The sequence below is a fragment of the Taudactylus pleione genome, unplaced genomic scaffold (genome assembly GCF_031769625.1).
Source record: "Taudactylus pleione unplaced genomic scaffold, aTauple2 ptg000026l, whole genome shotgun sequence".
NCBI classification, from domain to species: domain Eukaryota; kingdom Metazoa; phylum Chordata; class Amphibia; order Anura; family Myobatrachidae; genus Taudactylus; species Taudactylus pleione.
In genome coordinates, this window is record NW_028284428.1 from 1,877,671 (window position 1) to 2,166,028 (window position 288,358).

At 44.2% G+C, this 288,358-nt stretch overlaps 3 protein-coding genes across 3 annotated transcripts; 2 read left to right on the top strand and 1 right to left on the bottom strand.

Annotated features, from left to right (window-relative positions):
- Positions 1 to 14,189: 14,189 nt before the first annotated feature.
- ZRSR2 (zinc finger CCCH-type, RNA binding motif and serine/arginine rich 2) lies at positions 14,190 to 76,473 on the bottom strand. Its single transcript, XM_088451575.1, has 12 exons — positions 76,330 to 76,473; positions 74,355 to 74,434; positions 73,141 to 73,207; positions 67,921 to 68,026; positions 66,212 to 66,295; positions 62,228 to 62,266; positions 60,859 to 60,974; positions 53,853 to 54,066; positions 50,448 to 50,503; positions 41,060 to 41,169; positions 22,088 to 22,899; positions 14,190 to 14,491 (listed from the first exon to the last, which is right to left on the bottom strand). The coding sequence occupies exons 1-11, from the start codon at positions 76,371 to 76,373 to the stop codon at positions 22,100 to 22,102; spliced, it is 1,716 nt and encodes a 571-aa protein (XP_088307701.1). The 5' UTR covers positions 76,374 to 76,473; the 3' UTR covers positions 14,190 to 14,491; positions 22,088 to 22,099.
- On the top strand, positions 76,325 to 173,630 carry CLTRN (collectrin, amino acid transport regulator). Its single transcript, XM_088451576.1, has 8 exons — positions 76,325 to 76,403; positions 95,766 to 95,840; positions 96,318 to 96,450; positions 97,262 to 97,320; positions 160,656 to 160,738; positions 165,110 to 165,226; positions 166,080 to 166,271; positions 172,983 to 173,630. Exons 3-8 carry the CDS (start codon positions 96,381 to 96,383, stop codon positions 173,083 to 173,085), a joined length of 624 nt encoding a protein of 207 aa, XP_088307702.1. The 5' UTR covers positions 76,325 to 76,403; positions 95,766 to 95,840; positions 96,318 to 96,380; the 3' UTR covers positions 173,086 to 173,630.
- A 29,859-nt stretch (positions 173,631 to 203,489) lies between these two features.
- ACE2 (angiotensin converting enzyme 2) lies at positions 203,490 to 287,556 on the top strand. The gene is made up of 18 exons (XM_088451487.1): positions 203,490 to 203,675; positions 229,703 to 229,861; positions 240,990 to 241,080; positions 247,756 to 247,899; positions 250,163 to 250,275; positions 251,138 to 251,246; positions 252,184 to 252,281; positions 255,257 to 255,426; positions 262,466 to 262,695; positions 265,917 to 266,061; positions 266,496 to 266,594; positions 268,279 to 268,401; positions 268,489 to 268,667; positions 270,988 to 271,046; positions 277,989 to 278,089; positions 278,830 to 278,946; positions 280,816 to 281,010; positions 287,391 to 287,556. Exons 1-18 carry the CDS (start codon positions 203,490 to 203,492, stop codon positions 287,554 to 287,556), a joined length of 2,484 nt encoding a protein of 827 aa, XP_088307613.1.
- Positions 287,557 to 288,358: the final 802 nt, after the last annotated feature.

Here is a 288,358-nt window from a genome sequence, read left to right on the forward strand (position 1 = left end):
ATCCTAGACCTAGACTGTTATACCGCTTTTATATCTAAATTCCGGGTCTTACCCGGAGGTTGGCACAGGGTTCCAAACCGGATCAGACCCGGAATTTAGCCGGCACCGACCCAGGATATTCCCGAGTCAGCGCTGTTCACACACGGAGCCGGGTCTGCAGTGACCAAGCTCTTCCGGCGTGGAAGTGGACGCTTGTAGATGATGTCATCTCCAAGCGCCACTGAAGCCGGCCAATCGGCTGGCATGCGGCGCGCTCCAGGTCATCGTGACCCGGATCGCGCTGTTTACACTGCAGGGATTCACGGGTCATTCCCGTGTTAAACCCTTCAAGTTACCTGGGTTGGATTGCCGGGTCACTCGACCTGCGAATCCAACCCTGTCCCCTTTTACACCAAGGAGCTACCCGGGTTAACCCTGCAATAACCCAGGTTTTAGCTCTGGTGTAAAATGAGTATTAGTATGCCTTGAGGACTGTGGTTGGGAAACCCTGTTCTAAAGAGTGGAGAAGTTCCCCATAGCAACCAGTCAGCTGCTATCTAGCATATATCAAAGTACATTCTATAACAGGGGTAGGTAACCTGTTTCACTCCAGCTCCTGTGGAACTACACCTAACAGCAAAACAGGCAGGGCATGCTAGGAGGTGTAGTTTCACAGTAGCTGGAGTGCCTGTTCTATAAAATGATAGGTAGAAGCTAATGGATTGGTTGCCATGGGCAATTTGTCCACTCTGTAGAAGACTTGTTACACCTTCCCCCATGTCTCTAATGGCTTATACAGACGGGTGTATATATTAGGCTTCCAACATACAGCTTCAAAGCCTTGTCAATGTGAATTTGCATGGATGTAAAGGCTCATAAACACTAGACCAGGGATAACCAACCTCGAAAGTTCACGAGACCACCTAGCTGGTGCACAGGTGTATTCATTACTCCCTGACACATTTGAAAAGATCCACAGCTGGAGCTAATTATTTCACTTGTGATTCTGTGAGGAGACCTGGAAAACAAGCACTGTTGGTAAGTAAACATCAATAAAAGAAATAAACCTTGGCAAAATCTCTAATTGGGGATTAGTCTCTTATAGGGGTCTATCTAATTGACCAATATTCCACCATCAATAGTCCATAAACCCAATGTTCAAATGTTCAGTAGATGCCTTCCAGATTGAAAGTAAATGTGTAGATCTTCTCATAATATATAATATAATGATCTGCCCAATAAATCTGTCACTCCATCCTCTTCATACACCATATTATGCCTCTTGTTCCTCAAATTAAAGGGAAACAAGAAAGATCGCAATAGTGTAACTAAGTATTATTAAAGTGACAAGATTCTTTCATTAAAAAACAATTGTGAGGCTGCCTACCAGACAAATTGGTGTATAATAACACCATCAAGCGTGTAATGAGACATCGTTAACGACCCGCGGGAGCGCGCATCGTAGGTCATTCACTGCATACACACTGAACGATAGATCGTTATCGTCCATATCGTTCATGAAAATTGTCTAGTGTGCATGTAGCTTAAGGGAACACACCTTTATGACAAGCGTTTGCGTCTTATCAATTTATTTAAATGTTGCCTGTAGCATTTACAAGTAACGCTTGGTACCTAGACAAGTCTTTCCCAGCACAAATTGTTAAAAGACAAAGTACAAGGTTTGGTCTACACTTAACAGACATTTCCTAATACAGATCAGCCATTAATATAAATGTGCTAACCTGCTCTAACACTAACACTACATCTAAGCTGACTTCTCAGATCATTCTGGGCCATTCTCAATCAATAACTTTTGGGCAAGCAGTGTTCTCCCCAGAAAATGTTTCCAGCCGGGTGGCTTCAAGAAGTAGCCGGGTGGGGGCCTTCGCAATAATAAAATGTTTTAAATCCTGACCTTATAATGATTTAAACTTGGGGCACTCTCCCCGACCCCTATACGCCGCAATGCGAAATGATGGGCACTCGCGCCCTGCGGAACAAACAATTGAATCGTTCCCAGCCACTTTAGACTACTTGTATTTCCCCTCAAATAGTTTTTTTTAGTAGAGTATTCAAACTATTTGATTGTCCTTTGCGTATCCTGTCCTACCTAATTGAGGAGGTGGAATAGGTCCAATCTGCAGCAGCTGACCAGTCCCTGTGGGTCTGTGGAGTGACAGGCATAGAATGTGTCATCCATGTGCTAATGCTTGTTTAGCTCTCCACTTGGAAATGCACTAATGCATTGACTCCATTACTGGCTGCTCCTCCCATTATATGCAGATTACAGTATACTGTATATTGGGGCTGGAGAGGATTTATCAGATGTTCTATTACTGGAGAAAGAACTGGCTCAGTAACCTACCTGTTAATAAGCCAATGCAACTCCCTCTCGACCCAATGCAACGTGTCCCATCGTCCAGAACCCTCAATAATGTGTTCCTATTGCCGGAGGACACAGATGCCAGATGGACTGAGATGTCACATCGGCGTCACATCCGGCGTCCGTGGCAACAAGGACATGTTGAGGGTGACCCGGCAACGGAACGCGGTGCATTGGGGCGGGGGGAAGAGCCAAGTGGTAGGGTGTTTCTGCAGAGCGATGCGCCCGCAAAAAAACAGCCTGGGGAGAACACATATATATATATATAGATATATATATATATATACACACATACATACACACTAGTTGTCGCGCCCAGGAAAAGTCCCGTTTGAGCTCTCAAACGGGTCACTTTTCGGTCACTTCTGCTCAGCAGCTCAGGGGGTCTGCGAGTAGAAATGTCAGCAACAATTGAATTGCTCCGTTGGGTGTCAACTAGTGGCTGTCTGCGCGCAACACACTTAAATTTCCCCCATACAGGTGAGGAGCAGTGAGCCTTTTAGAAATATATATATATAAGGAAGAAATCCTACTAATGCGCATGAAATCTTTTGATTGAAATGTCCAGAAATGATCTGTTCAGGTATATATGTAGCGCAGCTGCATCCCAGCTCCAAGCCACGGAGCGATAGATTCTAGACGTAAGCAGGGGCGGATTGGGCCACCGGGAAGGTTCCCGCTGGGCCGGTCCCATCCACTCCTCTGCCGGCCGGCTGACACTGTCTGTCAGCCAGGCCGCTCTATAAATTTGCCACTGCCTGCAGTCACGCTGGTATGGGGGCGGGGCTAGGCGGACTTTGAATTTTACTGCTGCCGAGGCTCCGAGTCCTGGTAGTAGTAGCAGCAGCATCACAGGAAGAGCAGAGCAGCAGGGAGGAGCACAACAGGTCGGTAGCTTAGCCGGGAGTAGGGGCATTGGGGGCAGACAGATACTTTCCTATTAATATTGGTGAGCAGTGCACCCTAGCAACAATGATAAAGCACCATGTTCCGTCACACTGCTGCACTAAGATCAGATGTCATTATGTGTAACTGAAGCTAGGGATTTGTCAGACAGAGGGGGCAGGGCAGCCAGCAGTATACAACCATGAGCTTCATAATATAACAATACTGATTATGTACTGACAGGTGCCCTCTGCTCTCTCTGACAAACCCCTGGCTTCAGTTATTACACACAAGGAAATCAGACCCTCTCCCCCTGTGCACGGAGCAAGTACAGTACAGTCAAGCATGGGAGGGGGCGTGGCCACAAGTATTGGAGGCGGGGCGGGCTCTTGGTGGGAGCTGAGCTCTGAAGATTATTGAAGATTATGCATGGATTCCATTCCCATCCAAACCCAGGAGAAGATGGCCACCACCAGGTAGGTAGGTGTGTTGATGGAGGAGGATGCAGAATATGGGCACTACCAAGTGTGTGTGTGTGTGTGTTATGCAGAAGATGGCCACCACAAGGGGAAAGAGAGAGAGTGTGTGTGTGTGTGTGTGTGTGTGTGTGTGGCAGGGTATATGCAGAAAATGGCCACCACCAATGGAGAGAAAGAGAGTGTGTGTGTGTGGTGATATGGGCACTACAAGGTGTGTGTGTGTACCACCACCAGGGGAAAGAGAGTGTGTGTGGGGGGGAAGGGTACGGGCACTGGTGTGTGTGTGTGTAAGGGGGGGGTGTATGGGCACTACCAGGTGTGTGTGTGTAAGGGGGGGTGTATGGGCACTACAAGGTGTGTGTGTGTGTGTAAGCGGGGGGGTGTATGGGCACTACAAGGTGTGTGTGTAAGGGGGGGGTGTATGGGCACTACAAGGTGTGTGTGTGTGTGTGTAAGGGGGGTGTGTATGGGCACTACAAGGTGTGTGTGTAAGGGGGGGGGGGGGGGGGAGTATGGGAACTACAAGGTGTGTGTGTGTAAGGGGGGGGATGGGCACTACCAGGTGTGTGTCTGTGTGTGTAGAGGGGGGTGACTGCAGAAGATGGCCACCACCAGGAGAGAGAGAGCGCAAGTGTGTGTGTAGGGGGGGGGTTATACAGATTATGGGTACCACCATGTGTGTGTGTAGCGTATATACAGAAGATGGCGGGCAACACCAGGAGAGGGAGAGAGTGTGTGTGTAGGGGGGAGACGTGCACAATGTGGGCACTACCAAGTTTTTGCGGGGTGCATACAGAAGATGGCCTCCATCAGGAGAGTGAGTGTTATTGTGCTGCTATGGGGATTTTAATGGTATGTGAATGTAATGATTATGTATATGATAGTTCAAGACTGGTGTGTGTGTTTTATATATATATATATATATATATATATATATATATATATATATATATAGTGTTGTAGGTATTTATGACTAACCACTAGCAATCAATTCAAATCAAATAAAAATGACATAAAATAATATGAAATAAATCAAATGCAAACTAAAATAAAAAGTAAAGGGTATTTGGAAAGAAGTGCAAATGGAATTAAAACATAAGTCAGCAGGAGAATAATGGTATGGTTAAACTTTAAATGTTTAAGCTCTTTCCAAGGGTTAATTAGGTGCCCACTGCCAAGATGCAATGCTGCGGGTAACTTTCCCTATTTTACCCTGATCCTTGTCGGACGTGGAGTGACTTGCCTGGACCTCCCGCTGGCACCGGTAGTTGTTATACTCACGTGCCCATATGTTACTATGGTGATGGTCACTAGGTATTTTACCAATGATGATGTAATCTAGTTGCGCCGCACATTCGGGTGTATGATCCCGCCCTGGCTGGTGTTCACGTGGAGCACGGGTGTATGTATTTAAGGTATGTTAATATGTTGTTTGTTAGCCTAAGGACAGTGCCTATTTGTAGGTGGCACTGAAACGCTGATGTGATTAAAGAATTTTGAACAAGTCCCTGAGTGTCGCATCTGTCCGATAAGTATAATTTTTATTGCAGGGACCGTGGCATGTTGCTTGAATTACCTGGGAGAGCCGGATACACTGTACCATCATATACATAATCATTACATTCACATACCATTAAAATCCCCATAGCACCAAGCCCTTCCCACATAATATACAACCACCAGGAATGTGTGTGTTGGGGGGTTATGCAGATTATGGGCACTACTAGGTATATGTGTGTGGGGAGGGGGGAGTGGTATGTAAAAGATGGGCACCACCAGAAGTGTGTATTGGAGGGTAAGTACAAGATAAGCCTGGCCAGGAGGGTGCACGGGGGGATGCAGTATATGGGCACTACTAGGTATGTGGGTGAGGTGAGGGTTCAGGAATGGACACTTCAGGAGTGTGAGGTGGATATACAGTAGGAGATGGGCATTACCAGGTGTTTGAGGAGAATACAGGAGATGGGCATTAGGAGTGAAGTGAGGGGAGTGTAGGCGTTGAGCACAAATCAGGAATGTGTTGCGACTGTAGGAGATGGGCACTGCCAGGAATGTGTGGAGCACTGAATTTATGGGTACAATTCCCACCATGCCCCTAAAAGGTGTGGCATATTCTACCTGTGCTTGCATGGGTTTCCTCCGGGTACTCCGATTTCCCCTCACAATTCAAAAATATGCTGGTTTGTTGACTGGCCTCTGATAACCCTAGTGTGTATGTGTGCATGTGCTGGACAGACTAGATGGGCCAAGTGGTTCTTATCTGCCATCAAATTCACATCACCCTCCATGTTTGTCTCATCCTCTGTCATTAACTTCATTCTCCCCATGTGTCTGTCACCATTTTTATGTCTTTCTGTCAGCAACATACATGTGAGCTACTCTGTGTCCCCCCTTTGTATGTATGTCTCCCATTGTCTCTCCATATGTTCCCTTCTTTTTCTCCCATCTGCTCCAAGAACACACTGTCCAACTGCCACACACCTCCTCCTCCCTTGTCTTCCACTTCTCCCCTCTTTACAGGGTAAGATCAGCACAATTTACCCTTTGAAGAGAGTGATAGATTAATAAGAGCAGAAAGTTATTTTTAAGTGGCCGAACATTTCAGTCTCAACTGGTGACAGGAATGTTAAAGACATCTAAAATGTATTTCACACTATCAAAATCCCTATAGTTTCTGGGGGCCTAGGTGGCACCCAGGTCCCTATCTGTCCACTTACATATTCCATTCATGAATGTGGTGTTCATTTCTGTTATATTGATGTTTTCCCATTGTCCTTAAGCTTCCCTATTTTTCATTTCAGGTATGTATTTATTTGAATGTAAATGTAAGAATTTTATGGAACAGTTTTCAAGGAGCTCCATTTTCTTATTTTTCCTGGGCGCCATCAACTCTGGTTACACCTCTGGTGCTGGGAAAATGAATGTAGTAATAGGCGCTGGGTGCTTAATAGGTACTAGGTGCAAATTTAGTAATAGCTGCTGGGAAAATGAATGGGTGCTGTGGGTAAATGTAATAATAGGTGCTATGTGTGAATTTAGTAATGGGTGCTGGGAAACTTATTGGGTGCTGGGGGTAAATGTATTAATGTGTTTTATTTTTTTCCTGTAAGGGGCAAATGTGTTTTATTTTTTTTTTGGTGAGGGTCAATGTATTTGTTTTTTTTCTTGAGGGGCTAATGTGCTTTTTTTCCCATGTGGGAGCAAATGTGTATGTTGTTTTTTCTTGTGTTTTTTCCTGTCGGGGGCCAATGTTTGTCTTTTCCTATTGGGGCCAATGTGTTTTTTAGTTTTTTCCATCATGCATCCCAATAATGTTCGTACAGATTCTGGTGCATGCATGAAGTATATTAAAAATGTGTTTGGTGTACTGTACCTGGGTGGTTACAGGGGGTTGGCTAATCAGATGTAGGTGAGTGAGGGTGTTATTAGAGTGACACAGGCATGTTGTTGATAGTGGTTATATACAGAGACTTGAATGACGCTGTAACTTACGTCAACAGTGCGACTGATGGGGGGGTCTATAAAAGCACAAGGCATGATTGCAGCATCTGTAGGTATTAAAAGTGGTCGTCTCAGTCTTGCACATTCAGACGCACGAATGTACACCAGGGAAGGGCTCTATAGCAGCATTAGCATTATGCCGCCTGCGCAACTGCAGCAAAAGACGCAAAGAAAGCCACCACTGCATCCAACTCAGAGTATCCCGCCACCTCCCTCCTGACAAACCCCGCCCCCTCAACAGACCCCTCCTCCATTAGGGCTGCTTCCAGAAATTTCCCGGGCTGGTTTTCCATCCCAATCCGCCCCTGGACGTAAGCAAGTTGAAAGGAGAGCGCACTCGTGATTATGTGAAAAATAACAATTTTACTTAAAACATTTGCTCACGTACATCAAAGTTTAAAACATTAAACTCCACCATGGACGGTCCTCCGGATCCTGGTGTAATCGACAGGCCACGCTGCAGACAGCATTCAGCGGACCACCGCCGGTTCTGGGAATACCGGATGACGTCACAAGTCAGTAAGTCATGGACTCTCTCTATAATCAGATAAATATCCTCTGCAGCTGCAAAGAAAGCTGTATCTTTTTTAGAATCACAAAATGTTTGTGGCGTTAGTATAAAATATTTACTATAATTACGTATATCTCATACCACAGAAAATAGGCACAAGCAGAGTAGAACAGCGCTAATAATTAGTAGTAAATATAGAAGATCCAATCTATGTGACTTTGAAAAAAAAGGAAGAAGGGAGACCACAAGTGAAGTTATAATAAACTGGATAATTTATTAAAACAATTAAAAGAAACAATATGATTGGTACTAATAAAATAGTAATAATAAATAATTGTGTAAATAGGTAACAATGTTAAATAGGGCAACCTGATTCCTCATAAGCAAAACTCCATTCTTGTAAAAGTCAATAGTAAGGTAACGGCTAACCTTCAGTAGATGTGGCAGTATAATTACCGTTATTTTTGGAGGTCCTCCTGAGATGTGCAGCATCCCAAACTTCTCTGTAGGCAAGCTGAACACACTGCTAAGTCTAGGCTGATTTTACGGTTGCTGCAATGTGAAAGCCGGCTTCGCTAAGCTCCAGCCACAGTGAGACTCCAGCCCAGACCACATACCGGGACTGGAGCTCATTGCAGCTGCGGTAATATATTAGTGATTATTGGCCCTTAGGGGCCTATTTAGCAAGTGTTCTTTTTTTTTTCATGAAATTATGTAGAAACTGCAGTTTTTTAACTAATAGCGTAATGCAGGATGTACTAAATTGGGTTCAGTATAGTACATAGAACCGTATTCAATTTGAGCGGACCCGCGATACTTTTTCGCCTCCCGGCCTTTTTGCCTACATCGCGTGTTATGTAGGCGGAAAAGTATCGCGCACGTGCCCGCTTATCCCCGCACTCAATTTGAAAGTAGGCGAAAACGGGACCCGGCGAAACTGAAGCAAGCAGAAAGTACTGTCAGATTTGGGGAAATCAGCCTGACACCCCCCAAAAGATGCTGTGATATCGGGATTAGCTATGGTAACCCCTGATTTGGCTTGCTGAAGGTATTTGGTGTTTTTAAATGGGCTCAATAGCTGCTAAATAGCGTTTTTGTATAAGTGGAGAAGAATAGTATTTAGGAGTATTTTTTGCAGAAAATAACTTATCCCAGCAAATTTGGGGTACTTGAAAATGGGGGCCAGCATATTTTAAAGTTGCTAAAGTTAAGTTTAAAAAATCCACCTGCCGCAAGCACCTGCAATTAAAAAAACACATGGGGCATGCTTGGGGACCCCCATGGAGTCTATTTCGCTAGTTTTTAACTTTGTCCCCCAACATTTTTTTTTCACCCCCAAATTCAAAGTGATTTTTTGGGGTCTCCTTAAGTTTTTTTTTTTTTACAGTGTTTACCTTTGGGGGACAGTCTGAAGGCTGCACGGGGGTTCCCACAACGTTGCACCCCAAAACCCCAATTCTGCACTTTTTTCCGCCTCCTGTTCATAGGCGAAACTTTTTCGCCTGTTACATTGCAGTGACTTTCCGCCTAGGCGGAAAGTCTTTCAAATTGAATACGGCGATCCTTTTCCGCCTGGTGAAATGACGTCATCGGCGAAAAGTTTCCTCCAAAAACACGCGAAAGCGGCTTTTTCGCCTCAAATTGAATATGGGCCATAGTGGGGATATTTTCATTCAAAATGAAAATACCCACCTCGATGCAGATTGTTAATCACAGCAGTGCTGTAATTATTAATACATAGGCCCCTAAGTCTCTATATATACATACAGTATATACATGCAATAAGCAAATTAATCAGCCATGGATACACTATAATATCACAAATATGTATTTAAAACAATAACATGCACACTGAACAACATCACTTGACTAAGCAGTGAACTAGCAATGTCAACCACAAGTGTATGAGTCTCTAAATGATATAGAACAATAAGAATGTGGAATTTCAAGTGTTGATTACGCCAATACAGTTGATATAATATAAATAGTAAAATCAGGCCAATATAATACAACTCTCATTAAACATATAGCCTTAGCTAATAATTGATTTCAGTGACTTCTTTTATTATCTTATCCGCAAGATAATCTGGATCACCTTTCTCTTTAAAAGTTTTTAACAATCTTCAGACGGATTTTGAAATTTACTTTATAAAGTTCAGGTGTTTAAGTCTCATCTATTGGTCCATGGAGATGTTATAGTCCCAGGATTTATAATATGCACAATCATAATGTAGATCATATGCTACATCGACCTGTTTCTTATACCCTGATGAAATGGAGGAGCCCTCAAGTGGCAATGTAGACCCGGCAAGTTAGCAGTTACAAAACTATAAGAGGGAACAAAATTTTTAATGAAAAGAGTTAGTGTAAGTGATTCACCACCACCCCAAATAATGAAAAGGTTGTATACAGCCATGGCCAAAAGTTTTGAGAATGACAAGTATAGGTTTTCACACAGTCTGCTGTTTTAGTTTTTATGATGGCAATTTGCATATACACTACCGTTCAAAAGTTTGGGGTCACCCAGACAATTTCGTGTTTTACATGAAAACTGACTTTTATTTATCAAATGCGTTGCAAAATGAATAGAACATATAGTCAAGACTTTGGGAAGGTTAGAAATAATGATTTTTATTTTAAATAATAATTTTGTCTACAAACTTTGCTTTCGTCAAATAATGCTCCTTTTGCAGCAATTACAGCGTTGCAGACCTTTGGCATTCTAGCTGTTAATTTGTTGAGGTAATCTGAAGAAATTTCACCCCAAGCTTCCTGAAGCACCTCCCACAAGTTGGATTGGCTTGATGGGCACTTCTTGTGTACCATACGGTCAAGCTGCTCGAACAACAGCTCAATGGGGTTGAGATCTGGTGACTGCGCTGGCCACTCCATTACAGACAGAATACCAGCTGCCTGTTTCTTCCCAAAATAGTTCTTGCATAATTTGGAGGTGTGCTTTGGGTCATTGTCCTGTTGGAGGAGGAAATTGGCTCCAATCATGCGCTGTCCACAGGGTATGGCATGGCGTTGCAAAATGGAGTGATAGCCTTCCTTATTCAAAATCCCTTTTACCTTGTACAAATCTCCCACTTTACCAGCACCAAAGCAGCCCCAGATCATCACATTACCTCCACCATGCTTGAAAGATGGCGTCAGGCACTCTTCCAGCATCTTTTCACATGTTCTGCATCTCACAAATGTTCTTCTGTGTGATCCAGGTACCTCAAACTTTGATTCGTCTATCCATAACACTTTTTTCCAATTTTCCTCTGTCCAATATCTGTGTTCTTTTGCCCATATTAATCTTTTCCTTTTATTGGCCAGTCTCAGATATGGCTTTTTCTTTGCCAATCTGCCTACAAGGCCAGCATCCCGGAGTCGCCTCTTCACTGTAGACTTTGACACTGGCGTTTTGCGGGTACCATTTAATGAAGCTGCCAGTTGAGGACTTGTGAGGTGTCTATTTCTCAAACTAGAGACTCTCATGTACTTGTCTTCTTGCACAGTTGTGCACCTGGGCCTCCCACTTCTCTTTCTACTCTGGGTAGAGCCTGTTTGTGCTGTTCTCTGAAGGGAGTAGTACACACCGTTGTAGGAAATATTCAGTTTCTAGCCAATCTCTCACATGGAATAGTCATTTCTAAGAACAAGAATATACTGTTGAGTTTCACATGATAGTTCTTTTTCTGGCCATTTGGAGAGTATAATCGAACCCACAAATGTGATGCTCCAGATACTCAACTAGCTCAAAGGAAGGCCAATTTTATAGGTTCTCTAACGAGCAAACCCATTTTCAGCTGTGCTAACATAATTGCACAAGGGTTTTCTAATCATCCATTAGTCTTCTAATGCGCTTAGCAAACACAATGTACCATTAGAACACTGGAGTGATGGTTGCTGGAAATGGGCCTCTATACACCTATGTAGATATTCCTTTAAAAAAAACAGACGTTTGCAGCTAATATAGTCATTTACCACATTAACAATGTATAGAGTGTATTTCTGATTATTTTAATGTTATCTTCATTGAAAGACACAGTGCTTTTCTTTAAAAAATAAGGACATTTCTAAGTGACACCAAACTTTTGAATGGTAGTGTACTCTACTCCAGGATGTCATGAATAGTGATCAGATTAATAGCAATTAATTGCAAAGTCCCTCTTTGCCATGACAATGAACTTAATCCCAAAAACATAAATTTCTACTGCATTTCAGCCCTGCTACAAAAGGACCAGCTGACATCATGTCAGTGATTCTCTCATTAACATGGGTGAGAGTGTTGACCAGGACAAGGCTGGAGATCACTCTGTCATACTGATTGAGTTAGAATAACAGACTGGAAGCTTTAAGAGGACGATGGAGCTTGAAATCATTGTTTTTCCTCTGTTAACCATGGTTACCTGCAAGGAAACACGTGCAGTCATCATTGCTTTTCACAAAAAGGGCTTTACAGGCAAGGATATTTCTGCTTGTAAGATTACACCTAAATCAACCATTTATCGGATCATCAAGAACTTCAAGGAGAGAGGTTCAATAGTTGTGAAGAAGGCTTCAGGGCGCCCAAGAACTTCCAGCAACCGCCAAGACCATCACCTAAAGTTGATTCAGCTGCGGGATCGGGCACCACCAGTGCAGAGCTTGCTTAGGAATGGCAGCAGGCAGGTGTGAGTGTATCTTTACGCATAGTGAGGTGAAGACTTTTGAAGGATGGCCTGATGTCGAGAAGGGCAGCAAAGAAGCCACTTCTCTCCAAGAAAAACATCAGGGACAGACTGATATTCTGCAAAAGGTGCAGGGATTGGACTGCTGAGGACTGGCGTAAAGTTATTTTCTCTGATGAATGTTTGGGGCATCTGCAAAAATGCTTGTCCGGAGAAGGAAAGGGGAGCGCTACCATCAGTCCTGTATCATGCCAACAGTAAACCATCCTGAGACCATGCATGTGTGTGGTTGCTTCTCAGCCAAGAGAGTGGGCTCACTCACAATTTTGAATAAAGAATGCTACCAAAACATCCTCCAAGAGTAACCTCTCCCAACCATCCAAGAACAGTTTGGTGACTAACAATGCCTTTTTCAGTATGATGGAGCACCTTGACATAAGTCAAAAGTGATAACTAAGTGGCTCGGGGAACAAAACATCGAAATTTTGGGTCCATAGCCAGGTAACTCCCCAGACCTTAATTCCATTGAGAACTTGTGGTCAATCCTCAAGAGGCGGGTGGACAAACACAAACCCACAAATTCTGACAAACTCCAAGAATTGATAAGGCAAGAATGGGCGGCCATCAGTCAGTATGTGGCCCAGAAGTTGATTGACAGCATGCCAGGGCGAATTGCAGAGGTCTTGAAAGAGAAGAGTCAACACTGCAAATATTGACTCTTTGCATAAACTTAATGTAATTGTCAATAAAAGCCTTTGACACTTAAGAAATGCCTGTAATTTGACTTCAGTATACCATAGTAACATCTGACAAAAAGGTCTAAAAACACTGAAGCAGAAAACTTTGTGAAAACCAATACTTGTGTCATTCTCCAAACTTTTGGCCATGGCTGTATATAACGCTCATAGAGAACTAGATTGGAACAGCAAGCAGGAGACTAAGATAAATTCATGCAGTGCGGCTTCCTATGCAATTATAACTACTATGGGGGGAATTCAATTAGACCCGTCAAATTAACAGGTATTGAAAAGGATGGTAGACTCTGGCTTTAATGCCCGGGACTATTCAATTAAAGCCCTTTTTAACGCCCGTTAAATCACGTTTTAACAGGCATTAACACATAGAATCAGTGAAAAGTTAATGGACGTATGCGCTAACGGGGTCTTTTCACCCGTTAACAGCCTAATTATCGGGATTTATTTTCGGGTCTCATCAGACCCGAAAATAAATCTCAGTTAAGTGCAGGCTGTCAGCATGGCTAAATGAATAGCCCTGGGGGATTAATTACCACACTGTATATTACCGCAGTTAATTGAATTCCCCCCTATGTCCATTTCACAGCTCATTCACCCCCTGTATTGTTTTTGAATTTTAGCAATACCATATGTATGTTTATTGAAACATTGTAGTTTAGACTTGTAGTTTCACAACAACTGTCTGGCTGTATATTGGCTGTCTCGAGTAGAGTAGATAGAATTACTCCAACCCAGTATGGCATTTACTTCTGAGATGCAGAGTTTAGAGAGCACAGTATTTTAATCATCATTTCCAAGACGCTTTAAGAAATGTCAGGAGTTTGTATACTGGTTTAGTTGCACTACCAGAGACCGGTCTTATAACAGATAACCCCCATCATCTCCCCTGCACTGTTTAAGCTCCAACCTGAAGCAATGGTAGGTGTAAGTACAACTACAAAAAATGACAGTAATTTTGCAAAATGTTTTTTTGCCCAAAATTAAACCCTTGTAGTCTTGAAAACAAAAATTAAAAAAATAACATATCCATAGAAATAATTTCAAATACTTTTTATTTTAAAAATATTTACACTTTGATAAATAGAAAAATGTACAAAGATATCACAACTTGTGTGTGCAAGAGTCTGATAAACACATGAACATACAGATGCTTCTGGTAAATTTATTTCCAAGAACTGAGATGGAAGTTTGAGGAAACCAATAATTCATCATCACATTGGTGACAATCAGCTCTGATAATGGTAACCGTCCCACAATCCATATATGAGGATACATTGTATCCATAGATGGACACCGGGCATGCCATGAATCTGCCGTCCATCTGCAACCATAATGTCCTGGAAAACATATATCATTAGATCAGTATAGCACTATGAAGTATATATATTATATCCATACACCTATAATAGAAATCACAATTACATCAATAAACAATCTAGTATAAAATCGGCAATGAAAACATTGTTACTCAAGATGTAAAACAACATTTTAACAGGCTTATATACAATAGCTTTTATAGAGGAAAAAAACAATTCTAAAATATATTGCTAATAATTGTCCCCTTCTTGCATAACAACAAATCTATACAATGGCCCACTGTAGTTCTAACTCAATGGAGGTGCTCACGGAATGGGATTGAAAAGCAGCGGCTGTGATCGCTCCCCCTTGGCATAGGAGACTGCTCGGGCTGATGCTTTAGCAGCCTCGGACAGTCTCCTAGTGCAGCCCAGCACACAGCAGCGTGTGCTGGGCTTCTGTGGATGGGGAACTGTGCCGGACCCTGGTAAGTAGTAACCGCTCGCGGTTCCCCCCCTCTCTGCGCCCCTGTGTACGGGCGATCGGCTGATCACCCGTACACACTTGCCGATGGACAGATATATCTGCAGACATATCTGTTCATTGGCTGTGCAGCACAGCCAATGCGATATATCTGTGAACGACGTCGTTCACAGACATATCGTCTGTACACACTGGCCGACGGGGGCACAATATATTGGCCGATCAATTGATCAGCCAATATATCGGCCAGTGTGTACCCAGCATTACTCCCTGACTATAGATTATGTAATCTCTAAACACCGTCAGAGGTAAGCCCTAGCAATACCACGGGTCCAGCCTGTGGGGTCCAAAAATACTTAATGCCATTCTTCACTACTTGTGCAAAGACGCTAATAAGAAGCTGTTGAAACGACTTAAGTACCCCAAATAGCTTTATTAGGACAATTCGGCACATCTACATTGATCCCCAATGTTAGAGCATCTTTTTTGGTGGTTCAGGCTGATTTGCCCATTTCAGACAGCACTTTCCGCCTGTTCCGACTTCGCGGCTTGCCATTTTCGTGTGGTTTGGAATTGAATAGGGCGGATAGCGGGGGTGTGCACGATAAGTTTCCGCATCCAAAACACGCGATGTAGGCGGAAAGTCGGTCAGGCAAAACATTATTGCGGACGCAAAACTAATTGAATACTGCCCCATGTTGGGTTTGACATACCACTGCCCCCCTTGTGTGTGTTGACATTCCTAATGTTTATAAAATATACCCATCGCCCATGGTTCTAAATCTAACTTATACCTCTTTTCCACCAAAATCCCGGGACACTTGAAAATAAGTAGTCCTGTCAAATTTGGGGTACTTGAAAATAGGTACAAGCATGTTTTAAAGTCTCTAAAGTGAAGTAAAAAAAAATATTGAAAAACGCACTTGTTGCAAGCACCTGCAATCAAAAAAACACCTGACCCATCATTGCAGACCCCCAAAAAGTCTATTCCGCTAGTTTTTATGCTTGTCCCCCCACTTTTTACTTTTTCGCCCCCAAAATGAAAGTACTTTTTTGGGGTGTTAACTTTTTTCCAGAATTTTTTGACACAGTTGTCCTTTGGGGGGCTGTCCCAAGGGTTCTGAATGGTTTCCCCACCTTTGCACCCCAAAATAAAAATGTTGCACTACTTTTCTCCTGCTATTCAGAGGCAAATCTTTTTCGCCTATTACATTGCATTGACTTTCCGCGTACGCAAAAAGCGGGTGCAATTGAATACGGAGATAAGTTTCTGCTACGCGAAAAGCCGAGATCGGCGATACTTTTCCGTGGATCTTGGCTTTTCGCGTCTAATTGAATATGGCCCATGGTAGTAATGAGATGTACAGCATTGTAACTATGTCGGCTGTAGAACCTTAAACATGATAGCAAAGCATAATGTATTGCTGTAAAGCAGACATAGTGCTGATGCTGTACATCGCATTACTACCAATGCTGGATTCCACATATCGCTGCCCCCCTTGTGCTTGTCAACATTCTGACTGTCAATAAGCCAACGACATGCCATCAATGAGTGTACTCCATTTTTCTGTAGTTACTAACAAATTAATTCTGTGAAACAGCTGTGTACTCCTGTGAGTGTGGGCAAGGAAGATCAGCTATTTATATTTTCATTTCTATTAAGTTAAAGAAGACCTTCATGAATCTGAGCAGACAATAGTGATTTTTCTGTTGCCAGATATATCAAAAATAGAATATTAGTCCTCCTTCTATGGACATAAATTAGATTTTAAATACTGTGGAGAAAAACAAAAGCCATGCCTAGGTTCAAGAGTCCATGGTTACTGGATAGTATACAAGTATTAAGGAATGAGGATCTTGGGTCACGTTTATATAAAAAAATTAGATACATTTTTTAATGAGATCAATCATATAAAACTGATGAAGAAAATTCTTAAAATAATTTGTAAAAAAAAAGATGGAATAATTAAAAAAATTTTCAGCAAGCCACCTTTCACCAATTGTGGTCCGGCAGCTGCTCACCACCATCGGTAATTTATGTCTCCAGATAATAAAGCCTATTTAGATCGCACAGAGTGGCTGTCAAAGTAGCGGAGTAGATAAACCGTTCAAAAATCCAGCCTGATGTTTTGGTAAAGCAGTCAATGTATAAAATTAACTTTCAAATTCCTATATTCTTTTATACCTGGAGAATCACCCATGGTTAGTGAGGGCTGCCCAGGAGCCACTTGCTCATACTAATTGGGAGATGTGGACCACTAATAAACAACAACGTTACAAGAGACTAAAACCATTAAAAAAAAATAAAGTGTCCAGAAAGTCATTAACACAGAGCCGACACTGCGCTTCTAGGAAACACATCCAAATATCTGTTTCTATATCTGCAGAGTGCAGTAGAGCCCTTTTCAAAAGTGGAATCCTTTTTAGCATTTCTTAACTCAAAAAGCTGTTAAAAATCCTGTGGAGTTTAGGTATTACATTTCTGTATTTAAGCTTAAATCCAAATTTGTTTTCCCATCTGACTTATAAAAAATAAAGGATTAACTTTTACACTTTTAGATCTGAACTGTTCAAGCAAAAAATAAAGGCAGAGTGATAATTAAATAAGTGCACTATATGGCAGAATACTGCAACGTTGTAACCAGTGCAAGATCGTACAAAATAACCTGGTAAGGGTTTGCTGTGTATTTCATGGGACCATCAGGTTTCTATATTATCCTTTAAGTTTTATCTTAAAGGGAAGGGGGGGGGGGGGAAGAGTTCTGTTTGTTCTTAAATGACTGAAGTCCTAGGGATTTGATGTGCAGTATAAAGTGTTTTGACATTGCAAAGAAATGGACAGTAAATATTATGTTGGTATGGTCCCTTATCCATATTGAGCAAACTGTAACCTCTCTGTTCCACTGTGGCATGCTGTGTGTGGCCTGCATGTGATGTTGAAGGTGCCAAGTCACATTCTATGGATTTAAAACCACAGCAAATATACAACACATTAACAAAGTTGCTGGGGGAGGGAGTGAATACAATCCATTCAATTCCATTATTATTTATTGAATCAACAGCTATAGGTGGACATTAGATGCAATTTAATCTAATGGCCAGCCCAAGCAGATAAATCCAGATCAGATTGAAGTGTGTGCTGTAATCATACCATAATATCCATCAATCCTACAAATTTCCTACATTGCAAATGCACAGATTTTTTTTTCTGCTCTGTCAGATTAAAATACAATCGCAATGACTGGATTAAAAACTATTTCATCATATAGAGTTTCCCCCAATACTGTGATAATGAAACTGCACACAAATACAGTTGTTCACAAACCACAACAAATAGTGTGTTGCACCTTCTCCTTATTGTGGAAACCCAACTGCACAAACTTTGAATTCATAGAGGGGTATTCAATATAAAACGTTAACTTCACTGTCGAAGTTAACATTTCATATCGGAGTTTTTACCTGCGTTAAAGTATCGGGCGCGCTCCCGCTTATACCCGTATTCAATATAAAATTAACGAAAACGGGAAACTCTGAAGTTGGATTTGCGTAAAGTTACGAATTTTTCCTTAAAAAAATTGTAAGACCCCCCTAAAGTAGTAAAAACATGGGGGAATCACTATGGGTACCCCTGTTTTAGCCTTTAATTGAAAGTTGGGGATTTAAATAGCCGCAGCAGGTGTTTTTTACGACATTGAAGAAGTGATGCAGAAAAGCACTTGGGTTATTTATTTCGTTTTTTTTAAGTGGTCCCATCAAGTTTGGGATACATGAAAATGGGTACTAGCATATTTTTATGTCCCTAAAGTAAGTTTTTAAAAATTCTGCATTTGTGCACCTGCCGCTATAATTCTATTCTAGAAAACACCTGCCGCATACTTGCAGAATAGCCCTGAACCTATTTCTCTATTGTTAAACAATTTTTTCCCATTTTTTTTTTCACCCCAATTTTTAAATTAATTTTTTGGGGTGTCCCTATTTTTTTTTTTAAGTTTTTTTTGACACAGTTCTTTTTTAAATGTCAGTCCCAGGGGTGCAGGCTATTTTTTTTAAGCCTGCACCCCTAAACCCCAATTCTGCACTTTTTTTCGACACCTATTCAATGGTGAAAAGTTATCCCCGTTCTTTATCAAAGACTTTTCAAAACTGCGCTAAGTCTTTGAAATTGAATACCGTGTAAAAGTAAAACCTGCGATAATGACGTCATACCTCCGATATTAACGCAAAAACGATGTTATCGCACCCATATTGAATACCCCTGATAGATTTAAAAGATTATAAATGTAAACATCTAATTTATCAACATAAACAAAGTAAAAAACAATCACACATTTTAATGAAACTATATATGGTTAGGTAACATTTCTAAATGTTATACTTTACAGAAGAAAAATAACAATAATCAGCAGACCCTCTTATTGATTAACTTCTATCAATTACAAATCAAATTAATTAAGTTTTTAAAGGTATTCTGCTGGAGACAATAGGGCAAAGTCAAATGGGTTTTGGAACACCTAGATTTTTTTAAACAGGAAACTAGGAGAATAAGCAGTTACATAAATTAATACGTCGATGGGGACTATTGTTCTCCTGCCACACTGGTTAGGGTGAAGAGGGTTAGGGAAAAAACCCACACGTGGCGATAATTTTTATGGCTATCATTTCCGTGTTGACCTTCTTACATGGCGACCTTTTGTCCCTGTCAACTTATTGTCTAACATCTGGGGGTAAATTTACTAAAGTGAGAGTTTTTAGAAGAGAGTTTTAAAAGTGATGTTGCCCATAGCAACCAATCAGATTCTAGCTATTATCTTCTAGAAGGTGCTAATTAAATGTTAAGTAGAATCTGATTGGTTGCTATGGGCAACATCACTTTTAAAACTCTCCTCTAAAAACTCTCACTTTAGTAAATTTACCCCCTGGTGTCTATCCAGACATAGTCTACATTTTTACTGTAGATTTTAAAATCCTCACCCGTGTGTACACCCGATCCATCATTCGCGATTTTTGTTCATCGTATCGTCCCATCTGCTGTTTTGCACAGCAAATGGTACAGTGCAATGAATGATGCCATACTGCTACATGCAGCATGGAACGATACATTGTGCTGTTGTACATTGGGTATTTTAGTGCTTTTTGTCACTCATTACATTGCGTTGTTCCGTCTCTGGGTACACACATTGTATAGTGTGTATCAAGCTTTAGAGGGAAATTTTTTTAAAAACAGGGTCCCATAGATGAGTAGTTGTGTGATATGCTCTTGCATTTACGAATATTACGGTACTGTAAACATAATGGAGATACATCGAGCGAGGCTCTTACTGTATCCCGCTCTATAAAGAATAACCTACTTAGTCCCCAGTGCTGCAAATAAGTCAATGGGGCTTATGTAATAGGTTGTGAGCTGCAGCCGCTGCTCACAACCAAGCTGGATTTGCCTTTAAAATGATTGCCGCTTTAAAAATACGGGAAGACTCGCAGGAGTTCCCACAGCGGCTGCAGCTCACAACCTATTACATAAGCCCCAATATGTTTAAGGGTCTGATTTCATTCTTTGCTTGGAATGTTCTAAATCTCTTTTGTCAACACAACTTTCATAAAGAATTAGTTGTGTTGATTTTAAAACATCTTATTATAATGCTAAGGGGCAGGAGCATTAAAGACAAGCACCAACGACACCTATGGTTATTTTACATGTAGCAGATGGGCACACAGATCACTGTGGCAAATAATATTGTGAAAATATTGCTGTTTGTTAACCTTAATGCAGTAGAAACTGAATAAAATGACCAACACATCTGTCAATTTAAAATTTCATAGGGACACTATTAAATTCCAAGTGTACCAAGATGTATGGCAAATATAATTTTCTTCCAATAAATGTTCAAATTATAAAGTCTGCATTATTTAACTAGTGTAAATATACAGTGGGTAAAATAAGTACTGAACATATCGACATTTTTCTCAGTAAATCTATTTGTAATGGGATTATTGTGTTTAAATTTTCACCAAATGTCAGCAATAACCCATGCAATCCACACGTGCAAAGAAATCAAACCATAGATAACTTAATTTATGGACATGTGTGGCGTAATTTGAAGTGGGGATACTATGTGGGTTTTCACAATATACAAACAGAAAAACTATAATGTGACACTCTGCACAAATTATGTAATGCCTATAGAAAAAAAACTGGAGGCTTTAAAACTCCACATAATGATATAAACCAAAAACAAACATGTCCCACAATGGCACAATCATAGAATAAAACTCCAATCTTCCACGCCTCTTGCTGTAGGGTGACGCCCCTTTTTTGCATGCCATGCCCTTTTTTGTGCTCGGTAGATCACAAAAGGTTTTTAACTTTATAAGTAGATCACAGAGTCCAAAAGTTTGGCCACCCCTGCCCTAAGTACTGCAGGAGTGTGTATGTCAGTGTGACGGAATGCAATGCTGTAATTAAGGCCAGCCACTTCCAGACAAAACTCTACACTAATTCCTGGCTTGTAAGAAATTATGCAGAGAGCACATCCTACCACCCACAGACTCAGCGGTACCCTTGAGTGACAGCGAATAATTTTTTCTCTGGTGATCACAATAGAACACTCCTGCACTGCAGAAATAATTCTGAAGTCCAGGGATCGAACTGAATATTTCCCTCATCCTCGGTTCAATAAACTAAGGGGCACCCTTATTTGAAGGAGGAAAGTCCCCTCTTTCAAATGATGTAGCTCCTAAATGTTTGTGTGGTAACCGCCAAACAATATCAAGCTGCACTGCCAAAATACTAGTAGAACTGACTTAATGTGCATCTCTCACACTTTGGCACTTACTAGATCAGGACATTTTCATATGAAAGTGGAATTTCGAACAATATGCCCGTTAGTAGTTGGTGTCTGGTGATCACCAGACAATAACACCCTACACTGCAGAAAAGTTGTAATGCCCAGATCGCCTCCATCATGGTATCAATAAAATTAGGGGCCATCTCATTTTATGCGGTATGTTGTCTATTTTTCAAAACTGTATGTCTTGTTGGCATACAAGGCATATAAAATAAAGTAATAACTGTTATTTGGAAATTACTTCCACATAATATATAGTACAGTCTTAGGCAGGTCTAAAGTTATATTTAGGATAACCAATAAGTAATCTACCTTGACACAGTTCTATTTATGCACATTAGGGCTTTGTGGGCTCCTCTCTCTGTTTTTTGACCGTCTTCTGCCACGACTTCTGGATCGAGAACGACTTCTGCTATTTTTACCACGGCTTCTGGATTTAGAACGGCTTCTGCTCTTTTTGCCACGACTTCTGGATCTAGAACGACTTCTGCTCTTTTTGACACGGCTTCTTGATTTAGAACGACTTCTGCTCTTTTTGCCACGACTTCTGGATCTAGAATGGCTTCTGCTCTTTTTGCCACGGCTTCTGGATTTAGAACGACTTCTGCTCTTTTTGCCACGGCTTCTGGATCTAGAATGACTTCTGCTCTTCTTGCCATGACTTCTGCTACTTCTGCCACGGACTCTGGATCTAGAACGACTTTTACTCTTTTTGCCATGGCTTCTGGATCTAGAACGACTTCTGCTCTTTCGGCTGCGGCTTTCTGATCTAGAATTACGGGTATGGATTTTGTGCTTGTGTTTTTTTCTGCCCCTGCTGCGTGACCTCCTTTCTTTGCTTCTTGATCTACGAGAGTGGTGCGTCTTCTTGGTTTTTTGGTGGCTGCTTTTTTTTCTGCTGGAATCCCCATTTCTTTTGGAGTCTAGGCTAGGGCTGCGGTATCTCCTGGAGATCCAATGGTCATCGTATCTTCCTGTCCGATCCCTTCTCTCAGAGAAGCTACTTCTGTCTGGTGACATATGAAGATCTCTGCTGGCTTCCCAGAATTCATTATTTGGGTTCCTGAAGACATGCAAGAAATTGCAATGTTTTCCTCTGGGACATTTTTGCCTTTCAAATAACCCTACACAAATAAATAGAAAACAGTTATGAGACTTTTTGTTTTACAATCTCTATTAAGTACCAAAGAATACAAAAACAGTAAGCTGATAATGAACGAAATAAAGACACTGGTACATTTTCCAATGTAAGCCTAACATTGGGCAACAGATCATAACATATGAAGCAGTATAAGCAATAGTAAAGACAAAAGGGGAGAAACAGGAGGGAAGATGGAAGGGAAGAGAGGGGTTATGAGGAGCTCACGTAAAATAGGTATTTCGGGGATTCCTTACAGTCTACCCAGTAAGATCAGGTAGATACAAATTGAAAATAGTTATCCATCACAGGGACAGGGAAATATCTTTTTTTATTATTTATTTATTATCAGTTATTTATATAGTGCACACATAGGGGGTCATTCAGACCCGCTCGTGAGCGTCAGGACACTCGCAAGCGGGTCGATGTTCCCCACTGCGCATGCGCACGACGGAGGGAGCTCCGTCGTGCGCATGCGCGAGACCCAGGGAGCAACGGGCTTTCCATTGCTCCGGGTCTCGCACCAAAGGGGGCGTGTTGTCGATGTTGATTGACAGCACGCCCCCTTTGGTGGGTGTGCCTGCCAGACGGAGGCGTTCCCATGGGAACGCCTACCGTCTGAAGCCGGCCCCACTGACATCACTAGTGATGTCAGTGGGAGTGATTTTGGCTCTGATAGAGCCAAAATCACTCCAGGGCTTGTGGCAGGGAAACCCTACCGCAGGGTCTCCGTCTGGAGCTTACAATCTATGTTCCCAATCATATGCACACACATACACACTAGGATTAATTTTTGTTGGGAGCCAATTAACCTACAAGTATATTTCTTCTTCAGGGTCCATAGGGATCCATCTGACTTCCCAGGAGTTTTGGACATACCATCAAATTCTTAATTTTCTGCACTATTTAGTAATACATCACTCCTGAAGTAGAGACCTATTCCCTTTTGAAGTTTGGTGCTCCTTCACAGAACCTATCAAACACTCTTTCACCAATTGATAAGATTTCCATTATCCTGCACCCTTCCCTAGTTTTCCCTGGGCCTGACAGAGGGACTTCAATTTAATTCTTGACAACAAACAATATACACTAGTACACAGGTCCTCAGGACCCCAAAACAGTGCATATTTTCCAAATCTCCTCACAGAATCATAAAGCTCCGCCTGTGGATCTTTTAAAATATGTCAGTGAGTAATGAATACACCTGTGCTCCTGCTAGGTGACCTGGAAAACTTGACCTGTGTGGGGTCCTGTGGACCGAGTTTGAGAACCACTGCACTAGTATGTCAGTTATTGATATACACTATAATTTTATAACCAGGTAGTATAGATGTCCAAGTGTCCTCCACAAAATGTCCCCCAATCGCAAGATGATCGGTGGCGGGGTGGCCTCCCTTTTGGTACCCCTGCTCACATCTTGTGGTATTGTCCCAAAATTACAGAATATTAGGCAACAACGATTTTGAAAAAAAGCAATGTGGGGGATGATATTTCCTCTGATATGTTTGTGGCTCTTTCATTATATTGATATGCCCATCTTAAAATATAAAAAAATCCTTACTGAAGCATCGGAGTACTGCTGCTAAATATATTATCCTGTTATATTATTCTATATTGGAAGTCTGGTAATTCCCCACCTATATGTGACTGTTTCAAGAAATTAGATTTATACATGGAGATGATGGGGCAGCACAGACGGTGTAATGGTTAGGATTACTGCCTCATAGCACTGAAGTCATGGGTTCGATACCCACTACAGCACTGTGTGGATTTTGTATATTCTCCCTGTGCTTGTGTGGGTTTCCCTCGGTACTCTGGTTACCGCCCACATTCTTAAAAATAAGAGAGTTATGGTAGAATTACCGTTGATAACTCTTTCTTCGAGGTCCACAGGGATACGTTGGGGTAATGTGGTTGGAGCCAGGCACCAAACAGTTAAAGCTTTCAGCTCCCAGGATGCCTCGGGTCCTCCCCATATATACCCCGCCCCGAGCCACAGGCATTCAGTTTTGTAAACGAGCCTCAAGGCAGGAGAAGGAAGAATAATCGTACACCAGAAGCACTCACACACAAGATGAGGGAATCCGTGACCGAAAGAAAAATAACCCTATGGACCTCGAAGACAAAGTTATCAATGGTAAGTCTACCATAACTCTTATTATTTTCTTTTTCAGGGTCCATAGGGATCCACAGGGATACCATGGGGATGTCCTAAAGCAGTTCCCCTAAGGGTGGGGGACGCTCCTTAGCAGAAAGAACGCGTCACTCAAAGGAAGCATCCTGAGAGGCAAAAGTATCAAAGGCGTAGAACCTAAGAAAAGTGTGAACAGAAGACCACGTGGCTGCCTTGCACAATTGTTCAGCAGAGGCACCTTGACTAAATTCCCATGATGACCCTACAGACCGAGTAGAATGTGCTGTCACCGTGTTTGGGAGAGGGAGATCAGCCTGTGTGAACACCTGAGCGATAGTCATATGTAACCATCGAGCGAGGGTCTGCTTGTTAGCTGGCCATCCTCGTTTGTGAAAACCATATAATACACAAAGAGCATCTGATTTTCTAACACAGTTTGTACACTCCACATATGTACGGAGAACACGAACTACATCCAGGGAGGCTTCACATACAGAGAGGTCTGGAGTCTGAAAAGCTGGAACTACAATTTCATTTACATGAAAACGGGACACTACCTTAGGCAGGTAACCCTCCCTTGTAACAAAGAACAGCTCTATCCTGGTGAAAAATCAAAAATGGGAAGCGACAAGGAAGCGCTGCCCAATCAGAGACTCTGGGAGTCATTCAGACCCGGTCGTTAGCGCCGATACGCTCGGACCGGGTCGATGGCCCCCCACAGAGCATGCGCACGACGGCGCCGGCACCGTCGTGCGCATGCGTGAGACCCGCTACGACCGACAGCGCCGGTCGTTGCGGGTCTCGATCCAAATGGGGCGAGCTGTCGATGTTGATTGACAGCTCGCCCCGTTTGGAAGGCGGGCCGGGGGGGGTGGCAGCCCAAACGGAGGCGTTCCCGTGGGAACGCCTACCGTTTGGGGGAGGCCCCACTGACATCACTAGTGATGTCAGTGGAGAGCTTCCAGCTCTGACAGAGCCAGAAGCTCTCCAGGGCTTACGACAAGTGAGCCCTACCCTAGGGTCTCGTCGTAAGCCCCGATGGTCACGATGGTCTCTGACCATCGCGACCATCACCAGAGCGGTCGTTAGAGCTGTGTTGGAGAAAGTGATGATTTCTTCCAATTGATGATCCAGGGTGTTAACCCACAAGCCTAACGACCGCAACAGAGGCGGGCGGTCAGGATGCAAGTGGCCGCCCAGTTTCTGAGCGACCGCTTGCATCCTCCGACCGCCTCTGAATGAGGCCCTCTGTGTGCAGAAAAGATAGCAAGTTAACCATTTCAAGTCTACAGAGACCAGAGGTTCAAATGGGGAAGCTTGTAGCCCCTTAAGAACCAAAGACAGATCCCACGGTGCTTCTGGTGGGACAAAAGGAGGCTGAACTTGCAGAACTCCCTGAAAAAAATTCTAACATCTGGTAATGAAGCAATCTTTTCTCTGGAACCAGACTGACAATGCAGGAACATGCACTTTCAAAGTGGCCAGGCGGAGGCCAAGGTCTTTAACCAGCCTGGAGAAAAAGCCAGTATCCGGGAAACCCTAAACACCTTAAGATCATAGTTCCTGTGTTTACACCATTGACCAAAAGAATGCCAAACCCTGTAATAGATGCGTGCAGAGGCAGGCTTTTGTGCCCTAAGCATCATTTGACTCACAGAACTGGAGAAACCTTTGGCTCTTAAGATGGAAGATTCAAGAGCCACGCCGTCAAAGCCACATGAGGTAAGTCTGGATGCCAGCAGGGACCCTGCATTAACTGATCCTGCCATAGAGGAAGAGGATACGGACTGTCTATAGATATATACTGTATGTCAGTGAACCAATGACATCTGGGCCAAGCCGGAGCCACTAGTATTACTGTTCAGCCTTCCTGTTTGAATTTCCTGAGGACTCTTGGGAGGAGGGAAATTGGAGGAAAGAGATACACCAGCTTGAAGTCCCATCTTACTGCCAGTGCATCCACAAATGCTGCAGATGGGTCTCTGGACCTGGGGACCTTGTGGTTGTGACGTGATGCCATGAGGTCTACGTCTGGTAGACCCCATTTGTTCACCAAGAGCTGAAACACTTACATGTCGGAGAGTGGGCTCTCCACCCGGATGTCCTGATGAATTAGAGTCTGCTTCCCAATTGAGGACTCTGGTATGAATATTGTCGAGATGGCCGGAAGATGACGTTCTGCCCAAATCAGAATCTTTGTCACTTCCTTCATGGCTGCATGACTTTGTGTGCCTCCCTGATGATTGAGATAAGCCACTGTAGTAGTGTTGTCAGACTGGATCTGGACCGGCCTGCTGTGGAGCAGGTCCTGTGCCATGATAAGTGCTTTGTATACTGCTCGCAGCTCCACAATGTTTATTGGCAGATGACTTTCATGATTTATCCATGTTCCCTGAAAGGTGTGATGACCTGTCACTGTCCCCCATCCGTGAAGACTGGGGTCTGTGGTGAGAAGCACCCAATTTGGAATCCAGAATGGGTGCCCCTTGTCCAGATGATCCTTTTTCAACTACCACACCAGGGAGAGATGAACTTCTGGAGTGAGAAGGATCCTCTGGGACCTTATTAGCTGGATACTGTCCGTTCCATCTTTGCAGAGGCCTGGAATTAAACTGAACATACTCCACCATGTCGAAGGTGGATACCATTGATCCCAGGACCTACATTGCTGATAGAATGGATACCCTTCACTTGCGTAGCAGTTTGCGCACTCGCAATGATAGTGCCACAATCTTATCCTCTGGTAAAAACCCTTTGTACTTGAGAATCCAGAAGTGCTCCCAGATGTACCATCTGCTGTGTTGGAGAAAGTGATGATTTCTTCCAATTGATGATCCAGGCAGGCTATGGTCATTTATAGATGGTTTTGTAACATAACCGGAGTCTGTGCCAATATCAGAAGGTCGTCCAGTTATAGCAGAATTCTGACTCCCTGACGCCTAAGTGCCATTATTTTGGTAAATACCAGGAAAGCTGTAGTTAGGCCAAAGGGTAGAGCCTGAAATTGGTAATGTTGCTGAAGAACATCAAACCATAAGAATTGTTGGTGGGATGGTATAATAGGAACATGCAGATATGCAACCTGAATGTCCAGGGAAACCATGTAATCCCCCGTCTCCATTGCAAAAATAATTGACCGAAGAGTTTCCAAACAAAACTTGGGTACATGGATTAACATGTTGAGGGTTTTTAGTTTTAGTATAGGGCGATAAGCCCTATTCGGTTTCTGAACCAGAAACAGATTGGAATAATAACCCCTTCCTTGTTGAGAGACAGGAACTGGAACTATTACCCCTGCCTGTAGCAGGGAGAGAATGACTCCCTGAAAAGCTAAGGCCTTGTCCGCATCTGATGGAGGATGTGTGCAAAAAAACTTCTGTTGGGAAGGTCTCCTGAAAATGAGGGCATACCCCTGAGAGACCACTTCTCGGACCCAGGCATCTGTTGCTGTTTGACGTCAACAATCCTCAAACTGAAGACGGCCTCCCACCCTGGGATCCCCCAGGAGGAGACCCACTCCATCATGCCGAGGGCTTGTTGTCCAGCTTAGAAGCTGGATGTTTTGCTGGGCCAGACATCTTAGTTTGTCACTTAAACTTGCAAAAACTAGTTGACCTAGAGGAATACTGTTCTTTTGCTCATCCCTGAGGATGGAAAGACTGAAAGCAAAACTGCCTAGATTTAGTATTTAACTTAGATGGCAGACCTGCAGATTTTGAAGCCGCCACAGTAGTGATTATATTAGCCAACTCTACTCCAAAAAGTACCTTTCCATAGAAAGGTAAGCCTTCCAGGGCCCTCTTTGATCCTGTATCAGCTTTCCAAGATCTTAACCAGAGGGCCCCGCGTCCCACTATTGATCTTGCCGATGCCCTAGAAGCTAAAATTCCAGCATCCACTGTAGGCCCTCCCAGATAGGAAGCTGCTTCCCATATGTGGGATGTATTCACCACCTGTTCTCTGGTAGCATTTGGTAGCGAATCTTCCAATGCTCCTATCCATTCTTCAACAGCTTTGGCTACCCAGGCTCCAGCCATAGCTGGACGAGCAACCGCTCCAGATGACGAAAATATTGCTTTAAGACAGGCTTCAATCTTTTTATCTATGGAATCCTTCAGCTGATTAAGGGCAGTATTTAATTAGTTTCGCACCGGCGATAAAGTTTCGCCTGCCGGACTTTTTGCCTACATCGCGTCTCTTGGCCGCGGAAACTTATCGTGCGCGTACCAGCTATTCGCTGTATTCAATTCCAAAAGATGCGAAAACGGCGACACGCGAATTCAGAACAGGCGGAAAGTGGTGTCAGAATCAGGGAAATCAGCCTGAACCCCCAAAAAGATGCAGAAACATTGGGGATCAATGTAGTAGTGCCCGATTAGCCCTAATAAAACTGTTTGGGGTACTTAAATTGGTATAATTGTCTCTAATTTGCGTCTTTGCACAAGTGGTGAAGAATGGCATAAAGCAGGTTTTTCTGGTGAAAATAAGTAGTCCTGTCAAATTTGGGGTACCTGAAACTGGGTGCTAGCATATTTTAATGCAGTTTTAATAAAATAAAAATTCCTCCCTCAATCCCAAAAACACTTGACCCCTTCTTAGCGCACCCCCAGAACCTTATTTCGCTAGTTTGCAAATTGTCCCCCCGCATTGTGCTTTTTCGCCCTCAAAAGTACTTTTTTGGGGTGTTCTTAAGTTTTTTTCAGGAATTTTTGGAAGCAGTTGTCCTTTGGGGGAGCTGTCCCAAGGGTTCTGAGTGGTTTCCCCACCTTTGCACTCCTAAATAAAAATGTTGCACTTCTTTTCTCCTGTTATTCCGAGGCAAATCTTTTTCGCCTATTACATTTCCTTGAGCTTCCGAGTACGCGATAAGCGGGTGAAATTGAATACGGAGAGAAGTTTCCGACAGGCGAAAAGATGCAATCGGCGATACTTTTTCGCCGATCTCGCCTTTGCGCTTCTAATTGAATACGTCCCTAAATGTGTTACAAGAGCATCCACAGTAGGAGGTACTTCCCACTAAGTACATACAGAAGGTTGGAATGGATACAATGATGTTATTCTTTTATTCACATATATCGTTTATCAGGGTTACCACATGCATCCTCGATAAGCTCTGCAAGTTGTTCCGATACAGGGAACTCCGTTTTAACCACCACCTGGTGGTGATTTCACATTGGAGCCTTCTTACTATGAGCTGGTTCATCATCCTGAATATCTAGGACTGATCTAACCGCCCTCACTAAAGAAGAAACATCCACCGTGGACGGATGATCCTCCTCCCCTGAACTAGATCCTGGAGAGGAACTGTGCATCATCTGATCCCCCTGATGATGCGCCTGAATCCGTGTGTTGGGCAGACTGATAGAGAGATAATTTGTGCTTAGGCCACTACCGGTCTGTTATCAACATTAGATGGTGCCATACTCTGACTAGAATGGTCATAAACATCCTTCCATGAAAAATGCATAAGAGGTCCAAACATAGCATACTGTGGACACTCCATCCAAGGAGGCATCGTGTTAGCAGCCATGCGATCCACAACCTTCATCATAACCTGGGAAAGAGAGGCAACCCAAGATGACTCTTGTCCAGGTACAGGTAAACTGGACTGGTGAGATGGCTCTTTATAACAGACAACACACAAACCATCCTTTACCTCCTGGGAGGACACATAAGCCATACATGATTTACATGGAAGTAGCACAGGCTGCTCCCCCTCCTGTTTTCCCTTTATCTTTTGACATGTTCAAAGTAAATAAAGAATTACTGCGCTAAGCTCTGTGTATCAAGAAATAATCATATGATATGAAATAGGGTTTGCTGTCTGTTAGTAAACAGGAGGTGTCAATAAAATACAATATTTATTACATGTAGTGTATCACATGACAATTCTAAAACAATAATAAAAAAGTAAAAAAGTGTTGAAGAAAAATCACAAATGGATCTTATCTAATATAAATGGCTAACTGAATAGCAATAATAATGTGTATTACTGGTACACATGTAACTTGAACTGACTGAGGTTCCAGCACTGGATAATTGATTTGTAGTCACTGTTTAGCAACAATAATGTTCTGTGCATATATCAAAGTCCCACAGATAAGCAAATCTCCACATATACATATATATATTTATTTATTTTTGAGAAAAGTATTTATAAAATTTTCCACGAGTACATAATATAAAGTACCTGTATGGACTTATAAAAGTAAGCCCATATAAATTGGCATAAAACCAAAAATACAGATAATATAAACTTTGAATGAATATGCCTCCGCGTAGGAAGGCAGGTAATACCAGGCAATTTTTTTAAGGGTTGGGGAAGAGCAGCGCAACTAGAAAAGGGAGAAGATCCACAATAGGTGGAAAATTGTGGAATATTAGTAAGGGGAGACTGGCAAGGAGGGGGACAAAGAAGGGGAAGGTGGCAAATAGAGCATCTACTGAGAGGCTAATTAAGTTCAAGAATGTGTCTCATGATAAGCTAGCCATGATAATGTGTTTTATGAGCGTTTGGGTAAATTTGTCACAATTACGGATAGGTCTCGGTAGTAAATAATAAGACATACAAGAGGGGAGAGAGATATTGGTGACAGAAAGAATTAGGCGATTAACTTTTGCCCAAAATATCTTAATCTTGGGACAGTGCCACCAAATATGGAGGGGCTCTCCACAGCCCCTCCAACATGCACTGGAGGCCTGAGGATAAATGGCTCGAATATGCGTGGGTACTAGATATATAGCCCCATTTAAGTATTTTCTTTGATTGTGACACATATTGAAGCTTTCGCCGCCAGCTCGCGAATTTTGGACCACACAGAGACTCCCCCAAATCCTTTTCCCAGGCTAATTCATGTGGGTCTTTAAAAGGGCAATTATGAGCAATTAGTAAATTATAAAGGGTGGAAATAAGGCCTCTAGAAGTAGATCTAAGTAGACAGAGGGACTCCAAAGGAGAGTACAATGGGTGTGATAGAGCTGATCATTGAATAAAAAAGATGGCGTATTTGAAGGTACTGGTGAAAGCATCTCATCGATAAATTAAGTCTGCCCGTTACCTGAATTTTCTGAGTTGCAAGACAAAGGGGGGAAATATCCCTTAGAAATGTTATATTATGGAAAACTCAAGGATCAAAGGTCCTCGGATGTAAACCAGGTAAAAAACCCTTTTTGTTCCAGAGAGGGGTCATAGGAAGTTGATTTTGAATTAGAGAGAGTCTTTTGCAATAACCCCATATAGACAGGGCGAAACGAAGAGTGGGAGGGATGTAGGAATAATGCGGTCTGTGTTTATGTTCCATCCAAAAAAGAGACTATGGAGAAAGAAAATTAAGTAGTTGAGCTTCTAGATCTACCCAACCTCTAGTATGTGCAGCAGCGTGCAAGAGCAGTCTGGGATAAATGAACCGCTAAGTAATATTTATGGAAATTAGGCAAACGCAAACCGCCCTCTTTGACTGGATAGCAGAGAATACGAAATCTAACTCTAGGTTTGCGGCTCGCCCAAACGAATCTGGACACTAGCCACTGAAGAGAAGTTAAAAAAATGGAAGGAACTCTGACTGGGAGTGTTTGAAAGAGTTATAAATATCTCGGGAGTACGTTCATTTTGATAGCGTTAACGTGCCCTATCCAAGAAATAAAATGTTCTCCCCATGAGTTAAGATCACGGCGTATCTTTATAAAAGAGGCGGAAAATTTGCAGAAAATAATTTATCATAAGAATTAGTTAGTTGGATCCCTAGGTATTTCAAAGAACAGGAGCACCAGCGAAAATCATAGGAGCTGCGCAGTTGAGTTATTGTATTAGGGTCCAAAAATAAAGGTAAAATTTCAGTTTTGTCACTTTTTAATTGTGACAAAACTTGTTAATGTTAAAGTTCGATAAACGTCTGTATATTTGGATTTCATCAAAGACAGCAGGGAGAGAAGTTAAGGGATGAGTCAATGTAAGCAGTACATCGTCAGCATACAAGGCTATGGTGTGATTTGTGTGACCTACATGGATACCTGTAACAGCAGGGTTACCTCGGAGACTAGCCGCTAAAGGTTCCATAATTAAAGCAAAGAGGAGAGGTGATAAGGGACATCCTTGTCAGGTACCATTTCGAATATCGAAGGGGGAGAAAGCAAACCCATTGGCTAAGACTAAGGCAGAGGGATTATAGTATAGAGAGGCCACTCCATTCAGAAAATTTCCGCAAAAAACAAATGTATGTACAGTAGATCTCAAAAAAGTCCAGTCGACCCTGTCAAAGGCCTTCTCCGCATCTAAAGCCACCAACAGGGCGGGGAGTGATTTAGTGTTAGCAAAATTGATAAGATCAATAATTTTACGTGTATTATCGGAGGCCTGTCGACCCGATATAAAACCCACTTGATTTAAATGAACCAAGGAAGGGATAACTAGTGCCAGGCGGGAGGCAAGAAATTTAGCGAACACTTTTAAATCCACATTTAGAAGGGAAATCGTCCGGTAACTAGAGCACAAACTAGGTTCTCTGACTTCTTTGTGAATGACCACTATTTCCACCCTGGTGGTAGCTTCATCAAACTTCCGGCCAGACAGAATCGAATTGAAAAGGTTCAGTAACAGAGGTGATAAAGGAGAAATAAATCTCTCATAGAAGGCCGCAGGAAAGCCATCTGGGCCCGGGGGGCAGAAGAGGATTTCATGGACTTTACAGTGCTTTCAAGATCGTCGGCAATAACTGCTTCATTAAGAGCGCATAGTTGTGAGGAAGAAAGACGGGGCAAATTACAGGAGGAGAGATATTTCCGAGTAGCATCCAAAAGGGAGGAAAGAGATTGCTCACAATTCCGAAGACCGTAGAGCGAGGAGTAAAAATCTTTAAAACTATTGGCTATGGATTTTGGATCATAGTGATAGTTACCAGCTGAATCTTTAATATGCAGAATTCTATTTTTAGTTTGTCTGGTTTGAAGCTTTCCTGCAAGAATGGCGTCAGCTTTGTCTCCCCGTTCATAAAATCTTTGCTGCAACCATTTAAGAGTACGAGAGGCTTTGGATGATAGAAGTTGATTTAGTTGGCCCCTATACGAACGTAGTTGTCGAAAAAATTTGTCTTTAGGGAATCGTTGCATTTTTCTGTCAAAAAGGCAATATGAGCCTCTGAGTTTGATATCTCTTCTCTCTCAATTTTTTTTACGAGCGGAGATTTGAAGAAAGTGGCCGCGGAGCAAGGGGAGGCAGAGAGAGAAAGGCATGGAAGAGGGAGGGTTGTTACTATGTGACGGGGAGGGGAAATAGTAGAAACTGCGTCAGTTCCACATAACGCAGCAATCGTACAATAGAAACAGCACATCCTGTGCACTTGGGGCTTGGGGGTGGTAGCACAAAGGATGCAAAGCAGGATAAAAGACATGTGAAAAATAGAAAAGCGTGGGGAACCTAGAAAACACAAATAGCAAGTATCTAAGTGAGATTATAAGAGTCTCACGCTCCAACACATCAGTGAAAGAAGAAAAAGAAAAGAAAAATAAATAACAATATAGTTAGAAGAGATAGTAGGCCCAAGAGAAAAAGGACAAGAAGAGAGCTGAAACATTTGGAGATGGACAGGTTTGAGAACTGTAGCATCATAACAATTAAACAGCAATGACAATATTAGCAATATGGATGGAATATAGATCAACGCTATGATGTTGAGGCTAGAGATAGCAAGAGTGGACCATGTATATAATAAGTGTTTTGTAGATAAAACTGGGCATGCACTATACAATTTTCTATCAGATGTCTGTCCAATCTGGCTGGTTGGAATGAAACAAAGTTTAAGGGAAAGAGTAAGGAGTTGTTTTTGTGGGCGCACAAGAAGAAATAAATGATAAGTAAAATGTAACTTTTATTTGTTAATATATTAAAATTATCCCAACTCAGGGGAAATATACAGTGAAATATAAGGAATTAAAGTTAATATTAAACAGAACAAACAAATTATAAACAGGCAGGTCCACTGATGAATTGTTAGTAATATAGGGTAATGGTATATACCTAGATAAAAATAGTAGGACTATACTGATTATAGATACTGGAAATATTCAGGCAAAGACAGAATAATAATAAATTCTATTATCTAAAAATTCGCCTGTTATTGGCTTGTATTACCTGGTTATATCAGCAGTGTATTTTTAACTTATTATTAAAATTTCTCAATCTATTGCAAATGCTATAAATGGAAAGCGGACAGAAATTCAGTCTATATCAATGGGGTAGCAAATTTAATTGGAAGTGTGTTGTTGTTCACACACCTTAAATAAAGGTATGGTCTGAGCTGTGTCTGAGTATCACTATATTATAGTTCACACACCTTAAATGTAGATATTATGAAATTGCATCAGAGTATCATTGCATCCACATATTGATACACAACCGCATGATCAATATTAGAGGTTTAATGCGACAGCATGGCGAAAAAGGAATTGATATTATATCCCAAATTCCCCAATCAATAGCATATAATGTGGTTAGAATCTCCTTTTATTATTAACACAGCAACATATTCAACAAAGTTGTAAACTTGTTGCTATAGTAAACTGGTTACTGCTAAATAGCAGCAGTATCTTTTAGTTCCTGCTGACAGTGGTGCTACTTGCAGTAGAAAACCGTTTTATATAGTTCAAGTTTCATTAATCCTATATATATATCATACTGTGCGTGATGCAGCTGCTCGGAACACTCAGCAGTTACTGAGATGTCAATAACAGCCTAATTACATGAATTGCAGTATAGCTGACTGTATATTGATCTGAAAGTCTCCCCTGTTCAATAGCGTGGTTCACAGTAGAAGTCGCTACATAGCACATTTGTATCAAACTGGTATAGACATTATTTCCCAACAACAAACATCGTGGAGCCGCCAGTGACTCCGACGCGCGCGTTTCACTGTAAGCAACAGCTTTCTCAAGGGTATGTCAATACAATCAATCCATTACAATCGTCCATTTGCTCACAAACACTGGAGAATAGCCAAAACTGGTTGTTCAGACAAATTGGTTATAACACAAATTTAACTAATCTGAACATTTTTTTTGTTGTCCTTTTTTCAGTGTTTAAAACCATATGATCGACTATCATTTGTTCCCATACATTACCAGGTTTTCATTCCAACCAGCCAGATTGGACAGATATCTGACAGAAAATTGTATAGTGGATGCCCAGCTTAACACCAAAATAGGTGCAGCATGGACCAATCGTGATCAACCTCCAGGAGCAAGGCTCACTATTGAAAAAATTTCCCAGTAGACATAAAATAACATCAAATAGCAAAAACAAGCCACTTAGAGGTTGGGAGACTTGTCATAGAGAGTAGAAATCTAATGCATTATACTCCTCCAAATTAGCTAAAATATCTAAGCAGAAAAATCATCAGGATATTACTTAATAGTGACAATCATAAAATGTAAAAACCCCGATCAAAAAAAGAAAGGGAAAAACAACGGAGTCGGAAAAAAGAGAAAATCTGGAACTAGCGCAGGGACAAGAATGTCTCAGGCTTTAGACCATTCTGGGGACGGGGGGGACCGTCGTGGACAGCCTCCGCTAGTAGATGCAGTAGGTGGAGAAAGTGAAATGCCCAGAGTGGAAAGCAGAGCAAGTCCCTCTTCTGGCATCTTTACTTTATAGGAGTGACCATCATGAGTTACAGAAAGATGAAAGGGAAATCCCCATCTATACTTCTGTGGTTCCGGAGGGATTTTGTGACATTTATAAGGCCTCTACGTTTCTTCAGGGTGGAAGAGGCCAGATCGAAACATCTGAAGATTGTGACCGCGGAATGAGATGTAGGTGAGAAACGGACTGATGAAAGAAGCTTGTCCTTGGTTTTGTAATAGTGACAGCGAACTAGTACATCTCGAGGAGTTTGATCAGGTGGAGGCTTGGCACATAGAACTCTGTGGGCACGGTCCAATTGTAGAGAGTCTGTGGAGAAATCTGGTAGGCACTGAAGGAACAATCCCTCTAGATATTCAGGGAGCGCATCAGAGTCAATTGATTCAGTAGTATTTCTGAAGTGAAAGTTATTGCATCTGGATCTATTCTCTGCATCCTCCATCTGTTACTTTAGAGTGTCAATTTCAGAACGCATGTCTGACATTTTCTGATTGGCAATGTCCTGGAACTGACAGATCTCATCAACCTTGCGCTCGAGGGAGTCCGTTCTCGTACCCAAAGAGTCTATTCTCTGTTTTGAGAGAGGAGATCAAAGAATGGAATTCAGTTGGTATCGTTGTCTGTATCATTTTAGTAATTTCGGAAGAGAGAGAAACTGTCGAACTGTCGTCTGAGGTCCTGAGGTCGTCTCAGAGGAGCGCTGGGAATGAGCAGACATAGAACTGGATTCGCTCTTATCGTTGGGTCGAAAGAAATCCGTCGACTCACTCGTAACAGACTTTTTGTTGCGATTAGACATATTAAATAGCCAGAGTGGTTAGAATCAGATGAGTAGTTGGAGATGGATTGTAGGAAAAATCACTGAAGGCGAGTGTGAGGGGGTCAGAGAGAGTAGATGAGGATATTCCACATAAGAAAGGTCCCATTCGCTAATGATGAACTAAGTAACAGGCTGCATCTTTCAGGAGAACAAGACGACCATACAAGACGACCATACAATACCCGCCAGGGTAGTAGCAGCCGGGACTCCTCAGAGGCCACCCAGGTACTGGACTCACTACCACTGTTCAACCAGCCCTCCAACTGAAGGACCGCTTTCCCGCTGCAGCACACCCGCCTCCTGCACACGGTAGTCTGTTTATCTTCAATCGTGGCTCCACACAGCCGGAGACAGGCAGAGCCAGGACAGGCAATCAGCGTGGACATGATATGCAAAGGTCTATTTCATTTCATTCATATTTTTCTAAATTGACTTTGCAAATTTGAATTATCAACTTTCAGTTCGGACACTACTCTCAAACTGGGACACCAATAGTGAAAGTAACATATGTATCAGCGGAGATTTGCTGCTGTTATCACTTATCTGTGGGACTTTGATATATGCACAGAACATTATGGTTACTAAACAGTGACTACAAATCAATTATCCAGTGTTGGAACCTCAGTCAGTTCAAGTTACATGTGTACCAATAATACACATTATTATTGCTATTCAGTTAGCCATTTTTATTAGATAAGAGCCATTTGTGATTTTTCTTCAACACTTTTACTTTATTATTGTTTTATAATTGTCATATGACACAAATATTGTGTTTTATTGAAGCCTCCTGTTTAGTAACAGACAGCAAATCCTATTTCATATTATATGATTATTTCTTGATACACAGAGCCTAGCGCAGTAATTCTTTTTATACTTGAATTTTTCTATAGAGACTGTGGTCTCTCGGGTTTAAACTAAACCCATATTACTCGCAGCAGGCACAGTTTTGATAATTAAAGTACTATTATACGCCAGGTTTTTCTCAGTATCAATACTGCTGAATGTTCAAAGTAAAGGCAATAATTGCAATGTTATGTGACAGCTTCACAAAATCTTAATGAATGTGAAGTACTCAGAAAGAAACCTCCACCCCAAGAGGATGGAGAGAAAACAGTGATGGTTACAATTGACAGATTTAGATATAAAAGACAGTGTCAGTCAGCAGAAAGCAAACAGTTACATACAATGCATATTCAATATAATTACAATCATCTCTAAATCAACTACAGCAACGCAAAGGAATGGTAGGACATAGAGCACCATATACCTTAACCATGGGAGAGGTATACAGGGAGACTGACCCAGACCCTCCTGAGACCAACCGCTACAGGGCGAACTGAGCATGGACCGTGAACGTCTCGTCTCATACACGTGGAGGGTAGGCAGAGTAACCCAGACATACAAAACCCTTCGTAGGGACTAAGTCTGGGTCGGGGGAGGAGCTACTAGGGGAGTGCCAACCTCCCCTAAGCTATGTTAACCAGCCGGGTATGCTGGCCATGTGGCAGCAGATAGCGTCTGCTGCCGATCCCAGGCGTCAGACGATAAGGCCCCGGCTGGTGTAATCAGGACGCGGACAATCCCGGGCCCTGACAGCAGCGGCTTCTGGTGCGTCTCTGACACCAAAAGCAAGGACTGCCGAGCGTGATTCCTCATAAGAGAGGAATCGCCTTAAATGTTATCTCCGAACATCCGTTGCAGTGCAGGTACAGGCCGCGACCTGCCGAAATCACCAGCACAATTACTGATGTTGCGGTCTGGCGAAGGTAAATGGAGCCACAGTACGTGCGCCTTAATTCAGACGCTTGGTACTGCCAACTAAATAAATAAAATAAAACATAAAATAAAAGCTAAGGACTGCTCTAAGCAGTCCTCCTGTTAGAAAGGTGCGTCTTGATCCTGCCGCACCAAACGAACAACTGAAGTCCTATGGCTAGGGCGGGCTATATATGGGGAAAGACCCAGGGCATTCTGGGAGCAGAAGCTTTAACTGTTTGGTGCCTGGTCTTCCAACCATAATATTCCCCATGGTATCCCTGTGGACCCCGAAGAAAAATCTAATTTTCTGCAATGGGCACTAATATCAACTACACAGACCACAGTGGCTGGTAGGAAATAGCGCTGTATGACCTGGCCCTTGGGAGAGGTAAACAGGGAGACTGGACCCAGAGATTCCCGGAGACCTGCTTGCCTAAAATGGCTGACGTGTCTCTCTGAGGGAGCGGAGGGTGAAGGAGGAGCAGCCCAGGGAACACCAGGACTGCAGTGGAATGGCACACTGAGCTAGGAGAGGGGCTGCAGGGAGAGCGCCTTTTTTCCCTTGCTTACGTTAACCACTGGGTCCCCTGGCCTTAATTATGCCTCTGCACCAGTAGGTTAATGCCCCGTGTGGTCTAGTGGAGTGGTGGGCTGCCTTCCCAGTGTCCACATCAGCGCCTCTAGTTTGTCTCCGAAAACCAGAGGCAAGACTGCACTATTATGATGGTCCCCGCGAACGAGGTTCCACCTTACCTGTCCCCTAGATTACGGGCTGCAGTCTGGGGGCCCAGGGAGCTTGCTAACTAGTCCCTCCTTGGAGCCCAGCCGGGAGTACCTAGCACAGGCTTGGAATCACGGCGCAGCGGAGGAGTGGGGGTGGCAGCACAGACGTCCGTGGGATGTGGGCGGGATATAGAGGGAAGGACCGGAGCATCCTGGGAATGAAAAGCTTTGCTGTTGGTGTCCGGTCCTCCAGGTCCCACCTACACCACAATGTCTCCCTGTGGAGCCCTATAGACCCTGAAGAAGAAAACTACATACTACTTATTTTAAAGAAACAAACTAAATAGCTATTAAAAACAATAGAGATCAAAGGGAGAGCTATTGGTTCAGCAGGTGTCATGCAGAATCTTACAGCGCAGGGCAGCAGCAACAGAAAAGCATACATATATTGCCGAGACACCATTTCTATAGAGTTCTAATGTTATGGAACTTCTCTAACTAAGAAGCACATTGGACTATTGCACAGGTAAAGATATTTAAAGAAAGCTCTGCAATACGTTGTAAAATCACCTGACTTTGCTAGCAGATGAGCTACTTACAATGTCATCAGCTAATTTAAAGCAATGTGGAGCTTTTACTATTTAGACGTAACTAAAATAACATTCAAAAAAGAAAAGTGAGAACTGAGAAACTACAATACATAGATAGAATAAAACTAGGAAGATAGAAATTAGGGCGATAGAACAGAGAAGCTACAGCACAAACATAGGATAAAACTGGGGAGATAGAACTGGCAAGCTACAGCACAAAGATAGAATAAAACTGGGGAGATAGAACTGGCAAGCTACAGCACAAAGATAGAATAAAACTGGGGAGATAGAACTGAGAAGCTACAGTACATAGGTAAGATGAAACTTTGTACCTCTAGGTTCAGCAAAGTTGTCCCTTCCCAGTTAATAAACAGCCTGTAGTTTCACAAATACTATTGCAGCTTGCACAATTGTCTGTTACTGTGTGTGCAAGCGATGGTACACATTAAGCAGATCTCAGTTATGGAAAAAACCTGGGTGACCTCTTACCACATATGGCAGATTTCCACTTGGTGACTGGCGAGAACTCACACTGAAGCTGGCGGGCCGCATACCACCGCCCGTTGAATAAAGAAAAGGCTTCCAAGCATTCTTCTTCCCTACATAACACACAGTTGTTAACAACAGCCAGGAAATATCAGAAAGAAAACTGGAAAAACAGCCCATAAATCTAGCAAACTTCAACAAAGCATCAGGGTAAAGACGTTAATAATCCCAGAAGAGGAGGACACATCAAGTTCAGTGTGAGTCTTCCAAGCTACATGGCTTATTGTTTTCAACTTTGATAAGTAGCACTTCAGGAGTGGGAGTAAATCCCACTGAGGTGCCATAGATTCCCATTGTACCAACCCATCTAGTGTCTCATATCTGTCAGTGCACAGAAAGCATTCATCTATCACAGATCCTTCAGGCATCACTAACTTGCTTGTAATGGAGAGCACTGCAGCAGTATTAGTGGTCAGTAGATATTAGAGGTATTACTGGTACAACTTTAGAAGCTCTGCTGCATAACTAGTTCTAAGATTTGTAAAATCCATAAAGTTTGAAAGGAAAAAAAATTCTCTCTCAAGTAAATTCTTTATCTGTATTTATGTCAACAATAACCAACAAGAATTCTGTTTGGGAAAGATAGAATACAGTGGCTTCAATTATTATCCTGCAACATGGAACAGAAATCTGTCTGTTCCAAGTTCTACACCACATGAAGGAGCCTGGTACAGATAAGAAGCCTTTAGTCCGACTGATCAAAAGAGAAATCCACGCTGTTCTTGCCTGTAGCACTATATAACATGTTTGGAATACAGAGAATTAAAAAAAAAAGCTGTCTCTGATAGAAAAGAACCAGTACGCTAGCATTTTTTTATGGTTTTCCTATCTTAACCCATTGACGTTCGCCCAATGTTTTATAAATAAAAATAAATAATTGCTTGTGTCAGCTCCAATTTAGTGTAAACTGTAAAATGTAAATATATCCTAAACATACTCGGGGACATTTCAATAAAAATATAGAAATATAAAAGAAATAAACAATAGAAAATAAAAATAATTAATTTCTAGCCCCTATACCATAGCATAAAAACTACACACAAAGTTGCAAAACAAATGGATAAATATGGGACACATTTTTAAACAAAAATAATCATGGGTACAATCCTGGAAAAGTTATTTTTTTGTTGTTAATGTTATTAATTTTAGCTTTTAAAATCCTAACAAAAAAAGAAGACAGTATATATAAAAATGCTACTAAAAGAAAGCACATTTCTTATGGTTTATATTTTTTCAATATATTTTATTACTCACCAAAAGATTATTACCCCCCAAAAGACAATTCTTTGTAATTTTTACTACATTTCTAATCTGATGACGTGTGCTACAACCCATGAAACATGTCATTTACTTGATTCTATGAAAGCTATTTATTAATTTTTAGGGTCTGCTACCTGCTCCAATATTGGTGAAATAATTCAATATTTAATCATTGGTCAAATGGTTAAAACATATTGACTGGTACCAGACATTTCCCTTTCAGGATATATGCGCCCAAGAGATACCATGGGCGCATATATCCTTACACTCTGCTTGCGCCAAGCTTCCTTTTGACCCAAAAAAGGAAAGTTATGGTAAAACTTACTCTTGTTAACTCACTTTCTTTGAAGTCCATAGGGTCCACAGGGGATACAATGGGGTTGTAGGTGGGACCGGACACCAACAGCAAAGCTTTTCAATCCCAAGATGCTCCGGTTCTTCCCCCTATACTGCACCCACAGCCTGAGGGCAACTCAGTTTTGTTAACAAGCCCAAGGCAGGAACAGGATAGGAGAGAAGGAAGACTGGTACACTGAAGAACCACACTCTAACACAAAGAAGGAAACAAGTGACCAAGAGAAGAAACCCATAGAAGCCAGGTGCATCAGGGCAGATGCCCTGTGGACTCTATGGACTTCGAAGAAAGAGTTAACAAGGGTAAGTTTTACCATAACTCTCATTTTCTTCTTCAGGGTCCACAGGGCTCCACTGAGGAGACAACGGGAATATCCCAAAGCAGTTGTTCGAGGGCGGGAACGCTCCTGAGCTGAGAGAAGAACCCTACGCCCGAAGGAAGTATCCGGAGAGGCAAATGTATCAAAAGCATAAAACCTAACAAAGGTGTGGACAGAAGACACGTGGCTGCCTTGCATAGTTGTTCAGCAGAGGTGCCACACCGAGCTGCCCACGAGGGGACCCACAAAGCGAGTAGGATGAGCACATACTGTAGCCAATACAGGAAGGCCAGTCTGCGTGTAAGTCTGAGATAGTCATGCGAATCCATCTGGCCAAAGTCTGTTTGTTAGCTGGCCATCCCTTCTTGTGGAATCCATATAGGACAAAGAGGGAGTCTGATTTCCTGAAGGAATCTGCCGAGAGGTCTGGTGATTGAAAGGCCGGAACCACAATTTCCTAATTAAGGTGGAACCGAGAAACCACCTTGAGAAGGAAGCCCGGGCACGTTCTAAGAACAGCCCTGTCCTGATGAAAGATTAAAAAGGGGGAGCGACACGAAAACGCCCCTAAATGTGACAATTGACATCCACTGATTCCAGGGGTTCGAATGGAGGTTCCTGAAGTGCGTGGAGCACCACTGACAAATCCCATGGAGCCACAGGAGGGACAAAGGGAGGTTGTATACGTAGAACACCTTGCAGGAAGGTATAAACATCCGGTAGAGGAGCAATTCTGCGCTGGAACCAGATGGACAAAGCAAAGACGTGTACTTCATGAGATGCTAGGCCGAGGCCTAGATCCAATCCAGCCTGAACAAAGGCAAATATTCTAGAAACCTTAAAAACTGGAGGGTCATAGTTTCTAGGAGAACACCATTGGAAATATGTATGCCATATTCGGTGATATATTCTGGCTGACAGCGGTTTACGTGCTCTGCGCACGGTCTGGACCACAGAGCTGGAAATTCATTTAGCCGTTAGGAGGGATGTCTCAAGAGCCAAGCCGTTAAAGACAGACAGGCTAGTTCCGGATGTAGACATGGACCCGGAGACAACAGGTCTACTCGTAGAGAAAGTTGAAGAGGAACGTCTATGGAGAGAGACTTTGAGGATCGAACTACCAATGGCGTCTGGGCCAAGCCGGAGCTATTTGCAGGACTGTGCCCCCTTCCTGCTTGAACGTCCGAAGAACTCGAGAAAGCAGGGATATTGGAGGGAAGAGATATGCCAAATGGAAGGTCCACGTCACAGATAATGCTTCCACGAAGGCCGCGTTGGGGTCCCTTGTCCTGGCTCCATACACTGGAAGTTTGTGGTTGTGTCTTGAAGCCAAGAGATCCACATCCGGTAGACCCAATATGTCCACCAGGAGCTGAAAGACTTCTGGATGTAGAGACCACTTTTCCTGCATGCACGACGTGACGGTTGAGGAAATCCACTTCCCAATTCAGAATTCCTGGAATGAATACTGCAGAGATGGCTGGGAGATGGCGTTTGGTCCATGTGAGAATGGGACACTTCTGCCATTGCTGTCTGAATTCGAGTGCCTTCTTGGTGATTGAAGTAGGCCACTGCCGTGGCATTGTCGGACTGTACCTGCACTGGCCTGCCCTGAAGAATAACCTGAGCCAGAGTGAGAGCTCTGTAGATGGCTCAAAGTTCCAGGATGTTGATTGGTAACACTGCCTCGATTGGGGTCCAGCGGCTCTGGAAGGAGTGCTGGCCGATCACTGCGGCCCACCCTCGGAGGCTTGCGTCACTGGTGAGAGCCCAGTCCGGGATCCAAAAGGGGCAACCCTTGTCTAAATGGGATGTCTGTAGCCTAGGGACAGGCAAACCTCCGGGGGAGGACCATCCTCTGGGATCTGAGCAGATGGGGTAGCCCGTTCCACCTGGAGAGGATGAAGTGTTCTAGGGGCCTGGAGTGAAATTGAGCAAACTCCACCATATCGAAGGTGGACAGCATGGATCCCAAGGTCTTCATTGCGGAGCAGTCTGCGCACTCGGTGCTGTATTATTGAGATCTTGTCTGCTGTTGGGAAGATTCGTTGAACCTGAGAGTTCAGTAGGGGTCCCAAATGTACCATTCTTTGAGAAGGTGTCAGGGAAGACTTTTTCCAGTTGGTCAGCCAACCGTGCATTTGTAGAAAGGCAATGGTTACCTGCAGATGGCGGTGAACAATCTCTGGGGAGCAGGCCAACAGCAAGAGATCGTCCAAGTATGGGAGTAATCTGATCCCTTGACGACGAAGATAGGCCGTCATAACTGCCATGATCTTGGTAAGGACCCGATGGGCCATTGAGAGGCCAAACAGAGCCTGAAATTGGTAATGCTGCTGTAGTATAGCAAACCGGAGATATTGTTGATGAGAATACACTATAGGTACATGTATGTAAGCGTCTTGAATGTCCAGAGGCACCATAAAATCCCCAGGCTCCATAGCTAGCATAATAGAGTGGAGGGTTTCCATACGAAACCTGGGCACCCTGATAAACTTGTTCAGAGATTTGAGGTTAAGGAGAGGCCAATGAGACCTGTTGGGCTTCTGAACTAAGAAAAGGGTAGAATAATAGCCTTGCCTCGTTGTGAGGAGGGGACCTGAATTAATACTCCTGATATCAGTAAGGACTGAATGGCTTTTTGGAGCAGCAGGGCCTTGCTTGGGTCTAATGGATGTCCTGTGCAAAAGAACTGCTGGGAGGGTCACCTCAGGAAGGATTGGACATATCCATGGGAGACCACTTCTCTTACCCAGGCGTCTGATGTGGTCTGACACTAAAACTGGGCGAATTGAAGAAGTTGGGCTCCCACTATGGAGCCCCCAGGGAGAGGCCCTGAAGGCTTGTCCCCAGATTTGGTGGGTGGACGTCTAGTAGCCCAGGTCTGTTTGGTCCTAGGCTTGGAGGCCTTAGTCGATGCCTGTTGCCTTGGAAAGGACTGACCTTTAACTTTCCCTTGTGGACGAAAGGACCGAAAGGATGACATCCGAGACTTCTCATTATATGCAGAGTGCAGGAACGCCATCTTGGAAGCTGCCAAGGTAGTCACAATTTTGTCCAATTCTGGTCCAAACAGGATATCCCCAGAATAAGGCAGAGACTCCAGAGCCCTTTTAGAGTCCGAACCTGCCTTACATGAGCAGAGCCAAACAATACGGCGGGCCACTTCAGAGGTGGCAGATGCCCTTAAGGCTAGGAGAGCCGTATCCATAGCTGCTTTATCTAAATAGGAGGCTGCATCTCTAATGTGAGATATGTAGGATAGCTGTTCCCTCGAAGCATCAGGGGGAAATGTCTCTTCTAGGGCCTCTGCCCAACTCTCAATGGCTTTTGACACCCAGGCTGTAGCCATAGAAGGATGAGAAATTGCTCCTGTAAGAGAGTATATAGATTTTAGGCAAGCTTCCATCCCTCTATCCGTAGTCTTCTTCAAGGAGGTTGCAGTATGGATAGGTAAGGTAGCATCCTTGACCAGACGTATTACGTTGGAATCCACTGCTGTGGGAACTTCCCATTTTGTGCAATCAGAAGCGGGAAGAGAGTAAAAGAATGTAAACGTTTAGGCAGCTGAAATCTTTTACTGGGCATATTCCATGCTTCACTCATGTGATCAGATAGCTGGTCAGAGTGAGGAAACGCTGGTAAAACTACCTTTTGTGGTTTGAAAAGTGTCTGTTTTGCCTTAGGGGCAGGTTCTGCCTCTTCTATTTGCAGAATAGAATGTACAGCTCTCACCGATGCAGGTATATTCAATTTAGAGGAGGAGGGGGGGGGGGGGGGGCTCCTCGTCTCCCAAGGGGGAGTCAGAGAGAGAGAAGCCTGCGTCTTCTGCCTCCCCAGATGATACATCAGAATCTGATAGCTGGGTGGACTGGGAAGATAACACAGCACGCTTAGTAGGTTTACCAGGTAAAGGTCTCTCTTTTTGTAGCATCTGCTGAAAAGCTGTAGAGGTATCCGCCAAACTCTGTACTGAGGTAGACAGTACGTCTACCCATTGGGGAGGCAAAGGATTTGCAGGGAGCACCTGCTGTGGCCATTCCATAGGGGGAGCTAAGACAGCGACCGCTAGGTGGACTGCAATTTTTGCCAGCACCTGTAAAAAGGTAGCCCAGGATGGGCCCTGAGGAGAGGACACCGAGGCTGATGGGCCCGGGGCAGTATAACAAGTTGCACAAAGACCGTCCTCAATGAGGTCCTCTGGAGCTAAGCCCGCTGAGTAGGACTTACAAGACACCAGAGTAGGCGCAACAGCCTGCTTGGTATTCTTTCCTCTGCCAGACATAGCCACAAGAATAATAAAATACACAATCTGACAGTGCAGTGAGCAAATAGAAAGAATGGTGGTCGCTCACATCAGCTTAATGATATTGCCCAGGTGCTGGTAAAGGGCAGGGTTTACACTGAACCAGAGAAATAGTAATTTTAATTATTTCTTATTATATTATGTGATAGGATCACTGGTAAAGTGGTCTGTGACAGGGACATTTATCCCAGATTCCTGTCCTATGTGTTTAAAATCCCCAGGAGAAAGTCTGCAGTGTAGCAGGCTTGAGTCTCGGCTTTTTGAAAAGCCGGTTTGGGACCTGGGGGTTGTGGGTGAGAGGAGAGGGAGGGCTCCACCCACGGCCACTCCAGGTTTTGGTTCTCGCAGCCTGGTAACAGGCTTGTTAGGGTTTCCACCTGAGAGTGGCCAATATAAGCCTAGTGTGTTTAGGGCTGAGTGTCTCACCTGGGAGAGCAGACAGGGAGTTTGCTCAGAGACACTTGAAAACCTAACTGTGAGTGTTGTGCTGTGCCTTTGTTGCTGGTGAGGGCATTAGGCCCTGCCAGGTTCTGGTAGTGAGGGAACCACCTGTGAAGTTAGTGCCCCGACAGGGCTAGGATTTATGTTTATGTTTTCTTTATGTTATTTCTGACATTGTACAATAAAGACTGGCGCCGACCAGCTTGTACTCGCATCCAGACTGGTGTGCTGCTTCCCTGCTGCTGTGTGTGTGTGTAAGGAAGGAGTCCCCTACCCAGGAGAGGGAGCTCCTAGTCTGACTGTGTCACAATTAACACTTATTGATTATCTTTTACACATCTATACTGGTCCGTATAGTGCCATTTAGAGGTTTCTGGGGTACCTCCTAGGTGAGTCAGCTCTCTGCTTATGTGCTGTTATTATGCAGTACATTAATTGTAATTATATGACCCAGAGTGGGTGCTACTATTTGGTAGCAATAATTATTTTGGGGTGAGCGTTTGGGCGTGGGGCCCCCGGGGTTACTCTGGCTGGGCCTTTTTCAGGGCACCACCACTTAATTCACAAATATTTTTTCATCACCTTTCTATTTGTTTATTATTTATGTAATTTTAATTCTTTCTTATTATATTAACACTTATTATCTTTTACACACCTATACTTTACACTTCACTATCACCTTTCTTCCAATTTTCGTACGATGCCCTGGGAATGGTCCTTGGCTGGATTCTTTTGGGGTGCCTTATGCCTCAGATGTGAACCCCTTAATGTTAAGGACGCCGGTATATAGGAGCCTTGACGTTGGCCCGGCGCTTAATCATATATTTGCAAATGTATGCAACTAATACCTCTGAATTTCTATTATCATGTAGGATTCAAGTATTTTTGCCAATATTGTTGCATTGTACTGGAGGGAATATCCCTTTTTTCCTCTGGTTCAGTGCAGTGAGCAACCCAGATGTATGTGTAATATTGCACAGTGTAGTGCGCAACCGCACTATATAGTATGTGATAGCCCTCACAAATATAGGGATATGTCAGATACAATGAACCCCCTATAACTTAGTATGCCAAAGTTATATTAGAATAAAGGGATAGTATAAAAAATCAGCGCTAGCACAAGTCACATACAAATGCAGAAAAAACAATATAGCTGCAGTGGGCACTAAAATCAACTACACAGACCGCAGTGGTAGGATATAGCGCTGTATAACCTAGCCCTTGGGAGAGGTATACCAGGAGACTGGACCCAGCGTTCCCAGAGACCCGCATACAGAAAATGGCTGCCGTGAGTCTCAGAGGGTGAGGGAGGAGGAGCAGCAAGACCGAATGGCGCCCTGAGCAGGGGGAGGGGCTGCAGGGAGAGTGCCTTCTCCCCTTGCTGACATTAACCACCAGGACCCCTGGCCTGTAAAATATGCCCTGCGCCAGTGATACATATGCCCTGGTGGTCTAGTAGAGGTTCCGGGGCGAATCAGTGTCCACATCAACGCCTCCGATCTGTCTCCAAAGACCGGAGGCAAGACTGCGCAAAGACGCGGGTCCCCGGAAACGGGGATCCGCCTTACCTGTCCCCTGGATTCATGGGCTGCAGTCTGGGGTTCGGGGAGGAACATTATGTGTATTAGGGGCACTACTATTGTGGGCATTGTGTATAAGGGGCACTACTGTATGTCATAACATGAATAAGGGACACTACTACTATGTGGTGTAATGTGAATCAGGGGCACTATGTGCGGTGCAATGTGAAGATTGTGGTAATGTGTGGCGCGCCCACGGCGCATGCTTTCCCTTTATTAAAAAAAGTGAGGGAGGGTGCAAATCTATATATTTATGGTCTGCAGGGGGCATCAAGGACAGGGGGTGGGGGGGTGAGTTCCACCAAGTCTCTAGGACCACTTTAAGCACCGGACTAGCACTTCTTATACAGATTGAGACTAAAGGTGGGTACACACCTGACAGATATATCTGCAGATCGAGTGATCTACAGATATATCTGCAGTTGATAGTCGTTCATACACACTGAACGACCTTCATCTGCAGCGGGTCCTGGTGGCGGGGGGGGGGTTGTCCGTGGCCTAATTGCGGCAGGCGTGGTCACGCCCCCTTCTGTGCTGGGGAGAGGGCGCTGTGTGCTTTTCATTAAGACTTATAATATCCCCGGCGAAATAGATAGTAATCACGTCTGGTCCGTGAATATTAGTACATAGACCCCTTAGTCTACCAGATAAAATGCATATACAAACTGTATTATGATCCATACGCGTATATTTCATGAGTTGAGTAGTTAAGGCAAAAAAAAAAAGTTTATAATTGAATAATCTGTGGCTTTAATACCAATTAAACATATTTACTCATCTAAAGAACCAAAGGAAATCCCCATCTGCCCCAATACAAGATGTGAAAAATGTGATGGTCACTTCAACTGCAAAATGAATACACACCTTGAGAAGTAAGAGGAGTAAGGAGTAAGGGGGTGCAGGAACCTGAATCATGCGTAATCTGATATCTGCCCCTGGCTGGATTTCTTCTTAAAACCAGAATTTGTCCTTCTCTTACAAACCCCCTCCCACACCTTCAGCTATGAATTTCACACATCCTGAGGTGCAATAAAAACTGCAATTCACAACATTCAGAATAAAATACTTACGTCTGGTACTGGACGTACACATTTCCTCTTAAATGAGGTTCGAAATTGCAGCTAACCTAGAAAAAAAAAAAGTTTAATTTGTCAAACTAATTTATTGCAAGATCTGAGCACCAAGTAATACTCATTTTTTTTCTCTCTCTAACCAGAAAATCAACCACATGTATCTACTAGCTGATAGCAAGTATTATGTTAGGCTTTAATAAACAATAATATATAGCACCATGCATGATGCCAGGTTCCTAACAACAGCAGGCCTGCCATTTATGTCTTTTAAGGGTTTTTTGCTTTTCAATTACAAAATAATGACACAAATTTTTAAAAAACAGGTGTGGAAATAATGGCAGGTAAGCAAAAATGGAGACTATAATAATAAGTATGATTGTATTTGATGTTTCAGAAATATTAATTATATGTTGGAATATCTCTGCACACCTATATGTAAGCTCTCTCTATTTTACAACTTGAGAGTCACACAGTAAATAAACTACTTACTCTAGTACCAAAAAACAAGATAGACATTCTCACACTAATCAAAGACACACAGTAAAACAAACTGCACCTACTGTAGGTAATATAGGTACGGAGACAAATTTGGCAATATCAGTGCTGATTTACAGGGATTTTCTGGCAGGTTATACAATGACAAATATTGTCAAATACTGTTGTTAGTTTTTAACTTTGCATTTTATTTCATTATTACTTCTAAAAAAAAACCTGCTGAGATCTGTGCCTCGAAATTTGCGGACCTGCTGAGATACACGAGAACATTACATCCTGCCCTGTCATTTATAACAAATTATTAAGTTTTACTTGTCTCACATCCACTAACAGTAGACTAGGCCCACCATTGCATCAATATTTGTAACTTAAGTTTAGGATGTAAGCTGATGCAAACAGCACCCTCTTCACCTTTTTGTTACAAGTATTTATTTTTAAAATGTATAGTGATGAATATAATAATACACTGAAGTGCCAAAAGTCAGATGCCTAGTATCGTGTAAGACTCCCTCTAACCACCCTGCGAAGTGCAGCAACTCGACATGGCATATTCTACAAGTGGACGGAAGACCTCTAGAGAGATGATGACCCATGCCGTTTGGATAGCTTCCCATAGCTCCCTGATATTTGTAGGTGAAGTTTCTTGGGTATGAATGGAACTTTCCATAAATGCTCGATTGGGTTCATGTCGGGTGAACGTGGTGGCCACACCATTCATCAGAACTCTCCAGAATGCTCCTCGAACCAATTCTGGACAATTTGGAACCGATGACACAGTAAATTATCCTGCTCGAATATTCTATCGTTGTGGGGTACATGAAGTCTATAAAGAACTGCAAATGGTCATCAAGCAATGCAACGGGTTACCAATTAGTGACGTGTTCAGGCACACCAGCGGACCCAACCCATGGCCATGTGAACACACCCCAGACCATTATGGAACCACCACCAGCCTGCACGGTGCCTTGTTCTTGGGCTACACAGCCTGATGGGGTCTGCGCCACACTCGCACCCTACCATCAGCCCAAAACAACTGGAATTGTGACTTATCGGACCACGCTACATATTGCCAGTTCTTCAGGGTCTAATAAGCAAAATCACGAGCTCAGGTGGGGTGCTGTGTTTGGTGTCGTGTTAACATGAGCACTCTGGTGGGTCTTTTGCGCCCATATCCATTGGAAGCTAAAGAACGCTGCAATGAACTGCTGGATATGCGTCTGGTAACTCCTGCATTGAATGTGGATGTGATTTGAGCCAGTGTCATTTGTCTGTTACTACGGAAAATTCTGGCAAGTTGTCGCTGGTCACGGTCATTAAGCACCCATGGTCGCCCACGATGTTCACGGTGGGTGGTAATACCTTCCATAAGATATTCCCGGCACACGTGACACTGTAGATCTAGGAATATCCGCACAAATTCAGAAATGGAATGTCCCATCCATTGGGCAAATACTAATATGCCCTGTTCGAACTCTGATAATTCATGTCGCCTTGCCATGAGCAGCCTAGCTGGTGTTCAAACTGACACAAGAGATGTCAGATTACAACTGATGCAGGTCTGGGCATTTGCAAAACATCACAGTATGGTGACACCACCTATCATTTCCTTTTTATATACTGCTATCCCATGACTTTTGGCACTTCAGTGTAGTAGAGTAGTATAACAAAACAGTATCTATTGAATTTTAATTTCACAAAATCGCATTGCATTCTATACTGAAGATTACTATTTCAGTGTCACACTTTGTAGCGGGCATGCTGGGCATTAAAGCACACTGCATGACTGCGTTGAAGCTTGAAGTTGGACAAACTCAAACTGTGTGTGTGTGTGTTTATCTCTCTACACCATTTCAGCATATTCCGCTTGTTTTTTTCCTTTCTATCGATTCAATAGGAAATACACTGTGATGTTTGTGTTTTCTTCATCTCTGGAAAAAATGTACAAAGTCAGTAAATGATGGCACCCCATCTATACAATGTGTTTGATGGCCATTTGATTGGACTTCAAGTAAAGATCAAAGAGAAGGATTGTTTTAATAATGCATTTCTCTTGGACAGGCTGTCACTGTAAACTTATTTTTGCATTTATACAATTATTATCATTTTGTTATCAAATTATATTTATAAGGTGCCACCAAGTGTTCGTAGCACTACTGGAGAATTACAATAGTATAAACAAACAATACAATAAAAAAAAAGTCCAGACACAAAATGACAAGGGCATGATGAATAAGAGATCTGAAAAGTAAAGGTCACCCTGGTGATGATCCTGGAGATGTTGCGGAGGAGACAATAACAGGACTTACTAACAGAATTAATATGTGGGGTGAAGGAGAGAGAAGAGTCTTGGAGGACACCTAGGGAGCGGACTTGGGAGACAGGCAAGAGGATAGTGTTAGGTATAAAAAGAGTGAAATGGGAGGGAAAAGTAACTCAGTCGGGGGTGGAGACAATTAGCTCAGTCTTAGACATGTTAAGCTTAAGAAAGCACTGAGACATATAGGAACCAATATAGAAAAGAGACAGTTGGAGATGAGAGCGGAGGTGGAGGGGAGAGGTCACAGGAAAAGTAGATTTGCGTATTATCAGCATAAAGGTGATATTGTAGTCCGAAGGAGCTGATAGGAGGTATAGAGAAGGTAGCAAAGGTCAGAGCCTTGGGGAACACAGAAAGATTATAAAAGGGAAAAGCAGACAGAGTTGTAATGTTTATAATATATACTAAACAGTAAAAACTAATGCATATGCTAGAGGACTTTTTCACTAGCTATATATATATATATATATATATACACACTGTATTAATGTATCGTGGCTTAAATACTAAACTTTCCTAATGATAGTCATTTATAACCAGCAAAGAAAAGTAAATTTTCACTTGTTGATGAAGTCTGTGTGACATTTTACCTTGAATTGGATGACCTTGCCCACACTCTTAAATTCAGGTACAACATCAGCATAAAAATCTAAAAACTGCTGGTAAATCTCTTCATCTCCATATTCCAGGCTGGCATCTGTGTCATAATCATCCCGTCTACATTGCTCCATCCCAAACGTGACAAACATACCACGGATGAGCAGTGTCTGACTGGATGAAGGGAAGCAATGCTTACGGGAACACCTGTGTTAGATGAGGAAAAAAACCAAACAAAGAATGTTTTCTTATAGTATGATAATCATAATAAAAACTACACTATACAAATATGTTGTTAGGGTACCAGGAACCTTACACCATCACTCAGACTGTGGCTCCTTAACTTCATTCCCTTCCTCACATAATTACATTGCTCCTATTGCCTGTTAATCCGCTTAAAATCAGATATATGACAAAGAGACTGGAACTGGAATTAACAATGTATGTACCAGATTTGGCAGAAAATAAAGAAAGGCACAGCATAGTTTGGATACTATTATGAAGCAAAACTTCCAGGCAAGGTATTTTTTAACATCACAGCCACACTTTCATTTCAGCTTCATACAAACACAAAATAAAAGTAAATCATAACTTTAGTCACTAGATGGCAGCAAGACCAGATCTGATCATACAAGTAAAAATAATGGTCACATTGATGAGACAAAGGGGAACTGCAAAAGAAAACTCAGTTAAAACTCGAGAATGAATAAAGATACGTTAAAACGAAGAACACCATTGTTTTTCTTATGAAATTCTGTCACATGACTACCTTCCGATTCAAAAAATAAGAGTTATGGAATAACATACCTTTGTTAACTCTTTTTCTTCGAGGTCCATAGGAATTATCTTGGGAGTATGTGGTTGGAGTGATCTAGGCACCAAACAGTTACGAGCTTTAGCTCCCAGGATGCACTGGGTTCCCCTCCATATATACCCCGCCCTGGGATACAGGCACTTAGTTTGTTACCAAGCCCAAGGCAGGAGAAGGAAAGAGGAGAAGGAAGGACAATTGTACACCAGAAACACTCTCTCTATGAAGAGGGAATCATTGAAATACAAAAGAAAAAAGATTACCCAACAACCACCAGGTGAGTTAGGGTGGGTGCCCTGTGGACCCTATGGACCTCAAAGAAAAAGAGTTAACAAAGGTATGTTATAGCATAACTCATATTTTCTTCTTCTTCTGGTGCCATAGGGTCCACAGAAAGGAAAGGAGACGGTCTAAGTGAACTACTAAGACTCTATTATGGAGCACTCTTAGGCCCTCATTCAGAGCCGGACGCAATTAGCGCTCGCTCGTCCTGAAAATAGGGGTGGCTATTCAAATGAACCGTTCGCTGTTTGCGGTCTGTTCGCGCCTCTAGGTCTGAACGAGCGAACAAAACTTGCGGTCGTTTTTTGGAAAAATACGCCCCCTGGCCGCTCGCATCCTATGTCATGTCCGCTATTTATTAGATTAATCGAGTACATCAACCAGGGTATGAACTGCTCGCTATTCTTGTGGTCGGTTTTTGCTACCACAATCTTGCGAGCAGTTCTGGCTATAAAATAACCCAGTGACGTAGTTAATGACGCTGCTGTTTTAATTATGCACACCCATAAAACGCCCGTTTTTACCTTTAAGCACGCCTGCGTTCTGATTTCCACTCCCCGTTTTCAAGCACCTTCCCCTGTTACCACCCACATACGCCTCATTCTGTCACTCAAATTAACAGGCATTCGCTATTTTGCGAGCACATGAATTTTGACCGCACTGACTGGCTCGCGCATGCGTATAACGATCCGTACGCATGCGCAGTTGGGCAAACCGCTCGGAGCGAACGAGCTGCCGCTTACGAGTGGCTGTGAATCAGGCCCTTATAGCCAAATTCTGTTACATAAAAGTTAGCCTTTATTAATTATCAGACGATATAGATAAAATTGACTTACACAAACAAACAAAAAGGTATAAGGTGTGAATGATACATCATAAAGGGTATCAGAAACCATTCCTCAAGGGGCGGCAAAATATGACAGACAAGGAATTTCATTGGAATTATTTGCTTAGACAGTATATTATTCTCACTTTGTATAGACGGTTGCACTTTATGAATTATTGCTGCTATTATAACCAAATATTGCCTATATCCTGACTGTTGGCTGCTGCCATACTCTTCATACCCCTTGCATTGTACCAATTATAAATGTCCACTGTGGTATTAAATTACAATTAAAGGTATACAGATATTTGAATTGGTATCTCTTAGACCTTGGAACAGCATGATACCAATGAAATAGAATACAGTATATGATATTGCTTCAAAATGTCAGATACTGTAATTATATGTCTTTCTTTACCTTTATACTCCTATCATCTGCCACCTGCAGCCCAGTAGTCCTCTCATTTATTATCCTATGCTTTCCCAAGCAAGACAGTAGATAGTAGAAACGAACAGCTGCAACAAGGGGACGATATTGCCTATTGTTTCCAAAGGTCACTGTAGGGCACCGCTCTCTCATGTCCACCATATGCTTAAGGTAATATGGGAAGCAGCAGAACCCTGTGTCTTTCAGGTTTTTCTATACCCTAGCTTTCATTTTTCTGTACTACATGGTAATACTTGGTGCAATCAACTATTCTTTAAATTAAAAGGAGTAATAGCAACATAGAGTCATGGTCTCTCTTGATATAGTGGAAATTATCTTGTTTGTGATTAACTCTGGGTGTATTTTAGTAATTGTCTTTTTGTTATATGTATGTATGTCAGTAATTGTTTATAGGTTTCACTTAGCAATTGTCTGTCATATTTTGCCGCCCCTTGAGGAATGATTCCTTATACCCTTTTTGATGTATCATTCACACCTTATATCTTTTGTCTCAGATGTTTGTTTGTGTAAGTCAATTTTATCTATATCCTTTGATAATTAATAAAGGCTAAGTTTTATGTAACAGAATTTGGCTATAAGAGTGCTCCATAATAGAGTCTTTGTAGGTCACTTAGACCTTCTCCTTTCCCTGAAACTACGATTTGCTAACTCTGAGCAACACCACCACCACAACCCCCCATCGTACCCGATTACTGAATAGAGGATATCTCTGGAGATAGCACCATCTATATAAAAAAATAAAAAAACTACTGTCATCTATTCATAGCAGTATTACCTGTGCGGTGGACTTCTTTCCTTTCCACTCTAATCCCTTTAACCCTTACGGTCCACAGGAATTACCTTGGGGATCTCGAAAAAAAGTTCCCTTAAGGGTGGGGACGCTCCTGTTTAGCCAACAGGAAAATCCAGCGCCCAAAGGAAGCATCCTGAGAGGCAAAAGTATCAAAGGCGTAAAATGTAAGAAAAGTGTGGACAGAAGACCACGTGGCTGCCTTGCACAATTGTTCAGCAGAGGCACTACGATGAAACGGCCCACGATGGTCCCAAAGATTGAGTAGAATGTGCTTTCACGGTGTTTGGAGATCAGCTTATGTGTAAGCCTGAGAAATTGTCATACGAAGCCATCTAGCCAGAGTCTGTTTGTTAGCTGGCCAGCCTCGCTTATGACAGCCATACAACACAAAAAGAGAATCCGATTTCCTAAAGGAGTTGGTACGATCCACGTAGATACAGAGAAGCTTCACCTATAGAGGGGTCTGAAGACTGGTGGAACCACTATTTCTTCATTTACATGAAAACGGGAAACTACCTTAGGAAGGTAACCCGCCCTGGTACGAAGAACAGCTCTATTCTGGTGAAAAATCTAAAAGGGAGTGCGACAAGAAAGGGCTGACAAATCAGAGACCCTGCGGGCAGAGGAGATAGCAAGAAGAAAAACTGTCTTCTCTGTCAACCACTTAAGGTCTACTGATTTCAGGGGTTCAAATTGGGGAGTCTGTAGAGCCCTGAGAACCAAAAGACAAATCCCACGGAGCTACCGGAGGGACAAAGTGAGGATGAACCCTCAGAACACCCTGAAACAATGTCCTAACATCAGGCAGAGGGGCGATCCTTCACTGAAACCAAACTGACAGTGCAGATGCCTGGACTCTCAGGGTGGCCAGGCGGAGACCCAGGTCTAACCCAGCCTGGAGATAAGCAAGCACTCGTGAGACCCTAAAAACTTCTCTATTGAAAATACGAGTGCCAAATTCTGTAATGGATGCAGGCAGAAGAAGGCTTTTGTGCCCTAAGCATCGTCTGAATTACAGAGGTAGTAAAACCCTTGGCTCATAAGATGGAAGATTCAAGAGTCACGCCATCAAAGACAGACGAGGAAGGTCCGGATGCAGGCTGGCCTCTTCCCTTAGAGGAAGAGGCCATGGAGTGTCTATGGAGAGACTTTGAAGGTCAGTGAACCAATGGCGTCTGGGCCAAGCAGGGTCTATCAGTATTACTGTGCCACCCTCCTGCTTGAATTTCCTGATGACCCTTGGGAGGAGGGAGATCGAAAGAGATACGCTAGCTTGAAGTCCCATTTCCTTGCGAGAGCGTCCATAAAGTCAGCTGAGGGATCCCTGGTTCTGGACCCGTACCTGGGGACCTTGTGGTTGTGGCCAGAGGCCATGAGGTCTACTTCTGGTAGTCCCCACTTGTCCACTAGCATCTGAAAGACATCCAGATGAAGAGCCCATTCCCCGGCGTGTATATATACGTTTCCCAGTCTGTATTCCTGGTATGAATACTGCCGTGATTGCTGGAAGATGACATTCTGCCCAGATCAGAATGTTTGTTACTTCCGCCATGGCTGCCAGACTTCGAGTGCCTCCCTGATTGTTGAGGTAGGCTACTGCAGTTGCATTGTTGGACTGTATCTGGACAGGCCTGCCCTTTAGTATATCCTGTACCTGAATGAGTGCCCTGTGAACTGCACGAAGTTCCAGGATGTTTATGGATAGGTGACCCTCCTTGGTCGTCCATCTTCCCTGAAAAGTGTGACGATCCGTTACTGCGCCCCATATGCGGAGGCTGGCATCCATGGTGAGGAGCACCCAATCTGGAATCCATAATGGGCGACCCCTGTTCAGACTAAATGTCTGCAGCCACCATGAGAGGGAAAGCCGAACGTCTGGAGACAGACAAATCGTCTGTGACCTTATTAACTGGTACGTCCCGCTCCACCAGGAGAATCAGCTGCTGCAGTGGTCTGGAGTGGAACGGAGCATATTCCACCATGCCGAAGGTGGACACCATGGACACCAGAACCTGCATCGCTGAGTGGATAGACACCGCCTGATTGCGGAGAAATCTGCGAACCCATAATTGAAGGGCCAAAATCTTGTCTCCTGGCAGAAATATCCTGTGCGCCAGAGAATCCAGGAGTGCACCTAAATGCATCATCTGCTGTACTGGAGAAAAAGATGATATTTTCCAATTTATGATCCAGCCGTGCCTGTGTAGAGATGGTGTTGTAACACAGCTGGAGACTGTGCCAGTATCAGGAGGTCGTCTAAGTATGGCAGTATTCTGACTCCCTGACGCTTGCCATTATTTTGGTAAAGACCCACACATTGTAAGGAAAGAGGCGGTACTCCTGAATTTGGTGAAACAAATATAGGTGTATTCAAGGTATCATAGGTAAAAAACAGTTATATCGACGTTTCAAGGTCCTAGGACCTTTTAATCAGGACTTTAACATAAAAAAGTGTTAGGGTCCTGATGAAAAGGTCATACGACCTTGAAACGTCGACATGACTTTTTTTTTTTACCTTTGATGCCTTGAATACACTATATTTGTTTCACCAAATTCATGAGTGCCGCTTCTTTCCTTACAATGTGTGGTTGCCATACCACACTATAGGATCAAAGTATATTATTCTTTTTAGGAAAGCACCCTGCTGTATTTTTTCGTCCTGAGTGCCAAGCATCAGAATTATATTGTTATATATATATATATATATATATATATATGCGCAATAGGCTCTTAGTCAGCTAAGAAAAGCACCAAAGCTTAGTAGGATATTGAGCTCTGTATAACCTGGCCACCAAAGGAGAGGTATACAGGGAGACTGACCAAACCTCCTGAGATTCGCAGCTACGGGAAAGCACCTGAAAGTGGTCTCTGGGCATCTTATATACGGAGGAGGCCGGGAGGAGGAACCCAGACGCGCGAAAACCTTGTCTCTGGATCGGCATCTGGGCTGGGGGTGGGGCTGCCGGGGAGAGCCTACCTCCCCTGGGTTGTATCAATCCACCAAGCGCACTGGATTTTTACATGGCCGCCGCCACTGTCCCCTGGACCAGATTTATATGCCCAGGTGGTCTAGTGGGAGAAGTAGTCGTCCCCGGTTCCCCACTACAGCATCCTCCGGCAGGTCTCCACTGCCGGAGGCATGGACTGCAAGCTGGGAATCACCTTACCTGCGTCCCCGTCTGTTCCGGCTGCAGTCCCGGGCCCAGCATCCAGTCAAACTCCGCTGGCGCCTGCCAAAATAACCAGTTCCCTCACTGGTGTTGCGGCGCTGGCGGGGGTAGATGGAGCAGAAGCACGGGCATCCATCCGGATGCCTAGCGCTGCTTACTCATTGTAATAAAAAAAAAATAAACATAACGCTTGGGACTGCCTGAGCAGTCCCCTGTCTACAAAGTGCACTGATCCTGTGCACCAAACAAAAAAGTAAGTGCCTGTAGCCAGGGTTGGGGTTTATATGGAGGAGGACCAGTGCATCCTGGGAGCTAAAGCTTGTAATTGTTTGGTGCCTGGATCACTCTAACCACATACCCCAAGGTAATTCCTGTGGACCCTATGGAACCCAAAGAAGAAAATTATAGTTGCATCCAAGATGGTCGACTTCGAGATGGCCGCCGTCCTGGTGGCATACCCTAAAGAGTTCCCCCCCCCCCCCCCTCCCATATCATATGTGTAGACACTGGATTAATATTTCCTCACTCATTTCCATTTTAAAAGGGTGTTTCCACACTTATGGACCACAACGTTCTGTAATGTTATCAGAATTCTGACCATCTGATAAAGTTAGAGGTTTTGGGGCTTGTTCTGAGTTGGGTGCAAATCAAAATTGAATATAGCCTTACCTCTCGCCAAACCTACAGGCACCAGTTTTCAGATAGAAAGGGCAATTAGCTCTATCTTTTTCTGTACCAAATCCTTCAGGTGCCTCTGGATTGTGCCAAATAACACCATTTTCAAGCTGTGGACAAAAGATAGAAACATTACCCAGCAACTTATCAATGAGTTCTAATTATGTTGTGGTTTCTACTGGAAGCAAATTTTAAATAATTCGATTCCACAAATATTTTCCCCACGTGTTAATCTGACACTTAGGGCCCGCGTCCTACGCCTTAAGCCATAAAGACAGAGGAGCTCATTCAGACCTGATCGCAAGATGCGGCCGCTCTCTGGCAAAAGGGGCCGGATATTTAAATTAAGCACTCGAACTGCGTGGTGTAAGGATGCCCTCTATGTCTTAGGGAGCTACGGCACTGAGCGCTCGCTAGTGTATAAAGACGCCCCCTTTCCACTCGCAACACACGTCATATCCGGGGAATGTAGGATTAATCAGTAACATCAAGAGCCATTGGAGCTGCTCGCAGCCCTTGAGGTTGCCTTTCCCCGCCGCAAGCACTGCGATCAGTGCGGCCTGCAATACATGCAGGTGACGTGTACAATGACTCTACTTTGCTAATTATGCACGCCCTTTAAATGGCATTTTGGCAGCCTGACACGCCTGCGTCCGCAAAACCACTCCCCCGTTTACAAGCACCTTCCCCTGTTACCACCCACAAACGGCACTGTCACTCAAATTAGCGGGCAGTCTGTGTGCTACGAGCACACGATTCCCCATCGCAGAGACTGGCTTGCACACGCACACTGCGAATTAGACGCATGCGCACTGAGCAACAATCGCCCGGCAGCGAGCGATCGCGCCTTAGCGACCGGGTCTGAATCAGGTCCAGAATGTTGAATACTGTAATATTTAATTGAGCTCTATTCAAGACGGTCTTTCTATGTATCAAATAAGGCCAATAATCTCTTAAAGGTCTTTCTTGAAAAAATATCTGTTAGTCCAATTTTAAAATAAGAAAACAAGAACATAAAAGTTTTACAGAGTTCCTTAGTCAGTCATTACAGGTGGACCAACACGATAATAAAATCCTTATGTTTGCTATGACAGGGCATTACAGTGCACTTACAGCCTACTCACAGTGGAAGCAGACATTTGTAGCTGTAAGTAATATTCATGAGACTGTGGATTATCACTTCACTTGGACCCTTCAACCTCACCGTCTGACAAAGCACTTTGTGAATTGATAGGCTGCATTCTCACAATAAATCAGGCATATTATATGTGGCCTGAACTAATGAGTGCAGACGAGAAGTGCACTTTTTCTCATAATCTCACCAACTGAATATTTAAATGTAATATTGAATACCACATCTTACCTGACTCTCTGTTTCATCCAGCATCTTCTGCACGGCTTCCTAGAAATGGTGTAAACACAGGGCTAGTAAAAACCTCCATGGTGACAGTATCTGCTTTTGGGGTTAAGAACATCTAATACAGTATCATTATCAATTAGAAAGCAAATATTACTATTTAATCCTGCAAATGAATTGGTTTCCACATTTCCCTCTAGTTCACAATGCCCTGCAGGAAATGACAACAGAAATGTCCATGTCCCTTAAGAGATAACAGCAGCCATGAATAATGATGTGCTTTTCTGCAGAAGAAGAATATAATCAGTTTATAAGTGATTGTCTATGGCACGCACATGTGCTACACAAGGCCATAAGGAGTGAACATGCCAGAAATTGTGTCCCTCCACCAGTCCCAGATTGGCCACAATCTCTATACTCAGATTACCTACGCAATAAATGTCATTCACTAAATGTTCTGTGCATCCAAAATAATTGAGTGTTAATTAAAAGGTGCATTCCACGCAGGGAGAACCCCACCACCAGGCCACAGAACTAATCCAATCTGGTGTCGTCAGCATTTAGTAACCACCTGGCAATGTTAAATAGAGCCATATGCTCTCCATGGCTTATATGGACATCAGCAACCGTATAACTGATGTTAACTGGGACTATGGCATCTGTTTAGGGCATGCTTATGGAGTAAGGGGGATATCCTGAGTAAGGATTTCAAAGAATCAAATCCTGCAAGTCTACTATTTATAAAGCCATTCCCATCATTACGGAAAGCTTTCAACAAGCAACTCAACAGAAGATATAGGCCCTCATTCAGAGCCACTCGCTATTTGCGGTCGTTCGTTCTAAAACAAGGGGTGGCTATTCAAATGATCCATTCGCACATTGCAGTCTGTTCACACCTCTAAGTCTGAATGAGCGAGCAAAACATACGCTCGTTTTTTTTATAAAAACGCCCCTTGTCCGTTCGCACCATACGTCATGTCCGCTATTTCTTAGATTAATCGAGTACATCGTACAGCTTAAGAACTGCTCGCTATTCTTGTGGTTGGTTTTTTCAACCACTATTTTGCGAGCAGTTCTGAGTTAAAAAAATCCAAGTGACGTGGTCAATGACGCTGCTGTATTAATTATGCACTCCCTTAAAACGCCCGTTTTGACCTTTAAGCACGCCTGCGTTCAAATTCCACTCCCCCGTTTTCAAGCACCTTCCCCTGTTACCACCCACAGACGCCTCATTCTGTCACTCAAAATAGCAGGCACTCGCTATATAGCGTACAAACGATTTTCGGCCGCACTGACTGGTTCGCGAATGCGTACTAAAAACCGTACGCATGCGCAGATGTGCGAACATCGCTCGGAGCGAGCGTACTGCCGCTAGCGAGTGGCTCTAAATGAGGGCCATTGTCCGGAACAGCATTCATCTGTGTCAATATCATCAACATTTGGATTACTGCACATCACCTCAGCATGGTGTTACTTGTCAGTCGATTCTGCTGGACGCAGCTGACTTGCGGAGTGGAAACAGAACACCACAGCGCTGATTAACCCATTAGTTACATTAGCAGCAGATGATTAACTAATTAGTGACGTTACTGGAGTTTAAGTTGCCTGCACACAGTAGGTTCTTTACATTACTGCAGAGGGTAAGAAACTTTGTTGAAACTTATTTAAATGCATCCTACAAGAGTTCACATAATTCTGGGCATTCTCACTGTGAAGTAATATAACATGTAAATAAAAGAAATAATATATTTTTGCAACAAAAAGATACATCTCGATGCAGTGAGGCGTAACGGGGATTGGCTGGCAGCTTTACACGTTGAAACAAGTTAAGGAAAGAAATGTTCAGCAAACTTACAATTGACCCAGATTGCTTTAAAACACATGGTAAAATACACAAAAATACCTGCCATATTGGGTCTAGCATTAGTATAATACACTTAAGTGTTAAGTATGCATACTTTGATGGGGTCATATATGTATGCATGGGCAGATTCATTAGATATTTAAACAGAAATTCAATATAATAAATAGCATTAAGAAACATTGAGGGTTTAAGTACTGATATAAAGTACATTAGTTGTGTACATATAGGAAGGGCAACCACTGAAACCCAGTCTCCGTACAACTACAAAATGATTGCTGTTACTGCGATTAGGACAAATGCACTAAAATGTCCCAGGAACAATTCTAAATAAGAGGTTAAGTCGGCTAGTTTTGAATGTTTCCTATTTAAACATGTTTACATTTTCTTTAAGGAACTGTAAAATACATTTCAACAAAGTCCCTTTAATGTGCTAGTGCCCCTCTCCCTTGATGAGTCACATTTTCCTTTTACCAATGTGTCATCGTTTTCTGTTCTATAATACTTTACATGTATTTATTATTCGCTGCTATTGAGTGCAGTTATATTTGATTTGGTGAAACACCTGTGAACCTATAACGAAGGGTCCCAAGGCAAGCTCATGGAAGTCAGAAACCTCCAGTAGAGCATAAGGGCAAACATCCCATTTGTAAAATGTTAGTTGGACAGCTACTAAATTATACAGTATATCACAAACAGACTGACAGACAAAACAGATTTATACATGTGTAAGTGCCACAGTCATTAGTTGGAATAATAACCTGTTACTCCATATGTGAACATGAAATAATATCATCCTTGTTGGATTAAGAGGCCTATGTATCAAAGCTTGATGAGAGAAAATTGTGAGAGAAAAAGTATTAACCAATCAGCTCCTGTCATTTTTCAAACAGAGCCTATAAAATGGGAAAAAACCTGACTTTTACACGGCATTTGCATGCCAGGTTTTTTTGCCATTTTCTGTCTGATACCCCTTTCACACTGAAAATAAAATTACTGGGTAATTCACTTTTACCCGGTAATTTGCTAAACAACCTGGGATTTTTCCCTGTGTGAAAGGGTCATCCCGGGACTAAGGACCTCATTCAGAGCCGCTCGCTCTGAATTAGGGCGGCCGCTTCCTTTTAAAATCCGGCCTCCTGCCCGCTCGCTAAGCTGTGGGTGATCACCCACAGCTTTAGCGAGCGGCCAGGTTGATGGTCAAGACCATCGGGGCTTGCGACGAGACCCTTGTGGTAAGGTCTCGTCTGCCACAAGCCCCAGTGAGCTTTCGGCTCTAATAGAGCCGGAAGCTCACCACTGACATCACAAGTGATGTCAGTGGGGCCGCATCCAAACGGCAGGCGTTCCTTCGGGAACGCCTCCGTTTTGCCAGCCACAACCCCCCACCCCGCCTACAAAACGGTGCGAGCTGTCGATCACCATTGACAGCCGCCCCTTTTGTAGTGAGCCCCGGAGCGAGAGAATTTCTCTCCCGCTCCAGGGCTTGCGCACGCGCAGTGCTTGCGAGCGGGTCTGAATGAAACCCCAAATTCCTGCAAAAAAACCAGGGTCGGAAACCCGGCAATTTAGTCCCGGGATGACCCTTTCACACAGGGAAAAATACCGGATTGTCTAAAAAATTACCAGGTAAAAGTGAATTACCTGGTAATTTCATTTTCAATGTGAAAGGGGTGTTAGAAGCTGATTATTTGGTGATTTATATCTCACATCAAGCTTTGATACATAGGCCCCAAAGGATGAAACTGACACATACGGACTCTCTGCTCTTTGATTGATTGGTTTCTCTAGGGAACATAATACCTGAGTAAGTTGAAATTTATCTGAAAGTCTAAATATTTTCATATTAAATAATGTGCCATTAATTTAAAGCACCAACCAAAATTACATAACAATTCTTTTGGTCATACCCTGCCTTTTAGGACACACATGTTACTGAACCCACTAGTGATACTTCAATACATGTGTGTGTATAACAAAGTGTGTTCATTATTTTCCTGCAGATAAATAGACAGTATAATGCCAAAGAAATACCATTGTGCATAGTATATGTAATATCTGCTATAACCCAGGCCGACTACAGCTGAAACAGGATATGAGTGATTCTATCCTCCTAGAGCAGGAATCACCTCTCTTTCTCTCTTCTTCACTTGTTCTGGCTCCTTTGCCATCTCCTTCATTTCCTGTTGTCTCCATTCTTCTATCAGTCTTCTCTGTGAACAGAGGACAGATACACATCGCATAAACTGCCTTGTCAGAGGCAATTCTCACATCTAGGTGTTGTATATTTACAGACATTTAGGTATTTTAGTATGAAACAATGTCAAAATCTTTAAATGTGACAATGTACTACAGTATGTGGGGAATTCAATTAGCCCCGATAAGCCATTATTTTGCGCAAAAAAAAAACCTGCTTATCGTGCAAATTTGTACTTATCACGCTATCCTATTAAGCGTGACTTTTCGCAGGTACGAATTCCCCATACCATTTGCGGGGAAAAGTTATCACCACCTCCTAAGCAGGTGAAAAGTTGTGCAAAACCCCTATTTTTTGTCCAAAATTGTCAGTACTTGGTTCATAAACAATAGGACACCCTTTGTAATGACTAATTAGGCAAAAATATTTTTTTTAAATTAGCATAATTTGGCCAATAATGCAATGTCATTTTTGTGATGAAAATGTGCAAAGTGTAGGAAAATGGGTTATTTGACGTGGGGGGGTGCTGCATAAATGGGACAGGAGTTTTAAGATTGCAGGTGGGTGTCAGAGGCGTATTTTGAAGGTGTTTTAAAAAATTGGCTTTAAAAATGAGACAAATATAAACTTATAGGCATTTGTGTGCACCCCCAATTTAAAAAAAAAACATTCACTTTGCAAAACAACACTAGCTTTCTATCATTATTTGACTGTTTTAGACAAATGCATATAACAGCCATATGACACAAATTAAGAACCCCAAATATCTTTACTAGGGCCACTAATACACTTCTACACTGTTATCTTATATCACTTTGCCTTTTTCAGCTATACTTATCGCCGGTATAAGCAGGAGGAATTTTCAGGCGAATGCCGCTTTGCGACTTTTGGGACTGAATTGCACGAAAAATGGGTGCGCACATAGACGTAATAAGCGGAATTCTCGCTCGAAAAGTTACTGCATTATCGCGGCTAATTGAAGTCCTCCCCCTATGTGTTAATGGTGAACTGAACAATATTGTTATTCTTTCATTGTCAGTGCGTTCTGGAAATGCCGCCACACGTTTCTGACTGACTGACTTAGCGATGCCCTGTTACAATCGATGTTGCGCCAGGCCTTTTTAAATCTATACTTTACACCGGCCATGCTTTACACTGACTCCTGGGTGCCATTTTAAGTTTTCACCTGCAACCCGCCTGGAAGGAGCACTTAGCAAATAAAGCCCAATGTGCTGTTTCTGCCAGTTACAGTACCGCAAACATTGCATGTTTTCCTGTGCACCCCTAAAGGGTGAGGGAAAACTTGCAATGAGTTTGAACGCGATGTGCCATTCTGGAACAGAACATCACCTGTTACTATGAGAGAGATCATACCCTCCTGTCAGGAATGCTTTCAGAGAGCTATAACACGTGTATTGGAAAAGGCATGTTGTAAACACAGAAATTGAGTTGCATATCTGCACACATTATAATATTACTGCACCATGTATATGTATATGTTGGCTGGATGTAACTTGTGTTGTCTGCATTGCAAGGCTAATATAGTTACAGGTTTAACTAGATCAGGAAAGAAAATGCCAAAGACTAATTATTTAAGAGCCCAGACGAGACAGCCTATCCTGCACAGGGATTATATTGTACCTCCTCTTCCTCGTGTCTTCTGGCTGCTTCCTCTTTTTCCTTTTTAAGCTGGAATTCTTCCTGAGCTTTCTGTTCCCGGAGCAGCCATTCTTCATGGAGCCTCTGTCTGCTGACACAAAGACATTGCATAATTATGGTAATACTACTAAATACTTCTAACAATAATTAAGGGGCCCAAACATCAGCAATCAGAAAACTATTCAACGATTCTACGTTTCTCTGCTTTCACGATTCTCCAATCCACCAATATGCACCCATATATTACAGATAATTTTCAGTGATTTGCAGATCATTTTCAACAAATAACAGATCTGTCAATTGTGAAAGTCTCATAATTTTACTAGTAAAGGTCAAGAAATCGGCTGATTGTTACCATAAACTAGCAATCTACAACCCCGATTGGTCGGTGAAATTCAACATGTTGAACAACCTGATTTACCGATTCTGATCACTTTTTGGACGGAATTGGCAATCCCCACATTTTTTGGGACAAACATATGCAAAATGCTGAATTGCCACAAGTGATTGCTGATGTATGGGCTCCGTTACACAATAATGTGGCCAGATGTACTCTGCTCTAATGAAAACAACATCAACTGTTGAAGGAAAACTAACATATTTACCAAGCTGTGTCCTTAAAAGTACCCCTCCCCTACACTCATTTAGAAAGTTCCGGCCCCCCTTACCCACTCAGGTCCTAACATTACTGGATTGCAGTGATGATATAGGAAAGTTGGCAGCTGGATCCAATTAGGGCAAACATTGTTCTTAATTGCTGCCTCTGTTCAATGACAAGAATATACATAATTGTGGGCAATGGAGAAGAGGGTCCTTAATAGTAGGGTGTGGACAAACCTTATGAGGACTATAACACAGGTAAGCAGAAAACGAAAATCAAACTATATTTTGGATGTCTTAAATTATGGCAAAAATCCAAAATCGCATATCCAGTCTATTTAAGTATGAAATAATTAAAATGTATTTTATGGTAGGAAGTGATTATTAACTACTTATGTATTTAATCTACAAGTGGTACGGTATATGCAATAAACTAGTGTTCATTCTAACACCCTGCACCTGTTAAAACCCGTGCAGTTCCCCATTCCTGCCTGGGGTGTCACTCTCTGCTCTGGTACTATCTGCTAGTATTTCACCTTATGTAATAATATTGCATTAGTGTCTATTCTTATCAATTTGTATCATCTTATCTATCATATTAAAGGGGACTTACTCTGGTGAAATGTGGGAGAGCTATCATCTTGTGATCACTCCGCAATGTTGAACTTTTTTTAATGTATATCTAATAAAAATTAATTTTTAATAATCTTACAGAAAAGAGTGCCCACAAAAAATTTTTTCTTTTCTCTCCGCTCTCTTGCGGAAACCCATCTGTAATCTAGTATGCAGCTTACCTTGGGGGCGCACCACCAACACGCTTAAAACAAAGGCATCTACGCATATATTAGCTATTGTTGGTCCATATAAAGTAACATAATATCTGTACTGTGCAAGGTTCTTCCCTTCTTCCCTATATACAGTAACAGTTATAATTATTCGGTTGAACCATGATGGTATAAAGAGATCTATCAAGTAATAAGGCTCTGATTTTAAAAGCTGTATTATTGGGACAGAGAAGAACCCAGATCAAACTAAGTTAAAACCTGCTGTTGGTAGTATTTTCATTCTGCAGACTCACTTTGCGTCATAGCTGGAAATGGACTCCAAATAAGTTCCACCTCGCCAAGGCTTTTTACAAGATGAATTCCTGTAAATCGTAAATCTTTGGGATTTCATACTGGACTCTGAGCCACCACATATCTAGTCCATCTATAAACCTGCCATTTCCATCTCTGCAATAATTCCAGAACCAGGCACTTTCTCACCCTGAAACCTGCCAAAACCTTTGTTCACAACCTCATCTCTCGCCTAGTGTAGTCTACTCTTCTATGGCCATCTAAACTCCTGCCTTGCCCCTCTTCAATCTAAGTTTAAGGCTGGGTACACACAGGATGAACTGTTCAGTGAACGAGATCAAAGAACGATCTCCCTTGAAATTCCCAGTGTGCTGGATGAACGATATTGTTCATCCACACACCAAAGATATCATCAACGATCGTTCTCCCATATGGAAAATGAACAATATCGTCCAGGTTGGCCTGCATGCATGGACGATAGAGGATATCGTTATCTTCCAAATGGAGCACGCATCGTTGGTCGTTCATTGCATACACACGGAACGATATGTCATTGAACGCTATCATTCAAAGATATCGTCTCGTGTGTATGCACCTTAACTCCCCCTCATTTTCCTCTCTAGTCCATCTTCCTTAGCTGACCCTCCCCGCAGATCTCTTCACTGGGCCCCTTCTCCCATACAGAGTGAAGTTAAAACTTCTCCATCACCTACAAAGCCCACAAACACTTTTCTCCCGGCTCCTTCTACAGCATCATTTCATCACATACAGCCTCTAAAATCTGCCAATAACTGCTACCTCACCTCATCCCTGATCACCACTTCCCATTCTCAGGATTCCTCCCAGGTCACTCCCAAACTTTGGAATACCCTTCCACGATCAATTAGAATTTCATCCAGGCTCCCAGCTGTCAAATTCACCTTTGAAAAACACTTTTTTCATACTAACCACCTAACTCTGTCTCTATTACGTCCTCTTCAACAAAGTGTGTCTACCGTCTTCCCTCTAGATTGTAAGCTCCTGTGGACAGCTTCCTATCCCCTTTGTCTTCTCTACATAATAAAGTTGTTGTACTATGTAATTATTTAGATAAAGCCGTGATATTGTTTGTATCAGTCTGTAGTTTTGTAACCAGTTGTTCCTCTATCCCCTTTAAACAGCACTATAGAACCTTGTGGTGACTTATGATTAAAACATCATAATAGCCTGTAACTACAGTGCATCCGGAAAGTATTCACAACGCTTTTTCCACATTTTGTTATGCTACAGCCTTATTCCAAAATGGAATAAATTAATTTCTGTCCTCAAAATTCTACACACAATACCCCATAATGACAACGTGTAAACAGTTTAGTTTATTTGAGATTTTTGCACAATAAAAAAAAAAAAAAAAAAACAAACTAAAAAAAATCACATGTACTTAAGTATTCAAAACCTCTGCTCAATACTTTGTTGATGCACCTTTGGCAGCAATTACAGCCTCGAGTCTTTTTGAATATGATGCCACAAGCTTGGCACACCTATCTTTGGGCAGTTTCGCCAATTCCTCTTTGCAGCACCTCTCAAGCTCCAGATCAGGTTGGATAGGAAGCGTCGGTGCACAGCCATTTTCAGATCTCTCCAGAGATGTTCAATCGGATTCAAGTCTGGGCTCTGGCTGGGCCACTCAAGGACATTCATAGAGTTGTCCTGAAGCCACTCCTTTGATATCTTGGCTGTGTGCTTAGAGTCGTTGTCCTGCTGAAAGATGAACCGTCACCCCAGTCTGAGGTCGAGCGCTCTGGAGCAAGTTTTCATCCAGGATGTCTCTGTACATTGCTGCATTCATCTTTCACTCTATACTGACTAGTCTCCCAGTTCCTGCTGCTGAAAAACAGCCCCACAGCATGATGCTGCCACCACCATGCTTCACTGTAGGGATGGTATTGGCCTGGTGATGAGCGGTGCCTGGTTTCCTGTAAAAACATAACGCCTGGCATTCACGCCAAAGAGTTCAATCTTTGTCTCTCATGGTCTGAGTGCCCCTCAGGTGCATTTTGGCAAACTCCAGGCGGGCTGCCATGTGCTTTTTACTAAGGAGTGGCTTTCGTCTGGCCACTCTACCATACAGGCCTGATTGGTGGATTGCTGCAGAGATGGTTGTCCTTCTGGAAGGTTCTCCTCTCTCCACAGAGGAATGCTGTAGCTCTGACAGTGACCATCGGGTTCTTGGGCACCTCCCTGACTAGGGCCCTTCTTCCCCGATCGCTCAGTTTAGACGGCCGGCCAACTCTAGGAAGAGTCCTGGTGGTTCCAAACTTCTTCCATTTACGGATGATGGAGGCCACTGTGCTGATTGGGACCTTCAAAAGCAGCAGATATTTTTCTGTACCCTTCCCCAGATTTGTGCCTTGAGACAATCCTGTCTCAGAGGTCTACAGACAATTCCTTGGACTTCATGCTTGGTTTGTGCTCTGACATGCACTGTCAAATGTGGGACCTTATATAGACAGGTGTATGCCTTTCAAAATCATGTCCAATCAACTGAATTTACCACAGGTGGACTCCACTTAAGCTGTAGGAACATCTCAAGGATGATCAGTGGAAACAGGATGTACCTGAGCTCAATTTTGAGCTTCTTTTTGAGGACAAAAATTAATTTATTCCATTTTGGAATAAGGCTGTAACATAACAAAAAGTGAAGCGTTGTGAATACTTTCCAGATGCACTGTATACATTAATGATGAAAGTATTTAATTAAGTGAATATTAAAATTATACAAGACCTCCAAAATATTTAATTTGTCTACATTTATCAGTTTTATATAGAATTTTAAAACACAGTCAAGCAATGTTTTATCCTTTTATAGATACAGTTTCATTTGATTGGTATGAATCTGGACAATCTATATCCCATCCTAGCCAAAAGGTGCGTATACACTAAACGATGTCGTAATCGTTCAATCACTCATTTTAATTGTCTAGTGTGTACGCACCTTTAGATTTACACCCCTTTAAATTTTGACATTTTGCACTACACACTATAAAAGCCCAGAAATTGGCACAACTAAATAATAGTGAAAGTTTGGATTGCCAACAACTTCTGGGAAATTGCCCGCTACACAGAGCAAGAGCCACGAGGAGAAGCAACCAAGAAGGAAACTTCCTTCCATTTTGGGACTAGCCAGGGCACAATTTATGGTAATATCTTATTCTAACCTCACCAAGAGCTAAACACTACCATAATACCACACTGAGATTTGGGTTTGTGTATGTATTTCTTGTGGTTATATTTATGCAATACCATTACATATGCAGTTTTAGTCCTACTGTAGAAAAATGCTATAGAAATAAAATTATTAATTTATTTAGTTACATATATGGTTAATAATCACATCCTACAAAAAAACAGCACAGATATGTTTTATATTTCTTAATTTGTTTATCAGCAGCACCTGTACCTAATGTCTCACATAACTAAAATGTTCATCAGGAACGCAGATATTGTATGCTTTATAATGTATTTTGTTAACAATGAAGACAATGACCTTTCAATCTCATGCTGCATTTCATCTTCCTCTTCATCCTCCTCCAAAGGCTCCTCTGCATTGTCTTCTGCCAAACATAAAACATTCCATTTGTTTAACTAGTATTAATATGCAGATCAGAGCTGAGCAATGGAATTGTACTTTTGTTATCAGATATGTGACTGCTCGCTATCCAGTTCTCATACAGTTCTGACATCTGCACCAGTAAACACCCTCCCAGCCCAAATAAAAGCCAATGTATGACTGATCAATGTACATCTGTATTGTGTAAGTACAACTGTTACACTTGTTCCTTCTTTCAAAATAAGCTGAGCATATGAACTTAACATACAGAGGTGCATTTCACACCACAATCTGCATTTGTTTGATAGGAGCCTCACATCACTACTGTTGGTGGCTCTTACCACTGTGTCTCAGTCTATGGCTTCCTATTGCCTCCCTTCCCCTGCTTACATCATGATACTGTCCCTGTCACATGCAGCCCTGTCCTCACTGCCACCAGCATGGTCGGTGCAGTCACCTCCACCAATACTGCAACTGCTCTGAGCATTTTGATGATAATGATCTGATTGGCTAAAGATTGTTCTCTCATATCCAACTTAAAATTGAGGACAGCCAGGATAAATAGGAGATGAAGACTGAATACAATAAGATCAAATACACCTCAAAGCTGCATTAGCATACAGTAAACAGTGGTAATACAGGCACCCCCAGGAAAAAACTGCTGCTCTGCACCTCACAACTCCAGACAACAACCAGTAGGAGTGGGGTTGTAAGAGACTGCGGCCTGTAATTGGCCCACCTGCTCATATTCCCCAACAATCGACATTTTGGTGAACTAAATTGACAAAGAATTGGGAGAGTCTCAGAAAAAGTATTCTTGGTGAAATAAGCTATAAAATGTGTCCATGGAGCTGTTGTCTTACATATATTCATGAGATACTGGATTGCTATTAACATGAATAGGCTACATTCCCATGGCTCAGCCTACTGAAAGTGGCTTTTTGCAGTTTGGGAAGATTTTGTCATGAGAATATTGAAAGGTTCATCATTAATTTATAATGTGTAGCTGTGTGCAGATGACACATTACATGGAACATTAGCTTTGTGTATTTTTACTACTCCTCACTGTCATTTTAGGCTCAATTTCTGCCTTAAAATGTTTAGCAGCAGTAACAGCACAAACGGTACTAAGACAATTCCATATGGTTTACCTGCTTCTCTTAACTTTGCAAGAACTTGTCTCTTCTTTCTTCGTTTTTCTTTCTTTAACATAGCCCTGATTTTCTTGTGGCTGGAATATGAAAAATGTTGATGCAATTTTGTTTTTAAAAATAAATCTTATATTGAAGCATAGGAATAATACCAAAGAATTATCCAAATATTGACAAAACAATATATAAAAAATACAGAATACTAAAGGTGCCTATACACTTGGCGATGTGCTCACGATCCGACATTGTGTCCGATTTCCCCTTGAACTCTCCCCAGTAGCTCCCAGGCAGTCGTGAGCACGATTTGGTGTTAAAAACTGTCCAATGTGACAAACGATCTATCGTGCCTCCTAAAAATTCCAGTGCATCGTGAATGAGATTGTCAGATCTGCCCTACAGCACGGCAGATCTGAAGATGCGATGTACCACCTGTGGGGACACGCGTCGGCATCGTGAGTGGACACTCACGATTTGGGCATATTTTACACGATTTGTCGGCACGATGCGTCGGAATCGGGCAAATCGTGTAAAATATCGCTAAGTGTGTAGGCACCTTAAAACAATATCAATAATCTGAAATATTATAATACCAGATTATTTCAGACAGAATATATTATCCGTTTATTGTTGCTGCTATTATTTTTATTATCGTTATTATTTAATTTCTTTGCCTATGAGGTCGAGGATTTATAATTGGGTAAAGCACAGACTTTTCTCTTTACATAGCTATAGGATAAAGCTGGGTATCCACAATACAATTTTCTGTCAGATATCTGTCCAATCTGGCTGGTTGGAATGAAAACCTGGTAATGTCTGGGAGCAAATGACAATCGTCCACCCAGCAGATGCAACATACTGCTCAGATACAAATCAGAGTGTGCTAGATGCACCAGAGCAGAAAGTGACACCACAGGTAGGAAAGAGGAACTGCACGGTTGTGACAGGTGCAGGGTGCTAGAATGAACACTATGGGTTAACATGTTACTTACAGCATGTTGACCGGATCAGCATCCAACTGTAACACGATTTAGGCAGCATGCTAACCTTGTCAGCATGGCGGTGACAGTATTCTGGTCAAGGTGACTGTTGATTCCATGACTACATTCCTGAATTATAACTCAGCAGGGGCGATTCAATTTTGTGTGATGTAGAATAGCTTTGGGAAGGAGTTCCCAGAGCTATTCAATTGACTGCGCTGTAGACTCCCGACTAGAGGATTTCTGTTCGCACTCTCCTTAGGTGTGAGCAGAAATCCGACTAAGCTACGGCCGTGATGCTGCTTTCCCGCTTAGCGCATGGGCTAACAACATTGCGGCCACCACTTATGTCGGAGAATGTCGGTTACCACGACTAAACACCCGGCTTAAGGTGCAGTAACCGGCTTCTCCCGGCTATTGTGCATGGCATAGTGTGGTCAATTTAATAGCACCTTGAATCACCCCCCAGTAATCTGTGAGCTTGTGTCCCAAATCACAATAACAGAATTTATAGTTGACTGGGGCAGAAAACCGACAAACGGGCTTGCTGGAAGAGCTGCATGCTGTGTGACAGTGGTAAGCAAAGTCACTGAGCCCTTCAGTATGTATGACCCATTCTACTGGTGATGTTTGACTATGATCATTGCAAGGCTATATACTTAATTTTATGCAATGGGCGTGGCTGAAACGGCCTAATAATAATCAGAATAGGTTCCACACAGTATGGCCATGTAATAAGTTGCTGGTCACATAATACCTTGTGCGCCTAATAACATTATAGTTCAGATTAGGTGGTGCATTATTCCATGTAGCATGAAGAGCTGTATGATATGTGTCAGGACGTTTTGGCTGCTTTGTTACTGCCTATGAATGCATGTAAGCCGCAGGTTGCATTATACGAACTACGAGCAACGCCTGAATGACAGACACGGCTGGCTTCTCAATACGTGAGACCCTCGCTAAGGAATGCAACAATGCAATTAAACCCGGGCACTTACTTCAAATGCACCGTTGCCGGGCTCCCCACCATGGAGGCCGCCATCTTTGTTTCTTTTCGCCGTACTGACGTAAGGTACAACTGAGGTACTACGGGAGCCGAGCGGCGCTCACGCCTTCCTCTCTCTAATGTGCATGCGCAAGAAGCGAATTCTCTCCACATACACAGTCACACACGCGCACTTTTTTGTAACGCACTCTATGCCCGGGTAATTACGTTGTGGCACCTTTTTTTCATTACACGGCCGCAGTTGCAGTTTAGAATACAGTATATTAATTTTGCGGCAGTATGATTGTGCTGCAGCTTAGAACAGAACTAGAATAATCGCTACCATCATATATTTCATTGAATCTTAAACACAGCCTATTTTCCAGGTAACATAGATTAGGGGGCTTGTGTATTATAATTTAGCTATGGTCTGACATTTGTTCTTATTCAAGGGACTTTGATTGTAATAATTGCTTACGAAATGAATAATGTCCCTTAGGAATACAGCTGTAATATAACGTTTTCTCTTAGTTTTGTTGAATAGGTTAGCGCCAGGTGAGACCTCTCCAATGCCCTGGTTATATTATTTCCTAATATAAATGCAGAAGTGCAGGGTGAAACAATGAGTCCTTTATTCACGACTTAACTGGTGGTCATAAAGTGATTAGTGTTTGGCATCACTGCTTCCCCACAGGGGGGTTGAGCTACTGGGGTAAATTTACTAATACCCCTTTTACACCGGAGTTAAAACCCGGGTTTTTTAAGGGTTAATGCGGGCAGCCCCCTGGTGTAAAAGGGCAGGGGGTTGGATCGCCGGGTCGTGTGACCCGGCAATCCAACCCAGGTAACTAGCAGGGTTTAATACGGGCTTAGCCCGTGAAACCCTGCTATGGGAACAGCGCACTCCGGGTCACGAAGACCTGGAGTGCGCTGCTAGCCGGCCGATTGGTCCGGCTTCAGTGGCGCTTGGAGATGACGTCATCTCCAAGCGTCCACTTTCACTCCGCAAAAGCCGGGTCTATGCAGACCTGACTGCGGTGTGAGCGACGGCAAACTTCCGGGTCTGATCCGGATGGGAACTTTGTTCCAACTCCGGGTCAGACCCGGAATTTAGGTGGAAAAGGGGTATTAGACTCGAGTTTGGTCGAGTGTTTTTTTTTTTTTATCTCCATTAGCATCGCCGAAACCCGGGTGATTTTCCTGTTTTTCATCTCGCAAATTTACTAAGAAGTGAGTTTAGCTGAAAGTAAGTTTTCTGATGGTGAAGCAGATCGAGATATCTCCCCCGAGTTGCAAGTTTTGATATTATTGCAGTGTTTTCTCTGCAAAACACACCTGAGCTAGCAGCCTGCACATATCAGTGAGATATTTGAAGTTGTTTGTGTGGTCTACCTGTTAAAAAAGGGTTAAATCTTTTAAATTACATAGGGTCCCCCCCAAAAGCATAACCAGCCTCGGACTGGTCAGCCAGTCCTGGTTCCAAAAATTACGGGGAACAACGCATAATTTAGGAACCAGCACCTGGCTGCAGGGCCAGCGCTGGTTTTAAATATAGGTTGAAAAATATGTGTAGGGGTCCCCCTAAAGCCAGCACCGGACTCAAACCGGCCGGGTATGCAATGCCACAGCCAGGAGACCCTATTACCGGGCCTCCATGGCCAAAGCATTCTCACCCCAAGCCGGGGATCTCAGGGAAGGTGGGGACCCCCCCAAAAAAAGATACTCTCCTGAAACCCCAGGCTTGGTGTAAAGCCCGGGGCTCTTCCCCGCACCCCTGGGTTGTGGGCACGGGGTTAATAAAGTGTAAAATAGTATTAAACTATTGTATTTTACAGTGGTACTACAGGTGCCAGCATGCCTGCCCTTTTGCGCTTGTGGAACTACAAGTGCCAGCAGACGGCCGGCACCCGTAACCCACTGTAAAATAGTTTAAAAAAAGAACACTCACCCCATATATAGTAGAGCTTTATTACATACTTACCTATTGGCAGATGGTCACGTCCACTTGTCCCCATAGATCCCGTTTGGAGTACCTGACAAAAAGATTTTATACTCACCTCCATCCTAGCGCTGGTACCTGTAGCATCCAGGGGTCTTGGCAAAAAAAAACGGCACCCGAACCATATACTTACATTAGCGGTGTATGTGCCTTTGGGCCGTGTAGCAGCCTTGAGGGCTGATGAAGAACAAAGTCCAGCAACAGCCTTGTGGGCTGATGATACTTGGCAAGATGATGCTGGAGTGCGACTTGTGCCACCTGGTTGACACAAGTAGCAGTACACTGGATTGCGTGTACCAGGAACGCTGATGTGCGACTTGTGCCGCCTAGATGACACAGGGATACTGGATTGCACGTACAGGTGATGCTGGTGTGCGCCTTGTGTCGCCGGGTTGACACAAGCGATAGGACGCTGAGGTGCGGCCCGTGCCGCCTAGATGACAAGTGGCGGAATGCAGAGGTATGGCCTGTGACGCCTAGATGATACAAACGGCAGGATAAACACAAGACAGGCTGATGTAGTGGACACTCGAGTAAACAGGAACTAACCACCAGAAACACGTGAAATGCCATCACCAGGACCGGAGCAACCTACGGAGAAGATAGAAAAAGCCACAGGAGCCAATCAGGTTAGTCCAAGAATAACAGGCAGGATGTAGGAGGAGTTCAGTGATTTATAGCCCGGCATTCGCATCTCCTAACAACGCAGCGGCTTGTGACACTTCGGCTCCTGACAGTTCCCACGTGGACTGGTCAGTGAGTCAGGAGCTGGAGCCAATAAGCGGGCGCTCTACAGTTAGCGTCCGCTGATTGGCTAGCGACTCCTGACCGTTAACATTGATCAGTCAGGAGCCGGTTAGCTGTGTATGTGGTCACAGACATACACCGCTAATGTAAGTATATGGTTCGGGTGCCGGTTTGGTTTTTTGCCAAGACCCATGGATGCTACTAAGACCAGCGCAAAGATGGAGGTGAGTATAAGATCTTTTTTTCAGGTACTCCAAACGGGGACAAGTGGACGTGACCATCTGGCAATAGGTAAGTATGTGTGAGTGAGGTAGGTAGGTATGTAATAAAGCTCTACTATATACGGTGTGTGTGTTCTGTCTTTTTAACTATTTTACAGTGGGGGTACAGGTGCCGGCCGTCTGCTGGCACTTGTAGTTCCACAAGTGCCAAATGGCAGGCATGCTGGCACCTGTAGTTCCACTGTAAAATACAGCCCAGGGGTGCGGGGAAGATTCCTGGGCTTCAGACAAAGCCTGGGGTTTCGAGAGAGTGGGGACCCCTTTTTTGGGGGGTCCCAACCTCCCCTGAGATGACTGGCTTGCGGTGAGAATTTTTGGCCATGGAGACCCGGTAATAGGGTTTCCTGGCTGTGGCATTACACCCTGGTCGGTTTGGGTCCGGTGCTGGTTTTAAATATAGGGGGATCCTTACGCATATTTTTCCCCCTATATTTAAAACCAGCATTGGCCCTGCAGCCAGGTTCTGGTTCCTAAACTACGGTGGAACCCTACTCGTTTTGTTCCCCGTAATTTTTGAAACCAGGACTGGCTGACCAGTCCAGGGTTGGTTATGGCTTTTAGGGGAGGGACCCTACATCATTTATTTTGAATAAAAACACTACTTTAACTACACATGCAGAAACATACACAAATCACACTGATCTGTGTATGTTTCTGGCAAACTCACAGCTTAGGAGGGTGAGTGTTTAAAACTTCAATTTCTCTGCGAGTTTGCTCTAATATCGCCCGAGATTGAAATCTTGAATCTTAGTAAATTAGCAAACTGCATCTTTTTCATGAAAACTACTTCAGAAATTGCCCGATGGTGAGAAGATTCGAGTTTGTGATCTCACCCGAGTTTTACGAGCGAGATTAAAGAACTCTCTCCCAAACTCACCCGAGATGAAAAACATGCCTAAACTCACCTGAGATTGTTTTCTCGACTAAACTCGAATCTTAGTAAATTTACCCCACTGTATTAGTGCTATTAGGAGAAAAGCATTGTATAAATAAAGATCAGGTATGTTGAGGTGTATGCAGGTCATACTTCCTGAATTTTGGGGAGTCTTACAAGATCCCACTTCTCTTTCTTGTGATGTGAGCATGCAGGAGCATTGCACAGCGAATTAAATCGTCATGTTCCCCCACCTCTGTCACAAATCATCTAACCGCACTGTACAGGACCTGATGTCACAAATCACATCATCAACCTGCATTTGGCTCCTGGACTTAACCTCCAAGATAAATAAAAATAAGCATGTGAAATAGGTTTATGAAGAGGTGTATAGTCTGACAACCTGATAGTAATGACAGTTAAGAGTACAGGACCAAGGTAATAATAAAGAAAGTGAAAGTAAAGGACAACCTAGAATTTGTTCCCTGAAAAGCTATAAGTAGTATATTTACTAAAGTGAGAGTTTTTTAGAAATGGAGATGTTGCCCATAGCAACCAATCAGATTCTACTAAACATTTAACTTGCACCTTCTAGAAGATAATAGCTAGAATCTGATTGATTGCTACGGGCAAAATCTCACTTTAGTAAATATACCCCTAAGGCCCGTATTCAATTAGACACAAAAAGTCTCGTACTTTTCGCATGACGGACTTTTCGCCGACATTGCTGGTTTTCCATGCGAAAAAGAATCGCGCTCGTCCCCGCTTATCCCCATATTCAATTAGAAATCGGTGAAAACGGGACGTGGGGAAAATTCCTGTCAGATTTGGGGAAATCAGCCTGACACCTCCCAAAAGATGCACTGACATTGGGGATCACTATAGATACCCCTGAATAGGTCTGCTGAAGGTATTTGGGGTACTTAAATGCTATTAATAGCTGCTAATTAGCATCTTTGCAGCAGTGGTGAAGAATAGCATTTAGCATTTTTTTTTTTGCAGAAATAAATAGTCCCAGCAAATTTGGGGTTCATGAAAATGGGTGCTAGCATATTTTGAAGTTGCTAAACTGAAGTTTTAAAAAAGGTAAAAAAAATCCACCTGCCGCAAACACCTGCATTCTTAAAACCACCTGGGGCATACTTGGGGACCTAGTATGCCTCAGGTCTATTTTGCTAGTTTTTAAGTTTGTCCCACAACTTTGTTTTTTTTTCGCACCCAAAATGAAAGCACTTTTTTGGGGTGTTCTTAAGTATTTTTTTTAAATTTTTTTACACAGTATAGCATCGGGCGACTGTCCCAAGGGTGCAGGGTGGTTTCCGCAAGTTTGCACCCCAGAACCGCAATTCTGCTATTTTTTTCAACAGCTTTCATAGGCGAATCTTTTTCACCTATTCCAATGCATTGACTTCCCGCACCGGCGAGAAGTCTTTGGAACTGAATATGGGGATAAGTTTTCGTCTGGCGAAATGACGTCACTGGCGATACTTTCCGCAGAAACTGACTTTTTGCACCTAATTGAATACGGGCCTTTGACTGAAAAAAAAGTAAACATTACACTGCCTCCTATCTTCTGATGTTCAGTAGCACAGGAAAAAATTGGGAATTTAGGGAGTGCTGCCCCACCCAAGCTGGTGATGTCAGGTTTCTGTGCAGTGCCTTTGAAAATGAGGAAAATATTATTTTAATACTTTCAGCAGTAGTAGAATTCTTGCATTGTCTACTTTGTCTTGGCGAGCATACATTAATTACCATGAAAATCTCACTTGCTCTGGAGAAAGTGTAAGCACACCTTCAACATACTAATATTATTAATCCGTTACTGTTTTAGATGGTGACTTCTTTTTAAAAATTAATAATTATATCCTGTTACATTAATGGTTCAGTTTGCAGCTGCTAGTTAATATTTGGTGACAATGGGTATTATGTAACCACACTGTCCAAAAATTTTAATTTATCACCTATAAAGAATAATATACTCATCAAATTCCTGGTTGCTAATTAACTGGTTGTGAAGTGGAACTTCAAGATGTGTAATCGATTTTTGCTGTGATGTCACATTTACAAATGCTCTCTAGTTACCCATATAGCAATAGAGAGTCCGGGCACAGTAGTCATAATGAAGGCTGAAAACCTTTAAAAGTCATAATTGTTTTAGGATTCTCTCTAAAGGTTAAAACTTTTGCCACAGTTGCTACTGCCAGCTATGGAAAGTTATTTTATACCTGCTGAATTAGATACAGTAAGATACTGTACATTGAAGTCTAATAACGAATGTGAAGTTTGCAAGTAAAACAAATGGTTAAAAACACAAGTGTAAAAGTGGGTTCACACTGACCGATATATCTGCAGATGGACTAATTTGCAGACTGTGCAGAACATATGTTCTGCATACAGACTGCCCGATTCATCGTGACTGACATCACAACTGGGCGGGCATTTACATACACCCGCCCAGTTGAGCTGTCAATCACCTTCGGCCCGTGCAGCAAGGAAAAAGCAACTCCACAAAAGATGGACACTGCCTAGTTGTGCCATATATGATATATCCCTAATACGCAAGGAAATATACAATTTGCTTTAGTGTCTTGTCCTTAGTAATGAAGCAGAGAAAAAGAAGTAGTTACTACACTTTGTTTTCTTTCTGGTTATATGCATTTTTACTGTGATTATAAACTTGCCAATGCATAGCTATGGCTGGGAAGGAGGCAGGGGATGCTGCCTGGCTACTCGGATGTGCCTAAAACAACAGTCAGGCACCCTTATCTGCCTATAGGGCTCTGTACACTTTCATGTAGTATGCAGTGTCAGGCGCTCAGCTGGTGGTATACTATAGTCTACATTCCTACACCATCTACAGGCTGCCACAAGTACTACAATCACTTTGTTTCATATCATCTCTAGCCTACCTCTCTGAGACCTGCACTAATCAAAGACTGTGTTCATCATGCTTTTCGGCTATCCATTCAGTACATCTGCAGACTATATCTGTGCTTTGTCTCTACCCTGGATATCACTATATCCTTAGTGGTGCATTTACTATATTCCATACATACTGTACTATTGTAGCTTTGGTACCTATGCGTAAAGACGTAATCAAGGCCACAAGCTCCATATACTCTCCTACCAACAAAGTTATCTCCAAGGGTCCTGTTACGAGTCTACAAAACAATAGTGCAGTGACAGGATCTAAATGCGGATATTCGTCTGCATGCAGAATTGTGTGGTGTGAACCTAAGAGACTGCCCCTTTCTCTACTCTTATAAAGCCATCATTATTATTAAGCTGCACTAACTCTGTATAACTCGCAATTCTGTTGACACGCCCTCTCTATACTAGGTGTGAATGCCCTATTACCATCCAGTTAGACCATTTAGACACAAGTGTAGGTGCAACTGAGATGTGTACGACTGTGAATCGTCTGTAGATGCATAAGCTCAGCTCAGGAAAATGCGCAGTGCAAAAACAGGCGAGCCATTCACTCTGCATCCACCTCTGTATATATACAGTATTTAGTAAGTGAAGGAGAGAATACAGATTATTATTATAAAATTTTATTTATAGGGTGCCACAAGAGGTCCACAGCACCATACATACAGGAAAGAATTACAGAATTACATTACAATACAGTAACCAACTTATAAACAGAGCACAAGTAACAATTAGCAACACAATTCTCCATACACAATACAGCTGGGAAGTTGAATGTTGTCATAGAAGTGCTAGAGAAGAAGGCTGTGAGACAGTGGGGAGGAGGACCCTGCTCCTAGGAGCTTACAATCTAGGGGAGCGGGAAGACGGACAGATGACATGAGGCATGAGTGTGTAGAGGGGGATCTGAGTGCAGGAAGTAGGCGAGGTAGAGATGGCTGAGGCAGGAGGGACAGAGACTTGGTGACGGTTATGTGGTGAAAGGGTATGCTTTGATGAACAGGTGGGTTTTCAGTGCACGTTTGAAGCTTTGCAAGGTCGGGGAGAGTATTCCAGCGAGGGAGCTCATTCCAGAGAAGGGGGGCTGCACAAGCAAAATCTTGGATACGAGCATGAGATGAAGTAACCAGGGTGGAGGAGAGGTAACAGTCATTGGCAGACAGGAGTGAGCGGGAGGGAGTATGTAAGGAGATGAGGTTTGAGATGTAGGGAGCCATAGAGTTATAGAGGGCCTTGTATGTGATGGTGAGGAGTTTGAAGAGGATTCTGTAGGGAAATGGGAGCAAGTGCAGGTTTTGGCAGAGGGGAGCAGCAGAAGTGGAATGGCGGGAGAGGAAGATAAGTCTAGCTCCAGCATTGAGAACAGACTGGAGGGGAGCAAGATGGCAACGTGGGAGGCCAGTAAGGGGACGGTTGCAGTAGTCAAGCCGAGAAATTATTAGTTAATGAATAATCAGTTTGGTAGCATTCTGGGAGAGGAAAGGCCTAATACAAGCGATGTTGCGTAGCTGGAACCGACAGGATTGAGCCAGAGATTGAATGTGGGGTGTGAAAGAGAGGGTGGAGTCAAGGGTGACACCCAAGCAGTGAAGTTGGGGGACAGGGGAGATGATTGTGTTGTCAACAGTGATAGCAAGATTGGTTGAAGTGGAGACTCTATTAGGGGGAAAGATGATGAGTTCGGTTTTGTCCATGTTGAGCTTCAGAGAGCGCTCGGACATCCAGGAAGAGATGGCGGAGAGGCAACTGGTTACCTGAGAGAAGACAGAAGGGGAGAGTTCAGGAGAGGAGAGGTATAGTTGCGTGTCATCGAAATAGAGGTGGTATTAGAGAACAAAGGAGCTGATGAGTTCTCCTAGTTTAGAAGTGTACAGGGAGAGGAGCGGTGGGCCCAGGACAGACCCCTGCGGGACACCAATGGGAAGGGGGGGAGGTGGAGCCAGAGGCAGACACAGAAAAGGAGGGGTTGGTGAGGTAAGAAGTGAACCAGGCATGGACGGTGTTAGAGATGCCAAAGGTCTGTAGGGTGCAGAGGAGGAGAGTATGATCCATGGTGTCGAAGGCTGCAGAGAGGTCCAGGAGGATGAGCAGAGAGAAGTGGCCCCTGGATTTGGCTGCAAGCAGGTCATTGGTGACTTTTACCAGGGCAGTTTCAGTGGAGTGACGTTGGCGAAAGCCAGATTGGAGAGGATCAAGGATGGAGTTGTCAGAGAGATAGCTGGTGATGCGGCTGTAGACAAGCCGCTCAAGTAGTTTGGAGGCAAAAGGGAGACGAGAGATGGGCCATTAATTGGCAGGTGAGGACGGGTCGAGGTTGTTTTTTTTAACAAGAGGTGTGACAAGAGCATGTTTGAATGATGAGGGAAAGATGCCGGTGGAGGAGAGGGAGTGTAGAAGGTGAGAAGGGAGGGGGTCAAGGTGGAAGGGGGAGAGGACAAGATGAGGGAGTGGACCTCATCATCCGTGGTGGGGCTGAAGGAGCACAGGATCAGGTGGCCGGGAGGTGGGGTTGCATCAGGGAGATTGGAGGATATACTGTGACGAATTGCCTCAATTTTGAAAGAGAAGGAGGCAATGTCAAATGCAGTGAGGGAGGATGGAAAGGGTGGGGGGTGGAGGAGATTGTTGAAAGTACCAAAGAGGTGGCGGGGATTAGAGGACTGATAGGAGATGAGCAACTGGAAGAAGGATTGCTTGGCGAGGGAAAGGGCAGAGCTGTAGGAGGAGAGGACAAACTTGATGTGAAGGAAGTCCGTCAGAGAGCGAGACTTTCTCCAGAGGCGCTCGGCTGTGCGCAAGTATTTTTGGAGAGACCGGGTCAGTTTGGAGAGCCAGGGCTGGGGTTTGGACTGACGGGGGGACAGAGGAGGAGGGGGCAACGGAGTCAAGAGCAGAAGTGAGGGTGATGTTGTAGAAGGAGGCCACCTGGTTAGGCAGGCCATGGTTGATAGAGGAGAAAGGAGAGTATCAAGTAAGGAAGACAGGACAGCAGAGTCGAGAGTCTCAAGATTGCGTCTGGTGATGGTGGCTTTGGGTGAGGGGAGTAGTGGAGGACTTGAGAGAGTGAAGGAGAGTAGATGGTGGTCAGAGAGGGGGAAGGGAGAGTTGGAGAAGTCAGAGAGAGCACACAGATGGGTGAAGACGAGGTGTGGCCAAGACAGTGGGTAGCAGCGGAGGTCCATTTAGAAAGTCCAAAGGAGGAGGAGAGGGCAAGAAGATTGGTGGATGCAGGATTTGTGATGTCAAAGTCACCAAGGATTATAGAGGAGAGGTCAGCAGAGGAAGAGGGGAAGCCAGGCGGCAAAGTTGTCAAGGAATTGGGTGGGGGAGCCTGGGGGACGGTAGATGACTGCAACATGGAGATGAATGGGGTAGAAGAGATGGATAGAGTGGACCTCAAAGGTGGGGAAAGAAAGGCAGGGCTCAGGTGGAATAATGCAAAAGGTGCAGTTGGGGAATAAGAGGATGCCAACTCTGCCACCTTGGTGGTTGTCAGGTCTGACAGAGAGGGTGAAGGAGAGGCCCCCATAGGAGAGCGCAGCAGGGGAGGCGGTGTCAGAGGAGGAGAGCCAGATTTCAGTGATAGCGAGAAGATTTAAAGAGTGGGAAATAAAGAGGTCGTGGATAGCGGGCAGTTTATTGCAGACATATCTGGTATTCCAGAGGGCACAGGAAAATGGGAGGGAGGGGACGGGGGATATGTGGATGAGATTGTCTGGGTTGTGCATGAGGGGGTGTGGGCTACATCTAAGGGGAAGGTGTAAGCCAGTGGAGATGGTTGGTATGGGGCAGGGGCGAGGAGGCATGGTGGCAGACACAGGGTTGAGGGAGAGTAAAGGATGACAAGTGAGCAAATAGGCAAGCACAGCAGAGGATGCAGCTAATTAGAGGGGAGGCAGACAGGCAGTGTATTACGGCAGTGAGGTAGTGGAAGAGAGTAGGTAAATAGTGTAGGAGAAATAATAGTCAAATGAAGAGTAGTAAATAATACACTGGTAAGAAGTACATTTAGACAGGGCAATCATGTGTATCTAAATCAAATGATATTGTTTATTATGTGCATTCAGATGTTTCTCGGAGACAGAAATTTCAATGCAAGAAGCTGCATCTGAGGAGAAAGGTTTTGCAGTGTCCAAAGCAGGGAGATCAGTGTAGAGAGTGCAGGTTATACAGACTGCAGGAGTTAGTTTTGATGATTTTGTTTACTCACTGTATAGCATGAGTGTAGTCCATGTGTGTTTTTGCTGGCTTGTAGTTTGCTTTCCATTTGGTTTCCTTTGGTTTAACGCTGGTATAACGCTAATTTTGATTTAAAATGCTCAATACACTTGAAAAATAAACACTTCAGAAACTAAACACCCTTGCAACCTAAATGGCCTAGCAGCCTACTCTGCTCTATATTAAGTGAATTTCATGCTGTGACACAGTTAGGTTAGGGGGTCCCTCTCACAGCAGCAGGGAAGCAGCACACCAGTCTGGATGCCAGTACAAGCTGTTCGGCGCCAGTCTTTATAGTACAATGTCAGAAATAACACAAAGAAAACATAAACGTAAATCCTAGCCCTGTCGGGGCACTAACTTCACAGGTAGTTCCCTCACTACCAGAACCTGGCAGGGCCTAATGCCCTTGCCAGCAACAAAGCACAGCACAGTACTCACAGATAGGTTTTCCAAGTGTCTCTGAGCAAACTCCCTGTCTGCTCTCCCAGGTGAGACAATCAGCCCTCAACACACTAGGCTTATATTGGCCACTCTCAGGTGGGAACCCAATCAAGCCTGTTACCAGGCTAAGAGAACCAAAACCTGGAGTGGCCGTGGGTGGAGCCCTCCCTCTCCTCTCACCCACAACCCCCAGGTCCCAAACCGGCTTTTCAAAAAGCCGAAACTCAAGCCTGTTACACTGCAGACTTTCTCCTGGGGGTTTAAAACACAAAAGACAGGAATCTGGGACAAATGTACCTGCCACAGACCACTTTACCAGTGATCCTATCTCAATGCTTTGACCAATGTAATGGGCATCCACCTTGTGGCTCCTCCGAATAATGTGGCACACTCTCCAGGTGATTTATACATATAATAAGAAAATAGTAGGGAATTAAATTACTTTAAAGATGACACAAATGATTGTTCAGTTAACTTAACATCTGGTAAAAAGACTTTAATTACAAAAATTATGCCAAATAGAAATGAGTTGAAAAATAAGATCCAAAGTTTAAATCGCTTCTCCCTCCCATTTCAACGCGTTTCACACAGCACTGTCTGCTTTTTCAGGCAAGTGAGGTCAGAGAGAGAGTTCTTGCTTTAAACAGGGGAAGCACATTAATTGTTAATTAACTTAATTGCTGGATACAAATGTTTAGGATAAAGTATTTTCATACAAATTAAACCATATTAAAATATGCATAAAAGATAGGACACAAAAAGACACCAATGGGGGTTTAATACACTGGAAAACCCATTGATTCCGCAATTTACACGGCATCAGTGGGTTTCCGAACCTTAACCCCTAATTTACCATGCAAGGAAAATGCTACTGAATAGCAGTTTCTCATGCGGCGCCGGGTAATTAGCCACGTAGTAAACCCTGCAGGTAATTGAATTCCTCTTTAAAGTTTTGTTCAAAAGAGTTATTTGCAAGTGATACATTTCATATATTCCTAATCTTATGCTACAATTTTCAACACTCAAATTTGTATGCCATCAAAGTGACTGATACAAAAGCTTTGACTGTTCTTGGTCCTTCATTATGTCTAGTGGCGTAACAAGGATAGGGAAAGCAGGGCAAGTGCCCTGGGTGTTGACACGGGGAGCGCTGGCACGGGGTCATGGCTTGTATGGGACAATTACTCCTGGGCTGCAGATTACCGTATATACTCGAGTATAAGTCGACCTGAATATAAGCCGAGGTACCTACTTTTACCCCAAAAAACTGGGAAAACTTACTGACTCGAGTATAAGCCTAGTGTGGGAAATGGCAACAGCTGGTAGTGCCCCCAGTAGTAATCCCCCCCTGGTAGTACCCCCAGTAGTAATCCCGCCTTTTAGTGCCCCCTGTAGTAATCCCCCCTGGTAGTGCCCCCTGTAGTAATCCCCCCTGGTAGTTCCCCCAGTGGTATTCCCCCCTTTAATGCCCCCTGTAGTAATCGCCCCCTGATAATGCCCCCTGGTAGTGCCCCCTGTAGTCATCGCCCCCTGGTAGTGCCCCCTGTAGTCATCGCCCCCTGGTAGTGCCCCCTGCAGTCATCGCCCCCTGGTAGTGCCCCCTGTAGTCCCCCCCCCTAGTAGAGAGAGACGTGATAGCAATAAAAAAAAAAATAAACACTTACCTGAAACTCCCGCTCATGGTCCCGCCGCTGTCCGCTCCTGGTCCCGCCGCTGTCCGCTCCTCCGGCCGCTTTGCATGGGAGAGACGTCGTCATGACGACGTGTCTCCCATCACCCACTGCGGGAGCCGGAAGATGGCTCCCGCAGTGGGAGCAGCAGCAGCCGCTGAGAGTCTGCCAGACTCTCAGCGGCTGCTGATTACAGCAAACACATAGCTGCCGGCTCCGGCGGCTATGTGTTTGGCAGTGTGTAGCGCTGACCGAACTCCGTCCGGTCAGCGCTACACTTGACTCGAGTATAAGCCGAGGGGGACTTTTTCAGCACATTTTTTGTGCTGAAAAACTCGGCTTATACTCGAGTATATACGGTAAGTCAGACTCCCGATTGGTCATGGTGGCATGACACAGTGACCTCTCCCTTGTTCATCATTGGTTTAGGACAGTGTTGGCTAACCTTGACACTCCAGCTGTTGTGGAACTATATATCCCAGCATGCCCTGCCACAGTTTTAGCATGCCCTAATAGCAAAACCCTAGCAGTGCATGCTGGGTTATGTAGTTCCATAACAGCTGGAGTGTCAAGGTTAACCAACACTGGTTTAGGATGTCAAATGGGGCAGACCAAAAGAGGTCAATAAATAGGTCCAGAAATGGTAGACCCGTTTACAATTACTCCCAGGTTCATTGCTGTGCACATGCGCAGCAGGAAATTTAAGAAAACCCTGGATTTCAGAAAAAAAAAAGGTTTTCTTCTTCCTTTAAATCTCTGCAACTAAATTGCATGTGAAAGGACCTCTGGGAACCTTGCTGCTGCATTACAGTATAGAACTGCAACAGCAGCACTGTGCTTCACCTGGAGCACCTCCTAATCCGGTGTCAGGTTTATGTGCCTTTTACTGCTCTCTCTAATTGGGCAGCCTTCTGAGAGTGACACACCTATGTAAGAATGGTGCCCAGTCTCCTTATCACATCTGATTGGCACACTCCTGGAAATGTGTTTCATCCATGAAGGTAGTAACATCATTGGGTGCATCTATAATTTATTCCCTGGTCCCAGATAGTAAGCAGCAGAACAATGTTAACTACAAACACCCCCTCCGTGTCACCTACTACTTGGTGAAAGACTAATAAAAGCAGATACCTCTTTTTCTTTTAAATGGCCTAACATTTGAGTCTCAACTGGTGACATGAGCAGCGGCACTGGACATGAGTGTTAAAAAAAAAAAAATCTAAAATTATTTTCACACATCAAAATCTCTAAATATTCTTAGGATCTAGGCATCCCCCAGGCCCCTGAATGTTCACTTATACTTTAAAACTTTACCCACTGTTTATGCAACTTCAGTTTTATATGTATTGTGATATTTTGGGGGTAATTAGCTCGGCAGAGGGTGGATTGGTGCAGTGTTTAGGTGCTTAATGAGGGTACACACACAGCTTTCAAGTAAATAAATGATGCTTTACTTTCCAGCATGGAAAGTCAGGAAACAAACAGAAAATAATAAACAACCTAGCCCCTATTTTGGGCATCCAACTCACTTCTTGAACCCTCTCTATAAGGGTGCAGCTAATCTGCCAATAAAGTCTCTCACAGTCTCTGTGCCTTCCCTGTATCCTCCAGGTATACAGTAGGTCCTGGCTTCCTCAGCTTGCAGCCCAGCTGCTTCAATGTCACACAGTCTTAGAGATTTATGGTCCCCCCTTGCCTCCTGCAAGGTCCAGACATAGGCCTCCTGGCCCCCCAATGGCTTGCTCAGCTTCACTGAGCTCTCTGGCTGCCACAATCCCACTGTTTCCAACAGCAGCCTGACTGGTCTGCCTCCTTATCAGCCCACACCTGAGCTCTCTCCACAAGGCAGCAATTAGGCATCTTCCCACAATGCTTTTCTACTCTGTGTGGGTGGATCTGTCCTGCCCCACACAGAATCAGCTGCTCACCAGTGCCATCTCTGGTGATACTGCCACATATCCCCCTCCCCAGCTTGAAACCCCTGGGTTCAGCTACATGGGACGAGGCATTCTCATTGCGAAGTCCCTCTTCATTATTCTCAGAAGCATCCACCGGATCCAAGATTATCCAGACTCTGGTCATTTCTGGGGGTCGCATCCTCCAAGTTCCGGAGGTAATTTTTCTCCTTACTTTTTTTCTAACTTTATGGTACCAATGGTGGTACTTGCTTTCTTTATGCAGAACTTGAGGCTCACCCTTGGGTACTGCAACAGGCTCTAAGAACTTGAAGTAACTTTTTCCAAAGCGACATACTTCATCTTTACTCTTGCCACTTAAACCTATTAAAGGCACATCTTTTGGCCAACTTCTACTTGTCACATCTTTAATCTTCAGCCTTAAAGCCCTGTATTGGCTACTGGCATACTTCACTGATGGCCCTTTGAAAGAAAAGGAGCTATCAGTAGCCCAAGAGTCATCAGCATCACAAATTCTTGACCTTGGCTTTATGTCAACAGACAACGTACTGGCACTGTCACCCTTAGATTCCGGACTCCCGTGTCCACATAGGATACTTGAATATTTACTCCATTGATCCACATAATTTACCTCACGGCTTTGATAGCTATCTGCCACTTCACTAAGGCATAGATCTCTTGGATTTTCTTGTGCTCCCAATTTTTGAGCCTTGAAAATATAATGAACTTCCACATGTTCTACCAGCACAGGTTGAAGTTCACTTTCCACAGAGGTCTTTATTTTCCAATTCACTTTAGCTGGACATGTTGCTTCAAGCTTTGTAATTTGAGACCACTCCACTTCCTCACAGATAAATTCAGCTGTATTGCAAGTTTTATCCTGGTTGCATGACGGCATTACTTCATATACACGAGAATTACTCTTCACAAGACTGTTACCATTAACTGCCTGTAAGGTTCTGTTTCCCACTGCAAAAATGCATGACTTGGGCACATTCACATCATTGTGTTCATATAGTGACATCAGAGTCTCATCTTTGGAAGCCATCAACATACCTGTAGACTTCTGTATATCTTATACCTTTGCCTCACGGGTTATGCGATCACCATCTGTATAAGTTATTTCTTTATCACCAATTTCAGACATGGTTTTGCAACCTGGACCTGTGTCCCTTTGGGAGGACTTCACACCCTCAGCTATTACTGTAAGCTGAAAGTCACTGCAAGGAATCTCATCCACTTTTCCAAGACGGACCTTTAGGGAATTTCCCAACTCCGATACTTCTGTCCCTTCTTGTACACCGGTATCGTTAATGAGGACATCTCTATGATCACATTGCTGCTGAAAGACATCATTCTGGAACATCTTTCTTAGTTCCCGCAATTCACTGTTTGTCCGCTGCTCATCACACAAGACACTCTGTACCGGAAGCATATCACTCTACGCGCTGCCTTTTCAGGATCAGTTTGAACCAATTGCTGCTTGTGGTTAGGTACTTCTGCCACACTGGGTTCAGCAAAAACATCGGACGCCATTTTAGGTCCAGAATCCAACTTCAGAATGTTATTTAACTTATTTTCCTCTAATTTTCCCACTACCATGTAGAATGTTTTCTGAGACGCAGACAGCTGCTCTTCCAGATGGGCAATTTCCACCATAGCACTTTCCTACTTGCTCTCGGATTGCAGTAGATTGCGCTCCACGACTTCAAATTCAGCAACTCTCAACTTTTGTACAATTATTTCAGACTCTGCCATGTTTAACTCACATTGCAACTCCATTTCTTTGGTATTCCTCTCCACTTGGAATCTTTGCAACTGGTCCTGTGTACTTAGCAGACACTTCTCAAGGTTCTCACTTTGTTCTTGCAACTTCCAACCCCTGCCATGGGCAAGGTTAAGCTCTCTCTCCACAGATTCACTTTGCTTGGCGGCTTTATGCAGACTTTCCTCCAGGAATACATTTCTTTCCGTCAGACATTCTGAAATTTCTCTAGCTGCAGCTAAATTGGATTGGAGAGTTTGTACTTGCTCCTTACAGCTGACTTTAAGATGGACCATCTCCATCTCTTTTCCTTCACGGTCAGTTTCCCACTGAGCACGAGTCTGCAGCATCTGGAGATACCTCTCTTTTACGTCACAAAACTTTTCCGCCAAGAATTTTTCTCCAATTCACAATCTATAAGCTTTACTTGAGTGGACACAATTAAAGAGTCTTTTTCTTTTAACACCAGAGTCAGATCCACCACTTTCCTTGCGTGCGCTCTACTTCACTCTGATGTCTCTGGACACATTCTTTCAAATCTTCTACTGCCTACTGAAGTACCACACACTTTTGCTGCACTTTAACAATATCTTGCTCTAATACATCATTCTTTGCTAGGAGCACGTCATTCTCATACTTTGTAACACATTGGAACATTTTAGCCTCCTCAAGGCGTTCAGACATAACCGCTAATTTGAGGTCTGTCTTTTTAAGTACTTCAAGTCTTTTTTCTTCTTCTTGCACCAATGCTATTTTCAAAGACGACAATTCACTCTGTAATGTCTTTTCAATTTGCGCGTGCAAAAGCTTCTCTATTGTAGACTTGTCCTCCAAGTCACTTATCTGGTCGCAATAGTGTTTCATGCCAAACTTCACACAGAGAGTCAACTTTTTCCATGCTGACATAGTCCTCTCCTAGTGGACCTTGCACCATACACTAACCATACACACTGACATCTTTACATTAAGACTGTAAACTCCAGCCGGGGTTTTCCATCTCTCTAGATTGAGAATGAAACTTTGTAGCAAGAATTCTGCCCTTAGAATTTTCCTTTTTATTTCCCATGATTCTTGGCACAAAATACACAGGAACAACTTGTTTTTGTTTTCACTGTATCCCATTGTGCCTTCAAAAGTATTTTCAACACAGCTAAAACATTTTTCTTCATGTGGCACTACAATTACCAGCATATATCAAACAGTCTCAATAGCCTTTCAATAGGAACCTCTGCTCCCTCAGTACCACACCTTGACTTAATGAGCATGAGCAATTCACCAGGATAAACCACACAATTTCTTTTAACCCTTCCAATGCTGAGGAAGTGCACATTTCTCTTCACAGACAATATACTTACACTTTTCACTTTTGCAAAACACTTGAATACTGTACTTCTGTTTCTGGCAAACTTTGCCTCTCCCATAAGCAAACAATTCTCCAGCAACTTGAGTAACACTTATTTCTCTTCCTTTCCAAGGAAAAAATGTACACTTGCAGACAATTTTTTTGTTTAAACAACACTTCACGACAAACTTATCTTCACTCACCACCTTGACGAGCATTTCACCATGTAGGTGCCATGAGTCTCCTTTTGGCTTTCTAGGAGGGTCCAATTATGCAGTGCAATAAGTATCCATATTTCCATTTGTATTCTTGCGTAGAATCTTCTTGCGTAGAATCTTTATGCCCACATTCTCCACCATATGTGATATCTCGGGGGTAATTAGCTCGGCAGAGGGTGAATTGGTGCAGTGTTTAGGTGCTTAATGAGTAAATAAATGATGCTTTACTTTCTAGAATGGAAAGTCAGCAAACAAACAGAAAATAATAAACAACCTAGCCCCTATTTAGGGCGTCTAACTCACTTCTTGAACCCTCTCTATAAGGGTGCAGCTAATCTGCCAATAAAGTCTCTCACAGTCTCTGTGCCTTCCCTGTATCCTCCAAGTATACAGTAGGTTCTGGCTTCCTCAGCCTGCAGCCCAGCTGCTTCAATGTCACACAGTCTGAGAGATTTATGGTCCTCCCTTGCCTCCTGCAAGGTCCAGACACAGGCATCCTGGCCCCCAATGGCTTGCTCAGCTTCACTGGGCACTCTGGCTGCCACAGTCCCACATAGACTGTTTCCAACAGCAGCCTGACTGGTCTGCCTCCTTATCAGTCCACACCTGAGCTCTCTCCACAAGGCAGCAATTAGGCATGTTCCCACAATGCTTTTCTACTCTGTGTGGGCGGATCTGTCCTGCCCCACACAGAATCAGCTGCTCACCAGTGCCATCTCTGGTGATACTGCCACAGTATGTATGTGTTATTGTAGGGAAGAGTCAAGTAATGGCTTGCTGCAGAGATGAGCAACAGCACAAGTTAGGAGTTTATTTTGAAGGGAAATAATAGAGATGAATAGTTTTATGGATGTAGTACCCATCTCTGTCATATTGATGTTTTACCTTGCCCTCACACTTCTTTAATTTGTGTTTCCAGTTATTTGATTACCAATATGAGAATTCAGCCAGAAATAAATAACAGTATTCAAGGGGCACCATTTTTTTGCCCTGGGCACCATCAACTCTAGTTACGCCTGTGTTTTTCTCTTTTCTTTGAAAAAGTATTAAGATTTCTCTACGATTCGCTCGATTTTGATGCATCGGAACGACTGGATCACAGGATCTCCTGGAGGCCAGGTACCAAAAGTTTGTAATTATGAGACAAGTTATCTCCATGGCAATAATAGAATTGTGTTTCTTAATCTATATAAAATTGGAGCATGAACAAAATGAGGTTATCTCGCTCAGCTGATCAAAATGAGATCACCAGTGGTGTGCACATGCTCAACTCACCTATCGTCAAAGCATGGGGCAGCTGAGGTGACCCTGCAGATGCTGGGTCCATTTACTAGTACATTATATAATAAGTATAAACCCATACAATTATTTTTCAAATATGTGTAGGTTCTTACATTCACAGTTTTTGTGCAATCAATTGTATTAATTAATGATTGTTTGTCTGCATGGGTGTAACAAGCAATGGCCAGGAAACACAAATCATTTTGTGCAATTACTGTCTATATCAAATGACAAATGGCTAGAAAAACATGGCATTTGCAGATCACTTGGCTCAAAAACAACAGATTAATAATTAAGCCCTTTTCCCACGCATAGTTTTTAAGACTGCTTCTCCGTGACTGAGAGTTCCGTTTTCTGAGGGATTTTCACTCTACGAGGATGCTGGGAAAAGCACTATTCCTTATTTTCCCTCTGCTCTGCATTGCATATACAGAGTTCTGCAAACCAGGTAAAAATTCCACAATTGATGTACTCGTGGGCGAACAAGTACACCGATAATTGTTAATCTTTTTAAGATGCTATAAGATGCTGTATTAGCTTAATAATCGTATGCACAAAAGGCCTAATATAAAATTATATAGCGATGTTAGTATAAAGCTACGTAGCAGAAATACAGAACATAGTAATATATTAGATCATTTTTCATTACTAATGTACCAATTGAAATGCATACATGCTCTAAATCTATACACTAGTGAAAGTATATATAGTGTTTGTGTCCTGCTCTCTAAAAAGGGCCTTCATTGGCTTCTGACCCACTAATGGTTACTTCAATGACAAGTGTGAGTGTTCATTTTTTAATTTTGTTTTTGCAGTGACCTTATTATTACATATTTATTCATTTTGATTGGAAGCACCTAATTTTTAAAGCTGTAAGCAAGTTAACAGCATCATTAAAATGATTATTTAATAACATGTCACAAACAAGATAAACTATTTGGTTTGCCTAGTACAAGTCAGACTAACAGAAGATAATATCTGATTGGTTGCTATGGATTACAGTTCATTGGTGTTATTTGTACCATGATAGAAATAATCTTTTAAATCTCATGTGCTCTGACTGGACTAATATCATTAGTAAATCCCAGTTATGTTTGTTGAACACAGAAGGGGGTGGATAATCTTTTACAAGTCTGCACTTTTATTTCTGTTTTTTATTTTTAAATGACCAAATATATGTAATAAAATATGTACCCTAAAGTAACATTTTAGATTCAGTACATTATTACTGATATTCAGATTTTTGCATCAATTTGCAGGAGCACCAGGAGCCTTCAAAGTTCGACTTAGTATAAAAAAAGCTCTTGGGAACAAGGCAGTAAGTAAATACTGAGTTTTTTTCCATTCAAATATCAACTAATGGTACATGTACAGTGTTGAAATTAATTATTTATTTATTAACAGATATTTATATAGCGCACTCATATATTACGCAGCGCTTTACAGAGAATGTCTCTATCACATCAGTCCCAGCCCCAGTTGAGCTTACATTCTATATTCCCTATCACATACACTAGGGTTGATTTATTTTGTCAAAATCCTGTTAGCCTACTAGTACTGTATGTTTTAGTAGTGTGGGAGAAACCCATAGTACCCATATGCAGGCCCGGCAACAGAAATCTTGGGGCCTGGTACACTGATACCTCTGGGGCCTCCAACCCACTCTCCTTGACCCCCTCTCCAAACACATGCCGGGTCCACACACACACACACACATGCACACACAATTATTACAGAAAGAGAAATGCATATATATATATATATATATATATATATACATATACATATCCCAACACAATACTTAGTGGGTAGTAACAAATGGATTGTTTTATACGATTTTATACAGTTTACTACCAATAAAAAATCCACAATGGAGATACCACTGAAAACTTTGAGCTGACAAATATTAGCATTGAAGAATTCTTCTGATGTGGCCACTAAGGTTCTTATTCAGTGTGTGAGATGTTCATTTGGTTCTGTGAACATACCCTCTCACCAAATAAATCACCCAACTGTGCGGCCAATGGCCAAATATTAGTACATCAGAATAATTTTATTCTTGATTAAATGTTAAAAATTAGCATAAAAAGCAATTGCTTACATCAAATGTATAAAAAGAGGTGTCGTTGAAGGTATAGAGATAGCCTGGTGATTATCCCTTTGATTTTTGGATTCCAAGGATGAACATAAACATGGACGTTATAAGTGGCACCCCATCCTACGTGTTTCCTCCTCACGGGCTTCATCAGGGGTACAAATCTTTAAAAGGGGTGATTCATAGGATGAATATACAGGATGGTACGATACACAAAATACATAGAATGCATACAAGTAATGTTGCAATATACAATATTTGTTGGATTTTTAAACATTTGTTCTATATACAATAATTGCATATGCAAAAACATACATACCCAGGAAAAATGGGGAGGACTTCGGCTAGACTGCTGCTGTAACAGGGAAAAAGGATTCCAGTATACAGTAGCACAGCAGTTTAGAAAGTATTAATAGGTGCTGCGGCCACGTTTTTTCTATCCCTGATCCTCAGGGCCCAGAACAGGTGTCCCTCCCTGTCGTCGGGTCTGCTCATATGAAACCCTTGCAAACACGAGAAAAACATATAAAACTCCACACATATAGCACCTTGGTCAGGAATTTAATTCATGACATCGGTATCTTACAATTTTTATAGAATGATTATGATTTCTACAGTATATAATGGTTTTATTAAACTTTTGACTTTCTCTAATGTTACACTAAAAATATGTAGCTAATTTTTGCTTGATTTTATATCTTGTCAATGGAAATTTTGATTTAGGGTTTTTGCAAGTTTTTAATTTGTATCAAGGAGAAGTCTTCAAATATGAGATTACATATTCATGAAGTGTGTTAATGATAGAAGATGCAATCATAAAACATTTTACTTGGAAGAGATAATAGGTGTGTTATTTACTTTTACGTTTGAGGTACCTGTGACCTGTGATTTGATTTTTAGAATTCAATTCAAAGCCAAACTAGTAAAAAAGATTTTACCAAGTTATAGAAGATGCTACATCTACATACTTTTGCGTTTCTTGCTTGTTAGAAATGATGCTAAGTGTATGATGCCATATTTCTGTGAAAGTCAGTCCCATATTTCTAGTCTTTGACACGTGCAAGTAAATACAATACCATATTAGCAGCCACCTTAACTCTTAGGGCTTGATTCTGAAGTGCATGCAGCCGTAGCCATGCATTCGTCTTGTGCCACATCCACGTCTTTGTTTTTATGCAAATGTCATGACCGATTCTGAGCCTACTGAGACGACCACTGGCAGTGGCACTATTTTGTCTTGTTGCATAGTTAGATACACCATTGGTGCACAATCAGTTGCAACATTGAAACTTGCATCTGACCTATGGCAGGTGCAATTTCTCCATCTGAATATGGCAACCTGTGTCCGTACTGCTATGTTTTAAGATGCAGTCGCTCTCAGCGACGCGCCCGGGTCTGGCTAACCACCCCTGTTACCTCTCAGGAACACCGACTGAAATCCAGCGCTCTTGCGTCTAAATTTGCCCTGTGTATCCCAATGGTAGCCATCGAGATGCATGTGCAGTGTGACTTGGATGCATGCTGTTATGGATCGGGTGGTTAATCGGACAAGAGTTGCAGAGGACTGCTGCCAGTTAACTAGTTGTGGCCAAGTGTAGAATATGCGATGCAGCCTGTGTACTGTAGCGGCAGCCTTGAGGGCTGGTTGTGGCCTTTATAGTCGTGGCCAAGGGACTGGTGATGTGAAGCAGCCTTGTGGCTGTTGGAGCAGGCCTGGAGGCTGATTGTGGCCTTTATAGTCGTGTCCAAGGGACTGGTGATGTGGAGCAGCCTTGGGGCTGTTGGAGCAGGCCTGGAGGCTGCTACCAGTGCCGCCGGGATGACACTGGCGATGGTGTGCTTAATAGCGCACCTGGAATGCAGAGCTGCTACCAGTGCCGCCGGGATGACACAGGCGATGGTGTGCTAGGTTGTGCACCTGGAACGCAGAGTAACTACCAGTGTCGCCGGGATGACACTGGCGACGGTGTGTTAGATTGCGCACCTGGAAGGCTAAACTGCGACTGGTGCTGCCTGGTTGACACAAGTCACCAGGTGATGACAGATGCTTCTGGGGTAAGAAGCGCTGCGTGCTACCCAGATGGTACAAGCAGCACGTGTGGATGAGATGCAGGTGGAGCCGCCAGGCTGGAATAAACGGCCCAAACAAAACACAGCTAGACTGTTTCAGGAACTCGACTGACATGCAGGAGACAGGAACCGGAAGTACGAAATAACTTCTATCACCGGCATGGAGTACTGGGCTTGCTGGAATTTAACAGAGACAGAGTCCAATCAAAGCAAGTCTCCGTTACTGACAGACTACTGTGCACCTGGGCTGTGTCCAGACAGGAGAGTCAATTAGTGCACCTGACAGTGCACACAGAAGGCAGTAATTAGTGTGGTGTCTCAGTAGTAACAGAGGCTGGAACTCCAAGCAATATGATCTGCTTAACTGTAGATCCTAACACATGCGCAGTACTACCAACATCAGCCAACTGCGTAAATATCGGTATTGCAAACAGCGTGCACCTCTGAATCAGGCACTTAATCACCCTTGTAAAGCAATGTTATTTACAGGAAATAAATTGATCTTGGGCAGAATTGGGCAGAATTTATGTATGAACCCTCTACATAGTGACCAGTTTCAATTTCACATAACTCTGACAGCCATATTTCAGCATCTGATTGCCATCCATTTTTGCACATACCGTATTGCTCATACTTCCTAACATTTCAGTTCCATGAATCATTGCAGGGGGCATGGCCACAGACCTATGATGACATAGCCATGTTCTGGTGGAGCAATAGCTACATCTCAGAGGTGTGCCTACCAATATTAAAATGCTAGGTTGTGTCTTAAGCTCCCCTCCAAACAAAACACTTACTATTTGGTGTGTGCACCAGTAGCAGTACCTGTACACCGCTGCCATTACAAGCAGAGCATCGGTGAATGAGACATACCTCAAAATTTTACACCATGGGGCAAACATGTTTATAGGCCAGACGATGAGGCACTGAAATTGGGACAGTTGGGAGGGGAAGCAGTCGAGAAGCCGGCGGTCGCAATGCCGACCGCTGATTCCCGGCTGCTTAATCCTGGCAAGGTACAAATGACAGGCGTCGAAATCTTGACGCCTGTCATTAGACCTACGCCGGGAGCCCGACACCTAAGCCGGGGCGCCAGGCGCGGACAGCCACAGAGGGGGCGGCTTAGGTTAGGGGCTCCCGGGGGGGGACTTAGGGTTAGGCAACCCACCGGGAGGTTTGGGTTAGGCACCCCCAGGGGGAGGTTAGGGTTAAGCATCCCCCCGGGAGACTTATGGTTAGGCTGCGGGGAAGGGGGGGTTAGGTTTAGGCACTTAGAGGGGGGTTAGGGTTAGGCACCCCTAAATGAGGGTTAGGGTTAGGGGGTAGAATTAGGTTAGTTATACTTACCTTAAGGACGATCGGAATTTCCTCCTCTGTCGGGCTGCCGCTGTCGGGATTAGAATCATACTGATTCCGTTGGGAGTTATTACCTTGGTAGCTTCATTATGCCGATCTCATTCTACAAACCACCCACTGTACAAATGCCAGTTGTATTTTTTTTGTAACTGGAGGTGAGGTGTATTAAAAAAGTTATCAGCAGCTAATGTTGTAAATCTTGCTTGCAAGTTTCCATTACTGCCTCACAGAGCTTACCTGCGATATGTTGAACCACAGCTCACTGCAGATGCCTGCACAATTTCCTGGTACAGCTGCAAGTCAGTAAATAGCTAGTGGAGGAGACCAGAAAGTTGTGAACAGGTCATGACAGATGAAGTTCAAGAGTTAAGAGCTGCTATATATTTAGACAGACTTGTTGTTTAACATACAAAGCTAAACAATGTCTGCTGCCAATTATAGAAAGCTTAGCCATATCTAATGTCAAGTATAATTATTATCTCATGCCAAGTTCAATATCTGTTGCCTAACTTACAGAGTCCCTCCCTCACACTCACCTTTGCCCACTTCAATCTATCCATAATGCTGCTTCTCGTCTTTAGTGGCTCCCAATTCTCCTCAAAATCCAATTCAAACTAATCACCCTCACATATAAAGCCCTAAACACCTATACCTCCCAAATATCCAACATCATCTTTGTCCTCTCTCTCTCCCACCCTCTCAGCTTTCTCTCTAACAAACTTCTCATTTTCACCCTGGTCACCTCCTCTTTTCCCATTGTGCTGCCCTCATCTCGAATCCACTCTCTTGCCTAGTCAGTCTCCCAAGCTTTAGGAGCTCCAGAAGACACACCTTTTTCAAAACTTACCAACCTTGTCACAGTTCATTTCCTCAACCTCTGAGCCATGTATTCTTCCCAGCTCACTCCTACTCCTTATGCAAGCTGCCACAGATAGCTTTCATGGATCAAACAAAGCATGAGGATCCTACGGTGAGCTCTCTATTGGGACTTAGACTTGAACACCTCTGGGTCCCTTAGTCTGCCAGAGAAGCCCAGGAACAGCTCACTATCTTTGGAATTAATCTAAAGAATTACCCATCAGGCTAACAATCTTGCCTGCAATGACCTGACATCCATCTGGCTTTCTGCCACTACTACTGGCCAAGGCATTGGCCTAGTCTCCAATGCTCCTCCTTAATGACCCTTAGTGACCTTCACACATTTACAAATCAATCCTGATGGCTCCATTGCTCTTCATGATGTCACCTGGTTACCTCAAAATAGCATCTTTTTAGGGTCCTGGCTATGGCTTTCACGAGGCTCCAACTTGACCTCTGGATCTCCTCCCTGAAATGACCCTCGTGACCCGGCCTGGTACATAATTCCCTGGATGCCTCCTGGCTGTGCCTGCTGTCTTTTCCTTTAATCCCACCCCTACCCTTCCCCCTACATCCTGGCTATACCACCCATGACCTAACGTCTTCTCTTTCAGCCTTATGGATTCCCTTTGGATTGTATCCTCTTTCCATACCCAAGGCTCCCCTAGCCCCTGATCTCACTCCTTCCTACTCGACAAAGCTCTTGCACCATGCCCCTAGACCTGTTATTCCCTGTTCTATGTCCCTGGATTTGCCCTGATAGCCCAGGCAATGTCATTTACTTGCTGCTAATTTTCTCTTAATTGCTTGTGCCTATTTACTCTTTTGACTTTATGAATTAATTTAATATTGCCTAACTGTGATTTAGTGTCTTATTTTCTGGCTTACCTTACATCATCCTCACCCATTCACTTACTTTATGTGACTTTACTGTCTACCTCCTTTCTTCTTTCCTCCACAACTTGCTGCCCATCTATTGTTTAGTTAGCCTGTTTTGTGTCTAGCCTAGTTTTATTTAATCTTCTTACCATTGCACCTATTGTTCCTAGCCTGTTTGCTGCCTCTATTAATTTTATTAATTTATATTAATAATTATATTATTATAAATTATTAATTTTATATACAAACATTGGTAATTATTCTGTCTGCTACAATTATTTAATTTAATGCTTCACATTCACATTATTTGCTTTGCTAGATGTGTTACCTTTTTTTTCTGCCATTTTGTACTGTCAAATTATTCTATATTTTCTTACCATGCCAACCTATCCATGAACTTACTTTGCTCTGACCACCCACCCTATCTCTGTTCTAATACCTCTTACCCTATTGTCATTCCCTACCTTGCCTATATGCCTTGCCCTATCTACACTCCCTCCATATGCCTCTCACTCTCCTTCCCCAACCTTGCCCCCATTTTAGTCCCCGCTCTCCTTATCTCCAAGCCCCTTGATAAGTACCATTCACTTTTTGCTTTCAATGCCCCCATGCTGCACCCTAATCCCACTATTTCCTACTCTACCCTTTTCACTCCTACACCCATGCTCCAGAACCCACTGTGTGTACCATCAACCCAAACAACCTCATATCCACAATCCCTTGTCACTCCTTCCCTTCCTCTTGTACTCTCTGGAATGCCAGGTGTGCATGCAACAAATTGGCCATTTAATTTCCAACTCTCTTAACCTCTTTGCCATCACTAAAACCTAGCTCTCGCCTTCTGACACTACTTTCCCTCTATGCTCTCATTTGGGGGTTTCTCTCTCTCCTTCCTGCACCTCACATGTCTTTACCCCCCATCCCTCACTTACCTTTTCCTCCTTTGAGGTCAATTCAATCTTTCTTGCAGAATAAATTAATCTCCCTGTAACAGTCACCTATCGTGGCCCACCTCCCTATTCCTAGCTGTCTTACTGTCCCACTTTCTCTCCTCTGAGCTTCCATCCCTGAAAGTAGGTGACTTTAATATTTCGTTTGCCAACTGTTTAGAAGCTCCTTCTTCAAAACTCTTCTAATATTCTCTTTTGTTCTCACCAATTTCAACTCCTATTCCAGTGGTTACACCCTGGACCTTGTATACTTTTGAATCTCTGACACTAATTCTCCCTTTATTCTCTCTGACCATCATATTCTCTCCTTTAGCCTGTCTTATTCTCCATCATTCCCTACATCGCCAAAGGTCACTCTCACCAAGAACAACCTTGAACCTTTTCAACTGGTCTTATTCTCCGCTTCTCTCTCCCTTCACAAACTACTCTTGCCCTGCCAAAGCTGTCTCTCTCTACAACACCTTCCTCTGCCCTTGATTCTACTGCCCGGCTTTTACAGTCAGCCAACTTCAAACCTGGTTCTCACACTTTTTTCTACAATTCATACTCTCCTAATTAACTCAAGCTAAGATTTACTATTTCCTTCCAGTCCTTTAACTCTCGCCACTGCTATGCCACCTGCAAGTCTTTCCTCCATCCTCCATCTCCTCCTACTTTATTGCCCTTTGCTTCGCCACCTTCTTTACTTCCAAACTGCAAAGTATCTCATTCCTGAAACGTCCTCCTACTCCTCCCCTTCCCTCCATTACATTATCTCTCCTTTATAATACAAGTAGCAAGTAGGTTGCACCAAAACAGAGTTTCTTTATGCAGAATAACCCAATTTTAAATCATCACATACGTATGTCACATTATGTGTCTAGTGGGGTGCTACTTCAGGACAAAAAAACAGTAAGCTTAAAGCAATGATTGTTTTGATCCCATCTCACCTTGTCTTCCTTTCCCCACGAATGGGGATGAATTCCATGTCCTCCTCTGTTCATCTTTATCCTCCACTTACCCACTGGACTCTATTCCCTCTCACCCTCTTTCATGATACCTGCTCCCGGGATGTAGTCAGGATCCCGGCGGAGACCATCCCAATCGTCACAATACCGGCAGCAGAATCCTGACAGGTCGAAATACAGACAAATCCCAACGGTATTAGGGTTAGACTGTGGTAGGGGGCGGTTATGGTTAGGCTGCTAAAGGGGACGGTTAGGCTGCCAAAGTTGATGGTTAGACTGCGGGAGGGGTGGGTTAGAGTTAGAATACTCACCAAAATTGGATTTTGACCATCAGGATTCAGCTGCCTGTATTTTAACCATCGGGATGTTCACTGCTAGGATATCGTACCCAACCCCTGTTCCCATCTTCCCAATCTCTTCAATCAGCCCATCTTTCTCTACTCTTTTGCCTCCCAACTCTGTAAGAGGATTGTTTATGTCCAACCCACCTCATTTCTTGCTTTCCACTCCTTTCTTGACCCACTTCTGTCTGGTTTCAGTCCCTTCACCTTACAGAAGCCATCCTTGCTAAGGTCACCAATGACCTTCTCACTGCCTTTAACACTGTTGATCTATTGCTTCTCTTTCAAACTCTTCATTCCAATCGTCTCTGTGACTTTGTCCTCTCATGGTTCACCTGCTACCTTGTTGACTCTTGCTTTTTTGGCTTTATTTCTACCTCTAATATCACCCCTTCCTCTTTCTTTTGGCATTCTCCAATGGTCCGACTTTGGACTTCTTCTCTTTTTACTTTACACCTCCTTCCTTGGAAACAAATGTATCTAACCTCACTCCCTCAGTCCTTTCTTGGGTCTCCTTATGCCTCTCTGCCATCCCATTGTGAATGGTAGAGTGTTTTATGTCCAAAACTGAACTCATCATCTTCCCTGTCCCCCTCTTTCTTTTCTCTGGTAACATCTCCGTCATCTTTGACTCCTCCCTGTCCTTCACCAGGCACATTAAAAATTTATCTTGCTTTAGTTGTTTGCACCTCTGCAACAACTCTAAGATCAGGCACTTCCTGTGTTGGCCTCCACCTTTGCAACCTGCTTCATTAGGTCTCCATACCCAACAGAATCCATTTCAAACTCCTGACCCTCACTTACAAAGAACTGCCCCCTTCTACATCTTCAACCTCATTTCTGTGCACACTCGCTCCCATCTGCTCTTCTTCTGATTGCTGCCTCTAGTCCATATTGTTACCTCCGCTCATGCCCACCTCCAAACTTTCTCCCACTCTACCCCCTTCTTTGGAACTCAGACCTTATCAAGTCAGACTTGCTGCCAATCTCACCAGTTTTAAACACTCACTATATAAACACAACATTTCATCAAAACTTTCCTTCCTTCCTTCCTTCCTTCCTTCCTTCCTTCCTTCCTTCCTTCCTTCCTTCCTTCCTTCCTTCCTTCCTTCCTTCCTTCCTTCCTTCCTTCCTTCCTTCCTTCCATCCTTCCTTCCTTCCTTCCTTATATCCAGTCTTTTCTCCCGACCTTCTTTTCTCCCCAGTTCACCTCCCCTTGTTCACTCCTTAGCATGTTAGCTCTGAAGAGCAGGGCCTCCTGTTTGTACCCAGAACTTTCTTTGCTACCAGTGTTTCTTGTCTCTAGTCCACTAGTTCACCTGAATGACAGGAATTCCAGCAACTATAAACCTTAAAGAAGTGGTATCTGATTTGAAGCCCGGTGACTAGAAGAGAGGGAAAATAGGGGAGGATTAGATGGTAATGTGAGCTGTTGAATTATAAGAAAATACAATTGTCCATGTTGTTTCACTTAATGCTGATCCTTTAAATGGACAGTTGTTTTTTCTTTTAACCAGTGGACACTACTGCAAGCACAATATTGGTTGCCATTATTGATAAGCGAGATTTTCACAAGCATCCCATGCTATATTCTCCTTATTCCACATGGTAAAATAAAATCTGATCTTAAATGGTTTGTGTGGAATTCTAATAATATTTGTTCTCCCTTATTTGCTCTGTTCTGTGCCCAGTAGAAACATTATAAAAGGTTCAGTAATAGCAGACCCTCCAACATGACCCATTCCATGAGGTACAAAATGCTCTGCTCCTGGACTTCACTCTTAATTGATGATTGCAGCCACCTGTGCTGAAACACCTGTCTCATCAATTACCTAGTTCAACACAGGTGGCTGCAATCATACATTAGGTGGGAAGTCCAGGAGCAGAGTGTTTTGTACCTAATGGAACGGGTCATGTTGGAGGGTAGGTAATAGTAACTGCTGTTACAAGAATGTACAGTAGCAGATTTGCAACTATACAAAAACAAAGTGTGTGAAAAAAGAGAGCAAACTTGCAGTGTCTTGATATGCAAAACTTGCAGAGATTTACCCAAATAAACTCAATAAAGTGCAATTGCAGCTGATGGAATTTATAACAAGTATTAAAACAAGGGGATTAATCATTGTTATTGCAGTCTGGTGGAAAGCTGCAGTTTTCGGAGTTCAGAAGGTAGAGTAATGAGGGCAGTGGCCACTAGAGGGAGCTGGAGGCACTTCAGCAGCACAGTTGGACTCAGGTGAAATTAACATTACTGGCCGGGTAGCATTACAGTGTTTTCTAATGAACTGTAAATGGGGAAACCACCTTTAGGAATTAATTACTGGCCACTCAGTATTTTTCCAAAAAGAGACAAACAAAAGAGCATACCTAGGGAAATATTTACCAATATTTCTGAATTGGCACTGATAATTATCATTTCTTATCGCCGCATATTGCGGCAGTAAAAAAGAGTATATGTTGCCAGAATTTACCAATAACATTCAGGGACAGGCTCCAAAATGAGCAGTTCCCTCTGATGGAGGCATAAGCGATTACTTTACATACTGGTTCGCACTCAGGGCCTGATTCAGACCCGCTCACGAGCGCTGAGCGCTCGCAAGCTGGTCGATGTTGGCCCAGTGCGCATGCGCACAACGGAGCCGGCTCCGTCGTGCGCATGAGTGAGACCCGGATAGCGACGGGCAAGCCGTCGCTCCGTGTCTCTTACCAAAGGGCGCGTGCTGTCGATAGTGAGTGATAGCACGCCCCCTTTGGTGGGCGTGCCGGGGGCGTGGCTTACCAGATGGAGGCGTTCACTTGTGATGCCAGTGGGAGTGCTTTCGGCTCTGATAGAGCCGAAAGCACTCCAGGGCTTGCGGCAACGAGACTCTACAACAAGGGTCTCGTCGCAAGCCATCACGACCATCTTCCTGGCCGCTCGCTATAGCTGTGGGTGGTCACCCACAGCTATTCGAGTGGCCAGGAGGCGGCTCTAAAAATTAAGAAGGACGGCCCTGATTCAGAGCGAGCGCTGTGTCAGAGCGTCCGGCTCTGAATCAGGGCCTCAGGGTGCACTACTGCACATGCACTGTAATCAGACCACACTTGTGCATGTGGATACTACTAAATGGCTCTCCAAAAAATGTTGCGAAATTTAGCCCATAGGCTTTTTTGCAAATTTATTGTGGATTTGACTTTCAATGCAAATATAGGGGTTTATTTTAGGGGTGAGCGGGTTCGGATTTCTGAAATCCGAACCCCCCCGAGCCCCCCCGATCCGAGTCCGATCCGAGTCAGGCTCGACTTTTCCCGCCTGACTCGGATCTGAAATCGAGGCAAAACGTCATCATCCCGCCTTCCGAGTCTCGCGGGTTTTGGATCCTATATAAGGTACCCGCGTCGGCGCCATTTTCTCACTCGGCTGTGGACAGTGAAGAGGGAGGGTGGGAGTTAGGGCTGTGTAGTGTAGTGTAGTGTAGTGTAGTGCTGCTGTTGTCCACTACTTCAAAGTCCATAGGGGCTGGCTGTGTTGTGCTGTGCTGCTGTTGTTAATAGGGGCTGTGTCCACTACTTCAAAGTCCATAGGGGCTGGCTGGACTGTGTTGTGCAGTCAGTTCTCCATAGGGGCTGTGTCCACTCCAAAGTCCTGTGCAGTGTCCCAGTCCTAAAGGAGTGCTGTAGTGTTGTCCAGGGGGTGCTCTGTCCATCAGGGGTGCTCCCCCCAAGTGCTAAAAAAATAATATATTTTCTGTGTTTGTGAATTGTGTGCGCAGTAGCCGCACGTGCATCAACAAAGTAGTGCCAAGCGTGCGCCTGTGTCATAAGTAAAGGGCCGGCTGGCTTGACCGTTAAAGGGTGCTGTAACCCCCGAAAGTACACTCCAGTCCAAACCAAAAAAAAATTATTTTCTGTGTTTGTGAATTGTGTGCGCAGTAGCCGCACGTGCATCAACAAAGTAGTGCCAAGCGTGCGCCTGTGTCATAAGTAAAGGGCCGGCTGGCTTGACCGTTAAGGGTGCTGTAACCCCCGAAAGTACACTCCAGTCCAAACCAAAAAAAAAATTATTTTCTGTGTTTGTGAATTGTGTGCGCAGTAGCCGCACGTGCATCAACAAAGTAGTGCCAAGCGTGCGCCTGTGTCATAAGTAAAGGGCCGGCTGGCTTGACCGTTAAGGGTGCTGTAACCCCCGAAAGTACACTCCAGTCCAAACCAAAAAAAAAATTATTTTCTGTGTTTGTGAATTGTGTGCGCAGTAGCCGCACGTGCATCAACAAAGTAGTGCCAAGCGTGCACCTGTGTCATAAGTAAAGGGCCGGCTGGCTTGACCGTTAAGGGTGCTGTAACCCCCGAAAGTACACTCCAGTCCAAACCAAAAAAAAAATTATTTTCTGTGTTTGTGAATTGTGTGCGCAGTAGCCGCACGTGCATCAACAAAGTAGTGCCAAGCGTGCACCTGTGTCATAAGTAAAGGGCCGGCTGGCTTGACCGTTAAAGGGTGCTGTAACCCCCAAAGTACACTCCAGTCCAAACCAAAAAAAAAATTATTTTCTGTGTTTGTGAATTGTGTGCGCAGTAGCCGCACGTGCATCAACAAAGTAGTGCCAAGCGTGCGCCTGTGTCATAAGTAAAGGGCCGGCTGGCTTGACCGTTAAAGGGTGCTGTAACCCCCGAAAGTACACTCCAGTCCAAACCAAAAAAAAATTATTTTCTGTGTTTGTGAATTGTGTGCGCAGTAGCCGCACGTGCATCAACAAAGTAGCGCCAAGCGTGCACCTGTGTCATAAGTAAAGGGCCGGCTGGCTTGACCGTTAAGGGTGCTGTAACCCCCGAAAGTACACTCCAGTCCAAACCAAAAAAAAAAATATTTTCTGTGTTTGTGAATTGTGTGCGCAGTAGCCGCATGTGCATCAACAAAGTAGTGCCAAGCGTGCGCCTGTGTCATAAGTAAAGGGCCGGCTGGCTTGACCGTTAAAGGGTGCTGTAACCCCCAAAGTACACTCCAGTCCAAACCAAAAAAAAAATTATTTTCTGTGTTTGTGAATTGTGTGCGCAGTAGCCGCACGTGCATCAACAAAGTAGTGCCAAGCGTGCGCCTGTGTCATAAGTAAAGGGCTGGCTGGCTTGACCGTTAAAGGGTGCTGTAACCCCCGAAAGTACACTCCAGTCCAAACCAAAAAAAAATAATTTTCTGTGTTTGTGAATTGTGTGCGCAGTAGCCGCACGTGCATCAACAAAGTAGTGCCAAGCGTGCGCCTGTGTCATAAGTAAAGGGCCGGCTGGCTTGACCGTTAAAGGGTGCTGTAACCCCCGAAAGTACACTCCAGTCCAAACCAAAAAAAAATTATTTTCTGTGTTTGTGAATTGTGTGCGCAGTAGCCGCACGTGCATCAACAAAGTAGTGCCAAGCGTGCGCCTGTGTCATAAGTAAAGGGCCGGCTGGCTTGACCGTTAAAGGGTGCTGTAACCCCCAAAGTACACTCCAGTCCAAACCAAAAAAAAAATTATTTTCTGTGTTTGTGAATTGTGTGCGCAGTAGCCGCACGTGCATCAACAAAGTAGTGCCAAGCGTGCGCCTGTGTCATAAGTAAAGGGCCGGCTGGCTTGACCGTTAAAGGGTGCTGTAACCCCCGAAAGTACACTCCAGTCCAAACCAAAAAAAAATTATTTTCTGTGTTTGTGAATTGTGTGCGCAGTAGCCGCACGTGCATCAACAAAGTAGTGCCAAGCGTGCACCTGTGTCATAAGTAAAGGGCCGGCTGGCTTGACCGTTAAGGGTGCTGTAACCCCCGAAAGTACACTCCAGTCCAAACCAAAAAAAAAATTATTTTCTGTGTTTGTGAATTGTGTGCGCAGTAGCCGCACGTGCATCAACAAAGTAGTGCCAAGCGTGCGCCTGTGTCATAAGTAAAGGGCCGGCTGGCTTGACCGTTAAAGGGTGCTGTAACCCCCGAAAGTACACTCCAGTCCAAACCAAAAAAAAATTATTTTCTGTGTTTGTGAATTGTGTGCGCAGTAGCCGCACGTGCATCAACAAAGTAGTGCCAAGCGTGCGCCTGTGTCATAAGTAAAGGGCCGGCTGGCTTGACCGTTAAAGGGTGCTGTAACCCCCGAAAGTACACTCCAGTCCAAACCAAAAAAAAATTATTTTCTGTGTTTGTGAATTGTGTGCGCAGTAGCCGCACGTGCATCAACAAAGTAGTGCCAAGCGTGCGCCTGTGTCATAAGTAAAGGGCCGGCTGGCTTGACCGTTAAAGGGTGCTGTAACCCCCAAAGTACACTCCAGTCCAAACCAAAAAAAAAATTATTTTCTGTGTTTGTGAATTGTGTGCGCAGTAGCCGCACGTGCATCAACAAAGTAGTGCCAAGCGTGCGCCTGTGTCATAAGTAAAGGGCCGGCTGGCTTGACCGTTAAAGGGTGCTGTAACCCCCGAAAGTACACTCCAGTCCAAACCAAAAAAAAATTATTTTCTGTGTTTGTGAATTGTGTGCGCAGTAGCCGCACGTGCATCAACAAAGTAGTGCCAAGCGTGCGCCTGTGTCATAAGTAAAGGGCCGGCTGGCTTGACCGTTAAAGGGTGCTGTAACCCCCAAAGTACACTCCAGTCCAAACCAAAAAAAAAATTATTTTCTGTGTTTGTGAATTGTGTGCGCAGTAGCCGCACGTGCATCAACAAAGTAGTGCCAAGCGTGCGCCTGTGTCATAAGTAAAGGGCCGGCTGGCTTGACCGTTAAAGGGTGCTGTAACCCCCGAAAGTACACTCCAGTCCAAACCAAAAAAAAATTATTTTCTGTGTTTGTGAATTGTGTGCGCAGTAGCCGCACGTGCATCAACAAAGTAGTGCCAAGCGTGCGCCTGTGTCATAAGTAAAGGGCCGGCTGGCTTGACCGTTAAAGGGTGCTGTAACCCCCGAAAGTACACTCCAGTCCAAACCAAAAAAAAATTATTTTCTGTGTTTGTGAATTGTGTGCGCAGTAGCCGCACGTGCATCAACAAAGTAGTGCCAAGCGTGCGCCTGTGTCATAAGTAAAGGGCCGGCTGGCTTGACCGTTAAAGGGTGCTGTAACCCCCGAAAGTACACTCCAGTCCAAACCAAAAAAAAATTATTTTCTGTGTTTGTGAATTGTGTGCGCAGTAGCCGCACGTGCATCAACAAAGTAGTGCCAAGCGTGCGCCTGTGTCATAAGTAAAGGGCCGGCTGGCTTGACCGTTAAGGGTGCTGTAACCCCCGAAAGTACACTCCAGTCCAAACCAAAAAAAAATTATTTTCTGTGTTTGTGAATTGTGTGCGCAGTAGCCGCACGTGCATCAACAAAGTAGTGCCAAGCGTGCGCCTGTGTCATAAGTAAAGGGCCGGCTGGCTTGACCGTTAAAGGGTGCTGTAACCCCCGAAAGTACACTCCAGTCCAAACCAAAAAAAAATTATTTTCTGTGTTTGTGAATTGTGTGCGCAGTAGCCGCACGTGCATCAACAAAGTAGTGCCAAGCGTGCGCCTGTGTCATAAGTAAAGGGCCGGCTGGCTTGACCGTTAAAGGGTGCTGTAACCCACAAAGTACACTCCAGTCCAAACCAAAAAAAAAATTATTTTCTGTGTTTAGCCGCACGTATATATCAAATCGATATAACATAAATGGAGGACCAAACTTTCTCCGATAAAAATAAAATAGAGAAAGATCAAGAACCACTTCCTCCTAGTGCTGAAGCTGCTGCCACTAGTCATGACATAGACGATAACATGCCATCAACGTCGTCTGCCAAGGCCGATGCCCAATGTCATAGTAGAGGGCACATACAATCCCAAATGGCAAAGTTCAGGAAAATGACCTTGAAAAAGACATTTAAATCAGCTGAAGAGAAACGTAAACTTGCCAATATGCCATTTACGACACGGAGTGGCAAGGAACGGCTAAGGTCGATCCCTAGTATGTTCATGACTAGTGGTTCAGCTTCACATGACGATGGAAGCCCTCCTCCCACTAAAAAAATCAAAAGAGTTAAGCTGGCAAAAGCACAGCGAAGAACTGTGCTTTCTAAGAAGATATCACAAATCCCCAAGGAGAGTCCAAGTGTGGTGGTGGTTGTGATGCCTGACCTTCCCAGCACTGGACGGGAAGAGGTGGCTCTTTCCACCATTTGCACGCCCCCTGCAAGTGCTGAAAGGAGCACCCACAGTCCACTTGCTGATATGCAAATTGAAGATGTCACTGTTGCAGTACAACAGGATGAGGATACTGGTGTAGCTGGCGCTGAGGAGGAAGTTGGCGAGGAGGATTCTGATGGTGATGTGGTTTGTTTAAATCAGGCTCCGGGGGAGACAGTTGTTGTCCGTGGGATGAAAAAGCCCATCACGGTCATGCCTGGGCAGAAGACCAAACATTCCACCTCTTTGGTCTGGCAATATTTCTATCCAAATCCGGACAACAACTGTCTTGCCATATGTACCATATGTAAAGGTGAAATAAGTAGGGGTAGGGACGTCAACCACCTAGGAACATCCTCCCTTATACGGCACCTGCAGCGCGTTCATAAAAAGTTACTGTCAAGTTCAGAAACTTTGGCTAAGACCGTAAGCAGTCCAGGGACACCTAAATCCCGTTGTCCTGTTGTATCCAAGCGCCTGCAAACCACACCGTCAACTCCTTCCTCGTCAATTTCCTCCTTAGTCAGGATCGGAAGTAGTCCTGCAGGCCATGTCACTGGCATGACTGACTCTCCTATCCGGGATTCCTCTGGAGGATCCTGCATTGCTACGCCTACTGCTGCCGCTGCTGCTGTTGCTGCTGCTGGGAGTCGTTCATCATCCCAGAGAGGAAGTAGGAACACCACTACTTTTACTAAACAATTGACCCTCCAACAGTCCTTAGCGAGGAGGATGAAGTACGACAGCAGTCATCCTGAAGCAAAACGTATAACTGAGGCCTTGACTGCTATGTTGGTGTTAGACGTGCGTCCGGTATCCGCCATTAGTGCAGTGGGATTTAGACAATTGATGGAGGTAGTGTGTCCCCGGTTCCAAATCCCGTCTAGATTCCACTTCACTAGGCAGGCGATACCGAGACTGTACAGAAACGTCAGAAAAAGTGTCCTCAGTGTCCTGAAAAATGCCGTTGTACACAATGTCCACTTAACCACGGACATGTGGACAAGTGGAACAGGGCAGACTAAGGACTATATGACTGTGACAGCCCACTGGGTAGATGTATCACCTTACGCAGCAACAGCAGCAGCGTCACCAGTCGCAGCATCTCAGAAATGCCAGCTCATTACAAGGCAGGCTACGCTGTGTATCACCGGTTTCAGTAAGAGGCACACCGCCGACAACCTCTTAGAGAAACTGAGGGAAATCATCGCCCAGTGGCTTACCCCACTTAGACTCTCCTGGGGATTTGTGATATCTGACAACGCCACCAATATTGTGCGGGCATTACATCTGGGCAAATTCCAGCACGTCCCATGTTTTGCTCACACAATAAACTTGGTGGTGCAGAATTTTCTGAAAAGCGACAGGGGCGTGCAGGAGACGCTTTGGGTGGCCCGAAAAATTTCTGGCCACTTTCGCCATTCAGCGACTGCGTGCCGAAGACTGGAGCGCCAGCAAACACTCTTGAACCTGCCCCGCCATCACCTGAAGCAAGAGGTTGTGACGCGGTGGAACTCAACCCTCTATATGCTTCAGAGGATGGAGGAGCAGCAAAAGGCCATACAAGCCTATACATCCACCTATGACATAGGCAAAGGAGGGGGTATGCACCTGACTCAAGCGCAGTGGAGAATGATTTCCGTGTTGTGCAAGGTTCTCCAGCCCTTCGAACTTGCCACACGTGAAGTCAGTTCAGACACTGCCAGCTTGAGTCAGGTCATTCCCCTCATCAGGCTTTTGCAGAAGCAGCTGGAGAAAGTGAAGGAGGAGCTAAGACGGAGCGATTCCGCTCGGCATGTGGGACTTGTGGATGAAGCCCTTCATTCGCTTTGCCAGGATTCCAGGGTGGTCAATCTGTTGAAATCAGACCACTACGTTTTGGCCACCGTGCTCGATCCTAGGTTTAAAGCCTATGTGGTGTCTCTCTTTCCGGCCGACACAAGCCTGCAGAGGTGCAAAGACCTGCTGGTGAACACACTGTCAGCTGAAGCGGAACGTGACACGTCAACGGCTCCTTCTTCATTTTCTCCTGCAACTGGGGCTGCCAGGAAAAAACTTAGGTATCCTAAGCAACCCGCTGGCGGTGATGCAGGGCAGGCAGGACCAAGTTTGGACATCTGGTCCGGACTGAAGGACCTGGCAACAATTTCTGACATGTCTACTGTCACTGCATATGATACTGTCACCATTGACAGAATGGTGGAGGATTACATCGGTGACAGCATCCAAGTAGGCATGGCAGACAGTCCATACCTGTACTGGCAGGAAAAAGAGGCAATTTGGAGGCCCCTGTACAAACTGGCTCTATTTTACCTGAGTTGCCCCCCCTCCAGTGTGTACTCCGAAAGAGTGTTTAGTGCAGCCGGGAACCTTGTCAGCGAAAGGCGTAGGAGGTTGCTTCCACAGAATGTGGAGAAGATGATGTTCATCAAAATGAATTATCAGCTCTTCCAGGGAGACCAGCCTCCAGAAGGTACAGAGGGACCTGTGGTGGTGGATTCAAGTGGGGACGAGTTAATACTTTGTGAGGATGAGGATGTACACACTGAAGAGGGTGAGGAATCGGTGGATGAGGAGGATGAGGATGACATCTTGCCTCCATAGAGCCAGTTTGTGCAGGGACACATTAATTGCCAGCTTGTTTTGTGGGGGCCCAAACGAACCAATCATTTCAGCCACAGTTGTGTGGCAGACCCTGGCGCTGAAATGATTGGTTTGTTAAAGTGTGCATGTCCTGTTTATACAACATAAGGGTGGGTGGGAGGGCCCAAGGACAATTCCATCTTGCACCTCTTTTTTTTCTTTGCATTATGTACAGTTTGGGGCCTAGTTTTTCAAACTGCCATCCTGTCTGCCACTGCAGTTTCACGCCTAGATGGGTCACGTGTTTGTGCCGCCCACTCGTGTCGCTTAGCATAGTCATCCAGCTACCTCGGTGCAACCTTTTGGACATAAAAACACTATTGTGAGGTGTGAGGTGTTCAGAATAGACTGGAAATGAGTGGAAATTAAGGTTATTGAGGTTAATAATAGCATAGGAGCAGAAAAACCTACAAATTCTGTGATTTTAGCTGTTTTTATGCTTTTTTAAAAAAAAATACAGATCCAAAACACAAAACCCAGAACCCAAAACACGGAAGGGTGGTTTTGGCAAAACCAATCCAGATCCAAAACACGAAGAAAGATCCAGATCCAAAACCAAAACACAAAACACGAAAAGTGGCCGGTGCACACCCCTAGTTTATTTACAAAGCAACACGGCGCTTCTGATTGTGTTTATTCCCAATATTTAAAAGGGCAATGCTTTTACTAGCCATGTCTTGCAAGTAAAAGCTGTGCTCTTTTAAATATCGGGCATAAACGCGATCAGAAGCGATGTGTTTTACAACCAGACGCTTTGTAAATAAACCACTAGGGAATCCGGCTTTTTCTGTGGATACTGTTTTTTGTGCAATTCAAGTGTGGGACTTTTCCAGTGTATTTATAATGGATCTGGCTTTTGCTATCGATACAGCTTTTTTGTTCATATATACATATCTTATCTCTTCCTTTATACAAAATTTTAATTATTTTGCTAGTCATATTGCTGTTTGATTGGTGTCATGTAACAACCAGTATGTGGGGCCCCTTACATCGTCCTTATGCCTGAGATAGGTAATGGATTATTCTTTAACAACCCATAAAAACCTTGTGAAACAACTGCTGTGGCAATATAGTTTTCTAACAACCCATTTTCCTATGTGGATTGGAAATGGGATGGTATCTTCTATTCTTGGAGTGAAGCACTGTTCTGTGACATCATATCCAAGTGCCACACCTCTTGCCCATTACCAACATGGAAGAACAGCAGCCGGCAGCTTCACAGGTAAGAAGATGCCGGTGGTTTACACTCCAAGGAAAATGAGACAGCTAACCATTAAGTGCAAGGAGGGCAAGGCTAAGGTGTCCATCCATAGAAACCTTATGGACCCACATTAAAATGTAGCTGAGACCTCCAAAGTTCTAGTTATGCCCCCGTTCTAGAGCATATAACTGTCTTACTAAATCTTATTATGTAATTTCTGTCTAGCTACGTCAGTAACAATTCATACTGTACATATGAGTGAATATTTCCATTGTAAGAGAAAGGCATGAATGTAAGGAAAACTACACTCATTGAATTACTGAGAATTCTGTGTAGTCTATATTACTATTTCAAGATACCTGTTTAATCATTGTATGCATTAGTTTTTGACCTCTCAGAAGTTATGGAAGAAGTGATGAAGCCTAACCTAGTACCACGTAGAGGTGAGAGCTATCAGCGCATTTTTGCTGGCTGGACATACAGGCAGTCATCTATGAAACACAGGATTAGCTGGAATATTCATTTACCAACTATTTTAATTTACAATCCACATATCAAACATTTACTATGATGACAGGGAAACAGAGGGAACTAAAAATATGTGTAAGGAAGTGAGATAATTAATGAGACAGACTAAAAGGGAATACTCTGCTTTTTAGTATTATATAGTACAGTAGATTGGTTCTTTCAGAAAGTGAATCCCTGGTATATTAATAAACACTACCCACAAAGCATTTTCCAATTGAACCAAAAGTCAACCTTGGTGGCAATATTTACCATGTTACTAAAACATTTTCTTCATATTAATGCTATTTGTTTGTAGCCTCTCTCACTGGTACTGTATAGGATCCCGATCTGTCGGACCTCTATGGGGTGCACGCCGGCGTGCAGGACCGATCTGCGAACTTCTATGGGGTGCAAGGAAAAATTATCAAATATACCGGTGTCAAAGTTCCTTCACCTGACTGTTCTGGAGGTATTTTGCTGTCAACTTGCAGAACTGAGTTCCCCCTAGTCTGCTCCATCTCTGGACTGCTGTTACTGAGCATGTGTAATCTGCTATGATCTGTCATATCCGTTTGTCATGGCTGTTGGGCTCCCACATTGCATGTCCGTCTCAGAACAGATCATAGAGCATTATTATATACTGTAGAGATAGTGCTAGAATCAAAGAATTCAAACTTCAAAACTGTTATCTATATGGGATGTAGTCGGCATCCCGGCGTGCAGAGATGGAGCAGACTAGGGGGAACTCAGTTCTGCAAGTTGACAGCAAAATACCTCCAAAACAGTCAGGTGAATGAACTTTGCCACCGGTATATTTGATAGTTTTTCCTGGCACCCATAGAGGTTTGCAGGAAAATTAGCAATGATTGTGTACCATAATAGAAGATTGTGGTGAGATCCAACATCATATTAAAAATAATTTAATGCCCCTTTTGTTATTTAACTGATTCACAAGTCCCTACCTACCATTACCATCTGAAAGATTTACAAATATTAACTAATGCAAAAAGATGAGCATAGTCGCTAACATTTTACAATATATTCCAGGGACACTTTGCTGCTGTGCTAGTTCATTTACACAGTGGAGAAGCCAGGTTATGAGGGGGAGCAAATGCAAAAATGGTTGACCTCTGAGAATTTCCAGTCCCATTTAACCACTGCACCCTTCCCCCCCAACACCTTCTCCCCAAGCTACACCAGTGCTTACATGTTCACTTGCTTACCGGTTGGTGTACTCATAAATACTGCCACAGGTGCACACATTCTTGGCGCCCCCTCCTCATGCCTTTATCCTGCCCTCATACCTTGTTCTACAGTGGCATGTTCCGCTCCTCTCCTGAATCCTGCTAGGCTAAGTTCTGTCCTGTCTTCCTAGCAGTGAATGCTATCAGGGTATGTGCATGTTGAAGACGGCACAGACCTTACACAATTGTTATATAGATATACTATATAACTGCATCTAAATGATGTGGTTCCTGCGTTTACCATCATGGATGCAGCCATGACAATCTATATCCTGATTAGCCATTTAACCAATGGTAGCATTGGTTGCTGTCAGCTAACACTTTCCTCCAATTGACTGCTACCTTAGGGTATTTAACCAGGCTCTGGACAACAGGAAGTTGCCTGTACAAGGTCGTTACTACCAGTGAAGACTTGCTGTTGCAGTGTTCCAGGTCCCAAGCTCCGTTGCTTCTAGTGAGTTGCGCCTAGTGTTTACTCAGTACATCTTCTGCGTACAATCTTCTAGAGTCATCTCCTGTGCCAGTTCTGCGTCTGAAGCCACAATGTGTGTACATGGTACGTTATCCAAGTACTATCTCATCATACCATTCTCCTGTGCCATTTCTGCGTCTGAAGCCACAGCGTATGTACTTAGTACGTCATCCATGTACAATGTACTAGTACCATTCTCCTGTGTCAGCCTTTCGACTGGATCAACAGAGTGTGTACTCAAAACATCACTCCAGTACAAACTTCCAATATCTTTTTCCTTTGATTTTCCTGTGGTAGTGTTCTTCCATTTCCCACTTGTGCTGGATACCTGACCAAAGGGCTGCGACCTGCTTGCTGGGTGCAGTTTAAGCCCAAATCCCGCTTGCAGGGGTCACTGGTGAACACCCTCCCAGTAAATTAGACTCTGCGCCTTTGGTCAGGTTTAGCCAACAACCGGTACTAGTGGATGAGGCAGTTATTTATACAGGCCCCTCGCCTCCTGCTCCTTTCCCAACCTGGATCCACGTCTTCCAATACCTCGGCAGAGGGTCAGCATAGCCTGAGCGTGACAGGCCCCTTGGCATGTGTTGATTGGTGTAGGTGCTTATCTCCATGGTACCCATCCCTGTATTACATAAGGGTTTGCCAATTTACTCTTATCCTATCTAATTACACAGACAGGAGTCCATGCACATGCAACAAAGTACAAGGGTGGCAGATACAACAAGGGTAGCGGTGTACAAGTAGAAGCAATAATGAGTGGCAGACAAACTCTCTCTTTGATGGAATAAAGAAGGTAGTTTATTACATCTCTAAGCATTTAATTCCAACACAGTGCATGAAATGTCATTCTCTTAGTTTACTGACCATTTGGGAAACCTTTACTATATGGGGGACAAGAATTCAAAGTTTTTTGTCCTTGTCTCTACATTGTAACCAAAAGAGAACATGGGCAATTTACCTTTTTCCTCACAGCATAGGATAATACATGGATACGTCACAGCACTCCTTCTGTGGCTCACTCTGCCCGTGATGAGAGTAAGGCTAGGTACACACATGCTTGGACTGGGCCGCCGGGGATTCAGGTAATTCCCCGGTGGGCCTTCCTGCTTTGAAGCTCCACCCACTTTAACATGGGGGCGGGCCATGCATCAGAGGGTTACAGGCAGCACAAACTTTGCACAAAGTTACACGAAGCCCCCATCCTCAGTTCCAGTGTGCCCTCTCCCCCGTATAAGCACCAGCAACAGCAGGCTCCCCAACCCCTCCTGAACAGCAGCGGGTCCCCTCCTGCACACCTGAAGCAGCGGGCACCACCTCCCCTCCTGAGCGCTGGCAGCAGCGGACCCTTCTCCCCTCCTGAGCGCTGGCAGCAGCGGACCCCTCTCCCCTCCTGAGCACCGGCAGCAGCGGACACCTCTCCCCTCCTGAGTGCTGATAGCAGCCAGCACTCGTTATCTGCTGCGGGATGCCTCCAATATATTTGGCCCCCATCTAAGCGCCTGCAATAGCGCCCTCCCTTTCTAAGCAGTGGGCCATGCACATCCCCCTAAACATGATGTTACATCGAGAGCAGCCCTCCCCATCCTGAGGGCTGGCAGCGGGCCCCCACCCATCCTGGGCACCGGAAGCAGCGGGCCCCCCCACCCATCCTGAGCACTGGCAGCAGTAGGCCCCCCACCTGTCCTGAGTGCCGGCAGCAGCGGGCCCCCCTCCCCTCCTGAGCGCCGGCAGCAGCCAGCACCCGACAGGTGGCAGCTCCATAGTGCTATTTTGGCCAGGGAGCTGCTCCTGCGCTTCTCTATGCTGCGAGATGCATCCAATATACTGGTTCCTGATTACTGATTGGTGGGACAGCAACTGGGACTGGTAAGTGAATATTACTAATATACTGTACATGCAGACAGACTGACTAATGTAGCTTTAATTATGAACATGTGCTTATCCCACCACCCAACATAAGAGCTTATTCTGTGCCCATATTAAACCTGGGCTTTTAATTCCATGTGGCCATCATCTAATGTGTACCTATCAACACACAGCCTGGTGTTAATGTCAGACTGTGGACCCAGTATCCAGGTATCAATTGAGGCTCTGATCTCTACACCCCACTGATCCCTGCACATGTCTGTTACCCACACTCTTCTGACCCCTACACAAATATGATCCCTGCACTACTCTGACCCCTACACTACTATCATCAGCACCGCCAGCAGTGGGTCCATTCATCAGCGTCAGAATGAGGGGTGGTAGTTGGAGGGATTAAATCTCATCTCTCTGAGGGGTCCCCAGACCAGGTGTACTTCTTTCCTCTCCATATGACCCATCTCTAGCTTCTCCTACCACTTCCATTGGTCAGACCTTTAATGTGCATGCACTGTAAACCCCTAAGGTCAGGCACAGTGTGTCTCTAGGCCCTAAGGACAGTCACAGTGTGTATATTCTGTCCCTTCACCAGCTGTCCCACTGCTCATCTTCCCTAGCTGTCCCTTTGCCCCTCTCCCTGGCTGTTCTTTTGTTCCCTTCCCAGGCTGTCCCTCTGCCAACTTCCTCAGTTGTCCCTCTGCCAGCCTTCCCCAGCTGCCTTCTGCCCGCCTACCCTGGCTGTCCCTCTGCCCACCTACTCCGGCTGTCCCTCTGCCAACTTCCTCAGCTGTTCCTCTGCCCGCCTTCCTCGGCTGTCCCTCTTCCAGCCTTCCTCGGCTGTCCCTCTGCCAACTTCCTCGGCTGTCCCTCTGCCCGCCTTCCTCGTCTGTCCCTCTGCCCGCCTTCCTCGTCTGTCCCTCTGCCCGCCTTCCTCGTCTGTCCCTCTGCCCGGCTTCTACGGTTGTCCCTCTGCCACTTTTCCCACCTGTCCCAATGCCACTTTACACCTTATTATCATTAAACTAAAGGCGGCACCGATTATTATTTGTATTATTATTGCTATTATTATTATTATTCTAATAATGCAACTGATTATTATTATTAGACTAAAGGGGGCACAGATAACATGTGTTAGACTAAATGCATAATATTATGCTGTTTTCTTTGTGGGACGGTCGTGCCCTCCCGTTAATGATCACACTTACCTAATGGTTGGTCACACCCCTTTGGCGGGCCCCTGCCTCTGCATTTCTCTGGTGGGCCTTTAATGACCCAGTCCGACAATGGGTACACACTACATGAAGTGTGTACTTAGCGACGGGACAATGCAATAGAAAGATACATTGAGCCATCCATACTCACTGCATGATGCTCTGTCCAATGGCGCAATGTGCCATCCATGCTGCATTTAGCAGTATGGTGTAGTTCGTTACATCGTCCCATCTGACGTGCAGCACATAGTAGAGGAGGGAGGAGCAAAGCGCCACGTTCTGTGCACAGTGGGGTAGAGCGCCGAACACCGGGCTCCACAAGATTGCCATGCAGTAAATGGCAGACAGAGCACCCCAGCAGCATGGTACCCCAATCCACCATGCTTGCCTCCTGGAGGTGCCACCAAGGACTATTTATATTTTAGGGGGAGCATTTTCCCCATCTGTCTACTCCACTGTGTAAACCCCTAGTACACTGCATCATCACATCCCCGGTCACCCCATTTGACTAGTATGTGTGCAGGATATGGTAGGGTGACTAACTCTTTTGGGAGTCTGTGAGACTTCCCAAAAATGTGGGAGTCCCCCAGACATTCTGGGACAACAGGCAAGTATGAACTAAATTGTAACTCACACAAACATCACACACAGTAGTTTTACTGAATGATCTTGCTACTGTTGCGCAAGACTGGGTATTCACAGCAGGGTCTGGCAGATAATAGATCATACAGACATCTCCCTGCTTTAGGAAACCTTTATGCTGGTACTGGAACATTGTTTGCCTCTTTGCCTTGGATGGTCTAGAGAAAATGATCCTAATTGGGCTGTGTGCATTTGTAACAAAATTATTCAATAACCTCTTCAATGCTACTGTGTGGTGTACAGGGGAGCATGGTGGGGACAAGCTCTGTTCATACCTGCATTACATAAGAAAGACAATAATGGAAACATGGGGTGCGGTGGACAGTCAGTAGAGGAAATGAGGAATACAAGCGGAGCTTCACCGTTATTAGGTGCCATGATTTCCATATTTCCCCAAACACATGCATTGCATATACACACGGGCAGAGATCGCAGGTGCAGAGTGATAGACCCACCCATTGATGGATCTTTCTTTGTATGAAATAGGCATTTCTAGGAGGCAACTGGGAGCTTGTGCAGACAGCATGGAACAGATCCATCTTGTGGTAGTGTTATGGGAGTGTCTTGGGCGTGTTTGGAGCATGCATACAGAGATGGGATGCATTTTTCAGACAGATCTTTTGCACTCAGCATGGGGTGGGTGCAGATCTTTTACACCCAGTATGATGCTAATGATGACTAATGCAGCTGCAGTGGGCGCCGCAGCCTTACGCATGAATATGAATAAATAATTGGCATATAATAGATTGGCACAGACACGTATTATCATATGGTAACCGTCGCCGAACAGAAGCAGGTCTATGGTCTGCAAATGAACTTTCCTGATTTTGCATTGACAGTAAATGCTTTTTTATTCTGTAATGATCATTTCCTTCATGGTGGATAACAAGGTGAAAACTGTATTGAACCCATTCATGTCAAAGTTCTGCACTAAATTAATGTATCACTACAAAAATGGTACTAAGGGGAAGTATGTGCTGAGTGAGCTGCTCTTCAGGGAGTTTTATTAACTAGTGTCACTAATATCAACCTCTGGAGAAGAATCAGCAGAAGTTACCATAGTAGAGATACAGCCAAGCTACTCATACAGTCCTAGGTTTTAAAGATTTGTCCATTATAATTTTTGTTGATTGAAATATCCCCTTTTTTTCCACCCACTGCACAATAAATTGATTCTTTGGGGTATATTTACTAAAGTGCGGGTTGCTAGAAGTGATGTGTTGCCTATAGCAACCAATCACATTCTACTTAACATTTATTTAGCACTTTCTAGAAGATAATAGCTAGAATCTGGTTTCCATAGGCAACACCTCCACTTCTAAAAACCCGCACATTAGTAAATATAACCTTTTTGTGCATGTTAAATTTTTATTATCTTTGCTTCCCTCCCACCCCCCTAGTTCAGCCAGCCGTCCCTGACCTCCCCCCCTGTTCCAGCCATTCTAACCTGCCCTTTGCCTCCCCCCTAGTCCAGCCATCCTTCCCTGTCTCCCTCCTAGTCCAGCCAGCCTTCCCTGTCCTGCCCCCCCCCCTTCCCCAGTCCAACCAGCCCTCTATGACCTTGCATGCTATTTTAATGTATTTATTTTATTTTGATCTGGCTTTTTCAATGTATTTTATGCCGGTCTTGCGTTTTCGATGTATGTTTTGTGGTTCCAGCTTTTATATATATTGTTCGCGCAGTAAATCCCGTGGCTAATTGAATCTGCCCTATAGTGTATATAGTGTTAGATTGTAGCAGCTAAGCCTATAATGTCAAAGCGTCAGCTCTAGGTGAATAGTATAATACTGGTAGAAGTATCAAAAGACAATGGGAAAAGTTTTTTAGGTTCATCCTCAAATTATAACACTCAACATAACATTATATCTCAAATGGTGTATGGATAAATCACAAAGGTGAAAAAGTGCAAATAAATATATATAAAAAATACACAATTTATTCAGAAACAGTAATAAAAAAGGGGTGTACAGATAAAAGCCTTAATATAGATACAAGCTTTTTAAGAGTACATTTAAGAACAATTAGGAACATAGAAATATAATCCAGAGGCAATAAGTAAAATGCCAAAAATGTATTAAAAAAGAATAAAAAATATAGCAGCTTATCTGAGTGTATGAAAAGAAGTTTTGTTTCCAGAGTTCATGAGGCAAGAGACAAACACTCCCAACCAGGGTTGTCTTAACAGCAGTGTGGGCCCTGGACAAAGCAATGCACTGGGGCCCTTACCCACCCATTCACGGGGAAAAAATGTAAATGGTCAATAAAATTAAACCCTTCTGCATGCACATCAGACGCCCCACACATGCAGAGAAACTCTGTCTGACTGATCTGAAGCCGGCGGATGAAGTGAAACTGGGACTGAGGTGAGTACTCGTCACGGGGGGGGGGGGGTTATGGGAAGGCTAGATCAGAATACAGTGCACCGGCAGCCGGCTTATAAAAATACCACAAATTTACCAACTGGCCGCGGCTGCAGGGGGGCAGGTTGGCGGGCCCCTACAAGCTTTGGGCCCTTGGGCAACTGCCCAACAAGCCCAATGGAAGAGATGGCCCTGCTCCCAACGTGTTTTGTCCTGGGAATTCATCAAGGGGATCCCCTATAAATCAAAATAGAAACAGGTGGCACTCCAGGACTAGGAAGGCAAAGAAATAGCCGGTGCTTTACTGTAACATTTCGGGGTCACATCCCTGTCATCAGGACACACCTGATGACGGAGATGTGACCCCGAAACGTTGCAGTAAACACCGGCTATTTCTTTGCTTACCTATTCCTGGAGTGCCGCTTGTTTCCATTTTGGTTTGTGTGGAGGGGGTCTTGTACCCCAGGGGGAGCACATAGGCAAGCTATGCAGAGCTCACCTTTTCTGAGTGCCGGTAATCTGGATATATACATATATATATATATATATATATATATATATATACACATATATATATTAGGAGTGAGCGGGTTCGGATTTCAGAAATCTGAACCCCCCGATCCGAGGCCGATCCGAGTCAGGCTCGACTTTTCCCACCTGACTCGGATCTGAAATCGAGGCAAAACGTCATCATCCCGCCTTCCGGATCTCCGGGTTTTGGATTCTATATAAGGTACCCGTGTCGGCGCCATTTTCTCACTCGGCTGTGGACAGTGAAGAGGGAAGGTGGGAGTTAGGGCTGGCTGGGCTGTGTAGTGTAGTGTTGTGCTGTGCTGCTGTTGTCCATAGGGGCTGTATCCACTCCTCCAAAGTCCATAGGGGCTGGCTGTGTTGTGCTGTGCTGCTGTTGTCCATAGGGGCTGTGTCCACTCCTCCAAAGTCCATAGGGGCTGGCTGTGTTGTGCTGTGCTGCTGTTGTCCATAGGGGCTGTGTCCACTCCTCCAAAGTCCATAGGGGCTGGCTGGGCTGTGTTGTGCAGTCAGTTGTCCATGGGGTGTGTCCACTCCAAAGTCCTGTGCAGTATCCCAGTCCTAAAGGGGTGCTCTAGTGTTGTCCAAGGGGTGCTCTGTCCATCAGGGGTGCTCCCCCCAAGTGCAAAAAAAAAAATATTTTTTCTGTGTTTGTGAATTGTGTGCGCAGTAGCCGCTCGTGCATCAACAAACTAGCGCCAAGCGTGTGCCTGTGTCATAAGTAAAGGGCCGGCTGGCTTGACCGTTAAAGGGTGCTGTAACCCTCATAGTGCACTCGAAACAAAATTAAAAAATCTTTTCTGTGTTTGTGAATTGTGTGCACTGTGGCCGCACGGTTATCAACAAAGTAGCGCCAAGCGTGCGCCTGTGTCATACGTAAAGAGCCGGCTGGCTTGACCGTTAAAGGGTGCTGTAACCCCCAATGTGCACTCCAAACAAAATAAAAAATTATTTTCTGTGTTTGTGAATTGTGTACACTGTGGCTGCACGTGCATCAACAAAGGAGCAGTGCCAAGCATGCGCCTGTGTCCCATAAGTTTGTTAACGGGTGGTGTAACCCCCAAAGTGCACTTCACAAAAAATAAACAATTCTTTTTTTTCTGTGTTTGTGTGCGAAATGTATGCGCAGTAGCCGCACGTGCATCAACACAGCAGCAGCGCCAAGCGTGCACCTTTGTCATAAGTCAAGGGCCGGTTTGGACATCTGGTCCGGACTGAAGGACGTGCCAACAATTTCTGACATGTCTACTGTCACTGCATATGATACTGTCACCACTGACAGAATGGTGGAGGAATTATTTTCTGTGTTTGTGTAATGTATTCGCAGTAGCCACACCTGCATCCTCAAAGCAGCAGCGCCAAGCGTGCGCCTGTGTCATAAGTAAAGGGTCGGCTGGCTTGTCCGTTAAAGGGTGGTGTAACCCTCAAAGTGCGCTCCACAAAAAATAAAAAACTCTTCTTTTTTTTTCTGTCTTTGTGAATTGTGTGGGCTGTAGCCGCACCTGCATCCTCAAAGCAGCAGCGACAAGCGTGCATCTGTCTGTTTAAAGGGTGGTGTAACCCTCAAAGTGCGCTCCATAAAAAATTCTTCCTTTTTTTTCTGTCTTTGTGAATTGTGTGGGCTGTAGCCGCACCTGCATCCTCAAAGCAGCAGCGACAAGCGTGCGTCTGTCTGTTTAAAGGGTGGTGTAACCCTCAAAGTGCACTCCACAAAAAATTAAAAATTCTTCTTTTTTTTTCTGTCTTTGTGAATTGTGTGGGCTGTAGCCGCACCTGCATCCTCAAAGCAGCAGCGACAAGTGTGCATCTGTCTGTTAAAGGGTGGTGTAACCCCCAAAGTGCGCTCCAACCAAAATAAAATTATATTCTTTTTTTCTGTGTTTGTGTGTGAAATGTATGTGCAGTAGCTGCACCTGCATCCTCAAAGCACCAGCAACAAGCGTGCGTCTGTCTGTTAAAGGGTGGTGTAACCCTCAAAGTGCGCTCCACAAAAAATAAAAAATTCTTCTTTTTTTTTCTATCTTTGTGAATTGTGTGGGCTGTAGCCACACCTGCATCCTCAAAGCAGCAGCGACAAGCGTGCATCTGTCTTTTAAAGGGTGGTGTAACCCCCAAAGTGCACTCCAACCAAAATAAAATAAATTTCTTTTTTTCTGTGTTTGTGTGTGAAATGTATGCGCAGTAGCCGCACCTGCATCCTCAAAGCAGCAGCGACAAGCGTGCGTCTGTCTGTTAAAGGGTGGTGTAACCCTCAAAGTGCGCTCCACAAAAAAGAAAAAATTCTTTTTTTTTCTGTCTTTGTGAATCGTGTGGACTGTAGCCGCACCTGCTTCCTCAAAGCAGCAGCGACAAGTGTGCGTCTGTCTGTTACAGGATTACATCGGTGGCAGCATCCAAGTAGGCATGTCACAAAGTCGTACCTGTACTGGCAGGAAAAAGAGGCAAATTGGAGGCCCCTGTACAAACTGGCTCTATTTTACCTGAGTTGCCCCCCCCCTCCAGTGTGTACTCCGAAAGAGTGTTTAGTGCAGCCGGGAACCTTGTCAGCGAAAAGCGTAGGAGGTTGCTTCCACAAAATGTGGAGAAGATGATGTTCATAAAAATGAATTATCAACTCTTCCAGGGAGACCAGCCTCCAGAACGTACAGAGGGACCTGTGGTGGTGGATTCCAGCGGGGACGAATTAATACTCTGTGAGGATGAGGATGTACACAACACTGAAGAGGGTGAGGAATCGGTGGATGAGGAGGATGAGGACGACATCTTGCCTCCGTATAGCCAGTTTGTGCAGGGACAGATTAATTGCCAGCTTGTTTTGTGGGGGCCCAAACGAACCAATCATTTCAGCCACAGTCGTGTGGCAGACCCTGGCGCTGAAATTATTGGTTTGCTAAAGTGTGCATGTCCTGTTTATACAACATAAGGGTGGGTGGGAGGGCCCAAGGACAATTCCATCTTGCACCTCTTTTTTTCTTTGCATTATGTACTGTTTGGGGCCTAGTTTTTCAAACTGCCATCCTGTCTGCCACTGCAGTGTCACTCCTAGATGGGCCACGTGTTTGTGCTGCCCACTCGTGTTGCTTAGCATAGTCATCCAGCTACCTCGGTGCAACCTTTTGGACATAAAAAAAACTATTGTAAGGTGTTCAGAATAGACTGGAAATTAAGGTTATTGAGGTTAATAATAGCATAGGAGCAGAAAAACCCACAAATTCTGTGATTTTAGCTGTTTTTATGCTTTTTTTAAAAAAAATACAGATCCAAAACACAAAACCCAGAACCCAAAACACGGAAGAGTGGTTTTGGCAAAACCAAACCAGATCCAAAACACGAAGAAAGATCCAGATCCAAAACACAAAACACGAAAAGTGGCCGGTGCACACCCCTAATACATATATATATATATATATATGTGTGTATATGTGTGTGTGCGTGTGTATTATACTAGAATCAATGTTTCCTTTTCTATATATTTATTATATAGAAGGCAACAGGGGGAGGCAGGACAGGGAAGGCTGGCTGGACTAGGAGGGAGACAGGGAAGGATGGCTGGACTAGGGGGAGACAAAGGGCAGGTAAGAATGGCTGGAACAGGGGGGGTAGGTCGGGGGGGGGGTAAAGGTTTTGTGTGTGAATTTACAGCAGTTTTCTCTTGTATAGTTTCATATTTTATATGATAGACTGACATGATATAATAACAACCACAGCCCAAACTTTTAAACTGGTTTACACCTACCTCACTGTACACTGTAGCACACAGAGGGCCTGATTCAGAACCGCTCGCGAGCGCTGAGCGCTCGCAAGCGGGTCGATGTTGGCCCATGCGCGAGACCCGAATAGCGGTGGGCAAGCCGTTGCTCCGGGTCTCGTACCACAGGGGGCGTGCTGTCGATGGTGAGTGACAGCACGCCCCCTTTGGTGGGCGTGCCGAGGGTGTGGCTGCCCAGGCGGAGGCGTTCCCATGGGAACGCCTACCATCTGGGGCCGGCCCCACTGACATCACGAGTGATGTCAGTGGGAGTGCTCTCGGCTCTGATAGAGCCGAAAGCACCACAGGGCTTGCGGCAACAAGACCCTACCACAAGGGTCTCGTCGCAAGCCCGATGGTCGCGATGGTCTTGACAATTGCGACCATCTTCCTGGCCACTCGCTATAGCTGTGGGTGGTCACCCACAGCTATACGAGCGGCCAGGAGGTCGCTCTAAAAATTAAGAAGGACTGCCCTGTTTCAGAGTGAGCGCTCTGTCAGAGCGTCCAGCTCTGAATCAGGGCCAGAATGGCAAGCTCTGCTCCTCCCTCTATACTACCCGCCCGTCTTCCAGGCACCACGCAGAGGATACTGCCTGGGGCGGGCTGCTTATCACGTACCATCCACAGGAGGATCACTCAGCAGGGTGACGTTTTTGTGTATTATCCTTTGCTGTAAGAACACAATTACATTGCCCGTGTTCTTTTTTGGTTATAATTTAGAGATGAAGATGTGTCCTCACTCGTCTTTGCTTCAGTCACATTAAACAGCCCGTCTTGGCGTGCCTGGTCCCGTGAGATTCTGCTAGCGCCGGGCATCTTTTTTGCGTCTTTTTTTGCTAAAATGCATCTACATTGTTAATTTGATCTGTGACATTGGTATATATGTGTGCGACTTATATGACTTAGGGGTATATTTGCTAAGTGCGGGTTTTTAGAAGTGGAGATGTTGCCATAGCAACATCTAACTAGCACCTTAACATTTAACTAGCTCCTTCTAGAAGATAATAGCTAGAATTTGATTGGCTGCTATGGGCAACATCTCCACTTCTAAAAACTCATGCTTTAGTAAATATACCCTCAGCTAAATCATTCTATAATCGCCTGTCATATGATGTTGATACTTATTTTCATACAATTACCGTCCTTCTCCTCTCAGCCAATGAGCGCTTCCCCTATTGACTTCAATGGTGAGAACCGTGAAGTTACTGAAGTGCATTCCCACCATTGAAGTCAATGGGGGAACTGCTCATTGGCTGAGAGGTGGAAGCTCGCCTCTCTCAGCCAATGAACTTTCAGCCAATGCATTTCTGTGTGAAATGAAGCAGCTAGAGCGGCATTTGAGAAGTACCATTCTCAGTGGGTCCGCGATCTCTTTTTTTGTTTTAAGAAAACCAAGGATGCCTACATGGAAAGAAGAGGACCTGAACCATGGGCTGGGTGAGTATGGTTTTTGTTTTTACAGGTACCGATCGTGGATTCTACTGGACAAGGGGACATGTAGTGTGAGTGAATGAGTAGGTGTATGGATAATAAAAATATACAACATACGGTGTGTGCGTCTTGTCATTTTTTAATTATTTATTTTGCAGGTGAACTAGAGGTACCAGCGGGCCCTTAATGCCTCACATGCTGGTTCTCCAAGTACCAGCATGCGGGGGAGACTTGCTAGGACCTCTAGTCCTCCTGTAAAAGATGATATTATTTTATATATTTTCTTACAAAATCATCCCCTGCATCCCACAGCCTGGAGTAGCCTGGAAAGGGGGGACCCCTTTATTGGGGGGGTCCCCACCTCCTCAGGGATCCTCGGCTAACTGGTGTGGGGTGCTGATTGCTTTGGCCAGGGGTCCCCATGAAGCTTGTCCCATGGCTGTGGCATTACACTCCCGCTAGTTAGAGCCTAATGCTGGTTGTGGATAATACAGGGGACCTCTACTTATTTTGTCCCCCGTATTTCCACAACCAGGACCAGCTCACAGAGCCTGGTGCTGGTTGATGAAAATACGGGGGACCCCTACGTCTTTGTTTTAGCTTTATTTTCACAACCAGGACTGACTCACACAGCCTGGTTCTGGTTGTGCTTCTTTTTTTTTTTTTTGGAAGGGGGGGGGGAACGTAAATTTTTTAATTTAACACTTTCACTGCTTTTTACACACAGAAGCTTTCATGGATCTCACAGATCCATGAAGGCTTCTGTAAAACTCCCAACTTATAATTAAACTTGCATTACAAGTTGCAAGTTTTCCCCAAGAAAATATCCCATTTACTCGCATTTATTACTCACGCGTGCCCTCCAACTCGCACTCTATTTAGTAAAAACTTGCATTACATTCTCAGCGAGATGAGGCGACTTTGTACTTGCACATTACCTCGCACCCTGTTACATTCCGCCCTACATTAGAATAGTGTGGAAAGATTATTCACATTATGGCCACCTATTTTTCAATTATCCACACACAACAGTAAGAACACAGATCTTCCATACGGATGGACTGAACAGCTAAACTCATATGTGGCCGCATGAGGTTGTGAGTCATTAAATTTATATATCTCTTATATGAGACATTTGTTTTGGATTAATGGCCTGATTCAGAGATGGATGGATTTGCAGAGCTGCACACAAGCGGCTGTGCAAATCCGTCCATCTCCGATGCAGAAGGAGGTGTCAGAAGACACCTCCTTTCTGCATTTGCGATTCCAGCATTGCCACCGACGTCATAGGCTGCGATCACCATTGCGACCTATGGTCATGATGGTTGCTCCTGTGGGAGCTGAAGACTCCCAGTCTGTCTCAAAGTGGTAGTTTGCACTGACTGTTGCAGTCTTATTGCAGCCAGGGCCACTAAAGTTTATAGGTTGCTGAATACAAATGTAGAAAAGAGATGGTGTTGGTGCTAGAAGTGTATTAGCTTAGGGCAGTGGGAAGCTAGTTGGAAAAATACATTTTCACACATTCCTCCTTAATACAAAGCTTCAGAACCAAAATATTTGAACACTAAACTGAAGCGCAGTAATTGTCCACTGAAATGTACTGTCATTAATGAAGAGCTAGTCCTATAGTGCTTGGCGCAGCCAGCATATCTTCATACCCACAGCTGGAATGTAGTCATTAGGTTGACATTTAAAATATCTACATTCATATTGTTGCCAACACAATGTTGACAGATATGATGTCAACACTGTTAAAATGTCAACAAGCAACTGTCAACATTCTCAGAATGTCAACATTAGTTATAGGATGCAGACAGGAGCGTTAGGGTTATGCCGAGTACACACTAGACCATATGTCGTCCGATCGGGCTGGATCAGACAACATATCAGGCATATGGTCTAGTGTGTACCCTCTATGTCGCTAACGATGCATGCTCCTGCCCGTCAGCAAAATCGCTCGTCGCTGCTGCATGCAGGTCCAAAGGACGACATCGTTAACAAGGGCCATGCTACTAAATGCAGCATTTTCCCTGCCGGCGCTTTGACACTGCCGGCATCTCCAAGTGTGTACGAACTTGCCGATGCCGGCACCCTGCCGGGTCCCGTTGCTTATGAGGTTGGTACACACTATACATTGTGTAGTGTGTACGGGCCTTTAGTCACTAGGTGGTGGTTAGGATTTAGCTACAGGGGGTGGAGGGTTTGGGGGTTGATTAGGGTTAGGGAATGCTTACTGGAACACTGGAGGATCAGGGGCCTGACCTAGAAGTGATGGGACCCGGATGCCACGCTGGAGCTGCCCAGAGCAGGTAAGTCACTGCTGGGCCACCAAGGACGATATGTCAACATTCTAACATGTCAACATTTCCTCAGTGTCTACATGATGAATGTTGACGTGGTCAATGGCACATTATAGCCATGTCGACATTCTCATAACAACATGATGAATGTCGACATTATGACTGTCGACATATTATAAGCAACCCCCACAGCTTTGTATGTGTGGATTTATACAGCATAGATATACAGATATGCTGCGCCAGGTACTGTATGATAAGTGTTCTAATTTGAATACTCATATATTCAAAAACCTGCATAAAAACAAATATATTCAATATATTTGTGTAATAGCACAGTGGCATAGTGTTTAGAATTACTGCCTTTGGCCCTCATTCAGAGCCGCTCGTTAACAGCAGTACGCTTGTTGCGTTCCGATGTTGACTAACCGCGCATGCGTCGGTGTTACACTGCGCATGTGCGTACGGCAGATTGCGAGCTTTTTTTGACTCGTTCCTAAAATAGCGTACAGGAAGTGACATGTCAAATGTGATTGACAGAACAGGGCGTTTTTGGGTGTTGACGGGGGTGGAGATGGAAAAACGCAGGCGTGGCGAGGCGTTTTTGGGGCGTACATACATTAGCAGATGCGAGCGTAAAATGTGTTCGGACCGACTCATACGTCACTGGAACATCCTCTTTCACTTCAAAATGCTCGCACAGCTTAGGGTCTGGATTACTCGACCACATTGGCGATGGCCTTCTCCTCCGTCCCGGGACTCCACGATGTTGTTGCGATTAATCGCGGGAGGGCAGAAAAGCAATTAGTGTTGGATTGAGAACCGGCTTGGTATGTGTTTTGAAATCAGTTTTTTGGGATAGCACAAAACCGTACGCAGGTGGAACTCAGAGCTGCTAATGTCAGGATGACACAATCAATTTGCGTACATTTGTGGGGGTTTATTTTGCCCTCAATTTGGTGGTTAGGGCCTATTGTAACAATAATGTCATCATGTTTTAATTTTCGCACCATTTATTTGTGCCTCTTGAATTTGCCTCGTTATATGAATTTTTAAACGTTCCTTAAAGAGCCCATTTTTTTTATTTATTTATTTATTTATTTTGGGCCAGTTTTTGCCTTTTGGTCCAGGATTAAATGTAACCCATTTGTACAATAATTTCACAATCCAATGTCAGAATTTGTGTTTCAATTTATTGCTCAAACAAAAAAAATAAAATATTGGGGACATCTTTTTTGGCCAAAGATATGTTCCAAAATCAAAGAAATTGGCCCAACATAACTGTTGACATAAACATACAACAAAAAAATAAAAACATAGTTTTGACCAGAAAGGAATATGAGCCAAGCACAGAAGGATTGTGGGAAAAGTCACCATTGCTGTCACCGTTTTTTCACCCGTTTGGATGGGGGAGGGAGGGCGCCAGACCGGGTCCGGGATGTCATCGGGCTGGCCTGTCCAGAGGCAGATGTTGTGGCCTCTGGACTAGGCACAGGGCTAGGCACATTTGGAGGATTGGCTGATGTTGTGCCCGAGGTGGAGGATCCTGATGTTCCGGCAGGAAGGGAGGTCGGCTCCACCATGTGCTGGCGAACGAGCTGCTCCAGGGCATTGGCGATGCGGATGTTGGCCCTGGTATTTTCCACCAGGGCCTGACCAATGGTCACGTTGGCCGCAGCATTTTGCTCCAGGGCCTCAGCCACCCGTACCAGACTGGCGTCCATCCTCTGCAGAATCTCCGTATGGAAATCCGATTTGAAATTGAGTTCTGTGAGGAGGGACACTGCCTGCGAGGGGGATTGCCCTGGACTGGCTTCTGCAGGGTCCTCAGCCGGATGTACTGGTTCCTCCCCTGCCGAGCCAGCAGAAATTCGGCGGCCAAGGCTCCCCTCTGGAGCAGACTCATCCGCCTGTGTCTCTGTTAGGAAAAAAGAGAAAAGCCTCACATTAGAATCTACATATTGGCACAATAACATTTCTGAGTTGATGACATCAAAAGATTTACCAGGGACAACATGAGGAGCCGCAAAGTCTGGCATGTCCGTATCCATGTTGGACATGCCAAACACCTCCACAGGCTGCACACACCCCTGTGCCAGCTCTTCTAAATCGGTCAACTCCAATGACACAGGGGTGGGACCCCCACCTGTCCCCCTTGCATGCCTAGCCCTGTCCGCGAGTTTTTGCTTTAGGCTATATCTGAAGTCGCTCCATCTGTGGGAAAAAATGGAAGCCATTATCCTTTGGTATAAAATGGTGTTTGTTTTTAGGGGGGGCAAGTGTTTACTTACCGCCGTTTGACATCCCGGGCTAGACGGACATAATCACCCACCCTATTGACAGCAACGGCTACCTCTTCCCACATTCTCCCCTTCTGGCTTAGACTCATATTCCTGTCTGCCTGTGGCAGGATGTCCACACACTTCTGTATCAAAACCTCCATCTCCTTTCTTGTGAAATGTGGCTGCCTTTTTTTTTTGGCAGCTTTGGCCGGAATACTGGGCCCAGCAGCCTCTTCCATGTCATCCTCCTCACCTATTTGTGTAAATATTCAGATTTCACAAAATCACAACTTGGCCAATCTTATGTTTCAAATTAATCATTGATACAAAATGCATGAAAGACTTACCGCCTGACTCTTGGGCATTGTTTCCCTGGTCTGTCGCCATGTCTGAGGTCCAAACAAGAAATACACCAGAATTTAAATGTGTTTTCGTGACGTATTTATACATGCGTCCTTATTTTGCGGCCGCATCATTGATTGTGCGTTCCTATGATCCCTCCTTAATTTGTGCAGGAAACTAAACACTATTTATGGCTTGGTGTGTCTCGAGTCGAGGTGGCGTTTTTGGATTGTTGGAGGTTATCTTGGCTGGAGTTTATTGATTGCGTATAAAGGAGTTGGCGGTTGTAGATTATTTTGTTTGGTAGATTTGCGTTTTTATTTTCCGTTCTCTTTGTTGGTTTATATTTTTTTTACCTCGTTTCTTGATTTGGTAAGTTTTGTGAAGTCTAACTTTTGATCAATTGTTGTTTCATTGTGTTTTTTTTTTTTTTTAATTTTGGATCCATAATTTCATCTATTTTAGTTTTTGATTAATTTGGGACCAAAAGACCTTTTGATTTGGACTCTTATATATTTGCTCTTGGTAAGTCCATTTTTTATCTTGTATTTGCAAACTAATTAGCGCATTTTTACTACTTACTATTGTGACTTGTATTTGCGAACTAATTAGCGCATTTTTACTACTTACTATTGTGACTTGTATTTGCGAACTAATTAGCGCATTTTTACTACTTACTATTGTGACTTGTATTTGCAAACTGATTAGTGCATTTTAAAATGCTTATTAATAATTTTAAGTTTTTTGAGGTTGCCCTTTCGCTTTTTGTGCAAACATTTCAACCCATTTTGATGTACTGTGTGCAATGTCGTTTTGCTGTTTTGCCAAATGTGTGTTTCGCATATTTTAAGTTTGGTCTAGCACAAAATTTCTAAACAAAAATGCACAGAGTGAAATTTGTCAAATAATTTTTGTGATTAATTTCAGTTTGGACGTATCATGACAATACCCCGGCATGTAAGCAGCAATGGATGGTATCATCAAGCTAAGTTGATTTCATTTACTTTTGGGGTGGGTCAAAAGCCTTACATTGAAATCTTTGAATTTCAGGTAGATCTGGGGCGGATTGTTCTGGCCATGCTCCCGGAAGCCGACCAACCTCAATCTCGTCCCAGGCGTAGGCATCGTAGGCATGCAAGGCCCCAGATATTTCGAACACGTGTCACCCTTTTTGGAATGCCCGATGATGAGGTTTTAAGACGCTACCGTCTACCTCCCAAAATCATCATAGACACTCTCTCATTAATAGAAAGTGATCTTGAGCGGCAAATTGACAGTCCAACAGCAATACCACCACTTACGCAATTTATGGCGGTGTTACATTTCTGTGCCTCAGGATCGTTTCAAACAACGGTGGGAATAGTGGCGGGCATCTCCCAATCCTCCTTTTCCCGGATCCTGAGGGCAGTGATGGAGGCACTTTTCAAGCACCTCCATCATTTTATTCAAATGCCTTTGGATATGGGTGCCCTTAGTGTGGCCAAGGCCAATTTTTACCAAATAGCTGGCTTCCCACACATCATAGGGGTTGTGGATGGTACTCACATACCACTTCAGCCTCCAGCACGGCTGGAGGCCATATTTCGAAACAGGAAACACTATCACTCCCTGAATGTAATGGTGGTATGTGATGCCTCCCTCCAGATCCTGTCCCTGAATGCAAAATTACCAGGAAGTGCACATGACTCCTTCGTCATCCGGCAATCAGGGATATGGCACAAATTAAACAACCTACAAGCTGGTGATGCGTGGCTTCTGGGTAAGTGGAGACCTTTAGTACATAACAATGTTAAGCTTGATACACAGTGTTCCTGATGTTGTCTATTCTTTTTCACAGGAGACAGTGGATATCCTTGCATGTCCTGGCTGCTCACTCCTTATTTGGCTCCCACACCAGGCCCACAAAGTGCGTATAATTCCGCACTTACAGCCACCAGGCAAGTGGTGGAGCGTTGTATCGGCCTTTTAAAAGGCCGATTCCGATGCCTCCACCGCTCTGGTGGCGAGCTCATGTATTTGCCGGATATGGTGTCGAAAATTGTGGTCCTGTGTGGGATATTTCACAACATCGCCATAAGGAGTGGTGTCCCAATGCAGCCAAAGGATGCCTTACCTGAGGATGGCCCCCCCGAGGTTGGTCGGAGGTGGTCAGTATGTGGGGGGGCCATACGTGATGATGTGGTGGCCAGATTTTTTAGGTAAGTTTTAACAAAACAACAGTGTTTATACCTAATGTGTTTGGGTTTGTTTGCACCATCATCTGTTTGTGTTTGTTGTTTTTTGTGTTTGGGTTTGTTGTTTTTTGCACCATCATCTGTTTGTTCACATAATCTTTGGCACTCCAACGCTCACTACTTCCTGCTACCCTTACCAAACCTGGATCTGGACATTTTGGGAATATATTCTGGAACCCATATCGCTACGCCATGTTTGTGGAATCATGTTGGCATGGTCCTTCGTCAACCAGTTCTTGATTTGTTGTTTTTGGTTTGTTTTTGTTTGGTATGTGTTGTATTTGAAATTATCACTGTGTGTTTTTTTTGTGAGTGACCACTTTGATTTATCAGTTATGTTGTGAATAAATGTTTGTAGAGTGAAATGTTCTTCCTTTTTTTGGACGTTACCAGCAAGTGTAACCAGGTTCACACACGTTACATTTGACTAAGGGGTAATCCAGTACTGACGCCAGTTGAGCTAAAATGTAATATGTTTTCAGGTTCCAAACCCACACCAAAAGGAAGCCTGTACAATCATTTGGCTTTGTAAGATTGGCCTAAGCAGCTTGCACACCAACTAGGAACCTGTAAAATGTAGAAATATCTAATTGACACTACACCCAAAAAGGGAAATGACATTGTGACTGTTATGTGTTTCTTGTGGCTGTTTTACATACAAATACAAAACACAATCTTACTTTAAAAAAATGGAAATCCTTGCCGGAACAGTCTACTTATGTCAGGGTAAACAATCTTTGGTTTTGAAAAAACGAATGAGCCAGAACGTATGTTCGAAAATAACAATTTATTTTGAAAAAGAAAATCCAAAAATAAAACTACTGACGAAGGATGCCAGACAGACGGTCAAGGGCCACGAGCACCCCAATTATATGTTGGCGCATCTGGGCCACACAGTCTTGGACTTCTTGCCGACGCCTCTGTTCCTCTGTGGGTGAGAAAAGTGTGTGGATTAATACAACAATAGGGAAACCACATTAAAATTTCAAAAACACAACGAAATCACTCCAAATAAAAACAAAAAAAAAAACACTGAAATGGGGGCTGCAAAAATTACAAGGCCTATGTATAAATTCCCACAGGTGGGATATGTGTATGTTGAAATCAGCAGGAACAGGTAAAGGCAATCTGCTAAATCACCAAAAGTCTACCCAAAAACCACGAATAAAGGAACGACACATGATTACATACAAACAGTTTGTGGTTAAAAAAAAGCCTAAAGAAAAACATACCGGTAGACAAAACGGCAGCTCCGGAAGTCCCACCATCGTCCTCCTCGGAGGAGCCTCCATTCCCCAAAGATCGGGGCGGGGTTATTACGGACTCTGGGGAGGGGGTAATTGGAAGAGGGGTGGTTGGAGGAGAGGGGGAAGTGGGACGGAGGGGAAGGAGGCCCGACATTTCCAGGAGAGGGTCTTGGAAGGCTGGGGAGGAGTGGGGAATAGGGGAATTATTGGGGGTGGAGTGTTGGCTGGGGGTTGGGGAGAGTGGGCGTGACCGCCGTCTGGCCGGACGGTGACGGCGTAGTCTTGGCTGTCCCCCTAAAAGATGTAAAACAAATTGTGGTTAGTTTCAGCACAAATCCTGGCCAAAAAACAATTTAAAATCACCCCCCACCAACAAAAAACATGCAAATATGAGGAGAATGAATAAATATGAAATAGAGGGAAAACATGGCCATGCAAATATGAGTAGAATGAATAATTATGAAATAGAGGGAAAACATGGCCATGCAGATATGAGTAGAATGAAGAAATAGGACAGACATGAAAACATGCACACACAGTTTGGGCCACAAAGACAAACATGAAAACCACAATACATAAAACTTACTTTCTGAGATCTGCATGCGAAAGCATACCAGCAAGCGGGGCGTTCGCCGTTGCAGGTCCGACCACCTGCGCTCCAGCTGGCCGATGTTGTGGCGTGAGCCGAAGGAGCGCAGGCGGGCCGTGCCTCTGCATATGCAGAACGCTTCTGCCGGTTGGTGATGGGTGGCGGCTGGCTGGTGATACGCCTATCCATCACCTCCGTTAGCACCAGCAGCTCGCGCCTGGTGAATGCGGAGGCTCTCATGATAGCAATGTTGTTTTTCTTAAAAATCATTTTTGATAAAGTGGCCAAAAAATTTCTGATTGGCTAATGTATTTGGGAAATTAACAGGAGCAATTCTATTGGTTAGTGTATGAGTCATGTGTTCGACAGGGCCAGAAATCTCTGGAGAGTTATGATAGGCTTGATGCAGTGACATGCGTAAGCAAATTTAAATAAAGAAATGAACCCCGGGAAATATGCGGGGATCCAAAGCAATAGAACAATTGTTTAATTGTGGGTAACATGTTTTTTGAGCAATAAAAGCGAATGTTTAAGCCGTACGTATTCTGCGGGAAAACACAAACACGGACAAGAGTAAAGTTTCTTGCATTGTGTTGAAAAAAAACAAACAATTAAGCAAATTGATACATTGATTGGCATGATACGATTGATGGAGGTAGGCAGAATAAAGGAGCAGGTAATCGACATCTGACTTCCGGTTTATACTTGTGCGTGCGTTCCCTTCAAGCCATTTCGGGGATGTACGCTCGCTATTTCGCACGCTCGTTAGTTAGAGGCGGGGTCGTCTGAGTTTGGGGAGGATTTTTAGATGCGTTCAAAAATACGAGCGAGCCCTTGAATTTAAATATTTTTGTACGTACGCCTAACGTACGTGCGCCCGCTTGCGAGTGGGTCTGAATGAGGGCCTTAGAGCACTAAGGTCGTCCTGACCAAGACACTATCTTTGTGGAGCTTCTACAGTTGTGTCCTTACATATATAGCCTCAATATGCCACCTGGTGCGAGATGCTTGGTGCAAGTGAGCCGCCTGGTCCAGTGCAACTCTTCTAGCATCTGGTGCCGTTTTGTGTCTTTTTTTCCAAAAATGTGTCTTAGTCACAATGCAATGTGACTAGGAAGCATCAGAAAACTTTACTGATTCATTTGATATGCGACACTTGTATATTGTATATGAAACACAATGGAACTTGGCATGGAAAAAAGCCGCAGCAGTTACATTGTAGCACTTCGTACTTAGGCCCTCATTCAGAGCCGCTCGCTATTTGCGTTCGTTCGTTCAAAAACAAGGGGTGGCAAATGATCCGTTCGCAAATTGCAGTCTGTTCACACCTCTAAGTCTGAACGAGCGAGCAAAACATACGCTCGTTTATTTGATAAAAACGCCCCCTGGCCGCTCGCACCATACGTCATGTCCGCTATTTATTAGATTAATCGAGTACAGCGTATGAACTGCTCGCTATTCTTGTGGTTGGTTTTTTCAACCGCTAGTTTGCGAGCAGTTCTGAGTTAAAAAAAAACAAGTGACGTGGTCAATGACGCTGCTGTATTAATTATGCACTCCCTTAAAACGCCCGTTTTGACCTTTAAGCACGCCTGCGTTCGAATTCCACTCCCCCGTTTTCAAGCACCTTCCCCTGTTACCACCCACATACGCCTCATTCTGCAACTCAAAATAGCAGGCACTCGCTATATAGCGTACAAACGATTTTCGGCCGCACTGACTGGTTCGCGCATGCGTACTAAAAACCGTACGCATGCGCAGATGTGCAAACATCGCTCGGAACGAGCGTACTGCCGCTTGCGAGCGGCTCTGAATGAGGGCCCTAGCATGCTGATTCAGAGACTAATGCTGCATACACACGGTCAGAATTCTTATCAGATATGAACGATAGCGATTGTAAAAATTGTTCAATCGTTCTTTGACATGTACGGCATGCATCGACCAACGATGTGCGTGCCAGCATGTCAGATAGCGATATCTGACATCGACTGTGTTTGCAGCCAGATTTGGACGATTTCACTCATTTAAATGCTATCAGAAATCGTTCATCGTTCATGAAATCGTTGGTAAAATCGTTCATCGTTCAAATCGTTCATCGTTCATCTAGCAAGTCTGACCGTGTGTATGCACCATTAGTTGCACACAGATATACCAGTGTCACATATTAAATTAATCAGCACAATCTCCTGGTGTGTCCTAAAAAGACGACTGGCACTAGCAAAGTAGCACGGGACCTGGTGCGCCAAGAGAGACTATATGATTAGTGTTGACACATCTTATGTTCTCCCAGTGTTTTTGTGGATTTCATCTGGGTACTGGCGTCTTCCCACACTCCAAAAACATTGGCTTCTGACAATAAAAATTAACCATAGATAAAAAATAAACCGTAGTGTGTACATGTGTCTATGTGGTAAGGAGTTTAGCTTGTAAGGTCCACTGGGGCAGAGACTGATGTGAATGACTAATTATTTGCTGTATAGCACTGCGTAATATGGGCCTGATTCAGAGATTTACACAAATGCAATCATAACTAAGATCTCTCACAGATCACAATTGCTAAAATATGCTAACGCCTTCCAAAGCTTACCCGAGCATATGGATGCCCACTGCTGCCTTCCCATATCCGACCGATGATGTACAACAGCGTAAACATCATTAACATCTACACACATCGGGCAGCCACGCAGCTTCTAAGTCAGGTCTGACCTGTCTCAAACACTTTGTCTCTCTTGATACTCTGAGAGCTCTCATACTCCAAAGGAGATCGCAATGGCTAATTTATGCATAAAACGGTCTTTAAATGGTCAGACATCCACACCACCTCCGTTACCTCCCCTAATGCTAACTACCTGTCACTCAACTTGCGAGTGAATCCTCTGGGCAAACATAATAGCAATGCAATCGCTGCACGTGCGCAAGTGCGACTTTCACACATGCGCAATGGGTAACAATCGCGCAATCTCTCCGGAAATATCAGCATTGTGGAAATCTCGGAATCAGGCCCTATCTGTATTATATAAATATTTGTTAATAAATTTACATTTGATTCACTTTCTTATTGCAGCCAATATAAAATACTATTGCTAACATACAAGACCATAAGCAACACTACACCAACATATGGTCATATGGTATCTCATCACTTATCTCAAAATCTTTCCCAACTCAACCAATCCGCTATGCCCAAGATCTGCATCTCTCATGTATACGCATTACCAGCTACCATTCACGGTTACAGGACTTTTTTCGGGCTGCACCCACTCCCACTGTGGAATGCCCTCCCACTCACAAAAAGACTTTGTTCTAGTCTACAAACCTTCAGCGTTCCCTGAAAACTCATCTGTTAAGGCAGCTCATCAAATTTCAGAACCATCCACATAACCTCCATGCACTATTCAATCCAACTAGCCTCCCATTGTACAGTCCACACAATTTTACATACAGTACTGTATATTCTCTTTCTGCACCCGCACATCCCACTGACCCCAGCCCAACATTGATGTGTGAATGGATCATAAAGCCCACCAAGAGCCACTGTAATCTGTATCAAATATTTATTTCCCTGTAGATTGTAAGCTTGTATGCAGGACCCTTACACCTCTTTATCCATTATTACCCAGTCTTTCATTATTACTATTTTGTTACCAATTGTAAAGTGCATCAGAATATGCTGGCGCTAGATAAGTACCTGTTAATAAATAAATTCATAAATAAATATGGGCCTGAAGTAGGGATGTGCAGGCTCGGATAGGTTCGAGTTTGCACGCTGAGTTCGGACTTTTCCCTCCAAAAAAACGGAACTCAGAAAGAGGCTAAACGTCATCTTGCATGGACAAACATCATCATTCCTGGACTTTTGCTAAAAAATGCACACACTAAGGGTCTCATTCAGACCCGGTCGCAAGCGCCGATGCGCTCGCAACCGGGTCGATCGTGCGCAAGACCCGGAGCGAGAGAGAAACTCCATTTGTGCCGTTTGTGGGCGGCTCCGTTTGTGCCGTTTGTGGTAACCCACAGCTTAGCTTGCGACCAGGAGGCCGCACTAAAAAAAAAGAGGCGCCCGTCCTCATTCAGCGAGAGCGATCGCTTCTTGCCACCGCCTCTAAATGAGGACCTAAATGTAATATGTACATGGAGTGACAAAAAAATCGACAATCAGTGTCACAAACAGCCAATCACAAGTGCTTTTGCTAGTTTCATCTAACAGTTATTTATACACGTATGTGTATATACAGTATATATTAGGGGTGTGCACCGGACACTTTTCGTGTTTTGTGTTTTGGTTTTGGATCTGGATCTTTCTTCGTGTTTTGGATCTGGATTGGTTTTGCCAAAACCACCCTTCCGTGTTTTGGGTTCTGGGTTTTGTGTTTTGGATCTGGATTTTTTCTTAAAAAATAAAAAAAAAACGCTAAAATCACATAAATGGGCCTTTTTTTGTTCCTACGCTATTAATAACCCCACTAACATTAATTTCCACTCATTTCCACTCTATTCTGAACACCTCACACCTCACAATATTGTTTTTAGGCCAAAAGGTTGTACCGAGGAAGCTGGATGACTATGCTAAGCGACACAAGGGGGCGGCACAAACACGTGGCCCATCTAGGAGTGGCACTGCAGTGGCAGACAGGAAGCCAATCAGCGTTATGGTGCCCATTTGCATGTAGCACGAACCCGGGAGATCCGTGCTACATGCATCTGTGTGATTGGCACAGAGCAATGACAGGTCCGTGAGACCCGTCTGTGCTGCTGTGGTAAAAAAAAAAAAAAAAAACCTGTGTAAAAAAAGAAAAAAATGGCGTGCACCCCCCCAAAAAAGAGCAACCAGCCCCGGGCATTAGTAACCCAGTGCTGGGTGTGCTTAAATACAGGGGACAAACGACGTAGGGGTCCCCTGTACTTAAGCACAACCAGCACCGGGCTAGTCAGAACCAGCGCTGGTTGCCAAAATACGGGGGACAAACGACGTAGGGGTCCCCTGTATTCTGCGCAACCAGCTCTGGGCTCTGATCCGGTCCTGGTTCTGGAAATATAGGGGACAAAAAATGAGTAGGGTTCCCCTGTATGTTCCAGAACCAGCACTGGACTTTTTCTAGCGGGGGGCTGATGCCACAGCCAGGGGAGCCCTTTCACCGGGCCCCCCAGCCGCAGCATCAACCCTGACCGCTAGTCAGCCCAGGCCGGGGATCCCTGGAGAGCTGGGGACCCCCCCAATAAAGGGGTCACCCTCTCCAGGGCACCCCAGGCCCAGGCTGATAGCCCGGGGCTATCCCCGCCACCCCTGGTGGCGGTGGGTGGCGGGTTGATTGTGTGGTGTGGTGTAAATAAAGAATATCAAACATTGTCTTTACAAGTAGAACTGCAAGTCCCAGCTAGCCTGCCCCGCATGCTGGTACTTGGAGAACCACAAGTACCAGCATGCAGGGCATTAAGGGCCCACTAGTACCTGTAGTTCACCTGTAAAAAAAATGTTTAAAAAAACACAGGACACACACACCGTGACAGTATAAGTTTATTAAACATACATACACACACACACACACACACACACACATGTACACATACTCACCTATGTAACCTGTAGCATCGGTCCACTTGTCCGGTAAAGTATCCCTAGGGGACCTGTGAAAAAAAACATACTCACCATCTCCTATGCGAGGTTCTGTCCTCTTCGTTCCAAAGTAGGCATCCCCGGACTTGGCAAAAAAAAAAAACGAAAACGCGATCCACGAACTTAGTACCGTTCTATAGAACGGTACTTCCCGAATGAGAGCTTAGCGGCGGGGTATCACCATGGAAACCCCGCTGCTAAGCGTTCATTGGCTGAGAGAGGTCATCTCCCGTCTCTCAGCCAATGAACGGCTCCCTCCATTGTAGTCAATGGTGGGAACCGCAGGGTAAACTTTAATAACCTTGCGGCTCCCAGCATTGACTACAATGGAGGGAGCCGTTCATTGGCTGAGAGAGACGGGAGATGGCCTCTCTCAGCCAATGAACGCTTAGCAGCGGGGTTTCCATGGTGATACCCCGCCGCTAAGCTCTCATTCGGGAAGTACCGTTCTATAGAACGGTACTAAGTTCGTGGATCGCGTTTTCGTTTTTTTTTTTTGCCAAGTCCGGGGATGCCTACTTTGGAACGAAGAGGACAGAACCTCGCATAGGAGATGGTGAGTATGTTTTTTTTCACAGGTCCCCTATGGATACTTTACCGGACAAGTGGACCGATGCTACAGGGTTACATAGGTGAGTATGTGTACATGTGTGTGTGTGTGTGTGTATGTATGTTTAATAAACTTATACTGTCACGGTGTGTGTGTCCTGTGTTTTTTTTAAACATTTTTTTACAGGTGAACTACAGGTACTAGTGGGCCCTTAATGCCCTGCATGCTGGTACTTGTGGTTCTCCAAGTACCAGCATGCGGGGCAGGCTTGCTGGGACTTGCAGTTCTACTTGTAAAGACAATGTTTGATATTCTTTATTTACACCACACCACACAATCAACCCGCCACCCACCGCCACCAGGGGTGGCGGGGATAGCCCCGGGCTATCAGCATGGGCCTGGGGAGCCCTGGAGAGGGTGACCCCTTTATTGGGGGGGTCCCCAGCTCTCCAGGGATCCCCGGCCTGGGCTGACTAGCGGTCAGGGCTGATGCTGCGGCTGGGGGGCCCGGTGAAAGGGCTCCCCTGGCTGTGGCATCAGCCCCCCGCTAGAAAAAGTCCAGTGCTGGTTCTGGAACATACAGGGGAACCCTACTCATTTTTTTCCCCTGTATTTCCAGAACCAGGACCGGATCAGAGCCCAGAGCTGGTTGTGCAGAATACGGGGGACCCCTACGTCGTTTGTCCCCCGTATTTTGGCAACCAGCTCTGGTTCTGACTAGCCCGGTGCTGGTTGTGTTTAAGTACAGGGGACCCCTATGTCGTTTGTCCCCTGTATTTAAGCACACCCAGCACTGGGTCACTAATGCCCGGGGCTGGTTGCTCTTTTTTTGGGGGGGGGCACGCCATTTTTTTCTCTTTTTACACAGGTTTTTTTTTTTTTTTTTACCACAGCAGCACAGACGGGTCTCACGGACCCGTTAGTGCTCTGTGTCAATGACACAGATGCAAGTAGCACGGATCTCCTGGTCCGTGCGTGCATCTGTGTCATTGAAATACACAGCAGCACAGACGGGTCTCACTGACCCATCTGTGCTCTGTGTCACTGTCAATCACACAGATGCATGTAGCACGGATCTCACGAGTCCGTGCTACATGCAAATGAGCACCATAATGCTGATTGGCTGAGAGCCGTGACAGACGGCTCTGTCAGCCAATCAGCACTTTGCCCATTAAAGGCAAAGGCATTTTTTTTTAAATGGCCGCTCGAGGCAAAACCTCGAGATCCGACAGCAGATCTCGAGGTTTTGCCTCGGGAGAGGGATCCGGGGCAGACAGGGAGATCCGAGCTTGGGCTCGGATCGCCCCGGATCCCCGAAGTTCGGGTGGGTTCGGTTCTCAGGGAACCGAACCCGCTCATCCCTAGTATATATATATATATATATTTTAGTACAGTGGCGGACTGAGACATGAAGGGCCCATGGGGGAATGCAGTGGTAGGGGCCCATGCTTAAAGGTTGTGTTGATCCACCAGAGGGGGTGTGGTGAGCCACCATAGATGCTTGGCTAACCAATGGGCAAATCTTGGTGTACTTTCTATAGAAGGGAACCAAGCCCCCATGCTTATCAATGTTCCTGGTAACTGACCATCTAATGAGTAACAATCTATAATTTGAGGTCTGGAACCTGACAGCTAGAGGAGGGGGGTGAGCCCACATGCATTGGGGCCCACAAGGGATTTCCCCTGTACCCCTGTGGGCCAGTCCAAGCCTGTTTTAGTACTATTCTGGGAAATTATTCAATTATTAAAATGGACCATGATCTACAGTACCTTTACTTAAGGATACTCCTTTACTTCACTGTAAAAGGGGTAAAAACATATGCGACTGGATAGTACATATGGACATAACTGAACATCAGATGTCAATTAGACCACATTTTTTATCTAAAAAAATTATGCAATTTTAAATCCCTAGGATGTACAATCTTTTTGGAAATAGGAGATACCTTCATACACCCACTTTCACATAAAAAGAAATAAATCAAGCATACACTGACCTGTACAAGTCAATATGAAATTTAGAAACATAGAATTTGACGGCAGATAAGAACCACTTGGCCCATTTAGTCTGCCCCATTTTTAATCATATTGTTACCTCAACCCTTATTGATCCTTACTTCTTCTGAAGGATATCCTTATGTCTATCCCATGCATGTTTAAATGCCTCTACCACCTCTGATGGGAGGTTATTCCACTTGTCCACTACCCTTTCTGTGAAGTAATGTTTCCTCAAATTTCCCCTGAAACTACCACCCTCCAGTTTCAGAACATGTCCTCTTGTTGTAATACTTCTCTTTCTTTGAAGAATGTCTCCTTCCTTTACCTTGTTAAAACCCTTTATATATTTGAACGTTTCTATCATGTCCCCACTTTCCCTTCTCTGCGCCAAACTACAGTATGCATATTAAGATCTTTTAGTCTTTCCTGGTATGTTTTGTGGTGTAGACCTTGCACCATTGTAGTTGCCCTTCTTTGTACAGTTTCTAATGTATTAATATCGTTCTGGAGATATGGCCTTCAGAACTGAACACAGTATTCGAGATGAGGATGTACCAATGATCTATACAGTGGTATTATCATTTCTTTCTTTCTGCTACTGATTCCTCTCCCTATGCAACCAAGCATCTGACTTGCCTTCCTCATTGCTTTGTTACAATGTTTACTTGCCTTTAAGTCACCTGAAATAGGGACTCCTAGATCCCTTTCCTCTTCAGTAGTTTCCAGTATAGTGCCATTAATACTGTATTTAGCCTTTGGATTTTTGAGTCCCAAGTGCATGATCTTGCATTTTTTGTCATTAAACTGTAGTTGCCATGTTCTTGACCATTCCTCTAGTCTACCTAGATCATCAATCATTTGTTTTACCCCTCCTGGTTGCATACCTTTATGCCATCTTCAAAAAGGCATAGTTTCCCTTCAATACCATTTGCAATGTCACAAATAAAGATATTAAAAGCACTGGTCCAAGTACAGATCCCTGAGGTACTCTACTGGTAACATTTCCCTCTTGAGATTCTTATCCATTCAACTATCTTTCTATCCAATCCCATGCTTTCCACTTTATTTAATAGTCTGCGATGTGGCACAGTGTCAAAAGCCTTACTAAAGTCTACACTAGAAGGTAAATTTACAGTAGGTAAATAATACACTAGAAGGTAAATTTACTAAAGTGAAAGTTTTTAGAAGTGGAGATGTTGCCCATAACGACCAATCAGATTCTAGATATCTTCTAGAAGCTGCAAGTTACATGTTAAGTAGAATCTGATTGGTTGCTATGGGCAACATCTCCACTCCTGAAAACTCTCACTTTAATAAATTTACCCCTAGGTGTCCATGCAGCCGTTAATAAGGCAAAACAAGTAGACAGTGTAAGGAACGCATGGCAAGGCATAGGAGATCTAGTAGATAAGCACTGGATGGAAAAGTAGCTATCAGGCTGTAGCCAGGCACTTTAAAGAGTTTAGGCACAACCTGGCAACATTAAGATACAAGATGATTGACTTTGTGCCAGAGGACAGGAGGAAAGGTGGCAGAGATAAAGCATTGTTATGTGCAGAAGTGCGCTGAATAAACACTCCTAATACATTGTGCGAACAGACACAGGGGGGTACTGTGGGGATAGTACAGACATGGAGGGGCACTATAAGGAGAATACAGACAAGGGGAAGGGGCACTATGAGGAGCGTACAAACAAAGGTGGACCAATGAGGAGAATACAGAAAATAATGGCACTGTAAGGAGAGTACAGACAAGGAGGGCATCATAAGGAGAGTACAGACAATGAGGGCATCATAAGGAGAGTACAGACATGGGGAAACTATTGGGAGAGTACAAACAAGGGGAGCACTATAAGCAGTGCTTAAAGTGGTCCTAGAGAAGTGGTGGAACTAACCCCCTCCCTCAGCATTTTTTAAAGAAAAGGAACAGTGAAAGAAAGGGACAACGAAAAAAGGGGCATGGTCTTTTAAAAAGGGGCATGGTCACACAATAGTATTCCCAATCCAAATTATACCACACAGTAGCACAATCTTGATTCACCCGTGATTCGCATTACACCACATAGTAGTGTCCCTTATTCATGTATGACACACATCAGTGCCCCTTTTACGCAATGCCCACATTTGTGCCCCTTATACACAATGCCCACAGTAGTAGTGCCCCTAATACACATAATGCCCACAGTAGCAGTGCCCCTTATACAATGCCCACAGCAGTAGTGCCCTTTACACATAATGCCCACAGCAGTAGTGCCCCTTATGGAATGCCCATTGTAGCGGTGGCCCTTATGTAGTGCCCACTGTAGTGGTAGTGCCCCTTATTCAGTTCCCTTAGTAGTGGTAGTGCCCCTTATGCAGTTCCCCCAGTAGTGGTAGTGCCTCTTATGCAGTGCCCCCAGTAGTGGTGCCCCTTATGCAGTTCACCCAGTAGTGGTAGTGCCCCTTATGCAGTGCCCCAGTAGTGGTAGTGTCCCTTATGCAGTGCCCACAGTAGTGGTAGTGCCCCTTATGCAGTGACCCCAGTAGTGGTTCCCCTTATGCAGTTCCCCCAGTAGTGGTAGTGCCCCTTATTCAGTGCCCACAGTGGTAATGCCCCTTATGCAGTGACCCCAGTAGTGGTAATACGCCTTATGCAGTGCCCACAGTAGTGATAGTGCCCCTTATGCTGTGACCCCAGTAGTGGTGCCCTTTATGCAGTGCCCACAGTAGTGGTAGTGACCCTTATGCATTGCCCCCAGTAGTGGTAGTGCCCATTATGCAGTGCCCACAGTGGTAGTGTCCCTTATTCAGTGACCCCAGTATTGGTGCCCCTTATTCAGTGTGCCCAGTAGTGGTGCCCCTTATGCAGTGCCCCAGGAGTGGTTCCCCCTGTAGTAATTTCCCCTGTAGAACTAATGCCACCTGTAGTAGTGCCAATAGTAATACCCCCTGTAGTAATGCCTCCAGTAGTAGTGCCCCCAATAGTAATGCCCTGAGTAAATGCCCCCAGTAGTAGTGCCCCCAAGTAAATGCCCCCAGTAGTAGTGCCCCTGAGTAAATTCCCCCAGTAGTAGTGCCCCCAGAAGTTATGCCCCCAATATGGAAGCCACTTACACAAAAAAACAATACTTACCTTAAACCCTGCTCCCGCGTCCATCTGGCTGGCCCCTCCTTGGAACTATGGGAGAGACGTCATGACTCTCATTATAGTACACTGCGGGAGCCCGAAGCCGGCTGGCGCTGCGGGGATGGAGCCTCCCTGCAGTGCTGGGCTAAGGTGGGTCGGAGGAGGCGGAACTTGTTCTGTCTCCAAATAGAAGGGACGGAACACAGTTCCACCCCGTTCTGGCCCACTTTAGCCCCTGACTATAGGGGCTGTATAAGGAGAGTACAGACAAGGGGGGCACTATAAGGAGAGTACAGACAAGGGAGCACTATAAGGAGAGTACAGACAAGTGGAGCAGTATAAGGAGAGTACAGACAAGGGGGGCAGTATAAGGAGAGTTCAGACAGGGGGACACTATAAGAAGAGTACAAAGGGCCTGATTCAGAGACGCTCGTAAGCGGCCGCTCGTTCGTTCCGAGCGATGTTTGCCCAACTGCGCATGCGTACGGATCGTAATACGCATGCGTGAACCAGTCAGTGCGGCCGAAAATCGTTTGTTCGCTAAATAGCGAATGCCTGCTAATATGAGTGACAGGAGGAGGCGTATGTGGGTGGTAACAGGGGAAGGTGCTTGAAAACGGGGAGTGGAGATCAGAACACAGGCGTGCTTAAAGGTCAAAATGGGCGTTTTATGGGTGTGCATAATTAATACAGCAGCGTCACTGACCACGTCACTGGGTTATTTTGTAGTCAGAACTGCTCGCAAATTTGTGGTAAGAAAAACCAACCACAAGAATAGCGAGCAGTTCATATGCTGGTCGATGTACTCGATTAATCTAATAAATAGCGGACATGACGTATGATGCGAGCGGCCAGGGGGCGTTTTTATCAAAAAAACGACCGCATGTTTTGTTCGCTCGTTCAGACATAGAGGCGGCAACAGACCGCAAAGAGCGAACGGTTCATTTGAATAGCAACCCCCTTTTTCTGAACGAACGAGTGCTAATAGCGACTGGCTCTGAATCAGGCCCAAAGAGAGCACTATAATAAGAGTACAGACAAGGAGGGCACCATAAGGAAAGTAAAGTAAAGACAAGGGGAGCAGTATGAGGAGAATACAGACAAGGACAGCACTATAAAAAGAATACAGACAAGGGTGGCGCTATGAGAATACGGGCGAGGTTGCTGCTATGAGAATACAGACAAGAGGGGCACTATAAGGAGAATTCAGACAAGGGGGGGCACTGTATGACACTGGGGCAGATGTATGAAGCTCTGGAAAGTGATAAAGTGCAGAGTGATAAACGACCAACCAATCAGCTCACAGCTGTCATGTTACAGGCTGTGTTTGAAAAATGAGAGGTGGGAGCGGATTGGTTGGTCATTTATCACTCTGCACTTTATCACTTTCCACAGCTTCATACATCTGCCCCAATGTTTGTTAATTTGAGTACCAATAGGCTATGAGAAATTAGCCAGAATATTAAATTGCAATTTTCAAGGGGCAACATGTTTTTATTTACCTGGAAGCCATTGACCCCAGTTATGCCTCTGCTGTCTGCATGTCTTACAGGGTGTCTTGCAGAGTGAAGACCACACTGAACTGATAACAAAGGACCTTGAAACTGATGCAGAATTGAGTTTTACTCATCACCAGCAGCGGTTCTTACCTTCCTCCTGTGGTGGGCTGCCCGAGCTGCAGCATCCACTAGGCTCAGCTGTGGTCCAGCTCCTATCCATTGCGCAAGTGCAAAACAAAATCAAACCTCATGGATGCATAGTAAAAATAGCATCAGCTAGCGAGTGCATCAGCTGCAGCCCCTAGAAGCCAAATAGGGCTCTATAATAAAACAGAAGTGGATTCCCATTGGAAGCGCTCTAACTGCTAATGGCAGTTCCATCCTGCCTATCTGATGTGTGCTTATTAGAAAGTGCTTCCAATGGGAATCCACTTCTACTTTTATCATAGCAGCCATGGGGGGAAGGTAGGAACCGCTGTTGTACATAATGGGGGACTGGGGGGCTCACAGGGGAGTAGTGAATTTTACTGCAGCGGGGCTTCCCCTAGGTAAAGTCCACCACTGCCACTATGGCGGAACTGTCTATATCCACTTGGAATTATACCATCATCATCTTTATCAGTACGCACTTTTTGATTAAGATCTTTCATGTTCCTCACATGGGGCCTTATTCAGCTTCGGACGGAATTGCACAGCTGCTGGCAAGCAGCTGAGCAATTCCGTCTGTACAGATATGGTAATGCAGCAGGAGGCATCGCGCCTCCTGCTGCATTTACTTATCCGAGCTGTGTTGTACAACGCAGCATCTGATAATCTGCTGGAACATTGGCCGCCTAGGTGACCCATGGGGTCACGCAGCCGGCCGCCGCAGTTGAGAGGAAGAAGCCAGGAAATCTCCGTCAGCTGATGGAGATCCTGGCCTCTTCCCTCCCCCCCAACAGCAGTGACATGCCTCTGTTTCGGGAAACGGAGGCCATCACTGCCCCCTCCCCACCCACAAACGGCAGCAAACTGTCAATCACTGACAGTCTGCTGCTGCTCTGTGTACGTATACACAGGACCTGTACTGTACATGCGCAGTATGGGTCAGGCGCCTGGGCAGATTCCTGATCATCAGAAATCTGCGTTCAGCAATGCACTAGCATGCACTGCTGAATGAGGGCCATGTAGCGATAATTGTAAGATCTCTTCTATTGTAATCGTATAAAAAATGCTTGTGTGTGTGATTTTAGCTGCAGCCAGGATCTTTTGAGATAAAGTAACACAACTCTCTTCATATGGAATCTGTGGTATTTTATATCATATCACTTTAGGAACTAACAAATAGTTCTTTAGCTTTTTGCCAATGTAAGAAATGAAATGATAAGTTAAAGCATTATTGTCTAAGTGATTGCTATTTGATGACTATTGCTCTGACTTGATGGCTATTGCAGTAAATATAGCCTGCAGTTCACATGCTGAGATCGATACAACTGCATCCATTGTACAAACTGGACATTTAGTGATTCAGGATATTTGCATCAATTCACTAATGGAAAAGCAAACAATCTGGTAGATAAAAAGCCTTTGTAAATAAACAGTGTAGAAATAAAACGTTAAAATCCATATAGTCTGCATTTAACGTTCACTCATAATTACAAGGTTAAATTATAGTAAAAAGCTAATAAAAACAGCCCAAAGGTACTCAAACATCTTTTATTGTACTTTTATATTTATGTAATGTAGTGTGATGTTGTGGGGTAATTAGCTCGGTAGATTAGCATCAGTGGTGCTGTGATTAGGTGCAGAATTAGAGTCCACACATTGCGTTCCAGTAAAAATAAATGAAAATGGTGCTTTACTTCCAGCATGGAAATCAGTAAACAGAAATAGAAAATAATAAACAACCTAGCCCTCTCTTAGGGCACTAGCTCACTTCTTGAACCCTCTCTATATAAGAAGCTAATCTGCATGAAAGTCTCTCACAGATTGGTTGTCCTTCTGCCACATGCAGAACTAGACACTGGTCTCCTGGCCTGGTATAGCTTTCTTAGCTTCTTGGCTGCCGCCTCTCCCAAGGACAGTGTCAGAGGTATAGGGGTCTCCCTGCCTCCTTGCAGGTATGATCCTGACCACCTGGTCTGCTTCACTCACACTGCAGCCCCACCTGGACTGTCTGACTGTGTCCACCAGCAGCCTCCCTCGGGCTCTGGTCATATGGCAGGCATTAGGCATCTTCCCACAATGCTTTTCTACTCTGGGTGGGCGGATGTGTCCTGCCACACACAGAATCAGCTGCTCACCAGTGCCATCTCTGGTGATACTGCCACAGTAGCTATTTATGAACAACTTTATAGAAATATTGTTGCTGTAGGACTCTAGAGCAAAACCAAGGGGTTTATTTACTAAGCATCAAGTTCTTAAACCTGTGTTTATGCTTCGAATTATAAAGGACAATGCTTTACTAGCTTTTTTTTGCTAGTAAAATCATAACCCTTTTAAATTTTGGGCATAAACACTATTGGAAGCGCAACCTTATTTTTACTAAATATCCCCCCTAATTTTTAGTGAATTCAATTGAACGCAAGTTTGTTTAGCTGTGGGAATGAGTGCCTGAAGCTATTCAATTGTCCGCATCATGCCTGGTAATTAAGTTGGGCGATGTAGTTTACCACGCCTAATGACCGGGGCTTAGTTGTGGTAAACTGCAAATTTTGACTAAAGTGCCAGGAGCAATGCTGTTAGCACATGTGGTGAGCCCTTATATAGCATTACAACACTAGTTAAGCCGGCTTTCTGCTTGCACCTCAGGAGGATGTGAGCCAGTGGCGGAACTAGGGGTGGTGTAGCCGGTGGCTTGCACCAGGGCCCCCTGTGGTGCAGGGGCCTATAGCCACCTGCATCCAACAGCGCCGCTGCACCCGCTGCCAGTGTCCTCCGGGCCCCACAGTATTTAAGTGTAGTGCAGACCGCAGTGAGAGCAGTCCGCACTACAGAGTAACAAATACACCGCCGCCAGGGGCGGATGTGTGCTTGTTATAGCAGCCAATGAGAGTCAGGCAGACTCTCATTGGCTGCTTAGTCCACAAAGGGAGCCGGCTGGAGTTCACTCATGAGCTCCGCCTTCCGGCTCCCCCCGCAGCGGGTGATGGAAGAGACGTCATGATGTCTCTCCCATAGTGCAAAGCAGGTAAGTTATCTGGGTTTTTTTGTGTGTGTTTGAAGGGCACTGACACTGCATAGGGGGGCGCTACTGGGGGCACTGTATAGGGGGGATGGTCGCTACTGGGGGCACTGTATAGGGGGAACTACTGGGGGCAATGCATGGGGGGACTACTTCTGGAGTCAATGCATAGGGGGGACTATTACTGGGGGCACTGCATAGGAGGGACTACTACTGGGGGCACTGCATAGGGGGCGCTACTACTGGGGGTACTGCATAGGGGGACTACTACTGGGGGCACTGCATAGGGGGACTACTACTGGGGGCACTGCATGGGGGGACTACTACCGGCGGGCAATGCAAAAAGGGGGACTACTACTGTGGCAATGCATAGGGGGACTACTACTCGGGGCACTGCATAGGGGGGACCACTTCTGGTCACACTGTATATGGGGCACTGCATAGGAGGAGCACTACTGGGGGCACTGTATATGGGGCTCTACTGGGGGCACTGTATATGGGGCACTACTGGGGGCACTGCATAGGGGGGCCCAAAGCATATTCTTGCACCTGGGCCCACCGCTCTCTAGTTCTGCCACTGGTGTGAGCAGAAATCTTCTAGTCACAGGTTTGCAGCGTGGCCAATTGAATAGCACTGGGCACTCCTTCCCAGAGCTAAACAAACTTACGTCCAATTGAACTCCCCTCTATGGTAGTGCTAATTATTTATCTTAATCCAGAGTCTATTTTACAATACAATAGCTTTAGGGCAGATATCCATGACAAGGGGTACAAGATATCCATTTGGAATGGGTATGAAATAGTTGGGGGGGAACAAATATAGAAAGTTATTAAAACATGATAGTAAACAGAGCAGGTAGGTGTAATTCCCTGTCTTTATAGCCTGCAGGGAGCAAAAACATAAATCTATATCTTGCATTTAAATTTCCCTGTGATAAGTACAATCATGTATTTTTTTTAGGTTATTGTCTTTTAAAGGAATAAAAAGAAATAGTAAAAATAATATTCTCTTAGCAAAACTAGACATTTGACAGACGGAAGCACGAGAGGACCCTGTAAGTATCTATTAGCTGATGCAGTAGATTATCAAACTATAATTTTTTACACTTTTTTAATAAATATGCTGGAAAATATGAGAGATCTTCAAGTGTATTTATCACCATCTGCACTTTAAATGTGGATGCGATAAATATTTTCCACCTAAATTCGCAACGTGAAAATGTACATTTTCACGCAAATTTAGTAAGAAGCTATTACAAGGAGATGGGCTGCAATAAGAGCCCACCCCTGCGAAGAGCTAGAGCAAAGTGGTAGCTGAGGAGATCCTCCGTATCCCTCTCCAAAAACAGTCCAGATATAGGGCAATATTCAATTACCGGAGAAAAGCCGTTTTCAGCGAGAAAGTTTCGCCGATGATGTCATTTTGCCAAGCGGAACATTTCTGCCGTATTTAATTGCAAAGACTTTTCGCCTAAGTGGATAGTCAAAGCATTCAGATAGGCGGAAAAGATTTGCAATGAATGGAGGCGGAAAAAAGTGCAGTTTTGGGGTGCACCGTTGCGGGGTCACCTCTGCATCCTTAGAATATTCCCCCGAAGGCTAACACTGTAAAAAAAAAAAACACTCCAGAACACCCCAAAAAAGTACTTTCATTTTGGGGGCGAAAAACACCAAAGTTGGGGGACACACTTAAAAACTAGCGAAATAGACTCCAGGGGGTCCCCCAAGTATGCCCCAGGTGTTTTTTTGATTGCAGGTGCTTACGGAAGTTGTATTTATTTATTTATTTATTTATTTTACTTCATTTTAACAACTGTAGAATATGATACACCCCATTTTCAGGTACCCCAAATTTGCTGGGACTACTTATTTTCATCTAAAAAACTTAAAAATGCTATTCTTCATCACTCGTTTTTGACAGGACTTTCCGCCTGTCCAAGTTTCGCCGGGTCCCGTTTTCGCTTCCATTGCAATTGAGCAGGACGAATAGCGGGGACTAGCGCCATACTTTTCCGGAGCCAAAACCAACGCTGTAGGCAGAAAGTGCGCCTGGCGAAAAGTCCAGGACTTTTCGCCGGCAGTTGAATACAGGCCATAGTAGACTTGGTAAATGCCACTGCATAGCAGCCCCCATAGAAACATGGGGGATACATTTGCGGTCGGAAATGGATGGGGCCATGGCAGATATGAGACATAGAGTATCTGCTGCAATCCCTCCATAGCACATCTGGGAGATCCGTAATATTTCTGGCAAATATTAATTAATAAGTCCCATAGAGTATTACCGACCTAGGCAGAGGAAGCAGAGAATAAAGTGTTTAAGGTGTGCACAATGAAAGCGGTTTCTTCCAGTTTGTAATATAGTAATGACATTTTTGCCAAATTAAAAACCAAAAGCCAGCAATAGTGTTGTATAATAGGTTGGAGCAAGTGAGAAAAAATGTAATAGTTAAATATGGTTATTAATCATTTTTATTATTATATATAAGGTCTCTGTAAGGATTCAATAACACATACAGTCAGGTCCATAAATATTGGGACATTGACAGAATTTTCAGATTTTGGCCTCTATTCACCACCACAATGGTTTTGAAAAGAAAAAAACAAGATGTGCTTTAACTGCAGACTTTCAGATTTAATTTGAGGGTAATTACATCCAAATTGGGTGAACGGTGTAGGAATTACAACAGTTTCAATATGTGCCTTCCACTTTTTAAGGGGCCAAAAGTAATGGGACTATCAACTCAAAAGCTATGTCATGGACAGGTATGGGCTATTCCCTCATTATTTCATTATCAATTAAGCAGGTAAAAGGTCTGGAGTTGATTCTAGGTGTGACATTTGCATTTGGAATCAGTTGCTGTCGACTCTCAATATGAGATCCAAAGAGCTGTCACTATCAGTGAAGCAAGCCATCATTAGGCTGAAAAATCAAAACAAACCCATCAGAGAGATAGCAAAAACATTAGGTGTGGCCAAATCAACTGTTTGGAACATTCTTAAAAAGAAAGAACGCACCGGAGAGCTCAGCAACACCAAAAGACCCGGAAGACCATGGAAAACAACTGTGGTGGATGACAGAAGAATTATTTCCCTGGTGAAGAAAAACCCCTTCACAACAGTTGGCCAAATCAAGAACACTCTCCAGGAGGTAGATGTATATGTGTCAAAGTCAACAATCAAGAGAAGACTTCACAAGAGTGAATATAGAGGGTTCACCACAAGATGCAAACCATTGGTGAGCCACAAAAACAGGAAGACCAGATTAGAGTTTGCCAAACAACATCTAAAAAAGCCATTACAGTTCTGGAACAACATCCTATGGACAGATGAGACAAAGATCAACTTGTACCAGAGTGATGGGAAGAGAAGAGAAGGAAAGGAACTGCTCATGATCCAAAACATACCACCTCATCAGTGAAGCATGGTGGTGGTAGTGTTATGGCGTGGGCCTGTATGGCTGCCAATGGAACTGGTTCCCTTGTATTTATTGATGATGTGACTGCTGACAAAAGCAGCAGAATGAATTCTGAAGTGTTTGGGGCAATATTATATGCTCATATTCAGTCAAATGCTTCAGAACTCATTGGACAGCGCTTCACAGTGCAGATGGACAATAACCCGAAGCATACTGCAAAAGCAACCAAAGAGTTTTTTAAGGCTAAAAAGTGAAATGTTATGCAATGGCCAAGTCAATACCCTGACCTGAATCCGATTGAGCATGCATTTCACTTGATGAAGACAAAACTGAAGGGAAAATGCCCCAAGAACAAGAAGGAACTGAAGACATTTGCAGTAGAGGCCTGGCAGAGCATCACCAGGGATGAAACCCAGTGTCTGGTGATGTCTAGGCGTTCCAGACTTCAGGCTGTAATTGTCTGCAAAGGATTTGCAACAAAGTATTAAAAAGTGAAAGTTAGATTTAGGATTGTTTAGTTTGTCCCATTACTTTTGGCCCCTTAAAAAGTGGGAGGCACATATAGAAACCGTTGTAATTCCTACATCGTTCACCTGATTTGGATGTAATTACCCTCAAATTAAATCTGAAAGTCTGCAGTTAAATCACATCTTGTTTGTTTAATTTCAAAGCCATTGTGGTGGTGAATAGAGGACAAAATATGAAAATTCTGTCAATGTCCCAATATTTATGGACCTGACTGTATCATATAAATTAACTACATAATTATGATGTGTATGGTCCATTCCTTTATTATAATGATGTTACAAGGACTCATACTTACTCCTGTCTCCTCTGTACAGTACACATGGAATACAGATGAAGAATTTCTCTTTAAAGCAGTGATGGCCTTTGTCATGCGAGCTCATGTGAATAATACAATTGAGTAAGTTCCAAATATATCCACCAACACTGACTACATTGGAGACATTGGGTGGAGCAGATGCTGAAAGTGTATTGATACTGTAATTGCTTATTCCTCAATGTTGATATACTGTTTGCATAGCATGCTACATACAGCCTCTGCACATGACAGAACATGAATTGCAGTTATGGACTTATAATCATTTTATTTAGCCTGATTTTTTCGACAGTAGGAGAGAAGTTTAGATTTGTGGCAAAGACTGTTCTAGATTTTTTTTTATTATTATTATTATTTCATCAGCTTTGTATAACAGTTTGATTTGATACATTACTTGGCACATGGTCCTTATTTTATCAATGGACAGTATATTGTTGTATGCAGTTTTTACTGTTTTATATGAATTATAAGTGTAATATATGTTAGCTCGCAATATACAACATTTTTAAAGAGTGTATTTTATATTCTAATAGTGACTGATTGAACAGATTTATCCACCAGTGCTGTAATGGTGTGTACACACTGGGCGATTAAAGTGGATGACTGAACAATAATGATATCGTTATCGTTCATTCGTCCACTTTATCGTCCATTTTTAACACAAAAACGATGAACGATCACGACGACGCGCGTTCCCGCGGGTCATTCGTCATCATCGTTCATCGGGTTAACATGCAGGCCAACCTGACGATGTCGTCAGGTTGCTGCATATTATGGAATGGGGGAGAGAGCCCGGCGCTGAATGATATTGTTAATGATATCATTCAGCGGGTGTGCTCAATGTCACGAACGACATTGCGCACACCCTGCCGGGGACACACTAGACGATATCGTTCAGGGAGCATATCGTCTAGTGTGTACGCACCATAAGTGTATATTATTTTCTTGTGATCAATAGGCTAGAGATGCAGACATTTGTTACAGCTGTAGTGGAGTCATCACTAGCAAAATGTAAATATTCAGCGCTGAGTACACACTAAACAGATATATCTGCAGATGATGGTTGTTCGTACACACTGGACAACCATCATCTGTGTTCTGTGTGTTGGTGGAGGGCAGGTCCTGCTGGCCGAGGGTGTGTCGCGTGGCTGTCGCTGCAAGCGTATAGGTGGTCGGCTGATCACCCGTACACACAGCACGATGCCCCAATATATCTGCAGATATATAATGGGCATTGGCTGTGCAGAACAGCCGATGCTATATGTCTGTGAACGATGTTGCTCACAGACATATCGCTGGTACACACTGGCCGACGGGCACCTGATATATTGGTCGATCAGTTGATCAGCCAATATATCTGCCAGTGTGTACCCAGCTCAACATAACAGATATTATGCTGGGAACACACAGAAAGATCTGTACCACCAACGACTTGAAAGATATCTTTCAGTGAAGTCATCCTGTTACATCTCTGAACAGGCAAAGTTGACGATATCGTCCACATTGGCCTGCATGTATGAACGATCATAGATATCATTATCGTTCATGCGGGAACGTGCATCGTTAGACGTTCACTGCATAAAAATTAACGATATCGTTCATAGATATTGTACCGTGTGAACACACCATAACTCAGGCAGTGCACATAGCAAGGGAAGATAAGGATATGGGTAAAAGTACAGTAGGGGGGAGCAAATAAGAGACAGGGGGATTTTTATTGTTTATTTATTTTTGGAATAAAATTGTCCACTACTGGAGCACACAACATTGTAATGGAGCAAAATGTGAAAACATGGAAATGATTATACATTGTATTATATCATGTTTAAGTGTTAGAAAATTAGAATTTTGTTTCTTTACCCCATTATGTTAAGCTAATTGGACACTTCATACACATCTTTTCTTATAGGCCCACTTTTCTGGTTCTCTAGTTGTCGTAACATAATGTGTGTGTTGTGGATTATATTTCTCCATTCACACATAAACACACAGGAAATATTGTGTGATAAACTTTATTTTGACCAGAAAAGGTAAAATTCACAACTTAAAATTGAAGATAAACAAGAAAGATATATTAGAGAGTACACTATCATAACAAAGAGAAGTTACACAGTTACAGCTTATGATACAACACCACCTACTGTCCCTCCAGTATAGTTTTCAAGCAACAGGTGGCCTTCAGCTGTTGCTATATTCCAACATTGTGCATCCCACACTACTATGATCATGCAAAGACTGTGTACATTCTCTTGATGCATGTGCTCTTTGTAATTGAGTAATTCATTAGCACAGAACATGCTCTAGGAACAGACAGCCATGCTCCTGACCATAATTGTGCATACACACGGTCAGATTTTTCTTCAGATCTGAACGATAATGATTTTAAAAATCGTTCATATCTGAAGGAAAATCTAAGATATCTGACATGTTTGAACGATGAACGATGCGCGTTCCCGATGGTCAGATAACAATATCTGACATCTGATGTGTTTGCAGTCAGTTTTGGACGATTTCAGTCATTTTAATGCAGTAAAAAATCGTTCATATTTCAAATCGTCGGTCAAATCGTTCAGATCGTTCAAATCGTTCAATCGTCCATCTGACACATCTGACAAATCTGACCGTGTGTATGCACCTTAACTGTATTGAAGAAAATATAAACTAGCGAGGATTAAGATCATTGTTTCCATTAGAATTTTCTATTATGGTCACTGCAGGCTAAGCACACTCAAATTGGAGGCAAAGATTAGCAGCCACAGGGAATTTAGTTGCCTGTGACAAACTCTTACGATCATTCACACCTTGGTGCACTTTCAATGGGCTGTAACCTGGTCTATTTTCGGAATATTGAAATTTATATGGGCTGATATGAAAATGTATGCTCTCAGGGCCGCAACTAGGGGGGGGCTAGAGGTGCACGTGCACCGGTGCCGGAATGCAGGGGGTGAAAAAGGGATGACTCATGGTGGCTTGGGGGCTGGAGAGTCAGAAATGGCCATCCAAAAATGGCCACCACCAAGGAGGAGACAGATGCTATAGGTACTTACTGGACCTCTAGTGTCTGCAAGTGCCGGGAGAAGATGCTGAAAGCTGCATCTTCTCCCTTTAAAACCCCCTGGCAATGAGCATGAAATCCCCTGGCAACGATCATGTAACCTCGCGGCAATGAGCATGTAACTCCCTGGCAATGAGCATGAAACCCCCTGCAACGAGCATGAAACCCCCTGGCAATGAGCATGAAACCCCCTGGCAACGAGCAGGTAATTTTAAAGTAATTAGAAGCCTAATGTAAGTCACTATACCAGGGACGTTTTACTAGTGCACTGCCCTATGGAGGAGCAGGGACAAAATACAGGTACGGGAAGGGAGGGGGCGCAAAATTGCTACCTTGCACCAGGTGACAGATATCCTAGTTTCGGCCCTGATGCTCTACTTTATTTCTGTATTAAGTGCAGATAATGACTGCAGTATTATAAAATAAAAGAAGCTGAACAGTTAAAAATCAAGAATTGCTGTCACTGTTGGGGAAGAAGTCTCCCAGGGATAAACCATTCAAAAGTAGCATGAATCATGGAATGTAAGGAAAATGTACATCTATTTAATGCACTTGGTAGATTAAGGTACATTAGCATATCAACGCAGAAGCCAAAGGCTATGTAATCTTCACAATGAAAAAATGATAAGTCTAAATGATCTGACTCTGGCATACCTATTCAATAGCTGTTTGTATTATGCTTATTTTAGCCACAGTTGTTCTATTCATATGTATTCATATGTATTCATATCTGGTTAAGGCACTTAAAATATTTTTAGTTTTTTTCTTACAGAAAATCTCATTAAAGTACACTTTACAGTTCATAACGAACCTGTCACTGCGATCGGGACTGCGATCGCAGTCACTACGCAGACCCATCACAAAGTGATTGACATTAAGTGAAGTTTGTGGGAGGTGACGGGGGGATGGTCGGAGAAACGCAGGCGTGCCAGGTTGTTTCAACGCGGTTGCAGTGGCATGCATAAATTATCCTCTGCAATGCCATCCGCAGCTCGAGTACACACTGCGTGCGATGAGGTTAGCAATTCCTGAGTAAGGTCAGAGCTTGTGCAAGTGTGAGTGAGGCTCCGATTGTACTCGATGTTAACAATGGTTTGTTAAACAATTCGGATGTGTTAACGAAGTTTTGCTAAACAATTCGGATGTGTTAACGATGTTTTGCTAAACAATTCGGATGTGTGTAAGTTAAGGTGGGCGTCTTTATGTGGTGCTGCGACGGCATAGCATATCATTGCAGTCAGACTGCTATTTATTTCAACCTGCACTATCCACTAATTAGAACAAATAATAGCACCATATCTCATTATTTTACATCTGAGTCCTGCAGTTATAAAGCTTTATATATTGCTACTGAATACACTTGCTGGTTTTTTTATGTTATTGTTGTTGTTTGTACACAGGATTTCAAATATTTTGCTCTGCAACGTGACACAGAGAGTCTCCTTCTGGTTTGTGGTTACTTCTCCTTCCAATAGGTCGGAACCTATTTTAAGCACAGAAGTGGAAACTGCAATAAGGTACATGCTGAATACATTGCAGGTGAATGCTTTATGTCAGGTGTGTGATTTATATAGGCTACAAAAATATTTTAATACGTATTTTAAGAAATCTTACACTCAGACCGATAAAGTGGGCAATCGGGCCGATATCGTGCTAATTATGATGACTTGTAGTAAATCAAGTGCCTATTACTCCACATGAGGGCAATTATACACATTTATTTCCATGCATACAAAGAAATAAATGTGTATAATTTCCCTCATGTGGAGTTATAGGCACTTGATTTGCTACAAGTCATCATAATTAGAGCAGACATGCACCAGCCTATACTTGCAAATGATACGCCTGAAAACATGTATATACACTTATATACAACACTGACTCAAGACGATTTGTGTTACTTAGGTCCGTCTTCAATGCAAGAAAGGCAGTGACTATGAAAGTCCTATTTTATCAAACAATTACCTCTGTTAAAGTTGTTTATACTATAAGGTGAATGTTACAGAGAACATAAAAATCATAGATGGAGTATAGAAAGCCAGTGTACTGTATACAAGTCCTGGATGTATGGCTGCTTTCTTCTCCAGTCATATAGATGTATTAAAACAACATTTACTTACAAAATTTATTACAAATGCTACTAATAGAAATAAAATGAAAAACATTTTACTGTCACTTGTGAGGTAAGAATTAAAAAAAGGCGGAGTTCTGTTTTAAAGACATCAAGTAAGTTTTACTATATAGGGACAGCATATCTTAATGGTAATGATTATGTTTAGTAATACAAATGAAAAACAGTTAATTACTTGTACTGTATGTAAATGCTATGGAAAACCATATTACTTAGTTACAAATTTTCTTTGTTCACAGACTTAAAAGAAACCGGATTAACAGCGCTTTTCTACTAAGTGATAGCACGCTGGAGTTTGTAGACATCCCCCCTACAATTGCTCCCAAAACAGAATCCTCCAGGCCATCATGGCTTATAGTATTTGGGGTGGTACTTGGTGTTCTTGGAGTTGCAAGTATTTTCTTTGTTGTGTCAGGACTCAGGCGCAGAAGGTAATTTACAGTCCTCTCACTGTTTTCTAAACTAAAATGCAAACAAATTCAATGTATAAATCAATACTGCTCACAGCAATTGATTTTAAGATGCATCTACAATTTGCAGATATCCGGAGAGGTGCTTCTATAAGAATTCACAAACTATTAGTACAGAAATGAAATGGGTTTTATGATATAGAGGAATTAATGTGGCTGTGCTGGACTTCGGGTATATATACTAAGTATTGTGGTGTCATGTAGAATATCCAGATGTGTCCTAACCTCAATCCACCATACGGCACAAGAGGCCTGACGTGACTGTGCCGCACAGAGAGGTGTAGTGTACCGTCTTTTTCTTTGTATTTAGCGTCTATTACACACTGCAGGCGCAGCGTCTAATTCACAGCTGTATAAATGTCGCACATCAAATTGATCAGTGTAATCTAGCAAAGTAGTTTTGTCGCTTTAAAGTTGTTTCATTTGTGCAAATAAGATGCACATTTTAAGCTAAAAAGATGCTTGGTGCAGCCGAGTCACCCTGGATCTGGTGCACCGAGAGGGCACAAATGAGGCCGCAGTGTCTAAAGGACACATCTGTATATTTGCTAGTTACAGATTGTCACATAAAATAAAAGCTACCTGATAATGTGACACTGGTAGAGAGAAACTAATGGCCAGAATGGCTTTGTGTGAAAATTTTATGCAGAAGCAGGAATAGCACATTTACATAGAAGGACACTGGCTATGGATTCTGTACATTCAGATTTTTATGTCACGTCCTGTTTATGACATACCACATTTTTAAGTCATTGTACTAGATTAGTATTTGGTAAATACAATAAGAGGAAATTTTCAACATACTCATTTTTGCAGACAGCTCAGCGCCATCGGCAGCATGTCAAACATTTTATCTTTTAATGTTGCACTGTGCCAACTTTCTCCTGTTATGGGTGCTGTAAAGCATGTAATAAAAGCAGTGCTTTTTTTTTTTTTAATGATTAATTTTGTAAACCATCTTCTATCACATGACCAGTAAGAGCCAAATAGCTGTGTGATTTTTTTTTTCCACTGCTCAGTGCAATGTATCAATGCCACAAATTGGACAGTATGGTAGGAGTGATGATGACAATACCTGCAATTACAATATGTGATGTGCAGGAGTGTGAAAGTCTTTTTTACGTCTTAAGCATGTGGGCCACTTGAATTGTACAATGGCAGTTGGCTGAGAGAGGAGCAATGCCTACTTTTAATATACAAACAAAAATGGCAGCTGCTCAATCAATCTAGCAGTACTATCAGGTGCATGAAAGGGAGGGGTCATACTAAGTAGAAAAAAGAGGGGGATTTAACCCCCTATTGTACCTCAGCGCACTGAATAATACCTGCAACAATATATGAAGACTATATGGTCATAGAAATTCAGAGATATCAGTTGCATGCATTTGCAAATACATGGGAGGCTGCTTGGCCACGTCACGGCTTCTCTGTTACCAGCAGTCCCTAACACTAAGGGGTTCACATCCGGGGCGCAGTGCACCCCAAAAACCGTCCAGCCCAGGACCCCCCCAGGGCATCACACGAAAATGGAAAAAGAGTGACAGTGCAATGTAAAGTATAGCTGTGTGTGAGTAATCATTAAGTGTGGAATGAGAGGTTAAAATATATGTGAAAAAATACATGAATAATAAACAAACATAAAAGGTGATGTGAAAAGCAACTATGTGTATTAAGTGGTGATGCCCTGAGGAGGCCCAGCCAGACCAGTCCCGGGGGCCCTACGCCCAAATGTTCATGCATGAAGGAGCCAGCATTAGTAAGGCATGCTGGTTCTAGTAGTGCTAGGTGGAGTTCCCAGGGGTGACTCCCAGGTAAGCTGGCTCTCAATTTGGATGCATTTATGTATGTGCCTTTATCATGAGGCCTTACAATTGACAAAATTATATATGTGCCTTTATCATGAGGACTTATAATTGGTATATTTTACATTTGGGGTGAACATTTGGGCGTAGGGCCCCCGGGACTGGTCTGGCTGGGCCTCCTCAGGGCATCACCACTTAATACACATAGGCCCTCATTCAGAGCCGTACGCTCTGAGCAGAGCGCACGCTCTGAATGAGGGCCGGGCTCCATTTTCATGGAGCGTCCTCCTGGACGCTCGTATAGCTGTGGGTCACCACCCACAGGCTATACGAGCGTGCATTTTGATGGCCGCGATGGTCGTGACCATCGCGACCATCGAAATTGCGAGCCAGAGCCTGCGGTTGAGGTTTTCAACCGCAAGCTCCGGAGTGATTTTGGCTCTATCAGAGCCAAAATCACTCCCACTGACATCACTAGTGATGTCAGTGGGCCGGCTTCTGACGGGAGGCGTTCCCGTGGGAACGCCCCCGTCAGGGAGGCACGCCCACCAAAGGGGGCGTGCTGTCAATCAACATTGACAGCACGCCCCCTTTGATCGGACACAACGAGCGAAGGAAAGTCCTTCGCTCGTCGTGTCTGGCGCATGCGCACGACGGAGCTCCCTCCGTCGTGCGCATGCTCAGTGCAGACCATCGACCCACTTGCGAGCGGACAGCCGCTCGCGAGTGGGTCTGAATCAGGCCCATAGTTGCTTTTCACATCACCTTTTATGTTTGTTTATTATTCATGTATTTTTTCACATATATTTTAACCTCTCATTCCACACTTAATGATTACTCACACACAGCTATACTTTACACTGCACTGTCACTCTTTTTCCATTTTCGTGTGATGCCCTGGGGGGGTCCTGGGCTGGACGTTTTTTGGGGTGCACTGCGCCCCGGACGTGAACCCCTTAGTGTTAGGGACTGCTGGTAACAGAGGCCGTGACGTGGCCCAGCAGCCTCCCATGTATTTGCAAATGCATGCAACTGATATCTCTGAATTTCTATGACCATATAGTCTTCATATATTGTTGCAGGTATTATTCAGTGTGCTGAGGTACAATAGGGGGTTAAATCCCCCTCTTTTTTCTACTTTTAATATACCCTAGGGTTATCCTGAAAAGATTCATTGTGCAAAGTTCATGTTCAATGACACACAGCAATAAAATAGAAATTACTGTATATTTCACTATTCTATTCAGAGTTATGGTGCCAACTGCCAGACAACCAGATCTGCAGGCAACTTGGCCTTAAACATCAAGAGCCAACCTGTACAGGACTAACAGATCACAGATAGGGGTTTCCTTTTTCAACATCCAAGATTTTCCATTTTCCCTGATCAAAACTGATGACTGTTTGTGCAGCCACATGTACTGCAATGCCTGGCCAGACACATCTGAGATGACCAAACTGGCTAACAGCCAGAACTGGGTGCAGCTTGTTAATAAATAAACCTGTTACTTTCACTTGTTACATTTCCAAAAGTGATAACGTGAGCTTTAATAAATTTGCTACAGATATATTAGTACCTTAATGATCTCATTTCTGAGCTTCAACTTTAATCTGATTTAGATTATTATGTTTTATATGACTATATACCACTTCAGAGGTGAGTATATATCAATGTTAGACTCTTAAGGCCCCCATACACGGTGAGATTCAAAGTTGGTAAGATCAGTTGTACGATTTCCCTAGAAATTCTTCATAAGATGTGGTCAGATGGTGTACGATTGAACATTAAGATCATTGAATAAGATGCATAGAAGTGTATCACATCGTACACGATCAGTTGAGATCTCTCTGCAAAACCATCTGATCGGCGATCCAACTAGACGACGGCGGGAACGCACATCGGGGTCGCAGAAGACTCAAAATACAACTATTTTCAAACGATTGGTCTGTCCAACCTGTAGAAACTGCCAAAATCGTGTTAAAAATCGTCCCGTGTATGGCCACTCTTACTGTAACTTAAGGTGCCTGTCTGGGAAGCTGTATTGTCTGATAAATGTTAAGGCGTTTGGTACTTGTGTACTTTACGGACTCATTGCAGAGAGAACCTACACTCATAATTATTATCCATCATGGCAATGTCTAAATCCCCTTCACGGAGAGGACCCTGACGTCATCAGCCTGTGTCCAGCGTCATTCCCTACCATCGAAGTGGGCATAGAGTGGAAATATAACCTTGTGGCGAGCGTAGTGATCCACCGAGCCCGAAGCGTGGCGAGCAAACAACTTTCTTCTTTAGGTGAGGACTTCCAGTACTTGAGTATGTAAAGTACACAAGTACCATTTAAAACATTCATTGGGTTCTCTCTGCAATGAGGGCCTGATTCAGAGCCGGACGCTATTTGCGAACGGTCGTTCAGAAAAAGGGGCCGGCTATTTAAATTGAGCGCTCGCTCTTTGCGGTCTGTTGATGCCTCTATGTCTGAGCGAGCGAACGAACGAAACATGCGCTCGCTATTTTGTAAAGACGCCCCCTGGCCGTTCGCATCATACGTCATCTCCGCTATTTATTAGATTAATCGAGTACATCGAAAGGTGTCTGAACTGCTCGCAGTGCTTGTGGTAGATTTTACTTCCCGCAATCATGCGAGCAGTTCAGGCTAAAAGACAACCAAGTGACGTGATCGATGACGCTCCCTTACTAATTATGCACTCCCATTAAACGCCCGTTTTGACCGTTAGGCATGCCTGCGTTCGGATCTCCACTCCCCGTTTTCAAGCACCTTCCCCTTTTACCACCCACAAACGCCTCATTCTGTCACTCAAATTAGCAGGCCCTCGCTGTTTTGCGAGTGCACAATTTCCGACCGCAATGACTGGTTGGCGCATGCGAATTACGACCCATACGCATGCGCAGATGTGCGAACATCGCTCTGAGCAAACAATCGGCCGCTTACAAGCGGCTCTGAATCAGGCCCTGAGTCTGTAAAGTACACAAGTCTCTCTGCAATGAGTCCGTAAAGTACACAAGTCTCTCTGCAATGAGTCTGTAAAGTACACAAGTACCAGGAGTTTGTCTCCAAATACAAACCTATTTTCTTCCTTGTGATATCACGCTCACTTTGAGAGCAATGTAATTGGTCCCAATTTAAAAAAACCAACTGATGCTGGATGTAAAATTAGCAACTAATAGCCGTGGCTGGCATAATCGCTTGCATATCACGCAACTATGAACCAAATCCAAGTTCACAAAATACAATAAAATGTTATTAGGGTTAATGATTTCTGAGAGTAGAAATGACTGCTCACTGTGTCATAAACCCTTGAGATAGGCATTATTCATGATCACTGAGTTTCTTATCATAAGTACATAAGTGCATATAAAATAAACCTCATTTGATCAAGGTTCAAGGAAAAATGCAAGTGATGTTGGAGGGACATCAAGTTTTTCTCACCATTTCTTGAGAAATAAATGAAGAGTATACATTACAATAATATTACATTTTGTTCCAGTATGCATCATTTGCAATGCCCGGAGCAGTGTAACAATGTACACCTCCTTTATTACTGTTATTGCTGTAGTTTATATCTGTACCCCTGCAATATGCATGGTTTTGCCCTTGGTTCCACTTACATATCAGATGGTTTTGTTGGCTCACTATGTACTGTATGCCTGTGTCGTGTCCTAGCACTGTCTGTGTGCCTTTGGCCCACCTTTCTCATTAAATGAAAACCATTCCCTTCATCAGATGATAACAGTCACCATTAGACCAATGTTATTTAAGTAAACCGGAGCACACCAAAGTAACCCATGGATATACAGTGAGGACATGCAAATGACACACTGATAGGGAGCGATTCAATTCAATGCAATGAATGCAATGTGAAGTTCTAGAATGGTACATCGCGTCCATCCACATTGCAAGTTTTGCCTTGCTTTATAGAGGTGAGCAGGACAATTTGTGATGCCGGAAGTGGAAGGTATTACCGCCGGTTCAAATCCCGACAGCGGCAGCCCGCCAAGTGTGAAGATCCTGATCGTCCCTAAGGTAAGTATCGCTAACCTAATTCTACCCCCTAACCCTAACTGTCCCTTAGGGGTGACTAACCCTAACCTCCCCCCCAAGTGCCTGACCCTAATCCCCCCTCTAAGTGCCTAAACCTAACCCCCCCTTCCCCGCTGCCTAAACCTAAGTCACCCGGGGGGGTGCCTAACCCTAACCCCCCCTTCCCCTAGCCTAACCCTAACCCTCCCGGGGGGGGACCTGACCCTAAGTACCCCTGGGAGCCCTAAACCTAATCCTCCCCCCTCCCCCGCGGCTGTCCGTGCCCGGCGCCCGGCTTACCTTCGTTCGGTATGCCGGGTGTCGGTCTTCCGGCGTATGGTTAATGACAGGCATCGAGTTTTCAACGCCTGTCATTAGTACCACGCCGGGATTAGAGAGTCTGGAAGCCGGCGGTCGGCATTTACACCGTCGGCTTCCAGACTACATCCCGCGATGCCAGTGGTATCATAACTCCTGTAATTAAATTGCTGACCTGGTCAGAAGTGAATACATGGCTTCAGCACTCTAAGGCAGCAATGATAACCACTGTGCAACCATAATAAATCCCTGAGAGGAGATGTCCTAAAAAAGATTTATTGCAGCACTCAGATGTTCTGACAGTGAAAAGATGAGGATTGTTTCTAGGATGAGAGTCTCATGTGTGAGAGCGTAGGTGATCTTCTGTATCAAGGTTTACGGGAGGTTTGTAGTATAATCATTCTGATCTGGTAAAACATGGTCATTTTCCACTTTGTCATTACATTTGGTAAGTAGACTTAGAAACAGCAACAAGATTATATGTACAGTAATTGCTGTTACCTTTATCACAGAAAGAAGAAAACACCTGGAACAGAAGTACATGATGAAGACGGGATGGCATCTGTACAGACAAATGAGATCAGTGAAGCTGGAGCAGAAAGCACATTATTCTGAAGTAGACAATGAGGTCTTTGCGGACATCACAGCCTCTTAGAATGACGTTTTTACATTTCTGATTGACTCTGCTCATCCTTTGGAGACGTTATCCCATAGGATTTACCGTATTTGTGAACTTTTTCAAAATAAAGCATAAGATACTGGCTTTCTTACAGCAGGAGACTGAATATCTTGAGTGGATAATCTTCTGCGTTACCAACTTGCAGAATTTACTAAGGACTAGTCTGGCATCTTACCAAACAATGGAGAAGTGGTGTTGATATTTTGAGGTATATTTAGGTTTTTAGAAGTGGAGATGTTGCCCATAGCAACCAATCAGCTTCTACTTAACATATATCTAGCACCTTCTAGAAGATAATAGCTAGAATCTGGTTGATTGCTATGGGCAACATCTCCACTTCTAAATACCCGCACTTTAGTAAATATACCCCCTGATGTCATATTGCTAGCTAGAAATTCATGCACTAGGATAACCTAAATGTGTATAACTATAATAAAATAGAAAAAGGTGCAATGATATATAAGCTGTTTCTTTTCTTTCTTTTTTTTTACTAGCATTAAGGAAACTCAGAAATGTAAAACAGATAGACTGCTGTAATCAATCGTTTTTTGTAAATAACAATAAAAATCAAGATAATAAAAACAAAAGTAGGGAAAAAAATGGAGATTATATATGCCAGAGTGATGCTGTGCCATAATGTTCATCTTATTAACACTACTGAGACATTGGACCTCATTCAGAGGCGGTCGTTAGTTGCAAGCGGTCGCTCTGAATCAGGGCAGCCGCTTGCATCCTGAACGACCACCTCCTTGTCGATCTAGCGACCGACATGGGTGATGGTCGCGATGGTCAAGACCATCGCGACCATCGGGGCTTACAACCAGACCCTAAGGTTGGGTCTGGGCACTCGTAAGCCCCAGGGAGCTTCCTGCTCTGATCGAGCAGAAAGCTTCCCACTGACATCAGCAATGATGTCAGTGGGGCCGCCCCAAATGGCAAGCGTTCCGGCGGGAACACCTCCGTTTGGGCAGGGATGCCCCCTGCCCGCCTCCCAAACGGGGCGAGCTGTCACTCACCATCGTCAGCTCGCCGCTGTCTGCTGCGAGACCCCTAGCGACGGAACGTCCATCGCTAGCCGGGTCTTGCGCACGGCGGTGCCGGCTCCGTCGTGCGCATGCCCAGTGGGGCAACATCGAGTCGGTTGCGAGCGCTCAGCGTTTGCGACCGACTCTGAATGACCCCCATAGACCTAAGCAAATCAAGAGCAACATAAAAAAGGCTCAAAATCACATTGCACTGCAGGTGGCAGGGGCAAATGCAGAATTTTTTTTGGGAGGAGGGTTATACATATATATACTGTATATAGATCATACTTGCCTTCTCTCCCTCATTGTCAGGGAGACTCCCTGAAATAGCAGCAATCTCCCTGTCTCCCTGAAGAGTCTAGCAATCTCCCTCATTTCACCTTTACCCCCATTATGACAGTGTTACATAAAAGAAAAAAACAGAGATATATACATTCAAATGGGAACATTAGTATAATTTCCCTGCATTGGTTATAAGGCACAATGATCCCTATGGTTACATGTATTTTCTGAGACGTATCAGTGTGTTTTCATCAACAAGTAGATCTTACTAACTGCTTTGGGGCTCATTTACATGTGGATGTAAATCAATTTTATGACACGCCCCTCAGATGTAGCAGTACACGCCCACTTTACCGCCGCGCTCATAGGTGCTGCTATCACAATCTTCCTGACATGCTTTTTCAAAAGTAGGCAAGCATGATATAGATATATACATATCAGGGCTGTAACTATGGTAATGCGACTAGTACCATGGCACAGGGCACCACAGGGCAGGGGGCGCTGTTTGGGCCTGTCAATTTTCCTGTTTATTATTATTATCACTTGTAGCTTCCTCTTCTTTTATCCCTAGCATCTCCTGGTCTCCCCTATCTCTTCCCTGGCCCTTCTCCATGAGGGCATGGCCCCTTTTCAAGTGCGCTATCATGTCCCTATTTAAAAAATGGGGGAAGGGGCAATGCTCTCTCTGGCACAGGGCACCAAAAAGTCTAGTTACGGCTCTGATACATATATACTGCCATACTTGCCGAATGTATTAAATTCTTCTACGGCAGAAGCCCGGAGAGGAGATGCAGGTGGGCGGTGATGGGAGCGGAGTCAGACCACCCCCGCCATTTGGCCCCGCTCATAAGTGACAAAATGCAGTGAATATTTCATATTTAAATAGGGGGTGGGTTCAAAGGACGCAATAGCCATAGAATTGCGTAATTAGGCCCCACCCCTATTCATGGGCCAATGATTCCCATTCTGCCCACATCACTAGTAAGTGGGCTGGGAGAAGTGCCTACTCTTCCAGGGGTGCGGAGGGCTACTGGGTGGGGAAGAATTAGAATGTGCAGAGAGATTTAATGTTGGGAAGAGATGTCCTAGCTTAATTTTGCAGATCAGTTTAAAAACAAAGCTAACTAGTATTTTCCCTGCATACAAAAAAATTTATACATTTGCATCCCTTGCATTGTAAGTTCCAAGATCAAATTGCTCAATGTGTGCTCTTTTTTTTAAGTTGCTCCTTAACCCGGGTACACACTGGAGCAATGTCGTTTCGATTTGGACAAATCATAACGTCATATTGTGCATATCGTGCAGTGTGTACGCACGACATGCACGCTCCCGCGGTCGCTTGCTAAGTCGTCAGGTTTGATGTGCTGCTGTGATATTGCATGCGGCCCCATTCATGTTAATGAAGGATGGAACGACTAATCGTTCCTTCGTTCATAAGATTGCTCTGATGTGTACCCGCGGTACAATATGTCGGCCCGACGTGCCGACATATTGTCCCGGTACACAATGTCCAGTGTGTACCCAGCCTTACTCTGGATTAGGTCAAATGTACATCAAACGGCCCATTGCACAGATGGTTTTGCATACCCACTGCTGCTTTTCCTATGCATTAGAGAACAAAATCAGAGCAGAGTCCTTCATACTAACCTATTGTATATGAATTTCCTAACTATTTCAATTGGATCTTACTTATATCTTTTATCAATTTGTTCATAGAGTTAGTAATTAACTTGGGAAAATATACAAACTTTATTTCAAGAGATAAATAAAATAAGTAAGTAAGCTAAATACAGGAGTCCTTTAGCATGGTAGCATGGGCTAGGTGTGACTAGGAGTGCAAGCAGCATACCACTGAAAATAGTGATTCATGACACTTTTAAGCACGTAATGTACACATTGTAATGTTTTTGGCTGCAATGATGAGCGACAGTGAGCAAAATAGGGAACACCTTAAAGTTTGCCTGGGCCTAATCTATCCTTTGTAGTGCATTTGACTATACTACTTGCACCAACAAATACTTGCCATTTGTGACTAAAGCGATTATTTACCACAAATTTTGTCCCGTAAAGTAGCGGCACATAATGCCACTTATAACATCACGTTAAAAATATTGAATATTTATCAATATAATTATGCCCGCACAGCTCTTGCAGAAAATTAGTGTCCTGGCGTAGTCACAGTATTGCCTTTGATCCTCAGATCAGCCCAGCATTTTGCAATGTTGAAATGTTCTCTTGATTTGCTTAATATGAGCGTGGAGGGAGGTTGTAAGAATATGCATATCTTATATTTCATTGTGAAGGGAGTGTTCCCATTGTTTCTCTTTTCAACCAATTGACTGGCAATAATGCATGAGATGCGACTACAGCCTAGAGTGTGTTACCTGACCAGCCTACATCTCATGCATTAGTGCTGTCCTGCTGAGTCTCCCTTGTGTGGGGGCCTGAGCAGGAGGAGGAATCAGTTCTGTACATGTGCAGTCTGTGACTGCCGACATCACTCCCAAAATTGCCCGGAGTACAGGTCAGTGGTGCCGTGAGGTGGTTGGCCACCCGGAGCAGACCAGGGGAGATGGCCAGGGGCTGTAGCAGCTGGGTATTAGAGAGGTTCGGGCTGGGAGCTGCTAGAGAGCACATCCATGCTATTCGGCATCCAGGCCATGCCCCCATTTTATTATGCATTATAAAAAAGTTACATTTTATTTGCAATAGTGTTTCTCTTTCTGTGCTTCTAGAAGCTATATGTAGATTTCAGAACCCCAGTTACCCCATATATAAACATCTTAACAATGCAGCTACTGGGAACTCTTCTGGGGGCAAAAAGGAGAGATCCAGCAGCCAGTTTCTGAGAAGTGATCATCCAATCAGTTCTTCATCTCCCTCCTGTAATTTGGTGTCAGCAGTTTCTCCAAAGAGATCTGCAATAATGAATACTGATCTGATGTACATTGGATAAAAAGCATGTGTCATTCACATCCATTGTAGTACTCTTATTCTAAGGAGTATGTGTAAATGCCCCTCAAAGGTGTAAAAGTGTTTTTGTTATATCCATCAGTGGAGAGATAGTAGAGGGGAAGAGCCATTCCATGTGTGACACCTGGTACACGATCACCAATAAGGACCTGGTTCAGAGTTGAATGCAGACATGGCTGTGGCTGCGTCTACTGGCTGTCGCCCTACTGCAACTTTATGCTAATGCTGCTACAAAGCCCTTCCCTGGTGCATCCAAATGTGCAAGGACTGGGACGCCCAATGTCAGCGTCCATAGGTGATGTAACACTGATTGGTGTGTCTTTAGATGCACCATCGGTCGCATGTTCAAAACTATGCCAATCTCTATGGCAGGTGCAGTATCTCTGTCTGTGTATGGCTTCCTGTGTGAGCAATTCAGCGTCTGTGTTCACAAAGTGTCTGTGTACGCAAACATAAGCACGCCCATAACACGCCCATAAGACGGGCCATCTCTGTGCGTCTGTTTAGCCACCTCCCAAGAACGCCATTTCTGATACTGTGCGTGTAGACACCTGCACCTCTTTGCTTACACTCTGTGCAATGCGCAGTAGCAAAAAAAATGCTCAACTACAATAACAGTGTGTTATGTTCTGGGTTGCTTGTGGACCCGGGGTGGTAGCAGGAGCGATCACAGAAGCAGATTTGTAAATAAAACTAGGATTTTTAATAAGTGCTTGAGTAGACATATAATGTGGCAGTAAATAAAAGTCCAGAAAAATATAAATGTGCACAAGAGTTCTGTGGTGGGAGCAAAAGGGTTAATGTCCAGGTAGAAACAATTAGAGCGGTCCAGGTGTGCAGGTAGTGAAACTGAAAATAATCAAGCCAGGTTTGCAGGTAGTGAACTGAAAATAATCAAGCCGTGTTTGTAGGTAGTGAACTAAAGCGCAGGATGTCAGCAGGCTCAGGCACTCAGGTATGGGCAAGGGTGGTGGAGGTAGCGGGGTAGTCCAGTGGGAACTAGGAGCTGACAGGCAGACTGGCAGACAGCGAATTCACAGGAACAGGAAAGCACAGAGAACTCCCTCTCAGCTAGGCTGAGATACACATTGCACTGGCAAAGAAGGAAGGCACTGACCCTTCCTAAATACCCCATGCCGTGCTGTTACTGGCCGGAGGGAACATGTGACTCACCAGGATTGGCCAGCCGCATCACATGGCCAGAAGGCAAGATGGCGGCGCCCATGCCAAACGGAACAGAGACGCCGCCAGGCCTCACCAGCGCAGAGTGACAACAGGGCCGCACAACAACACGCGCAGCCAAAGCCCCCCGACAGACACCAGCTCCGCCACCAGACAGCCCGCGCGACAACGACCTCACAGGTAACACCCGCCTAGCGCCATGCTGAAATACCCTGGCCGTGACAGTACCCCCCCTTTTGGGGTGGCCTCAGGACACTCACCAGGCTTCTCCGGCAGAATGGAATCTCCTGATGAGCGTGGGAGCGTGGACATCACGAGCATCGGTCCAGCAACGTTCCTCTGGACCGTAACCTTTCCAGTCCAACAAATACTGAAGATGACCTCTGCGCAGACGAGAGTCCAAGATCTGGGCGACTTCAAACTCAACTCCTCTCCGTCTGGACTCGAGGAGAAGCAGGTAGAGCATTATGGAACTTATTCAGGACTAGGGGCTTTAATAAGGAAACATGGAAGGAATTGGGAATTTTTAGGTATGGGGGTAACTGTAAACGGTAGGCCACTGGATTAATGACTTCTGTTATGGTGAGGGGACCGATGAAGCGGGGTGCGAATTTCATAGACGGAACTCTTAGACGAAGGTTCCGAGTAGACAACAAGACCTGTTTCCTACTTGCATGCGTGGAACTATTCTACGCTTCTTATCGGCCTGGGTCTTATAGCGAGAGGATGCCTTCAAATCAGACCGTACTTGAGTCCAGATGGCAGCAAAATTCTGCACCGTGTCCTCCACGGCCGGAACATCGAAAACAGGCAGGCTTCGGAATTCGGGAACACGAGGATGAAGGCCATATACAACCTGAAATGGCGTTTGGTTAGTTGACGAGTGGTAGGAAGCATTATGTGCAAACTCAGCCCACGGCAGCAAGGCAGCCCAATTGTCCTGGGAAGATGACATAAAAATTCTTAAGAAAGTCTCTAGGTCTTGATTAACTCTCTTGGTGGAGCCATTGCTTTGCGGATGGTAGGCTGTGGAAAAGTTTAACTTCACTTGAAGAACAGAACACAAAGCCCTCCAGAATTTTGCAGTAAACTGCACTCCACGGTCAGAGACAATTTCAGCAGGAAGGCCATGTAGACGAAATATGTGTTGGACAAACAACTGTGCCAGGTCAGGGGCAGAAGGTAACTTCTTCAACGGTATATAGTGGACCATCTTAGAAAATCGGTCTATTACAACCCAGATAGTGTTGAAACCTTGAGAGACTGGCAGGTCTGTGACGAAATCCATGGAGAGATGCGTCCATGGACGTGATGGAGTAGGTAATGGAAGCAATTCCCCAGCTGGAGCTTGTCGTGATGATTTATGCTGGGCACAGGAGGAGCAGGAAGAGATAAACTCCATTATATCTGCCTTCATAAAAGGCCACCAATAGTGTCTTTTCAGGAACTCTACGGTCTTCCGAGTGCCTGAGTGCCCTACGAAGCGAGAGGAATGTGCCCAAGTGAGAAGCTGCATCCTTAATTCCGGGGCCACAAATGATTTTCCCGTAGGAGGCTGAAGTTGTAATGCGGCGAAAACTCTTGATTCCAAGACAGGGGTATTGCTTTGATTTTCAGATTGATCATCACAGAGGAGAGATCTCGATAGGGCATCAGCCTTCTGATTAAGTGCTCCAGACCGGAAGGTCAGGGTGAACTGAAACCTGGCAAAGAATATTGCCCAGCGGGCCAAACGAGGACTCACACATTGGAGGTTTTTGAGAAATAGGAGATTTCTATGGTCCGTAAATACAGTAAATGGAAACTTGGCGCCTTCTAGCAAATATCTCCATTCCTTCAACGCCAACTTTACAGCTAGTAGTTCTTGCTCACCTATGGCGTATTTCCTTTCAGCAGGAGAGAATTTTTTTGAAAAGAACCCACACGCATGGACTCGGTTGTCCTCATAACGTTGTGACAAGACTGCTCCCACAGCTTCAGATGATGCGTCTACTTCCAACAAAAAAGGCCGGTCCAGATCGGGTTGTCGAAGAACTGGTGCTGATATAAAGCCTGTTTTAGAAGATGAAAGGCAGACTCTGCCTCAGGTGACCATTTGGTCAGGATTAGCACCTTTGCAGGTCAAGGCTGTAATGGAAGCCAGCAGTGTAGAAAATCCCTTAATGAAGCATCTATAGTAATTTGCGAAGCCCAACAATCTCTGGATGGCCTTCAGTGTCTGAGGTCGGGTCCAATCCAGAATTTACTGTACCTTCTTGGGGTCCATTTCTAAACTGGAGCCAGATATTACATAGCCGAGAAAAGGTACACTGGGCACTCCAAAGACGCACTTCTCCAGTTTGCAGTAAAGGTGGTTTTCTCTCAAACGGGTCAAAACTTCTTTAACATGTTCTTGATGTTTAGCCACAGAGGGTGAAAAAATCAGTATGTCATCCAGATAGACAACAACCGAAACATATAACAGATCCCGGAAAATCTCATTAACGAAACTTTGAAAGACAGCAGGGGCGTTACACAATCCAAAAGGCATTACTAAATACTCGAAATGTCCATCTCTGGTATTAAAAGCGGTCTTCCATTCATCGCCAGCTCGGATACGAGTGAGGTTGTAAGCCCCTCTTAGATCTAATTTTGAAAAAATGACAGAGCCCTTGACCCTATCAAACAACTCAGTAATCAGGGGAAGAGGGTATCGATTCTTTACAGTAATGTCATTAAGGCCTCGATAATCGATACATGGTCTTAGACCACCGTCCTTCTTGCCAATGAAGAAAAACCCAGCTCCGGCAGGTGAAGTAGAGGGGCGAATGAACCCCTTTGCCAGGTTGTCCTGGATGTATTCGGTCATGGCTTGAGTCTCAGGCAAGGACAGCGGATAGGTACGACCACGAGTTGGTATCTTATCAGGTATCAATTCAATTGGACAGTCCCATTCCCTATGAGGGGGTAAGATATTTGCTTGTTGTTCAGAGAAAACGTCGGCGAACATCTGATATTCCTTGGGAATGGCAGAAGAAACTAATGGAACTGTCTTTCTCACAGGTCGAATTTTTGGAAGACAGGATTTCTGACAGTCCATACCCCATGACAGAATCTGCATAGAACTCCAATCAATCCTGGGATTATGTTGACGTAACCAGGGTAGACCAAGAACAATTTCTTGAGAGGCCTCTGATATCACCAGGAATTTTAAGGACTCAGAATGAAGTGCCCCAATTCGGACCAATACTGGTTGAGTCTCTTTGGTGACTATCCCGTTAATTAGAGGGCGTCCGTCTATAGAGGTCAGAGAGATGGCATGGTTGAGAGACAAACAAGGAATCTGAAATTTATCTACGAAACTAGACGTTATGAAATTTCCGGCTGCTCCCGAGTCGAGTAGAGCAGTAGCAAAGACAGGTTTGGGTTTAAGATCCAAGGCTAGGGTAATCGTGAAATCTTTAATTTTTGGAGACGGGTTCATAACTCCTAACTTGATGTCTCCAAGGTCAGTTAGGATTTGGCATTTCCCGGTTTACGGGGGCAAGAGATCAGCAGGTGACCGGACTCTCCGCAGTACAGACAGAGGTTCTTTTGCATTCTTCTCTGACGTTCTTCTTTAGAGAGGTGTGTATGATTCACCTGCATAGGCTCCTCTTCAGTAGGGGAAGGAATGGGACTGGTAGAAATGGAGGGGGTAAATGACCTTTGCCGGTCAGTTCTGTTTTTTTCAGCCTGACGTTCCCTGAAGCGTAGGTCAACTTTGATACACAATGAAATCATGTCGTTCAGATTAGTAGAAAGCTCTCGAGTGACTAGATCATCCTTTAGTCGGTCTGACAACCCATGCCAGAAGGTCGAGGTGAGGGCTTCCTCATTCCATTTGAGCTCAGATGCTAAAATTTGAAATTGCACGGCATATTGACTGATAGGACGGACCCCTTGTCTCAGTGTCATGATGTTTGATGATGCTGATACAGTACGCCCAGGTTCATCGAAAATCCTCCTGAAGGATGACACAAAGCCTGCGTAATTATCCAGCAGCGGATCTGAGCGCTCCCAGAGTGGGGAAGCCCATTCCAAGGCCTGGCCGGATAACAGAGAGACTATATAAGCCACTTCAGTTCTTGCAGTTAGAAAGTTGTCAGGCTGCAGGGTAAAATGTATGTCACACTGATTTAGGAATCCTCGGCAGAGTTTAGGATTGCCGTCAAATTTATTTGGTAAAGGAAGATGTAAGCGGGGAGATGATCTGCCTCCTGTATTCCCAGACGCTGATGCGGATGTAGATGCTGGTACTTCAGGGGTAGAAAAGGAAGTTTGCAAACTATCCTGTCGTTTGGACATCTCTTGCAAAAATTTAGCCATCTGATGCTGCATGTTTTCCAGATTTTCTAAACGACCAGATATGCACCTGAACAAATCCACTCCTGACTCCTGATCCGTGGCCGGCTCCATGTGGCCAGTGCAAACTGTTATGTTCTGGGTTGCTTGTGGACCCGGGGTGGTAGCAGGAGCGATCACAGAAGCAGATTTGTAAATAAAACTAGGATTTTTAATAAGTGCTTGAGTAGACATATAATGTGGCAGTAAATAAAAGTCCAGGAAAATATAAATGTGCACAAGAGTTCTGTGGTGGGAGCAAAAGGGTTAATGTCCAGGTAGAAACAATTAGAGCTGTCCAGGTGTGCAGGTAGTGAAACTGAAAATAATCAAGCCAGGTTTGCAGGTAGTGAACTGAAAATAATCAAGCCGTGTTTGTAGGTAGTGAACTGAAGCGCAGGATGTCAGCAGGCTCAGGCACTCAGGTATGGGCAAGGGTGGTGGAGGTAGCGGGGTAGTCCAGTGGGAACTAGGAGCTGACAGGCAGACTGGCAGACAGCGAATTCACAGGAACAGGAAAGCACAGAGAACTCCCTCTCAGCTAGGCTGAGATACACATTGCACTGGCAAAGAAGGAAGGCACTGACCCTTCCTAAATACCCCATGCCGTGCTGTTACTGGCCGGAGGGAACATGTGACTCACCAGGATTGGCCAGCCGCATCACATGGCCAGAAGGCAAGATGGCGGTGCCCATGCCAAACGGAACAGAGACGCCGCCAGGCCTCACCAGCGCAGAGTGACAACAGGGCCGCACAACAATGCACGCAGCCAAAGCCCCCCGCCAGACACCAGCTCCGCCACCAGACAGCCCGCGCCACAACGACCTCACAGGTAACACCCGCCTAGCGCCATGCTGAAATACCCTGGCCGTGACACAGTGAAGTTACCCCCTCAATCCCTACAAATACCCTACAAGCCCAATGTTATTCCAATAACTACTCCCTATACTATGTATTTATAAAATAATTACTAATTCACAATATATATTATTTTAGTCAATTGTTTTATGTTGTTTCATATTTAATGATTACACTATTACACATCAGGGAAGAATAAGGACAGACTGGACTGGGGTAAAAACATGGCAACTTGCACTGACAGCTCACGTTTGCATAATGGGTTCTTTAGGAAAACAGAAGACATGAAAGCTTTGGGAAACACTATGAAACGCGCCATAGTACCACTGCAGGGAAAGCTGTAAATGTGTATTGTGTAGCTTTCAAATAATTTGCACATTATTGTTTACTATCTGAATCATTACTGTCTGAATAACTTACATATTGTAGGAGATTATACCAATGCAAACAACAGAGAGCTCCCAGCTTAACCTCTAGCTCACATATAGTGAGTGTTTAATGTGAACTCTGTATCCCTGTCATCAGGGCAGATGTTGCTTTAATGCTGTGGTGGTTTTGCAGTGATATATTACACTGTAATGATCCATGACCCTCTTCATGCCTGAGCTAACACTATGGAGAGGTACTTTGTAAAATAGGTTGAGTCAAACCATTTACAAGTCAATATCACTGGTAACTATAACTAATAGACAATCCAGAAATTAAAACTTATATTAAAAAACACTTGCTGTCTTAGGTGCTTCAGTGACAGTCTTGCTGCAAGTGGGTGACATGTACAGTACGATGAGAACAATGAAAATATTATGATAGTATGACATTATGATAGATTTACTTAGTCTATGTCACTCAATGTGCAAATTTGTATTAACCCCTCATGATTAGGGATATTGTGTACCTTTGTGTCAGCAGCAGTTCTCTAGGGGCTCTCTAGATTCAGTGGAGAGGCCAAAAGCCGCTTGATGACCGACCAAAATGTAGACATTTTAGGACAGTGACACCAGATGTGACTGATGGAACCTCTACAACAATTAGAGGATGTGCAGTTCGGTGAGGACCAGGTACCACCTGTACAGGCATTTTCTTTCATTTTGCCACAAATGAAAGAAATTTCTTCACAGTCGTCATTGTCTAAACGCTCTTCCAAATTTTTCTCTCAAGCCCGTTCATGGTGGTCCAAGGTGGCAGAGCATACTGTGCAGAAACTTGTCTTAATAAATAAAAAATAAAAAAAAATAAAACTAGGTTAGCACAGTCCCGGTGATTTAATGTGCGAGAAACTGTTGGGTGGTATAAGGCCTGTTTACAGCACTTAGCCCTTGGGGGTCAGGGAAGACAGGAAAACCGATGCCACTCCTAGTGGTGCGTTTAATAAAGCTTAGAAACAGGAAAAACGGGGCTTTCCCTTAGCAACCAATCAGATTCTGTATATAATTTTTCTATTGCATCCTAGAAAATGAAATACAGAATCTAATTGGTTGCTATGGACAACACTCTCACCTCTGTCACCCATGTCTGTCTGCCCCTCCATTTTAGACTGTAAACTATCACAAACAGGGCCTTATACCTTGTAGGCCATATGGTTTTCCTCCACTCACTTATACCATCATCTCATCCCCACTGCCTACAACATCAACTAACCCTTGGGTTCTGCTGCCCTGCGGCTTATTTGTGTATTATGACTGCTGATACAGCAATGTTTATAAACCTTGTCCATGTCCTACAATGTTCTGCCCTGCCCCCTTTGCACATGACATAATGACTTTGCACATAGGGGGTAGGGCCACCAGCACCCAGAAGTGCAGCAGTGCGCTGAGTGTCTTCAAGATGCTCCAGACAATTGTACTCATGACAGGGTGCCTGCCTGGAGCGTCCGAAGGACGCCACGGGTCCACTGCTGCAGCTATACTGGCTGCAGGGTGACGTTCAAGACACCCTGCTAGCCAAAAGCAAGGGCTGTGAGCAGCGATGGTGCCTACCACAGAGTCCTATGGTCTGTGAGATGTCCCCAGCCGCACACCCCTAGTTACGCCCTGGTACTGTAAGTCACTTTTTTCTTGTTTTGTTCTTTCAGTTTCTGTACTTTGTTATGTGCTGCGGACCCCTTGTTGCGCCATATAAATAAAGGATGATAATACATTTCCTGGTAGAATTGGGGCAGTTGCAGAGCACACATTGAGGCAGTAGATAATACTTTTTTAAATTGGGAGTTGATCTTTGTAATATTATTGAGTCGGATAATATGGCGCTTTCTTTGACAAATAAATTGTAACATGTAATTATGTGAAAACTTGAAAACATAGAAGGGAGCTGAGTGTCTGGAATAAATAAAGAAAAAGCAGTCGTATATGCATCTTCAGTGCTGTGGTCTGACATAACCAGGATATCATTTGACACAATCCCAGTTGTTATGGTCTGATTTAATAGTGGAGAAGAGTTGGGAAAATGAGCTTGGAATAACTGATGATATTTCCAAGTTATATTAACACCAATATCATTTATTTTATTAAGATGCCTGCTAAAAGGCAAGTGTTGAGACAGATTTACTGTAGTTTTATGATTTCTGGGACTTTTTGTTAATGAAAAGAGTGGATCAAAACATTGGTCCTCTATTGTCTAGCGCTTGCCGGCCTGGAAAAAACCCCACCTAAACTGGTGTATAAAGTGAACTCATAGGGGAAGAAAGCCCATTGGTGAGAATTTTAGCATACATTTTGAGATTGTAATTTAGAGGCAATAGAGTGGGGCCTCTTCCAGATTTAGGGATAACAATGATATTCACCAAAGTGTGCGCCCTCTAAAATGTTATTGAAAACATCCATTAGAGCTGTGGAGGAAAGGCTTTCTTTCACTAGCTGCTACAGTAGGGTTTAATGCAGAATTGTACAATGATGGTAAATAACCCTCACACACTTTCCCATATTTCTGTGAAAGATCGTCCCTGTCTGTGTTCAGTGAGAGACATCTAAATGAAAGTAGAAATGTACTAGTTTGTAGCTGGCCGGCTAACGCAGGTGCAGCATTGACTTTCCATCAGTGAGGTTAGAAGAGATGGCTGGTATGCATACTCTGTAAGTAGAATGTAGACTTGTTTGGACACAAAGTGGTTACTTTGCTTAGTTTTAGCCATATAAAGTAACACATTAACACTAGCAGACTTTGATGTACAAATACTGCAGGTAAATTACTAAACCTTTTTCAATTACCTTCTCCGTTAAGTCCCACTACAGGATTTCTGCTAACACCCTTCTGAGGTGTAAGCAGGAATCATACTTAAGTGCTGGGTGCGATGCTGTGGTCCAGCTTAGCGAGTGGCTAACAGCCTGTGCTTTAGTCAGAGAATGCTGGTTAGCGCGACTGAACACCCAGCTTAAGGCATGGTAACCGGCATTCTCTGACTGGTTCTAGTCGGACTTAACATTGCGGTCAATTGTATAGCCTGGGAACTCCTTCCTGGGGCTATTTACATTGTGTTGAATTGAATCGCCCCCAATGTTACTTATTCAATGTTATTATTTTTCCAGCACCACTTTTCATTTCTTAGCATTGCACTCCAGCCACTAACATGAGGGTCAGCACCCGGCAGCTTATTACCTGTGAAAATGCCAGCCCAGTTTGTTCTCTATATACTATGGTGGTTTGGGCAAATCTCACTTTTTGAGGTGATCCATTTTAATTTTGACTAAATATGTGAGTTTTAAGCATGTAATTAGTTTGTTCAATTATTTTAAAATGTTAAAATAATAAATGACCATTTGTCATCGCTAAATCGAGATACACAATTATAAATGTAACTTATATTTTTAGTACCATTCTATAACAATATATACTTTAAGGACATAACCTTAGAACTGTTACAGCATACACTGTATGAATCATCTTTACAGTACTTTTGAAGAATATTGCACATTTCATTCAGTGTAACACTGCCGTCAAAAGCAATAATATTCGGTGATTCTTACTGTACTTCAACACGATTACAACAGAAAAGTGCACACGTCACATTGTACAAATGAACAAGCAATATAATAGTCATGGAATGATCATAAAGAGGTATATTGAATTTATCAGAGGATTATACAGTATGCATATAAATCATAACTAATTATCTTGTTATGTGACTCAATAGTGCATTGAAGTCAACTTGATAAGATTAGATTAAATTGGTTCACATATGTGACTATAACATTAACGTCAGACTTTAGCCTCACATATGGTCAATTGCAGAGTGTAGGCAATTAAAAACAGCACCATATTGTTTCCTATTTAAACACATATTTATTATATTCCAATCTATGTAGATCAATAATGTTAGTGTCACCTATTTATATTATCTTAGTCACAATCACATCACTGAATGGCCAGTTAATTAAGCACTGAATGGCCAGTTAATTAAGTGCAGCTACTAATCTTACTGTATATAATTGATTGTTCCAGTCTTGTGGCTGAAAACAGTCCATGAATAAAATGGACCAATAGGGGCTGACCAGGGATATTATGTCATGTGATCATCTCTTCAGTCACCTGCTGCCAGTGCTTGTAAAACATGAAAAGTGTTTCCACTTTCAAAACAAAGTACTGAAAAAAGCAAAGGTGAAAACAAATAATTTTATATGATTTCAAGTGATATTTTGTTCTGATCTGAATCAAATCTTCCTGTAATAAGGAAAAAAATCCAGTTAGTGGAAACACTACTCCTGACCATGGTCTAATTCCCCGCTGATAATGACTGTGGTTACCCGTAGATATATCCAGGAGAAAATTAATTTTTGTGAGTGTGTAAGTGAACACAGCTACTTTCTCAAAAACAAAGCCAGTTACAGAGGCCATAATTAGAGAAAGTTCAGAAGGAGACACTGCGCCAGCCAAAGGGCATCGTAATTGTCAATGGTCATTTCAGTGGTGCTTCGATGGTGGAGTGATGGATTTCCACTGTCCATGAACATTATACACTGACCTCTGCCTGGATTGATCACTGAAGTTTCTCTGTCATCCCAGCCCTTAGCTTGGATGTTGACCTGCCCTGTCTCTGGGCCTTATTCAGAGGTGCTCGCAGTTACAGCCGTGATTGTGACGTTTTACAGAATTGCAGCGGCAAAACTTGCAAATGCTAGTTTCAGCTGGATTGTGCAAGTTGCCCATTTGCAATGCCCATGGGCCCAGTAACACCACCGGTGGTTCTAAACAATCCATCATTGGCGCCTCATCATGTTCACCATTGACACTTGCACCAGCCTATGGCAGGTGCAATGTCTCCTTCTGAACTCTGGCTAAACATGGCCTTTGTGGCTAAGGCTGTGCGCCTGAGAACGCAGCCACTTACATGCCTGCAACACTCCTATAACACGCCAATGACATAGCCTTTTCTTGCGTCCACTTCAGGCCACCTCCCAGTCACCACCCAGGAATGCCCATGGTTTTGCCAAGACGTTCCTAATGCTAGTGGTCCCATATGCAACAGCGCATTTTGGCATACACTCAGGGGAATGCGTTCACCGTAGGGGTTTTCAGGACTTTTCTAGCATGTGCATTAGCAAATAATCGCTCAACTGCCCGAAATGGCATTGCCTACACCTCTGAATCAGGAACTCTGTGTCTTTGGCTTTGTACGCCTTTTCCCATTGCTGACCACATCCCCAGATTCTTCGCCTAAACCAGCCTCAACTCTGTTTGGACTATTCTGGTCACCTTTACCCAATTGCACATACCTTAGTATAAGTCGTATTACTTTGCTAGTCTTTAATTAATTGCTGTCCCTGACTTTTGCTTCATCTGCTTCATGAGCCTGCATGTTGCTTGTGGCAAAATGCCTAAAACTGAGAGTAGTGGCCAACTGACTACAAGTGAGTGCTCTAGGGAAGAATCAGTATGTAATGCCGGCTGTCAGGATGCCTCCTGTCAAAATACAGACAGCAGCATCCCAATGGTTGGTATCCTAACCCCCCCCCCCCAGTTGTCCCTAACCCTCCCCCCTAGGGGTGCCTAACCCCAACCTCTCCATCAAAACCTGACCCTAACCCCACTACGCTGCCTAAACCTAACACCCCCCCCCTCCGCCACGGCTAACACTAAGGCAGGTATTAAATTAGCCGCAGAGTTTACCCCGCGACTAATTGCCGGGCAAAATCCCTGCGGCGCGGGGAAAAGCTGTCCAGAAAATAGGGACTCGTGGAAACACACTGTTCCGCGTAAACTGTGGAATCAATGTTTTTTTTCCCCGTCTGCGAGCCACATTTGGTAGTTTTTACTCGGATTTTACCTCGCACCTCCATGTGCTGCGAGGTAAAGTCCGACTGCAGGGACTAGCGCGCGGGGTCTCAGGGACCCACGCACGAGGAACCCCCACTAATTGAATAGGTCCGGCACGGCAATTACCCCATGGCTAATTGAATATGCCCGTGAGGATTCCTGGACACTGGATTCCAGTGTCGGGATTAAGATAGGTGGCGGTTTTTCAACGCATATCTTAAGTCCCGTGTTGGACTTTCAGTGTCGGGATTCAGACCGGCGGCTTGATAACTACATCCCCTAGTGAAACAGCAGTTGCTAGGAGTGAAGTGCATGAGTTGTATGGTTTTTGGTATTTATCCAAGGTACCCTATATTTTTGCATCTGTGCTATGTTGTAGAGAGGGAAGAAGTAAAGATATTACATAAAGAAATAAAATGGAACCTTTTCTAGGGTCCTGCTAAGAAACATCCACTGCTTAGCAAAATATTAATCAGCACTCTATCTTTCCACCAGTTTTATATCTTGTTTCGAGTTGTGTTTATACTTTAACAACAGATATGTGCTCTTTGTGTAAGACCTCACCTCTTAACAACCACTGAGTTTACTTAACACCATAAATATTTTCTTTCCTAATACAGCACATCATCAAGATTCCTATGGGAGATATATGGGCTACAGTGGCTAAAGTACATTCCGCAATCAGTTTGAAATAATATTAGTAAACCCAACCTGTTTTATGTAGACATTAGGGAAAGCAGTTTCCATGAAATTAACTAAACAGCTCTGAGGTTACGCCATTATTCCCAGGGCTGACCTCATCCTCGAATACTTACAATTGAGAGTAAGGGGGTGATTCAGTAGTGGACGGACAGCCTTGTAATTCCGTCCTTGCAAATATGCATGTGCAGCAGGAGGTGTATGACAATCAGGCAGAGACATAGCTGGGGCTGTGTGCAATCACGCAGGACCCGTTCTGCACATGCGCAGATTCGGGCATCTGCACCCATCATCACTGGCGTGCAATGCTGAATCAGCCCTTTTGTACATCAGTGTCCTGTCATAGTAATGGGTAATGTCATTCAGTCCATAACCTCTGTCCTTTCATCTTTTGGTGCCTCTCTTTAACTTATTATACGTACGTAGTAGCTTGTATATCTCCAAGCATACACACCAGGCATGATTTCATGTGCATTTTTGGAACAAATCAGAAAAGTTATTTGCCTCTGAATGTAAAGTAAATGAACAAATAAATAAATATCATTACACCCATATTTTATTTATTGTACACTCTCAATAAAGAGAAATCCAATTTATTGTGCAGTCATCTTGAAATGAATTAGCTTATTGGTAAGGCTTCATTATGGTATTAGATATAAAAAGATCACCTTACTAAACCCTAATTGTTCCTAGGACAAACATAACACAATTGCTGTTTTTCAGATGGGTTGTGTTTTTTTTTTTTTACTATTTTAGGGAATCTTTCATTAAGGTTTCCTTACCTGGAAAAGGTTGGCCGTTGCTCTAGTCCAGGGCAATTTTCGGAGTTGTTCCTCTATTAAACAGCTTTGACTATTAGTTTTTATAACAAGTTGTCTTGAATGTGAACCCACTATACTGTCAGTGACTGGTAATGGCTAAATCCGGGGTACGAAGCCTGAAATAAATCCTACAAGAAATAAAGGGCATCTCCATGGGAAATACAAAGAAGCATGTCAGGAAGTTAATTTATAGTCAAGATCAAAGCATAAAGAATTAAAATGATACAGTACATAAGGGAGGGGGTCTAGTCACAAGAAAACAGTCAAGGTCAAGGATGAGTTGAGTTGCTGTCAGAAAGTCAATCAGTATAATCATTATCACAATCATTATCATCATTTATACACAAAACTCTGCAGTGTTGTACAATTCACATACAGATCATATACAATCAAATACATATAATGCTACAAATTTGATGGGTAAGATGCAGACATGGGAAGAGGAGAACCCTGGTCATGAGGACTTGCAATCTAGTGGGAGAAGGTAATGCTGAGACAATAGGAGCTAGAGGGACAGAATAGTAGCTGGTATTGCATACTGTAGATGGAGTAGGATCAAGTTGAGATACAGGTAGGATAGACTATAGAGAAGAGATGGTTTTTAGAGAATACCTGAAATATTGAAGTGTTAGTTAGGGTATAATTAGGTGGGTTAGGGAGATCCTTAAGATGCAAGCAACACAGAAGAAGTCTTGGAGGCAGGAGTGAATGGCAGCAATCAGAGAGGAGGTCATATGCCAATCAGAGGCACATCTACGCCTTTTGACAAGTTAAAAGATGTATGAGGCAGGGTTGGCGATGACACCAAGGCAGTGATTATGGGGAACTGGGGAGAGTCTGATGTTGTTAATGGTGAAGGAGAATAAAGGGGGGTAATGACACTGTGAGGATGGATGTCAGTGAAAGGATTTGTAGTGTGGTACAGTGGAAGTCGAGCATTGAGAGTAGAAAATACAGATGTGGCCTGCTACATCTTTTCTCCATACGCCATGTAGCGCGCCATGCTAGTCGCGCCTTGGCGCTGCTTGGCAATGTATATCGCAGCATGATGCAATAAGGCGCAATGTAACGTACTGAAGCACTGGAAAAGCCGGAGTGTGTAATACAACTTTCTGTGCACCAGATGTCGCTTTTCCTAAACTGCACAGCGCATGTGTCTAATAGCTAATGAAACTTTTGTAGCAGAGTCAGCTGATTGGCTAACGGAACCTGTCATTCATTACACTACACAGTAGTACTGTAGAAAATGTAAATGAAATAAAAGATAGCGCCACAGTGCCTATCCCGGACTGAGGAGACACACAACAATTAAAGTAAATATATAGAAAACAATGGCCCTCATTCAGAGCCGTTCGCTATTTGCGGTCGTTCGTTTAAAAACAAGGGGTGGCTATTCAAATGATCCGTACGCACATTGCAGTCTGTTCACACCTCTAAGTCTGAACGAACGAGCAAAACATACGCTCGTTTATTTGTTAAAAACGCCCCCTGGCCGCTCGCACCATACGTCATGTCCGCTATTTATTAGATTAATTGAGTACATCGACCAGCGTAGGAACTGCTCGCTATTCTTGTGGTTGGTGTTTGCTACCACAAATTTGCGAGCAGTTCTGGCTATAAAATAACCCAGTGACGTGGTCAATGACGCTGCTGTTTTAAATATACACACCCATAAAACGCCCGTTTTGACCTTTAAGCACGCCTGCGTTCGGATCTCCACTCCCCATTTTCAAGCACCTTCCCCTGTTACCACCCACATACGCCTCATTCTGTCACTCAAAATAGCAGGCACTCGCTATATAGCGTACAAACGATTTTCGGCCGCACTGACTGGTTCGCGCATGCGTACTAAAAAGCGTACGCATGCGCAGATGTGCAAACATCGCTCGGAACGAGCGTACTGCCGCTAACGAGCGGCTCTGAATGAGGGCCAATGTATTATACTAGGTACGTAAATAAATACCACATGATATAATTGGCATGATAGATAACAAATAATAAATAATGAATAAGCAGCTCAATGACATCTATAATCTGCAAACATAAAAAACTCTTAGAAACAGACACATATAATAAATGGAAATCTCAATGAGGAGCACCAGCTGTATGCTCCAATCTTATGCAATTTGTGCTGTTTCTAATGTATCCATCTGTTTAAAAAGCAAATAAAAATGTAGCATATGCATATGAAAAATTTATCATTTCTGCAAGTATACAGTGTTCTTCTTAGACCAACTGGTAATAAATCCTTTAGTGGAAATCTGAATAACTTGTGCTTATTTGTTACTAAGAAGTTTTACTGCTAATCCACACACAGTCCCAGCCTATACAAGCCTGAAATAATCAGCCAATATGGTGTATCCCTCTATGGGCTATATCTTAGGAGTGATGGGACTGAACTTGGTAGTCCTCCCGTTGCCCGCTTAGAAGTACTCAGGCTGGGAGATGTAGGCAGGTAAACTGCTCACTTGGTAATATTCCTTTTTCATACAATGCCTCTGTGCTGATGTAGATGACGGGATCACTGTAAGCTGTATAGCGGCTTCTTTATCAAAAAGGCTGGTGGCACGTGCCGGAGCTCAGCTGTGATGGTAAATTTAGCTCAACGGAGGCGCTCCGTCCGAGAAGATCAACTCCGGAGCACCAGCAGCCACGGCAGAGAATCCAAACCAGGGTCTACGATAATTTGGGGTCTGGGATAATGCAGTGACACTCCGCACAGGTCTCCACAAGGATAATTGCAGGTCAGGAGTGCAAGCTTTACTTCAGGTGTCCCTAAAGTAAAGCTTGCACTCATGACCTGCAATTATACTTGCAGAAATTATACATTTTTCATATGCATATGCTACATTTTTGTTTGCTTTTTAAACAGACGGATACATAAGAAACAGCACAAACTGCATTAGATTGGAGCATACAGCTGGTGCTCCTCATTGAGATTTCCATTTATTATATGTGTCTGTTTCTAAGAGTTTATTATGTTTGCAGATTATAGATGTCATTGAGCTGCTTATTCATTATTTATTATCTATCATGCCAATTATATCATGTGGTACTTATTTACGTACCTAGTATAATAAATTGTTTTCTATATATTTACTTAAATTGTTGTGTGTCTCTTGGGTCTGGGATAGGCACTGTGGCGCTATCCTTTATTTTATTAAAAATTTTACTTGGATTTAGGATGCTGGAGGACCCCTAGGAGAGCTGCCTGTCACGATTCCACTGCAGAGAGGTGGGCGCCCTTATATCTTTCTCTCATTACACAGTAGTACTGGACTGCATTTTTTCATGAAGGATTAAATAAAGACAGAGAAATTCAAGTTCAATATTCTTAAGGAACTCTGCTGAATTCAATACATTGCTCCCAACTTCCCACCACCTGTTATTTCTATGTAACTGTATTTATTTTATAAAAATACATATCTGTGTTGGCAAGAAGACTCACAATCAGCATTAAATAAAGACAGAGCAATTCAAGTTCAATATTCTTAAGGAACTCTGACAAACTCAATACATTGCTCCCAACATCCCACCACCTGGCATTTCCGCTATACAGTAGACATTGTATTGTACACATAACAGGGCAGTCCGTACGATGCCATAAAGTGTATATCTGCCATAACGCGTATTGACATGCTGCAGGGAAGTCAGAATCCCGTGCTATGAGCAAAGATGTAGCAGGACACATCGGTAAGTCCCATTGCAGCATTAAGGGTAGATTGAAAGAGGGAATATGTGAATGATAGGAAAATCCCTAATCAGGGTAGAAGATAATGTGCAAAGTTTAGTAGTCTGAGTGAGAAAAGATTGGATTATTTAAATGTTTCAAGGGAGGAGGTGACATGATAGTGCAAGTGACTGGGTTTATGGAAAAAAGTTAAGGGCACAGCCAAGGATAACACCATGGCAGTGGTTATGGGGGACTGGGGAGAGCCCAATGTTGTCAATGCTGAAGTATAATGAGGGGGTAGAGAGACAGACAAAAAGGAAAGTGATGAACTCTTTTTTGGTCATGTTAAGTAGTTTATACATGTATGTGTAAGTAGCAAAGATGTAGTGAGAGCTACCATGGTGAGCAGCATGAATGGAAGTTTTGGAGAATCAGGTATTTCTGGAGTGGTTCATTGAGAGAGAGAGAGAGAGAGAGAGAGAGAGAGAGAGAGAGAGAGAGAGAGAGAGATGTGTGTGGGTGGGGAGGGGGTAGTGACACTATGATGAGATGAGATGATTGGCTCAGTTTTGGATATATTAAAGTTTAAATAATGTAAGTGTGGATGTCAGAGAAGCAGCTGGACACACAGTGGTAAAAGAGAAGAAAAAAATCAGGGGAGGAGAGGAATTTTTGTTGTCTGCATAGAAGTTATTGTAAAAGTAATGAAGATTGAAGGAGTGTATTAGTTCATCAAAAACAAGAGGGATAAATTGAGTAAAGCAGATGGACATGAACAGGGCCATGAGGGACTGTCAGACACAGTACTGGGAGTAGATGGAAGTATGTGCCAGAAGTAGCAACATTGAAGGAGTATTCAGAGAGTTAGGAGGTGATCGGGAAGAGAACAATGCTGCAAAGGCCAAGAGAATGATGTGTGTGCAGGAAAAGAGGGTGGTCAGCTTTATCAAAAAAGTTCAGAGTTCAAGAAGAATGAGTGCAGAGAAGTGACCCTTGTCATGTCGAGAGATTGTTTCTTGATGACAGTAGAAATTTGGAGATGTTTAAAGATGGAAGGGAAAATGCCAATGGAAAGGGACATCTTGAAGAATTTGACATAGATGCCGGTATGCATTGGTGGGAACAAATAAGGAGAGGAAGAAGGTCAAGGTGGCAGGTTATGGAGGAAGTAGAAGAATGTAATGAACTCGTCCAGGGCTGTAGCTAGGGTAGTGCGGCCGGTGCCATCGCACAGGGCACCACAGGTCAGGGGCGCTGTTTGGGCCTGTCAAATTTCTATTTATTATCATTCTTGCTGTAGCTTCCTCTTATTTCATCCCTAGCATCTCCTGGCCTCTCCTATCTCTTCCCTGGCCCTTCCCCATGAAGCCATGGCCCTTTTTTGGGTGCATTATGTCCCTTTGAAAAATGAGGGGGGTGCAGCACCTAGTCTGGCTCTGGTGACTCTGCTGCCGACTGGAAACACACAGAATAGTTTCCTCCCCGGCCAGTGCGGTGTATCTGGCAGTACTGTCACGGTAATGTCTAAATCCCCTTCACGGAGAGGACCCTGACGTCATCAGCCAGTGTCCAGCGTCATTCTCTGCCATCCAAGTGGGCATAGAGGAGGAATATAACCATGTGGCGAGCGTAGCGAGGCACCGTGCCCGAAGCATGGCGAGCCCGCGAGGGGACAACAAACTTGTTTAAGTGGGGACAAAGTACTTCTTTAGCTCGCTGTCATGGGCAGGAACTGCACTTCCGCCCTCACTCATTTCACTTCCAGGTCCCTAGCACAAAGGGGAAATAAGCTCAACCGTGCTGTCACCCGGCACCCGGTAGTGGTGTCTTCCCTTGCTTCCTTCCTCCCCCGGTGGTGATGACTACCCGGAGCCGCGCCTGTCCTACAGGGGAGGAGAGATCAATAATCCTCATGTCCCAAGAAGTTAACGAGGAGCAGCAGAGCGGGATGCTGGACTCTGGTGCAGCCTTACAGCTGGGAGCCTGGGACTTCGGGAGTGCTGAGGTAAGTGACAAAAACTGGTAGGGTACGGGAGGGGGGAGTAACTAAATATATTTTAAAATGGCTGAGAGTGAGGGGGTTCATTAAAAATATAAATGTCTGGGAGTGAGGAGGATTATTAAATGTATTTTGGGTGAATATTTTATTTACAAATGTCTGCTTATGTTTGACTTTCTGTCATATGCTTATTTTACTTCAATAAAAAAACTTTGTTGAAAAATTTTTTTTATTTTGGGTGGGTGTGAGGGGGGGGTTCATTAAATATATAATGGCTGAGGGTGAGGGGGGCTCATTAAATATATAATGGCTGTGGCTGAGGGGGGTTCATGAAATATATAATGGCTGGGGGAGAGGGGGTTTCATTAAATTTATAATGGTTGGGGGTGAGGGGGGTTCAATTAAATATATAATGGCTGGGGGTGAGGTGGAGTTCAATAAATATATAATGGCTGGGGGTGAGTGGGGTTTCATTAAATATATAATGGCTGGGGGTGAGGGGGGTTCATTAAATATATAATGGCTGGGGGTGAGGGGGAGTTCATTAAATATATAATGGCTGGGGGTGAGGGGAGTTAAATAAATATATAATGGTTGGGGGTGAGGGGAGTTCATTAAACATATAATAGTTGGGGTTGATTATATGATGGCATCATTAAATATAAATGGCTGGGGTGATGGGGATCATTAAATATAAATGGCTGGAGGTGAGGGGGATCATTAAATGTAAATGGTTGGGGTGATGGGGATCATTAAATATAAATGACTGGGGGTGAGGGGGGTTCATTAAATATGTAATGGCTGGGGGTGAGGGGGCTCATTAAATATATTAGGGCTGGGGGTTAGGGGGGATAATTTAATACATTAAATATATTGTATAAGTGGGCCATTAATTATGTTTATATAAAGGCCATTAATTATGTTTATATTTAAGGGATCCTTAAATATATTATATTTATATAAGGGTGGGAGTGATGTATTGTTGGGAGGTGGAAAGAGACAAAATTATACAATATGTAAAAGGGAAGAAGACAATTGGGGGGACATTTATTACACATGACAGGATGATTTGTATGTATATATATATAAAAAAATAAAAAACAAAACAAAAAAACAGCTGGAATAAAACATCTTTACTTCATTGCTAAGTCCGGATGAGCGCCGCTTATTCCTGCTACTCAGAGCAGGAGACATGGCTTATATATATATATATATATATATGTGCCTGCAGTGCTGGTAGAACCTGCAGTGCTGCCTCATGGATATGTGGGGGGAGGAGGCGTACAAGCAGTGGGCACAGCCAGAGGACGTGGTGCATAGGGCCCCCCTGTCTTAAGTGCCCTGGGCCCCCCGAAGGCTTGATCTGGCCCTGCCGCTGTGATGCCGTACAATTTGCACTCTCGAGCGGATATCTGCCGCACCATTAGACATTAGAGCGACCCTATTGTTGCTCAGAATGTCAATGGTATATGGCCACCAGTGTCAGTGGAACAGCGTCTTTCGATGCCGTCCCAGACACCAACACGCCCACCGATATTTTCAATGCGTTTACCTCTGAGTGAGTCAGTCTCTCTCCCTCCCTTCCATAAAATGTGTGTGTGTGGGGAGAGGGGGGGGGGGGAGTAGGCAGAAGTTTTGCCTAGGGTGCCGAAAAACCTTGCACCAGCCCTGGTAACGTGATGACGTTAAGTTGCGCGCACTCCACACTCACCGCATGTGTCTCTTTCCTGCATGTGTCTCAGAAGAGCCGGCCGAGGCTGGAGGGGCTGTCAGCGCCAGAGCAGGAGGATGCTGAAAGGGTAATATCTAAACCCTGACCCTGACGTCAAGGTAGAGGAGCATATAGGCTGCTAAAAAATAGGCTAGACTGGATACAGGTGGCAGGAGGGCACAGGAGGCTGCAAGGAAAACAGGAGGCAGGGGGGACACAAGAGGCTGCAAGAGACACAGGAGGCTGCAAGGAATACAGGAGGCTGGTAGGGACAGGAGGCTGGGACACGGGGAATGGGTGGCGTGAGAGACACATGTGACACAGGTAGCAAGAGATTGGAGTGACACGTAGCACTGGAGAAACATGCGGCACAATGCTGGAAAGATAGTTGGCAGGAGGCTGGAAGTGACACGGGGCAGATGATGGTGGTAGTCAATGGCCTCCATAACCGTAGAATGGAACTGTGCAAACTGACATTTAAAGTACAGTTAAATTACTTTACATTTAGTTCAAATGTTAAAATTGCACTGGTAGTATAAATATTGTCCGTACATACTGTTACACATTGTGCATAAGCAAGATTTGTGCCCAGATGCCTTGTTTTATTAATATTATTAACAATATTATTTATTGTTATTTATATTAAAACACTTGAAGTACACAATAAAGTATATGTTGCAGGCTTATTCTGGTTAGACTTTTTTTGTCATTGGTTCTGTAACAAATTACTTGGAAACCCCCCTTTCAAAATCCTGCGTTTGCCACTGACACTACACAGGACCAGTGCATGGAGGAGAATGAGGACGATGAGCAGGGGGCTTCTGATGACACAGAGGTTGAGGAGTCTGGGTAGGATGCGTACCCCATAGCGCAGGCAGAAGGGAGTCTTGCTGAGCACTTACTGTGATAAAATACTTTAATTTTCTAATTTAAATTTCTAATAAAAATTTTTCTACGTATCTCAAAAACCGTATACAGATGTGCCTTGCTACATCTTTGCTGCGTACGCATTGAATTGCGCCACGCGTGGCACGAGGCAGGCACCTGCAAGCGTTTACATACACCTCATTCGCACCCGCGCCTCCATAAGAGTGCATGGTGCCATCGCAGTGCATGCCATAGAGTACCGTAGTGTATGAAGCGCGATCGGCAAAGAAGTAGCAAGACACGTCTGTATGATATCAAATTTCTGATGATATATTTGGATTCTACACACAACATTACATGGAAATTGATATATGTCAGATGCAAATTGGCTGTTGATTAGTGTAATCTTTCTTTTACTACATCTTTTACTACTACTATTCCTATGGTGAGCATGACAGAAAGATACCTACAGTTGCCCAAGATTGGGGTCTGTTATAGCTTTGCGATCTTCACAACCAGAGACAGAGATATTCTGTAGATGTTGAATCCTCCTTTTACAGTACTTTGCTTATTACTATTATATTTTTATTGTGCCAATTTTTCCTTTAACTATTTCAGGTCTTTGCTGAAAAATTTCAAAAGAGAAATACACTCCAGGCCAGTAGACAAATGTTTAATTCCCGGGACACGTGTTGGACATTGTTTCTGATTTTATAGGTTACATTGCCATTCTTATAGCTATTCCATGTCAGTGTGACACCAGGTTTGACATAAATGAAATAAAACGCTCTCACTGCTCAGGGATACATGAAGGAGAGATTGCCATCCTGAAGCAAACAGTCTATGTGGCTGATGCCCAATATGAATTGTTGATCTGCAAACCCAATTGTCCAGGGGGAGAATCTCAGATTCTTTCCATAAGCATGACAGGACCATATTTTGTCTGGGAGCAATGAAGTACTGAAGTCTTGAGCTTTGATGACAAGGCCATAGCGTGCCAACAATATTCTTCATCCAGATTCACCTGCAGTTCTAGTGGCAGTGTTACCCAATTCAAAGATTGTAGAGAAGCATGTCATCTCTGTTCAGGCTTTGGCCTGAGCCACATCACTATAAGAGAAGGAAGTGTATCACCATGATGAAGTTGGTCTTTAACTCTCTAGGTTGCACCTATAATGCCTCAGTAATATTGGCTGAAATTGAGCAACATGGTAACCCAGTATGCCATTTAGTTCTGGACTCATCCCCATGGAAAAAAATAGTTATGCTTGCATCCTTTCAGAGAGGATTGGAAAACTCCAGTACAGGCAAGCTCACTTACCAGGACCCACCAGCCTCCCTGGACACTGGAGGGAGTCTTCACCATTTGCATTTGGCTCAACACCCACTTTCTGCCACTTACCAACTGCTATTAGCTCACCATCCACAGATGATCTTCGTTATGCCAGCTAACCACTTTGGCGAGGTCCCAGAATCAGATTTAGGTTTAAGTCTTCTTGGATTCCAAAGTTATGGAGATTTACATAGCTTTAGACTTCTTTTGCAAGATTGAACCCTTGCTTATCAATATGTGGCAAATGGTTTTTGAACTGCATAAGGATAACTCCATAACACCAGTTTTGGTAACACACAAGACAGTCTGGGTGCTGATGTGAGTCAATTACAATTACACCACAAAGAGCCAAATCCTCATGGCATGGGTTACATCTTGCTTTACATGCACAACCCAGTGATTGATTGTACAGCTAAACAGATATAGGAGTTAAATTCACAATTCATGCCAGAGCACTTATCTACAACCAGTGACAGCGGTATTAGTATGTGCTATTACAGTACCCAAAAGGAGCACAATAAGTCTGGACAAGAGAGGCTGTCTGAGGACTACCAAGCTTTCCTTAGGGTCTTTGACAAAGGCGGGCAGAGGCACTCAAACCTCAGAGAGGCGTTCTTTCTACCACCAGGCCACAAAGAGGATAGAAATACCCGTTATCTGAGTCTGAGACTAGGGCCATGACAACTTACATAATGGAAAACTTGGAGCAAAGTCTAAGCTATTGTCCACTTCAGGCTTCTTTTTTTTGGTGAAAATGAATGGTTCCCTAGTATACTTTATCAGCTATGAGAGTTGGTTGAGCGTGGATATTTTGAGTTGAATGGAATTTCCTGGAAATATCTAGTGATACAGTTTTTTATACCTCTAAATGTGAGTGTATTTTATTTTTTTTTTGCTTATAAAGTAGTTGCAACCATATTGCAGATAACTTAACATCCCAGACATGGTTATACACATTGTGGCCGAATCTAAGTAGCACACTTGAGAGATGCAATTACACTTGCAATGTGGCAATATGTCGAGTTGCTCGCATTTAGGAAACTGCACCATCTCTTTTCCTATGTTTGGTCATTGCTGTCATAATTATCAGCGCGCACTTGCACCAGCCCTATCGTTGGTGCAGGAGATCCCTCTGACATCAGATATATCCAAATCTCAGTATATATGTACAATTCTATGTTTATGCCCTCTACACACCCTCACAAAGCCTAAGTGCAAACACCCTGTTGTCACCCAATTACGACAATGTAGCCACCATTCGAGAAGTGACTGGGATGTATGACTCTAAGTCGCCCCTAGATGCCTATTCTTGGCTTCGTAGCATATGTAGTGTTAAGTATCCATCGCAAAACAGACTCCTAAATGTATTTGAAAGATTTTACCTTAAAACTCAAGGGATATTTATTCATATTGATATATACACTGACTGAAACCACCTATATGTACATATCTACTCAGGACAAAGTGTCATGCTATCCACATTTCTAAATCCTTCTTATTCACATGGAAAATGGCTTATTAGTTAACAACTGCCTTGAACATAAACAAAAGACCTTTAACAACGGGGGTCTTGTGACCCAGGAACGCAGTATTCAGAAATATTTTTGGTCCAATCATAGTGCACAGTAACTTGTCAGAGAGCAATGCTATATGAGGACAAATAGGCTTCCTAACTCACAGCTAAGAACATCAGTGTTGGCTGTAAAATAGTTACTTTGCTTATGCAAACTTGACAAAAGATTATGTACATTTTTCAAAAATAATTGTTCCTTTCTGTACTCATTGCCCATGACACGGTTACACAGCCGAGCACATGAAAGCATTGTGGTAGAGAATAGTTTGCTTATTTCTGCTCGCACATCCATGGGATGTGAGCAGAAATTAGAAATACATGGCACAAATCCATTTTGGTGAGACATCACGTGTAACTGAATCTGTCTCATTGTGAAAAAACGTTCAGTTGTGTTTTTTGCAGGTCTGTTTTGCTAATTGATCACAAATATTTCCATTCAATAGTCAACAATATATTAAAGGTAAGCATAACAGAGTGAGTCTCCCCAAGATACCAGTTATTTGTACTACTAGGTGATTTCCTTCCAAAATAAAAAATCTGCTCTCCTTGACTCCTGCCAATGATAATGAATACTGTGAACTGTATCAGGGTAATAAAGCATCTTATCCTAACAAGCATTTCCTGATTTCATCCAGCAAACCTTTGGCAGTGGTACAAAGGCTAGAAACACAGAGATTTTCAATATTGATTGAAACGAACTTGAATCAGTTGAGGGGATCTCTGCTCAGGGAGAAACATGTTGGTTTTCCTTTGCCTCCTCTGTACATTGGCCCTTTTTGGCCCCTCAAACCAAGATGTCACCAGCGATGCCCAGGCATTTTTAGATGAATTTCAAAAAGATGGAGAACAAGTGTATCATCACTATGCGCTAGCAGAATGGGAATATAATACTAATATCACTGAAGAGAATGCCGAGAAAATGGTATGTACAATGCCTGTAGAAGTGACTGTTTTTCTTCTAATTAAGGTTTTGGTTGTGTATGTGTTACAGAATATAGTTACTTTGTCATCACGAAACTTAATATAAAGTCCATAAATGTGGATTCAGGGATTGAAACACAAAGGGTGCAATTTGTTTGTTAAATGGTACATCTTTTTTTGTTGTTGCAGTAGTGTTGCTGACATTGTTTTGATCCAATTTTAGTATTCCATGGGGTGTGTTAACCTGTGCCCATTTAGTATAGACAAATACTGTATAAATAATTTTTATTGTTATTTATTATGACCGTGTTGGTAAACAATAGTAGGCACATACAAAGCATTGTACAAATCTCAAACGAAAAAATTAGGCCATGTCATATGGCATCATGATTAACACGACAACGAAAAGTTGAGTAATACAGTATATGTCATTATGGATTGACAAAAGTCTGAATATGCAGTCATTTGATATATTATTGATAGAAATCATCAACAATTTGTAGTCATCTAAAATAAGAAATTATTTTACAAATAAGCATAAAACACAAGTATATACAGGTTGAGTCTCCCATATCCAAAATGCTTGGGACCAGGGGTATTTTGGATAACGGAATATTCCGTATTTTGGAATAATTGCATACCATAATGAAATATCTTGGGAATAGGACCCAAATATACACACAGACTGCATTTATGTGTTATATATACTTTATACACACAGCCTGCAGGTAATTTCATACAATATATTCAATAATTTTGTGGTTCAAACTAAGTTTGTGTACAGAAATGAAATTCATTTATGTTTCATATACACCTTATACACACAGCCTGAAGGTTAATTTATACAATATTTTTAATAATTTGTGCTTTAGATAAGGTTTGCGTACATTGAACCATCAAAAATCAAAGGTTTCATTCTCAGTCATGCCAAAAAAATTCTGTACTTCGGAATATTCCGTATTTTGGAATATTTGGATATGGGAGACTCAACTTGTATAACATATTAATTAAAAAAAGAATACTGACAGGTATATTTATAAAAAAAATGTATATATTCAGTAGTGAGCACAGGGAGTTTGCTGAAAAAATGTGTAATGTATTGTGTCTAATCCCACAAAAAAACCAATCATAATATGGCCACATACCATTTTCAGACCAAAATCCTGGGTTTTTGAACACTGTTTCATGCTGTGTTACAGATGCTCACACCCCTTTCACGACGCACCTTGGACCCGGGTTGACCCCGACCCCTTTCACATTGCACCTGTCTCTGCCCTGCCAAGTATGTGATTCATTAGACATGGACGTTTTTATTACTGGCTTATTCATCTCTCAACCCTCCTCAGCTGTCAATGAGATCCTATTACTGTAACCAGTTTAAATTACCCCAATCGCCCCTAGCACAAGGCAGCCGACCCGGATTGGTCCCGGGAATAACCATGGTCGCGACTGGGTTGATATCCTGGAACCCAATCCGGGTCAACCCTTTCACACCAACTCACAACCCTGGTTGCCCAGGCAATATCCCCGGTCCAAGGTGCAGTGTGAAAGGGGTATAATAAAGTTAAAGACCATTACTTTAATAAATATTAGTTCTAGAAATTCTACAGCAAGAAAATTAGATTTTATGTCATCAACACAACTACAGTCACTATGAGCAGGGGTTAAAGTGGTCCGGAATGGGACGGAACTGCGTACTGTCAGTTCAATTAGGAGATGGAATCAGTTCCGCCTCACCTAACCCAGCCTGCCACCCGTGCGGCGCAGGGAGGTGCCGGGCGCCTGCTAAGATTGTGTTACCAGCGGGCACCCGGCTCCTCCCCACAGTGGCAGACAGAGCCTGGATTTCACTCCTGAGCTCCGGCTCCTGCAGTGTGAACTATGGGAAAGACGTCATGACATCTCTCCTATAGTTCCGAGGAGAGGGCGGCCAGATTGACAGCAGAGGACTCAGGAGCGGGGCTTATGGTAAGCGTTGTTACTGGGTTTTTTTGTGTGTGTAAGGGGCACTACTAATGGGGGCATTATTACAGGGGGCATTACTACTAGGTGCATTACTACAGGGGACATTACTACTGGCGGCACTACTAATGGGGGCATTACCACTGGGGGCACTACATAGGGGGCATTACTACTGGATGCACTACTAATGGTAGCATTGCACTACCACAGTGGGCATTGCATAACGGGCACTACTGCTGTGGCCCTTATGAGTAATGAGCACTACTGCTATAGGCATTGTATACGGGGCACTACTACTGTGGGCATTGTATAAGGGGCATTACTACTTTGGGCATCATGTGTATTAGGGGCACTACTACTGTGGGCATTGTGTATAAGGGGCACGAATGTGGGCATTGTGTAAAAGGGGCACTCCTGTGTGTCGTAATTTGAATTGAGAATACTATTGTGTGACCACGCCCCCTTTTGAGACCACACCCCTTTTTACGGTGCACGCAGTCCGTTTATTAAATAAGCACGGGGTGGTGAATTCCACCACTTCTCTAGGACAACTTTAAGCTCTGACCCTGAGCCTGATTCAGAGAATGGTGCATGCATTGGCGATTACATACGCAACTTTTAGTAATAACGGGGAAATTCATACTCTTAAGGTACACACTTAACAGATATATCTGTAGATCGAGTGATCTGCAGATATATCTGAAGATGATGGTCGTTCATACACACTGAAAGACCATCATTTTGCAGGCAGCTGTGGGTCCCACTGGCCAGGAGGCGTGTCGGGGCTGCCCTTTTCTTGTCTGCTAGCGACAACAAAGAATAGCAATAGAGATATTGGATCCCAGCACACTGATGTTTTTTGGGGCTCCCCATTAGATATAGGCTGGTCAGCTATTGGCTTACCTGTGTCTCTCCAGCCTAATCCTCGCCTGTGTCTCTCAACCTTATCACCGCCTGTCACTCTAGTCTTATTCCCCCTGTGTCTCTCCAGCCTCATCCTTGCCTGTTTCTCGAGCCTCATCCTCGCTCGCCTGTCTCTCAGCTTTATCCCCCACTGAGCCCAGTCTTATCCTCTTCTGTGTCCCTCCAGCCTCATCCCCTCTGTGTCTTTCCAGCACTATCCCTGCTGTGTCTCTCCTACTCCATCTCTGTATCTCCAGCACCAACCCCTCTATGTCTTTTCTGCCACATCCTCCTGTGAACCTCCATCTCCATGTGCGTACAGAGAGGAAAGGGTGGCAGGTACAAATTACTCAGGTCTGGGCTTGTTGGAGATGGCCTGGTGGGGGCCCAGGTCCACCACCCCCCTGCCCCCTCTCACCTGTCAGTAGAAGCAGCCTCTCTCCCCAGCCCAGCACACATTGCTGTGTTCTGGACTGCTGTGGGTGCAAGGAGCTCAGCAGCAGTCTCCTCTGCCTGCACATGGAACTGCCCCTGGTTGAGGGGTGCATGCTTTGCAGCACTACAATTATTATTTTTTTACACTTTTTTGCAGGGGGTGTGGCCATGCCTGTGCGATAAGGCCACATCCCCTACAGTACCCTGGCCCAGCACCACGCTCTATGGCCCTATCTATCTCCAGCCATCGGCTCATCCACCTGTGTCTCCCAGCCTTATTTGCTCCAATTTGTCTCTCCAGCCTTATCCCTGCTGTGTCTCTCCAGCCTCAACCTCATCTGTCTCTCTCCAGACTCATCCTCATCTGTGTCTCTCCAGCCTCACCCTCTTTGTATCTCTCCAGCACTGCTGTGTCTCTCCTGTCCATTCTGTGATTTCAGCACCATCCCCACTATGTCTCTCCTGCCTCATCCCCCATGACTCTCCTTTTCCAACCATCGGCTCATGCCCCAGTGTTTTTCAACCTCATCTCCACTGTCTCTCAGCCTCATCTTCCTGTGTCTCTCAGCCTCATCCACCCCTGTATCTCTAAGCCTCATATACCCCATGTGTCTTTCAGTCTCAACCCTTATGTATCTCTTAGTCTCATCCTCTCCCTGTTTCTCAATCTCACTCCCCTATCACCCTCATTACTCCTGTGTCCTCTCAGCCTTATTCCCCCTCTGACACTAAACACATCCCGTGTCTCTCAGTCCCATCACTCTCTGTGCCTCCAGCACATCCCCCTCTGTCTCTCCTGCACATCCCCCTGTCTCTCACCAACAACCCATCATGTTTCTCCAGCACATCCTCCTGTGTCTTCCCAGACCAATACTTTCAGCACCATTCATCTACCTTTGTGTCTCTGCATCTCCTTTGTGTCTCTGATCTCTCCAGCTTCCCTCAGCCCCATGCTTACCTTCTGTTGCCTGCTGCTAAATTATAATTTTCAAGTACATATTTTCTTATCAAAACCTCAGCATAGAAACCTGTTTTCTTCCGATTTGAAAAGGTGTATTAATGCTGAAGCAAAACCACAAAATTTTTCTTTATGGCGTGTATAAAACAAAATATACATACACAATTTGCTGTTAAATCACTTTTTTTGAATTCTATATGACATGTTTGAAGAAGCAAAAAGATGAATGGTATTTTCAGCTAGTATAAACCCTTCTGTTAAATACAATGTACATTTTTTACTGTTATTGCACAAAATAAATTGTGGTGAGAAAACACTTGGCAGCCAAGAGGTTAAACATTGGCTCATCTCACCAACCCTAAATAAATCAACTATCAACCCAGCCTCTTTTTCAAAGTCCGGTTTCTATTACCCTCCTCCCTTTTATTTCCAAACTACTTTGAGGACGACAATGCCACCTGTCATGTTTCCAGGTCGATGCTGGACTGGTATACAGAATAGTCAACAACCCAGATAGACTGGCCAGCTCAGAATCCAGGTCTTAACCCCATTGATAACCTCTGTGACAAATTGGAGTGACGGGTGCATTCTAGGCCGACTCAACCTTTTTCAGTGTCACGATTTGTCACTGTACTTAAGGCGAAATGGCAAAACATACCGCCTGCTGTTGTCCAGGAACTTGTAGACAGTCTGCCAAGAAAGGTGTTTGCAGTAATCACTGCACGTGGTGGACCTACAAAGTACTGAAGTCAATATAAATTTCGTTGATGTATTTTCTGTCAGTGTCCAATCACATTTGACTACATAGTGTACTTACAGCTATGTCTAAGGGTCACTTATCCATTCTCATAACTCTAGAGCACTCTGCTGCTTTTGACCTTGATGACGATCTTTTCCTGCACAACATTCACTCCACTACTAGCCTCCATGATGCAGCTCTTTCCTGGTTCACTGCCTTCCTATTGAACTGCTCATTTAGCGTTTCTATCTTTGGCACATCCTCCCTTCCTCTCCCACTATGTATTTGGCATTGTTTTAGGTCTGCTTTTGTTAATGTGCACCTATTCTCTTGGGGAAATGTGCGATCTCTTGTCACCAAATGTTCTCTGCTGGATGTTCCAAGCTACCTAAAGCTCAACATATCCAAAAGAGAACTCATCTTCTCACCTACGAGCCACGATCTCCCCTCAAACCTCCCTCATCATCAATAACACCACAATTTCCTCTGTCTACAAGTTATCTATCTTGTTGTCACACTTGACTCCACTCTTTATTTTCACATCCAGTTTCTTTTACAGTCTAGCTTTCTCCATCTAAAAATATTGCCAAAATATGTAAATTTCTTATGACCTTTTATTACTGAATATGCTACCAAAACATACCTCCCAACATGACCCTCTCCAGGAGGGACACAATACTCTGGTCCTGGACTTCCCTGGTAATTTATGATTGGTGGTGGCTACAGGGGTGGGGCTGCAGTACAGTTCAAAAGTCAAATAGGGGAGTCACGCCAACTGCCAGTGAGTCCCAGCCAGTGATGTCAGGCAGCGTGTGAAATGACAGCTAGTGTGGCTCCCCTATTTGACTTTTGAACTCCGCTGCAGCCACGCCTCTTACCAGGGAAGTCCAGGACCAGAGCATTGTGTCCCTCCTGGAGAGGGTCATGTTGGGAAGTATGCCAAAATGCTTACATTTTTTCTCTTCATCTTCAGCCTTGAATACTGAAAGCTCCTTCTCCTGTCTGCCATTCCAATCACAAGTGTATACCAGCTTCAATCCATCTTAAATGGTGAAGCAAGACCGACCATTTCCTGCTGCACCACACCAGCCAAACCACTTTGCAAATCTCATTCTTACATAAAAGACCTCAACAACTCATCCTCTCATGCAGTACATATATAATTGTGTTACCTTCATTGTGTCACTTCCTCTAAACTACTACTGCAAACTGCGGTCCATGGGCCATATGAGGCCTGTAAATCCATTTGTTGTGATCTAAAGGAAGATGTGTAAATACAAGGGGTCTCAGGTTGTTGGGATAGAAATACTACAGTAGTATTTCTGACCCAGCACCCCTGGCCTCCCTCTATTTGTCCTGGACTGGGTCTCACTGTGCTGTCAGGGTGAAGACTCTCCCAGATCAATGAGAAATGTCCATTTGTCAGTGAAGTATTTTAGTGAAATAGGGGGAGATGTATCAAACCTTGGAGATAGATGAAATGGAGGGATATAAAGTACCAACCAATTAGCTTCTGTTATTTTGCAGGCTTTTTGAAAAATGACAGTTAGGAGCTGATTGGTTGGTACTTTGGGGTAGATGTAGGAAACAGTGGAGAAGTGTGCCAGTGGAGAAGTTACCCATGGCAACCAATCAGCTTCTACCTATTATTTTATAGAATGTACTTGATAAATGCAACCTCAAAGCTGATTGGTTTTCATGGGCAACTTCTCCACTGGAACACTTCTCCACTCTTTTCACTGCTTTATACATCTACCCCTTTTTCTCTCTCCATTTTATCTCTCTCCAAGGTTTGGTATGAGCTGCATTCTGATTCATTGCCAGACTGCCACTATACTGCTGCATAGATAAGTCATGAGACTAAAGCCCCACACACACTGGACGATACTTGTGAATGATATGAATGATAACGGCATCTTTGAGCGAGATATCACTTAAATCGTCCAGTGTGTATGCACTAAGCAATGAATGATGTGCGCTCCCGTGGGTCGTTAACAATATCCCCAGTTGTCTTGCAGCTCAAACTGGGGGATATCGTGAGCTGCGGGGGTAAATCTGGCAGCATCGCATCCCCCATAGAAACCTATGGGGGAATCGGCTACCTGTGGGAATGGAGGGATCAGAGCAGGTATCGGGCCTGCTGCGGTCCCTCCTTAATACATCAGGGGGAAACTTAATATTTGAGGTAAACATGGGTGTTTACGGGCAGTGGCGTCACAAGGGGGGTCAGGCCGCACCCGGGTGTCATCCGACGTTCTCTATCATTGTGTTTAACATTGTGGTTACATCAATGATACAATGTAGCGGGTCCCGGCATAGACTTCAATGGAGATTTCTCTCCATTGAAGTTTATAGGGAGACACGCTGATCGCATACAGCCAATCAGTGAGCTGCTCCAATGGAGATGCCCGTTGATTGGCTGGCGGCTCCTTCAATGACAGGTCACACGTGTGCCCCGGTCATTTGCGCGGAGTAAAGGTATGTGTACACACACATACCTTTACTCAGTCCTCTTGAACTTGGGTACACTCGTGTTTTCATTTTAACCCTTTGGATGCCTACTTGGAGAAGAGGACGTGAACTATGCTTAGGTAGTATAGATTTTTTTTATAGGTACCCCTATGGATTACTTCGGATGCTAGGTGAGTATGTGTGATAGTGAGTGTGATAGTGAGTGTGAGTGTGCATGTATGTTATGATGAAATTTTACTTTCACGTTCTGTGTTAAGTTTATTTACGTATTGCTTTGGTTGTGGAACTAAAAGTGCCAGCAGGCCCATAATGCCCCGCATGCTGGTATTTGTGGTTCTCCAAATACCAGCATGCGGGTGAGGCTTGCTGGTATGTGTAGTTCCACAACTAAAGACAATATTTAACCATTGATTTTACACTACACACTAACACTATCAACACGGCACCCACCACCCTAGGGTGGCGGGGATAGCGACGGGCTATCAGCCTAGGATGGGGTGCCCTGGAGAGGGGGACCCCTTTATTGGAGGGGTCCCCAACTCTCCAGGGATCCCTGGCCTGGGCTGACTAGTGGTCAGGGATGATGCTGCGGCTGGGGGGCCCGGTGAAAGGGCTCTTCTGGCTGTGGCATCAGTCCCCGGCTAGAAAGAGTCTGGAGCTGGTTTTAAATATATGGGGGACCTCACACCATTTTTTTTCTCTGTATATTTAAAACCAGGTCTGGCCCTGCTGCCTGGTGCTGGTTCTTAAATTACGGTGGAACCCTATTCATTTTGTTCCCCATAATTTTAGGAACCAGGACTGGCTGGCAAGTCTGGGGCTGGTTATGCTTTTGGTGGTGGACATTTTTTTTTAAATAAAAACACTTTATATTAGGTATCACTGATCTGTGTATATTTCTGCCAAACTCGCAGCTCAGGAGGTGGTCTATTTGAAACTTCTATTTCACAGTGAGTTTGCTACAATCTCACATGAGATTGGAAATTCGATTCTAAGTAAATTTGCGAGTTGCTTCTTTTTCATCTAAAGTACTTCCTATTTTGGCCGATGGTGAGTTTTTTCGAGTTTGCAAACTCACATGAGTTTTAAGAGTGAAAAAAGAGAACTCACTTCCAAACTCACTCAAGTTTGTCTTTAGTAAATTTGCGAGATGAAAAAAATGCCAAAACTCACGTGAGAATGCAATCTCACCAAAACTCACACAAACTCGACTCTTAGTAAATTTACCCCTTGGAATCTGCCTGCTGCTGTATTGTTCTTACTTTTCTTTGCTGTTTGTTTATAAACCTATACAGATGGAGGTTATTTTAGACAATGGTGCATCTTGAAGAGTATTCAATTGCGTAGATCTCAGGGCCTGATTCAGACCCGCTCGCGAGCGCTGAGCGCTCGCAAGCGGGTCGATGGTGCCCTAGTGCGCATGCGCACGACAGAGGCTGCTCCATCGTGCGCATGCGCCAGACCCGGCTAGCGACAGGGAAGCCGTCGCTCCGGGTCTCGCACCAAAGGGGGCGTGCTGTCGATGGTGAGTGACAGCATGCCCCCTTTGGCGGGCGTGACTGCCAGACGGAGGCGTTCCCATAGGAACGCCTACCATCTGGGTCAGGCCCCACTGACATCACTAGTGATGTCAGTGGGAGTGATTTTGGCTCTGATAGAACCAAAATCACTCCAGGGCTTGCGGTCACCAAGACCCTACCGCAGGGTCTCGTTGCAAGCCCGATGGTCGCGATGGTCTTGACCATCGCGACCATCTTTTTGGCCACTCGCATATGCTGTGGGTGGTAACCCACAGCTATGCGAGCGGCCAGGAGGCCGCTCCAAGTTTAGGTAGGAGGGCCCTGATTCAGAGCCGCTCGTAAGCGGGCACTCGTTCGCTCCGAGCGATGTTCGCACAACTGCGCATGCGTATGAGTCGTAATGCGCATGCGCCAACCAGTCATTGCGGTCGGAAATCGAGCGCTCGCAAAATAGCGAGAGCCTGCTAATTTGAGTGACAGGATGAGGCGTTTGTGGGTGGTAACAGGGGAAGGTGCTTGAAAACGGGGAGTGGAGATCCGAACGCAGGCGTGCCAAACGGTCAAAACGGGCGTTTTAAGGGTGTGCATAATTAACAAAGCAGCGTCATCGACCACGTCACTTGGTTGTTTCTTAGCCTGAACTGTTCGCATGATTGCGGTAGGAAAATCCAACCAAAAGCACTGCGAGCAGTTCAGACGCCTTTCGATGTACTCGATTAATCTAATAAATAGCGGAGATGACGTAGGATGCGAGTGGCCAGGGGGCGTCTTTACAAAATAGCGAGCGCATGTTTCGTTCGCTCGCTCAGACATAGAGGCGTCAACAGACCGCAAAGAGCGAGTGCTCAATTTAAATAGCCGACCCCTTTTTCTGAACGAGCGAGCGCAAATAGCATCCGGCTCTGAATCAGGCCCTCAGTCCCATATCATTACACATTACATGATGCCAGATTTTTTCAGATCTCAATACTGTGTTTCATTGAAGCTAATTGGCCATTGTTGGCAGAGGGATAGTACAGGGTTCATCTGAAAGAAGTTATTCTATAATGGTCTGCTTATATTATATTTCTGCCATATTGGCGGTTAAGCTAGCTCTCAAATTAGAAATATATCAGTGTATGTTCTATTATCGTGTAGCATAAGAAAATGCATATATGTATGACCCAAAGTGGGTACTAATATCATGTAGCGTTATGACCACCAAAAGCAGAGACATCTTGGCTGTGGCTTCACCATATGTTTGCAAATATATGGACTGATATTTCTGCAATTACTATTATTATATAGGAAGAAAATCTCTTTACTGGCCTATGGGCCTGATTCAGAGCCGGACGCTATTTGCGCTCGCTCGTTCAGGAAAAAGGGGTGGCTATTCCACTCCCCGTTTTCAAGCACCTTCCCCTGTTACCACCCACATACGCCTCCTCCTGTCACTCAAAATAGCAGGCATTCGGTATTTAGCAAACAAACGATTTTCGGCCGCACTGACTGGTTCGCGCATGCGTATTACGATCCGTACGCATGCGCAGTTGTGCAAACATCGCTCGGAAAGAACGAGCGGCCGCTTACGAGCGGCTCTGAATCAGGCCCTATGTGCAGAGTGATGGAAATTTTTGGGCTGTTTTTTCTTGTCTAGATTAACACTTCCCTTACACACACCTGTAATGGGTTTATAAATTGATTTGAGCAACCACCATTTTGTGTGTATTTTGTATTTCTGTCTAGTGCATTACAAGAATGGAGTCAGAATGCAGGTCTATAAAGGCACGTATATACTAGGCGATTAAAATGAGCGATTGAACGATAACGACATCATTATCGTTTAATCGCTCATTAATCGTTCACAAATCGGGCATGACAATGTTGAAAACTACCAGCGATGCGCGCTCCTGCTGGTCGTTTTTTACATCAATCATCGCCTGAAAATGTCGGTCAATCTGCCGATAATCACAGATTGTGCATGTTCGTGGATGAGGTAGGCTGCTTGCACTGAACGACATATCGTTCAGTGTAGGCACTGCACAGTATGAGGAACGGCTGTATGATTACAATGTTGTAATCGTACTGTCGTTCCTCTATCTGCTAGTGGATACACACCTTAACATATAAAATGCAATGCAACCTACTGTAATGCTGCATACACACGGTACGATCTGTACCACCAACGACTTGAAAGATATCTTTCAGTGAAGTCATCCTGCCACATCTCTGAACAGGCAAAGTTGACAATATCGTGCAAGTTGGCCTGGATGTACGGACGATAATAGATATCATTATCCCTCATGCGGGAACGCGCAACGTTGGTCGTTCACTGCATGAAAAATAATGATATGAATGATGTATCGTTGAACGTTATAGTTCATAGATATCGTACCGTGTGTACACACCTTTACAGTCATTAATTTCTATGGATGTGGCATGAAAAGTCGACATTCAGAATGTTGACACCACATTCACAGATTTCAACATGGTTAATATGTTGACATATTCATGTTGACATTTAACATGTCAACCCCAGAATGTCAACATACAGTTTTTTGCATATTTTAGCCTAACCCTAAATCCTAAACCCAACCCTAACCCTAAATATAACAGAAAAATGTAATGACTGCTTTCTAGTGTCGAAATGTTAAATTTCGACATTATAAACATGTCGACATTTTAACCATTGCTTGTTGACCTAAAGTTCATGTCGAGATTCAGAACCTGTCGACATTCTGGTGTAGACAATCTAACTGTCAACATTCTGCCCGGATCCCCTTCCTATAGTTCTGACACTAATAATTCTTGAAATCTAATGCAAGTATTGGTCATAACAACATTTTCAGTATATTAGCTTTTCAAGCACATTGTTCCTGATTCAGGGCAAATAAAATTAGAGCATACAAGGAGCAATTTGCTTCTGGAACAAATGATGTTGCAATGCATACTCGCTTACTCTCCCAGGAAGGTGCGGTTGTGTCCCGATGTTTTGGGTAGGTCCCCGCACCACTGGAAGAGTAGCCAGATGTCCCACATCCCACCCACTTTCTAGTAAAGTGGGCAGGATGGGAAGATAATACCTCCAGGAATCTGGCTAAAATGATGCTCCTTATTTACGGACCCACGAATCACAGCATTTTGACATGACAGAGGTGGAGCCTAATGACATGGAAGCTCGGAGAGGAGATAAAAGCAGTAGGCAAGTATGTTGCAATGCAAGGAGTGCAAATGCATGTAGCGAACACATACTGGGCAGCTTTGTCTTTACAAAGTAAAAGTAAGGGACAAAATTACAGTGTTAAGGGACTTTTCACACTGTAAAGTACTTAGGGCCTGATTCAGAGATGGACGGATTTGCAGACAAGCAACTGTGCAATTCTGTCCATCTCAGATGCAAATGCAGAAGGATGTGTCAGATACCCCCTTTCTGCATTTGTGATAGCAGCACTGCGACCGATGTCACAGGCTGAGATCACCATCGCGACCATCTTGACAGATGTTTGTTCAGTCCAGCCTGGCCGGTGCCTAGTCACGCAAGAGGCCAGGAATCTGCGCCTGCTGACGCAGACCCTGATGTCATCTCTCCCAGAAAACGGAGGTGACACGCCCCAATTCCCAGGAACAGCAACCAGACACGCACCCACTCTGCCTCCCAAACACAGCATCATGTCAATCATGTTGTGGTTTAGAGGGATCTGCGAGCAAGATTGCAGGGCCCATTCTGCACATGTGCAGAAAGGGTCCTGCGCAGGCACAGACCCCTAACCATCGGAGATTTGCATTAATACTTGGATGAATGTACATCCCTGAATCAGGCCCTTCATTTCATAGTTTTGGGCACTTAACCTGGGATCTATAATTTAACGTGCGTTAGCCGCAGACTTACCGTGTGTGGAAACTGCCAATCAAAACTGGGCGCCCAAAAAAGGTGCAATGGCTTGTGGCAAGAAGCATTGCCTCATGGGAAATGTCATACCCACGAGCCACGCCCCCATTTTCGTCACGCTGTGGCCATGCCTAGTGCTCTGGGAGCTTCTGGGAATGCCTCCAGTCCCTGGCCCTCATTCAGAGGTGGTCGCAAGAAGCGATCGCTCTCTCTGAATGAGGGTGGCCGCTTCTTTTTTTTAGTGCGGCCTCCTGGTCGCTAGCTAAGCTGTGAGTTACCACCCACAGCTTAGCGACCGACCAGGTTGATGGTCGTGATGATCAAGACCATCGCGACCTTCGGGGCTTGTGACGAGACTCTTCTGATGTCAGTGCGGCCGCCCACAAAACGGCAGGCGTTCCTTAAGGAATATCTCCGTTTGTGAAACCACCCCCCCGCCACGCCTACAAAATGGGTCGAGCTGTCGATCACCATCGACAGCCACCCCTTTTGTAGTGAGCTCCGGAGCGAGAGAAATTCTCTCTCGCTCTGGGGCTTGCGCATGCAATCAGGTCGTTTGGGAGGTATGGAATATTCAGCCAAAGATAGGACAATAAGGTCATAGGAGGTGTATAAATAAAATACATACTGTAGGGTACAGAGGACCCTGTGCCCGATTCAGAGCGCTCGCAAGCAGCTCAATGTTATAGTCCTGCGCATGCGCCATGTCCGGCGTGTGCGAGCAAGCAGCTCGATGTTATAGCCCTGCGCATGCGCCATGTCCGGCATGTGCATGCGCGAGCTTGTGGGTGGGTAGGGGGGGTGGCCGGACAGATGCAGGCATTCCCTTAGGAACACCTGGCATTTGTAGGAGGGCTTACTGACATCTCTAGTGATGTCAGTAGTGGACTTCCTGCTCTATTAGAGCAGGAAGTCCACCCGGGCTTGCAGCAGCTAGACCTTACCCCAGGGTCTTGTCGCAAGCCCGATGGTCGCGATAATCGCGACAGTCTCCAGCCTGCTCACACAAGCTATGGATGGTCACCCACAGCTTTGCGAGCGGCCTGGAGACAAAAAAAAAAATGCTCACAGACCCAGCGAGCGGCCACCGGCTGTCCCTGTCCCTGCCCATGAGATCTTACACTCTAGACTAGAGTGAGGGTTATGAGAAACAGTAGGTGCATATAAGACATAAGAGGATGTGGTGAATGGAGGAAGCAGTGTATATCATGGTCCGGGGAGGGGTAGGGTAGGCAAGGATGAAGAGGAAGTTTGGAAGAAATGTTTGAAGGATTGTAGGCAGGGAAAAAGTTTGGTAGAGTCAGCCAAGGAATTCCAATAGGAACCACAAGGCAAATTGAGAGTGTACAGGAAAGATTGGGGAAGAAGTGAAGGAGAGCATGCAGAGGAGTTCAGATGATCAGAGAGCAGGCAATAAATAATGATATGGAGTAATAGGTCAGTCTGACAACAGTGAGCATTTGAGACAGGTTAATATAAAATAAAAACATGCAACCATTAGTTAAACAGGGGTGGCAGAGGGAGCTCATAAGTAACTTTTAGCCTGGACGAGAAAGTGTAAAGGTTATTGGTAAGTTGTAGTGAAAAGTAAATGAGCACAAGTGTAACACTGCATGTCCTCTGGGAAATGATCTGTGAATAAATGTAGTATGGTGCATCTGACCATCCCGCTTAGTTTCAATGCCTCCACCCAAACCTTGAAATGTGGTTCTCTTGGGGTAATGTCTGGGAACATGAACACAAGGAAAATATTTGGCGAACCTCCTGTATTGCCACTTATTGCCCCCCAAAAATGGAATGGGAATGGGTCAGGCAAATATCCTTTCAATATGTGTGAACTTAGGGGTCTATTTAAAAAGCAACATGAAAAGTGGCACAAAAAACTGTGTTGCTTTCACATTACTATAATCTCCATATTTATATTTTCTAAGTGCCGGGACAGCCCTTGCCATAAAGGAAGATTTCAAACATTTTGCAAAAGATGTCTACATGCTCCGCGCATGCACAGATCAGTGTCGATGGCGTCAGACCATCACTACTCAGGAAGCTGGCTGGGGGGAGCAGGGAAGTGTGAGCAGCGGAGGAAAGCAGGAGGAGAGCGCCTCTTCCATACATTTCTCCATTTGTGCAGGTAAGAGAAGACACAGAGATGGGGTTCTCTTCGCTTCTCTCATCTACAAAAATACCATTCCTGCATAGTTCTAATCCCGACAGCGGCAGCCCGACAGAGGAGGAAATCCAGATCGTCCTTAGGGTAAGTTTAACTAACCTAATCCCCCCCCCTACCCCTAACCCTCCCCTAGGGGTGCTTAACCCCAGGGCCGGCCCTAGCCCAAATTTTTTGGTAAGCGAGTATATTTTTTGGCACACCCAGGCTCCGACTCTATGCAGTGCCCCTTGTGCCCCAGGAAACGTCCCCCTTATGCAGGACTCCAGTAGTGCCCCCAGTAGTGATCCCCCCTATGCAGTGCCCCTTTTACAGTGCACCCAGCAGTGGCTCCCCTGTGCAGTGCCCCTTGTGCCCACCATGGTAAGCCCCATATATAGTGCCACCAGTAGTAGTCCTCCTATGTAGTGCCCCCAGTAGTGGTACCCCCTATGCAGTGCACCTTATATAGTGCCCCCAGTTGTAGTCCCCCCTGTGCAGTGCCCCTTGTGCCCTCAGTAGTAAGCCTCTTATATAGTGCCCCAGTACTACTCCCCCCCTTATGCAGTTCCCCCAGTAGTGGTACCCCCTATAAAATATAATAATGAATCATGCGCTCCCAGTGATAAGCAGCTTTCTTTTAAATGGCCAGATCACTGGCCAGGTAAGGGTTAATGTATGCTAAAGAAGCGCTTGTATAGTGGATAGTGCTTAAATGTAATACCAGCAATAGTGAAACATACACACAATAACACTCAATACATATAACGTAGATAAATGTTTAAGCGCTTTCAGTGAAAAATGAAGTGTCCTGAAAAGGTTTCCCCATTAAGACGTGGGCGCTGGATACCAGGGTAAGTGGGATAAACTGACCCTACCTTTCCCTGTGTAAGATCTTCTCCGTGCGGGGGCTGGGTGTGTCCAGGCGGCTGCAGTATAATCAGCTGTATGACAATTCCGTCTGCCGCTTGAAATATCAGTGGCTCGCCGGAGCAGCTTCTTTCTGCACTCTTCTGCCTGGTGGAAATCTGCCGTTCTCATGGAGAGGAATTCGCGCTCACTGGAATAGTGACGTCAGGGGTAGTCTAAACACCAACGCGTTTCATCTGGTAGGACTTTATCAAGGTGTTGCTGTGAAGCCCTTGTTCACCTTTTATCCTTGTGCTAGCCTGGTAATTGGCTGGTTAATTATGTCAATTAGACATGTCTCAATCCCGCATATTTAGCCGGATAACGGGATAAAAAGCTGGGCAATCTAAAAGTGTGCTTTTCTTTAATATGTGTATACAATAAAAATGATAAATGAATTTTATTAATAAAATCTGTTTAAAAGTAGTGTGCAGTTATAATTGGTTTAATAATAAGCCAATTAATGCGAATGTAAAATCACAGAATGCTAACAGACAAACATTTACATTACATTATCAGTAGAGTGTATCATGTTGTTCCATTTGTTGCTGGATTGTATCATATAAACAATAAATAAATAAATATAAAATCAATCAGTCTTTAAACGAAAAATTGATACAGATTATAATTTGAGAAAAGCTCCTAAATCAAAGTCTATATTTAGACCCTTGGGGTGTAGGGTTCCAATTCTGTATATCCATTCAGTTTCTGTTCTTGAAATTTTTTCTATATATTGGCCCCCTCTCCAATCTTTTTCCACATTTTTAATTGCCATAAATTTCATTCCTTTAGGATCTTTGTTATGGTGCATCAAAAAGTGATTGGAGACACTGTGTGTGGTTAGACCTTTATGTATGTTGTAAACATGTTCTCCTATTCTTGTTTTTAATTGCCTTATCGTTCGTCCCACATACTGGAGTCCGCAAGGACATTCCAGTAGGTAAACCACACCTTCGGTGTGGCAGCTCAAACTCTGGGTGATGTTGAATTTTTTCTTGTTCGTATTGGAACAAAATTCTGCAATCGTTTTGGTGGATTTCTTGCCTGTTTCCCTGCAGGCTTTACAATTTAGACAGTGATTAAATCCTTTTTGTTTCTGTGTAAAATTCAGTCTCTCTGGCGGTATACAACTTTCCGTAAGTATGTTTTGTAGAGTTCGTGCTTTCTTGTAGACAATACTGGGCTTGCTGGTAATTTCATTTTTTATCTCTGGATCAAGTTCCAATAGGTGCCAATGTTTCTTTAGACTCTTTTCCAATCCCTTAGTGTAGCTATTGTATTGAGTGATGAAAAGGGTCTTAGGCGGGCTCTGTTCTTTTTTATTTTTGTAGAGTAGCAGATCTTCTCTTTTCATTTCTTCTACTCTTTTCAAACTGTGATCGATGTTTTTTTCTGAATAATTTCTTCCAAGAATCTTTTTTTGAGAAAGTTGCTTTGTTCTTGAAAGGTTACATTATCCGTACAGTTTCTTTTGATTCTTTGGAATTGTCCCCCTGGGATATTACCAATCCATTTTGGATGGTGATTACTGGAGGACAGAAGATAGTTGTTACAATCAACTTTTTAAAAAAATGTCCGTGTCTGTAATGTGTTGTCCTCTATATATATCTCCAGGTCCAAAAATTGAATACTCTGTTTACTATAATCGTGAGTAAACTCCAGATTCAATGAATTCCAGAGTAAGTAAGATATATAGATGATGTCATATTTATCTGGGATGGAGAAGAAGCAATACTTACCAAATTTCTGACCTACATCAATAACAATTCATTGAATCTGAAATGAAAAGAGAAGATCTGCTACTCTACAAAAATAAAAAAGAACAGAGCCCGCCTAAGACCCTTTTCATCACTCAATACAATAGCTACACTAAGGGATTGGAAAAGAGTCTAAAGAAACATTGGCACCTATTGGAACTTGATCCAGAGATAAAAAATGAAATTACCAGCAAGCCCAGTATTGTCTACAAGAAAGCACGAACTCTACAAAACATACTTACGGAAAGTTGTATACCTCCAGAGAGACTGAATTTTACACAGAAACAAAAAGGATTTAATCACTGTCTAAATTGTAAAGCCTGCAGGGAAACAGGCAAGAAATCCACCAAAACGATTACAGAATTTTGTTCCAATACGAACAAGAAAAAATTCAACATCACCCAGAGTTTGAGCTGCCACACCGAAGGTGTGGTTTACCTACTGGAATGTCCTTGTGGACTCCAGTATGTGGGACGAACGATAAGGCAATTAAAAACAAGAATAGGAGAACATGTTTACAACATACATAAAGGTCTAACCACACACAGTGTCTCCAATCACTTTTTGATGCACCATAACAAAGATCCTAAAGGAATGAAATTTATGGCAATTAAAAATGTGGAAAAAGATTGGAGAGGGGGCCAATATATAGAAAAAATGTCAAGAACAGAAACTGAATGGATATACAGAATTGGAACCCTACACCCCAAGGGTCTAAATATAGACTTTGATTTAGGAGCTTTTCTCAAATTATAATCTGTATCAATTTTTCGTTTAAAGACTGATTGATTTTATATTTATTTATTTATTGTTTATATGATACAATCCAGCAACAAATGGAACAACATGATACACTCTACTGATAATGTAATGTAAATGTTTGTCTGTTAGCATTCTGTGATTTTACATTCGCATTAATTGGCTTATTATTAAACCAATTATAACTGCACACTACTTTTAAACAGATTTTATTAATAAAATTCATTTATCATTTTTATTGTATACACATATTAAAGAAAAGCACACTTTTAGATTGCCCAGCTTTTTATCCCGTTATCCGGCTAAATATGCGGGATTGAGACATGTCTAATTGACATAATTAACCAGCCAATTACCAGGCTAGCACAAGGATAAAAGGTGAACAAGGGCTTCACAGCAACACCTTGATAAAGTCCTACCGGATGAAACGCGTTGGTGTTTAGACTACCCCTGACGTCACTATTCCAGTGAGCGCGAATTCCTCTCCATGAGAACGGCAGATTTCCACCAGGCAGAAGAGTGCAGAAAGAAGCTGCTCCGGCGAGCCACTGATATTTCAAGCGGCAGACGGAATTGTCATACAGCTGATTATACTGCAGCCGCCTGGACACACCCAGCCCCCGCACGGAGAAGATCTTACACAGGGAAAGGTAGGGTCAGTTTATCCCACTTACCCTGGTATCCAGCGCCCACGTCTTAATGGGGAAACCTTTTCAGGACACTTCATTTTTCACTGAAAGCGCTTAAACATTTATCTACGTTATATGTATTGAGTGTTATTGTGTGTATGTTTCACTATTGCTGGTATTACATTTAAGCACTATCCACTATACAAGCGCTTCTTTAGCATACATTAAGTGGTACCCCCTATGCAGTGCCCCTTATATAGTGCCCCAGTAGTAGTCCCCCCATGCAGTGCCCCCAATAGTGGTACCCCTTATGCAATGCCCTTTAAACAGTGGCCCCAGTTGTAGTCCCCCCCTATGCAGTGCCCCCAGTATTGCCCTTTATATAGTGCCCCCAGTAGTGGTCCCCCCCTTGTAGTGCCCCTAGTAGTAGTCCTCTCTCTTGTAGTGCCCCTAGTAGTGGTCCCCCCTTGTAGTAGTCCCTCCCTTGTTGTGCCCCCAGTGGAGGTTCCCCCTCTTTACAGTGCCCCCAGTAGTAGCCTCCCTTTGTAGTGCCCCCAGTAGTAGCTCCCCCTTGTAGTGCCCCAGTAGTAGTTCCCCCACTTGTTGTGCCCCCAATAGTAGCCCCCCTTGTAGTGTCCCCAGTAGTAGTCCTCCCTCTTGTAGTGCCCCAGTAGTAGTTCCCCCACTTGTTGTGCCCCCAATAGTAGCCCCCCTTGTAGTGTCTCCAGTAGTAGCCCCCCCTTGTAGTGTCCCCAGTAGTAGCCCCCCCTTGTAGTGCCCCCAGTAGTAGCCCCCCCTTGTAGTACCCAGTAGTAGCCCTCCTTGTAGTGTCCCCAGTAGTAACCCCCCTTGTGGTGCCCCCAGTAGTAGCCCCCCTTGTAGTGTCCCCAGTAGTAACCCGCCTTGTTGTGCCCCCTGTAGTAGTCCCCCCTTGTAGTACTCCAAGTAGTAACCTCCCCTTGTAGTGCCCCCAGTAATAACCCCCCTTGTAGTGCCCCCAGTAGCAGTCCCCCCTTGTAGTGTCCCCAGTAGTAGCCCCCAGTAGTAGCCCTCCTTGTGGTTCCCCCAGTAGTAGCCACCCCTTGTAGTGCCCCCAGTAGTAGTTCCCCTCCCAGTAGAGACACACGTAATAAAAATAAAAAACCCAACTTACCTGAAACCCAACTCCGGGCCGGGCCGCTTTGCATTATGGGAGAGACGTCATGACGTCTCTCCCATTACCCACTGCAGGAGCCGGAAGATGGAGCGACTCCGGCAGTGGGCGCAGTAGCCAATGAGAGTCTGACAGACTCTCATTGGCTGCTAATTACAACAAACACACAGTTGCCAACGCCGGCGGCTGTGTGTTTGGCACTGTGTAGTGCTGACCAAACTACGTCCGGTCAGCGCTACACACGCGGTGCAGCTGTGTCACAGAGACACAGTCTGCCCGCGGCCTGCATGGTACGCAGCTGAGGCGCCCTCCACTATGTAGCTCCCTACTCAGCTGCGTACCATGCATAATGGTAGAACCGGCCCTGCCTAACCTTAACCTCTCCACCAATTGCCTAACCCTAATCCCCCCCTGTGCCTAAACCTAACCTCCTCTTCCCCGCAGCCTAAACCTAAGTCTCCTGGGGGGGCACCTAACCCTAACCTCCAACCAGGGGTGCCAAACTCTAACCCCCTCTTCCCCTAGCCTAAACCTAACCTCCCGGGGGGGTGCCTAATCCTAAGTCCCCCCCAGGAGCCCCTAACCTAACCATCCCTCCCCCCCGTGGCTGTCCGCACCCGGCGCCTGGCTTACCTTTGTTCAGTAAGCCTGGTGTCGGGCTCCTGGCATAGGTCTAATGACAGGCGTCGGGATATCGACGCCTGTCATTAGTGCCTTGCCAGGATTAGACAGTCGGGAAGCCGGTGGTCGGGATTAGGTCCGTCGGCTTCCCGACTGCTTCCCCCCCTTTATATCCAATGGGGACTGCAGGGATGTGACAGGAGAAATGAAAAGGCAGAGAAATCAGTGATTTCATTGCACTTTCATGTAACTAAATGGAGGGAAAACAAAAGTATGACTTTCTCCAACTAAAACGCCATATTTTTGTTTAAATTGACCCTTAGGGCCTGATTCAGCAAGGAATGCACGGATGCAGACGCATGCACCCGGCCGCTGCGAGAATATGCTAATGAATGCATACGCCCGGCAATTGCAGCAGAATAAGCAGATGCCCAGCACTACACAATACCACCCACTTCCCTTTACTTGCGTCCTCTATACCTGGCAAGACAGCGGAAACTTTGGTAACATTGAGAACCATCGGACCCATACGCACAATAATGGTTGACCTGACACTCCTGCAGACTTAGTGAGACTTCCTGTGTGCAACTAAGCCTCAGGCTGCGTCCGCCGCCAGAAGGGCTTAATTATGCACGCCCCTGAAACGCCGCCCAAACGCACAGGAACGCCTGCGTTTGCCCGACCACTCCCCTGTCACCACCCACAAATGGCACTTCCTGTCAATCACTTGTCCCTGGGGCTGCAGACTCCGTGTGTACGCATACTTCATCGCACTGGCCGGTTCGCGCACACGCACTGCGATGCGTACGCATGCACAAATCAAGACCATCGACCAATTGCGTGCATCTGCATCCATGCATTCCTTGCTGAATCAGGCCCTTAGTGCATAACGTTGGCCAGATACAATCCACATCCACAGTGAATCACACAGAAGTATATGCATTTGAAGAAAATAAAAAGCTTGCTCCTATAATTTGCCACTAAATCAATAATTACACCACTCAAAAATATTCCAACAGCTGGATCGCCCATTGCTGCAGATAAGATGGGTCCTGTATTCCTATGGGTGAGCTATGATAGAACACACTCTTGATTCTTTCCAAGCCTAAAGCTGGCCACATATCTAAAGATTATCTGTCCAACCAGCCAACTAGTTGATTGGTTGGAATGAAAATCTGGTAAGGAATACAAATCAGCAAATTGCTCCCAAACGCTGGAAAATGGACCAAAACTGTTAAATGTTTGATCTAAACTATTTGTTCAAACAACGAACTTGTCTAACGACCATTTTCATCTGTTTTCTGGCATTTAGGAGCAAATTGCTGATCATCAGTTACTCCCATACGTTACCAGGTTTTCATTCCAACCAATCAACTAGTTGGCTGGTTGGATGTAAGTTGGTCTAGTGTGTGGCCAGCTTAACTTTAAACTCTCCCTGCCAGTATACGGGTCCATTAAGTGCTGAAGGCTCATCCACAATATGCACACATGTAAATCTTACAGGCTAATCCCCACCATCACTATCACTCTTCACCCTAGCGGCAGCTTCTCAGTCCAAATGCATACATCATAAAATGTAACTGGTACTCCTTATCTGCAGTATCACAACTGAACAGCCTCCAGTGGGCTTCCACTAACAGCTCAGTCTCTTGCTCTCTCTCTTACTCATCTGAGCACTCAGGTCTCTCAACTCCAGCTGGGCTCTTTCTCATATATTTAGCTCTCTGGACACACTAGCCCACTCCAGCACCCGATTTTGCTGGGTTTCTAGTCTTTGCCCTCTCTAGACTTTTTCCTGTTTCATCCATCAAACCCACATTACTCCCTGGGAGATGTAGTTTATTCAGTGACTCTCTGGCTGTCCCATGGAATGGCAGCACCAGGGTCACACGTGTGATAGAGGGGCCTATTCATCATCGATGGCCGTATGGCCTCCGATGATTAAGTATTGTTCTCGCTGCGAGGGATAGATTACACCGAAGCAATTCATCATTGCTCCAAAAAGCAGCTGTCCCCTCGGTTAGTATCGCAGCTACAGAAGTAGTCGCGTTACTTACCTCCTCCCTGTTGGCCCGGCTATGCATGAGTGACTTGAGGTCACGCATGCACACAGCCGCCTGGGAGTCCTTGAAAAGGCGGCAGAGGGATCTGCTCGGATCCCTCTTCGCATCCCCGGAACACCTTCCCATAGAAAGGAGCGGGATTACAAGAGCAAGCGCCGTCTGAAGATTGCGCTTGTTCTCGTAAGCAAACTCCGAAAACTTTCCATTTTTGGAGTTTGCTAAATGTCATGAGGTCCTACCGGACCCCTGGTGATGAATGGCCCGGTAACTAAAATATGCAGGAACTAATGTTTCTGCATGGGTACCGGGCCATTTATCGATGAGGTCCCGAAGAAGTACTGTAAGTTGCAATTGTGGTTTGAAGTTGAGAACATAAACAACATCAAAAGTAAAATGTACAAAATCACTGCGAAAAGCAGTTTTAAGAAGCTTGGGTTTCTGGTCAATAGGTAACCTACAGGCAGTCCTCATGGCAGGAACTCACAGGAGAGTGTAGGATGTTGTCCTCCTTTCACAGTGGGCCTGATTCTGACTCGCATGCAGCTCCGTAAGCGGCTGCATTTGGAATGTGGATAGTTTTGAAACGGAATGCTAAGATGACTGTACGCAGGTCTTCAGGTGTACGCATGGTGCAGCCGCTATTTTTCCATCCGCATTCGGAGCCATCATCCCTAGTATCGGCACTTACACCTACCCATACTGGGTGAAAGTCATACAACTGAAATAGGCATCTCCTCGGTAAACTCAGAATAGTACACACAGCTCTGGCTACAGTCCCACAAGACTCCCATGACTCTTCCACAAGATGGTTCTCTTCCATGCGCCCGCTCAGTTGCCACCCAATTGACACCCAGAGACACCCATTTCACGTATGGAGAGAAGTGGAAAAAGATTTGACTCAGAATCACTTTGAGCTACGCAAAGCAGCGTATGTTCTATACTGCGCATGAGCAGTTTGCTAACATTCAGTAGATACAGCCGCATACAGGGCTGCATGTGGCTCAGAATAAGGCCCACACTGTGCACATTCATAGGCACGTGCAGATGGGATTCCTGTAATCTGTACCAGAATGTCCTTCTAAGATATGTAGATAACTGTATCACTGTTTTTTTCCCTAGCACTGCACATGCATTTGTACTGACTCCTTTTTGCAGTGCAGTGGGAAGTGTACCCTGGTCCACAGCATGTGGTTATGTACATGGCCTATAAATATAAGGGATGAATTTAAATCCCTCCTATCAAAATCTTAAACTTTCATGTTTAAATTATACTACATAGGGACCCATTTATCAACGACTTTTAATACTTGTTGTATATTTCTCTGTAAAGCACTGCGGAATATGTGTGTACTATATAAATAACTGGTGATAAATAAATAAAATAAATATGATAATGGTGCTCCAGCCAATCAGTTCCCAACTGTCATCTGTTTGAAAAATGGCAGTTGGGAGCTGATTGGCTTGAGCACCACTTACCATATGCAACGACTTATAAAAATCGTTGCGTATGATAAAACTCGTTGATAAATGGGCCCCATGATACTTTGGGGCCTATTCATCATCACTTAATTTTCACAAAAGCAGGTGAAAATGCACATTTTCACTTGCAATTGTGAAAATTAAGTGTTCGGGCCATTCATCAAGAGGGTAAAGCAGGAGATATCACAGATATCTCCTACTTACCTTCCTCTCGCGGAATGGCCCGCTGTCCCCATACACTAGTATGGGGACAGTATTCATCAAGCTTCGAAAATATAATATTTTCAGAGCTTGACTACAGGAGCATTCGCCATCTTCAGATGCCCCGGCATCGCAACCCGCTCCTTCGATATGGGAAGAAGGTCCGGGTTGTGAAGAGGGATCCTTTCTGATCCCTCCGCCCCTGTCCGGCTCCTTCTGCCGGACGCCGGGGCTCTTATGGGCATGCGTGACCTGTAGGTCGCGCATGCACACTCTCGTCACTGCTCCAATAGGAGCAGCAAAAGGATTCACTGCTCCAAAAAGGAGCAGTGAAGCCGCTCGTGGGGGCAGCTGATATCGCATCAGCTGCCAACACGCCGGAGCAATGATGAATTGCTCCGGCAGCCGCGGCGAGTTAGGGGATCAATTATAGGGGTCCGAACGACGATGATGAATAGGCCCCTTTGTGAGCATAAGATGAAGCAGTTTAGCTACCTTGTTATCTCAGAGGCAAACAGGATTATTAAAGGGGGTTTTCAAATACTTGATTTTTTAAAAAGCAAACAAAAAGTGCAGGAGACCTGCTTCTCCAGTGTATCAAGGATGTAGACTGCCTATCCTGCCTGTTAGAATTGGTGGTGATGGGACAAGCACAGGATGACCATTGTAGCACTGAAGTTAGGAAGCATTCTCAATCGGGTAGTATCTGCAAATCAATCCTTATTGTCCAGGAATCCATTTCCTAATAGTTGTATTGACAGTACACAAGCTCCCTAGCAAAGGAGCCAAGATTAGTCCCACTCCCAATAGCTCACTCAGGCCCACATGGTGGTGAGCGCTACAGCTGGGGTTCTGGCTTTTAGATGTCCTGGCTCTGTTTCTGCCATCTCCTGCTATGTTCAGTGCTGGTGCTACTAGAGAGTAGCTGCATATGTGGGCTACATGCAAAAGCAGCCAGTGTTTACCCTGCATGCAAAAACAACATCTATACATACTGTTCCTGCCATCTCCTGCTATGTTCTGTTCTGCTCAGTGCTGGTGCAACTAGGGAGTAGCTGCATATGTGGGCTACATGCAAAAGCAGCCTGTGTTTACCCTGCATGCAAAAAATATATATATACACATATTTGCCGACAATCAGCTCCCTCCTTCCGGGAAGGAGCTGATTGTCGGCTAACAGCGTGGGGCGTGTCCGGACAGTTATGACACATTGGGGGCGGAGCCGGAGGCGGGGGCCGAATGACGCGTTATCATGGCCCTGCCCCCTTTTCACAATGCCATTATTTTGGGTATTGTGAAGCAGGGGGCGGGGCCATGATGACGCGATTGAGCGTGAATCGTGTCACCGTCCCCTCCCCCACTGCGGGGATTTCTAGTTTATTCTGTAAATAGAACATATTCCATATAACTAGTACTCCACATATCCATATTAAAATAATATTATTTTTTTCCAGAATGAAGCTGGTGCCAAGTGGTCTGCATTTTACAATAATGCCAGCGTATTCTCAGAAAGATATCCATTAAACCAAATAACGAACGATAGCGTCAAATTACAACTTATCTATCTTGGAGAGAAGGGGTCATCTGTTCTACCGGCTGACAAGTATACGAGAGTGAGTATATATAATGTAGTACAATGTACTTCAAGAAGACATTAAAGGGTTTGTAAAGGATAAGTGAAATTTTCAAAATTGTTTGGTGGTAAATTCTCCTCATTTGGGATTTCAGATGTTTCTCTGGTAGAATCTGCCCATAAGGGTTCTGTCATGTTAGCTCCATTCAGAATTGCCCTATAAGTTTGTTCTGCCTGACCACTTAACTGATGATTTTTCCAGCAAAACCGGTCCGCAGGAGAGTCCGGGGAGTCAGAGGAGATCCGTCCTGCACATGTGTAGAACAACTTTCCTGTTCAAAAACACAGCAGGGTGGTGTGGTCGCACCTTGTCAGCTGAAGCACAGCTGACTGCGTTCGCATCCCATACGACCATGTCAGTTAATATACTGTACCCTTATATGCACTAATCATGCCACAGAACAGAAGTGGCATACTTGTGATTGAAGCTTTGTTTATAGCTAACTTTTGAGAAATGTAGATTTACAAACATGGGGCCTGATTCTAAGTTGCACACTGCATGCAAAACAAAAGTCAACTGTCCAAGCATTATGAGATTCCAGATTACAGTGCTGATTTTTTTAATGATGATTAAGCATCTCTTGTAAGGCCTTGTACAATAAAGCCATGCTTTAGAATGTACTGCCTCCGGAGAGCACTTTTACTAAGTTCTCCACTTACCCAGCAGCCATTTCTTGACAATCAAGAAAACGCATCTGTAGCTACACTGCTAATTTGCAACTTGGACAACATTTGCTTCTGCTCCTATCTTGTATTTCAGTTTACTGGTATAATACATGGATAGGCCTGGGGAGGAGCTTAATATTTAAAAAGCATGTGTTTCCGGTAGACAGTGCATTTATTGATGTAGAAGCTGTACGATCTAATAGACAGATGGTCAGTTTTAAATTAATACTAGTTATTGGCAAGGGGTACTGGGTGTTTAATTGAGTCTTCTTTGCCATATTGACAACTAGCTGAAGTACCTGGCATTGCCTGGGTTTAAATCTTCAAATTATTAAGTTTTATTATATGATGTCATCCAAATCCATCCAGTGGGAGGCCCAAAATAGGCTTCCTGGGTCAAAGTTCTGCCCGGCGTAGTCCGCCGTGAGGTCCGACTTGGACCCCAATTACTCCATTAGGCGTCCCAAACCAATATCCACCGCTCTGTGAAGTTTTCATCCAAATCCATCCAGTGGAAGGCCCAGAACAGGCTCCCCAGGGTCAAAGTTCTGACCTCAACTCCCTAGTATGTCTTCTGGGATCCAATGTTACCATGCTGTGAAGTTTTTATCCAAATCCATACAGTGGAAGGCTCAGAACAGGCTCCTCGGGTCAATGTTCCTCTTAGCGTACACCAACGGGAGAACCGACCGGGACCCTAACCCCCTAAAACCTGACCAGGATTAACTGGACCACCTCACGTTGGTTTCTTCCCAATCAGTGCAGTGGTGTCGGAATGCATAACCAGACAGACACACACACACACACACACACACACACAAACAAACAGACCAATGAATTTTATGTATAAGATAAAACAAAATTGGAGGTGCTAATGTGATGGTATTGTGGGATGCTTAGGGATGTCAGATTCCACCTCACACCCATTCAAACGGACAAAATAGAGTAATTGTTAAAGGGCCATTGCAAGTTATTGCTACACACTTAGGAGCTGATTCAGACCCACTCGCTAGGATCCAATCGCTCATAGCGAAACACTGCGAAATATCGGGAAGCGCTCGCTCGCCCAGCATAGACAGCCCAGTTGAATGAGTGACAGTAGAGGCCGTTTGTGGGTGGTAACAGGTGCAGGCCACTAGAAACGGGGCAGTGGAGGTACAAACGCAAGCGTGCCTGGGTGTTTCAACGCCGTTTCAGAGGTGTGCATAATTAACAGGCAGCGTCATAGTATACGTTACCTGGTTGTATTTCACACTGAAGTGATCGTAATACTTGCAGCAAGGTATAGTCAACCTCAAGCACTGCGAGCACATCCGATGGTGCTCGATGTACCAATGTTTTCATGCACTTCCTGGAGATGACGTGCGCAAGTGGGCGTCTTATGAATGGCTGGTGGGCGTCTGCATACACAAAGTGATCACATACCAAGACATAGTGGGCGTGCTAATGCCTTGCCGTACGATCGCCTGCCTTGCTGAGCGTGCGCTAGATTTGCATACTCTGGGAGCGGGCGAAAGCATTGAATGTGCCTTAGTTCAAGTGTTGCAAGTGGCAGCAAGGGACACCACTAGGCTGTTGCAAGCACAGCTAAATATTTTCATATAAGCACAGCAGAACAATATGGTACCCACTCCCAACTTTCAGCAAATGACACAAGCAGATGTTGAGGCATACCTGATAGGTGCTAAGTATTGTAAATGACCAGAGGATACATGGGTTGAGTTTTCTGTCTTGATTGTAGGGCAAAGTTCAACAACCTAACATCTGTTTAGGTGAAGTATAGGCCATGGACTATCAAAGTGACATTTGAAGTGAAAGATTCTGGCTCAGAATTGACTTACAACTACAGGTAGAGATCAACAGTTTTGCCATGCATTGTTGACTATAAATTTGTCAAAGAGAAACCAGATAGGCCACAGCAAAGTGACCCACAGACATTTAATGAAGTCGCAACAGTTGTAGTAACAGCGGGTGTTACTATCTAAACGAATAACTCTTTTAAAATGGGGTGTAGTTGGCCCAAACACCCCTGCAGCTGAGAATTCCCTGATGGAGAGTGGAAAATAAGTGGTTTGAATGGACAACTGTGCATCACCTATGTCACGCCTGTATTTGTTTGTGGGCCCGGGGTCGAGTAGATGTCTGTTTGAGTAGTGAGAGGTATGTATACAAAGCTGACAGGCCTGACGAGACCTCTTGACATGTAAATAAGAGCTTCCCTGACCGGGAATCAAACCGGGTCTTGGCAGAGAGATGCCGTATTGTGCCCACTAGACCATCAGGGACGTCGGTGTTGTAGATGGTATGATGTATGTAGCAGAGAAGAGAGTAGCAGTAGATTTACCAGGCTGAACTGGGTTGTTACTTGTGTAACCGTGGGTAAGGGTTAAAATAAGGTAGGGGGAGCAGAATGGAGTTCTGCTTCTCTAAAAATAAGTGGAAATGAGGAGACACAATAAGAGTGAGAGGATAGTGATTAGAGGAAGCCACAAAAGTGACAGTAAAAAAAGAGGAAGAATCCCCTGGTAGTAATGGCAGTGGCTAATAGAGAATTGATTGAGTACTAATCTTTATGATAATCCTGTATCATTCACAGATTATCCGGGGTAGTGTGTAACCCTGTTTAAGGGTTAAAATAAGAACTGTACTTATAAATGATTGTAATATTTATAAATGTACAATTTGTAAGGTAAAGTATATGTATATAGATGTGTTTATTGTATTCATGTACATGACCCTTCTATAATTTATACATGCAGGTACAGTATATCTATTTCATGTAGTTACATGTAAGTTTATATGGTACTTCTCTCTTTGGTGGGGAATCGGGATGTGTCTCAACACACACACTAGAAGAAGGTTGGCAGTGATTTAGTTGGGTGTGGTTTGGTTCCTGTCAGAAAAAGAAGGGCAGGGCCAGAGACAGGGAGGAGTTGACAGCAGACTGAGAGGGCTGGAGTTCTCACCCCCCTGTGTCCCAGGTGGCAGCTGAGTGGTAGATATGCTCCTGGGCACAGGGGGGTGGAATTGGAGAGGGAGCCCAGCTGGAGCTGGGAAGCAGGTTGACAGCGGCGTCCCAGTAAGCAGCTCACCGTGCGGCACTTTGGTGGAGTGACCGGTAGTGTTGGTCCCAGGAGCCGGGTCAGAGGCCGAGGTCATGGGGATGGAGCAGCAGCAGTGGTCCCAATGGAGGAGCTGCACGGTGGGATCGGCAGTGAGCAGAGGCTGTGAGGGGCCGGACTCAAGGTTCATAACTGCAGCTGTGTGGCTGCATTGCAGAAGGTGGGCACGTTTGCTCATAAAGTTGAGGCAGAGGCAGAAGCAGCAGTGCTGTCACAGGGGGCAGCGCTGAGAGACAGGGAGAAAGCAGTACAGCGCTGAGGGGACTGTGAGCAGATTCAATTGCCAATGCTGAGGTAACCTATATCATACTGATAACTGGTACCCATACATTTAATATCAGCTCCAATATAGGAGATATTAAGCCCAGTATATTCTCAGAGACATAGTTCCCTGCACACTTTGGAACATTACCACATCCTACTATCTGGGAAGAGCAGATAGAGTCCCCTGGATAAGAGTTGTCATGCGTTATAGACTCTTATCAGGAGGAGAATGTTAATACAGAAGGGAAAGTCCAGGGACAGGCACATTTAAAGTAAATTGCATAAACTGGCAGCACTATAACTAAGTACCAAGAGCAGTTGCAGATAATTACAGAGAGTCAGTGTAATATTGGAAAGTCAGAATGGGATTACTTTTCAGCACATAGCCTAGTGCTCTGGCTTCGGTTAAACCCACAGCATTACATTTGTCAAAGCATTTAAATATATTGTTCATTCCAAGGTTTCAGCTTAGGTTACAGTTGCGGGACTTGGACTTTATGGTAACCTAAAGGACACCTGCATATCGCCTTGGAGCACTACTGTGACTATTAAATAGTGGAAACATTTCACCACTAAGACTAAGCCAGGACAGTTCAACAAATACAGTGAAAATATTGGTTAATTATATACTGAAACATTGCCAATACACTATGAGCTGTAGAGTTATGTATATGATCTTAGTTCTATATGTATAAGTATTATTATATATGTTCAAATGTACCACCTGTGAATATTGTTGTCATTTATTCTTATAAAGGAGAAATATAACAGTTTATTATTGTGTAATATTTACCTGGAAACAGAAGCTTAGGGAAATTCCAGTTCAGCCAATCTTCGGCGGAGAGAAAGGAAGCAGGTGGTGAAAATAATTTCCAAGTAAACTGTACTTGTATATTGTGGTAATTCACTACATTAACTATTGGGTTTTCCCAAGTAAACCCACAAAGACCATAAGTACTTGGGTGGAGGCACTGACAATGGGGATGTACATCACTTAGAGGAATGCTAAGGGTGGATACATTAGCAGTAACAAAGGTGTTAGTAACCTGGTGACCCTTTAGTGATAAAAGGGGGATTACATTTGGAGGCGTACTGCTGAGATGCGAGTTATAAACTCAGGTGTAGGGTAGGTGCAGATTTAGCTCATTAGCCAACAGGGCTTAAATTTTGAGTAAGGAGGCCTGTGAAAGGCATAAGTACTCCATAGAGGAGTTTAAATGATATGGGGCTTGTACAGACCCTATAGGGATAAGGGATGAAGATGCAGGGTGAAGAATTTGAGTAAATGATGTCCAATCCTGTACCAGCAGAGCACCCTCTGTGGTTACAGGTGAGGACAAGGGACTAATCCTCAGGGAGATAGGGAATGTAGTAGAGGAGATATTGGGACTGGTTATAGCATGGTATGGGAGAGTAGGAGTAGAGATGACCGGTATTTATATTGAGAAATGGAGATAGCCATGCTCTCGTAGAGAGTAAGAGAATATGGGGAAGTAGTTATGACCGGGAATATAAATTTAGTGAAAGACGGATGTAACCGTGCTTTCACAGAGAGTCGGGGGAGTAGATTATAGCCGGGAACCATGGGGGCTGACTCTGAGGAGGAGATAGGTGGGGGGCCAGATGAGGGGTCCACCCTTAGGAGTAAGGGAAAGGTAGGGGGAGCAAAATGGAGTTGTGCTTCTCTAAAAATAAGTGGAAATGAGGAGACACAATAAGAGTGAGAGGATAGTGGTTAGAGGAAGCCACAAAAGTGACAGTAAAAAAAGAGAGAAAGAATCCCCTGGTAGTAATGGCAGTGGCCAATAGAGAATTGATTGAGTGATAATCTGGATGATAATCCTGTATCATTCACAGATTATCAGGTTGAGTGCGTAAACCCTGGTTAAGGGTTAAAATAAGAACTGTACTTATAAATGATTGTAATATTTATAAATATACAATTTGTAAGGTAAAGTATATGTATATAGATGTATTTATTGTATTCATGTACATGACCCTTCTATAATCTATGTATACAGGTACAGTATATCTATTTCATGTAGTTACATGTAAGTTTATATGGTACTTCTTTCTTTGGTGGGGATGTGTCTCAACACACACACTAGAAGAAGGGCGGAGTGATTTAGCTGGGTGTGGTTTGGTCCTGTCAGAAAAAGAAGGGCAGGGACAGAGACAGGGAGGAGGAGCTGCCAGCAGACTGAGAGGGCTGGAGTTCTCACCCCCCTGTGTCCCAGGTGGCAGCTGAGTGGTAGATATGCTCCTGGGCACAGGGGGGTGGAATTGGAGAGGGAGCCCAGCTGGAGCTAGGAATCAGGTTGATAGCGGCGTCCCAGTAAGCAGCTCACCGTGTGGCACTTTGGTGGAGTGACCGGTAGTGTTGGTCCCAGGAGTCGGGTCAGAGGCCGAGGTCATGGAGATGGAGCAGCAGCAGTGGTCCCGATGGGGGAGCTGCACGGTGGGATCGGTGGTGAACAGAGGCTGTGAGGGGCCGGAGTCACGGCCCATAACTGCAGCTGAGTGGCTGCATTGCAGAAGGTGGGCACGTTTGCTCATAAAGTTGAGGCATAGGCAGAAGCAGAAGTGCTGTCACAGGGGGCAGCGCTGAGAGACAGGGAGAAGGCAGTACAGCGCTGAGGGGACTGTGAGCAGATTCAATTGCCAGTGCTGAGGTAACCTATATCAGTAGTGATACCTGGTACTCATACATTTAATATCAGCTCCAATATAGGAGATATTAAGCCCAGTATATTCTCAGAGACATAGTTCCCTGCACACTTTGGAACATTACCACATACTACTATCTGGGAAGAGCAGATAGAGTCCCCTGGATAGGAGTTGTCATGCGTTATAGACTCTTATCAGGAGGAGAATGTTAATACAGAAGGGAAAGTCCAGGGACAGGCACATTTAAAGTAAATTGCATAAACTGGCAGCACTATAACTAAGTACCAAGAGCAGTTGCAGATAATTACAGAGAGTCAGTGTAATATTGGAAAGTCAGAAGGGGATTACTTTTCAGCACATAGCCTAGTGCTCTGGCTTCGGTTAAACCCACAGTATTACATTTCTCAAAGCATTTAAATATATTGTTCATTCCAAGGTTTCAGCTTAGGTTACAGTTGCGGGACTTGGACTTTATGGTAACCTAAAGGACTCCTGCATATCGCCTTGGAGCACTACTGTGACTATTAAATAGTGGAAACATTTCACCACTAAGACTAAGCCAGGACAGTTCAACAAATACAGTGAAAATATTGGTTAATTATATACTGAAACATTGCCAATATACTATGAGCTGTAGAGTTATGTATATGATCTTAGTTCTATATGTATAAGTATTATTATATATGTTCAAATGTACCACCTGTGAATATTGTTGTCATTTATTCTTATAAAGGAGACATATAACAGTTTATTATTGTGTAATATTTACCTGGAAACAGAAGCTTAGGGAAATTCCAGTTCAGCCAATCTTCGGCGGAGTGAAAGGAAGCAGGTGGTGAATATAATTTCCAAGTAAACTGTACTTGTATATTGTGGTAATTCACTACATTAACCGTTGGGTTTTCCCAAGTAAACCCACATAGACCATAAGTACTTGGGTGGAGGCACTGACAATGGGGATGTACACCACTTAGAGGAATGCTAAGGGTGGATACATTAGGAGTAACAAAGGTGTTAGCAACCTGGTGACCCTTTAGTGATAAAAGGGGGGTTACACTTGATAATAATAAAAGCACTCTTTTTACTTGGTTCTGTAGTCAGGACACTTCAGTGGCAGATCTTGGCAGAAGTATTTACCAGGCTTTGACTGGGTTTGCTCTGTAGTCTGGAAGCACTCTATAGATGACAGGATCGGATACAGACCGAACACCGGAATGGATGGTAGCTGTGGAATACTATGGTATGGAACCAGGGAAGCAGAAACGGCTGAAATACCTGAGCAGAGAGGTGGATGCTTTACACAGGTGTAGCACAGATTCAGTGCACTGGATCGGAACCAGGAAAGCAGGAACAGCTGATATACAGTACCTGAACAGACAGGTGGATGCACAGGTTTAGCGCACTGGAACAAGCTGGGATTACTTGTGCAACTTGAGATACTGATATACATGAAGGAAATAACATGGAGAGTTAGTGCAGTAAATACAAACGGACCTGCACCAGCAGGATCACAAACGTATTTAACCGGAGCTCAGTTAGCTTCACTCAGTAGGGACTGAGCTAGACATTGTACTGGCCATGACTGAGAGCCAGCAGCTAGAATATATAGCCAGGATTGGAATACCAGCGTCAGATGGTCCTGGCTGACTCAGACTGGTTCGGGATTGGCTGGATTGATCAGGTGATCAGGGCAGCAGTACTCCAGGGCTGGCTGGATGTGAGCTGCAGCCTAGCAGGCCAGAAATAGTGAAGCCTGCGTCTCACTGGGATGGCAGTGGAGGCACAACCCGAGTTCAGGGAGCGAGCTGGCTGGCCACAAGGGCGATATGTGACCCAGTGGCAAGAGTAACAAGCCCGGGTTGTGACAACCTATGAGATCATTGTCCAACATTACAGGAAACATTAGAGTAGACTGTAGCTTGTCCCACTCTGGCCTGATTTACCCAGTAGTATTGACTTTGTAAATTGGGGAAGTGGTTTAACGCTTGTTTCCAGCACTCTGTTGATCAAGGCTGTGAAGAAATGACTACCCAAGGTTCAAGTCTTTTGCATACATGATATCACTGAAATCTATGACAGAAACCTGTTACAAATCAAGATCAAAGATCAGACTGTTACTGTAGAGGCCAACAGAGTGCCATAAGCACCCTACCTCAGCAGTTTAGGACAGGACATTTAATACTTTGAGGATGTCCTACGGGGCAAGTGAAGAAGAGGAAGCTATTCTAGAGTGTTTAAAGCTGTGATTAAAATGAATCGAGTACAAAAGATTTTTCTTAGCTACTGCAAGCAACATATTTTGTAGTTGAATATTATTTGTTGTACAGAGTTTGTACTCAACAAGGGGAAAAAACAGAAAACATCTATTGGGCACGCAAGTACTTGTCCCACTGGTGTTAAAAATTGAACATTCTATTTTATGTGTAGACCATCTTGGTGAAGGCAAAACGCATGAACAGGTGTTTCATTTGATTTTCTAGCCCTGAATATATGAGAGAGTTAAGAGGCACTGACACTCATTGCTGAACTATTATAGAACAAATCCTAAACCTGCTTACTGGCCCCCCCTGATACCTATACTTGCTTTTAAGTGCATTGCCATGGGACATTGTGGGTGTTTGGAAAAGTCAGCCAGAGACATCAGTATATTCTAGTAGTTGTACACTATGCCAAATGCTCTCTGGAGGCAGTACCTCTAAGAAACATATGTTTTAGTACCATAGCTAAAGATTTTGTAATTATGTCCAACACTTGGTAATGGTATGCAGTCAGGATGCCGACTGTCTATATGCCGACCGTCGGCATCCCGACTGTCTAATCCCGACAAGGGTCTAATGACAGGCATCGAAATCCCAATGCCTGTCATTTTACCTATACGAAGGTAAGCCAGGCGCCGGACGTGGACAGCCGCGGGGGGGATGGTTAGGTTAGGGTTCCCGGGGGGGACTTAGGGTTAGGCAGCCCCCCAGGAGGGTTAGGGTTAGGCTAGGGGAAGGGGGGGTTGGGGTTAGGCACCCCTGGGGGGAGGTCAGGGTTATGCACCACAACGGAAAACTTAGGTTTAGGCTGTGGGGAAGGGGGGGTTAGCTTTAGGCACTTAGAGGGGGGTTAGGGTTAGGCACTTGGGTGGGAGGTTAGGGTTTGGCACCCCTAAAGGAGGGTTAGGGTAGGGAATTAGGTTAGTGGTACTTACCTAAATTAGCAGTCGGGATCTTCACCCCTGCCGAGCTTCTGCTGTCGGGATTTGAACCGCCGGCCATCATACTGATTCCTTGGTAATACCCAAGGATATTTGGACAGTCCAGGGCAACCCATTTATATCTAAGTCGATAAAAGACAGGTGTCAACTTTTAGCTCCCAAAGCTATTCAAATCTCAGTTTACCATCCCCAGACTAATGACTTGGTATAACTATTTTATAAAGCCCTGATATACATGCTAAGAGAGGTGATCCCATGGTTCTACAGCTTCAGCCCTTTGATTTGCTGTATGGAAGACAACCTAGAAGGTTGATTCATCATGAGTGGCAGTAACAGGCACCACGATAACCAAACCTAGTGCAGTTTGTAGACCACATGCATGAGAGTTTACTTAAGATAGCTCCATTAGTGCAAAAACATCTAAAAGAGGCACACGAAATTCTACTAAGGGACAAGGATCTGGTGCTGCTACCTATGCAAAATTAGCAAATACTTTGCCATTAAGGCCAGGTAAACTCTCTGCCCCATCAACCAGATAGGAGAAAAGGTGAGCAAATGTACCACGTCAAACTTATTTAACTTATAGAGTAATGTGAAAAGCCAAGTACCATTGGGTTATGTTTAAATAAAGAAAACCCAAGTACTATTGGGTTATGGCTGAGAAATGTAAAGTCCTATACGGTCATATTTGTCCTAAGGCCAAAGAGACCAGGGTCATCTGTTCCATGACATTCCTATATAATAGAGCATAATATTGTTATTCGTCCTGGTGTGATTGCAAACCAGAAGCTGTGTAAGGGTACCGGAGACTAGGCAGGTGGCCATAAATGAGGATATTGATAAAGTGATTCAGTTGAGTTTGATACAACTAAGTGGTCTAGTCAAATGTTGATGGTAGCCGGCTGATCTAATAGGCAGATGGTCTGTGTTAGATTAGTGCTAGGGATTGCCAGAAAAACTGAATTGTTTTTAAGCTAGACAATAAAACAGTAAGCAGTTATACGATACCTGTAATAGTTTGTTAGTGCCATCTTGGAGGAGCTAATATCATAATATATACAATAAACTGATCCGGATATTTGCTTCAGTGGTTCTGACCTTGTAGTTGATCGATTATAATAAATGTTTAAAATCAATTATCTCGTTTTATTTTGTTGTTATTAAATGGTATTTCAAATTATTGCCTGCAGTTGAATAAAATTCTAAATGAGATGAGCACGATCTACAGTACCGAAACTGTATGCAGTCCGGATGGATCAACCTGCCATGCCTTTGAACCAGGTATATTATATTACTAAATTGTCCTTCCTGGAGGATCCATCTAGTTATCTGGCATCTGATGCTGCAAAACTATAAGCTAAAGGGACATGGCCTTATGTAGTCACATTAATAGGTCATAAACTGATTTTGTCATAAACAATTTTATGTTTCAAATTTCAATACATCTGAAGAAAAAAATTAAATATACAGTTTGCCTAAATAGATGTTGAAAACTTTATGTTGGTGAAAAACAATTGTCAAAACAAAGCCACAGGTACCTTACAGTTGACGATCACCAGAGAGTCATTAAAGTAACTGACACTTTCTGAATAAAAATCTTACAGTTCAGTGACTTGAAAGACGGCTGTGAAAAAGGATAGTAAAGAAGTTAACTAAAACTATTAAAGATCAGGCTCCCATACTCAGAGATGCCCGATCCAATGCTTGGTAGCACTGGGCTCCTCCAGGCACTCCTTGCCAGTGAGTACCAGATGAATTAAAAAAATTTAAAATATAGTGGGAGATATATCAGACCTTCACAAGAGATAAAGTGGAGAAGTTGTCCATAGAAAATAATGAGCTTCTAACTCTCATTTTATAGATTGTACTAGATAAATGATAACTAGAAGCTGACTGGTAGCTATGGATAACTTCTCCACTTTATCTCTCTTGAAGGTTAGATTAACCCGATTCACACTCGGGATGGGCGTGTGAACAAAATTCTGGGGGCGACCCGGCATACAGATCTGAAAGGGGTATCAGTGTTGGTACCTAAGGAGAATTACAAACTAACTGTGCCACCTCAGCGTAACTAAACTAAAACTGCCCACCCTTAGTATAATACATAAATAGATTTGCCCCCTTATTAATATAAAGATGTGTGCCACCTTATGAATATAAAAATATATATGTTCCCACTTTTGAATAATAAAAAAGATTGCCTCCTTTAGAAGAATAAAAAATCTGTGCTGCCTTAGTACGAGTATATATATATATATATATATATATATATAAACTCCAAAATGATCCGGCACTCGCTGTAAATAATTAATGAATACTTGCTCCGATGCCTTCCTTACCGAAGAACAGGGTCCTCGCTACATAAACAACATATCAGGCGGCACTAAGAGACCATGTAGGTAAATTTAAAAAAAAGAGCAATATGGTTTATTGCATCAAAATCATCATCAACGTTTCGGCGCAACACGTCCCTTCATCAGGATGTCAAGAACAACAAGATATGACAAACATTTACATTTAAATACCTTACCCCACTTGGCGGACAGGTCCAGTGGGGTAAGGTATTTAAATGTAAATATATATATACTAAGGCTAGTAAAAAAGATTGCCTCCTTTAGAAGAAGAAAAAAATCTGTGCTGCCTTAGTATATATATATATATATATCTATATATATATATATATATATATATATATATATATATATATATTGTGACAGTCAGATTAGGGGTTCCTCTCCTGGGTAGAGGACTCCTTCCTTACATACACAGCAGCTGGGAAATAGTACGCCAGACTGGATTCGAGTACAAGTTGGTCGGCGCCAGTCTTTATTGTGCAAAACAGAAATAACATAAAGAAATCATAAACGTAAATCCTAGCCCTGGCTGGGCTCTAACTTTACAGGTGGTTCCCTCACTACAAGAACCTGGCAGGGCCTAATGCCCTCACCAGCAACAAGGCACAGCACAGTACTCACAAATAGGTTTTTTCAAGTGTCTCTGAGCAAACTCCCTGCCTGCTCTCCCAGGTGAGACACTCAGCCCTATACACACTAGGCTTATATTGGCCACTCTCAGGTGGAAACCCTAACAAGCCTGTTACCAGGCTGCGAGAACCAAAACCTGGAGTGGCCGTGGGTGGAGCCCTCCCTCTCCTCTCACCCACAACCCCCAGGTCCCAAACCGGCTTTTCAAAAAGCCGAGACTCAAGCCTGCTACACTGCAGACTTTCTCCTGTGGATTTAAAACACATAAGACAGGAATCTGGGATAAATGTACCTGCCACAGACCACTTTACCAGTGATCCTATCACATATCTCCCCCCTTTGTTTCGACCTATGGGGCGGAACAACTGAAGCCCCCAAACAATGAACGCGTGACAACGCGTCTGCATTAAACAACAGGCCCCCTGGCCTGTGTTCCACTGAAAATTTAAAAGTTTGTAACGCCAAGAACCATCTCGTAATTCTCGCACTACTGTCCTTATTTTCGGACATCCACTTCACAGGGGCATGGTCAGTGATCAATTTGAACTTTCTTCCAACCAAGTAGTACCTGAGAGCCCCTAACACCCACTTTATGGCCAACGCCTCCTTCTCCACTGTGGCATCGGGTAGGCATCGAATATTGAAACACTGTTCAACTTTCGGAAGTCATTGCAGAAACGCACACTCCCGTCGGGCTTTGGAATCAACACAATGGGACTTGACCATTCATTATGTGATACTTCAATAACCCCTAACTCTAGCATATTTTTAATTTCTTTCGACACCGATTCTCTTGGTGCTTCTGGTAACCTATAGGGCTTTAGATTAACTTTAACCCCTGGGTCAGTGATTGTGTCATGTTTAATGACCAAGGTTTTCCCAGGTATGTCAGAGAACAGCACCCTATTTCTGATCAGAAACTCCTTGACCTCTCATTGTTGAATTGCCGACAGGGTTTTTGCCACTGTCACTTCGGGAACTAAGGGCCCTGGATTTACTGGAGGGGCTCGGATGGTCGACGGTACCGTTCTATCTTTCCAGGGCTTTAACAGGTTTATATGGTATACCTGTTCCGGCTTTCTTTTCCCCGGCTGGTAAACTTTGTAATTGACCTGTCCCACTCTTTCTAAGATTTCAAAGGGCCCTTGCCATTTAGCCAAAAGTTTATTTTCCACTGTGGAACCAACACTAACACTCTGTCCCCAGGAGCAAAGCTGCGTAACCGAGCATTGCGGTTGTATACCCTCTGCTGTGCCTGTTGAGCCTGTTCCACAACATCTTCCCCCTTCTTAGTCACCTGATATAACAAATCCTGACACATTGCCATGTGGGGATAGGACAAAGGACTATCAGGGTCTACGGGTTTACCATCAACTACTTTTACATTCTCCCTGGCTTTTACCAAAGTAGGGTCATTCAACTGCTCCACGGCAAAGACCTCTCTTCTGACCTCTAAATCAGGCAGACGATCAACTGGCCCAAAAACACTTCCCACCTCAATGGGAGGCACATCAGTTGGAGGGCCACCGTCACGCTCCGCATTCTCTAGTTCGCCAATCATAGTAGAAAAAGGGAATAACTCTGACTCAGAAGAAACTCCCTCCTCCACTACATCGACAACCTTCTCAAATGGATCGGGGTTGTTCACTTCTGGAACAAAACGGCTTTCCCACAACTTCCAGAAGTGAGCAAAGTCTTTCCCCAATATTGCATCGTACATCAGACCAGGCACCAAACCCACAGAAACTATAGCAGAACCACATGGTGTCTCGATGTTCACCTCGGCAGTAACATAATATCGAGTATCCCCATGTATGCAGGTCACACCAACAGTTTTCCCCTTACGCCTCAAGGGGTTCACCAGCTCAGCTTTCATAAGTGTCACCAAGCTACCAGAGTCTAACAGTGCCTCTACTCGGTTGCCATCTACAGTGAGTACACACATGTGCTTATCAGTCTCAGCCTGCCGGTCAGCCGTACAGGCTGTCTGTGCAAAGAAAGACGCCCTGCGGTAGACATGAGCAGTATCACATTGCATAGGTTCAGTTGTAAGTGAACAATTAGCGGCAATATGGCCGAAGTCACCACACCGGAAACACTGAGTCATATTAATGTCTAGTCGTTTACGGGGCAAGAACCTTCCTGGCCTGGCAGGCCTGTCTCCAGGTTCTACACCCTCAGTCTTAGGTACATTCCACCGCCCAGCACCCTTCTCCCCTGGAACAGTCTTACCAGTGTCTGTGGGAGTTCGCCGGTGCGCCATCGGGGCTCGGTGGGGCATACTCCTCAGCTCCTCAGCCGCCACGTACCTCTTCACCAGCTCGACCAACTGGTCCGCGGACTTAGGGTCTGCATGGCTCACCCACTTGCGCAGAGTCACAGGTAATGATCGCAGGTACCGTCCATCACGACCCTTTCCACGATCTGTGGTCCCGTCAGCGTCTCGGGCTGTAACCATTTTGAGGACAGATGGACGAGGTCATGCATCTGTGAACGTGGAGGCTTGTCCATATGGAACTCCCAGCGGTGGACCCGTTGGGCACGAACAAAGGTGGTGGGAGGACCAGTAGTAACATCTCTGGGCCGGGCGACCAGGTGCTGTACCACCTCTCTTATGGCCTGGCTGTTTTCCGCTAAGGCCTGGCGGGTTTCCTCAATGGCGACCTGTTGTTGCCTGATAGATTCCTGCTGAAGTTTGTTCATCTCCTGCTGAGCTGCTGTAGCTTGGAGCAAGGCCTTAATAATGTCCCCCATTTTGTCCTGGGGTGTAGGTTGGAAGCTGAACCTTGCCTCTCTGAGCATTGGCTGACGCCTCCTCTATGGGACTCCAAGGACACAGCGTTATTTCCACACTCACAAATTGGGTGTCTGTCCCTTTAATTTTTAAACGGAAAGTTTTCCTCTTGCTGCAACTTCAGTGTGTGTGGGTACCCGCATTCTCCACCATATTGTGACACAGTCAGATTAGGGGTTCCTCTCCTGGGTAGAGGACTCCTTCCTTACACACACAGCAGCTGGGAAATAGTACGCCAGACTGGATTCGAGTACAAGCTGGTCGGTGCCAGTCTTTATTGTGCAAAACAGAAATAACATAAAGAAATCATAAACGTAAATCCTAGCCCTGGCTGGGCTCTAACTTTACAGGTGGTTCCCTCACTACAAGAACCTGGCAGGGCCTAATGCCCTCACCAGCAACAAGGCACAGCACAGTACTCACAAATAGGTTTTTTCAAGTGTCTCTGAGCACACTCCCTGCCTGCTCTCCCAGGTGAGACACTCAGCCCTATACACACTAGGCTTATATTGGCCACCCTCAGGTGGAAACCCTAACAAGCCTGTTACCAGGCTGCGAGAACCAAAACCTGGAGTGGCCGTGGGTGGAGCCCTCCCTCTCCTCTCACCCACAACCCCCAGGTCCCAAACCGGCTTTTCAAAAAGCCGACACTCAAGCCTGCTACACTGCAGACTTTCTCCTGGGGATTTAAAACACATAAGACAGGAATCTGGGATAAATGTACCTGCCACAGATCACTTTACCAGTGATCCTATCACAATATATATATATATAAATATATATATATATATATATATACTGTATACACTAAGGGCCTGATTCAGAGCCGCTCGTAAGCGGCCTCTCGTTCGCTCCGAGCGATGTTTGCCCAACTGCGCATGCGTACGGATCATTATACGCATGCGCGAACCAGTCAGTGCAGTCGAAATTCATGTGCTCGCAAAATAGCGAATGCCTGATAATTTGAGTGACAGAATGAGGCGTATGTGGGTGGTAACAGGGGAAGGTGCTTGAAAACGGGGAGTGGAGATCAGAACGCAGGCGTGCTTAAAGGTCAAAACGGGCGTTTTATAGGTGTGCATAATTAAAACAGCAGCGTCATTGACCACGTCACTGGGTTATTTTATAGCCAGAACTGCTCGCAAGATTGTGGTAGCAAAAACCAACCACAAGAATAGCGAGCAGTTCATACGCTGGTCGATGTACTCGATTAATCTAATAAATAGCGGACATGACGTAGGATGCGAGCGGCCAGGGGGCGTATTTTTCCAAAAAACGACCGCAAGTTTTGTTCGCTGGTTCAGACCTAGAGGCGTGAACAGACCGCAAAGAGTGAATGGTTCATTTGAATAGCCACCCCTATTTTCTGGACGAGCGAGCGCTAATTGCGTCCGGCTCTGAATCAGGCCCTAAGGCAGCACAGATTTAGTACATATATGTATTATATATATATATATATATATACATACTAGGGCTGCTCCTCACCTCTGGGGGGAATTGAGTGTGTTGTGTTATGCGCCGGCCACTAGATGGTGCCTGACGGAGCAATTCATTTGTCGCTCCATTCAGGCGCATATTTCTACTCACAGCCCCCTGAACTGGCGAGCAGAAGTGACCAAAAAGTTACCCGTTTGAGCGATCAATTCACGGGTGCGATAATGTCCCGTAATTCTGACGGGCTGCTAACTAGTTGCAAGTAAATACTTACTTAATAAGTGCAATTTACTATTTCTAGTATTATAGTGGCCATATTTTTAATCGCTAGTTCAATAGTCATAATTACTTGGAATCTTCTTCCGTTCTTGAACAAAATAATGTACGATATCATACATGAAGCGAATGGATGACCTGGAGCTACCAGCCATAATATCTGCTAAGCACAGTCTACAGTACTTAATAGACGTACAACCTATTGGGAGTGTTCTTTCAATCATGAGAGAGGAAAGAATTGCTAAACCTGAAGAAGTAGGCACATATATTTATCTCGTGAAATACCTCTTTTAAATTCAGATAAAATTTTCCGTTCTTAATCTAAAACATAATTATGTGAGTTTTGATTGCAATCCACCAGCTAGAATGTTATATGAAAAAGAAATAAATTGATATCATCTGAATTCATTACAATCTGATGTCCAATAAAAAAAAAATAAGCAAAGTATTTTACTATTGCAAACACAGGATTGGATGGTATAATGTTGGAGAGCACTGATTATGACGAAAGACTTTGGGTATGGGAAGGCTGGAGAGTAAACGCCGGAAAAAAGATGAGAAAACTTTATGAAGAATATGTAGATTTGGAAAACGAGGCTGCTAAACTAAATGGTGAGAAATCATGTATAATATTGTGTATAACTGAATGGATATTCTGAAAAATATTTATGCCCTATTTACTGCGTATTTTATGTATTTATTGCATGTCCCAATATGTGTGCTAACTATTGTTAGATCTAGTTTTTAAAGCTTACAGTATAAAATAGAGAAAACTTCTAAATCCATAAAAAATTGCCATTTTCGCAAGATTTAGGGATTTTCTCTATCATTTCTTGGCTATCACTGTATCTGGTCATTGCAAGGACACTCTTGATAGCTTTGTTATTTACGGTATATTTATGAAGGAATAATATCCGCCAATTGTCCTGTTATGCAGAATATTGTGGCAATAGTTACAAAAGGAACTTGAATCAACAAACATTCTGTGCATGCCTTGTACCTGTAGGTGCGCCTATCTAACCAAGGGAGTCAAGAGACTGTACAACATATTTATTAATGTATATTTACAGGATATATCCTAAAAAAAACCATTTTGCTGGGTTACCCACAAATATTAAGGATCCCCAGGATGTTAGAAGGAGGGGCCGCAGGACCTCCATTTCAACTAGCAGAAGCAGCTCCCCCTCAATATATATGTGTGTATATATATTAAACTGGTGATGATAATCCTTTGGTACACAGGCCCTGATTCAGAGCCGGATGCTCTGACAGAGCGCTCGCTCTGAATCAGGGCCGTCCTTCCTAATTTTAGAGCGGCCTCCAGGCCGCTCGCATAGCTGTGGGTGACCACCCACAGCTATAGCGAGCGGCCAAAAAGATGGTCGCGATGGTCAAGACCATCGCGACCATCGCGCTTGCGACGAGACCCTTGTGGTAGGGTCTCGTTGCCGCAAGCCCTGGAGTGCTTTCGGCTCTATCAGGTAGGCGTTCCCATGGGAATGCCTCTGTCTGGGCAGCCATGCCCCCGGCACGCCCACCAAAGGGGGCATGCTGTCACTGACCATCGACAGCACGCCCCCTTTGTAGCGAGACCCATAGCGATGGCTTGCCCATCGTTATCCGGGTCTCGCGCATGCGCACGACATAGCCGGGTCCATCGGCCCAGGGCGCATGTTCAGAGTTAGGTTCAGCTAACTTGATCTTGGGTGGGATGCATCAAGCATCGCATTTTGGATGTGATGCGTCAATGATCGCATGCATAACGGTATATGGTAACGCCATATGGATGTACATTTAAACAAAGGACAGCTCTCCCGATAAAACCTGTCAGCCAGCACATGCTCGAGCCGCGTGGGACCCTGGGAGGGATGGAACTATTGGATCCCTCTCAGAGACAGTTCTGAAAAGAAGACCACAGGCTTCTATTAGGCAACCTACCCATTGTGAGTAACACTGTCCCTATTCCAGGGATAGTCTGTCTTAGTCCTATCATTAGACATTTCTCAATTTCACAAGCCCATTCATGGTTTACTGGGCAGGATGCATCTATGCAGATTTTATAGAGGTTTGGCTGCTTCCCGCATATGCACCAAGCTCCAGAATGCGATATACTCCTGGGCTTGAATGTGGTGGGCAAAGATATCTTTAGGGGCTTTGATGCAGTGGGCAAAGCTTATGGGCTTCTTATTATATCCCAGCACCCCCCTAAGGGGGGCATCACTTGACGCATACACAGAAGGTTTCCTGGGTCATAAACCCAGAGGACCTATCACAAAGGGCAGCTCTCACTGGGGGGGAGATGTACTAAGCTCTGAAAAGTGATAAACTGGAGAGTGATAAACGACCAGCCACTCAGCTACCAACAGTCATGTTACAGGCTGTGGGGTCTATTTACTAAGCAGTCTTAGGAGACAGAGTGAAAAGTGATAAGGTGCCAGCCAATCAGCTCCCAACTGTCATTTTTCAAACACAGCCTGTGAGATGGCAGTTAGGAACGGATTGGCTGGCACCTTATCACTTTTCACCCTGTCTCCTAACACTGCTTAGTAAATAGACCCCTGTATTTGAAAAATGACAGTTAGGAGCTGAGTGGCTGGTGGTTTATCACTCTCCACTTTATCACTTTACATCTGGCCCTGGGAGAGTTGTCTTTTGTGATTTTTTTCAAGCATACAGCATTAATAAACACCGTTATGCTTGCAATGAGTGGCGGGATGCATCGCATTCAAAATGCAAAGGGTCATGCATCCTGTCCACAAACTTTTAAACATAAACATACAGTACTTGAAAAAATATCTGCTGATTTCTAATGTAAAAATAAAGTGTAAATATATCCTGAATTGAAATTCTTCTTTGTACTTTGTGCCCTCATCAGGTTATGAAGACTACGGAGATTATTGGAGAGGAAATTATAAAACGCAAGCCACAGGAAAATATGCGTACAATGGAACTGATTTAATTAATGATGTGGAAGACACATTTCAAAGGGTATTAATTTGTGATGAGTACACCAGCGCTCATTTACCCTACCAAATGCTTCGGAAGCAGCTGGGCACAGAGTTGTCCAAGCTCAGAAAGGGGGTGATATGACTAAGTAGTTGTGCCTAGCGCTAACCTTTTGACTGTCTGTACATATCTAATGGTGGTATGTTGTATCTTCCAGGGATCTCTCCACACACTATGCACAACTGTTTCCCCCCACCTCCCGGTGCTCCGTGCTCACACACACTGGGCACGGAGCACCGGGAGGTGAGGGGAAACAGTTGTGCATAGCGTGTGGAGAGATCCCTGGAAGATACAACATACCACCACTAGATACGTACAGACAGTCAAAAGGTTAGCGCTAGGCACAATTACTTTAGTCATATCACCACATTTCAAAAGGTATCTGAACGGAGAAGAGAGACAAAATTGTTAGTTATACTGTATGTGCCATTAGGAGTTGTGCCAGAATATAAATATAATGTATTTATTGTGAATTAAAGAGACCTGGCTAGGCAGAATTTGTACTGTCTGCCAGACTGAATATACTTGAAGAGCACCTGCCAACAACATAGTGAAGGCAGCCATTGTATATTGGTCAAGGTGACGTTCTCAGCGGTATTTTTGGACTGAGTAAATTGATATGCCCCATTTTCATAAATGCCGATTTAGCACAAAAATGTTGTCTTTTTGCCTTTGTTTGTCTTATATGGTCTATACAAACTAATGTATTTTGAATTCTAAAAACCCAGCATAATTACAGCACTATATTTATGTTTAACAAGATTTTAAAGTGATATTTTTTAATTTAAGATTGTCGGTATAATATGATTACTGTCAACTTTTATGTCTTTGACCGCAATTTCAGATCCTTCCTCTCTACAAGCAACTACATGCATATGTGAGAGGCAATTTGCAGAAACATTACGGTTCTGATCGCATTAGTTCTACAGGATGCCTTCCTGCCCATTTGCTTGGTAAATTGTTATTACAAAGATATTTTAGAATTGTGTATATTAATAAATTATAACCCTGCAAGTTAAAGCAGCCATTACACAAAGCCATTCCCTTCTTTAAGCTAAATCAATTTTAAGTATGTAATTTTTCTAAACTGTCCTCTTCTAAATCATCTTTTTTTCAAAAACTCTCTGTAGGGCAGACAGGTATGGTTGCTATTTACTCAGACACATAATCACAGCTCTTAGCAGGTCATGTGATAGCAGAGGAGGAGGAGGGTGAGCATTCACATACACAATCCACAGAGCAGATTGAGCTCAGAGGTGTATTCCAAAGGCCCTCAGCTCACTACAGAATATTACTGTGGCTAAAAAAATAGAAATCTCCACGCGTCTAGATCACACTTCAGATTTAGAGTCTATGGGGTATATTTACTAAAGTGAGAGTTTTTAGAAGTGGAGATGTTGCCCATAGCAACCAATCAGATTCTACTTAACATTTAACTAGCTCCTTCTAGAAGATAATAGCTAGAATCTGATTGGTTGCTAATGGCAACATCTCCATTTCTATAAACTCTCACTTTAGTAAATTTACCCCTATATCTGCTGCAGTTAAAAAAGAGGTGTTGCCAACCTCACAAACCACAAAGCTGGTTGCATTTTATTATTTTAATTAGGTTATATCAGCACAGTTAAATTGTGTTGTTTCTTATGTGACTATGTCTGGCATGCTAGTCATATGACACTGTGCAAACACTGCTGAATTATAAATGGGTAATAGCAGCTTGAAGAACAAGCCAAGGAAATGTGGTTAATCAAATTTAACGATTTATTTTATAGTCTGCCATGTATTTATGTTTTGTCTGTTTTTTTTGTAATGGGATTTGTGATTTAACATTGCATTAAAAATAGGTAATCAATCTTTTTTGTTATTTTGATTTTTTTTTTGTCTTGCTAGGTGATATGTGGGGAAGATTTTGGACAAATTTGTATCCTCTAGCAATCCCCTATCCGGACAGAGAAAGTATTGATGTTACTCCTACCATGATTTCTCAGGTAATGTTTGGGGATAAAACAAAAAAAGGATAAAAAAAACCAAAATAAAGAAGCATTTTAATACTTATAGGATAAATGGGAATATCCAATCACTTACAATGATAGATTAATCAGATGTGCCATAAAATGTGGTCAACATTTTCACAACCATATTGTTTTCACACAGCTAGGCCACAACATTGTTGGATTGTATTAGAACATTTTAATGCACAAATATAAAACATAGTGCAACTGGTTTTGGTGTGTTTGCTATAATTAAATGGAAAAGACAATCATATAATATACATATATAATATACATCAAGCAGAGACCAGTTCCAAAAAAGAAATCCAGAAATTTGTATCACAAATTTTTACAAAAAGAAAAGGAATTATTCAAATATCTTTTAAAATAATAATGTATGTTTGACATACAAGCTTCATTATTTAATTACATTTATTCTTCAGTCAGAGGAGGATAAATATCAAATATTCTTAAGAGAGTAGGGAGTAAATTTACTAAGATTCGAATCTCATCAAGTTTTTTTTTTTCAACTCGATTAGCATTGCCGAAACTCGGGTGATTTGAGGCTCCTAAAACTCACAAATTTACAAAGAAGTGAGTTTAGCTGAGAGTGAGTTGGCCGATGGTGAAGCAGATCGAGTTTTTTCCCCCGAGTAGAAAGTTTTGAAGGAGATTACTCACCCGAGATCGCAGTGTTTTCTCTCTGCAAAACTCTCCTGAGCAAGCAACCTGTATCAGTGAGATATGTGAAGGCTGCTTGTGTGTTGTAGTTGTAAAAAACGGGTAACATTTGTAAAAGAATGGATGTATAAAAGCATAACCAGGCCCCAGGACTGCTTAGCCAGTCCTGCTTCCTAAAATACCGGGGGGAAAAACATGTAGGGTTCCACCATTGTTTAGGAACCAGCACCTGGCTGCAGTGCCAGTCCTGGTTTTAAATATAGGGGGAAAAAAATGCATAGGGATCCCCCTACATTTAAAACTAGCACCGGACCCAAACCAACCGGGGTGTAATGCCACAGCCAGGAGACCCTATCTCCGGGTCTCCATGGCCAAAGAATTCGCAACCCAAGCCGATGAGCCCAAGCCGGGGATCTCAGTGGTCCCCCTCTCCCGAAACCCCAGGCTTGGGCTGAAGCCCGGGGCTCTTCCCTGCACCCCTGGGCTGTGGGCATGGTGGTAATAATGTGGTAAATAGTTGAAAACTATTTTACAGTGGTACTACAGGTGTCAGCATGCCTGCCCTTTTGCATTTGTGGAAAAACAAGTGCCAGCAGGCGACCAGCACCCATACCTGCACTGTGAAATAAATAGTTAAAAAACACAGTACACACACACCGTCTAAAGTAAAACTTTGTTACACACCTACCTATCTCACTCACACATACTTACTGGTTGCCTTGTCCCCATAGAATCCATTTAGAGTACCTGAAAACAAAATCCTATACTCACCTCCATTGTCGCGCTGGTCTCTGTAGCATCCAGGGGTCATGGCAAAATAAAAACACGGAACCCGATCCATATAATTACATTAGCGGTGTATGTGTGTGACCACATACACCGCTACCCGGCTCCTGACTGATCAGTGTGAACTGTCAGCAGCCACCAGCCAATCAGCGGCCGCTAACTGTAGAGCGGCCGCTGATTGGCTCCGGCTCCTGACTCACTGACCAGCCCACGTGGGAACTGTCAGGAGCCAGAACCAATCAGCGGCCACTCACAGGCAGTGTTCTCATGATAGTTTATAAATTCTCCTCTTGGTAAATTCCCAAATCCTATCTTCACTAGTGAAAAGTTACTCGAGTTTTGCCGATGGTGAAGTAAACAGAGTTTGCTAACTCTCCAGTATTTTCCCATAGCAAAGGAGATTTCTCTCCCGAGTTTGTCATTAGTAAATTTGTGAGTGGAAAAAAATGCCCAAACTCTTCAGAGATTGCTAACTAGGAGTGGATAAGTTGCTCATAGCAATCAGTTAGCTTTTACTGCACTTCATAAAAAAGAGAGAGAGAAAGAGAGGGAGAGCAAAATGTTATCTAGGCAGATATAGTAAGAAGGAGTGTGGGAGTGAGTAGGTTAACTACTTCTTTTAATATAATATTTTCGGAGCTTGATTGCGGGAGCATTCGCCATTTTCTTCCCTAAGGAATCCCGGGTTGCAAAAATCCTTTTGTACCCCTTCGCCCCTGTCTAGCTTCTTCCACTTCTTCTTCCGTTCATGCAGGCGCTCTAGCACTGCTAGTGAAGTAGCAGTGAAAGATCGCAGAGACAGCTGATTTTTGGATCAGCTTTCTCTGCACCAGAGCAATGTTGAATGCTCCGATGAATATGTATCCACTGAGTTGGATACTTAATTATCGGGCGGGCGTGGCCCTGCCCCCCGATAATTAACATGATGAATGGACCCCTCAGAGTTGTACTCTTATTAGCAACACTGCTGCATCTTTCTATGCAGCTACTGTGCAACAATATACTAATGCTGCAGGAGGAGTCTTGTGGAATTAGACGCCTTTTGCCTGCTTCTGTGATCCGGTGCTGTGTTCCGGGGACGCAGCATCAGAGTAACCTTAAGGCTACTCAGGATGGCCGATGTTTTCATGCAGCTGAAGCCAGTGGAGCTGCATACAAGGTCACTGACTTCAGCACGTCCAGAAAACTAAGCCAAACCGCCCCCTTTTTCTGGGGTGCTGTCTGTAGCTGCAACCTGTCAATCAAACTGCAGCGTCCAGGCACTGCGAGTGAGCTCACAGAAGGAGGTCTGTGCAGTACAGATCCTGCGCATATGCAGACCTTCAAACATTGCGGTTGTACAATTAACATGCAAACTGTCGGGTTTACATACAACTCTGAGAAAACCGCAATGTCATTTTGAGTTGGAACATAAAATTATTTTCAACTTTGATTTATATATAAAATATAACATATAACAAACACTTGCAAAGCTAGTTAGTAATGCATTGTGCTCTGAATTTCAGGGATGGACAGTGGATAGAATGTTTAAAGAAGCTGAAAAGTTTTTCGTGTCTGTCAACCTCTTCCCACTGCAACCAAACTTCTGGACAAACTCTATGCTGGAGGAGCCGGATGATGGAAGAAAAGTTGTGTGTCACCCAACAGCCTGGGATTTGGGTTTGGATGATTTTAGGTATATCTTAGATATCAAACAGTCAGAAATGACACTAAGCTGCAGAAGCATATGACTGCTATCATAAGCATTCCTATTGTTAAACAGGTGACAGATGCTTTACATTCCAGACTTGGAAAACTCTGCACTTTTGCAGCCCTATGGAAACCAATGGGGGCTGCGTTTTTGTGAAACTGGGAGATGGCAGCATATCTCTCCGATATCTGTTGCAGTCCCACATACAAGCATTCAGGGGTTCCTTGGTCTTTAGTGGTTTTGGGCATATCCCACAAATTTTTTTCGATAAATAGGCCCATAATATATTGCTACAAGGCACACAGCAGGAAAGTAAAATGCAGAATAATGTAGAATAATGGAGATGTCTACATTTTAATAAAAAGAAACATATTGCAAGTCAATAAGTAACATGCTGTAATCACATTCATTTGCAGTGATAATAAGTACATACAATTAAGTATATTTGTTTTTAGTCTTTTTTTGTTCTCAGATTAATGTGTATTGTGGAAAAAATAGCTTTGTAGAACGATGACCAGAACCATTCATCCTCTCTGATGCAGAGCTGTATGCAGAAGAGCATGCAGCACATGTTATTAGGGCCTGCACCGTGGGGCATGTGTAGGGGCATGAAATACACAATACAACATAGAAAAGGCATGTTATGCATGGAAAAGATAAATAGGTGGTATATGGAGATAACTTATGCAAGATTATGCATATAGCAGAACAGATGTGTAAGATGGAGGGCACAAACTGTCTGGAGGAACTGGGGGGGTTGCTAAGAAATTATTTCATAGGGTAATTAGCTCAGTAGAGGGGTTAGTGGTGCAGTGTTTAGGTGCTTAATAAGGGTCCACACGCAACATTCCTGATAAAAATTAAATAAATGGAGCTTTACTGTCAGAATTCAGGAGCAAAATGAGAAAAACCTTGTCCCCATTCAGAGCACTACCTCACTGCTTGAACCCTGATTAACAGGGCAGCTAGTCTGCAAAACATAATACAGTCTCATTCTTTACTCCTGTCTCTCACAGGTAAAGACACTGGCCTCCAGAAGCTGCTATAAATATAATTAGACTCTGATTGGTTGCTATGGGCAACAACACCACTAAATATCCATGCTTTAGTAAATATGCCCCAAAGTTTCTCTTGTGGTCCTCCCTGACACATGCAAGTATGGACACTGGCCTCCTGGCCTTCTCAGATTTAAGGCCCACTGGCCTGGCTTCCACAACCTCACCTGGGCTGTATACACACTTGTCTTCCCCAGTTCTTCTTGGACTGACTCCAATGGACAGCCATTAGGTGTGATCACACCTCCTTTTTCTTCCCTGTGTGGGCTGGTCCCTCCAGCCCCACACAGAATCCATGGCTCACTATCGTCACCTAGCTTCATCTTGCTATAATATATAGATGGAATTTGGAGACCTCGATGAAGACGCTTGCTAAGCTTTGACGGTGCCTGTTTCCCGCTCCGACAATGACAATCTGTGCAGTGGCGGAGTAGGAGAGATGCATGTGATATTATACAGGAAGGATTTTCTCCCCTATTGCTCCTCTCAGCATCCCTGCACTGTCTGTGCACCTCCTCTGCCAGGACTAGTTGTGCAAGGTGGTCAGCAGGAAGGAGCTTCATTAATGTAAATAGAAATTGCACAATGGAGGGTCAGCATGTAGTACCAGGTGTCTGCCGACATTGGGGCATGTCTGTGTGTATCCGGCACTCCCCGTGCATGTCTATGGCTGTGTGCCCACTTGCAAAGCTGAATGCATTCTAGTCCAATCTCCAATTACAACTGAAGGAGCATAAGTTGCCAGTAATGGAGCATGCTTACTAATACTGTGTTGACAGACTATGCCTTATTCATAAATCATTTGCCCTCCTGCTCCACGTTTCCGTCCTCCCTGAGCTCGCCTTAGGACACCTGCCTTACTGTTTGACAGGTGTATCACAACAGTCAAACTCCTCACCTGCAACTGTCCCTGGAGCAGGTTGAAAATACTGGTTGAGCCTCCCATATCCAAATATTCCAAAATATGTAATATTCTGAAATATGGAATTTTTGGAGCATGAGTGAGATAGTGACACCTTTGCTTTCTGATGGTTCAATGTACATGAACTTTGTTTAAAGTGTATATGAAACATAAATTAATTTTGCGTATGTTCACAAACTTTGTTTGATGCACAAAATTATTAAAATTATTGTGTACAATTACCTTCAGGCTGTGTGTATCAGGTGTATACAGTGGTCGAAGTGGGAATTTTGAAGTGGGGGTATGGAATATTTATGGTCGTACTTATGAGTAAGAAAAGGGGCGTGGTCACTAAAAAGGATGTGTTCTTAAGACACGCCCCTTTTCATCAGTGTAGTGTACCACATTGTACTACCCCTTATTCACATTATGCCACACAATAGTAGTGCCTCTTATAACACATTATGCCATGCTGTAGTAGTGCCCCTTACACATTATGCCACACAGTAATGCCCTCTACAAATTAAGCAGAATTGCCCCACCTCCTTCCCCGCAGCCTCTTACCTCCCCCTGTGTCCCTCCAGCATCATCTGACCTCCGCATCATAGGGAAACCAGCAGCAGCCTCAGACCTCCCCCTCACGTGCCAGCAGCAGCAGGTGTGGATTTGGTGATGGGTCCGGCAGGCATCCATGGAGAGACAGCGGCACAGTGCCGCAGTCATTTTGAATCTGGCACTGGGCGAGATGCATCAAGGGTAAAAATGCGGTCAGGCCCTGACAATGCAGGTTTGATCGCATTTTTCATATGCAATAAGCCCCGGAGTGTAATGCACTCTGGGAATTAGTTGCGGTGGGTAACGCCATCTTCCTGATGGCATTACCCTATAGAAGCCTATGGGCTTCTCTCCACAGAGTGTTTTGAGATCCCTCCCAGCTCACCCTGCGGCGCGCTCATCCTTCTGCGCATGCGCAGAAGGACGCTGGAGGGGCTTCTGGGTTGTAGACCCGGAAGTCCCTCCACTGCAAAGGGCCACTCTTACCGTCAGAGCAGTTATTTTATGGGGATCGTCATGCATACCGGCCACTGTCTGTTAACCAATTGGAGCTCACAGACCGACAGCCAATCAGGAGCCACCTGTACATGTACATTACATGTACAGCAATGCCGTCTCTCTTAAGGTAGGTAGTCGGAAGGTGGGCAATAGGAAAGTAGACAATTAGTAGTTAGGTTAATAGCAGGTTGGTATTATGTCGGCAGGGATAGGTAAGTAGAGAGTAGACAGGTAAGTAATAAGGTATGTAATAGGAAAGTGGGCAGTAGGTATGAAGACAATAAGTAGGTTTATAGCAGGTAGGTGCAGTGGCGTAAGTTCATCCCAGACAAAAGTTATAATTTGGTGCCCCCCCCCCATTGTCTCCCATAGTTCTGCCCCTGATCAGTGCTGGGATTGCACGCCCAACCTGTTCTATATAGTTAATTGTAGGACTCAGATTTTGCTTTTCGGAAAAGTATTTTTGGTTTACACCTTGAACAGCATGTGACACGACTGTAAGGTGATGTTTTGAAGGCTTAAACAAGTTAGATCTACAAGGCTACTTTTTTATGTCACATCGGAATCCTCCTCTGTGTGACATTATATAATGTAAATAGTAACAGCTGTAACTAGCAACCCTGGCTGGCTGATGTATACCATCTAGCACAATGGCTGCACTCTGACACTTTATATATAACTAGATGTAACGAGACTGACAGTAGGAGAAATAATTAGGCCAAACTTGTGGGTGTGGCTTTCCTTTCCATTTAGTTAAGGGGAATATAAATAATGCTATTTGCAATGGGTTTTTTTTTTACTATCACTCAATAAAATATGAAAATGTTATATTGTGGAGAGAGCAATATAATATTTTACTTATTTACATCTGTTAGGTCAGTGCTTGACACATTTTTCTAAAATCTAGGAGCCAGCTAAAAAGTTTAGGAGCCAAACCATGCCAGAGACCAAAATATATGAAAACTTGGAGAGACCATACAGTATGAGCCCAAATTCACATAATACAACACAGTAGGGCCTAAATTCATATTATGCCACATGTGGGATAATGAGTAATACGTACATAGGATGAAGCATGAAACTTTTTAGCAGGGGGAAGGAAAGAGGCACACTTGTAGAGGCTACTGTAACTGGCTGTCTCTGGGCCTGATTCAGACCCGGTCGATATCAGCCGTCCTCTCGCTATTGCCAATGTTTGCTAATCTGCGCATGCATCGCAGTGCGCAAACTACACAGTGCGATCGCAGAGTGCTTGCTCGCCCAGCAAAGCCAGCCCAGCAGAGTGAGTGACAGGAGAGGCCGTTTGTGGGTGGTAACAGGGGCAGTCCAGTAATAATGGGGGAGTGGAGGTGTGAACTCAGGCGTGCCCGAGTGTTTCAATGCTGTTTTAGAGGCATGCATAATTAAGAGGCAGCGCCTTTCTGATTTCCTCGCAGAGCTTGCGGTAGGGTCAAGGCTCCCGCTAGCACTGCGTTCACAGCCGATGGTGCTCGATGCTCGATACTTGATGCACACACACTACATACAGCACATACACACATGGCAGCAGGGAGCACACACACTACATACAGCACATACACACATGGCAGCAGGGAGCACACACACTACATACAGCACATACACACATGGCAGCAGGGAGCACACACACTACATACAGCACATACACACATGGCAGCAGGGAGCACACACACTACATACAGCACATACACACATGGCAGCAGGGAGCACACACACTACATACAGCACATACACACATGGCAGCAGGGAGCACACACACTACATACAGCACATACACACATGGCAGCAGGGAGCACACACACTACATACAGCACATACACACATGGCAGCAAAGAGCACACACACTACATACAGCACATACACACATGGCAGCAGGGAGCACACACACTACATACAGCACACACACACATGGCAGCAGGGAACACACACACTACATACAGCACACACACACATGGCAGCAGGGAGCACACACACTACATACAGCACATACACACATGGCAGCAGGGAGCACACACACTACATACAGCACATACACACATGGCAGCAGGGAGCACACACACTACATACAGCACATACACACATGGCAGCAGGGAGCACACACACTACATACAGCACATACACACATGGCAGCAGGGAGCACACACACTACATACAGCACATACACACATGGCAGCAGGGAGCACACACACTACATACACACATGGCAGCAGGGAAGGGGTGGCAAGCACACACAGCATGTAGAGAGAGGTGGCTCACCTGCATGGTGCTATACAGAAAGCAGCTGCTCCTGCAGGGCTCATTGAAGAAGCCTTTGGTCGGGGCAGAGAGAGGATCTTCCCCAGGTCCCGCCCCTGCCTATCGTCTGAACAGCTTCATCCAGGCCATGAGATCCCCGGCAGCGTGTGGGATGTGCAAACATTGCAGCACCAGACAGAGGCATGGCAGCAGCAGGGAGAGAGGCACTTGTCCCGATCAGGGTGACAGCAGCGGGGGAGGTAACGTTTGGTGCAGAATGAGTCCCTACAACTAGAAATCCACGTGACCGAGCCCCTCTGAGGTAAGCTGCTGCTGCTGCTCTGCACTTTTCCTCCTCCTGCTGTCCGCCAGGGCTCCCAGGTCCGCAAACTCCAAGTGACACATGGACCTGTCAGCCTGGCTGAGAGCCCTGGTAGAATGCAGGAGGAGAAGTGCAGAGCAGCAGGACCTGTCCAGAGCGCGGGAGGAGAAATGCAGTACGGCAGCAACTTTACTCGGGGGAGAGGGGGCTCAGTGTCCATTTCCCACAGTAGGTACTCAGTCCCCCGGATTTCTAGTTGTGGGGATTCTCTGCGCCAAAAGTTACCTTCCCCCCATACCTCTCCCACTGGTTTCTCCTTCCCCCACTGCTGCCACCGCCGGATCGGGCCCAGAGTCTCCCTGATTGCCACATGTGTGTGTGGTAGTTCCCTCCTGTTAGGGCAGCGGACATCAAAGCAGGGCTCAGTGCTTGAAATGCCGGTATACTATACCGTTGTATACCGGCACACTTCGAGCACTGGGTGTATATGAAACATAAATGCATTCTGTGTTTAGTCTTGAGTCCCATCCCCAAGATATCCCATTATGGTATGCAAATATGCCAAAATACGGAAAAAAAATAATATCCAAAATACTTCTGGTCCCAAACATTTTGGGTTTGGGAGACTCAACCTGTACACATTTAGGACCTCATTCAGAGCCGCTCGCAAAAAGCGAGCGCTCGCTCTGAATGAGGGTGGCCGCTTTTTTTTTAAAAGCTGGCCTCCTGGCCGCTCGCTAAGCTGTGGGTGACCTATAGCGAGCGGCCATGATGATGGTTGCGATGGTCAAGACCATCGCGACCATCGGGCTTGCGACGAGACCCTTGTGGTAGGGTCTCGTTCATCGCAAGCCCCAGAGAGCTTTCGGCTCTAACAGAGCTGAAAGCTCTCCACTGACATCACTTGTGATGTCAGTGGGGCCGCCCCCAAACGGCAGATGTTCTCATGGGAACGCCTCCGTTTGGGCAGCCACCCCCCCGGCCCGTCCACCAAAGGGGGCGAGCTGTCACTCAACATCGACAGCTCGCCCCCTTTGGTGCGAGACCCGGAGCGACGGAGTGCCCGTCGCTAGCCGGGTCTCGCGCATGCGCACGATGGAGCCGGCTCCGTCGTGCGCATGCGCTGTGGGCCACCATCAACCCGGTTGCGAGTGCCCAGCGCTTGCGACCAGGTCTGAATCAGGCCTGACAAGGATTGCACACTCCTGGTTACAGTCATGGATTCAAGGGCAACTGTACTGACAAAACATTTGGATTAATTTGTCTTGATTTGAGACCAGTCTTATGTCTGCTTCTGAAAATCTAGTTGTTTAATTTTTAATATATATTTTGCTATCACTGTATTTTGTTATGAATCCCTGTTGAACAGCACTGAAGTATATATCCATTTTTTTTTTCATTTAACGAATAGTAATAACAAAAATGATGTTTTCGCTTTAGGATCAAGATGTGCACAAAAATAACTATGGAAGACTTCCTGACTGTACACCATGAGTTGGGACATATTCAGTATGATATGGCCTATCACGGTCTCCCCATGTTGTTGAGGGATGGTGCTAATGAAGGTTTCCATGAGGCAGTGGGGGAAATCATGTCTCTATCTGCAGCTACACCTAAGCACTTAAAGTCACTCCAGCTATTGCCTCCTTCTTTTGTAGAGGATGACAAAGGTAAATACAACTCAGGAATTGTACAAAAGTATTTCTAAATGTATTAATTAACAGTGGTAGCATACTGTGCTTTGGCACCTATGGCAAAGATGCCAAACCACGTCCATTCCTCCAGGTCATCACAATGCACAAACATAATAGTATGATGGTGCATAAATTGTAGCCATCTACATAACGTAATTTATTAAGCCACGGAAAAGCAAGGACTTCTGCAGATGGTTAGGTGCAGAATGTACATTGAAAGACATTCCTACTACTAGGAAACTAACTATTTTTAATGCTATACCTGCAGTAATATTGTGCCCAATACAACTGTTATTTCTGCCAAGCCCTTGTCCCAACTCTGGGGTAAATTTACTAAAGGTATACTTGTCAAAGCGGTCATTGATCAGTTGCTTTGACTGATGGTTTTAAAGCGGATTACTCCACCACCCACACCTTCAGGACTAGGTTAGATATATGTAAAATTAACTTTTGGATGAACTAAAAGAATAAATATTTATAGTAAAGTTTTGCAATGCAATACCCTAAACTAAATAGATATGAGATTTATTCAATTCTATCTATATCGCGAGAGAACAAATTCCCAGGAGAATAGCATACACAATGCTAACACAGTCGGGATGCCGGTGGTCAGAATCCCAACAGCAGCATCTCGACAGTCAGAATCCCCACGCCCAAAAGTAAGTGGCCTAACCTTAGGGCCTGATTCAGAGCCGGACGCTCTGACCAGAGAGCTCGCTCTGAATCAGGGCCCTCCTACCTGTTCTTGGAGCGGCCTCATGGACGCTCCCATAGCTGTGGGTTACCACCCACAGCTATAGCGAGCGTCCATGATGAAGGTCGCGATGGTCAAGACCATCGCGACCATCGGGCTTGCGACGAGACCCTGCGGTAGGGTCTCGCTACCGCAATCCCTGGAGTGATTTTGGCTCTATCAGAGCCAAAATCACTCCCACTGACATCACTACTGATGTCAGTGGGGCCGGCCCCAGACGGTAGGCATTCCCATGGGAACGCCTCCGTCTGGCAGCCACGCCCCTGGCATGCCCACCAAAGGGGGCGTGCTGTCACTCACCATCGACAGCACGCCCCCTTTGGTGCGAGACCCCGAGCGACAGATTCCTCGTCGCTCGCCGGGTCTCGCGCATGCGCATTCGGGCACCATCGACCCGCTTGCGAGCGTCCTTCACTCGCGAGCGGGTCTGAATTAGGCCCTTAATCCCTAATACTAACCCACCTTTCCTGCAGCCTAACCCTCCCCTCCTCCGCAGCCTAACCCTAAGCCTCCTTCCCGCAGGTGGGTGGGAAATCCTTCCCACCCACAGCCTAACCCCAACCCCTCCCCTGGTGGCTAATCTAACTCTCCCCCTGAATTTAATACTTTTCGCCGGGATGCCGACAGTTGGGATTCTGGTGCCGGGATTCCGCCGGCTGTTGGAATGTCAACTACATTCCGCTCACACTGCCTCCATCAGTGGAATAGTGCACTTCAGCAGGCAAATAATTATTCATTAAAGCTTTGATGCGCGAAATACCTGCGCTATAAGCAGTATAAAGTGCAAGAAATAATTTAACATACAAGGTTCTTATCATTACAAACAGGAGCAGTGACAGCAAGAATGGACGATTAATTCCAACAAGGACTTTTATTGAGACAAATGCTGTATCAAACACCCTGTTTAAATAGCAAACATAATATAATTAAATAACTAACATGATTAAAAGGCAGATATGACAAACAAGTTATTTACAGTTAAGCAACTAAATTAAAGCTTTGTGTTTGCCATGGAAACAACATGCTGAATACAATACTATTAACATTTGTATATATAACGCCAGCACTTTCCGTTGCACCTTACAATTGGGATTACTCTTTTACTACCTCAACCTAAGGAATTCAAAGAAATTAATATTTAATATATATATATATTAATATATTAAGGCATATATTTGAGAATTGTCTATAACAGTTAGCTGCAAACCAATGTAAAAATGGCAAGTGTTTCAGCTGAATGCATAAGCTACAGGATACTTTTCTATACAGTACAGTATATGGTATTAGTCCTACAAAGCTCATGATACTGTATAGAATAAAGGTAAGTTCCTAATGTATATGTGTATGTTAATATTTCATATTACTACACTAAGCAACTTATAGGGGTTTATGTAATGAGTGTGGTACAAAAGGTCAACAATGTATAGGTCGACACTAAATGGTCGACAGGCAAGCAATAGGTCGCCAAGTACAAAAGGTCGACTGACAAAAAGGTTAACAGGTATAAAAGGTCAACTGATAAAAGGTTGACAAGGACAAGCGGTCGAAGCACATATGGTCGACACAAAAATTGTTGACTTTTTTTATTTTAAGCCTAATCCTAACCCTAATCATCCCTCTAGTGCTTAAACCTAACCCTCCACCTGGTGCCTAACCTTAACCCTCCCCAAAGTGCCTAAACCTAACCCTCTCCCTAGTGCCTAAAACTAACCCTCTCCCTAGTGCCTAAACCTAACCGTCACCTCTGGCAGCCTAATCCTCCCCCAAGTGCCTAACCCTAAAAAAATAATAAGCATGTGTCGACTGTTTGTGTGTGAACCATTGGTGTGTCAACCATTTTAACCTGTCGACCGTTTAGTACCTGTCAACCTTTTGTATCTGTCGACCATCTGGTGTCGACATTTTGTCTGTTGACCCTTCATCCTTATGTACTTGGTTTCGATCTCCTAGAATCAGCATGATTTTGGCTCTACACGTACAGTATAAGCCTCTACATTTAAAGCAGCAATTTGTTTTAAGGCAAAAAAACTGTCAAAAGTCACATTATGTAACTGTTCTTGCTGATAAAAGCAACAGTACTATTGAAAATAATTTGGCAGTTATCAATAAAAGTGTCAAATAATTTGTTTTATATCCTTAATGTGTCTCTGTTTCAACTGTGACATTTGAAGAGCTAAATGCTTTCTTTGTAGACCAAAGGCAGCAGTGACATCTGGAGGCCAAAAGATACAAGTTACTGCACTCTATGAAAGATATACTGGGGAAGAGTAACAAGCAATAACATTATTTAACAGAGGAATCAGTTTTAATATTTAATTCTACAGAACATTTTAAAATAATATTTTATATATACTATGTGTATTCAGAAGCTCTCTGGCTGCAAATGATACGTGGAAGATAATTCCAAGTATTCCAAATAAATTTGGCTTTTTATGATCTTTAGAAACTGAAATCAACTTCTTGCTTAGACAAGCGCTCACCATTGTTGGCACCTTACCATTCACCTACATGCTAGAGCAATGGAGATGGCAGGTTTTTAAAGGACTAATCCCAAAGGACCGTTGGATGAAGACATGGTGGGAGATGAAGTAAGCATTTACAAAAGTTGATAGTTTTTATAGGTTTTATAACATTATTATTTATTTATACAATTGTTTTTATTTGTTTTATAACATTATTATTATTATTATTATTATTATTTTAGTTAATGTGTACCTCCTTGATAATGAGGTGTTCTGCTCTACAATTTGATCCATGTCACCCAGTGAATAACTATTATGTAAAACTATAACCAAGATGTCAATAGTTACCATGAACTGCAAAATAAAATATAACTAAACTTCAGAAATAAGAAAACAATTATAGACTCAAAAACTAAATCAAGTTTTTGTCATGAAATAAATGGCAGCATTCCAGTATATTTATTTTGTTACATTCTTTTAATTACTTATTAACATTTTAATATTTAAAGTGACTCCAAATTACCATGTTTTTTTTATCTGAACTGTACTTTTTATTCTAGGCGAGAACTTGTTGGAGTAGTGGAGCCCGTTCCTCATGATGAGACATATTGTGATCCTCCCACTCTTTTCCATGTGGCTAATGATTATTCATTCATCAGGTAAATATCTGCGTTCCCTGTAATCCACTTATTTTTGGCAGTAAAATACTCCTTTGGTGCAAAGAATCATTCTGAACCCATATGACATCTCAGTCTGGACCTCAGCAAAGAGGCTGCAATCACAAGTAAATGTAGTGGTTGAAAGACACGTATCAAATTGAATGGGAGACTTAGGGGGATGAACAGAAAACTTAAATCCAGCCCTCGGATAGATGTTGGTTTGAGTTATAGATATAATATTTGAGAAGCAATGGCGTTGCTCCCCTGTTCAGAAGCGTTTAACAGTTCTGGGAACAGACAACCAATGTGATGCAGAAGCTGAGATGCAGTAACCAATCAGGATTACGGGTAACAAGTCCGGTATTCAGTCAACACAGGTTAATGATTATACACAAAGTCCTGGCACAATCCAGGTCAGCAGACAGGTTATCAGATCTCTCAAAGTCCTCACACAAGCTGAGTCAGTTCACAGGTTATCAGGACAAATAGAGGAAGCAGAGGGAGAGTCAGAATGTAGCCAGAGGTCAGAAGTACTAGACAAACACAACAGCCAGGTTCAGGGCAGTATCTGGAAATTGACCTTAATTACCTAGCCTTATGCTGGGTACACACTTAACAGATATATCTGCAGATTGAGTGATCTGCAGATATATCTGCAGGTGATGGTTGTTCGTACACACTGAACAACCATCATCTGTGTTCAGTGTGTAGGAGGAGGCAAGTCCCGCTGGTCAGGTCCCTCTGCATATATATAGATATACATATAGATATATCGGCAGATCAATTGATCGGCCAATATAACTATCAGTGGTACCAGCTCAAGTAAGTTCCCCCTATAAAGGTGAAAGGAGTTTGTCTATTAGTTCAGACAGGTGTCTTAATTATGTTGTAGAAAGAGGAGAAATGGGCATGTCAGTAATTTTCAGACTGTGAACTCTGTAAGCAGCTCACCAGAAAGGGGTGGCAAGCCCCTATATATAACATAGAGCAACAGAAAAAATTGGGAGTGTAATCAGATCAATATATATATTTATTATTATAATAAAAAGATAGCATGCATATGGAACAATAAAAACAATTTATATTATCAGAATATAACAGAACCTCTTAATGGCACCTTCCCAAAGTGCTAGTGCAATCACTCAAGAGACCTAATTCGCTCCAAAGATGAAAAATATATATACTAGAGTAACTTGGACATATAACATAGGTGATGGTGGTTTATTAGTGACCCAGTCTTAATTATGTGCATGCACAGGTTGTAAACAATAACAACAGGACCAGTTTCTCCATTTACAACCAGAGCGATACAGTCAAAGTCCAGAGAGCCGTAACATTTGGAAGACTCGAAAGATAATCGTATACAGTTCTTCTGGCCGCCAGATGGTGCTGTAGCACAATGTGTATAAAGTAAATGTTTTAACAATAAGTTGCGTGGTCACATAGACTGACTGCCAGATGGCTGTGCCTAAGAACTTTGCTCAACATCGCCTCATGACAGCTAGATAACTAACAAGCGTCCTTAATTAATCTGTGCAGCTGCAATCAACATGGAATGAACTAGGCCATTTTATTCCCCAACTGCGTGATACCCCACCAAGTTCTGTCCCTCTAGGCTGCAGCCTAATCAGACTAATGGTTGATCATGCACTGGTAGAAAACCACAATTGTGTTTGTCATGCAGATATTATACAAGGACAATTTACCAATTCCAGTTCCAGGATGCACTCTGTAAAGCTGCAAATCACAATGGTCCTCTTCACTCTTGTGATATCACAAACTCTACTGACGCAGGAAATAAACTACGGTGGGTAAAATAGTGTGTGCCTTATTATCGCTTTTCACCATGGTTCAGAAATGCTTTTTGAGTAATGACCATTAATATATTTCTCAGGGCCATGCTGGAGCTGGGGAATTCGAGGCCCTGGACTGAAGCACTTGAGCGGATAACAGGGGATCTTAAGATGAACGTCCAACCACTCCTGGATTACTTTCAACCATTATATGAATGGTTACAGGAGACTAACCGAGCCAATAACTGGGTGGCCAACTGGACAACAGACTGGGATCCATGTAAATGGAGAATATTATCCTATTAATAGTTAATAATCCAAATTTGCTAAATAAATATCCCACCTCCCCAGTATATTTCAATTCAGAAATAGAAGCTGCTATATTGCTAAATTAAATCTGTCCATACAAACTCCATATTTCCACCATGAAAGAAGATTCCTGTGGTCATAACTTTTAAATGAGCCCAGTAAGCAATGTCACTACGAAAACCTTACAATATTGGGCCTCAATCACAGTTGTTCGGTATTGCACAGCTGCAGGGAAGGGTCTAATGCAGCAGCAGGTGCCTGGTGTAAATAGACGCCTCCTGACAGCATTGCAGATCTGAGTGCTGAGTCCTAAGATGCAGCATCGTATCTTCTGCGAGACCATTGGCAATCTGAGTAAGCCTGAGGTTACTCAGATAGCCCCTCACAGCCGTAGCTGAGGCCAATAAGAACCCTGGCCTTGGCACTCCCATAAAATGGGGACCGTCCGCGCCCACTCCCCACCCCCAAACGGCTTTGGGGAACTGCAAGAGATCTTGCAGTAGAAGACTGGCACATGGGCAATACACATCCTGCGCATGCGCCTATCATCTAACATCTGAGTACCGCGCAAACCACGGAGAGTTAAAGTACCAACCAATCAGCTCCTGTCATTTTTCAAACACAGCCTGTAAAGTAACAGAAGCTGATTGGTTGGTACTTTATCTCTCTCCAGTTTATCTCTCTTCAAGGCTTAGTACATCTACCCCTAATAGTCTTGAACAACGGTGCGCAGTCATGAGGTCACAGGAAGGTGCGCTCCCGGTCTACTAGTGACTGAGAGCAGTCACGTAGTCTAGTACGCAACTGCTGGGACTTCACTGCAGAGAGAAAAGAGCCAGACAATGCACTCTGCTGACAGGAATCTGGTCCTGGGGCACTTTGAGAGGAGTGCCTGGGGCGTGTGCGCCAATTGACACCCCTTATTCCCTCACATGATCTGTGTGCAGGACAAAATGGAAACCAGAGACGGGCCCCCTAAGCCTCTTGGCACCATAGCAATGTCACCCTCTGCACCCATTATAGTTACGCCCCAGGTTTAGTCGATTACCATAGTCTCTTCTAACTAAGGGGCCTTTTCGTCATCACTTAATTTATACAAAAGCATGTGATACATAAAATTTTCACCTAATTTTGTATAATTTAAGTGTCAGGGCTATTCATCATTCATGTAACGCAGGAGATATCAGAGATATTTCCTGGTTACAATTGTGCATCAATCATTTCTACAATCCCCATAATATGGTATGGGGATGTAGAAATTATGAAATTCATCAAGTTCCGACAAAGGATTTTTTTCGGAACTTGACATTGATTGCGAACGCCACTTTGAGATGGCGTACAGCATCCGATACAGCAGAGGGTCTGAAAAGATCTCTCCCTGCTGTGTCCTCTTACCTTCCAGCAGCTCCCGCTTCCCAGAGCAGTCCTTCTGTGAGCCGGGGCCAGGAGAGGACACAGCAGCAGCGGTCAGCGGCAGCGGGGGTCCTACAGCGGGCATGTGTGATGCGTGCAGGCCAAGTCTCCGGCAAAGCTTAGTTGAGTAGGTACCCCGCACTGCAGCAGCGTCGTGCAGCAGGTCTCAGCTAGGGGGAGCCAAACAGGCTCTGGCAGCCGCAGCGGGTTGATCTACGGCGGCCACAGCGGGGGACTTAATGCATCTAGCAGGTCTCAGTGGGAGCGGGAAAAGCTCCAGTGGCAACGGGTATACCCGGCAGCTTTACAAGGAAGGGGGAGGGGGGTGACAGACGCCGGCAGGGTTAGTTGGAGGGAGGGGGTCTTAGTCTCACTTCGTAGCCTGTTTTCAAGCTGCGCATGACAGGCAGTGAAAACTTAAGAGGGACCAGAGAAAAGTATCTCACTTCCAAGTGATAGTGTAAGGCAGGAGACATGATGAATGCCTCCTAAACTGTGTTTGAACTCACAGTGAGTTCAAACCATAATTATCACAAGTGAAAATTATGTTTTGCTGAATAGGCCCCTAAAGAGCTACCACACATAGGCATCCAAAACATTCTTAATACCTATCTTTTAATTTACACACTCTGATAAGCTTTCCTGCACATTCACGCTCAGTGCTTATTACATTATGCTGCAGTTTGTAATTACAAAACAATACACCCCCCAATATTTGGAGCACTGAAGACCAGCGTCAGTCACACTTTCTGATCTTACAGTAGTTATGTTATACTTTCTGAGGTTTGTTTTCAATTGGATAATTACAGATAGTAGTTTGAATATGATACCGACAATCTGAAGATACTAAATTAATTTTATTTCTATTTAATTTCTAGACACGAACAATTCAATTAAAGTTAGAATAAGCCTAAAATCTGGACTAGGTGCTAATGCGGTAAGATGAATTTCTAGTAGCAGATACAGGTTTTATTTTGTATAGATAGTGCTATTGATCGCTAGTGGCGTGTCCCATCTATCACGCAGTTTCTATCCACCCTACAATGGAGTAAGAAGGGTTATTGTGGTATGATAGCTGATAGAACAGACATGTAAATCAAGGTACAAAGGTTGCACAAGAAGATAACCAAAAGTGAGGGAGGGTGGCACCAATATGAAAAGGATGTAAATATTACCCAAAATGACTGCTACTTTTCCATCTCCTTCTTCAGCTCTAGAGATTATTGCTGTATAAGGATCAATTAACCCCTTCGCCTCACTGGTGTACCTACAATGGGTGCAAATTGGCCCCTTTATCAGTGGGGAACACACACCCAATTAAGAACTTGCACCCTCAGTAGTATGTTGCAATACGCCCCCTACCTGTTGCCAGCAGCGCCATCTTTCATGTGATATACTACTTCCCTCATGAGCCTGACCTTTAGATTGTCCTTTCTACTTCAGGGTCCATAGGGTATCCACAGGATACCTTGGGTATAGGTGTGACGTCAGTCGCAGGGCACCAAAGAGTTAAGCTTTCAGCCTCCCAGGATGCACTAGGTCCCCCTCCTATACCCCGCCCCCGAGCCAAGGCACCTCAGTTTAGTTTGGTGCCCGGCCGGAGTCGGGTGCACCTGTTGGAGTGGGGGCTAGAAGAGCCCCTGAAGCTTATTCTTCATGCAGCTGTGGCTGCACAACTGGATGAACAGCATGGACAGTCAGTCCTGACGTCCATGCTGTCTTCCCTACACCCCGCCGGTACCAGAACGCCGGTACTGATCCGGGGATGCTGGTGGGCGTCTGGGGTCACAGCTAGCGGTGACCCCAGATGCTCCGGACCATGGCCGGATTCAAGGGGGACAGAGGTAAGCAGCGGGGTCCCGCGGTGGGTCCCCGCTGATCACATGGTCCTAAGTCCCCAGGCAGGGGGCTCCCTGGAGACTGGCTGCAGCGTGGAGCCAGGCGACCAACCTGCGCTTCCACTACCCCCTGGGACAGCGGACCGCAGCAGAGCGGTAGCGCTGCGGCGTCCCAGGGGTTAAATGCATGCCAGGGGAGCGCGCCTTCCCTGTCTCACAGCCGGCGCCTCCCCCGCTGCACACAGCCCTCTCTGCATGCTGCCGACTGGTCCTGTGGCAGCGCTCCTCCCCCAGGCCAGCCTCCTCTCTGCTCCTCGGCGGCCATCTTCTCCAGAACGCATGGTGAACGCTGCTGGAAGCGCTGGAAGGAAGCATCGTGGTCTGGGTCCCCCCGCATACCTCTCCTCCGCTGTGGTCAGGTCTGTGTATGCAGCGCTGTGTCCTACCAGGCCCTGTGTCTGTGTAGTTGAGTGATCAGCGCTGTTAGTGCAGGAATTGTTATTTTTCTGCATTGTATGTGACTGTGCTAGCGCTGCTGCCTGTAATCTTTTCTTCCCTAAACTGTCAGCTTTATTACTGTCCCTGTTCTTTCTGCTAAAGCCCTTGCGGTGCGGTGCTGCAGGGTGGTCTCTCGCCTATTTAATACTTAATTGGTGAGAGAGGTCACATACGTGGTGCCATCATGTCTGAAAGTGATTTTCCCCTCCGGCTATAGTGTACCACGTGCAAAGTACCGTTAGCGGAGGGGGAGGGTAGCGCGGAGGGCCTTTGCCGGCAGTGTTTGTCCATGGCGCGGCCTATTACGGTTACAGCACCGGTACAGGAGCCGCCCTGGGCTTGTTTCGCTCAGGCGTTAACAGCTTTAGTGGGCCAGTTAGCTCCGCAGCCCGCGTTTACTCCGATGGGTTTGTCCCAGCAGTCTGTGGTGTCGTCACCCATGCAGGGGTTCCCACGACAATTGGTGGTACCCCACAGTCTCCCTATTTCCCCGCTCCCGGGTTCTCAGGAGCCAGCGTGGGTTAACTCCCTGACGAGTTCTGTACAGCACTTGTCGGATGTGTTGCAAGGGGAGTCTGTGATGCGGTCTCATAAAAGGCCGGTGGCGTCTCTGTCCGCTCCTTATGAGGATGACGAAGGGACGTCTGATGATGGGGAGATTCTAGATCCTTACGATCAGGAACCTCTCCATACTAAGGACGCTGATGCTAAGTCCAAAGTATATATTCCTGGACTTATTCGGGCGGTCCGCACAGCCTTGGTGATTGAGGACGAAGTTCCCCCAGCGGCTAAATCTAAGTATGCCTTTTTCAAAGATGTGAAGGGCGATGCCACAGTCTTTCCTCTTTCGGGTCAGTTGGTGGACCATTTAGAGGAGGCGTGGAAACAACCTGGCAAAAGATACCAGCCGCAGAGACGCCTGGCGGTGGCTTATCCGTTCGCGGATAATTATTTTGCGAAGTGGGAATCCCCTCCACAGGTGGATTCTCACGTGACCCGTCTTGTCCGTAGTGCCACATTGCCGATGCCATCCATGTCCTCCCTTAAGGATGCTACGGACCGCAAGGTAGAAATCTGCCTGAAGTCCGCTTATTCCCTTGCAGGGGGGGCAGTACGGCCGGCTATGGCCATTTGCTGGGTTGCCGGAGCGCTGGGCGGATTCATTAGAGGCTTCTTTTGAATCCGACTGTCCGGCCGATCAGGCGGAGTTGATTGGCAATCTCCGTGATTCGGCCACCTACATCAACGAGGCGGCTCTAGACATTAGTACTCTGGTGTCTAGAATTTCTTCAGCAGCGGTAGCTGCTCGTCGCACCTTGTGGCTGCGATCCTGGAAGGCGGACGCAGATTCCAAGAAAGGTCTGGAAGCGTTGCCGTTTACCGGAGAAGTTCTCTTCGGTCCGGATCTGGATAAGATTGTGGCCACGCTGGCGGCAGCCAAATCTGCCTGTCTCCCGTCGGCCGCTGCTCCTTCTGGTTCGGGTCCATCGTCCTTTCGGTCATCTAGGGCCCAGGGCAGGCCCAAACCACAGTCGTTTCCTCGACAGGCTGGCCCTAAGAAATCGGTCAAGCCCCGGAAGCAGGCATGGAGTACCAGACGTCCGGCCCCCAAGCCAGATGACAAGCCTGCGGCCTGACGGTCCGGGCCTCCCTTTGGGGGATCCCAGGGTGGGAGGCCGCCTGCTACAGTTCGCCCAGTGTTGGTCGACCACTACGACAGACACTTGGGTTCTGGAGGTGGTTTCCCACGGATACGCCCTCTCCTTCCGGCACAGAACCCCGGCTCGCTTCTTCACCACGGGTCTCCCATCAGACCGGAACAAGGCTACGGAGCTGCGGAAGGTATTGCACACTATGCTCCAGGCTGGAGTTATAGTGGCGGTTCCATTCTCCCAGAGGGGCCAGGGTTTCTATTCAAATCTATTTTTGGTACAGAAACCCAATGGGTCATATCGTCCGATTCTCAACCTCAAAGCACTCAACAAGTCTTTGCGGGTCCCGAAGTTTCGGATGGAGACCCTACGGTCCATCATTCTGGCGCTGGAACCTGGGGACTACTTGGTGTCATTGGACATACAGGACGCTTACCTGCATGTCCCTATTCTTTGGCGCCATCAACAGTTCCTCAGGTTTGCAATCAGCAGCGACCACTTCCAGTTTCGGGCGTTACCTTTTGGCCTGGCAACAGCACCACGTGTTTTCACCAAGGTGATGGCGGTCATGGCGGCTTCTCTGCGGCTGCAGGGAGTCCGCATGTTGCCGTATTTGGACGACCTGTTATTGGTGGCAGGATCTCCAGAGCTCCTGTTACGCCACTTGGACCTGACCATTGCACTGCTGCAACGGCACGGCTGGCTAATCAACTGGCAGAAGTCCACTCTAATCCCGTCTCGGAGGATTCTGCATCTTGGAGCCTTATTGGACTCGGGACAGCAAAGGATCTTCGTGACGGAGGACAAGATCTCTGCTTTACAGTCAAGGGTGCGCAGTTGTCTGCACAGCCGCCGGGTGTCCTTACACTCGGCGATGAGGTTACTGGGCTCCATGGTGTCGGTGTTCGACATGGTGGAATACGCCCAGTTTCACTCCAGACCTCTGCAGCACCTGATCCTGTCCAAGTGGAACGGGCTGACTCAGTCTCTGAAGTCCCAGACGATTGTGCTCACCCAGGAGGTTCGCCTGTCCCTTACGTGGTGGTTACAGACGACCCACCTCAACAAGGGACGTCCGTTCTGGGTTCCAAATTGGGTCCTGTTGACAACGGACGCCAGTCTTCGGGGCTGGGGAGCAGTTTCGGGTCCACACTTGTTCCAGGGCAGGTGGACGCCGACAGAAGCGGAGCTTCCAATAAATATCTTGGAACTCCGTGCGGTCTTCAATGCTCTCCAGCAGGCACAGCGGTTTCTCCAGGGTCGCCCGGTGCAGGTCCAGTCGGACAACGCTACCACCGTGGCCTACATAAACAGGCAAGGAGGAACTCGCAGTCGGGCGGCTCTCGTAGAGGTCTCTCGGATCCTGGTTTGGGCGGAGCGCAATCTTCCGGCCATATCAGCGGTCTTCATCCCGGGAGTGCTCAATTGGGAGGCGGACTTTCTAAGTCGCCAGGACGTTCATCCGGGGGAATGGTCCCTGCACCCGGACGTTTTTCAACTACTGGTGGACAGGTGGGGTCTTCCAGAAATCGACCTCATGGCGTCCCGGCACAACAACAAGTTGCCGGTGTACGGGTCTCGCACAAGAGACGAAGGGGCGTCTCTGGTGGATGCTCTGTCCGTCCGGTGGACGTTCCGGTTCACATACCTGTTCCCTCCGGTCTCCCTTCTTCCACGGGTAATCCGGAAATTCAAACAGGAAGGAGGGACGCTCCTGTTGATAGCTCCCGCGTGGCCCAGACGGCACTGGTTCTCAGACCTTCAGGGTCTGTCCGTGGACATTCCTCTGCGGTTGCCGCTACGACCGGACCTTCTGTCTCAAGGTCCTTGCCTTCACCCGGACCTGACTCGGCTGTCTTTGATGGCGTGGCTGTTGAGACGGCCATGCTGAGGTCCCGGGGGTTTTCCAGCTCTGTGGTGCGGACCATGTTACGAGCTCGGAAACCGTCTTCCGCGAGGATATACCATCGCGTGTGGCATACGTTCTTCCAGTGGTGTCGACCGAGAGGTTATGCACCGCGGGAGTTTCGTCTGTCTCGGATTCTCGCCTTCCTGCAAGTGGGACTAGATCATGGGCTTCGCCTTGCTTCTTTGAAGGTACAGGTTTCGGCCCTATCTGTCTGGTTTCACCGTAGGATTGCTACAATCCCGGATGTGCGCACCTTTATGCAGGGTGTTCTCCGCATTCAGCCGCCCTTTGTTCCACCTGTGGCGCCTTGGGATTTGGCTGTGGTCCTGAGGGCTCTCCAAGGTCCGCCGTTTGAACCACTGGGCTCAGTGGATCTTAAATGGCTAACAGCTAAGACTGTTTTCCTTCTGGCCATTGCTTCGGCCAGACGTGTTTCTGAGTTAGGGGCTCTTTCTTGTAGACCCCCTTTCTTGGTTTTTTATGGGAACAGGGCAGTGCTCCGCACTCGGCCCGAGTTTCTTCCCAAAGTTGTTTCCCAGTTTCATATTAACGAGGAAATAGTTGTTCCGGCCTTTAACTCACCGGGTCTTTCCGTGGGTGAGGCCTCTTTGGATGTTGTGCGGGCCTTAAGGACTTATGTTGACCGCACTTCTTCGTTTAGGAAGTCGGACGCTTTGTTTGTCCTCTTTGGCTTCCGTAAAAAGGGTTGGCCTGCTTCAAAGCAAACTTTGGCAGCCTGGATCCGTATGGCTATTTCTGAAGCTTATCTTCATGAAGGCCTACCGGTCCCTCCTTCTCTGAAGGCTCATTCCACTAGGTCTGTGGGTCCTTCGTGGGCAGCTCGACGTGGTGCCTCGGCAGTTCAGATCTGCAAGGCTGCTACGTGGTCTTCTGTCCATACCTTCGTGAGGTATTACAGGTTTGACACCTTCGCCTCTCAGGATGCTTCCTTCGGGCGGCGGATTCTCCTTTCTGCACAGGAGCGTCCCCACCCTTAAAGGATACTGCTTTGGGACATCCCCAAGGTATCCTGTGGATACCCTATGGACCCTGAAGTAGAAAATATGAGATATGGTAAGAACTTACCCTTGTTATCTCTATTTCTACGAAGTCCATAGGGTTCCACAGGACTCCCGCCCTGTCGCACCTGTGCTGCAGATGGGCTTTGCTCTGGTCACCGGTTTTCCGTCTCCCTCTGGTGAGAATGTGATTCTTGTATGTGTCCAGATCTTTGTTCTCTCTCTTCCTTCTCCTCCTCCGGCCTATGGCTTGGTAACTAACTGAGGTGCCTTGGCTCGGGGGCGGGGTATAGGAGGGGGACCTAGTGCATCCTGGGAGGCTGAAAGCTTAACTCTTTGGTGCCCTGCGACTGACGTCACACCTATACCCAAGGTATCCTGTGGAACCCTATGGACTTCGTAGAAATAGAGATAACAAGGGTAAGTTCTTACCATATCTCATATTTTTTAACTTATATCAGAGACATTTGTCTAATTCTCTATTTATCCCTGATTTTCTAACTAAATTAACAAGGGTTTAACATATTTAACAATATGAAAGGCTTGTTGTACATTAATGAATTTGTTAGTTGATCCAATATGTATCAGTCACCTAGTCCAAATGGAAGTAGCCATTCTGTGGGCAAAATCACTGTTGTGCCTCATTCATGGTTCCTAGTGAATTGCTAGGTTATATTCTCAGGATTATTGGTCAGCAACAGGCCAACACTGTGTAAAACTGACGTACACTTTAGAAAATGTCAACAACTTTACTCCATCCATGAAATGTAGTGCCACAGTGACATGGAGACACTACTGTACTGTGGCGCCACGACACTGCAAATTATATATATATGTATTATACATTATAACTTGCCTCTTCCATCAATTTAGATGTTTCAGGGATGTATTTTACTTACATGAACTTTGCCCAACAAACAGAACAATGTTTCTCATACCAACCATCTTTTTCTAACTTGCCAGTATGAGTGGGACACCAGTGAATTGAATTTATTCAAGTCGACAATTGCATATGCCATGACAAAATATTTTGCTGCAATAAAGAAGGAGCAAGTTCAGTTTTCGTAAGTATCATGTCATATTCACTTCATATCGTAAACGACCTGCATTACTTACATAGTTATATATTATATATATATATAAAAATTGCATCCAGGGTCTGTTTGATGTATGAAATAAATATTAATGAATCCAGAATATAGTGCAGAGCAATAGCTATCGTGTAGAAGTCTGTGACAAAAAGTAGCAATAGTACTGGACCCCCCAGTAGACAATGAAGTGAGCCAGGGTAGACAATGAAGTGAGCACTCCTGTCTGTGTAATATTAAGGATGTTTAAAGATTGTAACATGATGGAATATTGGGTGCAGATTACAACTTGAATAACTGGAGGTGATAATATGATAGTTGTATATTTTTATTTACAAATATAGTACTCTTATTAGTATTGGTATTTGAAGCGTACGCTCCAAATTGCCACATTTACTACATTCATGAAACAGCATATTATATATATATATATATATATATATATATATATATATATATATATTTATATTTAAAAATAAATTATCTTCCACTCTCATCACAGAAGTAATCACATATGCTGGGCTGCTTCCTCATGGGCCACCAGACAACAGTCCAAATATAATTGTATTATACCTTCATATAGAGGAAAAGGGGGCACTCGCTATGTTTACACTTTAAAATTCATAATGGTCAGCCATATAATCTTCCAAAGGACTGTCAACTTATTTTATATTTGTAGTCACCGTTTCTGATACAATTTATCTTATTTCTTCTAGAGATGATGATATACATGTTTTCAAAGAAACACCAAGGATCTCCTTCTATTTCTATGTTACAATGCCAAATAGACTCGGCGATATAGTACCAAAATCTGAGGTTGAAGAAGCTGTTCGGTACAGTACTGTAGATTATTTTTTACACTTTGCTTAAAGGAGACTGTAAAATTAATTCTGTATGTATTCTATCCAAGTATATGGAATGACATTTTTAGTATGTGGACTCCTAATACACTACACCAATATCTTACTTAAAATATATTTTAATCCTAAGGACTTGATTCAGACCCGGTCGCTAAGTTGCGCTCAATCGCTCTGAGCGATTTTCGCCCGTCTGCGCATGCGTATAATTCGCAGTGCGCGTGCGCAAGCCAGTCTTTGCGATCTGTTTTTGGTTGCTCATAAGCCACTATCAGGTCGCTACTTTGAGTGACAGATAGTGCCGTTTGTGGGTGGTAACTGGGGGAGGTGCTTGTAAACGGGGGAGTGGTGTTGCGGGCGCAGGCGGGTCAGGCCGCCAAAGCGCTGTTTAAAGGGCGTGCATAATTAGCAAAGTAGTGTCATTGTACACGTCACCCGCATGTATTTCAGCCTGCACTGATCGCTGTGCTTGCGGCGGGTTAAGACAACCTCAAGGACTGCGAGCAGCTCCGGTGGCTCTTGATGGTCCCGATTAATCATACATTTCCCAGAGATGACGTGTGCTGCGAGTGGCAAGGGGGCATCTTTATACACTTGCGATCGCACTTTGCCGTAGCTCGATAAAACATAGTGGGCGTCATTACGCGACGCAGTGCGAGCACTTCATTTAAATATCCGGCCCCTTTTTGCCAGCGAGCAGCCGCAACTTGCGATCAGGTCTGAATGAGCTACTAAATGCGTTGTATAGAGTGAGCATTTATCAGTATTAAAATAACTGCCTTGTTTTAAATTTGGCATTAATGATACTGTATGTAAATAAAGGAGCACACATTATTCAGCTATTTCTAATTAGCACTGTACCTTGTCAATTTTGGGCCCCAGGATGCTCTGGGCAGCTCAACAGGCTGAAGTGTGCCTGTTTGGAGCACACTGGACACTCTGTGTGGCTCTGCAGTAGCGCTAGCTACAGGGTGCCATTCCAGGCACCATGCAAGCCACATCCATGTGCCATGGGGACAATGCCACCGACAGGGCCCTGCGATCTGTGCGGTGACACGGCTCGCACACCCCTAGTTACGGCCCTGGGCGTGCTACACTTCCATGTACATACTCGTAGAGGTAAATTTACTAAGATGGGAGTTCTATTAAGAAGTGATGTTGCCCATAGCAACCAATCAGATTTTACTTATTTATGTAGCACCTTCTAGAAGATAATACCTGGAATCTGATTGGTTGCTATGGGCAACATGACTTCTTAATAGAACTCCCATCTTTGTAAATTTACCCCTTAATGTACTTAATTTACTGATCTTATGCTTGCCCACCCTCGTTAGATGAGGATAAGGAGCAGCCTGTTAAGATAGTAGCAAGTCTAGATACAGACCCATTGTGGCATGCACGTGCAGTACGGAAATATATATTTTTATGCCACAAAAAATGTCAAACACCCAACTCCTGGTCCTAATCACATATTGAACTCATATGATCAACAAAATGACTAAAATAAAAAAACAGCTTTTACTCTCAGCTTGACAACCTAGTTATAAGTTTACTGTTGAAATTACACATACAGTGGCGTATATATAATGGGTGCAGTGTGTGCGGGGCACACGGGCCCCTGGGTCCAGGGGGGCCCCGCACGGCACACACTGCACCCATATTTTTTATTAAACTTACCTGTCCGAGGTCCTGCGTCGGGTGTCACTGCTGCTGAGAACACCGGAAAAATGGCCGCCGCGGAGGGAGAGAGAAGGGGGCTCCGCACGAGGAGTGCACACGGGCCCCCTCCTCTCTTAAAACGCCCCTGGACACATACTATATCAATATCTCATTGTGTGTTAACAGGTTGTCAAAAGGTCGAATCAACAGTGCCTTCTATCTGGATGACTACTCCTTGGAATTTTTGGGCATTCCGGCCACACTCGCGCCCCCCGGAGAGCAGTCAGTCACAGTGTGGCTAGTGGTTTTTGGCATAGTGGCTGGACTGCTACTAGTCGCTATGGTTGTTCTACTTGTTCTTGGTCACAAGGACAAGAAAAAGTAAGTTCTAATTTAGCAAATATGTGATTCACTCAGCAGGGGCGTTTTAAGAGAGGAGGGGGCCCGTGTGCACTCCTCGTGCGGGGCCCCCTCCTCTCTCCCTGGTGGCTGGCACCGGAGCATTAGTAGACTACTGCATGCGCAGAACGCTGGAAAAATGACCACGGCGGCCATATTCCGCCGTTCTGTGTATGCGCAGTAGACTCCAGGCACACTCTAGCGCAGAACACTGGAAAATTGGCGCGGCGAAAATTTTTCCGGTGTTCTGAGCAGCAGTGACACCCAACGCGGGACCTCAGACAGGTAAGTTTAAAAAAAATATGGGTGCAGTGTGTGCGGTGCGGGGCCCCCCTGGACCCGGGGGCCCGTGTGCCCCGCACACTGCACCCATTATAGGTACACCACTGTCACTCACCAAAAAGCAAAATGAAAGTTCAACATATAATAGTTTCATTAATCTAAATGCTCTTGTTCAAAATATGTTCTTTTAGGACTCAGAACATTTTATGCCTGTGTGCAGCTACTACACTCCCATAGAACCAAACAGAAGGTTTTGCTACATGCATAGGGATCATTGATCCTTATACTGTATATGTGTTACGTATATGAGTTAAGGATAGGTGTTCACCTTTATGTGTGCTTCACGAAGTGGATGATCTTGGTGCACCAGTGTAAAACCGAGGCATTCTGTGGTGTGTGCCGAGTGATTCTTAATGACCTCCATAGCTTTTTTGCACTCAACCAAATGAAATTCTGACGAATGTCTAACATTGTGTAATTTGAGGATCTGGTGGAAAACACAAGGCTGAAACGTGATGTAAAAATATTATTGAACTGCCCTAAGAGCTGTTCGTGGCATATTTCATTGTGTCACGAGGTTTGCTTAGAGGTGGACACATTTGCCCTCACAATGCATGATAGAGAAGACACACATAAAAACATAATTGTTGAGTCAGACCACGTCAAGTGTGCACAGCAAAAAACTATAGAATTTATGCCAGGTGGACTTAGACATACCAAGGGGGAAATGTATCAAGCCGTGGAGAGAGATAAAGTACCAGCCAATCAGCTTCTGTCATTTTACAGGATGTGCTTACAAAATGACAGTTAGGAGCTGATTTGTTGGTACTTTGGGGTTTATGTACTAAGCCTTGGAGAGAGATAAGGTGGATGGAGATAAAATACCAATCAATCAGCTCCTAACTGACATTTTTCAAACACAGCCTGTAAAGTGACAGTTAGGAGCTGATTGGTTGGTACTTTATCTCCATCTACTGTATCTCTCTCCAAGGCTTAATACATAGATTCTTTAATCTCTCTCCACTTTATCGCTCTTTATCGCTCTCCAAGACTTGATACATCTCCCCACTAAGTGTGCATGCTAATTCCCCTCTGTAGTGTGCAGACAGCATAGATATGTGGCTTCCCAGTGTTAGCAGTAAATTCTAAAGTTGTACACAATATAAAACTGTAATGGTGTGTAATGTACACAAGAAGTAATAGTAATACGAATAGACGTCCACAACTTGATATAATAGAGCACAAGTATAATTAGTCTGTAGGGACAATGGGCCTGATTCTGAATCTGTTCAAGGAGTTAAGCATGCGCATAAATCCCTAAAAAATCATCCGGCGCATGCGTTCCGATGATGAGCTGTTGTGTTTAAGGCTCAGTTGTCGAAAATTGAGGAGGCCAGGTAATGGGGGGTTTCCCGGCTAAATCTGGGAGTTGTGGCTACGCCCCATCTGGAAAAAAATTAAATAAAATACTACATTTGGCTCATTCACAGCTAACCCGGGCCCTTCCAACAAGCCAGGGCCCCGGTAATCAGTACTACCCCTCTCGGCGCCCCTGCATGCAGGAAGAACTGTATAGGCAGTGTACAGTATGGGGCATAACTGGGCGGCAACAGTGGGCGGCAAGACAAACTCACACTGAGATAGCGGTGTGTTATAGGAGGTAATCTATTACTCACATAGGAGGCCATACACACAGGGGCGTATCTATAATGGGTGCACGGTGTGCGATGCACACTGGCCCCTGGATCAAGGGGGGGCCCAAATTGCACACCCTGCACCCATATTATGTAAAACTTACCTCTCCAAAGTCCCGCATTGGGTCTCCCAGCGCTGCTCAAATTCCGGAAAATGCCAATTTTTTGGGAGTTTTGCATATGCGCTGTGAGGCAACCGCTGGGAAAATGGTGCCGCGCCACATCCCCAGCAATCTGCGTATGCGCAATAGACTACGGCCACACTCTAGTGCCCAGAGTCTATCGATTCTTCTGTGGCCGGCCAGCCACGTCAGTCGGCTGTAGTAATGTACTATAGATGCTATGAGTGGGTGACCCAGCCCTTGCAAAGTCATATGTGCACTTGTAGCAGCATTAGCGGAAAGCTGCAGATTTGAATAAGGCAAAATACGCCAAAATGTCCAATTCTGTATGCTGCTCAGAATCAGGTCCAATAGGCTTTCAGCCAATCAAAAACAGCTAGATAATAATCATCATTGTACATTATTGCACTAGTCGTCCAGCACCCACAGAAGCTATGCCTAATAAAAGGCATCAAATTGTATAATAAATTCATAAGTTTGGAATCTAACATTAAAATTATATTTTCAAAATCAGTTGACTTGAATCTTGGTGCTCCTAAATATGTAAAACATGGCCTGAGAATAGCCATGCCTTACATGTAGCACCATTCACTTTTATATCGAGGGACTACTATAACAAAAGAGAACAAGGACATCATTAAGTTTAACTCTTAAACTAATCTCTTAAAAAGACATGAGCAAAGTTAAAAGAGTGGTAAAATATGAAGGTCTCATTATTTGGTAGAGTGAACATAACGCATAATGAACATGGATACCCTGCCGAAAACTCTTTATTTCTTGTAAACACTCCCTATCCGTATTCCTGCTATATGTTTTACTGGTCTTCAGGGAATCATAAAGTATCATAAAAACCCAGGTTAAAAGCAGAATTACTATTAAGACACAAGCTACAAGAAGTGCTACAGCTGCTCCACTTTCTACATTATTACTATGCGGTACTCCTGAACAAATAACCCTAATGGCCAAGCCAGGATGGGTTAAACATTGGCCCATAATTGATGGAACCCATGCTGAAATCATGTTTGAAGTTTTAGTGAGTATTCCAGATCTTCTATAGCTCATACAGGTTGGCCTATTCCAATTTAAATGCCATGCTTTTGTTCATCTCATTACATTATATGCTTATAATACTTTAGTGCAGAGCTTTTTTTTTCACATACTTTTGACACTCACAGATATGCGATATTGGATTTACTCAAAAACATTTTTTTGTCTCATTTGTTTGAATTGGTTCTCTTTATCTACTTTTAAGACTTGTGTGAAAATCTGAGGTCGTTTAGGCCAAATTTCAGGAGAAATATAGAAAATTCTGAAGGGTTTACAAACTTTCAAGCACCACTGTATATCTAAGTAGTTATATATTATAAGCCGGTACAGTGTGCTGTTGCGTGATATAAAATAGTGTATAGAGGACTGTAATTTTTTTTTAAATCTATAGCCTGGTGATGTCAGAGAATGATAATAAAAACACTATTCTTTACTATAGTGCAGAGGTTCCCAAACGTGGTCCTCAAGGCTCCCCAACTGTTCAAGTTTTAGGGGCTTATGTATCAAAGCTTGATGTGAGATAAAATTGTGTAATATATATTACTAACCAATCAGCTCCAAACTATCATTTCTTAAACACAGCCTGCAAAATGTAAGTTAGAAGCTGATTGGTTGGTGATATATATCTCACAATTTTATCTTACATCAAGCTTTGATACATATGCCCCTTAGAGATATCCATGGATGAGCACAGGTGGTTAAATCAGATTGACTGAGGTACTAATTAAGTCACCTGTGCTCAACCATGGATATCTCTAAAACCTGAACTGTTGGGGAGCCCTGAGGACCGCATTTGGGAACCTCTGCTATAGTGTAATAATTACATTATCCACACCAGAGTGACAAAAACAACAATATATTTCATACTAATAGGGGAATTCAATATGGGAACGAGAACATAGTTTTTGCATTAATATCGCACCTATGACATCATTATCGCAGGTTTTAGTTTTACACTGTATTCAATTTCAGGTTCGAAAAGTCTTTGAAAAAAAAAAAGGGTATAACTTTTCACCACTGAATAGGTGGCGAAAAAAAGTGCAGAATTGGGGTTTAGGGGTGCAGGCTTAAAAAAAATAGCCTGCACCCCTGGGAATGACATTTAAAAGATAACTGTGTCAAAAAAAGTTTTTAAAAAAATTGGGGTGAAAAAAAAAAAAAATAGGAAAAAATTGTTTAACAATAGGGAAATAGGTTCAGGGCTATTCTGCAAATATGCGGCAGATGTTTTCTAGAATAGAATTATAGCGGCAGGTGCACAAATGCAGAATTTTTAAAAACTTGCTAGTACCCATTTTCATGTACCCCAAATTTGATGGGACCACTTAAAAAAACGAAAAAAATAACCGAAGTGCTCTTCTGCAACACTTCTTCAATGTCGGGAAAAAAACACCTGCTGCGGCTATTTAAATCCCCGACTTTCATTTACAGGCTAAAACGGGGGTACCCATAGTGATCCCCCATGTTTTTACAACTTTAGGGGGGTCCTACAATTTTTTTAAGGAAAATTTTGTAACTTTACGCACTTGCGCAAGGAGCTGCAATGAAAAAAATACCTGGGGCATACTTGGGGACCCACCCAGAGTCAAGTTCGCTATTTTTTAACTTTGTTCCCCAACATTTTTTTTTTTGGCCCCCAAATTCAAAGTGCTTTTTTTGGATTGTCCCGATTTATTTATTTTTTTTGACACAGATCGTTTCAAGGGGTCATTCTGAAGGATGCAGGCTATTTTTTTTAAGCCTGCACCCCTAAACTTCAATTCTGCACTTTTTTCGCCACCTATTCAGTGGTGAAAAGTTATAACTGTTTTTTTTCAAAGACTTTTCGAACCTGCGAAAAGTCTTTGAAATTGAATACAGTGTAAAAGCAAAACCTGCGTTAATGACGTCATAGGTGCGTAAACATCGCAAAAACTGAGTTTTCGCTCCCATATTGAATTCCCCTATTAGATGTTGCAGCTACAGATTATACTGTACCCATACTTGCTGACGTTTTCTATGTCCTTTCCGGTGCTGCTCCTGGAGAGGACATACATTGGCCACTTCTGGGGGGCGTTGGCCGGGTTCCTATGTCATTAGGCCCCATCTCTGTCACAGCAAACTGCGTCATTTAGTCCCTCCCCCTCCATACGGAGCCTTAATTATCTCCCCATCCTGCCCACTTCACTAGGAAGAGGCACTATTCTGGGTATGTGGGAGCTATCCGAAAATTTGTGAGCCTCCAGCAACTTTCAGAAGAGTAGGTAAGTATGACTGTAACGCACACAATACAATCTATATAATAATAAAGAATGGCATGTCCTAAGAATGAGATGAACACGCGCATTCGGAGCAGGGGTACTATACCCTTGTCCCTCCCCCTTTTACCCCTTTTACAAGAAGCCACATATAAGGGCATATTTATTCATTATCGGGTTCTGTCCTACCGGGGCCAAAAAATCCAGAAACGTGGTAAATTCAAAAGTAAACCGGAGACTGCAGTAGATAGCTTGAATATAAGCTGTGGTCCCCCGTACATACATTTGGGGGATACTTATTATTTGCTGAATAATTAATATTAATTATTAGGCCACATAGATCGAATAATATAAAAAAAAACAAATATGAGCTTTACATTCTTTAATTAAAATAAAAAATACATAATTAAAAAACTACAAAAAATATATATAATTTAATACATTGGTATCAAAAATACTAAAATGTTTAATTTATTTGTCAATAATACCTACTCAGTCATCCCAAGGAATAGTTGCAGCTTTACCCTAATGCAGAGGGTCCCAAACTGTTTTGAATCACGGCGCCCAAGAGTATCAGCATTGTTTTCACGGCACCCCTAAGCCAAACATTTGTTATTGAGAAATTCAGAAAAAATGTAGTAAAGTAATAAAGTGAAGTAAATTGTGCTTATCTGTCATCCTTAGGTTCAGTTATGTGGTGGGAGACAGGTTTGAGCTTCTGTTTGCCCACATATTTACATTACATTGACCATAAATAATTTGATTTGGTGCTGAACCACCAACCTGAGCCACCCCTGCAAGTATCCTGAGACACCCCAGGGTGCCACGGCGCACATTTTGGGAACCACTGCCCCAATGAACAGCCCCCCTAGTTAAAGCTTTGTACCTAATTGTTTGATTAGCAGATTGTGTATTACCCATATATTATTGTGAAGTACAGAAGTCCAACTAATTCATGCATTTCTCTTGTCTGGCTGAAGGAAAAGAAAAGCTGACAGAGGGAAGGAAACCCAATCACTTCATGACAGATATGATGAAATTTTAATTGACACTCCGGCAGACAGAGATGCAAGTTCTCCAACACATGAAACTGTGGGGGAAAAGAATAAAGCTTATGAAGAAGATGAACCAAACACAGCATTTTAACCCATGCACCGTTGCACAATCATTGTCATTATATCATTTAAGGACTCCTGGCTTTTCCATACAAATCTGTATCATGTTAAGACTCTCTAAACACATCTATAGTTTCCAAGGATTCATCTGCAGATGTATGGGTCTTGGAGATGAAACACAGGGCATGATTCAGAGACGGACACTCTGAAAGAGCGCTCGCTCTGAATCAGGCCTTTTTTTAATTTTTTTGTGCGGCCTCCTGGCCCCTCGCTTAGCTGTGGGTCACCACCCACAGCTATTGCGAGCAGCCAGGATGATGGTCGTGATGGTCAAGACCATCGCGACCATCGGGGCTTGCGACGAGACCCTTGTGGTAGGGTCTCGTGGGGGCCGACCACAAACGGCAGGCGTTCGCTTGGGAACGCCTCCGTTTGTGAAGCCACCCCCCCTATGCCTACAAAACGGGCGAGCTGTCGATCAACATCGACAGCCGCCCTTTTGTAGTGAGCCACGGAGTGAAAGAATTTCTCTCTCACTCCGGGGCTTGCGCACGCGCAGTGCGGCTGCCGCGCGTGCGCGGAGCCCACCATTGACCCGCTTGCGAGCGGGTCTGAATCAGGCCCACAGCCCAATTCAAAAGGATCACAGAATGACTTCCTCGGCCTTGCCAGGGCCCTGTGCAGTAACTGATAATATTTCTTTGTTTGTTCATTGTTCAATGACTTGAATGTGTTTCATGGTAACAATTAATATCAGCAAATTGCAACATGGCAACTTGCCTTCTGTTCTCAAAACAAAGTTTCTTATTGATACTCTATGATGATTCCCCAAG

Excerpts from the sequence above, each read along its gene's own strand:
- ACE2 (XM_088451487.1), top strand. The coding sequence starts at position 203,490 with ATGTTGGTTTTCCTTTGCCTCCTCTGTACATTGGCCCTTTTTGGCCCC. Across the intron at positions 241,081-247,755 it reads CTGCCATGCCTTTGAACCAG|GATTGGATGGTATAATGTTG; the intron begins GTATATTATATT and ends TTGCAAACACAG. Across the intron at positions 262,696-265,916 it reads TTTTGTAGAGGATGACAAAG|AAACTGAAATCAACTTCTTG; the intron begins GTAAATACAACT and ends TATGATCTTTAG.
- CLTRN (XM_088451576.1), top strand. The coding sequence starts at position 96,381 with ATGCTGGGAAAAGCACTATTCCTTATTTTCCCTCTGCTCTGCATTGCA. Across the intron at positions 165,227-166,079 it reads GAAGTGGAAACTGCAATAAG|ACTTAAAAGAAACCGGATTA; the intron begins GTACATGCTGAA and ends CTTTGTTCACAG. Across the intron at positions 166,272-172,982 it reads TCAGGACTCAGGCGCAGAAG|AAAGAAGAAAACACCTGGAA; the intron begins GTAATTTACAGT and ends CCTTTATCACAG.
- ZRSR2 (XM_088451575.1), bottom strand. The coding sequence starts at position 76,373 with ATGGCGGCCTCCATGGTGGGGAGCCCGGCAACGGTGCATTTGAA. Across the intron at positions 74,435-76,329 it reads CCGGCAACGGTGCATTTGAA|CCACAAGAAAATCAGGGCTA; the intron begins GTAAGTGCCCGG and ends TTCATATTCCAG. Across the intron at positions 73,208-74,354 it reads TGCAAAGTTAAGAGAAGCAG|AAGACAATGCAGAGGAGCCT; the intron begins GTAAACCATATG and ends TATGTTTGGCAG.